Source organism: Thermobia domestica, chromosome 9 (assembly GCF_964235325.1).
Source record: "Thermobia domestica chromosome 9, izTheDome1.hap1.1, whole genome shotgun sequence".
Classification (NCBI taxonomy): Eukaryota; Metazoa; Arthropoda; class Insecta; order Zygentoma; family Lepismatidae; genus Thermobia; species Thermobia domestica.
Genome location: NC_137462.1, coordinates 53,023,840 through 53,288,971, shown reverse-complemented (window position 1 = coordinate 53,288,971; position 265,132 = coordinate 53,023,840). Strand labels below are relative to the sequence as shown.

At 35.3% G+C, this 265,132-nt stretch overlaps 3 protein-coding genes across 7 annotated transcripts; all 3 read left to right on the top strand.

Annotated features, from left to right (window-relative positions):
• Nucleotides 1-9,543: 9,543 nt before the first annotated feature.
• Nucleotides 9,544-21,505, top strand: Polr3K (RNA polymerase III subunit K). 2 transcript variants are annotated; one of them, XM_081771066.1, is made up of 3 exons: nt 9,544-9,742; nt 17,687-17,847; nt 21,181-21,505. In XM_081771066.1, the coding sequence occupies exons 2-3, from the start codon at nt 17,707-17,709 to the stop codon at nt 21,364-21,366; spliced, it is 327 nt and encodes a 108-aa protein (XP_081627192.1). In that variant the 5' UTR covers nt 9,544-9,742; nt 17,687-17,706; the 3' UTR covers nt 21,367-21,505. The 2 variants fall into 2 exon arrangements, with proteins under 2 accessions (XP_081627192.1, XP_081627193.1); XM_081771067.1 differs by lacking the exon at nt 9,544-9,742 and adding an exon at nt 9,770-10,022.
• Nucleotides 21,506-58,248: 36,743 nt separating this feature from the next.
• On the top strand, nt 58,249-205,526 carry spin (lysolipid transporter protein spinster). 4 transcript variants are annotated; one of them, XR_014133032.1, is made up of 10 exons: nt 58,249-58,628; nt 153,724-153,920; nt 155,105-155,256; nt 161,605-161,808; nt 164,282-164,416; nt 172,940-173,201; nt 179,393-179,491; nt 180,501-180,714; nt 187,335-187,476; nt 198,272-205,526. XR_014133032.1 is itself a non-coding variant. In XM_081771065.1 (10 exons), exons 1-9 carry the CDS (start codon nt 58,340-58,342, stop codon nt 182,725-182,727), a joined length of 1,596 nt encoding a protein of 531 aa, XP_081627191.1. In that variant the 5' UTR covers nt 58,251-58,339; the 3' UTR covers nt 198,272-205,526. The 4 variants fall into 4 exon arrangements, 3 of the variants coding, with proteins under 3 accessions (XP_081627190.1, XP_081627191.1, XP_081627189.1); XM_081771065.1 differs by lacking the exon at nt 187,335-187,476 and adding an exon at nt 182,684-182,727 and having other exon boundaries at nt 58,251-58,628; XM_081771064.1 differs by lacking the exons at nt 172,940-173,201; nt 187,335-187,476 and adding an exon at nt 173,275-173,536.
• A 15,249-nt stretch (nt 205,527-220,775) lies between these two features.
• LOC145694645 (solute carrier family 35 member G1-like) lies at nt 220,776-264,588 on the top strand. Its single transcript, XM_081771062.1, has 2 exons — nt 220,776-220,942; nt 262,071-264,588. The coding sequence occupies exon 2, from the start codon at nt 262,077-262,079 to the stop codon at nt 263,208-263,210; it is 1,134 nt and encodes a 377-aa protein (XP_081627188.1). The 5' UTR covers nt 220,776-220,942; nt 262,071-262,076; the 3' UTR covers nt 263,211-264,588.
• Nucleotides 264,589-265,132: the final 544 nt, after the last annotated feature.

Below are 265,132 nucleotides of genomic sequence, written 5' to 3'. Positions count from 1 at the left end.
GTTTGATGAAATCGTGACTTCGTCATTATATCTTTTCTTTCTTTCAAAAGGGGGTTCGTTTTCTAATTGAGTGTATTTTCACACTACGTTGGGAAGCGGTAGGCGTATCTATATTAGGTGGTGGTTGATGAGCTTTGCACATTTTGTACTGAACTGGATTTGTGCAAATGGATATTATTTACGATGTCATCGAACAAATTCAAAATAATATTTTGTAGCATTGACTTAATTACGTGGGAATTAACTTCATTAAAAGGTGTATGTTTACATTGCCATTAACATTATTATTATTTTCGAATTCTTTCCAGGCAATTTCAGAAATCTTCGTGCCCTCCGCTGCAATGAATGCATTTGATTGTATTAATGCAAGACGTATTATGGGATGAGCTTTTTGTTCTTTCCTAGTTTATGTGATGCTTTACAGGTTCATGCCATGTGTCTGTACTTTCAACAGAATAAGCATTGTCGTATCAATATTTACATTTCCATTTTTAATTTGAAATATATATATTACTTTCTTGAATATTCAAAATAATTATAACGGTTGCAGTCGCTACTCTTCGATCTCTGCGTTATTGCGATAAATTCATGTGATCAAAATATACATTTGATTTTGCGAAAATCTCATCGACAGCAATATCTGGTTCAATACTGTCTAAATAAAAGTGCCGTTTGAGGCAAGTAAGGTTTTTGAAGAAGCATCCAAAACTAGACTACAAAAAGATTTAAAGTATGTTAAATGTGAGTCGTGAAATGATAAAAGAAGAAATGAAACAAGCAGCTTTGATGTCAATTATATCAGATGAAACAACAGACTCGTGAAGTAATAAAAGAAGAAAAACAAGCAGATTTGATGTCAACAATGGCAGATGAAACAACTGACTCGTGAAATGATAAAAAATTAAACAATCGGATTTTATATCAATAATGACAGGTGAAACAACTGGCATTTCCAATTAAACAGAACTAGTGTAATTTTTTCGTTATGAGATTAACGGTATGTCAGCGGGAATGTTTTAGAGAACTTTTAGAACTTGAAGGGCAAATACAGATGTGATTCCATATTGCATCTTAAATGAATTCATATAAAATAATGGCACAATTATACAACGGAGCTAATGTGATAAAGGTGCGTAGGCGAGGTTCAAGCATAACTAAAGTATCAGTATCTATGTTAGGCAGACCAACCAAATTTGATTATGGAACGAGCAGTTAAAGCGAACCAATCACGGAGATTTTTAGTTTTCAGCATTTCTCGCCCCTTTTCAAGATCGCTGCAACGATTATTAGGTTTAGAAACAGTGATGGCGTGTAGAATCCCAAGCGTTTCTGAAAAGAGAGAATTAAAAACGAAGATAAATTTCAGGGATGTTTCTTAAAATTCGAGAATGTATGTATGTTAGAGGACAAGACATCTCATGAAGCTCTTGAATTCCGACGTTATTCTGATAATATTGGTTAGCGTTTCTCAGCAGAGTAATGCTACATGTACACGTTTTGTATAGCAAACTGCAAGCAAGATCAATTGATGCCGTTTAAACAAGAAATGTTGTGTCTGAGTTTATAAGGTCTGCTAATGAGATTAGATCACATGCACATAGAAACTTAAGAGCAATGACAGAAAGCAATCAAACTTTCAGATGCATTACTGCAAATGAAGTGTACAAAATTTTGCAAGAGGTCGTTAAAGTTTTGGAACATCATGGTATCTAGATGCAGAAAAGTTATGAAGCTGCGATAAATTGTGATTTACAGCAAGGAAACTCGAATCTGCTGTTCAAAATTATCCCACCTTGGATAAGGATAGGTTGAAAACAGAGCTAAGTATTGTGTATAAGAAACAAGATCTCTAAAACATTCTGTATTCTTTTACTTCAGCATGTATTATGTAGGGTCGCCATTCGTCCCGGAAAATTCGGGACTATCACGGAATCGAGATTTGCGTCCCGGATTTCAGCGAAGAAGAAAGGAAGAGAATATTATAGTTTGATTTTTTTTCACAGGATTAGGTATATAATAATTCTCTTCAATTTCTGAGTATGGCAATTCAGAAGTTGAAAAAAAAAAAAATCTTGAATACATAGAACATGGATTTAATAAAGTTCACGATTTAACTACTTTGACACGAACGAAGCATTCGTTTCATTGAGCCAGGGACAAAAGGTTTTACTGCGCAATCTGATTGTATCGTTAGTACTCTGTTCCAATATGCATCTTGCTTCTAAAATATTTTAATCAATAATCCTTGACCGATATTTTTGGTAATTTTCCGCAGACCATTCAAGAAGAATAGTATATTGTTTTAATTGGTTAAACGGAACAGACGACATTAGGAAAGTGTTGAACTTTATATATATATATATGAGCTTATGAGGAAACTTATTTTTTTAAATTATTTGCGGCCGATTTCTTTTTCCTTTTCACGCAACAGGAGGAGGGGGTGAATCATCTACTTACGTTTGCTTAACTAGGGAGAAGAAGGTACTAAAATGACTAAAAATGTGATTACGTAATACTTGGAAGAACTATCTAATGCAAGAAAGTAAATTAGTATATAACAGTTCTTTTCATTTTAAGTATTTCAAAGATTCTCGTAACTTAGAAGCGTCCCAGATTTTCATTTTTGAAATATGGCAACCCTAGTATTGTGTAAGTTGTAGTATACGTTGTGAGAACTAACAAAACTATTGAGAATTATTGTGTCAACACCTATGATGAATGCTAAGCTTTAGAGGGGTTTTTCTTTACTAAAATGGAGTTAAACTTTCTTGAGGAACAATGTCGCAGGACCGACTCTGCTCTAGCAATGTTGCCAATTGAAATAATAATAATTTCCAATAGTGCTATTAAAATCATTAGAATATTTCGTGTTCTGCTATTCGAATATTAGTTTTCAATATTCGACGGAACCGTTATTCGAATTCTAACAGCACTAATTTCAAACTCAGAAAAATTCACCAGCAAAACTAACCGAGGGTTGTATTTCATTTTTCGTCATTAGATGAGTTACATATGTAATATATATATATAATTATACTTGTAGGAATCCTTGACGATTTCTGGCGAAAAATGTAGTTTGGAATACTGGTAATTTCCAAAATTGCGTGCAGTCATTTAGGTTTGGGAACAACTACTTTCGAAAAAATAGAAATTTCCGAATTGCAAATCGCACTACGGCGTAGAGTAAAAAAATATTGCAAATATTATAATGGAGTATATGGAAACCATCACTCATTACCGAATTTTTGAGGTACCTTAATGTTTTCTGCAAATAATAGTTGCAAACCAGACCGTTCTCGTTTGCATTTACACGAATTTACGAGAAAGTAAAACTGCACTTACGCATGTATAAAAGCACTCAATGCCAGGAATCTATCTACTCTGTATGATATACACTAGTGCTAACTGGAGATAAATGCTGCTTGTTTGGAAAATAACAAATGATAAATGATAAGAAGGTATATAGAAATGATGATATAATGTGCATTTCAGATATGGCCCTAATATCCTAATCAAGTTAGGCTTGTTACACCCACAGATTTCGTGGTGTCAATGAGAAAGATGGTTTAAGAGGGCGTAAAAGAAAGTGGCGTGTAGCCCTCAATCATTAAATGACAAAGTAGGAAGACAACATGGGAGCAGCGGTAATAAAAAAAACTTTTTGCAATGTTATTCGTGCGCAAACGAGTACGGCCATAAATCTAGTTTGGAACTAATGACTGCAAAAGACAATATTGTACAGTGAGCGACAAAAAGAGTTGAAAGCCTTTAATTAAATTAGATCGTATCAAGGGTACACACATTCGTAGACAGATTCATCTACGCCCCACCAGACAGCCCTTCAACTAATTACTGGCAACAATTATTTACTTCAATCTAAGGTCCCTGTGTTATTGGGGGAGATCCGAACTGTAAAAATGTAAAATGGGGCAATCGTTACACCAATGTAGCTGCCCGGAACCTTCTCGCTGCAATGGACCATACAACTCACCTAATCGCAAATGATGGGACTGCTACTCGCCTCCCGAATCTCAACGGTCATCCCAGTGCACCTGACATCACCATCCTTTTCAACTCTGTATGCAAACCATAGTTGGAGTGTGTATGGATATACAGGTGGCAGGGTTCATTTTCCTATCATAACTACACTTGAAGGAGTTACTTTTCTGGGAACGCCCAAAGCTCACCTCTCGCCATCTGCCCCAACCGTTTCTCGCATTCCTCAATCGTACAATATACCAGAGTGTGACCGACGAACTTTTCCTGTATTTTTCTTCACAAGCCACTTACATATTATAGAAGCAGCATGCTCAGAAGCCTCCACATCATCTCAAATTTCTGGCCAGACTCGAATTTAAGTGTCCCGTTCCTATTTTCCTTGGTGGAACAGGCGTTGCCAACAACTCCTCAATGATAGTAAACAGAAGCAAAAGGCATTTTTAAAAGAGAAAAGTCAACAAACGTTTGCTCTATCGCCAGTCCCAGGCGATGTATAAGCGATACATCCAGCAATGGCGCAAACAACTCTGGCAACAATTTTGTGCCATGCTCCACCCACAGGCTACTTCGTCTTCTATCTGGACATTTATACGGAACCAAATTACAGGGTCTCATCCACGAGCAGTTCCCACTGACAATCTCCCGCCTTGGATTGATCAATTTCATCGCCTTCTCACGCCTCCAGAACCACTGAATGACAGACGAACAATACAACCTCTTCTCGATCCGGAGTGTGTTTCACCAATCTACAAGAATATCACCATCCAAGAACTGAACCTGGTGTTAACTGCTCGGCGATCCACAGCTCCTGGGAGAGATCAGATTAGATATCAACACCTGTACGACCTATCTCCATATGGTCGATCCGTACTACTTCAACTCTACTCTCAGATATGGAGGACAAGACACATTCCATCTTCATGGAAAGACTTAGCGATAGTCCCTATACTTAAACCACACAAACCTATCGGGTTGGCTCAGAACTATCGTCGGATTACTCTTATTTCATGCGTCGTGAAAGTTTTTGAGAAGATCATCCTCTCTAAATTGAACTGGCACTTGGAATATTTTTCAATCTTCGCACCCACATTAACTGGTTACCGAAAAGGCATGTCTCTTTGGAGTCGGTCGCTGCTCTTCTTCTCGATATCTGGAACACATTTCAACATCGACAGTATTTGATTGCTGTTAAACTGGATCTGGAACATGCATATGACTCCATCATTCTCGATCGCCTCATCACTCATATGGCACAACTCCAACTTCCTACACCTTTTCTCCGCTATACTCATAACTGGTTGGTACAGCGTCGCATCTGCATCAAATACCATAACAAATATTCTTACCGTTCAACATCCTTGGGTATTCCTCAAGGCTCTAGTCTCTGTCCAACTCTATTTAACATATACACACTCTCTCTCCATCAACAACTTTGAAAACTGGTTCGTATTCAACAATACTGTGATGACATGTTATATGTCAAAACTTCTAACATGGTGGACGGGCTACGCATTTTGCACGACGCCCTCCTAGAACGTCATTCCTGGACCTCTGAAAACGGCAAATCAGTCAACTTGGCGAAATCTTGCACTCTCTTCACCCGAAAACGTTTTCAACCTCCAATCCATCTCACGATAAATAACACTCTTTTACCAGTTACACCTATTTTACAATATCTTGGTTTTCATCTCGATTCCAAACTAAATTGGAAGCATCATCTCAATAGCACTTAAAGCCCAACTTTATTTTAAGTTGCTGACTTGCATCAACCACAAGGGGTGGAGAACAGATATATTCTCCCTGCAACAAGTCAGTACTCAATGTGTGGATGCAAAACTTGAGTATGGTGGAATATTACTCTCTCCACTACCCAAACGGAATTATATTCCGACAACCAAAGACGGCACCTTCCTCAGCACTTTTAGAAGAAGCTGGAATAATTCCTTTCCCAGTGAAAACATATTTTGTGGCTAAAAAAATCCTGCTTCAACGCATATCCTGCACCTCCTCCCTATTATTACCGAAATTACAATTCCTATACAAATAGCAACCTCCATACCCGACTTCCATATTATAAACAGCTACATTGATTTATCGAGCATTCGTTAGTATTCATTACCGGCTCAATCAATTGCATCGAGGACCGAAACTACCATGTTATACTGCACGTTATATTACTCTTCTACATTATCCCACACTTGAGCAACCGGTGGTATCTTTCAAACGTCTTCGCTCCAATCAGCCTCAGATAGTGCGCCATCTCTGGGAACACCACATTCAATCTCATTACTCAAACACCATTTTAATTTACACGGATGCTTTTAAACAGCATACCGAACTGGATCTGTGGTTGGAGCAGGAATTTATATACCAGCGCTTAATTACGCAGAGACTCACAGACTTCCACCGAATACATCAATCTATTTAGCAGAAAGCTGGGCAATTCGCACGGCATTGAAAGTCGTCCTACAACGAAACCTATTGTGGGCATTTGTAGTGAAGCCTTAGTGCGTTACAAGGTATATGTAGAACCCCATGGACATCTGCCAATACCTGGTTACACATCAATATTCGTCAACAGCTTCGAATATTACATAACAATCATTAAGTTGTTACGTTAATTCATACGCCCTCCCACTGCGATATCCCCGGGAACGAAGTCAGCGATATCCTGAACAGATATGCAACCCAACATATCACACCAATTGATCTCCGGCTTCCAGCATCTTCTTTCGCCGAGATGCTGCTCCAGAAACGGCAAACCGAATGGCGAACCTACCAATAACAACAACTGTGACCCGCGTGGGTCCGTATCTTGTTCGGTACGCCTTTTATTATTATTATAGTACTGGGTTCGATCCTCATGTGTGCGTTGCCAGAGTAAAGACTTTAATTGCAGTACATAAATCCTACAGATCCCTAGGTGGGGTCGGACATCTACCATGGTCCGGGATTCGATCCTTTGCTACTAATATGTCTTCTTGAATATGTAATAACAATTGCATCATTCATTTCAGCTTACCATATAGCCACTGGACACACATCTTAGGAATTCGAACCAGAACGTTTTAGAGAACCAACATAAAATAGCTTCTAATTGTACATTTAGCGCTGATGCAATTTATTAATGCACGTATTATTAAGTTGCATAGGCGCTAATCACTCGAGCTGTAAAGAAAAATGAATTACATTATTTCTTAAAATTAATACATGTAAATTTAGATTATGATTATTGTTTTGAAAGGATACTCAACTTTTGGATTTTTCTTTTAATTAACACTTCAACTTCATGAATAAAAATTACATAAGCGGTAGCACTTCACTTTATATAACCAATATTTTAAGCCCATTTAATACGAAAGACGCGGATGTCGCGGTTGACACGAATTATTCGTTATATTTCGTCACTCGGTAGATTTTCGTAATTCACTAACACTCTTTATTCACTTTAACACTGGAAAGGGAGACTGTATTGGGTATCCAGGGGTGTTATCCAGTAGGTTGCGGGTTGCTCTCCTCTTATCCTCCTTGTAGCGAATTGAATGGTATGCCGTTCTCCAGATCCATGTCGCCAAAACAATTTTATTCACACATTACAAATATTACTTGACATTATTCGTACGCTGTAATTGTTTGTTCTAGGTACTAATGAAGAGTTTACTAAACGTATGTGTGAGATACTTATTTATTGTTGCATTTTTGTACTAACTAATCCATTCGTGGTAGCTTCTTCGGGTGTCTCAGTAACACTAACTTCTCTTTCTTTTCATCTCGTCTTGTTGCTAAGCAATAGTGCGCTTTGCTTCGCAGTTCGGTGATGTCAGGAGCTAAAAATAACTATGACAATCCATGCATTGGAATTTTTAGAGACGACGTTTGTTCATTGTGCTGAATTTTGGCTCCTTATATGGGAAGGAGAGAGGAACTCTGTGATTTCCGTTGGAGTCGAGACGTACATACATATATGCACATTCGTTTGTTGGCTGAGAGAAAAATTCTTGTGAGCACTTTTATGCGAGGTTCATTTGAAAAGTTAAAAATTTCTTCTTAAAAATTGACTGAGCTAAACTGTATGGTTACACAACGATCAGGACCAGGGATTTATTATTGGCAACTAGAACCGACTCCCACCACGAGAAAATGGGAGGCCCCTCATAATTGGACAAGAAAACATCATTGTTTATGTTCTCGCCTTTGTCTTCACACTACTCAGACTCCCATCCAGCAATATAAACAGCAGCAGCGCCCCTCACGTTTTTGTTATTGTGGAGAAAATGGAGGTTCTATTGACCACCTGACCTTTCAGTGCTCTCTAACGCCTGGTTACCGTCCGATACTCAACACAGTCATTCATTTTGTTTATTTCACTAGCTCCGTAACAGTGTCTTTCTTACTAGCTAACAAAAACCACCTCGTTCTTTATCATCTGCTACAATATTACATAGTGAACAATTATGACTTGTAATGGTGTCAAAGTGATCAACAGTACAGTGCTCTTGTTATTCATAGCAGCTTGTAATATATAGTACATAGATAGTTTTCCACACGAAGTGATTTTTTCGATTGTGTTTACTTATTTTGTTCCCAAATTCATCCTGGACCATTCATCTCTACAAGTATAAATCCCCATTTAACCGTCTGTATTGCTCAGCGGATGAGTTCCTGGAGCATCAAAATATTGTGAGAGAGAACTGTGAATGTAGTCAGTGTTGCCAATTTAGCTACTTTGTCGCTAGAACTAACTACTTTTGGAAGTGTCTAACGACAAAAAAAAAAAAAAAATATTTAGCGCCTAGCGACATTTAGGAATTCAAATATTTTCTTCTATATTTATATTAAAGTTTCCAAAATTTTGCAGTTTGTGATACTAATAATTACTTTTACGCACTCGATCGCATTACTGCTATGAGCGACTTACTTCGTTGGATTCGTCGCTGGTATGAGGATTATGCCCTTCTTCACTGCGGTTCGGAAATCCGGGAATTTCCCGTATCTAACTAGTTGCGTAATAGCTGGTAATCTGTTGCATTGCACAGTGCATACAGTGACAGTGACGTTGAAGGACGTTGTGCTTTTCTGGTTCAGTGTAGTGCGTGTGATTTATATATTAACTTAACTGCGGTTGTTCTTAATATAAATTATACAAAAATTTCGTGGGGTGAGTTCGGTGAATTGTTCCAATACGAAAGCAAAATGAATTTCTCAACCCCTGCAAAAAATATAATCGTACTCTATAAGAGAAAATGGGAAAAAGTGATCCAAAATTTTAAGTATTTGCAAACTTTTAATGCTATATTTATTAATTTTGTATTCTTGAAAGCTCATAGTGCAGTGGTTTTGTCAAGATAGTCATTTTTTTAAAGAAAAAATATTCGAGTCTTCCATTGTACATGAAAAATATTTAAATTATTTTAATTCCTTTGTAAAATTATATAGCGACTTTTTTAGCGACTTGGCAGGAGGCGTTTAGCGACTTCTAGCGACTTTAGAGTACTAAACTAGCGACATTTCACACTGGTGAGTTGGCAACAGTGAATGTAGTATTACAATTTAGAAGAAGAAAAAAATTAAATTGCACGTTTTATTTTTTGAATTTGAATGATTGAATTACTGAACACATTTTATATACCTTGCAGTAACCTATCCAATTACTTAAAAGATAATGTGAAATTTAATTTAAAGAATTGAATACACACGTGACAAAAGTATACTTTTGTAATTCTATGTGATTTCCTTGAGTAAGGTAAGTTACCTTCCCAACACTAGCTTTTAGCAGATGACTGTCCCGATCTAGACTTACATTAACCTGTTTTCAACGTTGTGTCACTATTTATTTGCTGTTGTGGTGCAGTTTTAATATGCGGATCCAAGGATTTATAAAATTTGCAGAAAAAGGTTTCTAATAATTAATAGAGTAGTGTATAAGTAATGGATATATGATGTGCAATTACCTCTGTGATGTGGATTTACGTGGAAATATAGAAATGAAATCTGAACCTGAAATGCACCTAACCTCCCATAAGGTAATTACAGATGAATGTATAGTTCGTGAAATTATGATAAATTACAACAAATATTGTATTAGAGTAGTTTTCAAGCAATCAAAGTGATTTTGGTGCAGTTTTAGTATACGGGTTCACAGATTGTAAATTGTACGAAAAAAATTGGAAGGTCTTTAATTTGCCCATTTTATGTCGATAACAGAACCGAGTAAACTCCTGCGAGACTTCTAGCCCGTTCCTACTCATACTATGGCTCCATATAGTAAAACTGCACGCTACATGAAAATAGGGAAAACAATAAATCATTCTGGTGTATCGAACAGCACACTACTACTGTGTAGACTTGCCAGATGTTCCAGTTTCTAGAAGTTGTTCTGGCCGGTTTCGTGTAACTTTAAATGACTAACATTGAATTTTCTTGATTAAAAAAAAAAAAAAAAAACAATACGTGTTGTTTGAGTAAAGTTCATTCAAGTGCAAAGTGTAAGCCTGTGTAGTTCTTCCGGTTCGGTTTTACTATACGGATCCATAGTATAAGTAGCAGTAGTAGGAACGGGTTAGAAGCCCTACAGGGCAGTGCTGTAGTCCTAAAATTTTCAGAGGGTATACGCTGATTTGTGATCATCTATCATTGTCATAAGAGATATTGAAAGCCTCTTTTAATGAACAAGTGTAAATCGTATGTATTAATAATATAAAGAATACATTACTGCTTTATAGTCAAGTTATTTTCTATTATAAACTAACCGAAAATAACATAACCTAACCAGAATTAACCCATACTGACGTAATATGTACAGAAACTACCGAAATCTTAACACTTTTTAGAAAAAATAGCTGGACCCTTTCTGCTAAACATTGTTCTATACTTATAATTATGGAGTGTAAATTTGTTTTAATTCTAAATGGTGGTAGAAATAAATCTTTTATTAGAATCTTGGAAAACATGAACCGTGATTTTTCATTATGCACGTGTCTTGTTAAAATTGAGAATTTTTTACGACATGTTTTGATGACATTTTGGAATCAACAATGTTCGGTTTGGAGCTTCAGAAATCGGGCAAGTCTAGTATTATGTGAATAAGTCTCCTATATTGGGAGGGTGTCCGGGACGTCAGAAATTACAAAACACATATGGAAATACTTATTTCATGCACTAGGTTCTCAAACTTACATTCATGAAATATGAACTTCTCTTTAAGGGGAAATGCACTGTTACTAACTTAGAAAGTGTTTCTTACGGGAGGAGTTGCATTAATGGGTGCATATTTACTTTAGAAGGAGTGAAGTATTGATCATGTAAATACAGCGTGTGCACATGTGGCATGAAAAGTACATTGCCTAAAACACGAATTAACTGGAGAAAGAGATACCAGCTTATGTTAAGTAGCCGCTAAGAAGCACGAATTCTATCTGATCAACCGCAAGGGGGTTGCGTCCATAGGGAACAGGCGTATCAGCGACGGTGGGTGTACGCATAATTGAGGCTAATGGAATAGCAGTTCTACATGTATCCATACGAACTATTTTTCTTACACACTGTATATGTGTATAATTTAGATACTACTATTATGTGTTACCCTTTTGTTGTTTCGTTACCTTGTATATGTGTGTGTTGTGTTTGTTTCAGTGCAATAATCCCGTTCATTTCAAACGCGTTTCTCAGGATATTTCTCTTATGACACGAAGAAGTATTTGCTACAGTTATTGATTGATTGTCTTTCGGGTATTCTGAAATGGCGCTGTAGAAAAAGAATTCATTTTTTTGCGAATTCAGGTGCACAGAAAGTCTTTCCTACCTGGCTAGCGGTCATGTTGCTCAACTAACCTCAAGGGCGCTCACATAGTTTTGACGGTACGAAAAAAATAAATAAATAAAAGGGCAGAGGTCGATGATTTAAGACTTTTCAACAGAACAATAATAAATACTTCGTTATGATATGAATAAATTAATGTTTACAAAGCCTTTAACCTGACAGTTTATTTTAGGCTAACCTACAGGGTTGGCAAAAACCATGGTTTTTATTAAAAAAACCAAAAAAACCGGTTTTTTTGGTTTAAACCAGGTTTTTTTGGTTTAAACCAGGTTTTTATGGTTTAAATGATTTGCTCTATATATTCATATCATATATGGACAGAAATAAGTTTGTTTCGCCTTGATGTTATTATGCAACAACAGGGTTATGATGGAAGGGGTCACATAAGCTTAAAGCGGAATAAAAACCGCTTCTCGAGTTACATCCGAGAGAAATTGTCCTCCATTTGAACTCACAACCAGGACTAGTTGGCCACAAATGCGATACGTCTGCCGACTCACTCACGAAGGAATCCTGATAAACAAAAAAAATACGTTGAACTGATCTTTACATGCTTCTTAATATAACTGTCAAGAGTCATTTCAGAAGGACAAAAATATAAACAGTTGCACAAGTGAAACCATTACACAGAATTACATATGAACAATTTCAAAGTACTACGGAGTACAGAAGAACTAATTTAGTTCAAGTTAGTTAACAACGACTTTTATTGGTCCAAATTAAAGAAATACACCGACTTAATCTGCAAATCAATAAGAAAAGTGAATAAAGATACGAATTATTTGAGTCCACTTTGACTCAAACTCATTTATACATAGATAGATACCAAAGATACTTATTTCACTAAATGCCTCTCGTGGGGTCTGTATGACCCCCCCCCCCACTCACACACAAAAAGTACGGCATTTTCGATGTATTTTATCAATAGTAAACATTGAAACGAAACAATATTTAGAATTTTTCTTCGATTGCAATTACATAACAATAATAACAACTACAAAAAAATCACAAAATAAACATTTATAAACTTGTAAAAAAAAGTTGCTTTTATAGTATAATCTTTTTGGATAATGAATGGGGAATTTAGGTCTGAATATAATACGAATAATATACGGGAGTGAAACGTGATAACCCACAAATGTGTGTTCATCAAGATTTTACAAACACACTTTTGCAGCATTTCTTTTTTTTTTTTTTTTTTGTTTTTTGGTTTAAACCAGTTGGTTTTTTTGAAAAAACCAGCTGGTTTAAACCTTGGTTTAAACCATGGTTTAAACCACCTTGGTTTAAACCAGCCAACCCTGCTAACCTATATATCATTACACCACTAACTGTTGCGTTCTTCAGCCAATTTTAAATTTTGCCCCCTTGGCTTTCAAAAACTTCACATATTAGTCAAATTAGATCTCTTCTTACCAAACATTAAAACCAGAATAATTGTTTATCGTACTTGTAGGTTTTGATGGTTTTTTAAATTCTTCCTTTAAAGAAAATGTTTTATTGATTAGGGATTTAATGGGGACGTCATCTGCGAGGTTATTTGTTCGTCACAAAACATGTGTTTCACGTGAAAGAGTTCCCAAAATTAAAGCAGTGGACAAAAGGATGAATTAATGAAAACAGGGAAGGTACCAAAAGTTCGATCAAATATCGAATATAAAAAAGTAATTGGCAAAGAGTTAAAAATAATCAATTTGTAAATGCTAAAGTGAAGTAAAATAAATACTGAAAACACCACATCAAATAGTAGTAATACTAATTCAAAATAAGAAAAACCTCAGGAGAACGTTATTTCAATCTCACGACTAGAAGCAAGAATGCGGTCACTGAAAACAGCGTTATCTCCCGAAACTTGACTCTGTTAGCAAGGTGGATTGATTTTAAATTAGTCGGATTTCAATCACGATTTTAATCAAGGTTTAAATCACTTGATTTTTTAAATAAAAATCGTAATGAATTTATTTAAAGTGAAAATAAGTGAAATCCCGTTGCGGTTGTGTTATTTGAATTATTTATTTCGATGCAAGATAATAATCATAATACAATGAGACTCAAATGTATGTACAGCACAGTATGAAAACGAGTGTCATGCAAAGGATGATTAGGGAAAATCCCATTTTGAACGAGTAACAGGAGAATCCTGCTTTCTTTTCTTTGTAACATAGGGTTTGTAACGGGGAAATCACCATCGACATTTAGGACGAAAATTCTTTTGTGTGCGTGTCTGTTTGTTTGTTCCAAGATAATAGGGGTGCATCTAGAGGGGTCAGATTCCCTCTCCGAAATTTAAAAAATTCTTAGATTTTATAACTTCAGGCGAAATTTACGTATTTTATGTGTATTTCGTACCGCAAGCTAGTTTGCATTTATTAAAATTATGACCCTGCCGAATATCAGTGACTTTGGTGAAAAAAAGTGTCATGTTGATAAACGTTGCAGTACTTTTTCCTTAATGCTTAAGAAACATTGTTTGGGGTTGAAATAGGTTAACGATTGGGGATTAATTCACAATTTAACCCTAATACTTTCGCTTAAATGGCATAATTAACATTTAATACTAATTGCTAATGTTTTTTCTTCAGTTCGTAACTTGTATTATACGAAGAGAAAGATTTGATTTAAAAAAAAAAAAATCGATTTACATCAAAAAAATCAACAAAAATGTTTTTTTTAATCATGATTGTTTTTCACCCTGTCTCTTAGTCAGTTCTGAGCGTTTTCTGATGTCTTGAGTATTCCTGGCTTTCTATAAGAACGTTGCAAGTACTCAGCGGAAGAGAAGATTGAATGACACATAAATCAGGGGTATAGAAGCAAAATGTGCTGAGTGCATTTTTCAATTTTGTCAGGAGACGAAACAAAAGTGACTCCCTTATGTTTCAGATTTGTTGAACAACTTTTTTGTTTAGTGGTCATTACTTAATGCAGATGAATGAAATCTACCACGAAAGAAAAACAATTATTCAACAATTCTAAAACATAAGGGAGTCACTTTTTTTTTCTGTTTCCTGACAAAATTGAAAAATTGAGTTAGCAGGTTTTGCTTCTATACCCCTGAAATAGTCTCGCATACTTGCACGATAAAAATAAGTTTAAAATTGAGTAATAATTATTGTGTTAAGTGCATGTTTTACACTAACATAATTTTTTGAAATAACGTATAGGAGTTTGAATATCCCAAAACAATATGTTCTCATAATACGTTATTTTGTATATAAATTAAAAATTTCCGCTGATATTGAAGCTAAAAGCATGTAAATATCTTATTGCATAACATGATTTAAGCCTTCGTGGTCCTTCAAAATGAATACTCGCTAAAGTATTCGAAATATCGGAAATTATTTCATCTATTGAAAATATAAAAACTTAGCACTTGAAGACAATTAACTTGAATTTTTAAGCAAATATTGTTTCTTTTGCGCTATTCGCATGTTTGTTATGGGCATACCGAAATTTACTCTCCAAATCTGAGGACTGTAAATGTTCATTTACAGTCGTGAAAAATTTATGTGGATAAAAAGTATTCGAGTTCAGTTACGTTGAGCCGCTCCTTATTGAAAAATGCTATTAAGTAAGATCAGATGTTCTCTAACCGCGTATGCGGTCGCGCGTATAATTGCGGCAGAACTACGTAAAAGTGTAATGTAATATTAGGCAGTGTGTCTTCATACAAAACTTCGAAGACTAGAGAACTTATTTTGGTACATTTCCACCAAAACACATGTTTCAATAAATGAAATGCATCAGTGTTCAATATTTTAATGATGTTTTAATTAAAATTAACGAACAGTAACCTGTTTTTGTGCCCTTTGATTCCATGTTGTCCAACTAAGTATTATTTTTTTCCATTAGTAGAATTCCTAAAAGAATTTATTATGAAAGTGAGGGATATGTTCCCTCCCTTTCACAATATTTGTATCAAATGTGTTATGAAACACTGTGGCACTGTTCACAATTACTTCATACACTTTCAGCACAAACAATTAGTCAATAAATTATTTTTCCTATTTCAATGATGCACTTCTACATGTTTGTAACAGCAATCCTGAGACAAAGGAATGTAAATAACAGATGTCAATGTTGTCAATATAAAGTTAGAAACATCCATACTGACTAACAAGCATAATAACTTATATTGAGTATTGTTCGGAGAAATAATACCTGTCTAAATATCTCGAAAGGTGGGATAATTGTGTAAATTCAAATGAATACATCAAGAAACAAATGAAGTTGAATATAAATTCCTTTGATGTTGCAGGTATATAGCTACAGGCAAATTGCTATCGATCTGAACCCAGATATGCATATGGTCAATATCTTGCAATGTTTGGTTTGTGTTGAATTTTGAGTGTGATCCCATTTAGCGCCCAAAATGCAACTTTGTGGTGTTTTAGTATACATATGAAACTACAATCGGGACAATTTTGAGCAAATTAACAGGGACATTTCTGTGCAAAATACAAATTTTAGTTTGAATTTTTGAAGTATTATTTTTTATTGTACAGGATTTTTCAGTATAGTACAACTTGTAAAGAAATTTTTAAGCTTTTCATAGTGTTTATTCCATGTCTCTAGAGCACATATTAACCATTTTATGACAATTTTTGATAATCACTGTAACGGAAAAAATGACCTTTTTTGAAATTTTTGAAAACCATGTAAGGGGATACTTTCGGGAGGAGAGGGGGTAATATTTAGGATTTTTTTTTTTTTTTTCATATTCCACTGTAATAAAGCTGTCCACCAATTTTTACAAAAAATCTAAGATGGTCAGGTCAGATTTTGCTATTTCATTAGTTGATTTCACATGGAACACCCCACATAAGAAAGAAAAGAAACTCACACGTTAAACATAGTAAATAAATACTATCCTTACTTATATATAAAATAATATGTATGTCCGCCATCGGATTTTCACGTGAAAGGAATTATCTAGAGCCACCAAAATTGGTGAACAGGTAGATCCTTCACCAGATCTGACTGCGTACGAAACCGTTTTTCCTATTTTCGGTTTCGGAGGGGATTTGCAGTAGCCAAAGTATATGCATATAAAAAAGAATAAATATCCGAGACAACGGATATTAGTGTTAATGCATAGTTTTCGGAGTCACTGACGCTTCTGATGCCATTGAAATCCAACGTTAGCCTCCCACATTATCATGAGGGAGAGAGGGGTAAAAAATAGCATGTTAGAAATTATATCAAATCTGTGTTTTTCGGGATCCCTAGCTGATTGGTGATAGTTCTGATGACATTTAAGCTCAATCTTAGCCAAAAAAGGACATGTCAAGTGACCCGGGGTTTGACGAAAATAACACAGGAGGGGATACTTTCATTTTATTTTACTCATATTGACAGAGACTACACCGAAGGGATTATTCTAGCTTATTTACTTATTTCACTAATTGCTAGTCAAATATATTGCATTAACCTTATCCCTCCTCAAGTAAGGAACTGGTATTTCAGCTAGTAATACAATAAAAATCAACATATAAACAGATGAATCGAGAACTATTTGAAGATAATGATTTGCAGTAACAAGCGATTAATTTCATGCGTATGTATCCCAACTTAAAACACTGACTCATTCTTCTTAATATTCCTGACAGTTTGTTAGTCTCTGAAATTATAAGCAGCTAAATTGAGAAGAGAACACTTAAGCAGTGTTGAGGACGTATATATGTGCAAATAAACAGTTTGCTTCTTTAGGTACTTATTAAAATATATGTAAGGTTTAAAGGATGCTTCTCTGAAATAGAAATATAGAGGTTTTATTTTATAATATTACAGAACTAACTTTGTTCGAGTGAAATATATATATTATTGTCTACATGTTTCATTGTGTTGATATTTATTTTATGTTTACAGTTATTTTTCCCACGATAAAGATGGTGATGTTTTGTCCAACCTGTGGAAACATGCTTGGAGTGGAAGAAGGAGCAAGCTGTATGCGGTTTGCGTGCTATTCTTGTCCTTACGTGTTCAATATAACTCGTAAAATCAGTAATCGGATGTATCCCAAACTTAAGGTAAGAATTAATATTGTGTTTATTTAAATTAAATTTGATTTTCATTTCGTCAATGTAAGTTGTGAGTCTTTATTACATACTTTCTTTCTTTTCACTTGATATAAAAGGTTACTTCATCATATTTTTTTTAGACTTCCAAAATTTGTTAATGCATAAGCGTCGGAAATCTTGCAGAACGGCTTTGTCCGTCAACAAGTGTCAGAGCCTAAATGGTAAGAGATATCGAGATGCGGTTTGTTTTATTTTATTCAGCGTCCCAAGGATAGGTTCTGTCTTCTCCGTTAACACACTTTTCAAACCGGAAGTGGTTCAGATTAGTCATTTTCGATTTCAACGTTTATCGCCATAGAATAAAAGTAATAGCAGATAGCGAGATGTGGATTTTGCAAACGATTCAGCGTCTCAACGCAACGTACCACGACTATTCCGAAGACACTATCAACACCAGAAATGGTTTAAATGTAATACTTCCGGTTTGAATGGTAATTTCCTAAAGCACAAACGGTAAGGTATATCAAAATGTGACTTTCTGCAATTGATTCATTGTCCCTAGAGTAGGTTCCATCTTCTCTATTAACCCTTTGTTCAAACAGAGAGTAGTTCAAGTTATCAATTTTCGGTTTCAACTCGTATCACCACAGAATAAAAATGGTAATGGATAACAGCAAGCGGCTTTCTGCAATTGATTCAGTGTTCGAGGAGAACGTATCGACACGACCTACAACACTACCAAAACGGGGAAATGGTTGAAATGCACTTCTACTTATGGTTTCAATACTAATTTTCATATAGTAAAAATGGTAAGAGATATCAAGATGCAGTTTTTTTGCAATCGATTCAGCTTCCCAAGTGTAGGTTCTGTCTTCTCTCTTAACCGGTTCAAAAGTGGTTTAAAATATCGATTTCCGGTTTCAACCTTTATCGCCATAGAACAAAAACAGTAAGACATAGCGAATAATGGCTTTTAGATACGGATTCAGCGTCCGAGGGCAGGATATATCTTCGATGTGGACAAACACCGTGTGCGTGGGTTTTCTCGGGTTCTCCCATTTCCACTCACTTTTCCCATACCACCATTTCCTTCATTTCTCATCATCATCGTCTCCTTTACCCTAGCCGGCATAAAGTGTGACGTAAAGATTTTGTTTCATTTCATATTAGTGCTTTGCAACTAATAGTTACAATGTACTACTTCAAGTTTGAGTATTGAATTCCCGGAGTTTGGAAGTCTAGCGTAGTTTCATACTGTGAAACGAAACTAACTTGTTACAAATTCAAGCCGACAAGATTTGCAGGAAACACATTCAGGTAATTTAATCTAGTTGGAATGTTTGTTCTTGCGGCAATCGTGCTCATAAACTCAAACCTGGTTAGATGTTTCATTATGTGAAAGACGCTTCAAAAGACAGGGTGTTGTTTTTAATACACGAAAGTTTCTTTTCTTTATTGGTAAATATTTGTTTAATTTGCAGATTTTTTACACTAATAATTGCATAAAACAGATGTTTTCAATTGTTACTTGCTATAGCACCACTGAACTTGCTCAGTACTTCAACAGCGCCTGATTCCTTCATTTTGCAATGTTAGTTCATTGTGAAAAGCAAGCAAGCTGTCATTTCTTGATCCCATAATAAAGAGGAAACAGGCGGTTAATCCACGTTACGGCGCCAAAGAGCAAGAATTCCAAACAATTTAATTTACTTGGTACTTGATAAGACATAGGATATGAAAACCCGCAGATATTAATAGAGTACCTATGTCACATTTGATTTGTATGCATAATTAGTTTTCTGTTTTCTTTGAAATGAACTGAAATTTAGTCATTTCTTCTTCAGGTATATTCAAATGAATTTCCAACACTATAAATGTAATATTACTTAAATTTGATTATTAAATGTTAAAATTATGTATAACAGACTTAAATATATACGAAGTAAAGAACAATTGAAATTCGAGTTCAATTAAAGGGAAACACAAAATTAATTCCCCTTATAAATCAATTGGCTGAAAAACAAATATGATGCATTATGTTGCAGATTTGACTACGACCGTGAAAAAGTAGCATATTAGTCTTCTCTTTGCTCTAAAAACTACCAACATGTCCTCTGCTCGTAGCTAGTTAATTCGAAGGATGCGGTTCCTTCTGTTACTGGTGTTAGACAATACCGAATACCCACAAAGGATCACATTATTCTTGCAAGTAAAAGTTGAATGAACGAGTTGCGCAATTGCAACTATAGCTAAGTAAACTTATCTCGCTCCTCTGTGCTCTAAAGTTTTTTTTTTTTTTTTTTTTTTTTTCCTTCGTGAATAACACACTTTACTGAATGCCTACGACCTCACGATACATTTTAGGTACTGTACTATTGATTAATATCGAACTCAAGGGCCTTGAAATTGATTTCTACTTATTATTTAAGGCTCCATAATGAAAATGTGTTGTGCACAGTCTATAGTATGCTCCTGTGTGGCATAAACTTCATTTTTAAATTCTAAAATTTTGCTACACGCTCGATGTGGCTCACGAAATACTGGTGGGAGTCGCTGTCCTAATGGAGAAAGGGCTTGACCACCTTGTAGTGGTAAAATGCGATAACCTGCAACAGGAAATAAAAGTTTGTCCAATATTTGTCCTGTAACACCAACTTCAAAGAAATTGCTTCTAATGCTATAATTACAAAAGTTGGTTGAAATCTTCCCAATCATGCTGCTATAGTTCTTTTTTATATTACATTAAATTATTAACAGTAGCCTTCGCTTGATCTTCAGAAATGATTTGAGTACATGTATTTCATTTAAGTGTCTATTCAGAATCTGTATCCCAGATGTAATCTGCAGAATAAAATACAAAAATTTAGATGATTCTTCTCTTCCTTAAAACTTATCTTTCCAGCTGGCTTAAATTGTTTTCCCTCCGTAAACAGTGCTTCATATAAACATTTCACGTGCTGAAAATTACAGGACTCCATTGGAGGCAGCGTTCTTTTCAAAGTATATCGAAAAAAAAAAAAAAAATTCCCAAATCTTGGAATCGTTAGCATTCACATGTTTTTCCAGTCTTCGTAATTATTCGCAAATCAGTAGCAGTAAGTACATACTCATGGAAATAGGCATTCTCGTTTGGAGTGGAGACGCGGCATTATACGAAACTGAACTGATTTCTTCTGCGACTAGAGTAATTCAAGAAACAATAATAATAATTTTTAAAAAAAGTTATTCGTTAGCTATCTGCTTATCTGTATTTAGAACTTTAAAACTAAGAGGGTAAAAAGTGTAGAGAAATTTCTTAGGGATATTTGTCAGTAACTTACTTGTTTCTTCTCTTTTGTGCAGGAGGTTGATGATGTGTTGGGTGGGTCTGCTGCATGGGAGAACGTTGATTCTACAGAGGAACCATGTCCAAAGTGTGGACATCCAAGAGCATTTTTTATGCAAATTCAAACTCGATCTGCTGATGAACCTATGACGACGTTCTACAAATGTTGTAAGCCAGAATGTGGTTACAGGTGGCGTGATTAAAGCTGTGGACACTTAAAACATTGTAAATACTTTTCCAAGTTCGTTATCCTATTGTTATGTAATGAAGTGACTATATTTTAGTTAACAGTATGAACGATGTAATTTATTTTTAATTAAATTTTGTAACAGGTTGTTTATACTTGGTTCGTTGTTTTTATCCTTTATAGTGTCTATGTGTGTTAATTCAGAACTTTTGTTGTGTTCCGTATGGACAATATTACGTAATTTCGTCCATTGTACAATCAGGCACTATTGACAGTAAGATGTAAAGTATGTTAGTTTGCAGTTAGCTGCTAGTAGTGATATCAATATACATATTTATTGATATTTGTTTGTAGCCTCACATACACTCCATATTCACAGAATGAATCTGCCACAAACAAAAAGTGCTCTGTTCCTGTAGTAACTGCAAGTTAATAATGAGGATACCCTTATATACATAAAATAACGACGACAATGTTGTCATTTTACATATGATGATGTTTACTAACTTACTCAATGGTGGTAAATATCATTTAGCACTAAGCCCTGGTTGCTAACTTCGATTTTCCTTATAGCGTACTGCAGAATAATGTTGAATAATAATGGCGACTCCTCCTCTCCTTGTTTCTGGCCATTCTGGATGTGAAAGCTCACAGACAAGAATTTTCCTACTCGGACTTTACTTTGGGATTCATTTAAACACATCTTAATTAATCTAACCTTTTTTTCGGCATTCCAGATTGTGTAAGAAGGTTATACAATGTTTCCCATCTAACCGAGTCGTAGAATTTTCTCAAATCAATAAATAATTGATGTAACAGAGTATTGTATTCCCATTTGTTTTCGCGTCTTTGTCGAATGAGAAATATTTGGTCGATAATTTAAATACATTTTTGAACATACCTGCCAAGTTAGTCGCCTTGTAATCGAAAGCAACTATTTCAGCATATTGCTGCCACAATTATAACAGTTTAGGACTTTTTACGTTAAATGATATGTAAAACCTTAGTTACAGCTACTTGGGTGTTTTTATCTATTCCAAAACGATACCTCTTTAGGTGAGTTCTGGACTTGCGGAGTGAAAAGAAATCGAATGGAGAAAAGTCAGATCTGCGTAGTTAGTGTATAACAAACCGATTTTCCGGTCGTAAAAGAAATGAATACATATCAGGCAAATCCTGGATTGGATCGCCAATTATAATAAATCGTTTTCAGGGTATTGTGAAAAAAAAATCAAGGTTATATTAGACTTAATGTTCAGGTTGCATTCGCTTTAGCAATAGAAAAGGAAGACACAACGATAAAGCTATTATTTATCATCAGAAGTTTCCAGATTCTTGTTTTGTGGCCAACCAAGAATAAGAGTCAACATTGTTCAGCTTAATTAGTACTTTTAAGAAAAAAAAAATTAAAATTCTCATAAATTCTAATTGTATAGATTATATTTGAAATTATAGAGCTAAATTTTTTTATGACTATTTATTCGTGCCAATTTTTTAACAATTTACATCATAACAGATTAAAAAAAAATTGTCATTAAACATTTGCCTCGATCGTGGTATCTCTATGATACTTCATTAACATCTTTATGAAATAACATTGTTATATTGCTTTAACATATCCAGATTCTTCAACATGATTCTCAAACATATTTCGTTAGTACATATAGAACCTATTATTACTCAAAGAATTAACGATCCATCCCTTCTAATTAGGCGTTCATCACTTATCATATTCCTGTCGTTCATCAAACAACATGTAAATTATGCAGCCATAGGCAATATCATCGCTACTACAACTCCATTTTTAATAAAAAAATAAAATGAGTAGCATCATGCAGTACTTTACTTTAACCTATGCATTGTTCGCATAACACATTTAATATGAAAGCACTACTATTAATGAAAGTGATATATTTACAAATGTCTAGCGAGAACGAAAAAAAAAATCTACATATACTCGACAGGGTCCAATTACTGAAACGCCTCTTAAAGAATTATTATCATTTTTAACTTTTTATCTTTGTTTACAACTAATTAAACTTAGAGGGATGGATACGCATAAGAGCAAAGCAAGTTGAGACATATTTTAATGTTATCGGTTTCGATGAGGCAAATATATATAGGCACGAACAATTAATTACGCACTGTAACTATGGCACGTTCAAAGTAAATATCTACCTAACGGAAAATAAACAAACATAGCACGAAATAGTATTTTATAAATAGTAATGTCGAACTCCGGAGGTATGTCCAGAGTGAAGTTCTCCCGCATCGGCACAGATCTATTACTCGCACTCATCAAGATACGATATTAACATCGGAGGACATGTTATATTCAAATTTTCCTAACCTACAAAACTAAATATATGGTGCAACGAAATGAGATCATACATACGAAAGAAGATTTTAAACCACTAATGTATTAAACGATACTATAAAAGGGCACACGACAAAAATAATAATAATAGACACGTTTGAAATGCAATTTTATCGACATTACACGTATTGAATATGCACATGACAAAATATGGCAAGCACGGATACAAAAATACATTACAAATTAATATCAAAGGGACACACGACAAAATATAGGAAAGCACGCTCAAATCACAATTGTTACCGGTTCTACACGTAAGAAATGGAAATTTTATCTAACCTACATGCATGTATTACAAATACGATTAAAAGACACTTTAATATATATATCAGAGCACTCTCAAAGAAATTTCATCTTAATGTTTACGACTGACATACATCATGAAGCAATATTGAAGCGAGTGAAATGAATTACGAAATACTTAAATTCTCAGACACGGAATATTCGTATGTGCGTTCATGATAAAGGTTTCCCAACAAAATAGCATATATCACATTGCAATATATATAAAAGACACGTATTAAATTTGGAAACACGGGTAAAAGAGAATCTAACCTAACCTACATAGATATTATGGATCACACATTTGCAAAATTAGACCTAACCTAACCTACAGCAAATATTTCACAAAATAAGGCATCATCACGCGACATAATTCGAGACATAATTCAGTAATGTATTTAACATAACCGATCTAATCTAAATATTCAAAATTTTCAAGGTACATTGCCATCGAAAGGTACGTACAAAGTAAAATATTACCCTAATATCAACATACATATTTTTCAAATTTACGTAGAGGCACACATAAGATTTAATAATTCAATTATACATGCTTGTAGCATAAGTGGATAATGACGATTGACAAGTTCAGAGACGCGTAACGCCCTTTAACTTAGTTACACATCCTGATTCTTAAAGATGCCATTTGCTGAACTGCTATACTGTTTATAAGAAAAATAAGAAAAAATGTTACCCGATTATCCGCAGGTTTCACAGAATAATAGTCCTCAGGTTGAGCTGGGCGATCAAACTTCGCAAAGTAGGTTTCATCTACTTGCTTATTTAAAATCGAGAGATGACTCCTTCGGTGCACCGGCTACACACTCCACGAACGTAGAATATCTTTCCGGTCCGCCGCCGCAATCAACTTCGATAAATTACATCTCCCACTCCATTACTGCATATGTCTAGTAATGGCGGAGATGACATTCGATGGCTTGTAGCCGAAAAGAAGGTTTCACTAAATTTTGACTTTTGTTAGACTCCTCCGTATCTATTTCTTCCAAATAACATCTTAGGTTAGTCTAAACCACGATTTTGACTAGGTTACAGGCCAAATTACACTTTTAGTTACAGAATTTCTAAATTTTTGGAGGAGCTAACAAGCCATCGTTTTTCCACACTGAAATCTATCAATTCACTGCGTCATCTTACACTCGTAGCCAGGCCTCTATAAACGCGGTTTCTACTATTATATCTTTGATTATAATTCGCATAATTTTACCATAAATACATATCGATACAAAAATCTAACTGTAAAATCATGAATTTCTATATCTATTTTAATATCTAACTTACCAAAAACTCTATTCAATAAATAAATAATTAAAAGATTATTCTCTCCAGGCAATTATTTAGGTATTGTCATAGTGACGGAGGACTTCTTTTCACCGCCGAGCCGCCATCTTTTAAATTGTTAGTTCCACGTATAGCGATTCGAACGCCCTCTTGCGGCAATAACCAGAGGAATCGCCATATCAGCAGTAATATAGTGTAACAAGTGAACGTCGAGATAATTCACAAACGAATGAAATCTAATAATAAAACTATATCAAAATATTCGGTAAGCTTTAGTTGTATCTAGTCTTACTTATATTAATTGTTCTAAAATACTGTATAAACTGTAAAGAAACAGTCACCGGTAAGAGTTAGATTTAGAAGATTTCCGAATGTGTTTATGTGCGTATCTCATATCAAAATTGAGTGCATGTATTCTTTTGTGCCATCCCTTGTACTAACAATATAAAACGAATTAACATTAAATTAGTGTAGACTTACACGTAACAAAACTGGGCACAGTAATACTATGCGGGAACCAACTTCGACTTCAACCGGTACACATAACAATACGGATCCAATGTAAACAAACCGGTAATCGGGGTCTGTTACAAGTGAGGAAGTATTATGACACTTTCTTACGCCAAAGATACCCTTGCAGTCAAGCATGTGTAACTTCCTGCATGGTCATGATGAAAGACCATTATTTTAATTGCAATTTCCGGATGGACTCGCGGAACTTTTCTGTAAATGCTTGAGTACATACAGAGAAAAAGTTTGATTCATAGTGTGTCCAGGAAGCATAAATTCCTTATAAACTATATATATTGGGAATGGGAGGCATAGTTGTTCAGTGGTAGAACACTCAACTCGGGTGCTAGAGGTTCCTGCTTTGGTCTCAAGCTAGACAAGTTTGTGGTGGACAGCATCGTTTAGGTTTTCCCAGGGTTATACCATATCCTCCTACATTCTTATTCTGATAATTATTTCGTAACTTCACTTTCATTAATCATCCATCTCCATTAGCCTTAAGAGCATAAGCGAGAGACGTGAAAAATAGAAATTTCACCTTTCATTTCATTACCCATCATCGACAGTATAGTCAAGGATAGGAATGGCAGGGGTCGGCTTTGACTAGAATACACAAAAAGGGGACCTCAGTGGTAGAGCATTCACCTCTGGTGCTTGGGGTCCCGGGTTCAAACCCTGCTCCCGCCAAGTGAACTTTGTGGTGGACAAACACCGTGTGCATGGGTTTTCTCGGGGTTCTCCCGTTTCCTCTCAGTTTCTTCATTCCACCATTTCATTCATCTCTCATCATCACCGTTTCCTTTAGCCTAATCGGCATAACAGTGGGGCGTAAAACTCGTAAGATTTAATTTCATTTCATTTTAGAATACACAAATTAAGTAATGCAGGACACCGGCTGCTTCAACTGGTTGACCATGAAGAGACTGGCAGAGGATTGCCATGCCTGGAGAGCTGCTGCGAACCTATCGTCGGATTGACAACTGAAGAAAATATATTCTTCTCTTTTATATGTATAATTAATCTTTAAAGCATGGACTTCAGCTTAGACTTGCTGACTCTGGCTTCTTTTGGTCGAGGTGACAAGGAATTGTGTCATTTTGACATGTGTCATCTGACTGAGCGATCGTGTTTGATTTCACTTATGGTTATGACACGCTACAGAAAATTGGATCACTTAATATACTCCAAGGGCCCCCGAGAAACCAACATACAATTGTCCTTTTGTTCATCAGATAAGTTCTTCCGTATCGGGTTTATTCAGTTAATTCTGATGTGCAGATTTTCCGTAATTCGGTGAACATTCTTTTTCGTAGTCCTAGTTGCTCTGCGATTAACCACACTTTCAAACATCGGTCGTTATACAGAACAGCTTTCAAATGAACCGCGTTGTCCGGAATTTTTGAAAGACAGACATCTTGTTTATTGCTCATCAACACGTCCTCTTCCTGGCTTTAACGCTTTTTCCACCTGAAAACTTGGGCGAAACACAAAAGATCATTCTTATAAGCTGTCATGAAGTGCAATGTAATGGAACTTGATTTTCCCAATTTGACCAAAAGTTCATCTCGTAACGCTGCGCGAAGACTTCTAAGTCACTTTTCCCCAAGACAATGCATAAAAGTTAATTCACATTCTTACACACTGTCACAAAGGCTCTGACTTAAGAGAAAGGTCAAATTGTATATTTACATTCCGTCTCGTTCTAGGTTATTAGTTCGTTATTTATAAATAACTTTTTAAAAATAAATATTGGTGCAGTTTTTTTTAAAATTAATAGCAGCTCAGTGGTTTAATTTGCCAATTCATCTTACTGTGATCAGAGTTTTGTAGGCTGTACCATATTTTGACATCTTTAAAGTGGAGTAAAAGATCACGAAACCCAAATCAATTTAGTCAGTAATGTACCTAAAAGTATAATCGTACACCTTATTAATCAACACAGTTTTATCAAAAATCAGGTTTCTTGATAGTATAAACAGGGTGTCTACTGACCTGGAAAACCTTGAAAACCTGGAATTAGCCTGGAATTTACTTTTGGACCTGGAAAACCTGGAATTGGATGAGGAACCTGGAAGTTTTAATTTTTTTTTTTAAATATTGTTTTTGGGATTGGTATGGAATAAGTATATTTTTGTAAAATGCAAGAAAGTTATATACTACAGCATCAGTAAAAAGCCAATAATAACTTATTCAGTGTAGACGTAGTTAAGAAAGACAAACAGACGTGAGCAGAGTGCAGGCGGTGAATGTTTTTGGAAAGTATATTGAGGGTACAAGAAGAGACTGAATAAGATTTTGTTTGGCATGGTCGTTGTGAATAACAGTGACTACAAAAAGAGCTAAATTAGTCCCCGATGATAAGAGTAAGGTAATTGAAAAAGTTAAATTTCATGATCTATTAAGTTTGTGTCTTACACTGAGGAGATACTGGCATACAAGCCAGAAGCTTTCTCTGTAGTTGCTGCTTATTTGCATAATATGAATCAAGCTTATTTGCTACTTTGTAAAGACATTGGTTTACATGTTTCTGTAGCAAGAGTAGTAGACAGGTCTGGAACAACATTCCGCTTATACTCCTGTGCCGAAGCTTTTTAACAGGAGTCCAAGCCCGCGGATGTCGCAGTGAACACCATTCCCAGTGGCCGAAATGTGTATCACCGGAAAAAAGTAAAATTGCCCACATCTAAACGGAATCACTTTTTGTATTTAGATTAACATTTTATTTTTCAGCTATTAAAATGGAGGAAAAGTAAAACTAAATTCCAGGACTCGGGAAAAGGCCAGTGGAAATGGATTATTAGGTCCAAGGATCCATTTAAAGCAGGTTGTAAACTCTGCAGAACTGATTTTGACATTTCAAATACGGGAGTTGGATCATTGAAATCTCATGAAAAAGGAAAGAAACATCAAATAGCTGTTAAAGCTCTTAACCCTTTGGGGATCTTATGGTACATTTTGTACCATACGCGTTTTTCATGGTACATTGCGTTATTTCCCTTCTATTTGAGCTTTTTCGTCCGGGTTTTTATCAAGTCCAGAGACATTGTAGAAGACATTACGTATGGTTTCAGACCGTCCTGCGTCCAGACATGGGAGGTGATGACGTCATAATCTTAAAATGTATTTTTTCCCTTTTTAAGCCTATGTTCATTATTTTTTGGCGGGCTTATTTTTGAACGTAGAAGATTGAAATTTTGCACAAACATTCAGTCCACCGAGTAGTATTTACCAGATTTTTTTGTTCCGATGTCAGTGCTAAAACAGGGGGGGAACCAGAGGGGCAAAGGGGTAAAAAAAAAGGGATATTTTTACCCCAAAAATCCCGTTTGTCGTCATTTTCCCGCCTCACATACATGATAGGACCACGTGAGTCATACCGTCTGAAAGGCCGTTCCATTCTGAAGAGAATGACGGTCGAATTATTATTCTAGGGTAATTAGGGATGTCTCAGGGATTTTTTGAAAAATATACTTCTATATAGGGAAAATGGGGCATTGTCGGTATATATATTTTTGGCGGGCTTATTTTTTCACGTAGAAGATTGAAATTTTGCACAAACATTCAGTCCACCGAGTAGTATTTACCAGATTTTTTGTTCCGATGTCAGTGTTGAAACAGGGGGGAAACCAGAGGGTCAAAGGGTTAAAAAATGGGATATTTTTACCCCAAAAAGCCCGTTTTTCGTCATTTTCCCGCCTCACATACACGATAGGACCACGCGAGTCATACCGTCTGAAAGGCCGTTCCATTCTGAAGAGAACGACGGTCGAATTATTATTCTAGGGTAATTAGGGCCGTCTCAGTGAATTTTCATCCAAATATACTTCTGTATAGGGTAAAAGTGGGGCATGGTAGGGAAATTTTTTCTGGCGGGCCTATTTTTTCACGTAGAAGATTGAAATTTTGCACAAACATTCAGTCCACCAAGTAGTATTTACCAGAAGTTTTTTTTTCGATTTCTGCGTAAAAACAGGGGGGTCCAGAGGGGCAAAAGTTGAAAAAAGGGAAATTTTGCCCCCCAAAATCCCTTTTTTCAGGAATTTCCCGCCTTAGATGCATGATGGAGACATGTGAATGGTACCGACTGAAAGACAGTTCTATTCTGAAGAGAATGATTGGCGGATTATAGTCCTAGGGTAATTAGGGATGTCTCAGGAATTTTTTTCCCTGAGATCATAGTGTTTTATGGTGATTTGGGGCATTGTGGGAATTTTTGATAAAAATTCTCCCGCGCTTACTATTCAAGATAGAAACTTGAAATTTGGCACACTCATTCAGTATACCAAGTACTATTTATCAGATTTTTTTTAGATGGCTACGATCACACAGGGGGGTCCAGGGGGGACCAAAGTTCGAGAAAAAAATTTTCCCTCCGAAATTTTCAATTTGACATTTTTTCCCCCGCTTCTGGTATATGGTATGAGCATGCAAGTGGTACCATTTGAAAGCCAGCTCTATTCTGAAGAGAATGAGGTATGAACTATGATCCTAGGATAAATAGTGACGATGCAGTAGCTGCTTGACTGAAAGTCTCAAAAATAGCCCCAAAAGCCAAGAGCTCCTAAGGGTTAATGCACAGTGTTCGATCGTAAAGTTCTCAAGCAATGTTAACAAGGAGCCTTCCTGTACAAAAAAAAATTCTACAGCGTCTTCCAATTCAGTGACTGGCATCATCTACTCCAGTTGTTCAGGAGAAAAATGAAAGCCCAGCAAAAACTAGTGGTGTAATAAAGAGTTACCTTATCAAAGATCAAGTGACGAAAGCAGAAATAATTTTAACATTACACAAAGTTACAAGTCATGCATCGGCCAGAAGCCAAGCGAGTGCAACGGATTTGTTTCCTTTAATGTTTCCTGAATGTGAAGTAGCTAAAAATATGCAGTTACACAAAGACAAAATAGGTTATGTCATCACTTTTGGATTGGGTCCATATTTCCAACAGACGTTACTTCGTGAACTACAAAATTGTGAATTTTTTGCAGTATCGTTCGACGAAAGCCTAAACACTATCTCACAGAAAAATCAAATGGACTTAGTAGTTCGTTTCTGGCACAGTGACGAAAATGAAGTTCTAACATGTTATTTAACTTCAGTATTCCTCGGACATGCTACTGCCCAGGATTTGTTAAGTGCATTTATAAATACTTTCAAGGACAAGGGTCTCGATTTTTGTAAGTTACTTCAGGTTTCTCTTGATGGCCCCAACGTTAATTTGAAATTTCTGAGTGATTTAAAGGCCTATCTGAGTGAAGAAAATGGTGAAGGTCCACAGCTTTTGGAGACAGGAACGTGCTCTTTACATATTGTTAATGGGGCTTGTAAGACTGCGCATACCAAAGCTGGTAGAGTTTTTGAGAGCGTTGTACTATTTATTCAAGGACTTCCCTTCAAGAAGAGCAGATATCATGGCAGCATCTGGAACATCAGTTTTCCCTCTTAAATTTTGTTCTGTTAGATGGGTGGAGAATTCTAAAGTTATCAACCGTGCCATAACTATGATTCCTGCCTTAAAAGTTTATGTTGATGCAGTGAAAACAAAACCTCCTGAAACATCAAACTTCTCTAAAGTAAAAGCCCACATCTCTGATGTACTGTTGCCCCCTAGTTTAGGGTTCCTTCAGTCCGTATCTTTAGAACTAGAAGAATTCCTCACTAAGTACCAAACAGACAGTCCATTAGTATCGTTTCTATCGAATGACCTAAACACCTTGATTCGTAGTTTGTTAAGCCGCTTCGTGAAAGATGGTCTTAAAAGTAGCTAAAACTTTAAAAAAAAAAAAAAAAAAATGACCTCAATAGATGTTTTTGATAAGGACATCTTAAAACCACTTAATCTAGTTGATGTTGGATTTTCTACGGTTACATCGCTTAAAGGAGTGAAGGATGTTGATGTATTGAACTTTAAGAAAGAATGAAGATTCTTGCAAGAACTGTATAACAAACTTATGCTAAAATGTCCTTTAAAAACAGTGTAACAAGAGCCGCAAATTGCTTGTCCCCAGAAACTGTGACCAACGAAACCCTTCGTGAATCACGTATCACACTAGCTCTGGAGACATTTGTCGAGAAGAAGCAAATAACACCTGTAAATGCTGATATGGTGAAACGGGAATTTTTAAAATTTTGTTCAGACCAAGATATAGCACGAAAACTGTCAAATTCCAGTTACAAAAATGACAGATTAGACGTTTTTCTCCATGATCTGTTAAGTAAAGAAGGTGTCTATAATGCGTTTAAAACATTCATGCATAAGATATGTGTGCTTTTCCATAGCAACCAGCAGTGGAAAGGAGTTTCTCCATTAACAAAGAGTGCATTGGTGAAAATCTCCAAGAGGAATGCTTGATTGCCCACAGAAGTGTGTTGGATGCTGTGCGTGTTGCTGGTGACATACGTAATATGAATATCACAAAGAGTATGATCCAGTATGTGAGGAATGCATCAAGCAGAAGAAATGAATATCTGAAAGACCGCGGTGAAAAAGAAGACAGAGCAGCTCGAGAAAAGAAAGATATTAAGAAGAAAATAAAAGAGTTGGAATTAAAGAAGAAAAGAATACTAACTGACGCCGAAGCAGAAGTAGATACGTTGGAAGAACAGGCGAAAAAGTTAGAAGGGATGTTAAACTCTAGAAGTTAAATGTCAAAAATTGTTCACTGTGAAAGTTGTTTTCTATATTTGTTCATATAATGTGCGTGGTTCCATAACATTTTCAGTTTTATAAACTTTCATGTTACAATACATTTTTAAATAAAATATAACTGATTGCCAGTTCCCATCCAAGAATAATGTGCAGTAACGTTTAACAATATAGACTACTTTGCGTTAAGAATTTGTATTATATATGATTATTTTCTTTTTACTTCTAATACTAGTTTGACAAAAATAGCGGGAAAATAGCTTACTCACCGCCAAGTCCTACCAGTACTTAGCATAAAATACCACAAGAGTACTTTAAAGGGGAGTGCTTGTAGTAAAATACTTTTTTGGTATTTTATCCCATAACTTAGCGGTGAGTAAGCTATTTTCCCGCCATTTTTGTCATTGTTCATCAACACTCACGTGCTACTACTATAATATTAGTTTATTTGAAGTAATGTTTTTGACGGAAATTTACTATTATACAGGGTGAACCTTAACTAAACCGATAAACTTCGGGAGGTGATTCCCGAGCCCGAAACAAGAAAAAAAAATCCTCTAACTTTTCTCCACGGTACATAGTTTTGGAGCTACAAGGTGCCGAAAGTGTGGAAAAATGAACTTCCGAGGCCTATATTTCCAAACCTATCCAACGTAGAGAGTGCAGCTTAATATCTCTTTAAGGAAGTGTTATCTATTCTTATGATTTCCTTTGTGAGATTTTAAGCAGCACTCTCTACTTGGGATAATTTTGGAAATATAGGCGTCGGAAGTTCATTTTTCCACATTTTCGGCACCTTTATCTCGGAAACTATACGCCCTGGAGAAGAGTTAAAGAGGATTTTTATTATTATTATTATTTTTCTTGTTTGGGTTTCGAGAATTATTTCCCGAAGTTTGTCGGTTTAATTAAGGTTCACTCCTGTATAGGTTCCTACATTAGGATATTTAAAGCTACTGCACATTTTTCTCAACCGGCCTTCTGGTAGGGGATATTTTAATTAAACATTTTCTTGTGTAAAATGTTTTGAGAACGTACATTTCAGTCAGTTTTTTCTTTTCAGGTTGTCACTTAAAGAAACTATCACTTGCCATATGCATTCTCCAATTATAACCAGTTTTTGTTAAGAACTATATAAAATTACATTAACTTATACGTGTTACAATAAATGTCACTCTACTGAATAGACCTGGAAAAAAGGAAAAATAAACCTTGAAAACCTTGATAAAACCTGGAATTTGAAAATGAACATTTAATAGACACCCTGATAAAGAATGTCTTATATCAGAAGAACAAGTAACGTGTTCATGTGAATATTTGCGTAATGGAAACACACTTAGTTCTACACGTAGCATCTCTACTCTTTTCACTCAAGCTGTCTTTAATTTCTATTTTTTTAGACGCTTATGGATCGCAAGGAAAAAAATGTTGGTCTTCCTTCCTCAGCCAATTACATTAGACAAAGGACTAGGATCTCCATCTGGACAACAATGATAATGTACCCGATGTTTCTGACTTTCCAGTTTCATAGGTTCTAGGTATCCTGGACAACAATTCTGGAAGAAACAGGACTTCGATCCAAATCAGTTCGTAACAAAAAATATCATTTTACATTGGGTTCGCGCTTACTTAGCTCAATTAGTCTCGTACTCGGGCTCACTTCTCTCAATTAGGCTCGGACTCGTGTTCACTTATTTCATTCGGACTCGGACTCAGATGGCATGCGCTTATTACATTGGAGCCTGGGCTTATTCAGGCTTCCTTCACTCACCTTAGTTGTGCATGTCCTCACTTATTTCATTGGAGTTCGGACATTTCCTAAGCTGTGTGTAGTACAGTATTCACACTAACGACGAAATCACCCTTACTGATAACCAACAATACAGTGACATTTTTAACATTACCAGGAATAGAGTTGTATTATTATTATTATTATTCAATATTTGGACTCAGTTTGAGTTTACACTGGATTCTTTAAAAAATCAACAAAAATAATGACATTGGAAAACGAAGTAGAAGAAAGTGTGTTTTGGGGCTATATTTAAAGCTACTATTCAGAAATTCGCTGAGGAAAATTAGTAAAAGAACATCAGGATGGGCGGCCACTGAATTCAAACACACCGTCTCTCGAATATGAATAAGAATGCGAACCATCAACCTCAATCACTCGTCCTAACATCGTTATTGAAGTCTTAACGATGTTGTGCACCTATACTTCAGTTAACCTCCGGTGCTTGGGGTCCCTGGTTCGATCCCAGCTCGCGCCGTGTGGACTTTGTGGTGGACAAACACCATGCTCGTGGGTTTTCTCTGGGTTCTCCCGTTTCCTCCCACTTTCTTCATTCCACCATTTCACTCATTTCTCATCATTACCGTCTCCTTTAGCCTAACCGGCATATACGTGGGACGTAAAACTTAAAGATTTCATTTCATTTTTTATACTTCAGTTAGAAAGAGAATGAATTAATAATAACTTCAACTTTATTGAATTCAGTTTTCTACTCTTTCGCTGGAAGTGAGTATATACTGTATTTTGCTCAGGTGCTATTAGAGTAATGAACACTGTGCACACAGCATCTTAGAAATGTAATGGGTATGCCTCATTCATCTTTCCGTATCTTTAAAGCAGTTCTTCCAAGTTACAAATGAATAAGAAATAAAACCTATACTTTCGTGAGGAGGTTTTGAAAACTTTTCTCTATTTTTGAGACTATTCAAACTAATATCCAAACAATGGTCACATTGTAATTCAAATGAGGTATAAATCGTCTTTCTACTTTAATTTAGAAGTCGAGTTATATGAGGTTTAGGAAAATTCAACGCTTTTGCCAGAAGATAATGTTACAAAGGACGAAAGTTTTAAATACCTCAACAAATCTTCTAAACCAATAGTATTCGAAATTTTTCCATGCCGTGCTGTATTCGTAGAATCAGAGGGATTTTTTTTTCTTTCCCCATCCCAATGTTTGCTTGTTAGAGAATCTGTAGAATGGCAAATGTACTATTTCTTCTGTCCGAAAGAAAAAAGTTCTAAAAATTAATTACCTGTAACTAGAGAAACATATTCAAGTGTTCTTTGTAAATTCATACGCTTGTCAACCGACACATAATTGGCTGGTGTTCCATCTTACCTGTCAAAAATGTCAACAAAGTCAATTGGTGTGATTGGGGAATTGTATGGCAGGACCCGCCACTTCTCAAAAGGACTGGTTGGATTGCCCGGGATATGTAGAAGCGGAAAGTTATTCTGTCCTTGAAACGTCCTGCAAAACTAACCACGATATCTGTTCAATAAAGAGTGCATGGCGGCTGTGCGTGAAATTGTGAGTACTTGATTATTCCTAGATCCTCGTCCTGTGCACAAAATTGAAAAATATGTGTTGAAAAGGAATTCCAAATTCAAGCAATTAAATACTGAGCAGCAAGTAAGCAAATTAATGGTATATTGCAGAAGTTGCTATTGAAAGAAAGCCAGAAGCTGAAGCATGGTGCTATAAAGTTTCAGCTACTTTTGTATTAACGCGCTTGACTGTGTCTAGAATTTAACAGGTTGCCCAAATACAGTACGAGGAAGGTAAAATAAATTGCTGATGTTTCTTCAGAAAAAAGGCAAATATGGATGAAAACGTAAGTATTGTTCTGAACATTGAACCAATTTAAGGAAGATCCTTCCAATCATTGAGAATCAATTCGTACCCTGTTTTGTGCCTTGATATTTCATCTTCACTTTTTGATATTTTGAAGCAAGGAACTAAAATAAAGCGTACATCTTCTATTGTTAAATTGTGCTAGCAGATCAAAACAAATCAGAGAAATTAAAAGTTTTGCTTAGCGGAGTTGAAACCGGATGGACATTTTGAAGATTTTTACGATTATATTCACATATACGAAAAGTAGTTAATGGAAAACAGACGTTCTTATTACATTATGCTAGACGAAGAATTCCCCACGAACTTCGAAACGTAAACATTTCACAACCAAAATGATGTTTATGGCTGCTGTCACCCGACCACGATACAATCCGCATTGAAAACATTCTTTTTGATTTTAAAAAAATGCTCCTTTGTTTATTAAGAACCGACTACCAAACTTGAGAAATAGATTTGAAGAAACCTTGCTAACAAAAAATGTGAAGTCCAATGCAGCAGAATGTGGAAAAGTAATCTTGAACGTAATTCCGACGTTCAAGTCCAAGTAAGTCATAAGCAGGAACCGATATATGTAGGCCTGCAACAGAATAGTGCAAAACCTCGAGGCTACGATAAACTTCTAGCTAATAGTTCTAAAGCTGTTTTAGTCTATTTAGATTCAAGTTCCGATTTAAACGATGTGGATTTTGGCTTTTTCAATTCCATTCAATCTTTGTAGTAAGAAGCTTCATGGACAAACTGATCAAATGTATTGAAAACGCCTTTAACGAATTAAACAGGCACTTAGTAATGTTTTTCTAATATTGCAGACTTGTATGGAATCAACTATGCTAGTTAAAGAAGGAAACTCCTATAAGATTACTGATATTAATAAGGCCAAACTACTTGTGAGGGATGGTTACCAGGTACTTTAGTGTATTCATCAGAGGCTCCGGAGAAAACACAGCCTCTCATCAATTGAACTTCGTTTATACACTTGAAGCTTACTCAGTAAGTCTTAAGTGTTGTAAATATATAGCATAATTTCGGGCAAAAATAAATTCTAATTGTATACCATATTTCCTATGGGAGGAAGTATAATAATAATAAAAGACTACTTTTCGTTATGAACTATGTTTCTGATATTTAAAAAAAAAAATGCTTATATTTATTATTTATAAGCACTACAGTCCCGATTAACTGAATTTCCAGGTTAACCAATTAATAAAAAGAAAAGAAAATTCAAAATAAAATACAAAAGGTTTTCACATGCAGAATTAAACTTCATTGTTCTAATTGTACGGCTTCAGTTTAGTATTGTTCAGTTCTAATGTTTAAAGTCAATATATGTTGCTAGTAACGTCCTTTCACGCTGAAGATACATCACATGCTCAATAATGAATATCAAAAATGCTTTATTCTAATTTAACCGAAGTAGCATTGGTCCCATCAATCTCTTTATATACAAGTGTGCAGGCGGGACATAGAGCCCGGTTCCTCTATTTACACCTAGCATTCTTTTCCTTTGCTTCAAGAGAGCTTGGTTTCTCCTTTATACCAGCGTTTGTGTGCAAAGATTTATATATACATATATTTGTGTGAGATGTATATAAAATCAGGGGAGGCTTTAGTTTTCCCCAGTATATCGTCCTTTTTTCTTTCCTTTTTTCCTTCTGTTTCTCGTTATTATTGGTATTATTACTGTTATTACTGTTATTATTATTATTATTATTATTATTATTATTATTATTATTATTATTATTATTATTATTATTATTATTATTATTATTCGTTAAATAGTTTGGTTTATGCCGATGTGGCCACACGTGTGCTTGTTTCACTATAAGTGTGGTTATTGTTTCTGTTGTTTCGTTATTTTGTTGTTGTTCTTTCTGTTTTCTTTATTATGTTTCGTCTTTCGTGTCTCGGTATTGTTTACTGTTATAATTGTTGTTTCACTTGCTTTTAATTCTTGTTTGTTTGATCTTTTAGTTCGATCTTTCGGTCTGCATTAAAGCCTTTTCTGTGTGTGTGTGGTTTGCTTCGTTCTCTCTTTTGTGGTTTCTGGTTGGAATGTTTGACTGCTTTTTTTTTTTTTTTTCATGGGCTCTAGCTTCAATTTTTATCCATTCTGTGTTTTCAGTTTCCTTGGTTGGATATGTTTCTGTTTATCACTTCGTTTGGTATTTCTCCGTTTTCTATTTACTTCTTCTGATTTTCCTTCTTTTCTTTATTAATTTTCCTTTTTTATTTTTTCCGTTTTTTTTAAGTCCTCTCCCAGACTTTCTCGTTTGTTTGTGGGCTTGTGGTGTATTTTTGTCTCTAGGAGACAGCATTGTCTTTTATGTTGCTACATCCAGGTAGTTTGATCGTTTGGGTAAGACTGGGGTCCGTGCCCGTTTCGTGCCTCATTTCTTAGCAAATGACCAACAAAGGGACAGGGTTGATCACTGCAAAGAACGCTTTATACTGCAAATAGTGACCCTTTCTCCTGAACATCGTTACTAGGGTGATACTTTTTTTTTTTTTTCAATATAATCCGTCGACAAAATGTCAAAATGCAAGTAGAAGTCTCCTAACTCTCCACCTCATCTGTACTCTTTCTTTTCTTGGGGGCCGCGGTGGCTCAGCGGTAGAGCGTTCGCCTCTGGTGCTTGGGGTCCCGGGTTCGATTCCAGCCCCCGCCAAGTGAACTTTGTGGTGGACAAACACCATGTGTGTGGGTTTCCTCGGGGTTCTGCCGTCTCCTCCCCTTTCTTCATTCCACCATTTCTTTTATTACTTATCATTACCATCTCCTTTAGCCTAACCGGCATAAACGTGGAACGTAAAACTCAAAGATTTCATTATCTTTCTCTTCTTACAAAGCAAAAGCTTTATTTTTCATATTTCTGAGAATATAGGTTTCAGTACTTAACAATTATTTATTGCCGCAGTGGCTCAATGGTACATCGTTCACCTCTGGTGTATCGGGTTTTTGATCTTAGGGTTGCCAGATTTTGTAAACGGAAAACCGGGACTCCAATTCCAGGCTACGTATAAGGTCAGGGTTCCTACTCATTTAGTCAGAATCAATTATATGTCTTTTTCAGGTTACTACTCACAATTTTCCAGTTAATTCTATTTACATTTAGCACAAATGAAGCTTTACAAGGGATGTATAAAGAATGTAACGTAAGAAAAGCTGTCTGGCGCCCCTTCTTCCGAATTCCAATTTGTGTTTAACAGGTCCTAAATATTGGGCAAAATACGACACAACCTCCCTTTTATATATGAAGAGAATTTTTTCTGTTACGTCATCACCTGAGTCAGAAACATTACGCTAATAAGATGTACAAATTTGTTATTTTGCAAGCTAATAAGAAATACAAATTTATTTATTTTGCAAGAAAAAATACGCTAAACAGAACTAAAACGAAAAGTAAGTCTCTTCAAAGACTCATGCAGGCTCTCCAAAAGTTCGGCAGAAAAAAAAAATCCCATATAAAAATAAAGGTGTGTCTTGTTTAGAGTGTTTAACTGACACTTCTTGTAACAGAAAATTGTAACTTGAAAATTATTGAAAATTTTATCAAAGGAAAAAAAGATATAACCAAAATTATTGAATGCATGCATAGCATGTTTAGAAATATTTATCCGCACATGGAAAGACAACTCACTTGTCAGTTCTGTAATCGTTGAAGTGGGATTTCAAATGAAACGTAGATAGAAGATTACGGATCTAAACACGATACACACTCAACCGGTGAATTGTTCGAAAAAATGAAGTAAATTCTTCACATCAAATATACAAAACATGTAAGAGATCTTTCGGATTCTTACATTAATTTGCGAAAATAATATAGCAAGCAAAAGCTTAAAACACTCCTTCGCAAACGCAGGTTTTGCTATTACATAATATTTTTTCACTGGTGTAAATTTCTGCTTACACCAGATTTATACTTTATATATACACCAGCGACACTGATTACCCTGATGAACCACTCTCTATATTCTCAAATGAAATTCAAATCGTTCCCACAATGCAACAAAACTGACTCTGCGACACTACCGGCTACAGTTGTAACTAACTGCATCGTCTACTATTGGCAGTAGCTAAGCGTATCATTGGCTAATTCTAGCAGACTCACACGCTCTGAATGATTTGATTCGTTCTTGCTTTTAGTAGTTCGTAGTACCCAACTTCCTTCAGTGGTGGCGCCGCAGTATCCACAGTTTCAGCGGGAATAGCAGCTGAAACCTCTTATACTATATTATTACTTAATGATCAGCAACATAAAAGAAGAACGTTGACTTCACTCTACACCGACAAAGAAATTCACTTCACTTACAAAGATATGTGTAGTATACACACTGGACTGGATAAAACGCTTGATTGTAAAATTGTGCCTCAGAAGGAGTCAGACAGAACGAAATAGTTTAAATGCGGTTAATACGCAGCGACTAAAAAGTAGTATCGTCATTGTTGATTAAAGTTCCAACAATAAAGCATATCTGCTATGCCGATTGAAGTATAAAATAACTAGTAGTTGAAGCTCGTCACCGGGGAAAGATGTTCTTTTCTATTGAAAGTGATAATCAAGAAAGTATTGCCATAACATATGGCCTTCTTGAATATTTTTTAAATGCTTTTTTTTTTTCCTCTGGAAGCTAAACAACCCATAGGACGAAAAGAATGGATGTAATTTTCAAACTTTTTGTTTGTTTAATAAAATTAATCTTCAGAAAACCTTCCGTTTTTAGGTGAGAAATACTAGTTCTTACAGTTTTGTTTTTTGTTTGTTTGTTTTTTTTTTTTTTTAATCTGAAGAATGAAAACCAGGGCAAACAGGCGTCCCAAAAGCCTTTTTCGGGACAGTTAGTTCTTTCATTGAAAACTGGGACGTCTGGCAACCCTACTTGATTCGATCCCAGCTCGCATCAAATAGGTTTTGTGGTGGACTAACATCGTGTGCATGGGTTTTCTTGGGGTTCTCCCGTTTCCTCCCACTTTCCTCATTCCACCATTTCATTCATTTCTCATCATCACTGTCTCCTTTAGTCTAACAAGCATAATTGTAGGACGTAAAACTTAAAGATTTCGTTTCATTTTTCACTTATCGTCTTTTCGGATGCAGAATAACACCGGTTCAATATTACATAGACGTAATATGTTGTAGTATTGGACCCAATTCCCTTCAAACTTTGGACCCCTCCCAATAACAAAAAAAAATCTTTCAGTTTAATGTCCCGTTATGGTAAGGGAGACGATGATTAAGGCAAGTGACTGATGGTGCAGGAATTGATGGAAGGAGAATGTGGGAGGAAATGGAAGTGCCCGAGAAAACATGGACACGATGTTGTTGTCCACCACAAGCTTACTTGGTCGGGAATCGAACCAGAGATAAGCGCTCTACCACTGAGCCACCATGCCAACTCTTCCCAATAAAAATTTATGGGTGCACACTTCTACAAAACATAATGGGTCTTATGCAGAGTCGTTCTGACACGTGATTAGTGCCATACTAAAGAGTTCGACTAACATATGTTTCTTGCAGTAGTCAAGCCTTTGGTATGACGCTAATATAACGTCAAAACGATTCTGCATAAGGCAAAAAATGTTTGGGTGAATAAAATCAATCAATGTATGTTTGAACCTCGCACCATTCCTTATTCGTGTTAATAACTTCTCATGGATTGCAATATTGTCGGATATAGATTCTAGGGTACCCGGTATAGCGAGTAACAAACTGAAATAGCAGCGTAATGTAGGTTACAAAATGCGAACTTTTATGTTTACCGTTTCAAATATAAGAGAAAGTTACGTAGTTAAACTGTTTTTTGATTACATATAGAACCAGAGTATCCCTATGTTTTAATTTTACTGTGTCATGCAATGTTCGTAGGTTTTCTGAAGAAAATTTCTCTCGATTGACACAAAAATTTCCCTTTCCTTATTAAATTTCCCCTAGTTTGGTGTTTTTTTGTAATTCCTAGGACAGGAGTTATATGATAAGATTAATTTAGCTATATTAATGGAATAATCAACCACATTTGTTTCAATCATTTGCTTTTAGCTTTTTTCTTTTTTTACTTTTTCCTTCACTTAAAAAAAAAAAAACAAAATATAAACAATGGTGTAAATCTGTCTTCAACATTGGGGTGGACGGGTAAGACCATTCCCATAATTTTTTTAAGCGGAGTTCAAAATATTTATATATTTATGAAGTTGAAAAACAATAGTGTGGAGGATCAGGGGAATAGAGTTGCCTTCAACATTGGGAGGTAAACAGAAAAAAATGAAAAGGAAATGAAATCTTTGAGTTTTACGTCCCACTATTATGCCGGTTAGGCTTAAGGAGACGGTGATTATGAGAAATGAAAGAAAATGGTGGATTGAAGAAAGTGGGAGGAAACGGGAGAACCCCGAGAAAACCCACGCACACGGTGTTTGTCCACCAGAAAGGGGAAGGGCATCAATTTCATTTCACTTTCCTTTGTGGAAATCGGACACAAATCATCACATTTCTCCCAAAAACACACATTTCAAATCGGATTATTGGCGGGAACAGTCCTCCCAGTTTCAAGATTCGAACTTACATGCCCCCTCAAAGCCTGGGATTTGAGCCAATGCTCACAAACACACCCAACCAACAATGTGAGCAAATTTGCTACTTTGAACAGGAACACATACACAAAATATTGCTATTGTGTTGATTTATTTCTGAAGAACGAAGAAAAAATTAAGTATTTATATTGGTCGCTCAGCGCGAGAATTTCCCTAGATTTTAATGTTTTATCGAAAAACTTCCCTTTTTCCCTTTTTGTTAAATTTACCAGCAAAATTTCCCTAGATTAAGGAACTTTCCCTGAAACTACGAACACTGGTGTCATGCAGCATATTATTAAACTTGCGGTTAAGCGGTCTTCCCAATCAACGTTACCAACCCAACATTCCAAAATATCAGTAGCAAGCGCTCGAAAATTTCAGTAGGTACCGTATCTTAAAAACATCTAACCACCAATATTATATTATTGTAATTTCTGAGCTATTTAATTGAAGAAATTTTCACGATGATCTTTAAATTCAGTGCACCAATATGCGCCGATATATTTTGTTCCAAACTAGAAACCATACACTCTTTTTGTTAGAAATAATACAATTAAGAGTTTAGGATAAAGCTCTAAGGAATATGGATCGTCTTATTTACCTGTTATTCCTATCACACCTCTCTGCCACTAATTCTTCGTTGTTGCTGCTACTTGTTTAATACTTCCTCTTCCTCACTATCGTACAATAGTTTAAATTATTTTTGTCAGTCAAATAACCGGGGCAGTAGGCCCCCGGGCTGAATCCACCACTGTATGGTTCTCCAATGTGATTCTTCCTTGGGGTATGTGAGTTGTGATTCCTCCTTGATCGAAAGTAATCAAACTCTTTTATCAGTTGGGAACTTATTGCGAAGTTAAAATAGATTAGAAGAATTAAAAGCGAAAGAAGAAATTGTCATGTTGTCATGTCTGAAGGCTGTTCAGAAGATTTCATTTCACCTGATAAAGATAACATTAAACATAAAAAAAGAGAAAAGCAAGCAAACGTTGTTTTTCTTTTGAACTCTTCTGTTCTCTGAATGAATGCATGTTGAAACTAAAAATAGGCTGGTTGTTTTACGTTACTAAAATACGAGTATACCGTATACAAATTTATAGTAAACTCATTATATACCTATAATAGACTGGATTCTGGCTGTCCCCTCAATTTTAACTTCTAGATCTGCTACACTGAAACCATATGGGCAATCGGAATTTTTCAACTTATTAAAACCCGAAGATTCGATCTAGAGAGGAACAAATCCTTGTGTGGAGGAATCAAATCAGAAAAATCAAGAAATTCGAAATCATTCTACATTGCGACACCAAAGGATTCAATTCAGAGGAACGAATCCTTGTTTGGAATGGATCGAAAGGAATCGATTACACGAGAACAACAAACTATACATTACTACTCAAATGTCAAGTGAATAAACTTATTTATTAGAAATGCGTAGAAGAGATTACTACCGCATTGCGTAAAGTGTCGCCATCACATGATTATTACTAGGGAACGGAACTTTATTTAAATAAATGTTTTTTCTGCAGTGAGATAGAGACCCATTCTCTTGCCAAATTGCTGATCATATCCTTTTATGCCACCTCAGCAAATTTTATTTTACATAAAAACACATATTTTCTAATTTTCCGTATGTAAATATACATTTTAAGAGTTTTCGTTTTAAACACATAAAATCACTCATTGAGGACTGCTACATCGAAATCTTCGAAAAAAAAAATGCTTATTTTCCCACACCTCTTTTATATCGTGTGTCAGGTTAGTTTTGTCTCTGAGCACGTTGACTGGCAGACTTCTGGTGCCTTACACTAGTGATGAGCGCAAGAGTCTTGGTCTTGCAGTTTTTGCAAGAGTCTTGCATACAAGACCAAGACCAAGACCAGCAATCCCGATGCAAGACCAAGACCAAGACCAAGGGTGCAAGACCAAGACCAAGACCAAGACCATACCTGCAAGACCAAGACCAAGACCAAGACTCTTGCGCAAGAGTCTTGCACAAGTACCGGTACTACTAAAATTTTTATAGAATGTAAAAAGGAAGGGGAAATATCATTACATCTATCACTTGAACTTCTTGGCTTCAGTAAAAATGCAGCTGGAGTGAATGTGTTCCCAGTAGTTTATGCAATCCGTGTGAGTCGATCTGCCCCTGTAGCTTATAGCAACAGTATGTCGTTTTCTGAATTGGTTGTTCGCGTTTTCTGTAAATATTACTCGTTTTCAAGCCCCACAGATGTCATCTCGCACCGTGTGAGCTTTTTTTGGTGGACAAGCACTGTGTGCGTGCGTTTTCTCGGTATTTTTTTCGTTTCCTACTACTTTCTTCATTCCACCATTTCAGTCATTTCTCTTCATTACTGTCTCCCTTAGCCTTGGTGCACAATCTTGGGACGTTAAACTAGATACTTCATTTCATTTCAAAGTATATTAGTGGTGTTCTCCCAAAACTAAAGCCAAATGTAGCATTGAACATAGGTAATACCGTACACCATAGGTGTCAACTACATGGGTATGGGCTTGGCTCTGAGACTCAAGCATCCGTTGTAAATTTTCAAGGTGTGCTCTTAAAACTAATATCGAAATAACATTTTCATGACATTGACAAAAACTTAGTGCATGTGTCCGCAAGTTTGATTTCATAGGTGGATGCTTATACATTGAATAATTGTTTATTAATATAACTTTTAGCCTCCTTAGGTATACGGCACATCGATGATTGAACGATGTAACATTATACTACAACAACAAATGTATATTATAAAATTGAAAGTGACTATTTTTGTGACTCCTAATCTCTTGAACCAGCCGACCGATCTCGATCAAATTTTCAACATAGATGAGGTTCTGACTTGGGGTGTTCTTTTTTTTTTTTTTTTTTAATCAAATCACTTTGACGGTAGAACTTAGGGTAGGAGGTGGGGATGGAAAATGTACAAAAATAAATAAAATTTAATAACTCGTGAATCACCCGACCGAACTCGATCTCATTTTAACATAGATGAGGATCGGACCTGAGGTGATTTCTGTTATATCACTTTGACGGTGAGGGGAAAGGGAATGAAAGATATTTAAAAATGATCGAAAATGACCGATATTAAAATGGAGTCTATAGTTTTAGGGGTCTCTGAGATAAACAGTGACACTTCTGATGCTATTTAAATCCAAGTTCAGCCCCGTAGCTTGGCGGAGGGAAGAGAAGATATATAAAAACGATCGAAAATGACAACCGAATCCATATTTTCCAGTTCGCTGAGTTGAGTACTGACATTTTCGATGCCGTTACGAAGAAATTCAGCCTTGTAACTTGGGGAGAGGGAGATACATAATAATGATCAAAAATGACCAAATATTGGTGTCGAATCCATTGTTTTCGGCGTCGCTAAGGTGAACAGTGATACTTCCGATCCCGTTTAAATGCAAATTCAGCACCGCAACTTGGGTGAGGAACAAGATATATAAAATTATCAAAAATTACCATTATCAATGTCGAACTCATGGCTTTCGAGGTCATTGAGATGAACAATGACACTTCTGATGCAGCACGTCGCAACATTGGGGTGAAGGAGATATATAAGTTTATTGAAAATTACCGATATTAGTGCCGAATCCTTAGTTTGTGGTGTCTCTGAGACGAACAGTGACACTTCTGATGCCGTTTAAATTCATATTCAGCCCCGCAACTTGGGGAGAGAAATATAGAAATAATCGAAAATGACCGATATCAGAGAGCGCTTTACTAATAGTAAAAAGTGACTGACTAACGAAATATATTATTATTTTTTTAAGTTTAGCCGAACGAAGTGGGTAATTGATGCTAGTAATCCATATTCACAAGTGAAACTTCAAATAACTTTGAGTTTGATGCCGTTATTTTGTATTTCCAATACAGGTCAAAAATATTTATATAGATTGAATTTACACAAAAGACATAGACAGTTGAATCTTTTTCAGTTTTCACTCAAATTATTCTAAAATATTAAGAGGTTTGATAATAATAATTATTATTTTAATTTTCTCCCTCTTTTTTAAATCAATATTGCAAAATATATCATCATCTTCATAATAGTTATTCTGCCATTATTGGCAGGTTACTTGCTGCAACTGAGAAGCTTCGACGTTCGGTGGTCCTTAGCTAGCCTCTTCGTCTTGACGTAGCAATTTTTTGTTTTAATACCTTCCTTCAAGTAGTCTCCTTCGCTCCCTCCATCTCTTTCTTCCACAATACCTTCCAGCACGTCTCTCATAATACAGTTCCTCCTCGGCCAATATCCTAACCAGTTCCTCTTCCTCCTCTTAACAATATCTAAAATTCTTCTATTTCCCCCCTACTGCTAATTTTTTGACTACCTTCTCATTCGTTGTCCGTTCAACACAGCTAATTATCTCCTTTTTCCTCCATGCCCATGTATCGAAAGCCTGCAATTTTTCATCACTTTTGCGTAATGTCAATGTTTCTGCCCTACAGAGTAAATATTGGAATCAGAAAAACAAAATCTCGATATTTAATTGGAAGTTTGATTAATATAAGTATTAGCTAATCGTGGTTGAAAAGAAAAATCTGACGCCTTTAGAGTGTAAAAATAATTTTGCAATTCATGGTATTTCAATAATCTGTGCCGTCTTGATTTTCTTTCATGCGTCTCAGGAGTAGCCTCCCCAGTTTGGGAACCAGTGGAGTGTTGGATCTGTTAAAAAATATAAATAGATTACGAAACGTTGTGATTTAGGCATATCTTACAAGTAGTGAAGCGTGGGCACCCATTAAAAAAGGAAAGGTCATCACCTATGTTATACACTATCATGATGCTTACACAAATTTAAACTATATTACATTTAGGAACATTCATTGTATTTCCGTTATTATTGGCGCATTGTAGAGTTTATTGTCCCTTATATCCATAGTAAAATTTACCTATGAAAAGCTTGAGATTTCTTAAATGCAAGACTTGCAAGACTCTTGCATGCAAGACCAAGACCAAGACCAAGACTGGGTGTGCAAGACCAAGACCAAGACCAAGACCATGGGTTCCAGTGCAAGACCAAGACCAAGACTGAATGTGCAAGACCAAGACCAAGACCAAGACCACCCCGGTCTTGGTCTTGGTCTTGCATTTGCTCATCACTACCTTACACGTAAGGTCCTGTTGAGGGAATTCTACCCAGCCACAAGCCAGTTACAACACTGCAGGACTTTGAATGAATCCACTACATCTCTTTTCGTTTATTCTATTCTAAGTGGTGCTTCAGCACAGTGTATGTATTTCCTTACTGTAAAATGCCTAAAATAAAAGCAAGTGTTTCATCTCGTTTGCAGAAGTTCTGTGATGAATATAAAGATCTATTTTCTACTAATGTCAAAGTGCTATTTTGCCAACAGTGTGGTAAATCTGTTGCGGCTGACCAACAGCAAAAAGCATATTTTTGCCGCTTCACGTTTGAGCAAGGGACAGGCATTTATCTGTCAACCAATTGTGGCTAATTCTGGTAAACCGTCAAAATTATCCGCTTTTTCAATGGATTTGTGCAGAGCTTTTGTATCCGCAGATATTCCACTGTTCAAATTAAAGAACCCTGAATTACGAAAGTTTCTCGTGAAATATACGAACTTCGAACCACCTGACGAATCAACATTGCTAAAAACTTATCTGCACAGGTGTTACGAGCAAACTTTACAACATATTCGCTCGGAATGTGCGCATCAAGATATTTGGATATGTATGAACGAAACTACAGACTCCAGTGGTAAAAAAGTGGGAAAAGTGATTGTAGGAGTGGTAAGTAATGGTGATGAAACTGTGTTGACGAAAAAATATTTGCTAGTGTGTAAAGAGCTATCTGCTGCTACACATGTAACGATAGCAAGGCTTTTCAACAAAGCAACGCAACTATTGTGGCCAGAAGGCATAAAATTTGACAATGTTCTTGTTACAGATGCTGCAGCTTACATGAAAAAAGCTGCAATAGGCCTTGCCGTTAGCTATCCCAAAAGGGTGCATGTTACCTGTGTGGCTCATGCGTTGCATAGAATATGTGAAAAGATAACAGTTCTTTGTCCCTAGGTCGATAGACTAGTTTCAAATGGAAAGAAAAATTTTACCAAGTCACCTAAACGAATAGACATTTTTAATCAAAAATATTCTGGGATTCCTCTTCCAACCGCTCGTGTAGTTACACTATGGGGCACTTGGTTGAATGTCGTTGAGTATTATGCCCAAAACTTTGAACAATTCGTATCTGTCGTAAATGATCCCGACAAAGACGAAGCATCGTCCATAGAAATTCTACAAGAACTGTTAAAAGATCCATTCGTAAAACTCGAGTTAGCATTCATTTCAACAAACCTGTCCTTTCTTTCTCGTTGTATAGAAAAGCTTGAATCTTCATCGAACGTACTGTCAGCCTCAGTGGGTGAAATCCACATAATAGAAACGAAACTGATAGAACTTCCTGTTGCTAACGGACAAGTGTCAATGTATAAATTTACAGACATTTTTGAAAGAAACCTAGGTTTTCAAACATTGTGTAAAATTGCACGTGTTTTGGAAGGAGAAATCGTGAAGGAAGATGTGGCCAATTTCATAGTGAAATATCGTGTTTCAAATATGCGAGAATTGTTTCTTGTGACGTGGAGCGATTTTTCTCGCAATATAAGGTGATTTTTAGGGATAATCATCACAAATTTACAATGGAGAACTTGGAGAAAATTATGGCAGTCGAAAGAATAGCTCGCTAGGAGGTAAACATTTCAAAACTGAATTTAAGATGTTCACAATACACGTAGTATTTAAGTTTCTGTTGCCAAATATTTTTATTTTTGTCACATATATTTCTAATTTTATCACATATTTTCAAAATTTATAGCATATAAATAAATAAATATTTCTGAGTTTTTTAGCACATGAAGTTCCGTTCCCTAATTATTACATAATATTGCATACTTATCATATTGTAAATAAAAATAACACTTGCTTTACTTTTGAGCTAGCATGAATATCAGAAGATTTAATGGTTTCTAAACAAACAAACAAACAAACAAAAAACACACAAAATCAGCAGATCAGGAGGTAAGTTGAAGATTCAATAGATCTACTAAAAAATCGATGCGGTTGGCAACGCACTTTCAACTGAATATGATGCAGCTTTTCGCCTAGTGTACTCTAGTGAGTACCAGTTGAATTATCTGCAGGCAAAGGAGCTGAGAGAGCGGCTAACAGTTTGCCAGGTCTACTGATTCTCCCAATTCAAAGTCTTACTAATTCGAAACATGCGCGTTCTGATCGGGAACCTTCCTTATTTTTTGGAGAAATAATAATTCAGCTTATAGTAAAAGAAATAGGAGTTTCCCCAATTTTTTCATAAAATCCAATAATTCAGCTTAGAGACACAGAAATAGTGATTTCCCTGATTTTAGTTCAGAGAGTAAAATAATATTCCACCTCTGATTAGCGACTTAGTAATTAGTTTAGGAGGGCTCGTTGTACTTGTTTCGGCCCGGGAACTACGGACGGAAGAGATACGAATTTTTTGCGTTCGGTTTTAGAACTGAATACTTTCTCATTGGATTTGGAGGATATTCTGACTTTCTAAGGGTAAATTTAGACATTAATGTGCAGTGTTTTGTTGTTCTTGTTATTTTTTATGTTGTGTTACTTAATATGAGTGGTGATTTATCAAGAAAGAAAGAAAAAAAAATCCAAAATTACAAACTACAATGGTAAATTCAGGTGGCTAAGCAAGAGCAGTAAGGGGGATACGTATGCCTATTGCAAAATGTGATTTTCATATAAAATCGATTGGAAAGACAAGTTTAGGGGAAATGGCATGTAGAAATACAGAAACATTTGCTCAGCTTTAAAAGACTTGCAGGACAAAATAATAATAATAATAATAATAATAATAATAATAATAATAATAATAATAATAATAATAATAATAATAATAATAATAATAATAATAATAATAATAATAATAACAGCTTTTGCTACTGGAACTCTAAAGATAAGTACGCAGATGCGGGAAGCGGAAATATGACTTTCGGGTTTTGTAGCAGAAGCAGAGCCGTAGTCAAGGGGGAGCGAGCGGGGAGGTTGCCCCGGACGCTGATAACAAGGGGGCGCCGAACAAGCAAGAAGAAAGTAAAGGTGTTGGAAAAGAGTAATATATGCGGCGCTCCTAAAAGAATTAGCGGCCTATTAAATCAACATTGTTGTCAGTTTGCAAAGAAATATATTTGTTAAAAATTTTCTTTCTCGCATCGCTCGAAACCCAAAATTTTCAATAATAGTTACAAGGTTTTATCTATTACTTAAAGAAAGTTATATACGATTGGTTAATGACGATGTGATATACAAGGTTCCGAGTAATGACTTATAGTGTACGCAGGAGCGTGTTCAAAATCGGAAACGGTCAAAGTTTGAAATACATGTTCAACGTTGTGATGGTGATGAGTTTAATTAGTTAATCACGCTTTTCTACCCAATCGGATTAATCACGATGGTGGGAATGAAGGTAGGAAAATGAGAAGAGTGTAAAGACTCATGCAAGCTGCTGTTTGCGCGGGAATATTAAAAATGAAAGGAAACAAGAGGAATAATAATAATATATTCGAAATCGTAGGGTAGGGGCTAAAAGGGTCAGAACTTAAACTAACGAATTTCGTCTTTTTCAAAGACTAATCACTACCAGTCTCTTTTTTCTTTATTTATTATTGCATTGACATATGAAATGCTTCCAATTTAAGGGAATTTATTGGGATCATTTGTCCATCAACTAGTTGTATCGCCAGAATATGCATAGGTATAAACGAAATCTTTGAGTTTTACGTCCCACTGTTATGCCGGTTAGGCTAAAGGAGACGGTGATAATGAGTAAGGAAGGAAATGGTGGAATGAAGAAAGTGGGAGGAAACGGGAGAACCCCGAGGAAACCCACGCACGCGGTGTTTGTCCACCACAAAGTTCACTTGGCGGAGGCTGGGATCGAACCCGGGACCCTAATATGCATAGGTATCAGTTGTGTTCTGTTTTATCTATTTACAAACAGAGAAAACATAAATCTTCTTAATTTTCGTTATATTTGATAAAATATTTTTACCGTAAAAGAACTAACTAACTCTATGGCCCATAGAACCCGGAGATTCAATGCTTCGTTCATAAAACATGACTTTTATACTTACCCAACTGAATCCAGTTTCTACCTTGTATTCCTATTTCTGCGAAATTCATCTTAATATTGTATTATATTGTATTGTATTGTCCTTCCATCTGCGTCTAGGTTTGCTAATGGACGTTTTCCGATTGGATTTCCAGTCAAAACTTTGAAAGCGTTTCTACTTTTTTCACTCTCGCTACATTACCTGCGCATCTGAGCCTCCAAGATTTGATGAATTTAAAATGTTAGGTAAAGGATGTAAATTATGCAGTTCCTTGTTATGAAGTTTCCGCCTTTCCCGATTGCCGTTCCTCTTGGGCTCAAATATTTGTCTCAAGTTTTTATTCTCAAATATGTTCAGTTTGCGTTCTTCCCTTAAAGTAAGCGACTATATTTCTCAACAATACAGAACAACAGGCATAATTATCGTTCTTGACGTATTTTGAGCTTCAAGTTATTCGACAGAATTCGCGACGACAATATATTTTGAACTGAATAATAACACGAATTCATTGTTTTCAGTCGGCATTTAATTTCTTCGTGGATATGATTTTGGTCTATTAATATTGATCCTAGATACTTGAAATTATCCCCGTTATCGAAAATATTATTTGATACTTTGACGCATCCATAATTTTTACAGTATTATGATACCAGTGAAATTCTATGTATTTACTTTTTTCTGCATTTACTTCTAAACCTGCAAGCATTTAATAATGTCTCTGCACCTCTTTCTATTGTTCTCCTATCATCTCTTACCAGATTTACATCATTGGCATATGCCATAACCTGGTGAATACCTTTCAGCTCTAGACCCTGGTTGCCATCTTTGATTTTCGTTATAGCGTACTCCAGAATAAAGTAGAATAATAATGTCGACAACGCATCTTCTTGTTTCAGACCATTCTCGACGAGGAAGCTCGAGGACAAGTATTTTCCTACTCGGACTTTACTTTGGGATTCGTTTAAACACAGGTTAATTACTCTAACGAGCTTTTCCAGTATTCCAAATTCTGCAAGAATGTTGTATAATATTTATCTCGTAATAGAATCGTTAGCCTTCCTAAAGTCAATAAATAATTGATGTACCAGGGTATTATACTCCCATTTCTTTTCGAGTATTTGTCCAAGGGTAAATATATGGTCCATAGTTGATTCATTTCGTCTGAATCCGATAATCTCCAATAATTTTATCCGCGTATGTGATCAATCTTTCTAATTAACCCATCAACGCCCAGTGTCACCTGCAAGTGACACTACTTGAAAGGTGTCTTCTACCTTGTACTGTACGTCGACTTCGAAACTTTTTTGTGTGGTGATGCAACATATATAGGTAAGTAGCTGGTGCTACTGTGGTTCACTAGGACCCTCTGGTGGACGATTGGTAAACAAGAAGACGCCTTTAAAGTAGTGTCACCTGTAGGTGACGTTGGGCGTTGACGGGTTAAATGTTTGAGAGGATTTTATAGGATGTTGACACAAGAGAAAATTATTACAATCCGCTTTTTTTGTCTTTCTTGTGAACTGGAACAATGATTCATTCTTTCCACTCTTGTGCTAATTCCTCCTTGTTCCAGATAAGAAGAATGAGTTTGTGTATCTTGTTCCACAGTTTTCCCTCTAGCTAAAATTAACTCAGACAGAACTTCGTCTACGCACGGAGATTTGTGTTTCTTTAATTTCTTTATAGCAATTTCTACTTTTGTTCGGCTAGGCTCTGAAATTTATGGTTCTGCTGTGCATTTCCCTTTCCCCACGAACATTAGTTTTTGGCTGCGTGTTAAGCAAATCGTCAAAGATATCTTTTCATCTATTCAAGATGCTATTTGTATCAGTAAGAATTGTTCCGTCGTCTCTAATATACATGCGCGAGGTTGATATCCTTTCTTAAATCCCCCCCCCCCTGCAACACGTCTCGATTTATTTCTTTTACTATTATCTTCAAGTTCATTAACTTAAGCTTTCAAAAATTCGCGTTTCTCTCTTCTAAACATTTTGGAAGTTTCTCGTCTGATGTCAACGAAATTTAGTATAGGTATGTCGTTCGGATTTTGTAGCCATGCAGTTTCACCTATTTTCTCTTCTCCATTAGTTTGGTGCATTCCTGGTCGAACCATGATTTTTTCTTACGTATTTCTGCGTGCCGGAATTTTCCTCTTGCTGAAATTTAATGCTATCCCAAATTTGAACCAAGTATCCTCAAAACCTTCTAAAAACGATAATCTATTACACTTCAATCTGGTATTCCTCTCTCGCCTGGTTCTCGTCTAATTTCTTCAAACTAAACCTCTCCTTTTTCAGATGTTAAATATTCTCCTATTCAACGATAATCTCTCTCTTGTTATCGCTGCTACCAGATAGTGGTCAATGTCACAGTCGGGTCCTCTGCACGAGCAAACATCAGTTATGTTAGATTACCTTCTATCTACTAAAACATGATGAATTTGATTGTGTGTTCTTCCATCTGGCGAGGTCCATGTGTATTTATGAACGTTGGGATGTGGGAGTTTTGTACTCTTCACGATAAGGTTTTTGGATGTTCCAAAGTTCACGAATCTAACGCCGTTGTCATTACTCTCCTCATGCGGACTTTCTTTCCGTATAACCGGTTTGAAAATATCCTGTCTCTCCATCTTCGCATTGAAATCCTCTAATAGAATTTTCATATGGTATCGCGCTACTTGGTCGAAGAACCGTGATACTTCTTCAAAGGTGTCTTTTATATCGTCATCCTTATCTTCTGTTGAGATTTGTACATTTAAAACAATAATATCACACCACCGACCCTTAAGAGTAAATGAATAATAAAAGAAAGTTTATCGTTAACAAATTCAACCCGTTTAATTTTGATATTAAAAGAATCGAAATTAAAATGCTATTTGTGTGGTCACATATAGAATGAAATTACAAAAGTTTATAATTATTACTGGAAATTAATGCTATCACCCACTTCGAACATTGTAAACGCACAAAGTTTTTAATGTATTGAAATTTCATATATTATAGATAGTATGAAACTTTACAGTGTTCGAAGTGGAAAAAAGGCAAAGGCGGTATGTTTTATTACGATTTTGACTCGACATACCGGCTATCTAAATGCTGAAATACAGTGACGGTATGTTGCTTGAAAGACTGCATTTCTATTTACATAATGAATGAAAGCAATTGGAGAACTTCTCTGTAGTAACGCGGAGGGGGGAATATGAAGAGACTTTGATTCCCTCCGACAACTGTTTGAAAATAATAATAATAAAAAAATCCCCTTATGTTGTATTATAGAGAATTATATTTGAAAATGCTCAAAAACTGAAAGAGAATATAAACAATTTTCTGCGGGAAACTCCCGGTGCCCCACTCGACGGTGGGGTATTCCAAACATCCAGAAGGTCTGCTCCTACAGCAGACAACCCCTAACCGCCCTTTCACATTATCCGGCGATTTGCCGGATCTGTTTCCGGCGAATTGCAGGACAAGGTAGAAAGACATTGCAAGCAATAGAGCTTTTCACATATGTGGGGCGGTCGCCGGACATTTATTCGGCGAGCAAAAACAGCCGGATCTCCCTGCTAGAATCCGGCGCGGCAGATTGCCGTGTATAGCCAAGCATGACATTGCAAGCAATGAAGCTCTTCACATATACGCGGCAAACTACCGGATGGATGTTGGGGGAGGAAGCAAGTGTTGCCAGGAAAGAGTAGAGAGTGGCTGCGATAATATGGATGCGTGTGTTTTACACACACACACACACACACACAATATATATGTGTTCTAGCCCAGTACACCTGGAGTAATTTTAACCAAACTTGTTACATACAATATACGGGAAAAGATCACATGTAAAAATAATATAAAACGACCGATAGTACGGAAGTATCGAATCCATAGGTCGTTGATTAAAGAGTCCAAATCAATATAAATTATTTTTTCTATGTAATAGAAGATTGGTAGAAATAAATGTCCGGGTAGCACTAGGCAAATGAGCTTGTAATTCTATAAGTTTGTGGTGCCCCAAAATTGAAATATACACTATCAAATATTTCAGCAATCTATATATATAAAAGAGAACGCACAAATCCTTTGTGAACTCATCACGCTAATACGGCTGAACCAATTTCTTTCATTTTTGGGGGGTTATTAGGATTTGGACCCTAGATGGTTTTTATCATATCACTTTAATTTTTAATTACCAGTGTCTTGAGATAATTGACCATTCAAGTGTCCATACGTACAAATCCTTTGTTATTAGTTCATCATAGGTAAAAATAAACGTATTTATATGCAACCCGCATGACCATGTGACTCGGCGGGTTAACATAAATGACAGGCGCTATAATTTTAACATTTACTGCAATTTGAAAGCGAAAAAGTAAAAATTATCTAAGTAACAAAGTTTATTGCGTTCCGGGGTGACCGCAGCGAAGCGGGGTGAACGCTGCTAGTATTATATATTTACTAATAATACCTTTATGTATTTTCGCAAAGCAAGGGAGAATTCATGATGTGATATTTGATAAATATACCTTACTTTATATATTTTATAATTATCTTTAACACTTCTATGGTTGTAATTTCTTGAATAGTCCTTTGAATACAGGGAGTAGAGCAGTGCTTTAAAGAGACTTGAGTCAATATTCGGAACGCTTAAAACAAAAGAATAAACCCGAAATACTATAATAATAATAATAATAATAATAATAATAATAATAATAATAATAATAATAATAATAATAATAATAATAATAATAATAATAATAATGAATAATGCCCACAGATTAGCCTTGGGCTCAGTGGTTGTGTTGACTTGGGATTCTGGCAGAGGCGGATCTAGCCCGGGGCCGGGGGTGCCTAGGCCCCCCACTTTTCAGGGTGACGAAAATAATTTAAGCTATTATTTATATATTTTTGAAACTTTATAGTAAACTTATGTTATACTTCTCATAGTCTGGGGTCTGGCAGCCTCCCAGTTTTTACCTTCTAGGTCCGCCACTGGATTCTGGGATAGATCTCTACCACCAACTATGCTGAAAGGACTTTATCCTGGTATTCCCAGTCACAGCAGGGGAATACTGGCATTGTATTTTAAATACCCAGAACCTGGCCGCTATTTTGCTTAACTTTATCAATTGTGAAAACAGTATAGAAAAATCTCCTTCAAGATACCACTTCTCAAAAAATTAAAATAAAATAAAATAATAAAAAAAGGTGAACCCATATATGTCTGATTTTTTTCTGTCTGTCTTAACAAGGCGAGTAGAAGACACTTCTCGCATCTGTCCATTGCAACTACCACAACATGACAAGAGTCCCAAGGTTTTGTTTCTTCGGTTTCACAGCAGCCCTGCTCGCATATTTTTCATCCACGGCAAAGCGCCGCATAATATGAAAGGGTACACTTCTCATCCGGCAAACTGCCGGAAACGGTTCCGGCAAATCGCCGCATAATGTGAAAGAAGCCTTAATCCGTCCATGCTCAAAACACGGCATTTATATGCATTAAAGCAAGAAGACACACACACACATACATAACAAAGAAACAATTCAATGTCACATCAAAATAAAAAAATAGATGAACTTCTTTGAAGACACCTCATTTTAAAAACAAAAGGTAAGAAAAATGTCGGTGTTCTCTACTTAGAAATTATTTCTACGAAAGAATTAAAACCTTTTACATGCAAAGCTATTCGTCAATTACTGTGCATAAAAGTGGATTTATAAATGTATTTAGCATCTACTTTCCAGTGACGGTATGTTTTAATCATTGAAAAACCAGAGATGGTATGCCTTCATCACTGAAAAACCAGAGGCGGAATGCCATACCACTGCATGCCGTCTCACTTCGACCACTAGTTACAAATAGTTGTAATGTAAATTTCCATAACTGATTCCCAAGTGGATCTATATACTAACCAAAGGTAGTTTTGTCAAGTTTAACAAAAAGTCCAAAATACGCCTCTTGGAAAGAGCTCTTGTTTGTAAAATAATATATAATGATCGCTTTTGGCTGTTGCAATGGTCTGTCCAAGCAGCTTGACTGTTAAAAAAAATATATAAAAACAAAGGTCTTTTCTTATATGCAAAAAAGGAAGGAAAAGCTTAGTGTGGTGAATTCTACTTCGCCCCGGGCGCCGAAATGTCTGGCTACGGCTCTGATCAGAACAGAATTTGTCTTTTAATGTAATGAAACATTTGCCAGTGCTTATAAAATCCGTTTGTAGGGACTCAGAAATTGCATACAAAATTACTTGTGGGCGAACCAAAACCACTGCAATCTGTCAAAGATTAATCTACTGTTTTATCCTTTTTTTTAAAAAAAAAAGAACGTTCTTTTTTTTTAAAAAAAAAAAACGTTCTTTTTTTTTACAAAAACTTAAAAAACTCCTGTTTTTTTTTTGTTAATACAACCTGGCAACACTGGCCGGCTAAATAAGCATGGGTGTTGGGTGCGTGGATTTAGTTGCAGTTAGTTGGCGGTGAAAGTGTGAGGTTGTGTGTATGTGCTGGTGATTCTATCTATGCCTGCTCAGAAACTTGTGGTAGATAGACATTCCTTAAAAATATTAAACATGGAAGACACAACGTTACCACAAAATAATTCACACCAAGAACTAGTGGGCGAGACGGACAGTGACAGTGTTAATAGTGCCTCTGTACGATCAGACGATATCGATGGGGTAACTTCAAAAATTGGTGTAATAAAAGGAAGGCGTGGTATAAGTTCTGTAACTTTTCGTCAGTGGTTGACGGTTGTGGTACTATGCTTTGTGAATCTAATAAATTATATGGACAGATTTACACTTGCAGGTTAGTGATAATGCAGTCGCATGTATATGTATGTACTGTATTTTTTAAAATTTATTTATACAATGCTGTACTCAAATAAAATAAAAAATAAAATTAGGGAATGTGATATATTTGTAAATAGAAACAAGAAAATGGTTGTAAATTACATTTTATCCAGTCAACTTGAGAAATTTGAAGGGAAAGGCGCGTAACTAGAGAGTGAGAAGGAATGAATACTATTGTGCCCTGTGCTATACTGTTAGACTACGGATAGGTACTTTTCAGTTCTCAAAAATAAGGACCCATTGCCCGCACCCCTTTATAGGAAATTATCTTAGTTTCGCAAATGAGGAGGGATTCCGACTTACGCATATCTGTCATTGGTACGGCCTTGATCAAGGTTTTTTATGTGGGAAATGTGTGGATTTCGAATTCAGGTGCCGGTAGGAGTTCGAAAAAGGACATTACATCTGAAAGAAATACGGAGAGAAGAACGGATTGGGCTGAGAGTCATATTAGGGTCTCCGGCTTACGGTTTTGGTTCGCTGCTCGACTGGCCGTTCAATAACAACATTTCCACCCAAATCTGTATGTACAACCGGATTCGATTCCTGGCGCATTCACACTTGTCTTTGAATCTAGTTTGACTTTGCAAATCGTCCTTTTCTCATTAAATCTGGTGTTTGTGGGTAGTAGTGAAAGAGATGTAGCTTGAGAATGCTCTTCATAAATGGAATTTGTACGGGTAAATGTGTAATTTAACGAAGTAAGGAGCCCATTTTATGCGTGCAAATTGAGAATAGCCTAGCGTCCATATGGATACAAGTTATTTTTCTACAAAACTCGTGTCTAAGATCTACTCCATTACCGGATTTTAATTTTGATTATTACACTTGCACAATAAATTTTGCTTTGTAACCTGCTGAGACGCGTGCTGGACTAAATGCCAGCGAGCGAAGACATGGTTTAACAGTTGGTTAGGGCGCCTAACGCACAGGGGCTGTCATTATGTGAAATCATTCTGAAAGCCCATTAGGTATTGCAGTATGTATGTATACAGTTTGCAGTGCTTCCTTTATTTGGGACTTACATGGGATTCACGCGTACATACATTGTTTTATCTTATTTTTGTAGTTAGTGGTCAACAGCGCCTAACAATAGCAAAATAACAGTCCACTAACAATGAAGAAGAAAATCTTTGATTTCCCACAGACAATGAATAAATCTTTAATGTCCCATGGACTTACTCGTTTAGCGAAGGGAGGCGTATTATTGGTAAAAGTGGATGAATATGGAAGAATTGGAGAACGTAGGAGGATACCACGGACATGTCTCACCACCTTGCATGGCCTAGGATGAACCAGGCTCTTCCTAGTCTTCCATACGAATACACCCTGTAGTGTTTTGGTTTCGTGTTCAGCCCGTGGTTGAACACATCAGGATGCTTCGAATTTCACCTTAATGTGTAGGTAGTTTTGCGGCTCGTCTAAGCTTACTGGTGGAAACTGTTAAAACTTCCATAGACCAGTCGCACCAGCGCGTCAAAGGGTTCTGTAACTGAATAAACATGTTTTTGGCAGTAAGAGATAAATCTTTTACCAATGAAAGAACTCATACTATGTATGCTGACCAGTTATCAATTTGCACGATATAATTAACACTTATTTGTGTTGTTACGTATTTAAAATTACCGAATCCAAATATTTGGAGTTCTTTTCATGACAAAGTTGCAAACCCTCATGGTGAGGGTGTACTACTGAGTCTCAGATTGCGATCTCTAATGTTGTTTCGGGTCTTAATTTAACCAGTAAATTTCGCCTCCTGTCCTTGCCACTCAAACCGAGACAATAAACCAAGTACCGCTAATCTGAGACTTTTTCTGTCAAACTCCCACATTAGTATATGTAATGTATTTATAGATTGATAGGTAGTGGTCGCAATGGGACGGTAGACTTAGCTGTGAGGTTGGTATGTACGGACAGGGTTGGCAAAAACCATGGTTTTTATTGAAAAAACCAAAAAAACAGGGTTTTTTTGGTTTAAACCAGGTCTTTTTGGTTTAAGTAATTTGCTCTATGTATTTATATCACATATGAACAGAAATAAGTTTGTTTCGCCTTCGTGTTATGTTACAACAATCGGGTTACACTGAAAGGGGTTACATAAGCTCAAAGCGAAATCCAGATCGCTTCTCGGCTTTGAACTCGAAACCAGGATTAAGTGGCGATACGATTGCCGACTTCTGATAAAAATACATTGTACTGATCTTGACATACTTGTTAATATAATTGTCAAGAGCCATTTCAAAAGGACAAAAAATAAACAGTTGCACAAGTGAAACCATTGTACAGAATTACATATGGGCAATTTCAAAATACTGCAGTGTACACAAGAACTAATTTAGTCCAAGTTAGTTCACTACGACTTTTATTAGTCCAAGTTAAAGAAATACGACGACTTAATTTGCATATCAGTAAGAAAAGTGAATAAGGATACGAATTATTTGAATCCGCTTTGGTTCTGACCCATTTATACATAAATGGATACCAAAGATACTTCTGATTTCAATAAATGCCTCTGCTGTTTTTTTTATGACCCTCCCCCCCCAAAAAAAGTACGGCACTTCGATGAATTTTACCAACAGTAAACATTATTGAAACGAAACAATATTTAGAATTTTTCTTTGATTGCAATTGGAAACAATAACAACAAACCATAAAAAAAAAAAAATCACAAAAGAAACATTCATAAAGTTATGAAAAGAACAAAAGTTGCTTTTGTAGCATAATATTTTTGAGTACTGAATGGGGAATTTAGGTCTGAATATAATACGAATAATGTACGGGAGTGAAACATGATAACCCACGAATGCGTGTTCATCAATATTTTACGAACATTTTTCGTTTTTTGGTTTAAACCTTTTTTTTTTTTTTTTTTAACAGCTGGTTTAAACCAGCCAACCCTGTGTACGGAACACTGGAATTTCGGATTGTTACTGTGAAACCTCTAAGTGACGGACATTTGTCGTAACTCGTGATAATTGTGTGCAATATCGGTAAACTATAAGTATAAATATAGGTTAATATCTAGATACTGTAGTCGGTGTTCGAATTACTAGGGCAGTTAGGAGAAAATTCCGTGCAGTTTTACTATGCGAATCCATAATATAAGTAGGAGTAGTATTATGAACGGGTTAAAAGCCTCGCAGGGGTTGGTTGGATTCTGTTCTCGACATAAAATGGGTAAATTAAAGAGTTGATCAAATTTCTCTGTACATTTTACAATGTGGATCCATGTAGTAAAACTGCATCGAGAATTCTCTCAAGGAACGAGTGTCGCTTGGGGATATATTTATATGGGTAGTATGTACTTGTAAAATACGTCTTTATGATAATTCTCTCTTGAAATACGAGTTATATGTCTATAAAAATCTCGAGCTCCCTCATGGTTAAGTGATTGGCATAGGCTACGCGCTTTTCGCATGGGAGACCCGGGTTTGATTCCCTGCAGAAACTCATGTGGTTCGGATCCCACGTTAAGCTATAGGTAGACGTCTTATATAGCCACCTTTTTGATAGGTATGATAACCTCGAAATCAAATCAAATGTGTAAAAGTCTCTTGATTCACTTACAGACTGTACGGTATTCAAAGTACAAGTAATCCAGTAAAATGGAACATTATTATTAAATACTGGAAATATGGACAGAACTAATCAACCATGATTGCTTATGAATTTCTTGGAAGAAGTCGGAGTCTCTCGTGTAATCCTGCGAACTCTACTTGCTGATCAAAGTTTACGTGTATGTATGGGGTCAGTCAAAAGAGTCAACTAAAGATACATTTTCAAAATGCAGAAAGTATTTTCTTTGCTAAATACGTGAGAGCTGATGATGATTCCTATCCATTATGAAAAGATTGTTCATGACCTTTAAAAGAGAGAGTTTGTGTCCATAATAATACACAGATTTTTGCTGGAACAAAAAAGTATATTCGTATCATTTTTTAAAATGTATTTATTCACAGCATCTTAACAATGTAAATTGTACAGTAGTATAAGGAGCCATGTGTTTATGCAAAGTCTTTAAGAGGAAGAGGATCTTCGACGTAATTTTTTGAGATTTCCTCCAACGAGCCTTTAACAGATTATACGTGCCTGGGAAAGTTACACAGCAGATTATTATTAAATACTAGATTAGTTAGTGAAGACATCACATATATACTTGTCGCGTGGCTGTTGAAATCCTAGTACTGTCTGGTTTCAACTTCTAATTTTCAGGGCTAAGGAAATTATGGCGTACGTTCATTATTATTAGTGTGACTTGTTCATTATTTTTTTGTGTTTGATTTTAGTCCAAATTGCTGTAGCAGTGTAAATTTTTTGAAAACATGAATATGGTGCATGCATATATTTCAGGACTTTGGATAGAATCGAAGTAACAGAAATAATGAGAATCTTTTGTGTTTGTTACTTTTGTTATCTGGCACAGTTCAGTATTGCTAGTTGGATTTGTCGGATATGCTCGGTTTATTCTCTTGTCCTGATATATTCTTTTACTGTCGTTTCACTTGAGTTCTAGAGTGCCATATGATACAGTCCGAGTATTTTCATGTTAAGAGATTAAATTAAATATTTGTTAATAATGAAAACTTGTCCTGGAGCCCTGCCTGTTAATCTAGTGGCTAGTACGTTCGGCGTTGGTAAATGGTAGAGAAGGAATTGGTAGGATATGAATGTGGGGAAAAGGGGACGGGGGACCCTCGTGAAGACCCATGAACGTCTTCACAAACTCATTTAGTCTGGGATGGAAACAAACTCCTTCGCACCAGAGATAAGCACTGTATTAATGAGCTATCCTGCCCACCGCAATATGAGAAGCGTATTTTTGTACAAATCACTTTTTCCTCTTTCGAACACATTAGACGCTTCTCACTACATTACTCTTTCTCTTATTATGGTGTCAATACTAGAGGTATGTTTGGTCAAATTGTTGCCCTTTATGAATCTAAAGGGAAGGAAATTGGGTTGAAAGGTTTAGATAAACTATATATTGTGTACGTGCATGCTTGAGAATTTTAACAAGCGGTTGCGTACTTCTTCCCCTCCCCAGTCACTGACCTTTTGTAGCTGATCAAGCTGATAAATTTGATAAAATTCATCCCTGCCAGTAAAGTAACAATGCATGGGACAGAAATTATAATTTCTAAATAATTTCCCGTGCTGTTTTTTGTGCCTAATGTCCTTGTGCTTGGGAAGTTGTGATTATCTTCAAACTGTTTCTTCGATCATTCTTATACCGTTTCCGTTTTAAATGGAATGTATTGTTAATTAATGTATATCATAGAGAGTTATGATCTAGTGGCTAGCACGCGCTCCTTTGATGTACGAGGTGTCAGAGTTTATTCCCGATCGGACAGTCCAGAAAGTTGAACGCATTACGATAGTTCGGATTCCATCTTAAAACTGTGGGTCCATCTCATGTAGCCTTCGTGCTGACAAGGAATGCTAAGCTCCAATTAATAATAATGTCTAATTTTTTAATTGACGAATATTTGTTTCTCGTTTAACGAGGTTACTACTATTTTCATTGGCTCCAAATCACGTCGGGCTTTAATCCAGTAAAGTTGGTGGATACACAGGCTATCCTGGGAGATCGTCCCGCACATCTGCCATGCAACGCATGCTGTCTCGTTCTTAAAATTACTGATCGTTTTATGCGATTCGATTCAAAGATAATTTATATCAAAATTATTGTATTTCATGTAAACATTGCTTTAAATTGTGGTTATTTAAAACTGTTTTAGGTGTCTTTCATTTCTGAGTGGTGGGTTTTAATTGCCGGATTTAAAGAAATTGTTCATAGCAAGTTCATCAGCATGTGCGAGGCATAACTTTGGGTTTCGTTTAACACTTTAAGCTTAAGCGCCAGGCTTCAAAATCAGATTATTTACTCCGGGACCAGGAGCGTTCATTGGTATATTTAGCAACACGTGAAGTGTGTATGATGTATGGCTTCCAGTAATAGACAAGTATGCATGAAATTTATGCACATGACACAAAGGTGTAAGAGGCGAATTTTGAGATGATGAGCATTGGAAAAGAATAGGAATGTAGTTGAATAGTGAATGGGGACAGATTTTACAGATATAAGAATATGGTTGAAAGAGATCGGTTTGGTGATTGTATTTGTAAATAGCTATCACCGAAGGCTGCAGAGCGGGCTTTCTCTCTTGTTGTCAAAAGGAAGGTGAAGATTATTCGTAAGATTAGCATTAGGAAAAACTTATTAGCAAGGTCGTCTTCGAAAAAATCCGTTTCTAGTTCCTCGGAGCACGTTCTTTTGCAGGAGTATACTATACACGGTGCTGATAACAATCGAGCGTCTGGAATGTGCCTTATAGGTTTTCCGTGATTTTCCCTTAGATAGAGTGATTTTGAGTTGTATTGGGCCGTGGTGTTGAATACCTCTAGTTGCTGAGTAGAAGTACTTTGTAACACCTGTGTTTGTTAAGTAAGTTTAACTTAGATGCCAGTAATGAAATATTAGAGGAAATGTTTTCATGGTGTTAGCAGAAAGTTAGTAATAGGATCACATGGCTTAAAATACAAATATGGCAGGAGAGTGTGAATTAGTTACAGGTTTTGCGAAGATTCCTTTGTAAACATCACCCGCTTTTCATACTACCAATGTGATGCACTAGAGGTTTTTTTTTATTCTTTTTGGTATTCTAAAATTTTTAAAGAGTGACTCAATTCAGTTTATCAGGGCCTTTTGATTCTAATGTTAGGAAGTGATGATATTGCATTTTATTTGTTTATTTTTAAATAATAAAATTGGAGATAGAATACGTATTTTGTTATTTTACTTAGAAATGGACTGTTTTATTTTTTTTCTTTAATTTCGAATTACATTTATTTATTTATTTTACAAATGAGGTAGCCTGATTCTTTTAACAAATTGTCAAGTATTCTTAGTGTCATTTTAATAATAGTTCAAGTAAACATTACACCTAGCAGAAATCTGAGTATATCCTAATCAGAGGGGAGGGATAGATCTGTGGTTTCAGGCCAGGCATCAAATTACGGACAATCCGATTGTGAGGCAACTCCAGCGAGATCCACATTCGCATTTTCTTTATTCTACAACTTTGAGCTTTGCTATAACCGTAAATGAATGACTTATATATGTGATTGAAATTGCAGGAAGTTATAAACACGTTGATCGAGATTGTTTGATTTTTACCTTTTGTCATCCGCATTTATTTGTTATGCTGTATTTGAATAGTATAATTCCAACTCAGTCAACGATCAAATCATTCTTTTATGGCTATACCTTTGGGTTATAGGAAATTTTCCCAAATTGTGTACCTGTTTGTCGAAAATACATACTTGCGCGGTTATATTTATTTTTACCGTTTTGTTTGTATCGAGAATTGCGTCAACTTAATGTGGGGCTGGAAGTAGAAAGGAAATTTTGTGATTGTGTTCTGTGTCCTCATAAGAAAGGGGATGGTGTTACGAAGTATTTGTAATGCATTGGATACAAATAAAGCTAACTCATGGCTTCTTTCCATGATTAAGAACACCGGCCGGGCGAGCAGACACGCTCTACGTGTCTCACCTGACTTTCTGGTGACGTCACGAGGATCGTCTGTTTTGAGCTTCATCGTATGATCGCTCGCAGCCAATGGGCGAACAGCACCGGTAAACCTACTTGAATACTATGCAACACGTGGGAAGGGTACACTGTAAGCAAGCGGTGACCCAAAACCGCGAAAGTGGAGGCAGAATGAATTCAGGGTTTCTTACTATTTCATTTTGTTTTCTGGTAATTCATTAAGCATGCAAGGACGCTGCTGTAAATTTCTGTGTACAACGTAAATAGTTACTGCATTGGAATTTTACGTTTGTTGTAGTTATATCACGCGTTTTATTTTTATTTTTATTTTTTTAAATTTTGTTTTTGACGGGATCAAGAGCGCATGTAGTTGTTTCATTTTCTTGCGTAAGACCGTTACTTCCTTTACGTCAGATCGATAAATGAAGTTTCTACTTCCGTGAAAATTAAATTAAATTGATAAAAATTATGTATGCAACGTTATTGTTACTTACGAATTACGGCTTGCCTTTTAAATAGAAAAACTAATGTATGTTGTAGGGAATACTAACAATTTTTAGTATTTTGCTAATGAGGATTTAGAGGTACATTTTTGTTAACGAAAGTCCTGGGTTCTTGTTTGTAAGCCAAAGCAATATATACTGTGGCGGATCCAGGATACGATCAAGGGATGGGCTAAACCATAATATGCCGTTTTATCCAGTCTAAAGCTGAATTGCTCATTTTATCCCGTGTAAACTTTCCCTTGGATCCGCCCTTGTATATATATATATATATATATATATATATATATATATATATATATATCGTCGGCGGCAATTCAAAACCTGCTATGTGCATTTTGCAGGAGAAGCGAAGAACAGTATACTGGTTAGCTTTTTGGCTTTATAAAAGTGATGTTATAAGTAATATTTGATGCTGCACGTAACTGGTACCTTCTCAAGTAACTTGAGAAGGTACCAGTTACGTGCAGCATCAAATATTACTTATAACATCACTTTTATAAAGCCAAAAAGCTAACCAGGATACTGTTTTTCGCTTCTCCTGCAAAATGCACATAGCAGGTTTTGAATTGCCGCCGACGATATATAACTAAAAAAAAAAAAAAAAAAAAAACATTTCAGATCTCTATTGCAAGTGAAAATGATAAATTGCGTACGTACGGTTGTGTAAGACTGTTCATAGGTAGGGCTTTCAGATGCTCCGGATTTACGTAATGTGTCCCAGTAAAATTGTGAAAAACTCTCCAAAGCATAATTAGCGCAATATTTAAAAAGCCCCGGTTCTGTTAGTCATCGGTACTAAACGAATAGGAATAAGCTACTATTTGTCAGTCGCCCCTGTTACATAATTAACTCAATTTCAAGAAGTAACAAGTGCATAATTTTCATAGTGTCTCAGGTTTTTTTAGTCTGAAAATGTAGGAGGCTACTCGTAGGTACACAAGAGTTCTTGGTAAAAATTACTTTTGTCGCTTCAAATGGGGACGCGGTGGTAGTGGTAGACCGCTTACCCCTGGTGCGTGGCGTCTCAAGTTCGATCCCGGCAAAGTAAGTTTGTTGGTGGACAACATCGTGTCCGTGGGTTTTCTCGGGATCCTCATGTTTCCTTCCACTTTTTCGTTCCACCAATTTTCATATTGTCATTCATTTACTTTAATCATCGTCTACTTCAGCCGAAAGAGCATAATCGTAAAACGTCAAACTCGGATTTCATTGTCTAGTCGCTTCAAGTTAAAGGTAGAAAGCTTACGTAATGTAATAATATTTACACATGAATTTGTACATTAGGTAAATTTGAAGCAATTAACTTAATTTTTAACAAAGTGGCTTCTCATAAGAGCCACTAATGGTATGGTGCTTATTCTCGTAATGACTGACAGTTTTATGGTGCTTGGTTTAAAAGTGGTAAGTCGGGACATGATTCAGACGGTTAAGCTTGCTTTCTACTCAGTGCGTGTTACCTTTCTTTCTCGAAAGTGGTGCTATTAACCACTGTGAAGTAAACATGTAATAGTAGCTTTCAGGTGTCGTTGAATAAAGGCTTTCTTCTAGCAGCAAATGACAACATCAGCTCATAAGGAAATAGAGCTATGGCAATTGGCTGGTATTTCTATCATTGTAGAAAGAATATAATGAACGAGATTAGTGAAAGTAATTGTGCAAGACATTTCTTCCTGCCCAGTGCTTTTTTTTTTATGTTGCTGGAGGGCATTTGGCATTGCGTATGAAGAAACTTAAGGACAATTACGTAAACACGGAATCGTACGATATTTATCTTCGTTGTGTTTATTTTCACCTTGAAGGTCAAGCAAGGAAGATTGATTTAGTCATACTTGTGTAACAATTGACTTAAAATTTGTATGGGAATGCAAGTTGCATGCTGTTTTATTATTAAGTTTCATTGATCATTTTGGAGAATCTTATCAGGCTTAGCCTATGTTTGCTATTGCAGTTATATGAATGATGATATATTGACATTTGGCCCTTGTCGAAATTGTAATGCCCTTGTCGACAGTTTAACGAGTACGACTTTCGATCTAATTGTCATATTTCCGTGTGTAATTTATCAGGAATTTCCTGAACTGATGTCTTCTTTGCTTGAGGCTTCTTTCTTTCTCTCACTGCGGGAAAAGTAGTTCGATGACCACGCACTTTTCATTCTAATAATGACTTTCGTGATTTAAAGTAAAAACTGCTTGCAGAATTAGTAACGAGTTAATAATTTTCACTGCTTGTTCCAGAATTTTTGTCGTATTTTATTATTTGCTGCAGGGCTTTACGCAAACTTTATTTATTCTTTTTCCAAGTTAGAAAAGAAACGCACACAGACTAGCTGACGTAATTACTTGTTCTTCGGTTGGTGAGAAAGATGATACAAAGTATTTCAAGGGTGTGCAGGCATGTTGCTTCTAATTTAGGAACCTAATTCACTCTAGTTCAGATTCACTCGGGTTTTAACAACCCGATCTTTTCCACCCTGTTGTTTACACATTCTCCCAGAAAACTTAATTCCCGGAGACTGGCTGCATCGGGACGCTGTCCACTCGAGGATGTGCTTTGTCCAAGATGATATTTTAGTACAGTGGAATTCACCTTCTAGGGGGGGGGGATCCCTTTTCGAGATGAATCATCAGTTTTCTAATTGCTACATTGGTGCCTAAATTGGACACTTCAGCGCTCAGAAAAGTAATCTGGTTATTTTTCTCAAACTTCATATCCTCATCTTCTGAATTCAAGCAAAAATAATTAAATTTCGCCTTAATCACCATATATTTTCTTCGTTTTTACTTTCTTATGAAGTATAGGAAAACAGCTAAAATGTTTTTCCATTTAATTCAATGAGACGTCACTGACCCTGTTATTATCAGGTAATTTTATAGTCATATGATAAGACCTATGATAGATAAGTTTCACTTTACGATGTATAGTCATATCTCTGAGGAAGTTTTTCCAAGAAGATTAGGTCTTTGTTTGCATTTCTTACTCTGTTTTTGTAGCCATTGAACTCAAAGTTGTTATGTTTGATAACATAGTAGGCTTTATCACGATGTGTACATTATCTGCATAATTTTTGTTGACGTTTTATTTTTCAATTTGTTTTTGCCTCTTACTGAAGTATCAACATTTGCTGATGTAAGAACATCACATTGCAGAGCTCAAAGGTGGATATGTCAGCAACTTCATTGCAGATAAATAACAATGAGATGTGTGATTTTTTTTTTTCGCGATGTGTTATTGTTTTTCTGTATTAAGTATGAAGATAGCAGTTTCTTACTACCTTATTAATTTTTAATGCATATTATCTATTTCCCAGAAACAGCACTGATTATATGATAAACTCATATATGTTTCACAGTCTTGCCTCTCCTCCCCCTCCCGACAAAATCGGAAGCGACGCTACTGGGTACTTATGCGGTAATTACATATTGCTGTCGTACTACACTGATTTCATACAACTAGAAGAATTACAGATATAATTCTAAATTTCTTCTCTCTTTTTTTTTTTTTTTTTTTTAAATTGAATGGTACACTATAAAAATCGCTGCTTTTAATAACTGAAAAGTACGCGGGAAGAACAAGCTAGACAGTCTTAACGATTTACATTTTACGGTAAAGTGTCAATCGGTAGAGGGTAGCGTGGCGTTTCGGACATGTACTCATTTGTCACCGAAAGGTTTGGAATCCTTCGTAAAACAATTTTTTTTTTTTTTTTTTTTTTTAACACGGAAAATGAAAGAATGATAAATGCATTAACATTTTCTGAGTAAACTGAGATTCTTGCTGAATAAAAATTGATAGCAATCAGGGTTCAGTAGTTGTATTTTGATTCCAGTGACAAAATGCTGATGTCTTACCGAAATCTGCTTTGAAGTGGAAATATCTGCGTGAAATATCGACACTTCCAGACATACAACACTCCGTGATACAAACATATCGCATCGGGGATGAACTAGGGATGACCAGAACAGAATCGTGAGCTACCTGGGTCGCGGGTGGTAATGAAACCGGGTAACTCAAATCCGAAAATGTCTGGCCATTTCTAGAATGAACATAGACTAGATGCGGATGTAGAGTTTCAAACTTTTTATTAGTCTGTGTTCAATATCCCGCCGAATTTTGACGTTAAATGGCAGGCAACTTCTGTAGCTGTTGTCAGTAGACGAATAGTGGAGCAACTGGTCCGTCGCAGTTGCGTGGAGGGCGTAACAAACAACGAATGCTCTTTTCCCAGTCTTGCCGTTTTTGTAACGCTTTATCGTGGTCATTTAATCCATATTACCACTTATTCCCGAGGTTGATTTAACACGAAAGTTCATGTGAAACGTGTTCTTATGCATATTTGACACTGAACGTAGTTTCTAATTTCTTTGGTGATATGAAGGTATTATGAAAGTATCGGCGGAATATGTGCCGATTCCAAATAGAGCATGCGCAGGTTTTTATAGCTACATCTACAACTGGTAATTATTTAAATCAATTTACTAATTTAAAAACAAAAAAAAAAAAAAAAAAATTAATGTCGTAGCTGCACTGGAATACCCCTTTCGTCAGGGCAGGGAAGTCAGCTAGTGTTGGGATCTAGTCAGGAAAAATGGGTGATCGTATTCAGCAGATAATGTTGGCATTGCGGCGTTACCAAGTCCTAAGAACAGTTGGGGAGTTACTTGAAAAATAAAAGTAGCAAACTCCGGTCTCAAAAACCAGTATTAACAGCTAAGAGAGACGATGTGCTGACCACACATTACTTGGAGGTCATGAGAACCACAAGCCAGATGGTTTGGTTTCTACGCCAGGAGTTTAGTCTCTTAGCTCCTTTTATTTTAATTTATTAGTAACAAAGTATTTCTCCTAATTATTTCTGCGTCAACTTTTTGCACTTCGTTTTTTTTTTAATTGTTTACTGTTGCTGTTCCAAGTAAAGTAGTTAATGTAATTTTTGTTTTACTTATTTTTGTAACACTTGATAAGCGATATAGGCCCAAGACCGATGAATTATTTTCTAATCTGTATCATTAGCAGTGCTTGTTTTCTCCAAACACAGCAAATTCTGTACTTTTGCAGAGTTAGAAGGGCGAAGGGTTATATGGTCAGATGGTCCACAGTTCATATACTACTTTTTGAGCTGACTAAGTATAACATCACATGCTTTAAAGAAAAAGTTACTAAATTGCCCTGCATCATTATACCGGAAGTTATAGTGCCCTTGTTTTTTATATGCATATATAAGGTTATTTTCTTGAAAGTTTATTATTTTGAGTGGATGGCTTTTTTTTTTTTTTTTTTTCATTTCATTAGATATTGAAATGAAAAGTTCCGTGTAAAGAGAAAGGCCATAGCATAAATTAGGGCTACCTTGAAAATTAGAAATAGTCCCATCAGCAGTAATAATCTGTGTCCAATCTTCGGACCGACTGTTGATTCTATGGTGAGAGAACTCAGCAGAACCTGAACCAAAACAAATTGTCTAGTGCGTAAATCGCCTTATCGAAAGTTTGAAATCGCAGATGGCTGTCTAAGGAATAGATCAATTGGTAATTCCACAGTCCACTGTATGGGAAATGTAATTTTGTATTAGTTAACTGGCCGCGATGGGTCAGTGGTAGTGCTCATCTCTGGTGCTCGGAATTCCTGATTCGTTCTTAGTCCCTGCCACTTGGGCTTTGTTGTAGACAGACTCAGTGGGTTTTCTTGAGGTTCTTCCATTTACACTTATTATTCTATCATTTCGTTCATTATCACCGTAGCCTCGAAGCATAAACGTGGGACGTTAGAATAAAAAGAAGTACCGTTTATTGAAAGGGTGTTATGTTCTTCTCATTGTAAGGAAACATATTTTGGTTTTGGTGGTAAACTGCTCAAAGATATACATCTCACAAACTCTATTTCGCTTGAGTCCCCTAAAGAGTAGGCTAAAACTCATTGGTTTTTGAGTATTTTTAAAATTAAAAAAAAAAAGAGCTCCTGAACAATTACTTCTCATGTGATCGTTTATATTACTATTGTTTGTATCAATTGGATCTAATTTCTGATTGAATTTACAGCATTGTTATTATGTGTTGGATGATTATCCTTAATGAAAAACAGTCATCCTATATATATTGTACGCGCTTGGTATTGCACCCTTGTACTGTTTGAGAAAGAGCTCATACATTATTGATGTAGAAGTGTGTTGTGCAAGAATTATTTTCTCTCAAGGTGTTCTGTTGATGTGTTGTGTAACACGTTCGTACCATCATAGTGTTATTACATATGTTAATATGTGTTTGAATTAATTAAAGAAATTCAATTAATGAATTAAATGAAAGTTGGTGTATTCGAAGCTGAAAGAAAGTTTAGTGAAAACGCATTTAGAAGTATATGATTGCAAATGAATAATGTTAGCATTGCAAAGATGAGATTGTAAATGGTTCTGCGGTTTGTTTTCACACTGTATATTATTCTTGTATCCTGACCGTAAAACGTAAAGTATGTTCAGAGAGGTCAAGGTGCGACGTCGGTAATTACATATATCGTAAATTTACATACGATAAATAGTAGGAACTGTGGTAGATGATCGTGGTGCATGATTGTAAATCTTTATTTACGTTTTTTAAGGAAGACCGTGAAATTGACCTTAAAATGGTTGCATAGCCTATTCCCTTTCTATTTAAAATAGTGCACCGTTCGTGCTGCTAGCAAAGCATTAAATCTCGCACTGGGCTTAGCTCTCTGTTCTTGCATTCCACTTCTATCTTCAGTCATACCCAGCTAATGTTACCGTCTTGAGAGTCGCATGCAAAGTAATATTAATGAAATGTTGTTGTGTATGATTATTATTATTAATTATTATTTTAATAAGTGATCAGTCGTAAGATCATATTGGTTTCGTAATCTTTCAGCCTCCTTTTCGGTAGAAACTGCACACTTGTGCAGTGCTTCATTGTGTTTATTATTTTTCTCACAAGAGCATTGCCTCCATCATTGGTTTCATTTTTGTTTATTCTGTTTTAAAATTGACATTTTTGTATTCCAAATATTGTGTTCCAATACAAACTATAGATAGCACCTCAGATTCCTATGTTGATAAAATATAAAATATTTGTAAAATTGAGGTAAATAAAATTTCCAGATTTACTCCCGTAGTTACGCTCTGTAGGCTAAAGGAGACGGATACCCGTTGAAAGGAATGATTATGAAAAAAATTGTGAAATCAGAGTTAAGGGAAAAGCGGGAGAGCTCTGGAAAATCCATGAGCACGACGTTTTCCATCACAAACTCACGCAGTTTGGGATCTAGCAATAGACCCTTGCACCAGAGGTGAGCACATTACCACTGAGTCTCCTTACCTTCATAAAATATTCGTATAATACGATAGTCTGTTTCTTTGTTAATAAAATCTCCTACGTTCTTTTCAGTATTTCAGTACATAACGTGTCTTGTGTGAATGTTCTGCTGAATTTATGAGCCAGCGGAGTAGGGCTGGCGAATTGTTCAAAAGGAGTTTATAAAAGAAGTGAGAGTGAGGAAGTTCATGGAAAGGGGTTAGTATTAGGAGTACCACTTATACACGAACTGAGTAATTATGGCTTCATTACACAGGTATTCCTTCCACATGTCAATTAACATTCCTTCGAAACGGGATATTTAACTTCTTATGTAAAGAATTTAAGACCTGTTTTACTTGATCACAACTTCGTAACTCGATTCCGTAATTAGGCTTTATTATTATTATTTGTAAAATTTGTTGAGAAATGTAAAATTTTTCATAAAGTAAGATAAACACAGACGAAATATATATATATATATACACAGTCCGTCACAAAAATAGCACCACTTTGAGAACTTACATTTTTAATATTAGCACTATTCTTGTCCTAATAGTACCCTTAATGCGTATGTGTTGCTACTGTCAGGGGTGCCCACAAAGGGGGGCTATGACGCAACCTGCGTCATTGAAATTTTTTCGGGGGGTTAAAAATCTATATAAATGTTTGAGGGGATGTAAAAGTTAATCGAAAAGATTTTTTTCATGGAAGAACACCTACGGATAGACAATTGGGGGGGGGGTGCGTCATGGACATAAGGAGTGGGTGGGCACCACTGGCTACTGTAGTATATATATGAACATTAAAAGAAAACCCTAAGCTTTGTACATTAAGTGACCTTACTATCCACAAATTCAATGCAATGCATATCAAGATTGTTCTCAGTAGTGCAATTTTTTTATGCTTGACTGTATATACACCATGGGCGCCCGAAGGTGGGGTCATGGTAGTTCCCGGGCTCCCCTGGCTCACGAAAATGTATATATAATATAGCAAGCCACATATATTGAACACTAGAAATACCAGACGTAATATAGCAACCATAGAGATGCCCCCCTCTTGTAAATTTCCTTCGGGCGCCCCTGATATATACTGATTATCGCTATAAATTACCGTGTTATCCATTTTGCGATCAGCGTTTTAATCGAAAAGTCGTAATTTTCACCACGGACGCTGGATCTGTCAAAAACAGATTTTCGATATCTTTTACCATTTTTGGTGTATAAAAATAATTATTGAAACCGGAAGACAAACTACTTCCGGTTTGGTAGTGTTGGATGTGGTGGTTATATCTTTTCTTGATACACTGAATCGATTTCTATAATCCGCTTCTCGCTGTTTATTACAGTTTTCCTTGTATCGTTATCAGGGCTAAAACGGTTGATATCTACCACTTCCGGTTTGAATAAAAGGTTAACGGAGGAGATTAATTCTATTTTTGGAACGGTGATTCGGTTGCAGTAAACTGGTTGTCGTTATCTATCATTTTTGCTCTTTGGGATTAATATTGAAACCGGAACTACTAGTAAATTTCAGCTACTTCTGGTTTCCTTAAAATGTTGAGAGTGTTGATTGTATGTTCCTTGAGAAACTGAATTGATTTCTAATTACCACTTTTCGCTATCTATTACCGTTTTTCTATTTATGGTGATGAACCTTGACACTGGAAATGATTGATTTCTCCCACTGAATAGAGGGTTAACTGAGAAGGAACCTATAGTTTGGACACTGAATCGATTACACAAACATTTCTCTATATCTTTTATCATTTTTGCTCTATGGAAATTAGTATTGAAACCGGAAGTACTTGCAAATTTCAACCACTTCCGGTTTCCATAGTGTTGTGAGTTGTGATGATATATTCACTTGAGACGCTGAATCGATTGTAGAGAACCTATGTCTATGTCACTGTCTGTTACCATTTTTGTCTATGTTGATAAACGTTGGAAGCGGACATGGTTAATTTGAACCACTTCCGGTTTAGTAGGTTTACGGAAGATGTGGAACATATTGTTGGGACGCTGAATCGATTGAAAAAGAAAGGGCGCTTTTCCATATGTCTTACCATTTAGGCTCTGATATTTGCCAATAGACGGACGAACGAACACAGCCGTTCTGTAACATTTGCTACATTTATACATAGCCGAGTTTGGGAGTGTATAAAAAGTAATTTGTTGAGGGACAGGTTTTGGGGGAAAATGTGTATCGCGTTCTAGTGGTGCCTGTCTGCGGATATGTACACTCATGTCCAAAATTATTGTCGCGTGTCTATAAATATGTTGTTGTAGGAATATAATTTGATAACGAATTCGCCCGGTGTTTTTTATAATGTTTATATGTGTATAATCGGCAAAGACATGTATGTGGCAAATTTCATGTCAAAAGGACAGTAAATAAGAACAATGAAACGAGAATAAAACTTTCTTGTCCATTTAGCAAATTTTTTTTTACTTATTCTAATTTTCGTAATTTATAATTCTTTTCCTATGCAACTTAACTCCTTAATATACATTTCCCGATTATACACATAGTATCAGTATTAAAATTAACTTGCAAAATCATTATCAAATTATATTTTTGTAAGAAGACAGTTATAGATATGCGACAATCATTTTGGATATGACTGTACGTTTGTGTTTATGTATCTAGGTTCGTTTTATGTTAATAATAAAAGTTTTATGATTTTGTTTCAGGTATAAGTTAACTGTAAGTTAACACTGGTAGGCAGTATTAAGTTACCTATGTTATTAATTCTGTTGTACAATAATACTAATAATTCATTCAGTGATATTACTGTTTTCAAGCATTCCGTCTCTTGGAATTTAAGTTAAGAAAAAAAAGTATGAGAGTTTTAAAGCTCTTGTCGGAATTCTTCCTTCTTACTGTGTTTCTTCTGTTAGAATGCTTCAGTTATTTTATGAACGATATGTCGTAGAGAGGACACAGGGAGTAGCCTTTAGAAGAATGTCGTACCGTAAGACTAAAAGATATGCCCGTTATTTTTCTTTTCGTAATGCTGTTCTCTTTGAATGATTTTCTGATGTGAATTGTTTGCTCTTGAGTTCGAAAGATTTATGAATATTTTATTCTGAAGAACAGTAGTGTAGTACGTCATGTATGTTCTCTTGTTTTCAATTTTCTGTTCCTAATCTTTTGGTAGCTTTTACGTAGTGCAAGGTTTTTGGATAATGATAGTTTTACATCCAAAACGAAGAGAGTAACTGGAGACCATCGTGCATAGAAGGTCTTGAGTTTCGAGTGACTTGCCTGTGATGCCAAATACTTCTAAGAGATATTTATCATCCTTTGTACGGGCTATGCTATTTTTTCCTTCTATTTGCGTATTAAATAACTATGTACCAGAAGTTCCTGTTCTTCGCAAGGGAAGAATGATGGTTATGCAAAATCTCTGAAAGTGAAGAAATGCGTGACATATGTTATTACGAGCATTAACCTCATCATTTCCGGGCCGACTGACATATTCATCCTTTCCACGGGAGGAGTAAGGTTAATGGAAAGTGATTCAAAGGTCTGAAAGATATCTACCGTGCACCACCGGGAAAACTGTTGGGTTGCCTACCTTAAGTTGCTAAGATTTCACTGTATAATTTTTGCATGTAAATTTTTACTTTCTCCCCCTCAATCCCCCTTGAGTGGAAGATCAATAACTGCTTCGTACGCGATTCGGTTTGGTGAAAAATGGCTCAATGTGACCCCTTTTAATCACTCTGAGCTCTTATTGTTTGTGTTCGAAGTGGTATTATGGCACACATGATTACTTATAGTAATCTAGTATATTAGAGTGGCCAGATTTAGAAAATATAAATAAACAAAAGAAGGCAATCGGCAGATTTGACAACCCATCGGGGCATCACTCTGTCTTGAATGTCATATTTTTGATGACTGTGCTTCCTCAAAAATATGAGGAATTGCGAGAAATTACGAGAAATTGCTAGTGTACTATCTAACTACTAGTCGGGAACGCGATATAACATGTACGTATGTCTTAAAGCAGGAGACTATTGACAGTAAATATTTACGTAAGGTTGGAATGTTGTCATTTCGTCACTATCACGTCAGTATTGAGGAAGTTATTATTTGTGGGCTTTGTGAATTTTTTGCTATGTTATCGTGACGAAAACATCCTGTATTTCATAGTATATTTGACGTGGTTTACGGACGACTCATTGTTCAATTCCTTTCGTTTTGCTAGCGCGCCTCACTATTCATGCGTATGGTTCCTCCCCTAATGAATGTTAAGTAATAGTTTGTTTCGTGGATTAGGGCAAACGAATGGGCTAGAGATACAAGAAAGCGGAAATATAGCCAGTATTTGTAATTTTCAGGGTGGGATTACCTTTTCGCTTGCAGAGTTAAGTATTTTAACGTAGTTTGTAATTGTGTTGGGTGTCCTAGCTATAACCTTATCAGCTCGTGCCAAATAGTTGTACATTACACATGCAAGGAAAAACATACTACTTCGGGTGATTTGATTTTAAGTTCAGACTTCTTTTCAGCAGCGAGATGAAATGTGAACGTACAGCTTAACGTGGGATCCGAACCACATAAACTCCCACCGGAAATCGAACCGGGTCCCCTACGACAAAGACGCGTGCGCTAACGCTTAACCACGAGGAAGCTTATGCTATTTTGGGCAAAGAAGTATTAGTAAAAGCACGACACTTCATTTTTGCTTGTGGCTTTAAAACTAAGCTTACATCACGCTCGCATTTCATGCATCTTTATAATATGAATTATTTTTGTGTGAATACTTTAGTGTAAATTCGGTTGGCAGAATTAAACGGTTTTCCTTTTTGATTGTATTGGAAGCATAACATGCTAATAGTTGCTTTATTCCAGTGTTTCCCGAACGGTGTATCGCGAAATTTAAGAATTTAAAATCATGAAGCATATAATTTGTTAGAATTAATTTTGAAACACTACCAATCAATATAGAAACTAAGTTTTACACCATTTTAATTTATATTATTAATAAAAAATCAAACAAGTGTGTCACCATGATATCGTGGGTGTTCAGTGAAGTGTGTAGTTAGCAGAATTAATAAAATAAAATAAAAAAATAAATAAATTGGGAATCTGCTTTATTCACCTGTGCCTTTGTTATTAAATCGCTAAAGTACATTGTCGTGGTTTCGGTTTCTTCTTGGGTTCACAGTCTGTGATAAAGGTCCGAGTAGTTCAAATCGCATTTTAAGCAGTAAGGCCCGTCTTCTGTAGCTTTCTTTATGCAAGATGACAAACAGTAGAAATTTTTACAGCGTAAAAATCGCCTCCTTGGTCTTAAGATTTCTAAGTGCGGTTTATATAGTAAGTGACTCATACTTCCTCATAAAAAAGACTTTATTTCTTCACGTATAATTAAATCAGTTTATGATAGTGCCGAACACAGTGTTACTGTTATACTTTCAATATAACATTGACATACGGCATTGTTAATCCCGGGGGATATTGACAGTTTTGGATTACTAGTGTTATACATAGTCTCAGGAAGCGTGCAAAACTTGCATTAATAGAACGTATAACCACCTCGAGGACTACACAACCAGCTGTTCGGAAACGGGTCTGTCGAACATGTGCTGAATGTGCAGTGCGCAGTCATATCGGGTCTTTGCTCACGAAGTGTTATGTCCGGATGCCGTTCACGTTAAGGTGGAAGGCATATATTGAACAGATTATGCTAGGTTACGTTGGTTGTATGGGGACGCACGTTATCTTGCTGGAATATGGGCTCCCTCAAGGAGTTCTGAGCAGGTTGGAGGACAGGATTGACTTCATGAATGGACAATGTACTAGTCATACTTCAATATACTAGAGTGATTGGCGTACGGCCTTTGACGTGGGAAACCCGGGTTTGATTCCCGGCGGGAGTTCATGTGGTTCGGATTCCACGTTAACCAGCAGGTCCACGTCTCATATAGCCTCGCTGCTGAACGGGATGTTACTCAAAATCATCTCTCAATATACTAGGGCGAGTAGGATGTGGTGGGTTCAGTGTGTCCATCCAACCGTGAATAAGTCATGGATTTTGTATACTATGAAAATGAAACTGCAGTAAGCTGTGAATTTAGTTTTCAAACTCTCAAAATATAGAAAAAAATTATATTAATATAAGAAGCTTATATCAGGAAATCAAGTAGTTCTAAGTCTTTTTTTTCGGTCCTGCACAGGTCAGTTATTATCGTTGTGTGATCAGTAGTTTTTTTTTTTTCATGAAAATTGTGAAAAATCCGCGGATTCGATTATTTAATTTGAGTGGGAATGGTGTTATTGCTTCATTATCAGAACGCCATGTGTGGATTTTGTGTGACAAGTAACAATACATGCAGGATTTTCCGTACTAAGATTGCCCATACGACAAGAGACAGGATTTTCGTTACGAGATACCAGACAAGACAAAGTCCAATAGGAATAGACACGCTCCAAGATGAGACATTACTTTCCACAAGTTTTCGAGTAGTGGAAAGTAATAGTTATTTCGTCTCGTTTCGTATTAATTTCCCCATTGTATGTTTCGTAAATTTTGTCTTGAAAAAAGTATATACTTACACACGTGTATAAGGACATTTCGTCACACTATATTGGAAACTATTATTTATTTATTTATTTATTCAACTTCAAAAGTTTTCTAGGTAGTGATTGCATGCACAGTATTAATGTGTTTTGTCGTATTTATATAGTGGAACCTGTGAATAACGGACATAGGTGAGGCGTCCCTAAACGAGTTTTTCGGTACACAGAGGCAACACAACTTTAGATAATTCAGTTCTCTGGTAATTGTTGCAGTATATATGAAATACATTAGTTACAAATATAGGGTAATATTGAAATACTGTAGTGTTCGAGTTACTAGCGAAATGGAGGGATAATCCCTTTGAGAACGGTATTGCAGTATCTCTGAGAACAGTTGAATAGAAACAACAGTATCCCTGAACATTGTCTTTATATGGAGGTGTATTGCAAAATTCTTATGATCGTTTAATTCTCAAGTACAGGTCGTTCATCTGTGAATGTCCCTTAGTTAACTTACTGACTGTGTTAAAAGTAACCCAGTAAGAACGTGTAGCACTATTGTTGAATAATTAAAAGGTAGACAGAATTAACCAATCATGGTGTATGAATTTGAAAAAAAAAAAAAAAAAAACTCTGCAATAGTTATCCTTGGACTATGCAATAGTTATCCGTTTTCTGTGGACACTAGTATCTGGCCGGAATTTTCTTGTAGTTGCTTTATGATTAGAAGGGATCGACTGAAGATTCATTTTCAAATTACAGAAATTATTTTCTGTGCTAAGTAACTATGAGTTGATAATAACACTAGTTAACAAAGGTTTTGTTACATAAAAGAAAATACCTGTTCTGAAAGGAACTTTTTGCGCTGAATTCGAATATGCACTCGGTTTCTCTCCATCACGTACGATTTTCCCGTAACAGAGGGATTTTCGGGAAAATCCCTCAAAAATTTCCCTTTTCGTTTATTTTACACCCCAAGATCTTGTCCCCTTGCATATACTAACATAGAAATTATACCTAAGTATACTTTGATTCATATTTAACAAACCCTCCAAGTTTCGTAATAATCGCTTTATTCTTTCTAGAGAAATAAATATATTTGTATGTATACTGTGTGTACTGTTTATTGCACCTTATAGTAATGCTTTCAGATCTCTTAAGTTGAGGTAAAACGTTTTGCTTTATTACCACAAACACATTTATAAAATATAATACAATATAATTTACAAGTGTGACAATTTACAATAAACAATAATACAAATGTACCAAAAGGTCATGAAAAGACAATCAAAACTATCACAATATATGAAACTTCCATTGGGTTACAAAAACGTACACTACTTCCTTCTTTTGTAAGAAATGTTGCATTCTCTAACAAGACCCCAACAATAGTCCCCCATCATTGAAGGATCCCATCGTCCCTGGTACCTTTTCTCCATTGCCATTATATCTTGGTGAAATCCTCCCCCCTGTTCGTCGCTGAGAGCATCTAGGTTAGCAGGAAAGAAGCTGAGGTGGGAGTGCAAAAAGTGGATTTTTAAAGACATCCTACAACCCAACTCTTTGTATTTCTGTATCATGTCCTGTACGATTTCTGTGTAACTCTCAGCTTTGCTATTGCCCAGAAAGTTGCGCACAACACACTTAAATGCTGTCCAGACAGCTAGCTCAGCACTGTTTAACTTGCTGTCAAAGCTATCATCAAGCATTGATTTCCTAATTTGGGGACCAATAAACACTCCCGCTGAAATCTTAGCATCACTCAGGTTAGGGAACTTATGTCGCAAATACTTGAAACCTTCACCAGATGTGTCCATGGCTTTGACAAAGTTTTTCATAAGTCCTAACTTGATATGAAGTGGCGGTAGTAATATCTTATTAGGATCTACCAAAGGAGCGTATTTGACGTTGCATTCTCCAGGTACGTAATTCACTCTAGGTTCCCATTCCTTCACTTCATAATGTTTGTCATCAGCTCGGCTATCCCATAAACATAAAAAACATTGGTACTTCGTGTAACCGCACTGCAGTCCTAATAAAATACCAACTACCTTGAGATCACAACATATTTGCCAACAATGGTCCTTGTAATTTATAAAATTTAGCAAAGTTGACATGGTGTCATAGGATTCCTTAATCTTCACTGAGTGCGCAAGTGGTATAGAAGGTTTTTTATTTCCATTATGTAAAAGGACAGCTTTAAGGCTGACCTTTGACGCGTCGATAAATAACCTCCATTCTTCTGGAACGTAAGGAATTCCTAGTTCCGCCATCAACCCATTTATATCCGTACATACGCACACATTATCTTGCATTGAGAAATAGCTTGAAAATTGAACATGCCTTTTCCTGTACACTGGTATGTTCGTTTCTGCATCTAATAAGTTCCACTACTGGAGCCTTGATCCCAGAAGTTCCGCCTCTTGTTTTGTCAGGTGCAAATCACGGACTAGGTCATTAAGTTCACATTGCCGGATGAAATGTGGCTCGCGAACACAGTCAGGGATGAACGTTGGATCCTTGGATGTACATGTTGATGTCGATGGTTCATCAAGGTCATGATCATCATCAGAGCCTTTTGGCCATATCTCTTCCCAGTTGGTAGGGGGCTCGGGAAGTGGAAGTTCATCCCCGTGCAGAATAGGTCTAATTGCGGATTTAACGTTGGGATAACTTATTGTGTATTTGCTTTTTTTAGAATGTCCCTTAACTACTGTGAGACAAAAAAAAAAAAAAAAAAAAATCATCCAGATGGTTGGTGAGTTCTCTCCACACCATTGGTACAGCAAATTTCATGAACCTCCGTTTCCCTTTGGCCCATGCAAGTAAAGTGACGTAGCACGACGCACAAATTATGTTGGGTGCCCAAGTTTTGTCCTGATCTCCCACACGACATCCGAAATATATATAATATGCTAGTTTCACCGATGGCGTAATGGATCTACACTGTCCTTTAACTACAAACTGGCCACACACATAACAAAAACTATTTGGTGAGTTAACACACGAACGCCGTCCTCTTGACGCCATTGTACTGATCACAAACTAAACTTCTGGTCTTAGTTGGGTATAATGCCGTTAAGATCAAACATGAAAGCACTCTTAGCAGCAAAGACAACTTTGAAAGTGAAGTAGTGTTAAACCACACGTCAATATAAAAATGTACAAAACTCCCTCACCAGGTGTCAAGAACACAAGAAATAAAGAAATGCGCGGGGGAGGGGGGAAACGATACCGTAGTGGAAAATTCAGACTGCATTAGTTCATTGTTGTCAACAATGAGTCTGTATTCCATTCTTTCTTTCTTTTGCATTCTGTTACATTTGATAACAAATATTGATAACCATTTCATGAACAAAACGAAAAAACTTGGAGAATTGTATATATATGTATTAAGATATCGTCGGCGGCAATTCAAAACCTGCTATGTGCATTTTGCAGGAGAAGCGAAAAACAGTAAGTATCCTGGTTAGCTTTTTGGCTTTATAAAAGTGATGTTATAAGTAATATTTGATGCTGCACGTAACTTGATACCTTTTCAAGTAACTTGAGAAGGTACCAGTTACGTGCAGCATCAAATATTACTTATAACATCACTTTTATAAAGCCAAAAAGCTAACCAGGATACTGTTTTTCGCTTCTCCTGCAAAATGCACATAGCAGGTTTTGAATTGCCGCCGACGATATACATATACTGTACGTTTAAAAAAAATATACGTTGGAAGTACATTCTATTTTTATACACGTTTCTAATTTACAGAGAGCAATACAAGTGTGTTGTTGACTATTGTAAATATTCATTTTTATGTCTGTGTTTGTAGTAATAAAGCAAATCGTTTTTACCCCAACTCAGGAGATCTGAAAGCATTACTATCAGGTGCAATAAACAGTGCACACAGTATACATACAAATATATTTATTTCTCTAGAAAGAACAAAGCGATTTTTACGAAACTTTTAGGGTTTATTAAATATAAATCAAGGTATACTTAGGTTTAATTTCTATGTTACTATATGTAAGGGGACAGGAGTTAGGGGAATAAAATATCTGAAAAAGGGAAATTTTTGAGGGAATTTCCCGAAAATCCTTCTGTTACGGGAAAACTGTACGTGATGGAGAGAAACCGAGTGCATATTCGAATTCAGCGCAAAAAGTTCCTTTAAGATCAGGTGATCTTTCTCATGTAACAAACAAAAAGTTTAAATTTGTTAACTACTGTAATTCGTGTTCGTTAAGAAATGGTTACTGAGATTTCGTATACTGTGAAGGTGGAAGAAGACTGTCCGTGTCCGTAAAAGAAACTCCTATAATAATCCATACATTTACCAGTACAAAAAAAAAAAAAAAAAAAAAAAGTCCGTGTTATGGAGGTATCACAGTTGTAGTGATTCTCACCATTTACAAGAGTTCGGTTTGTCGACACCAATCTTTGATCGAACTCTTTATTGCAATGAAGGACGTTGGAGTTCCACTGTAATGTGGATGTTTTTATATATATATATATATATATATATATATATATATATATATATATATATATATATATATAACTCGTTGTACAGTTAAATCGTTTTTACGTTTTTACCTCGATTCGTCATTGAATATTTTGTAGCTTTGTATGACCAATGAGAAAAAATTATCTGCACAGTGCAGGCTGCAGATGATGATGATCCACTCCGACAGAAAATGTGTATGACGTATAAATTGCCTCTAAAGAGTCTAAATTCTCCATTGAGCGAGAATTGTTTTATTAGCTCTGCTTGGGCGGGGCGAACAGTTGGCCTTTTTTCTTTCCAAGAAAAATGGTGGAGAATACACAGTAATGAAACTAGGTCACCTGCCGGCCAAAAGCATTCAGTCAATTGACTGACTTACCGAGACTTTCCGAGACCAGGTTGTCGCGTAACTCGGCACGTAAATAGTAGATCACGTAATAAATGGACGTTTTAGCGTTTCCTTCTTCCTATTAGTTTCGTTTTCTGAGGTGAAGTGAATGTTACTGAAAGAAATAATTTATATATTAATTGTTAAGTTTTACTGTGCTAGATACTTGTAACGCTACAGTTTTCTACCCGGTTTATGAACCAGATACCTTGGGTTTATCTTCAGTTCGAATTTTCAAATTCGAGCCTGCAATTGCAACTTAATTTGATTCTGTCTTTACAGTGAAATATTATTGAAAAGATACTTTGAAGTTCGCGAAATAATTTAGATTGGGGATGTAGAGCGAACCAGGACAGGCAAATTAGGGAGAAGGTACATACAGCGGTGGCATTAAGCATATGTTTTGCTCTGCCTGTCTTTGTACTATTCTGTGCCTCGTGCTTCTTGTTTTATATGTAGACCTGGGCATATAGGGCTTGAGCTACAAACCTTTGAAGATAACGAAATCTGATTTCATCTCAGCATCGGCCTGGTACCAGCGGCCTTGCTTGATAGAATGGGGTTTGGAAAGTACTTTCACAGTTAAGTCAGTTGTCGATTTGAATATGAGTGACAGCTACGCTTGTTGATCGCAGAGTTTAGAAAGGGAACAAATTGACTTGTTATTCGCGGGCCAACATTTGGCCATCACTGGTCTACACAGGCTTTGAGTTACTTGCTGGTGGAATTCCGAATTATATTTTTGCCTATCTATTTCCCTTATACCAGGAGATTGTTAGGACGATGTTTCCAAAAATTAAAGCAACAAATCTTAATTTTAAATATTAAAATAGTAAAAATTACATAGATGCGAATAACCGAGACTTGATCTTTGAGGTAATCTTAACAAGTTGAAGTTGTACGGTGGTTTCATGCCTTTCGTGACAAACCTAATGACAAAGCTGACGGGGCATGGTTAAGACTTTCTTCTGTAGAGGACATGCATCGTAATAATAATTTATTACGAGAGGCCTGGAATGGTCATACGAGATTCTGGGAACTATCCTAGGACTAATGCCAGTACCAGTATTCGGGGTGTAGCCGTGGCTTTTTAGTTGTCTGTAGGAACACAACATATGATTAATGTGTGTTTATTCATGGCAGTGGTTTCCAACCTTGTTTATTTGGCGCTCCGTTTGTAAATCCTACATATTTTGCATCCCCCTTCCTGTCCATGTCAAAAAGAAAATATCAAGCATGTAATGTTTCTGAAATTTGCGAATGGCCCGTTATTCATAATTTTAGAATTTATCAGTGTTGCTCTCTCTTAACCTCCCAACTTCAGGTTGGGAACCATTGGTTTATGGAAATGGCGGAAGTTTGGCTCATTTCATGAAGTTTGGCTTGCTTCACTGTTTATAGACTACGGACAACGTAAAAGAAAGGGCGCAGGCTAATGTGTAGTGTTCTTGCTTCTCAATCAGGAGATTCTTTTTGATTCAAATCCAACCCTGGCGAGTTAAGTTTTTCCGCATTATTTTTTTTTCTTGGGCGGCGAATGTTGGGATAATACTTTTAATATATGACCGACTTCCACATTCCTATTGTTACTATTGTCGATCGTTAATGGATTAAGTGTAATAAATGGCTTCGCTGTTTATCTGGAAGTTAGTTGAAACAAATACGTACAGGTTCAGTGTGACCAATTTCATGTAGTAGGGAGGAACAAGTACTTCATGAATACTTCGTTTCGAAAGCTGGAAATTTTTACTAACATCAGGGTTACTTTATCTATGACAGACGTTAAAAAAGAGGACAATTTTGGATTTCACAAACCAGATTTATATTAACAAATCTCTTAATGGCGTAAAGAAAATATACACCTAAACTTGTATAATACCAATTACCACATATTTTCTTCCCCTTGCGCTTACAGCAGGATCCCTTGAGTTTCCTGGGAATTGAACGTTGTACCAATATCTATATATTAAAATGCTACAATAGCAATTAAAAGCGCCTGAGCTCCGACCTATCACTTTGGGTTTCAAATCTTTCATTTGCGGTTATGTGCGATTTCACGTTTAACAGAGACAAACATTTTAAGTATGTGTACTTTAAATAAATTAGTTACTAGGTCTTTTTCGTAAAGTTTGATATAAAATTATTGTTCAAAGCCTTTGTATTTTAATAAGCCTTCTCTAAAATCAATGCATGTGAATTGTGCTTCCATCTCCCGAGTTCTTTTGAACTATATGTTGTAGACGTTTATGTTTGTGGTCGATCGTTTCGACAATGAGATCTCTGAAACTACAGGCTCTAGAAAGATGACGTTTTCACTGATCGATTGCAAATTTTGCGTAGATTTTTCAGTTCTAATTGAATATTAAAAAAAAAAAAAACATGGCCATTATTTCTTTATTACATTTTTTAGGGTACATTGGAAGCGTTGAAAGTAAAAAAAAAAAAAAAAAAAACCCGAAACTAAAGCATCATATCCTACGCGTTATACATTCCAACACTACAATGCCGTATATAGGGGTTACGTATGTTCCAGGCGTTTGTTTCATGGCCAAATAATAATGAAAAAGGAAGGGTAACCATTTCTCCAGTCTAAGATGAATCTTTATTTTTGGAGTGGTTTGCCCAGTGAACACCATATGTAACTGTAATTATAATTAATTGTGTATGTAATGTATTTGCTTATTACATACTGCATCCAAGAAGAAAGAAAACACTGGTCATGCATGAATTAGAAACTCCAACCGGAAGTAGGCTCAAATCTTGCAAACGGTAAGAGATATTGAGAAAAAAAATAATCGATAAAATCTCTCCTTTATGACACACCTTGCCGATATTTTTTCAAGACTTCTTTCACTTGTGTCTGTAAAGGGACATGTACGGATGTTGTGAGGAATGAGAAGGATATTTATGCTCATATGCGAATGATGCGCTGTGTAGAGAGCGCATTTTCAGCTAGTTCACATTAAAAATCCTAGTTTCAAGGGAGAAAAATTTAGCCTGAGCGTTAACACTATCCTAGAATGTTATGCAACCCAGCTTAGGCATTTGTAATATTTGTTGCAGAAATACAAGCAGCTGCATAAATTTGGGAGTCACGCTAAAAATTCTCTTATGTGCACCGTCACTTGCCTGCGAGATTGTTGTCTGTAATGAAGTCCTTGAATTATTACATAAAAAGTGTAGTATGAAAGTCTTCGGGTGGTTGGTAATAATAATAATAATAATAATGTAAACAATTAGAGCTTTTAATTAAGCACGACATTAACCTATAGTGTACAGCGGCCCGAAGGTGTGGGCCTGCAAATAAGTTTAAGCAGTTGTTTCAACCTCCAAAAGTGAGGACAATTCCGCATTTGAAAAAAAAAGGGGGGGGGGGAACCTCGTAATGTTTTTGAATAATTAAAGCTACCTTGTCAGCTATTGGAACACAGCTTAATTATTTAGGTGGTGATATTTATAGAAATATAATTTTCACTTAGTATTTCGTCGTGAAGGCAGCTTGGCTTTTTGTTATTCCTTGATCCCGTATGTGTCAAGGTTAAGATTGCTGTGCCAAGCGGGACACATGGCGTTGGTTGTGCAGCATCTGAATGCATAATTCAAGAAAACGAGAGATGCAGAATCTCTTCTTGAGTGCTTGAAAGGAGAAAGATATGACTTCGGAGATATTCTCAGTGAGATCTTGCGTAACACTTCTTTTGTGTGTCAAAAATATTTCTCGTTGCAATTAGACCTTGACCATACATGACTGCTTGTTGTAATATATTGAACACTAGAGGGAAAAGCAAGAACATTTCTGCTGGGAATAATGGAAGGTGAACTTTCTTTTGGAAAATCATTCTCTATATTTTTGTTTATTTCCTGTTTTCATTAAAAAAAATATTGTGGAAAACTGTGAGCGACAGCAGTGGTTGCGTTAATAATAATAATAATAATAATAATAATAATAATAACTTCATCATAACATGTCATGAAGTGTGGAAATTTAGCATATACTGCAGCGTTTCTCCAACTGTAGTCGTCGAGGATTGCTCTCGAGGCCCTCTTATATTTAACATTAGTCCAAATAAGACAGAAAAACTTAAATTCAAGTTAATTTCACATCACACCTGTAGTTTATAATCGCAGAGTTCGGAAATTTCTTAAACCAATGCCTTTGACTTTTTCTCCTGGGACTGACATTTTATGAAATTAGTGTCTACAGAGGTAGGTTCACATTTATGGAGACAATTTTGAAACATCCACTCTAGGGCTTAAAGCCATGTTTCTACCAGCGGTTGTGCTCTGTATGTCTATCGTGGTTGTAGGCAATAACCGGACACCGGAGTTTCCATTGAAGGAGTCTTCTATACCCTGCTGGTATTATGGCTCCAGAAGATGCTGTTGAAAGTATACTGCGTTTATTTTCACATTATGCACAACTTGATGCAATGGAAGTTTCACTTTGTTCCGAAAATTGGCAACCATCATAAAGCCCTGGAGAAACCTTTCGCGGCAAGTGCGAACTCAATTTGCCCGGTTCTTGTCATCCTTTGGGTGATAGTACATGGCTCGAACTCACGTGAAAGTTGATAAATAGATTCGTCTAACTAAGGTTACCCCGTATTTCCACTTGTCACCTGTTAAATAGCGTTCGTAAATCTGCCTGCAGTGTACCCTGCATTAACGGATGTATTTGGCTGTGAGTATGTGAACACGTGGCTTAAACTTCACTTTAAGCCATAAATCTTGGGCGATTATCCTCTGCACAGTTGCTTTCGAGCTCCCCACTGTCCTAGCAATGGCTCTTTGTGTCAACGGATGTCCTGTGTGACCACCTGCTGCACTTATCGAACAACATCCATTGTCCATTTGGGACGAGGATGTTGTTTTCTTGCGGCCGTGCACACACCTATTTCCTTTGGGGGTGCATGTTTGTTGCAGTTGATTACTTGGCAATCTCTTCCTTGAAAATCGTAACTCTTCGGTAAAGACCATTTTGGGATTTCACTGTAGCTGTATACAGTATCGAAAAGTGCTGAGAATATGACTTGGAGGCACTTCACGCTCATGATTTCGGATATTTTTTAAAATCATCATTGGACAGCTTGCTATTGATTTTGATGGGATTTTTAATTTGTTTTTAGTGATATCTGTTGATTTGAGATTTGAGTAATTGTTTAGGCGCAGTAGTAGTTGCTATTTCTTTCGTTGCATGCACTGTGGTTCAGATGCTACGAGTTTGAATGCGGAGGGTATATTATGAACCTGGACCAAACTCAATGTAGTACAGGATTCATGCAAATTGCATAGTTTTTTTTTCTTTTTTGTCGTTGTCTGTTGAAATGAGACTTCCTGTTTGGAACATCATCCGATGTCTTGACAGATTTCACTCCTCAGTTCCAGTTATCAGATAAAAATAGCCCAACTGAATGTTGGCATTCGTAAAATAAAACCTAGTGAAAGATTTTGAGTTAAGTAGAGAAGTGTAGGAGGGAAATATGTAAATTGTGTATGTTGTAAGTTCAAACGTGACTGTGGTAACGGTCATTGTCGTTAATCTAGTGTTGGCTCTTTGTAGTGCTTCATTGTATTCTCACCAGTGTTTTAGTGGGGAGAAAATATTTAGAAAAGCCAGTTTTAATGAAGTAGCTTTAAGGAGTATATAAAGGGATTGTTTATGTACCCAGTGGTTTTTAACAATCCTTCTCGTCTCCCGGTTTCCTTCCTGTTTGTAGGCAAGACGAACAACTTAGCAGAATATTTTCCAAATTTTTAAAATTCGTTTGACAGTTCGGAAATAAATTTATTCGACCTTTTGAAGTTGAGACTTTCTGCAAGTTACGAGGGGTGATCCAAATAAAAGGTTACAAAGCTTATTATGTGTGAGATAGCTGGAAGATCAACACCCGACGATAGAGGGCATTCAAAACTAGTACTCGATGTAATTAACTTTTGTGTTCAAGCACTTGTCACAGCGGAAGGTGAAATTTTCAATGCTGACTGCACAGAAATCCATGTCAAGTTCTCGGTTGTCATCGTGAGGCAGTCAGTGATTTTGACATAATTACATGGGAGATAATGGTAGCCAGCCATGTTCTGCTTTAGAGCAGGAAAAGAAGGTGAAAGTCACTGGAACTAGGTCAGGACTCAAGTGGGGGGGGGGGTCTAGTCGTTCTCAGCATAAACGCTGAATATATTTAACAATTTTTTGTGCTGAATGGGGTCTCGCATTATCATCCAGAAGAATCACACCACGGCGGAAGAAACTAGTACTTTTTGTCTGTCATCTCGCTACTTTAGAAGTATCCTGCAATACCTTTTAGCATTTACGATTTCTCCCTGTTCCAAATAATCGATCAGCAGCACACTTGATACGTTCCAGTATAAAATGCACAGAACTTTCCTGGACGAAGCAACCACTTCGAATTTCTTCTTTCGTGAAGAATATGCATGCTTCCATTTATGGATACCTGCTTCCTGAAACAGATGCAATATTGTTTCATTACCAGCCATTACCCGGTGAAGAAAATTGTTCCCGTCCTTTGCGTGGCAGAATTCATTCATCGACGTCGCAATCCTGTTCGTCTTATGTTCTCGGATAGTGCCCGTAGCACCCAGTTTGCACGCGCTTTCTTATGTTTAAGGATTAACCGCAATGTTTTGCGCAACACCATTTGGTAATTCCAGCTCAGCTGATATTAAGCGTAATAGATCCACACAAATACACTCATCCGCACGAGCACAGTTCACGTTAGTGGTTGTTACTGGTAGTCGTTCTTTCAAAAAAACAATAATAAAAAAGTTCTGGGGGCATACTTAGTGTTCCGGGGGGTTACTACTGGTACTATTCTACTTATATTATAGAGGTATTATTTTGGTCTCTTCTGGGAGGCACACTCTGAGCTCCGGGGGGGGGGGAGCGCAATGCCCCTCAAAAACATGTCTGGAAGAAACCCTGGTTACTGGGTCTACCGCTATGTCTAGAGGCGTCATTGACAATACTGATGGTATTTCTTTAGTGGCCAGAAATAGCAGTTATGAAGCAGTCACTGATGAATAAAGAGGTAAAATTTTAGATTAATTCAAAAATCTTCAAATGTATAGAGGCAATATAGTATAAGAATATTCAGTTGGGATGTGATTGTTAATGCGCATGATGTGGTCATATTATACCTAGTTTAACATACGTGAAACAATGTGGTAAGGAAGAGAAGTTGAGATGGTAGAAAATACATATTATGAAATATATTTTTCCAAATTGCTGTGTTGGAACGTGGTCTTTGGTCCCAGCGTTGGGACTTGAGTTTAAGCCTCAAGCGAAACAGGCTTAGAGCAAAGCAACCACTGAATCGCATTGATTTAAAATAAAATTAATTAGAAACTGTTGCTAAGACCTCAAATCAGCAGTATTCATGTAAATCTAGTAGTAATAATTTTATGTTCATGTTTATATTGATTTATCAGAAATAGGAAAGTTCGTTTTACAACAAAATACGTATATTACCAGATCTGATATAGTATTTTATTTATTAATTTTATTGAACATGTAATGACTCACCCCCCTTCCCCCCCAAAAAAAGTCTCGATCGTTCCTTGCGAATCTTGTAAAGGGATTTTCATTGTGTTCAGCGTAAGAAATATCTCTGCATTTCGTTGTTTTTCGTTTTCTTCGAACGGTTTCTGCACAAATTTGTTGTCCAAATAGTACTTTTGAAATTACCAGAGATGTCCAATTTTTACTGCTACAGATCGGTGTCGGTTCTGCCACAAATTTTCCTTTAAAAACTAAATACTGGAATATTCAAAATTTATGTAAGATTTACATTTCTGTCCTTGTTTGCAGTTTCCAAATGTTAAATGATCTTCGTGGCTAAGTGGTTAGCGTGGGAGATCCGGGTTCGATTCCCGGCGGGAGTTCATGTGGTTCGTATCACGTTAATCAGTAGGTTCCGTCTCATACAGCCTCGCTGCTGAAATGGGCGTTAAACTCAAAATCAACTCAACTCAATACGTTAAATCAGGGCCTCACAGGCTGTGGCTTTTGGATACCTTTGGGCTAGTTACTGTTATTTATTAACTTCGACTTAAAAGAAGAATGAATGATCTCTATAATCATTTGCTAAAAATGTATTCAGTAGCTGTAATGCCTAAACGAAGATGGAAAGATGTTTATTTGCATACTACGTTATATTTCCAAAGCAATTTACATTAAAAAAATAATAATAAAATATTGTATATTTGAAGAAAATAGTTCTCTCCTCGAGGATGTTTCAGATGTACTTTCATGTCTCCGGATCAACGCTAACCGCATGTGCTGAATGTAGATTTGTGTAAAATGTCAGTTCACGAACACTGTTCTCCCATCTTGAAGCAGATTTAAGAAACTGGTGGAACGATATGGATCGTCACCTCATTGAGGAGGTCGTTGCTCTTTGAAACTGGCTCGAGTGTTGAAAAGGTGGTGTGAATATTTGATCGCTCTCATTGAATTGCGTATTGTTTTCGTGACTAGGAGGGAGAGAAAAAAGAGAAGCTGCTGGGATTTCTATTTCGATTGTTTCGGAGCGTGATCTATTTTTCGCAAAAGCCTTTCTGTCACTTTAGAATTAAGAATTGTGGAGATGCCAGGTTTCAGTAAGAAAAATACTGTTTAACATCCCACGTTTTTCGTATATACAACATTTATTTTAGTTTTTTTCTTTCTTCCTGTATGACCAACTGTGATGACACAGTGGAGGGTCTTTCTTCGTTCATATCGATGTATTAGAGTTCAATCACAGATAGGAGCAATCATCGTTACTTGGAAGTAAGAAATAAATTGAAAGTAACCGATTTATTAACTGTTTACGGCAAGGCGTGCGAACTTATTACCAGCTATTATAACTTTGTAAGCATACTAGAAGTACCTGTTCTTACTTCTATACCTTTACGTGTGAGACTGAGGCTAACTTCGTGCATTATCGACAAACTTCTGCCAGGCCAAACATTGAGAATTGCATAATGGTGCGAGCTAGATTTGCTCTACACCCCTTTATCTCATTGTGTCAAACATCGAGGTTTAGTGAAAAGCCTTAGTACCACTTTCATTTCTCTAAACATAAGGAATTACGATATATGGACATCTAAATATAATTGCAACCTCGCACCTTTCCTTCCACTTATTTTTAGTTCCACTGTAGGTGAAATATTAAAGAGCGCTGAAACACGAATGAAATTATTTTAAATGAAAAGTCCAAATACTGAAAGGTTCAGACCGTAAGTGTTTCTAACCGTAAGAGATTCAGAGATATGATCATTCCATTTCCCCTTGCATTTCCAAAAATCCTTCGTCAGTTGTACTTTGTATCGCATATCTTATGTACAGTTCGAATTTATAGCTTAAGCAGGCCATTGATTAGTCAGAACTACTTTTACGTATAGAGATGGATGCTTTTCCAGAATATTCAGGCCCATATTTGAAATACTTTGATTTCAATGCCGCATTGAGTTGTCAGTTGTTTGAATGCTTTAAAGTATATCATAATGGATTAGAACACCTTGTGTTCTGTTAAGCTGTTGTTCGTCCACGTGTTACCATTACAGCCTATCCATGCTCCGTTATGTGTTGTCGACAATAAACCAAATTTATTGAATTCGAAACTAATCTTGACTGTGTCTAAGGATCATTGTGTATGAGAATGAACGTATATGGTAGTCTTTATCACCCTGCAGATGGAATGAGATCTCCAGTAAGAACTGGAGACAGAACTGAGAAAGACGTCAACAAACTACTTTTTTACAAGCGTATTGTTGACTCATTAGTGGGGACAAGGCGACATAAAATGAGAGTTTATCTTTCAAATATCAATTGTTCTGTGTGTTTCTCTTCAAGGACATCCTGTTCTTTCCGAGCTCTAGGATGTCATTTATCTTCTTTTGTCGATGTGAACAATGTGGCTTTTGACCGTTTATTGTCTAATTCTTATGTGAAGATGGTCCGTTCATCTCTATTTAACTTTGACAAACACTTACTATTGTTGGAGTAGAAAGAGGAAGAAAGATAAAAAGCAAACGTTCCAAGCTTTATTTAAGTCTTGGTAGAATATAAGCAGCCTTTGTTAATATAGCTTATGGTGTTTGGAGACTCTTAGAAAGTTTTTTTTCTTTTTTCTTTTTTCTTTTTTTTTTTTTTTAATGCCTAAATTGAAGTCTGCAGTGAGCCCTGTTTGACAGTGTTATTGGAGGAGTATTTGACAAACTAAGACACAAATGGTCATTATCTCTGTGACTCTGGTATAATTCCTTTTTCTATCAGCAGAAAGAACTATAAATAGAATACGGATATAACTCGGAAATACAGGAGCTCGGATCGTTCTGTTGGTTAAACAGTCATGGATCGTGTCTTAGTTATGCACACCTTGTATTTTCAGCTGTCACGTGAATGATGTTTTACAATTTAACTATAATTGTTTCTATTTCTGCGTTTCGTTCGTATTCGTTTATATTTCCAGATTTCATTTTTCTGTTTTGCTTAGTGAAGAGAAAAATGAATTACGGAAGTGATGCGATAAGTAAAACCCTTCACACTGAAGATATTTAGTTACTTTCTTAGTATTTTATTGTGTAGGCATTGCTCTGCAGTTATTCTTTCGTAGATCTTGTAGTAGTCTAATAAACTTCAATGGCGTGACAATAGATCCAAGACCTACTCAATTCAATCATCCTGGTCAGTATTTTTCACACATTCTTGTGAATAATAATAAGCAAGCTATAAGAACTGAAACTCTGAGCTCCTCGAGACCCGGGTTCGATTCCCGGTGGGAGCTCATGTGGTTCGAATTCCACAGATAGGTCCCGTCTCATATAACCTCGCTGCTGAAAGGGACGCTAAACTCCAAATCAAATCAAATTGAAACTAACAGTGCACCCTCCCCCATTCTTATCCTCTGTTAGATTTTCTTTTTCAGAGATGGTCTTTCTTTAGGGACGTGACAAACAATTTTTAAGGTGCTTCCTATAGAATTTTATGTTACATTTTCCATTATCACTCAAATGTTCTAATGTACTGCAGTTAAGCCAAAGGACGTAGTGTGAAATTGTTGTTCCTATCAACCAAGTTCTATCTTGAGGATCAGGAGACTTCAAATGTATTAAGCCTAGTTGTCCTTTCGAGCGCTGTAATAGCATTCCGTTCGGTCAGTGAACATCCCAGGAGGCAGGGCCCTTGGCCAACTTTCTTACAGATATTTCGGTCAGCACTGCTTGGCGAAAGGCCACCATCAGCGCTTGGACTGTCGCTGACCGATTCCATGTGTTCGCCTGACTAATAACGTGACCTCCACTTCGTTCATTAAGTTGACGAAAATTAATCCATAGGAAGAGTTTTCCGGACTCTTCAAAAATCGAAATAGAATAGTTTTTTAAAAGTAAAGGAAACTGGACATTTTAAATACATAATTTTTTTTTTTTTTTTTTCTTCGAATCCCTGCAAACCTGTGGATGTTATATAACCGGAAAAGCATTGCAGTACTTTGTGTGCAATTTAATTGCTCTGATTTTCAAGAGACCATTTCAATTTAGTGAAAGGATATACAGGGTGGACCATTTATCTCAATACGCCCTATTCACTCTTAATCCAATGGACGAAAGAAGTTGAAATTTTATAGCATGGTAGGGGGACATTGTTTGGTATACTCTGTGATACCACAAGGTTAACATTGTTGTAAACCTAACATGAAGTTATATTTTTTCAGATGACATTACGTCAGCTTATTACATATTTCAAACACAAAACGAAAGCATACAATATAGCATTTGTTATGCAGTGTTGCAAACTAAGGATGTTACATTATCACAGTTATTAAAAAGCAACTAAATTTTGGGTAGCTCTATAACCTTAATATCGTAAATTAGACGGATAGAGTAATGCACATCGAAAGTGCCTTAATGTGGAATACTACGGTTATTATATGGCGTATTTCAAACAAGTAGAAACAAAGCTACAAGGAATTAAAAATTGACTTTTTCAAAGCACTTCACTTCGAAAACGTGTGTTTAGATAACTATCAAATTATGTACATCGTTTCTAGTAGACATGAAAATCATAATGCTGTTTACAGTAATTTGATATATTGCTCAAAATGGCGTATTTTGTAAAAAAAAACTTTTAAAACAATTTTTAATTTACTTTGTTTTTATAACATTACAGTAGTTATATATTGTAAAAGTAATTACAATAAGTTCTCGGGATCACATACTTTTAAGCTGTGTTGCAAACTTGAACAGTTCTTACTATATCTCCAGAAGATTTTAGATATCAATTTACTCAAACGACATTGTGATATTTACATCCATTGAACATCATCTGTGCAGTTGGATGAGGTACTCATCTGAGCAGTTTTTCGAAATAAAGGTTTTAAAAATTAAAAATCCAATTTTCAATCCCTTGTATCTTTGTTCGTATCCATTCGAAATTCGTTGTATCATGATCATAGTGTTCAACATTGAAGTACGGTATCTTGATGTGCATTAACCCGTCTGTCTCATTTCCATTATTACGGCTACCAAAATTTAGTGATTGTGATATTGTAGCATCTTTAATTTGCTACACTGAGTAATAAATGCAATGTTGCAAGTTTTTCTTTTAATCTTTAGATTTGAAATATGTAATAACCTGACAAAGTGGTATTTGAATCTTGTGGTATTACAACGTATGCCAAACAAGCCGGTATCTGCATGTTACAGAATTTTAGCTTTTTTTTTTTTTCATTAGTTTAAAAGTTACAAGGGCATAGATCTATCAAAATAAATGGACCACCGTGTAAATAATGAGTCTACATTATGATTAAAGCTGAAACTTTGGAACCTTTCACATTTCGTTTAGCTTTAGAATGTTACTTACTTAGCAAAGTAATTTTGTTTCCTACTTTTGTAAAGAAAAGTTTACCGCTGAAGACAATTGCTCATTGAGAAATAGATGTTTTAGCAAATATGTACTTAATCATAAAATAATGCACGTGTCATCAATTTTCACATAAAATTAGTGACCTAGAGTCACCATATTTGATACAGATTTCGATTTTCGACTTAAAGGAATGAATTGGGGAGGAGGGTAAAATGTATTCATGTTTCTAGAAGTTTCTAACGTCTTGAATGCATGCAACCCCCAATACAGCGGAAACTCATGTAGTTCGGATCCCACGTTAAGCTGTAAGCCCACGTCTCATAGCCTCGGTGCTGAAAGGGACGCTAAACTCAAAATCAAATCAAAGCAAATCAGCCTCAGTGCGTCGTGGTTGTGCGGGCTTACATAACAGAAGAGGATAAATAACAGGGAATAGAGTAAAAGAACTTTTTTTTTTTTTATCCTAATCGATGTTCTCAATTGATTGTCGCCAACGATGAGCTTTTTATCCAGGCTCTGAATTAAGAGCCGATAAGAACGGGTCTTACAACTACGGAGAAAAAACTAGTTCAGAAGCGATGCCAGCCTTTGCTTGCTTGAACCTTAGCGTGGGATCTGAACCACGTATTTTCCCACCGGGTATCGAAACAGGAGCGTTTTGTACTGTTTGCAGATTGGTCTGTAGATGTGTTTGAGATTCTTCCATTTACTTCACTACCATGCCTCCACTTTTTATTTTATTTACAGTTTTGTTCGTCTAGCTTATAACACGACATAGTAGTGGCTGTTTTCCCATGGCTACGGTCGTCTTTTTTTCCTTTTTATTAATATTTATACGCCTTCTAAATTAAATGTAGTTTATGAATATTTAGATTATTTTCCAAACGTAATTATTGAAATACCAAAAAGATTTTTTCCTAATGCAACTCAAGGTGTAAAGTAACGAATATGACATCCTTTCACAAAGTAAATGAATATTTTCGTAATCGGAAGTACATTAGTTGCCTCTACATAGTAAGCATTTACCAAGATATGAAAATTGTTCCTTAAGAGGCCTCATCTCGGCGAAATTAAAATACCGCTAATTTTACAGTAATTATGTGATATCTTCAAATAGATAAAATATATTCGAAATGTGAAACAAGAGCGCCCTAGACAATATTATTTTGCGAGAGGTAGCGTTATCACAAGTCACCTAGTGGCTTTCTATTTTCAGCCATTTAGAAACGCGAAAATAAATGCCGATTTTCAAAATGGCTCGAAATCGAAAGCAGATAAGTGAGTCGTGATAACGGTATCTCATGTAAAGTAATATTGTCTAGGGCGTTCTTTTTCCACATTTCGATTATCTTTTATCTATTTGAAGATATCACATAATTACTGCAAAATTAGCGGTATTTTAATTTCGCCGGGATGAGGCCTCTTAACTGAAATAGGATCATACTACTTCATACAGTTAGTTTAGTGTTAAGAAGCAATCGGCTTATTTCATTTTCTTCTTTATTTTTAATGTTTCTTCGGCGCCTAGATTAAAAAAAAAAAAAAAATCAGTTATCCTCTTTAAGCTAAAGGAGACGGACGACAGGCGACAGAATCCGTGGAATGAGAATTGGAGGAAGCGGGAGAACCCCATAAAAGTCATTGATACGAAGTCCACCACACATTCATAATCAGGTTACTTCTTGGACCAGAAGTGAGTGCTCTTGCTCTACCGCTGAATTACTTTGTCCCCAAAAACTTAGATTTGTTGACAGTTTCCTTTCTGCATTGTTGCTATGTGAGATTTGAACTCAGCAGTTTGAGGGATCCGAGCTTTTGCCAGAAGTCGTGTTTGTTTAGTTTTCCTTTTCAGCACCGAAGCTATATGAGGCGTGAACCTACAATTCCATTTGAAGTCCGAACCGCCGTAATGATTTAAAATGGTAATAGACTACTCCCTCACTGAAATTAAGACTGTTCGAATAAATACCAATGTGTTGGTATTCCAATACCAATAGACAGTGTCTGATGAAGCCAATATATTCAGTTAGTTGGCGAGTTACACAATTATTATTTTATAAATAAACGTGGCTTTGCTCAACTATTTGTATTTTTAGTGTAAGTTAAACAATATGTTGCATATATGCACAAAGTGACTTTTATAGCAGCACTTGTACACTGAAAAGATGATTTTTCAAGAAAATTACGACACACACATACTACCTTTACTAAGATTTTTTTTAATACTTTATAATTTATTATAAAAGTATATATTATTGCTTTATCTATATTGCTGTATTAATTCCGCAATCATCCTCTGTGAAAGGTTGTAAAAAATAGATGCTAATAACGAAATAATCCAAAATATAAATGAAGTACATTTCAGTGACTGAACTACGACGAACAAATCCTATGTAGCTCTATAAAGAAATAGGCAAAAAGAAGAAAAACACTGTTCACGAAGTAATAGGAGAAAATTATCTGAGCAAATTACTGTCATTGACTGAAATTGAACTTAAGGACCAACTTTACTCAAGACTACTCTTATGTCGGAATTTTGGAATATTGCTTAATTGTACGAAATTTGATGGTTAGAATTTGTTCTTTAACTCCAAATGTCTTCCTAAAGTACAATTGCGTGCATCATTATAAGAGAAAGTAAAAAAAAAAGGTACAGTGTAGCTGCTCGTAACCTTGACAAATGATTTTTTCTCTGCGCAGTTGCTATGATTCTGGTAATTAACGATGTCAGCGGTGCGATTTTTTTTTAAATAAAAAAAGCAATCCCCATGTTCTACGCAGTTTGTTGAGTTGCAAATGTTGCGTCATTTTTCATTAAATGATGTGATATGTAAACGTCAGACCTCCTAGCCTTTGTTAAACGTCATCGACAATGGTGAAGCAAAATGGTAATGTCTTCCAGATATATCTTGTCCATTGTCACATCAAAGCAATCAAAGTATAATTAAGATATCAATGATAAACCTCATCTCACATATCTCTCTCTCTCTGCAAAAGATAATTTGAAACATCACTTCATAAAATGCTATGAGACACTATGGCAAGTTTTCAGCTTTTGTACATAGATTTTCTTAATTTGATAAGTCGATTGTCATTAGAACAGAGCTGTTGACCGTAACAGCGAACTGGTACTTTTATCAATATCTTGTTCTCGTTAATAGCGTTTTTTAACAGTTAATTTTCTTCCTTTTAAAAAATGGTGGCTGTCGATTTCCTGAAGCAAAAGTAATCATCGAAAGGGTGCAAAGCGTATTACCGTTTCCCAGAATTTTGGAAATATAATGAACACCATTATCAGAATAGGGCAATCCGTACAATAGGCTGTTAAATTTGTTTATTATTATTATTATTATTATTATTATTATTAAGAAAAATTACATCCTTGAATTTTTCTTAACAGTATGAAGAGTAATCACTTCGGTAACAAGGTGTGTGACATGCTGTGGACATTACATTTGCACAATCTAGAACTATGCACTTAAAAATGTCTTATTGTAGATTTAGATTCCGATAAGAATTCACATAGTTTAAATAGGCAATTACAAGATTACACTCTAAAATATAACATGCATGTTTGGAAGAACAAATTAGGGAGCATGGTGGCTTAGTGATTGCACTTACTTGTGGGTGCATAGGGTCGAAAGCTATCTAATCGATAGCTTCAGAGAAAGGGTAACCGAATTGAAAAACTCGTAGATTGGGTTGATTAAATATGTATTTTTCTGTTTTACTTAAATTCTTTCAGGTGAATATTCCTCTGTTCCATCTTCTTCTTTTGCATTGGAGTTCAGCATCGAGGCTATATGATCTGCAGCTTAACATATGATCCGAACCACATTAGCTTCCTCCGGGAATCGAACCCGACTCTCCCACGCTAATGGCGAGTACGTTATCCACATAAAGAGCCCTGCACCCTTTTCCAATACAAAGTCAAATTAAAATTAGTTTTTAAAAATTATTTTTAAGTCTCCTTATCTAGAATTGCAGTGGTAATACTGAGATACTACCGTGAATATTATACCCTACTAAATCCTCAGGAATTGTTAAAAGTATTGGCAATGGATCTTCCACTACCATTTTCGCTTTTCTAGTCTAAAGAGCATATACGTGGAACGTTAGACTAAAGATTTCATTTCAGTTAGTTTAAAGTGCGTTTCTCATTCGGAAATCCAATATTTTTTTCCTAATGATTTCTTTTTGCCATTTTACCATGTTTTATTTCGTACTTATTTCAGCTTTTCACAAGTAGTACTACCTAAAGTGTAGAAAACTAGTTTCCTCTTGTGCTTTATTTATTTCCTTTAGTTTCTATAGTTACCATCTTTTTGTTCTAATTACCATTGCTTCGATATTTTTTTTTTAAAAAAAATGATTCATGTTCTTCAGAACGTTTCCTAATATTTTCCATCAGGCTAATCATCAATTCAGTTTCAACTGTAAGAGCCATATCACGTGCAGAACAAAGCGAAACCGTTCACACCTTACTAATATAACATCTCTCAGTCGATCTCTTCACTATTTTTTGTAAATATACTGGTATATATTGAACGAAATTCGTACAAGACAAACTATCCCGAAATCCCCTTCTAATTTCTTTCGTCATTTATTTCCTCTTATGTTCCGTGACTTACGTGTTGATTCTTATACAAATTCTGTATCAACTTTTCATCTTTCCATTCCATCCTAACTTTCTTAAAGAACTAATTGTTTCTGACCAGAATAATATACTTATTTATTAAAGCTAAAGTAATGTGTTCGTTCCAAAAACTTAACGTTGTTTTTTTTCAGACATTCAAAGTATTTATCTATTAAGTTTGAGTCGTAATGGATAAACTAACTTTCGTTAGCACTCCTTCAAAATTTCGTAGTTTACTTAATCGAAAAGTTTTTCTATAAGTGAGAAAATAGTACATACACCTCTTTTTCTCTCTCGACAAAGCTTTCACCGATTACACGCAGTAAACCAATAAATATTTAGTCCTTTTCCTCCTGAATACAATTGTTTCTCCTCAGTTTCATTCAGCCATATAGTGTGGTTAAATTTCGGATCAGAATTTCTGCTACATGCAATATGAAAATAGTAATGCTATTAGTTACGTAACACTCATATTTTTTTTTAATTCGATTTTTTAAATTCGAATGAGCACCAAAAAATCATCTGGTTACTGTTCTGCTTCATACACACATTTCATTACAAATTGGGAATATTTCTTTTTTTTCTCTTGTTTCCCCATATTTTAATTAGCTCAGTTGGTATATTGGTTGCGTATCCTTTCTTCATCTCTCAAAACCCTATCTCGAACTATGGTTTTCATATCGCAAATCCTTTTGCCATCCTCGATCTACATAGTCGATTGTTACTTTCATTCGATTCTACATTGTAGCTCCTCAAACGATGTTGAATTCGTTCGTCATATTGGGATATTAAAGCCTTGATACTTTATTTTTATATCATTGTTATATAACGTTTTGCTACACTATGTATGTCGGTATATAATCATGTTGTTACTTTAGAAAAGTATTTTGGTTGTATCTAAGCCGAGCACTGTAGTTCGTGTTCTTGTGCGAGTAGATGAGAAGTGGCCAAGTTGGAACATTGTCAAATATCTGAAAATAGTTATGTTAAAAGTTAACACAGTCATTGGAGAAGAGCATTAATAAGAATTCAAAGATCATTTAAAATTGAAAATTGTTTTCCTTCTGTCACTGATGTTCTTATTAATTTATTGAGAATGTGACTTAGCATCATTGAAATAACTAAGGAAGACGGTATTTAAGAATTTCTACGTATAGGTTACTAAATTGGCATTTAGTCAGTTTCAAGCTAATAGTCAATTCAGATTTGTAGATGCAGGTTACTCAGAATACCAGAAAAGATGTTTTGTTTGAATATCTCAAGTATTATTGAATGTAAGTGTTCCAAAGTTAGTTACAAAAGCCATTTAATTTATTGCACTTTGGTATCGTAAGTTAATCAGGTGAAGAGAAAATAGTTCAACAAGACTCTTAGAGAGCCTACAAATGCAGTTGATGATTTGATGTGGTACTTGATTACCTTCGTAATGGGTAGGAGGGATAAAACATTTCCATCTGTCAGGTGGAAAAGTACAATGAAGCAAAGGAAACTAAAATTAAAAAGAAAGGAGGATGCTTTTGGCATAAATTCAGAACTGTTTCATTTATGTTTAATTCGGTTTGTTTCTTCTAAACTACCGCTTCTCTGTGTTGCAGTTATGTAATGGTGGATAATTTAGTGGAAATACCAATGGGGCTGAAATGCTATTAATAGTTTGAGTCTTCTGTTGAAATCATAGCATTGTTACAGAAAACAGTACGCTATTTAAAAAATAAAATATACGGCTTCCATATGAATAATTTCTTAATTTTTTAAAATTTTGAAACAAAATACAATATACTTTGTACGGCGTATCTATAACACGCAACTGTGGAAAATAAGAACATAGAATGGAAAGAAACTCTTTGTGCATAGATTGAGCCATGAATGTTGAAAATTATGCAAGTCTAAAAATAAACATTATAAATCATTTAGTGATACATAGGAAATATATTAAAATATTACCAGAGAAAAAAATAGTATATTTTTATACAGAATAGATACAAGTAGCTTATTACAACATTTCTCAGTACCATAAATATCTGTTTATTTAGTAAATAATAGGAAGCATGTTAGCACTAATATTGTTAGCGAAAATTTAGCAACTTCACGCAATTTGGTAATCCTGAAATTACAAAATGAAGGCAAAATATTCATGCATAGTACTCACCGGTTTTGAATGATAAGTTAGTTTACATCTTTTGTCATGTTTTCAGTAACCTTGAATTGTAATTACAATTTCATATTTGGAGTTTCCTGAAATTCCACTCACACGACACTTGATATTCAGGGTTGGTGAGTGTATGTAAAATCCCCCCCCCCCCAAATAATCAACTTTATCCCATTTACAATACTTAGCCGTAGCGAAACGTAAATCTGTATAACATATGCAAGGCTTTACCAAAAACTTCCTTTCCCATCTATGGATAGCCACGTGAGCTGTTTGTTGGTATTTAAAAATCTTTCTTTCTAATCTTATGTAGTCGTTAAGGTTAGTTAGCAGTCATATAAGAAACGCCAAATCTGAAAAGATTAAGAAAGAAGTATTCTTCTTTAATAACGCATGTGAAAATTAACGATCTATATAGTAAACGTTTTACTGGAAATATTCTTCCACTTATTGAATGAAACTGACACAGAATGGAAAGAAAAGAATGCAGTTACGAGTAGGCCTATGTAAGTATTTTTATATGATAAAATTGTTCTTGTAGTTATGAATGACAATGTCTTATTACAAAGCAATGGAATGTATGGTAAGTAAATTACTGTCAAACATTAATTATATATATATAACACAAATTGGTCAGTTCGCAGTGTGCACTTTGAGGTATTATTCATTGCAAATAGCAATTGTACTGCACTAGTAAGAGCAAAGGTCTGTACATTTTACTATTAAATACTTTCTGAACTTTACCTGATGATAATACTTGTTTTCAATGATAAAATACATGACAACGCTGGGTCAATGCTTGGCATGATTCTCTCATAGTATGATCTCTTGACCTTGGTGGTTGACACAGTAGCACACCCCATGAAAAAGATAAGTATTAAATTCCTTGTGGTACACGTTAAGAAGCTGACAATGTTTCAAAGTTTCGTAGTGTGTTGTGCATTTTAAGTTGTGCTTTACCATTACAAAATGCTGTTTTTTTTTTCTTGTTTTTTTTTTTCCCCTCTGAGTAGCGGCAGTTGCGTGGACGATCTCCAAGAGCCAATGCCATATGAGAGCGTCTCCGTAGTTCACTGGGAACAGTGATGTAACAGTGACGTTGGTAGGCGCTGGCTCTGTCCGGGATGCTGGAGGTAAATTCGACGCAGAAAACAAGTCCGATATTTTCGTTATAGGCTGAGTGCGGATGGAATGTTAAGCACTTAAGAACAGTTTCGCAAAATTAGACAGGTCATGTGGATCAGGCGGAGTTTGCAACACGCCATGCAAGATGGCCTTGACAACTTGAGTTAGCCTCCGGACTGCATTCTTTCTTTACTTCGTAATTATCAATTTTTTTCAATTGTTTGATTGTTGGAAATTCTAGAATAAGAACTACGGTCACATCCAAAGGATTACTATTACTAGTACTATTTTCTTGTTAAAGCATCCTTAAAGTCACTCCAATAGGGGCATGTTTTGACATTACCTCAGTTTAGGAAGTTTCAAGGTAATGGATGTTTGATGCAATCCTGTCTTCATCTGACACCGTGGAATGTGTGAAGGGAAGATTGGTGGGCACTTTTTTTTTTTTTTTAATAAAATAATTGTATACAGTAGAACCTCTCTAATCCGTCACCTTTGGGACTGGGGGTATGGTCGGAACGCAAAAAAGGTCGGATTATCAAAAAAATACAGAAAATAGGATTTACAACAAAATAATCTCTGAACTCAAAAATGACTATAATGTTCTCTACAGCAAAAACAAATTAACAGTAAGCACTAAAAACTACACAGAACAGTACAGAAAACACGCACAACGGGAGGAACGGTACAACAGATAACGGAGCGGAAGCATTAAAACGGATATGCGATAACACCAAGTAAAATGGGCCTCGTGAGTCAGCGACGAGTTGGGACAAGTTTGGTTCGAGCACGGTCGGATAAACCGGAGTGGTGGACCAGCCGAGGACGGAGGAGAAGGGGTTCTACTGTACATCAAATTCAGAATTGCTTTTCAAAGTTATGTGGACTGGAAGTTTATTTGAATAAAACTGTATGTAGCCATGCAACATTCAATTGATACCTCTTGTAATAAATATATATACAGTACTGGACATAAGTATTCATACAGCACGTGTGCCAGAATTAACAATGCATGGAAGGGCAAATGGTGAATGAGAGAGTTATGTCTCCAACACAGACATGTTCCTGCAGTTGGAAGAGTAGACGCAACACGAATTTGTAGAAGTATCCTTACTATGGAATGTACAAATAAAGGAAATGCGTGGGCAGAGCGATATTTGCCTGGACATATGTATTCGTACACCGCAGAATAATACTAGACAAGTACCATCAAATTACTAGTGCCAGCAGGCAGAGACTAGATAGTCATTACTGAGGCGCTCGAAGTATCAGGTGAAGTGTGAGGTGGTGTTCGCTGTAACCTAGAAAGATATAATGAGGCGGAAAAGGAAAGAAACCACACCCGAGGAAAGGAAACTGATTCTATCACTATTTCAGAAGAACAAATCGTATTCACAAATCGCAGAAATAGTGGACAGTAGTCGTTGGACTGTACAGTGTATAGTACAACGATATAAAGGGAAAACAATATACATAAACAGTGAAAGGGTGGGTTGTAGACAAAAGCTCACTACGAGGGAAACACGGGTATTGTTGAGAATTATGAAGAAACGCCGAAAGTGTCATCGTCAGCGATAGCGGCCTATGTACATGAACACTTCGGGAAACAAGAGGCCTCACGAACTATTCGGCGACTTTTCAATCGAGCTGGGTACAGAGCGCGGGTACCGAGATGAAACCAATTCATCAATAAGAAAAACAGGAAATGGCGCTTAACGTTTGCACAGGAGCATGTAACTAAAAAGTACAGGCTTTTGGGATAAGGTATTGTTTACAGATAAAACTAAATTTAATATTTTCCACAATGATGGCAGAATTTTAGTGTGGAGAAGATCTAATACTGAGCTTGAGGTTCAGAATATACAAGCGACAGTTAAGCATGCTGGTGGAGGGTGATGGTCTTGGGCTATATGTCTACCGCGAGCGTTGAAGAGCTTGTATTTATTGACGGAACGATGGACAAATGTCTATATTTAGACATCCTAAAGCGAAATTTGCAGAAGAGTGTGGATAAATTGGGTCTTGGACAAGATTATTACTTCCAACAGGACAACGACCCAAAACATACCGCCGAGCTTGCGCGTATGTGGTTACTATACCACACGTCTCATACCCTGAAAACCCCAGCGCAGTCCCCAGACCTGAACCCCATTGAACATTTGTGGACTGAATTGGAAACGCGCATACGAAAATATGAAAAAACTAATAAAACTATACTGAAAGAGATACTTTTGCAAGAGTGCCAGAATATCACACGTGAAACCACTACGTCTCTTATTCATTCAATGCCCAACAGATTGAGGGAGGTTATTCGAAAGCGAGGCATGCATACGAAGTATAATGGCAAGATATTTATGGTTTGTGATTCATAACCAGAGAACTTTTCGTTTGCTGTACGAATACTTATGTCCAGCACACAGTGCATATTGTTTTTCATTTCATTATTGTAGCAAATCAATCTATTTTTTGTTTTCCATTTATTTTGTGCAAATTCTTTGCTGAATGAAGCATATGTCTCGCACAACACATGCGTCTAATTATTTACCTAATGGCAGAAATATGTGTCTTTTCTTCAACGTTTGCACTGTACGAATACTTATGACCATGACTGTATATATAATAATGCAACACACAGTACGTCCAGGATAGAGTTCGAGTCTTTGACCAGTGATGGACTTTCTCACCCTGTGTATTATTCGGTAGTTGTATAGGGATCCGAAAAGTCACCCTACAAAAAGAGTATAATTTTAAAATAGAAATATCACACAGTGTTCACTTCATGCAGTCATTTGACCACTGACATCTTGCCCCGTGTGCATCGAGATTCACCTTGCTAAAGTCAAACCAAACGCTCGAAAATTACATTTGGGGAGTTCGACTAGAAATACCAAACTGCACAGTGGAAGTTACTCATTTCCTTAGTAAATAGAATTTCAAAATTATTGAACAATGATTTTGACCGTTCAGAGTGCATTTTCAGGAAAAAGCCCTCGAGTTCTGCCTTACGATTCGGAATGCCTCATATGGAAATTTGTGCGACATTCTGTATGTTGAAAATTATTTCGTATTACGTTTCGAGAGCACAATATACCAGTCTTATTGTTTTTGTCGTACGTCCAATCGTGTTTGCAATAAAACCCTGAAACCACCTTCTGAACTTGGTAGTTATGATAGGTTGCCAGCAGATCAAGTAATATAATACCTGAACTTGAATACAGTATAGGCTTCGCGCAGTTATTTAGTTATATAGAAGGGCTAAGAAAGCTTAAAAAATAACTTGATATTTTATGATACTGCCAATCATGCTGCCATTTTTCGATTCCATATTTTTTCTGCTCTCTATTTACACTGAACAGAAGGAATGCATCTGCACATTTTTTAGCGTTGAGTGAAGAAATATACGAAGATGAAGCACACACAAATTGATTAATCGTGTTGAGTGAGCAAAATGATATACGTAAGTGTTAAAGCACACCTTCGTCGGACCACGCTGACTCAGTGATAGAGCGTTCACCTCTGGTTTATGGGTCCTTGGTTCGATCCTAGCTCGCGCTAAGTGAGCTTTGTGGTGGACAAAAACCGTGTGCGTGGGTTTTCGTGGGGTTTTCCCGTTTCCTCTCACTTTCTTCATTTCACCATTTCATTTATTTCTCATCATCACAGTCTTCTTTAGTCCTACACGGCATATCCTGGGATGTAAAACTTAATTTAATTTCATTTCGAATTCCTTCGTGAATATAAAGATCAATGCTATGCGAGAATTATTCCACTGATTGAGGTGAAACTGATTCTTGAAGAAATGTAACAACATTAAGCTCTTCTTGGGATACTAACAAGATGTCAGTACATAGTACAGTGATAAGATATAACCAAAAATTATCATTAATTCGTAAGTTTAAATTTCGTTTTAACCAAAATAATTGTCTATAGGTTAGATATATATCAAGGTCACATGCACAGTTTTCGAGAAAATTGAAGAACGAAAATAAAACCTTGTGGTACTCAAAGTATGTCATTCGATGCCAATAAAAATATCTTTTTTATATTGCTGGAAGAAATTATTTACGAATGTATAGGTATGAAGAACTTTTAGTCAGAATGGTCTGTAACGGCATCTAGATAGGCCTAGCTGTTGTGTTATACCAGTGCAGATTTGGACTTGATACAGCAGTCTAAAAACAGGCATCTCTGTTCTGATGCCAGATTCACTTGTGATTGCGTGAGCTGTTAAATGAACTGTAAGTGTGTTAGTCGCTGTGAATGTCAATGTCAACAAGTAGGACAATTTAATCTGTACCTTCTGCATGTGTGAAATTGACTGTATTCATCAAGTTCACATCATTCATAAAGTATAACTAGTCGTTTCTGGTGGGAAACCAACTCCTCAAGATTAGATGTAATCAATGTAACTTTCAACATTGTAGGCTTGGAACAGTAAGATACGTAATTTTCATCGCCAACTGGATTGAGAAATATTTTACTTCCTCCATTTGAAACTTGTTTTTATTGATTACAAGAACAAAAAATAAAGCACGTGTCATTACTTTCTAGATGTTTCTTTGTGCAAACTGTTATGATTGTATAAAACTTCAATGTAGTTATTGAAGGTTTAAAGTAGCCGAGATTTTCTCCATAAAAGATCATCTTATGTAATGCAGTAAATTAAAAAAAAAAAAAAAAAAAAAAACCTACTTCATTTTGTACCTTGTCATTTATGTAAGAGAAGTAGTTGAAATTTTCCTTGGATGTTTCCTCAGAAGTGAATAGTAGAAACATTACTATTACATATTTTAATATAATTAGTTTTTTTAAGGCTTAGGTTGTACGAAAAACTTTTAAAATTGATTCACTAGCTTTTGTGTTCAAGCGTGGACAGTATTCATGACAGCATTGTTCATCATAGAAATGAAATGGATTCTTTGGCTGAATGGCCTGTGGACTAAACGGGACGGATTAATAATACAGATAAATTAGTGGGATGACAAAATAGTTAAGTTGATTTTGTTTTAACGTCCCTTTCAGCAGCGACACTATATGAGACGGAACCTACTGATTAACGTGGAATCCGAACCACATGAGTTCCCGCCGGGAATCGAACCCGGGTCTTCACGCCAAAGGGTGCGTACGCTAGCCGCTTAGCCACGAAGGAGCTAAGAATGACAAGATAGTCGCTAGGGCTCTTAAACTGTTGAATAAAAATGTCATCTAATTTCCATTTATAGCCAGTGATAACTATTTTAAAAAAAAGTTTGGAGATAAACCGGGGATTCCTTTTAATATTCAAGAATCGCTGGATAACTGTTTGTGTGAAGAAAAAAAGGTAGGAAAGTAGTAGCGCTGTATAATATTTCACTTGTTGATGTTAGTCGCTGATTCAGCTGGGAAAATTATTTCACGTCGCACCAATTACGTCATGAGACCAGCCCACGCTGCATCCGTGAGGTGGGAACGTAAACAGAATGTGTGTCCTATTGAATGACTGATACTTTGTAGATGTGAAACTTTTGTTTTGATGCGGGAGGGGAGCGAGGAATAGCATATTTACACATGTGTATGTGTGTGCGCAAGTATTGTATAAACTGTTCGTGGTTTTACAAGCAAAGCTAATTTTATCACATTCAGAGCATATTGACTCAATTTTCTTATCTCTGAATACAAATTAAGATTCTTGCTCCTCATTGAATTATTTTAACAAGGAAACTGTAAAACGGAAAAAAAAAAAGTAATTATGTTGTGAAGCTCATGATGCTGTTCCATTGTTGAGTGACAATCGAAACTGATCGTATACAGCGTTATGGCAATTTAAGTCAAATTCAACGAGACATTGCACTTGTAAACAGAGCAATTATTTAGGGTAAAGGCTACTACAGAAAAGTACAATCGAAGCTTTTGCTTTATACTTTGGAAGTAGTTTGGTAATAAATACAGTTTTACAATGTAAGCTAAGTATAGAAAAATTGTAATACCGACCGACAATGAACTGTATTGCTACATAGTCAATTGGAGCTCTGATTGTCTTTCCAATTGTGTGTACAAAGTTGGCTTACATAATCATCATAAAGTATTTGCTATTGTTCGCAGTTCATCTGCCGTGAACTGAAATGTTTTCACATGCTGCTTTTCCTTCCCGACATCTTAGTTTTAACACAAGCAATGTCCTTGTTTAATAATAATCAGTGATACCTTTTATTTTTGTGCTTTTTATGAATACTCGGGTATGAAACCGCCGTAACCATTTTTGTAAAATCCTCATTAAAACTAACTCTATGGCCTATGGTACCCGGAGGTTCAATGCCGCGTTCACAAAAGCTTTCCACTGACTTCTATCCTTAGCCAGTTGGATCCAGTTTCTACTTTGTATTCCTATCTCTGCGAGATCATCTTAATATTGTCCTCCCATCTGCGCCTAGGTCTTCCTAATGGTCGTTTTCCGATTGGTCTTCCAGTCAAGACTTTGAAAGCGTATCTGCTTTCTTCCATTCTAGCTACATGACCCGCCCACCTAAGCCACCTACACTTGACGTCCCTAACAATGTTGGATAAACCATATAAATTATGTAGTTCCTCGTTATGCAGTTTCCGCCATTCCCCATTCCCGTTCCTCTTGGGTCTGAATATTCGTCTCAGGATCTGGTTGTCAAATACTTTGTCCGTTCTTTCCCTCAAAGTAAGCGACCATATTTCGCAATCATACAGAACAGGCATGATTATAGTTTTATATAGTATAAGCTTCAAATTCCTCGACAGAATTCGCGACAACAAGAGATTTTGAACCGAATAGTAAAACGAATTCCCTGCTTTTAGTCGACATTTAATTTCTTCGTGAATATGATTTTTGTCTGTTAATATTGATTCTAAATATTTGAAAGTATCCACTTTATCAAAAGTATTATTTAATATTTTAACGCATTAATAATTTGCCGTATTACGGTCCCGCCGCACTTCCATATATTTAGTTTTCTCTGCATTTACTTCTAAACCCATGTTCCTGCAAGCGTTTACTAAGATCTCTGCATTTCTTTCTATTGTCCTATCATCCCCTATTAAATTTACATAATCAGCATATGCCATAACCTGGTGAATACAGTTCAACTCTAGGCCCTGGTTGCTATCTTTGATTTCCGTATAGCGTATTCCAGCATCAAGTTAAATAATAATGGCGACAACGCATCCCCTTGTTTCAGGCCATATTCGACGTGAAAGCTCGTGGACAAAATTTTTCCTAACTGGACTTTACTTTGGGATTCATTTAAACATATCTTAATCCTCATTATTTCCTGTATTGGTCTTACTCTCATTTGTGAACGTTCTTTCTTGAATGAACATTCCAGTTATTTTTCTCCATACCCACATTTCCAAAAGAAAAAGAAACAGAATTTTTAATCATAGACCTCATATTTCCACCATATCCTTTCACGATACTATATATTCTTAACTGTTTAGAGGCCACGCCACGAAACACTCTAGCTCCTCAATAAAATTGTCATTTATATTCTTGCATTTATTTCTTGCTCTCACTGATTATCGTAGCAGATAATACTTCGATGATACAGAATAGATGTCTGAATTCTGTCCAAAAGCAGGTTCTAGCCCGCTTACCCTAACGTAGGTAGGTGGATCCAGTGAGATAAGAGCAAAGTGGCCAGTCCCCCCCCTGGTTTGAAAGTTGTATTGCCACCACAATGGTAGTGGAGCAACTTTCACGAAATGGAAGACTCAGGTTCAATTTTCTACCAGATCACTTATCACTGATTGATATAATTCAAGTTTGGGGTTTCATTTAACACCGAGGCTATATGAGACTTGGACCTACAGCTTAACGTGGATCCGAACCACACGAGCTCCCACCGGGAATCGAACTCGGGTCTGCCACACCGAAAGTGGTTATGATAGGAATTTCAACGACCTGGCTTCTTTTTCCTACATGCATATTTTCTAGTAACAGGCTACAGTCACTCACTAATATTCAACAAGTACAATCATTCGTCAAAATGCTAGTCGAACTGTGTAATGTAATGTATTTTTTGATTGTTTACTTCTAAACAGGAACAGGTTTGTAAATGTGGTCGAAGAAAATCAAGAAAGAATATTTTAAGAATAAAGTTAGATTCCACTTCTTATTAAAATCTTTTCTCTGAAGAGAAAATGTGTTGTGTGTGGTTGCTCAACTCGTGATAATTTGCTTCTACATGACAATGAAAAGTGATATTACTCATTTTCGATCACTAATAAAGAAACAAAGTGATTTTTAACTATTATCTTCCAACAAGTTGTCATTTGTGCGTACTTAGTACGTACTTAAAAATGAATATTTCCTTGACTCAATTATGATAGGTCCCATGGTTCTCTAGCTGTAGAGCTTTAAAGTTTACTTTCCGTCGTTTTTGGTATCTTATAACTGGAAATCCACATTTTACACTCTATATTCACAGACATTTTCTTCTTGCTTCGAGGTCTCTTATGTGTACAAGGTGACTATCGATGTTATCGTAATTATTTCAGCACCCGGTAAATGTGTTGATTCCATCCGGCTATAAATCTTACAGACGAGCTGATAAGTATTAAGAATAAAAATAATTAATTAATCCTGAAGTTAACTAACTCCAATTCATTACGAGACACTGCACGCTGCTACTAACAAAAAGGGAACAATGAAGTCAGTGACATTCCTTACGTTAGAAATCTTGTTACGAAATCGAATTTCACCTGCTTACATGTCTGTATTTAGTGGTTTGCTTACATACCAAATCAAATTATGTAATTGCAGTGGCGTTTCATTATAGTATTCGCGCCGACTCGTGAAGCTTGACGTAGATCTACCGATTTCACCACCCAATAGAACGCGAGGGTGTGTTCCATTCGTCAACCCCCACCCATCAGATTTGTTCAGTGTCTTCTCTCGCGCTACACGGAAAACATCTTCCGAGAGTACAATGTTGTCGGATTGGTGCCAAGTTCCGTTTTGTTAATTGCTTTTTTATTGCGTTATATTTCCGTTGTTACTATTTGTGTTATTGTTACCATTTTAGAATAATTGTTACACTGGTTAGTGTTGTGGGGTGTTATTATTGGTAATTTTTAAATGCTTTTTAAAATATTAATTTACTATGTCTTCAAAGTTTGGCAACATTGTTGGTGAATTTCAGCTGTTTGACGTTTCCCCAAGTGTGCGCTCGGGAAGCGGCTCCACGAATTGTACCGAAGTTTTCCGATGTGTTGGAGCTCAAGCAAAGTATTTCTATGATTGGTTTAGAGTCCAAGCTTCACGACTGGGCGCGAGTACTATAGTCTTACGTGATTGACGAATGATTTGAAATAATTTTCTAAAGAATTTTGCACTTATCAAAAAGTAAACGCACACATAGTGTCCGTAAAATATTGAAGTAGGTTAATAGTTATCTACTATTGTATTTTTTTTAAAAAAAGGAAATAAGTTTTAAAAAAGTCCGACAATCTTTGACTTTTAATTCCTACTAATGTAGTGATATCTCGCAGTTTACAAAAGTTCGAAATGCTGAGTTAGAGCTAGTCTTTACATATACATAAGCATATATGTATATGTAAGACAAAAAAATTGTATGTATTAAATCTTTAAATAAGGCTAAAAAGATACGTTACGAACACGACAGTATTTCCTATTGTACTGTTATTGTGCGCACAATTCACGGAGATATCAATGAAAGCAGATCTGAACTGCTAGAGGGCCTTTGGAGTGTTCTAATGCATTGCAGGATTCTAATGTATTTAGTTCGAATTGTGATCTTTCACTTGTGTATTCTGATCTTTTTAAACAGTTACTGTACCTAAAGAGTAGTTTGCTCTGTTTGTTGCTTTCGGACAAGAATTCTCAGAATACGTACCGCTAAAATCGACATAAAAGCAGGAGTAAAAGTTGACCTGAAAAGGTAGGGGGACGCATGAAGTTACGTCGTCCCCCTACTTATCTTTGCCCATTGTTTTTGTAGAAAATCGGGGACGCCACAGATATTTTCTGAAAGCAAGGGGATGCCGTCCTCCCACGTTCGTCCTCACTTTAGCCCGTGCATAAAAGATTTACTACAATTAGGAAGTGTAATCGGGTTTGTAATAGAGATTACAAATTATTTATTATAGTTCTTACAGAAGTAGAAATAAAACTCATTGATTTGATTGGTTGGTTTGGAGTTTGTTCCTTTCAGCACCGAAACTAGATAAGACTGGTAAAGCGGGATCCTACAGCTTTAAAGTGAGACCCTAACAACCTGAACTCATATCGGACACTAATTTCGGGTTCCCCGCTAACCATATAGCTAGAGTAGTTGGAAAATGTGTAGTTGTTAATTGCACCATTTTTGTAATCACTGAAAAATATATAATTTTATTTTCATTATTTTTATTAGTTTGTGTAGTACAACACCGGGAGGAATCACAAAGAAATAACCTGACTTATGATCTAGGTGGACGATACTACTTCGCCGAGGTATGTTATTGAAAACAATAGTATAAACAGGGCATATTCTGATAACACTTTAGCCATAAGTCAGAACTGAAGTAGTGTTAATTTTCTAAATTTCAGCTCCAAAGTTCATTTTATCTATACTGTTCTGGTACTAGTAGATGTTCGTGCCTTCGTTAATAGCTTGTCAAAACAATATACGCACATGCTACTATACCGTACATGGCGAACATGCACTGCACTCGGAAAACTGAGAAGTACGACTTCTATAAATTTCATTAGGTTTCGTATAATACATAATAATGTCCATATGTACAGCAGTTATTGAATTTAGGAGAGTTGTGTAATAACATTTCACTGTGAATAATTTGTTGAACCTCGCTCCTATGTTTTTTGATTTGTTAATGCATTTTTCTTAACCGCAATAAAGCAACTTCAATAGTAAATTATACATATAATCTTTAAAAAATTAAACGCTTGAGGGTAAACGGTTTGTGGGATTATTTTAACGGAGCAGCATTTCCTTATTACATGTATTTCTTTATATGCGTGAGTAATGAGCGACCTTGTATTTATTATTTTTGTACTTCCAAGTTTCTTTCCGGTTTAAAGGAATGCTACATTTAGCGATAGGTCTTAATAATTACTTCCATTGTTACTTTTCTTTTTAATAAAAGAAAGTAAACAAAATAAAAACTAAAGTCAAGGTTATAAGTCTTAAAATTGTGGGGGAAAGATTAATTTTAGTAACATCAAAATTCCAATTCAAAGTTGAGAGAAAATGTTCCTTAGCTATTCCTGATTTTTCCAGAAAGTCAAATTCTTTAAAAATTCATCTCTCTTTCAATTGTCCATTAAACGTACTTCAAGATAGGTGAATGAAGGAAAACTTTAAATGTGAAAGTAAGTGGATGCACGAATTGTTTATTACAATGAGAAAAAATGTTGATCGTGGACAGTGTAAAGTGCACCGCGAGTTTTATAGTCTTTCTCCATATTTTCCCTTTTAATTGCCGTTGAAATACCAGAATGCAAACTTAAGTATGTTGTCATATTGTACATGGAAACAATATTTGTTGCTATTCATTGAATGCAATTCGAAGTTCTAGTAACACTTTAATTCTAGTAACTGTTAGTACAGTAGTTTACATTAAATCGAAATTTGATTTTGTTATTGCTGATTCGGGCCTTCAATAGCATATTTATTGTTTTATATTAATCATAGTACTGGAACTTGTAAAGGTGCATAGAAGACCTGTTTTGTTAGTGTTTTTGTTTCAGTTTCACAATTATCGTAATTGTTATAAATCTTAATTTCCAATTCCATTCAGGGTCTGGATGTGTACGAGGCCTGTGCAATTAATTCTACCCCCTCATTCTTCTCGTGGCCACATGCCATTTTCGTATGTAGGAACCTAAGGGTATAAGGTATTCTTCTTTCGTTCTTTCTACATGCCTGATCCAGGATGGACATAGCATTTCGACTCTTTCTGTTTCGGACACTCTTGGTTGAGTGAATCTCTGTATATCATTTCTTAGTCGAGCTGCTCTTGTTTTTCACAGAGTGCTTTTCAGAAATATAATCTCCATCGCCTGTAGTAGGCTATACTCCACATATTTTGCTATTCAGGTTTCCACAGCGTAGATTATGTACACTCATGTCCAAAAGTATTGTCGCATGTCTATAAATATGTTGTTGTAGGAATAAAATTTGATAACTAATTCGCCCGGTATTTCTTACAATGCTAGTATGTGTATAATCGGCAAAGATATGTTTGTGGCTAATTTCATGTTAAAAGAGCAGTAAATAAAAACAAAAAACGAAAATAAAACTTTCTTGTCCATTTAGCAACAATTCGTTTTACTCATTCTAATTTTCGTATTTGTAATTCTTTTCCTATGAAATTTACCACTAATATACATTTCCCGATTATACACATAGTATCAGTGTTAAAAGTACTCTACAAAATTATTATCAAATTATATTCTTACAAGAAGACAGATATAGATATGTGACAATCATTTTGGACATGAGTGTACATACGAAGCCTGTATTATATAGTAAGTACTTCGTAGGTATTAGATTATTATTCCAGATCAAATGTTTTAAGTTGCTGTAAAATCCTCCTGCTTGCTATAGCTTCGTACTAACTTTTTTCTCTCACTCGGCCATGTGCAGTTACTGGAAGCTTTTAGTGTAGTCGTAGATTTGTTGTTCCGGATGGTATTTGTTGAAATAATCAAAGCTTCAAGTTTTTCTTTGTTCATACGGAGTCCTATTATTTTGTGTATATATTTTCCCAAGCGTCCAGTTGCGCTTACACTTTTTCAGTTTCTCTCCAAATCATTACGATCTGTCATTATAAATGTTTTTATCGTGTTCTATGCCTTCCATTACGACATTGAATAGTATAGGAGACAATAAATTGCATTGTTTTAGACCATACTTGAACTTTGAACCATTCAATTTTTCCATGGCTTGTCCATAGAGTTGTTCGATTCTTCATAGTTTTATTATTATTATTATTATTATTATTAAATTCTTTTCACATATGCTCTCTAGATATTTTGTCATATACTTATTTCATTACAGTAGTCTCAGCTCTCATTAAATTGAGGGGATGAGCGCAACAGTGGTCTAACCCACATTTTTGAAAAATGGAGAAAAATGTTAAAGTTACACATGTGCTTTTTGTACAATATACCAAAAGCAACCACAAGTGGTTGAATGTGTCATACATTGTACGTACATATATTGTACGAAAAAAAAAAAAAAAGAAAGAAACACGTGTTTAAGTTTAACTTTATTTTTCTCCATTTTTAAAAATGTGGGTTAGACCGCTGTTGCAAAAACCTTGTTCTTTGCATACGTTCTGTTCGATTTTGTCTTTCATGCCCTATCGTAAAATTCTTTAAAATATGTACATTGGCTCGTTGATGTTAACCCATTAACCCACAGTGGTTAATACATTATTATTTCCATTCATAAGGTTTGCAAGATTTCTTCTATTCATTCTTTACCTGTTTCGAGAGACATTTCGTCACTTCAGTCTCTGCAGCAATAAATCCAGCAGCTCTGTCACTGTGTAAGATATAATTCAGTAATTATAATATGATGGATGATTTGTAACGAGTGATATCTAAAAATGAATGCACATCTGTTTAAAAATCTTCGATCTCAATACTCTTTTTCTTTAATGCAATTTTTCTCGCTGTAAATTATAACTGGATAGTTTTTTTAAAAAAATAAAAACAATAACTTGTTATTCTTGTTGGATATTTGGTATGAAAGTTATGTTAAACTACTTTAGCTGTTTAAGTTTGAATGGAAACGTTAGACTTCACCTATTTTTACTTATCGTAGCAATGAAAACCATTCAGAAAATACGCATGAAAACTCTTTCTAATACGTAAAAGATCAATTATTGCGTAGCTAAAGAATCTTATCTCTGCTATTGTGTTCGTAATTATTTTTTATTTTTCCTAGTAACGAGTAGAATACAATACCTGGCACCGTATCGCACAAGTTATAGTTCAGTGATTACAATAGATGAAAAATTTAATCACTGATACATTTGTTCGACATAACTCACATGATTAATTGTAGCTCTAGATTTCTTCAGAATGCATGAAATAAACTATGTTGTAAGAGGAATGTGTATTGTTTTGGGTACTTTTCATAATATGCATTGATATAACTGAAGATGCTCTAGTAATGCCTTTTTAAAATGCTTTTGATTCCTAAAATAGTTTCTCAGATACTAGACATATACAAGTATATGTTTTGAGACACTCCCTTCCATCATCGAAAGTACATGTGACTCGAGGTACTGTTTAAAGTGGAACCCGAACCACGTTTGTATCTACTGAAAATCGAACCCGTATAAAATGCGCATAGAATACAGGAACCTTAGCCTTTTGTCCGTGACCACGAGAAGCGCTGAAACATACAAGTACAGTTCTATAGTCATGCATATGTAAATATAGTATGAAAATATAGGTATGTAGATACATTCATACACGTATGCTTTGAATTTCATAGTGTTACAATTAAAATATTTCGAGAGAGGAGGAAATATAAAAAACAGTCCTTTAGCATATTAGAAGGTGAAGGTTAATTATATATAAGTGCCTGTTTCGGAATGAATTGAGATTTATGCTAAAATATAATTTAGATATCCACAGGAATATTTCCATTATGATACTTGCAATTCAGAAATTATGAGGTTTTGTCACCATAAGATTTAATCGGATTCTGGCTAGTACTACATTTGCGTGTTAATTAAACTTACGGTTATAAGGTTATTACGAAATATTTTTTATTCTGGACTAGACATTAATTTCTTATATTATAAGAAGCTAATAATTTGTTAAATGAAATGTTGGCAGATAAAGAAGTGTAACTAAATGAAATACGAGAACACTTGGCTTTCCTTAAACTAGAATGAATTGTATTGAAGGATTAGCATTTGTTCATGAAGTGGCAGTTTTCATACACGATGTCCTGAAAAGTTTTAAGCCCATATCAAGTGTGTGTGAAATCAGATATACTGTGAGAATTTGATAAAATATGATCAACTACATCGTGTAAATGTGTGCGCTAGGAACTTTACTTTAGACCATTTCCGCGAAACTAGGGAACTAATTTCTTGTACTATATTACTATATTGTATCGAAGTATGTTTTAGAAAAGTTATATTTCGAAGTTAATTTTTTGATCCGATAGTTACCTAAATGTGTCTTTATTATACTGTATATCTATACAGGATTCCCAGTTATCAATAGCGCATTAGAGAGAGTGTAAAGACTTACTATCACCAGTAGACGACAGCACGTTTTCCGTATATTTCCAGTGTATTGTGTACGGGAGCGACAATGCTCAAAATATTTCAATCAAATTCAAAAGATCAATATTCAAGCTTTGTCCGAAGACAGTATTATCCTTTAGTTTTCAATTATTTTACTTCATTCATTGTTGAAAGCACTTCATTATACCCGTCTGAAGCATGCTTCCAGTAATGAAACACACTCGACAACAAGAAGAAGCAAAATTTCTTAACTGTATGAATGATTCTCTGATTAGTGATTCAATTTATTTTTGGACAAAGTTTGAATAATGCTCTCTTGTATCGGATTGAATTATTTGTAATGTTATTTCTACACTCAAAGTACATTGGAAAGATAGGGTAAATTTGCTACCATCTATGGTAATAGCACTCCTTTAAACTCAACATATTGCAAAATTCTCTAATTTTCTTGAACTAAGAAAATGATATTCTTATTAGATGATTAATAGGGCCGGCCCTAGGAGATTTGTCGCTCCCATGCAATAGCATTTTTGCCGTCCCTTCCCTATTCTTCAGAGAGAAAGCAAATCTTAAAAACCACGATTTTAAGTGTGGTTCTCCATCATGAGCAACATAGGGGAGGGAAAGCGAAGGCCACTCGCACTCAGAAGGGTCTAAACATTACAATCCCGTTATGTCTGTTTTTTTTTTTATTTTTAAATAATAACCTATTATGTTAGTGAAAGATAAAGCAAACACTCATGCAGAGGAAAGATGGTAATCCAGTTTATAGAATTCAATATCGAGCCTCAATCTCAATATATCAAATTGCAATTCCAGTGCAACTAGCTCTTTTATCTTGATTTCTTGATTTTCCTTCTACATCCGTTAAAAAAACTTTAAAAAACTTGTTTTCACCTTCAACGATAAGGAACTTGTTTGTGACAAGGACAAGACTAGTTTTCATATCAAAACTGTGATAAATAACTAAACGGAACAGGTGTTTGCCACTGTTCGAGATTTAAGTTCTTGTATTTGACAACAATCAAGCAATTCATGCTGGGATTTGTTTGACTATTTACTTCAACACTGTCAATGTGACCGTAAACTAATGCGGCTAAAAATGATTTATGAATGTAGCAGGTAGTACTCAAATAGGTCAGCTTAGTAAATTTAATTACCATAATCATGAAGTCTGTTTCTAACAAGAAAGCTTTATTTTAAATAATACAGTTATGACAGATTTTCCCGCCCCGTGCAAATACACGTGTTGCACATATGGTAGAGCCGAGCCGGCCCTGGTTACTGATATGGAAGTTAACTGATAAACTACAACCAACAGAGGGGTTACATCCATGAAAATGAGAATGTATTAGATTACGAAAAGCTTTGATAAAGTTGGTATTAATAATTACTTCTGATTCATGCATGCTCACTGGATGAAGCCACGATGAACTTAATTCAAAGGAAACAAGCTGTGAGAGTTTAATTCGCGAATCTTTGTTCCGTTTCTTCCCTGATGGTGATGTGTGACATAACAGTGCTGATCCACAAGTTAAGTAATTCCATGTGTGACGATCTGAACTTCAAAAAGCTTTCTAATAATTTTTCCGTGACTGACTCTTCTTTCCCTTGTTGGAAGTGCTTTTAGCAACTCATGCACCCGTAGCGTGCCGTGTTGCTTGGCGTGTTTAAATCGAGTAACAATGTCGATGGTCTCTACTGCATGATTTGCGAGGAAAATGGAAAACAGGTCAAGAGTTAGTAGTCTGCGATAAACTTGAATTGATTTTTTCCGCTAAATTAGTGTCAAGGACAGCATTTGTTTTAAGAAGCAATGTTGCATAGTGTTTGTTATACAGTGAATAATATACACTATTCGCATTTTACGCGTGCATACACAAAATTACAATAGCTTTGTGAAACGGCTGTTTTGAAGAAGAGCGCATGGTGTAATAATGCAAAACAATTTTCATTAGCTTGTAGAATCGTGGTGAGTGTCTAATGGAAACATGCGCCATGTGAAATTATGCAAAAATAAAATTGCCATTATGGTCGGAAATATAAAGTTAAAACATCTCTGATTTGTAAGAAGTAAGCCATAGTAAAATCTTCATGCGTTTACTATGCTCTAAACGGAAGCAGTCGCGAGGTCTTCTTTTATATACCGTACTTTGCACATCAGGGGTTACTTTGTACAAAATATGAAAAGTTTCACAGTCCTCTGTCTGCAAAACCATGAACAGAAAAGAGGAAGTTTGAACTGCCACCGTAAGATAAAACATCTAACTGTATTTTGGCTATAATGTTGGCGGTTAACATCAGTTCTAATTACCGGGAGGGTTCATTGTTGTAGAGGTATGAAAAGCAGTCACTGTAAAGATCGTCAAAATTTGAAAGGTATCACATACAAGATTTTCCGTCAAAGTTAAGTCAGTTTCGTAGAATACTACTGTGTATAATGGGACTTTGATGCAATAGTTGAAATGTGAAACATTTTAAATGCATAAAAAAAAAAAAAAAAGTAAAACTGGGAGAGCAGTTTCAGCCTCTACTCGGGGTTTTTTTGCACCGGTCCAAAATACCGCTTAGATTTGAAATTACTACTACCGGAACCTCTAATTCTAAATTTAGGTAAATTTCCTATTTAGGAAGATGCCGGAAAGGATTTTTTTTTGTTGGAAAATAAATTATGAGCAGTGGCGGAGTAGTTTGTGGTAGTTTGAGAGGCTTCACTCACAGACTTTTTTTTTTTTTTTTTTAAAGAAATCACTAGACTTCTTGGGGGAAGGCTTGCAGGTTATACGCATAGGAATGACTAACATTAATTTTTTCAAAAAAAAAAAAAAAAGGAAAAAAAAACATGCAATTTGGGTGGGTTTCAGCCTGAAAGTGCAAAATCCCGTAAATCTCCAACTAATTACGGTTGGGATGATATTCTTGGACATAGGGAATAACCAAGGCAAATCAGTTCACGGGAATTTTTTTTTCTGTTCCTAAGTTGGCATTTTTGTGGGACATGTTGAACTATTAGAATGCAGTTCCTATGCCGGTACCAGAAAATACATTTTCTTCACAAATATCTATAATTCAAACTAAGTACTGACACCGGTATCAATATTTGTAGACTCCATGCAGTGTTGTGTAGAAAGTAAAATGTATAAATACTGAAGGTAAAACATTGCACAAAAACATTATGTTCGTATGTTAAACATACTATTCTGTATGTTGTGCAAAGTAACCCCAGCTATGGGGTTACTCTGCACCAAAGTTATATTTCAATAACTATGGTTATACTAAATGTTTACTAATGAACGTGCACTAATGTTTTCCTAATATATCTAACTATTATATATTTAAAATACAGTGTTCTAAATTATTACGTTTGTAAGTTACATGCGATTTTCTTTAAAATGGCTTAAATCTTGTGCAAAGCAACCCCGTCTTACGGTATTTCATATTTAACTGCTTGAAAGCTCATATAGTTCGAATACTTAATTTGTGAATGCATTCCTGTTTTGTGGTTTAATTATGCATATTAAATCATTGTTCTAGGTGTTGGAAGAACTCAAGTTAGAAAGCTTTTCGTGAGAATTCTTTCGAAACTCATACATGAAAATCACCGAGGATCAATTTGATTTATGCCATGAATTCTAGAGTTAAGCCTAAGGATCTTTCAACTACAGATGCACCGTAGTTACTTTCCAAATTTAAAACTGTAATTAAAATAATATAGTTCATTATTTAAACCTTTTGTTTTCTTACGTACATGAAGCTAAGTAGTCGTTTGTTGTTTTGGGAATTTTAAATTAAGAAAATTACGTTGATTTTCGTTGATTGGTTTTCATGTTATATAGGTTGTTCAAAAAAGTGAATGCAACCATGACTTGGTCCCAGCAACCTTTGATAATCTTACTAATATCCAGATAATACTTACAGAATATAAAATACATGAAATTAATGTAACAAAAAGTCGTGAAAAAAGTGGAAATTCCAACACCAATCACCAATATGTAAAATTGTTGTCATGTAGAGAGACAGTATTCCCTAACTGTAATGTGACGATTTTTCAATCTTTAACCTCTTCACGGATATGGTATCAAATGATGCCACATATTTATCGGGAAAATAATCCGAAATTATTTTCACGAAGAAGAGTGCAAACTGAAGGTAAGTAAAAACAAGGTTTCAGAATATTTTTACTTACCTTCAGTTTGCACTCTTCTTCGTAAAAAAAAAAAAAAACAACATTAATCTTACCGATAAATATGTGGCATCGTTTGATGCCATATCCGTGAAGAGGTTAATGTGTGTCAGTTGTTGGTTGTTTCTTTATTATGTAAAATTGTCTCGAGGATATCGTGTATCTGATATTCTGTAAGAATGGTTTGGTTGTTTTTCGTATTAAAAAAAAAAATCGGTGAATAAGTGTTTGCAATAAGAGCTTTCGCATTCCGAGTTCTTTGTGCAGGATGTTTCTCACCCATTCCTCCGATATCCCCACACTCGCAGCTGACTCGCCTGTCGTTCAACACATATCATTCACTTTTTCGATTGCTTCACGTGGGTCATCTTCGAGGGATGTACGACCACGATTAAATTCAGCTGCTTACTTTTTAACGGCTGACATGGAAGGAGCAGAGTCCCCGTAAACTTCTGTCAATTTCGGATGAATTTCCGTAGGTGTTAATCCACCCCAAAACGAAAAATTTGATTACCGCACGATATTCAAGTTTATCCATTTTCACAACTAACACGCAAGACGTCTAACTGCAACACTGTCTACATACAAACTACTTGAGAGAACAAGTTAGCACTTGTTATATGAACAACTGAAATGCGCCTCCAGGCAGGATAAAATTTTGCTGATTAGAGAGCCATCTCTGGGTCAGGCCGAGAACTTTCCATCCTGGCCTCGTATATAGCATTAAGTGCTTGCTCATCAACAAATGTAATTGCTAAACAACTATGAAAACATTCTCTGTTAATAATTTTCTTATTCAACAGCGAATACTTTTATTTTTTTTAAAGACATATTTACCAGTACAATATCTACGTTAGTTGAAAAGTTAAATGTAAATAGATTGTGTATCTTGCCTGAAGTTATCTTCCGGTTTATTGCCCTGAAACTGGAACAAAGAGGAAAAGTCTTAATAGGTATCAATCAAGATGAGCAAACAGAACTGTACTTCTGCATTAGCAAGAATTTGACCCTCATATAAATGGAACCTCCAGTTTCCAGAATTGATAGAATTGATCTAGAAATTATTTTCGTTTAACAAAAATTGCGTGCGGAATATGTTCAACGATTGCAGTGTGCTCCATTCTTCTGTAATGCGTGTTGACAATGTGTATGCGAAGATAGAATTCGGCTGCAACCTCTCAAGTGTTTTAACTAATGGAACACAACATTTTGTGCCGTGCGGAGATTCGCAGTTCGTTTGATAGTTTCAAAAGTAATATTATGGCAAAGTTTAAATACTTTTGGATGTCGTGCACTGCAGTATTTCCTTTTGTTACTAAGACTTAGGAGACAAATATGACAAGGAGTCGGGCGTCATCCGTTTTTTTATAGTGACAGCTGGTAATGTTTCCACGGGAAATAAAATAAGACCGTGAGAACTATGCGACCTAGAGAACTGTTTTTCCTACTTTCAGTTGGAAATGTTTGAAGTGTGTATAAGCGATAGAGAACACTCACTTCCATGTATTATTTATATCGCATGGTTATTGTTGTTTTCCTTTCCCATTATTTTTTCTTCCAAAAGATTTAAAGAAAGTGAAAAAATGTTGCTTTTTTATATAAGAGAATATTTTTTTTTTTTAAAAAAAAAGTGGTTGGTTATGTTTTCAAGGTTGGTTTTAATTTTGCAAGTATTTGCCACATCCGTCTTCCTATGTTGCATTACAATGTTTCCGCAAAAGAAACTGTGTGAGAGTGTAGATGAAAACTATGATTGTAATATACTGGATTTCTTAATATAATATATAGTTTCGAAAGAGAGAGAGATAAGAAATTACTTTCTTTATCTTGTAAATTTTGTGCATTTATCTCAAACCCAATCCTCATCTACACTGTAAATACGTTTTGTAATTTCCCTTGTATCCTGTCCTATATCAACAGCTCAAAAGTCTATTCTTATTTCGAGTTTGTGGCGAGTATTTCCCCGTAGAAAGATGACTCAAGATGTTTAATATACCATCTCGCAAGTCTTTTCCAAATGTAAACGAATTCCTTTGTGAAATACTATTTATTTATTCTCTAAGCGGAATTTGTAAACTTCTTCAAATTTTGGTTTTACATGGAGCAGTGTATAAGAGAAGATAGAATTTTCTAATATATCTTTCTAGTTTGACGACCATAGCAAAGAAGAAAATATAGTAATCGTAAAAAATAAATAAAAAGTTACTAATAAAAAGGTCTAATTTCATATTTCATTGTATTTCACTCATTTCACGGCTTCTAATGTCAGAAAATGTTGAACAAACACCGTGTGCGTGGGTTTTCTTGAGTTCTCCCGTTACCTCCCACTTTCTTCATTTCACTATTCCATTCATTTCTCATCATCACAGTTTCCTTTGGCCTAGCCGGTATAACCATGGAACGTAAAACTTAAAGATTTCATTTCATTTCTAATGTCGGAAAAGTAGCTTATGGATGTCCGTTCTGTCCGATTTTACACATCGAGAATTCATATTGTTCAGCGTAATTCGGCCGAATTTTCAACCTAAAGTTTTTATCGTCTCGAGAGGGTTGAATTTTCTTCACCCAAAATAAGGGTAATTTACTGACGTAAAGGTCGAAAAGTCGAAATTTCACGAAAGCAAATTTAATGATTTCATGTATGTTTTATAAATTAATATTTCATTAACAACCCTATAATATGCTATTACAAAATTCAGTAGTTATTATTATTATTATTATTATTATTATTATTATTATTATTATTATTATTATTATTATTATTATTTGCCAATTTAAATACCACTCAAGCGATTTGCATCATATTATAGTTCTTCTGTATGGCATAAGTTATTCCTTATGAGAAATCCAAATCTTGAATGAATTCTTTTTGAATATAGTTCTCAAACTCTTCAAACATTTTTGTTTATCATAAACAATACTTCATTATAAAGCCTACAATATGATATAAGTTGTTTCACATGAAAAAGTCTCCAAGTTTATTCTTGAGAATGAGTTTTTTTCATATAAAGTTCTCCGAAAGCGCCTATTATAATTTTATGTTTTAGTAATAACTACAGCAGAATATGATTTAACTTAATTAATGGGAGCGAATAAGTTTAGTGCGGTGCGGTCCCTTATCTTTTATTAAGTGATGCATCATATTAGGAGAAAATTGTGAGTTCTAATTTCGGGTGCTACCATTTAAACCATTTTAAAACGTTGAAATTACGAGAACATGAAAATTAGAAACTATCTTTACCCAGAGAGTAATTACGAATATCGTAAGATTTATTCTTAGCTTTAAAAAATCATTAGAATAAGCTAATATATATATATATATTATGCTTTACAAGTTCGGAGATGGTTTTGCGAAGTATCGTAACGCATAATCGAAAAAACTTAAGTTTCTCTTCAACCTGTTTGTCCTCCTTTAACTTTATATATATATATATATATATATATATATATATATATATATATATATATATATATATATAATATAACGAAACTTCTACTGATACAAAAACTTGTATGAAAAATTATGTTCAGGATTACTGTATTAAAACAGAGTAACACTCACAGTTGGAAAGTAAGAAAAAAAAAGTCTTACCGTTAGATTTATTTGTCATGATTTCCATTCATTTTGAAGTAGGAAATATACTTTCCTGTATTCATTTGAGCAGAAGGAACCATATTTTGTATCATTTTTATTTTATTGATAATGTCATTGTATTCTTAATGATCTTCAGAATTGTCTTCTTATTGAGTTGTGCAGTGTGTTAATGTCTTTTCTGCATGTTGGATTTTGTGTACATTTAGAATAAATTTCACGCTTCGTCAAAACTAAATGAATTCATTAAAGTTGAGTTCATTGTATCTTAAATCGTGTGTCAGTGTGTCCACATGAACCTTTTATTTATTTATTTTCAGTTTTCACTAAAAATAATTTCAGAGCACTAATAATAGATGTTCCTGCAGTTACAAGTAAATCGGGCTAGTAGGTTTCTGGTAAATAGGTGTTTATTGATTTTAAAGTTCTTACGAAGGCTGAAAGTATTATTAGTTGTTTGCGTCGAATTGACACACTTTTATATTGCTACAGAGTAGAAATAAAAAAAAAAAAGGTTTTGGGGTGTTTTTTTTAATATGCTATTTTTTGGATTTAAAAAAAACTAAATTTTCACTTTTTTGACTTCCTATAATTTTCTTACCCTTGTTTTCCTGTTATTCTGAAGAAGTTGAAAAAAGTGCCTTTAGGCCTACAATATTTACTACTTCTAAGTCTTTAATGTTTACTCCGAGGTTGGGTATATTTATTGTTTTCGAACTGGTATTCATTGATCTTCAGCACTTGTAAGTTACGTAACTCAGCATATCAGAAGTGCCGTGTTGGTTGTCTAATCATCATATCAAGTTCTTTGAAGTAGTATACCTCATGTGTGCTATAGGTTGCTTAAATTTAGACAGACAAGGCGCAAAAAAAAAAAAAAAAAAAAAAAGTATCATAATCTAAGATATAAACGATATTTGTTGTGTTATAGACTTTCGTTTGTAAATGTCTCGTTCTCAGTTTGGGAAATGCTTTATTGTGAGCTTTAAAATATTCTATTAAAACCTAACATGAAAGTTCAGTTTACAAAATTCAAATCATAAACTACCATTTTGGGTATGATGTTAGTTTAACGGTAGTAAAAGATCATTATTTCCATATTTTGTTTCTTTCTGTATATTCAATATACTCGTATTTAAAATTGAAAACTTTGGTGTAGCATTTCTTAACTTTGTCTTGCTCGAATGTTTAACGATTTCTTAAGTGTATATATATGTGTGTGTAAATATTTATCCCCTCAGCTGGAGCAAAGGGGGCTGTTACCCCTCTGGATTTTAGAAGGATGTACAGTTCTTGGAAATAAATGTCAAAATATACTAATTTGCTCTCACGTGCTATAGCACTTCATATTAAAAACTAGAGTATTTACTGTAGTTAATAAGGATATGCACACATAATTGAAACGCTTGGAGGATAAAGGTGTTATGTATCAAATTGAATATGACGGGAAAATTGACTTTCACAATGTTGTCCCTTAACATACCTCCTTCAACCTTTCTAAATACCTGCACCCAGACGAGGACTCACTAAATAAGGTGTTACGTGGCATGATTAACATATAACACGTGCATGAACCGCCAGAATGCAACGTTTCAAAAAAATGTAACGTAACACCTTTATCCTCCAAGCGCTTCAGTTGTCTTTATATTGTGTGTTATGTATACATGTACATCGAAATATATATACAATCCCATTTGAAAAAACCGAAAGTTGAATCCAATATGGCGGATCCAAAATGGCGGTCGGGATGGTTAACACATGTCAGAGAAGCAGTACTTGATCCTATTTGTTTTGCATATACCTACATTCATGTCCAATTATATCTAAAGAAACTAAAAGCAATTTTGTGACCGTGCTTTATAGTAGTAGTGGTTGACTAAATTCCGGCCGGATATATGAAGGGGCATAAATATACAAATTACCCTTATGGGCCGCTAAAATTAGTACAATACACAATGGGCCGCGAAGAACTTTGTATTTGAATCAATTTTACATGAATCCCGAGGGGACACTTCGCGAATGCACACTGATGTCCAAAATTATTGTCGCATATCTATAACTATCTTTTTGTACGAATATAATTTGATAATGATTTTGCAGGGTACTTTTAATACTAATACTATGTGTATAATCGGAAAATGTATATTTGTGGTAAATTTCATAGGAAAAGAATTATAAATACGAAAATCATAATGTAAAATAAAATGTTGCTAAATAGACAAGAAAATTTTATTTTCGTTTTATTGTTCTTATTTACTGCTGTTTTGACATGAAATTTGCCACATACATGTCTTTACCGATTATACACACACTAACATTTTAAGAAATACCTGGCGAATTCGTTATCAAATTATATTCCTACAACAACATATTTATAGACATGCGACAATAATTTTGGACATGAGTATACCTTGTTAGTCACTTAGCCACGAATGGACCCATGGACGGTAATAAATGTGAGAATCTTGGAATTCAGCTGTTCCTTTCCCTTCACGGTATTATTTCATTGTTATTAATTTGCACTCATCATAGTCTAACTAAAATAGAACATTTATTTTTTTTATTTTATTTTTTTTAGTAACCTTCCCTTTATGAGAAAACTAATAATTTCTGAAAGTTGTTTCATATGCTGAAAGAATGTGTTTTGCTATTAAGTTTGTTGAAATTTTTTTTACAACAGCAGTTTTCGAATCATAAGATTACACTTGTGGCGAATATATACGACCTCAAGTAAGGAGTGCGAGTTTACTAATGAAATTACACATATAGCTGTAAGTCATTTTATGTTGAAAATCCTATTTATAATACAAAGCACGTCAGTGTGTGAGTAACGCTAACTCCCAATAGTACAGTAATGCTAATAGGTGTCAGTACCTGCCTGCCTGATTGTGCTAGTGTGCAGGCAAATTTGGAATTTCAAAACAATTGTGACGATTTAATTATTTGAAATTGGATAATACTACCAAATATGAACGTACTATATTTTATTACTAGGACAACTAAAGAATTAGTTCTTAATTTAGCACGATTTTATCTTATATAGAGGAATTAGACTTAATAACTAGTAAGTAATAATGAAACTTGGAAAGAATCAGCCAAGACTTATATAAAGTTATCATCTCATTATTCGCCTTGAGGGATTGACGGAAACCTAGAGGGGAAAATATCTGAATGACTGGCCACCGCATTCAGACTTATGACCGCCCTATTGTGAAGTGAGAACACTAACCATTTATAAGCCTATACGATTATTGGATCAAGTTTTATAATCCTTACATCCATTCATACCATAAAGGAAGTGTTCACCTTACATGTAACTTAGACAAATAAAAATTGAGGATCATTATCATTTTTATATAAAACTTTACTTCAATAATAGCTGGTTTAAGTATCAAAGTAATCTAGACGTACTCTGCTTGATAGTCGTGTCAGAGCTCATCGCTTAGGATCCATGGAGGTAAACCGGTTCTTTCATGATAGTTTTCCAGCATATATTATTTCCAATCCATCAGATTTATCAGTCAGAATGATTCAATATAATTAGATCGATCAATTCAGCCAGCTTCCGAGCGGTTTAAACTGGTTGAATTTAAGGATATTCGAGCCCACTCAATTACTTATAATTAGTTACATCTCAAAGTCACAGCTTGGGCAGAATGGTGATAGGAATCAAACCATGCAGAAATTAATGGTTTATTGCTGATCATATAGAGAAGGAAAAATTCAATATGTATAGTAGAATAGCTTAATGTATGGGGAAAATAAAGGAGATACGCGATGAATTGGAGAGGAAAGAACTTGGATAACTGAGAAGTATCCCAGGCGTAAATGTACAGAGAAGATATTAATTATGGTTTGAAGTCAGTGAGTCGTGTTTATTGTCAAAGGCTTTGTAGATCTAATAACGACTGGGCGTTGGAAAAGATTTCTTCCACGTGGAGAGGTAGTAGGGATTTCTATCATCGTCTTCATCCGCTGTGTTACATCTCCATGGTTGCGTTCTCAGTGGGTAAAAGGGTGCGGCATCCTAGATACTGTTAGACCCTTTTACTGTCATCATCCATCACTTGAATAGACAGGCACTACAGAAGGGTTGCCAACTTAAGTTTTGTGGTCTTCCCATCCTCCGACTTACTCATCACAGATTTATTAGTAAGGGTTGAGCAGGAAGGAAGCTGGGGAAGAAGTTTCTCCAGTGCTCATGGCTCTTATTTCACCATTTATTATGTAACTCCTTTCTGTGGTGTCGAGCAGAATGGTAGTATTTCAAATTAAATGTTGAACGAGTGTACCAATAGCTCATGAGAGGATCTGGGAATTATACATCAATTCATGTTCAGTGTAATTGCTCTACATGAAAGATAAAATCATGACAACATCCCCTACAAGAGCTGTTAAAATTCGAATATTCGAACAAAATTAGTTACTCGAATAGTCGTTCGCACATTGAATATTCAGATGTTCGATTTCTTTAAACAGCACTACTGTCACCGCCTTTAATTTTAAAGAACAAAAATAATGTAGAAAGTAAGGTAAATAGTATCTAGGAAATGCTAATAAATAAACTAGTAGTAAATCTTTTATTAGGCCAGAAATCTAGAAGCGCAATTTATAAAATCATAAATGTCTAATACTCGTACTTCTGTACTTACAACTATTAGTTCATGTAATAGGATTTTGTAACTGTTAAACTGTTTCCCGAATTATTATATATCAAGAACCTTTATATCAGTGTGACAAGTCATTGAAGTCGGGTGTCAGGAATAGTTTTTCTTGTAAATAACAATATTATGTATTTAACAATAGATTATTATATATTATTTACAAGAAAAACTATTCCTGACACTCGACTTCAATGACTTTTGTCACGTTAATATATAGATTCTTGACATATAATAATTCGGGAAAACAATGTAACAGTTACAAAATATTATTACATAAACTAATAGTTGCATGAAGTACAGAAGTTCGAGTATTAGAAATTTATAACTTTTTTTATAATTTGCAGTCCTAGATATGAAGGTTAAGTATGGGTTGATCGCCTCGCCTCGCAATATGTGTGACACTCTCGGTTTTGAGCACTACACGCTATATTTTCTCTTTGTGAAGTGTTATGTAGTAGGTTGCAACTTGGCAGGTAAACTATTTCATGCTAGAGATCAAAGATGGATCATGTATTACCCTGGTGAAAGACTGTAGGTAGGTTCTGAGTTTGTCATATTAAGAACTTTTGGTAAGAAAAAAATACGATCTTCCTTGTCATAATGTAAGATGTAGTTCTTTGATTGTGTAGGTTAAGAAGCTGAAGACTTTCCACAGGATCAGAGAACTCTCTTGGATTCCATTCGATAACATGAATGTGCTTATTATTTTAATAAATTAATTTTCCTATCGATTGAGGTATGATTAACTATTTACAAGCGGTCAAGTTACTCATACAAGTCTGATGACACCAGAATTTTAAATTTTGAAGTTCACAAGTGGTAACGTAGTTCTTAAGAATATACCCTGGAGGTCAGGCAGTCTTTACTTGAAATAAACTTGTCCCATCTTGATTTAAACGAAAAGTGATAACTATATGTTGATCGGAGTGACTGACTATCTTATCGGTTTTACCAATCATGCAAGATCACTGTAAGCGTGTTACAACTTAAACATCAAAAGTTAATGTGATTCCTTGTCCCTTTCAGCTCTCATTTCATTTCTTTAAGTAGCTTTTTTAAGATTAATTTCTCTGACATGAAGTTATTAAACGTTAAATCTGTAACTATTTACAGACATTTCTTATCGAACATGATTGTTAACTTCCTTTTGGGTTCATGATTCGTTTTCCTTGTTCCCGTTGTTCACTTGTGTTTTTATTGTTTACTCACTGGTGTGTAACGCATGCATACGCTGCTGTTTTCGTGTATAAAGAAAATAATCTTAATGCTCACCAATTTAGTACGCTATTTAATTAAAAATCAGTCATTCACTGTGTTAGGAAAGCAAGATAATGGTATTTTTTCTTAGCCACACAAATGAAATTTTAACTTATTTATTTAAAAAAAAAAATGTGCTGTGGGGGGGGTTACAGAAGTAATTAGTGTAATACTTGTTAATAAATATTTGAGATACGAATCAAAGGAATGTAAGAGTTTTTGTACTTCTAGGCGTAAGAAATGTATCTTCTTTCCTTGTGAGTGGTGGATAAGATGGCTGTTGTAACGTCCCTGCCTCATTTGAGGTGGATGTTTCACTCGTTAGTATTGCGTCCACTCTAATCTTATCTAGGTATTCTAAATTTCTGCTTGGCAGGTGAGGTATGACTACACGTTCCTAGGTAAAATATGCTGGTCTAATATCGTTATTATAGACGAAGCATCAAAATGTACTTATAAATGGTACGGCTGGTATCATTGTTTGCAGTAAACGATGCTTGTCCTGGGGCGTTCATGAGAATCTGTTTCCTGGGGTCCGTTGTATATTTATTGAATGTTCAGATGAGTTATACGCGTATAAAAAACGATTTTCCACTTCAGTCGCCGCCACATTTATTATTTTGTGTTTGACCCCTGACTGATGCTTCATATTTTTTCTCTCGTCCATTCAGGAGCAATAGGGGTCCCAGTTTATTACCGTTGAAATATTAGTACTAATAAATTCTTTGTACGATTTGGTTGTGTAGATTTTTTTTTTTTTTTTAAATAAATATAGAGGCTGGTTGAAGTACTCCAAGCAGTTTGCTAGGAAATGCACATTGAAGTTTGAAAGATAAGTTAGTAGACGTTAGGAAACACATCATTGTATGTGCGTTTCATTTTAATAGGATTATTTCCTCGTGCTTGTGAAATACGAAGTATTGTCAGTGTTAGTTCCTGGTGTGAGCTAAGTTTAAAATTGTTTTCTTTCTTTTCCAAAGTTGTAACAGAAACGAAGTATAAGTTTTTAATTATTATTATTATTATTATTATTGGTATTAAAGGAGCTTCGTCGAACATTTCTTCCAAAACACAGTCCGAACACAAACTCCAAAACGCACGTCCGTATTTGTTTGTCCTGTTTTCATCTGACTGTATTCTAAAATTATAATTCAGTTTCACAGAAAAGCAGATTTCACATATTACCAAATACTCACTTTTTTCTTTTGGCTAATGCTTCGGATCTGCCTTTTTCCAGAACCATGATTGAGCTCTTCCTTTAATTTGCAACACATCCTTTAAAAAAAAAAAAAAAAAAAAAAAAAAAAAAAGTAAAGAGAACAAATTTAAGAGCTCTACAGGGAACATCAATTTTATATGGAACAAAATTGCTCTAAATAATTCAAGTTTCTTCATGCTTATACTATATTATTGAAATCTTTCAATTTAACGTCCCACAATTTTGCCCTTTAGGCTAAGGGAGACGACGATTAAAAAGCAAGTAAATGATGATGGAAGAATTGGTGAAGTGAGAAAGTGAGAGAAAACGGGACTACCTCGAGGAAACCCACGGACACAATGTTCTCCACCACGATCTATCTTGGTCGGAATCGAACCAGAAACCCCACACACTAGAGGTAAGCACTCTGCCACTGGGACACTGTGCCCCTATTATTATTATTATTATTATTATTATTATTATTATTATTATTATTATTATTATTATTATTATTATTATTTGTGAACCTCATGGCCTACGGAGCGCATCATTCTAATATGAGCATAATTTCGTTCCTACTTCCTCCTCGTATCCGTACATGTCGCTTTACAGACACAAGGAAAGGTGGGAGAACTCACAAAGGAAGTGAATTGCTATACACGAACATATAAAGGTAATATTTTAATATAGAGATGTTGAGGTGAGTTAATGGCAAACTTGGAGAAATGATAGATTATGTCAAATGGATTTTTTTCCTTATAAATTGTTATTAGAGTATGCGGCTCTATAGGCCTTTTGAGTTGCTTGCAATAGATTTTACCATCCAGATTAAAGCCAAACACCTGCAATGACTGTCAACCCGCTATATGTAGCTCTTCTACTGATTACCTAACACAAGGATATCAATTTCAGCAAAGCCTTAGCGACGCTGGTAGTCCTGTGAACGTAAAAACGACCCCCTAAAGCGTTGAATAGAAAAATAACATCACGAAAAATAATTTCAATGAAAACTGCCAAATTACGCAAAATTTGGAATCACCAGCGAAAACGAGCTTGTGGTTTCCGAGATCTAATTTCGAAAGGAATTGGCCACACACATATAAGCGTAATACTTATTTTAATATATAGACTATTTTGTTTTAATTTGTTTGGATAGCGTAATATCTTTTAGGAATCTGGTTTTAGCTTAACTTTCGAGATATTTTTTTCCTGACCTTGATATTATATGCGCAAAATTCATAAGCTGCATTTTAAAAAAATGCCTACCCTCTAATAACTTTGCCTAATTTTGTGAATGTTAAAAAAAAAAAAAAAAAGTTCATTAACATATTTTCTTCGTTTAAAGAAGATAGAACTTGTCACATCAATGTATGGCTATTGTCAGGAAAAATTGTATCAGAGGAATGCTTTTTTGGATTGACCGTAAATAAAAACATTTAATATGGATACTCCATTTGTCAAATTTCTTTTCTTTGCAGTAGCACTTAACTAAAGTTTTCTGTTACAGAAAGTGATAATGAATAATGCGTCTGAGAATCCACCGTACTTACAAACTGCATGCACGTGGTTTAATTCCCACATTCAGTAAAAGCATATTCACCATGTTAGAAGAGAAAGTTCTGTTAACTGGCTAAATAACTTGCACTGTGTTATGTTTTCTTTGACGTAATCTATGCAAATGGTGTATACTGATGCTAATTGTTTCGCTTTCTCCAGCTAATTTTTTTGTGAAGGATGTAATGAGAGATATTACATACGTAGACACGTCAGTAATTTGAATTCAAATTTTTCAAGCATCTTGCTTCTAGAATGAACGTTTACTTCAGTCATTTTAGCGTGTACAAAACTATAAGCAGTAGTAACTAGGTAGTCAGTGAATTGTGTTTATAGTTTTAAAATCAAAATGTTTTTTCCAACATGGAAACAAATTAATAGACATAGAGTAGTAGTTGTTTCGACTGTAAATTAAACGGCGTTCAAGAAAGAGCCGTGATTGATATCTGGAAAATAATTATATAAATTGCTGGCAACAGCGAAATTCCTTTTAGTAAGAACTACTATAGAGTAGCAAATTGAATATATATATATATATGGTGGTGGAATCACATTTAAATACACTCAGTGGAAATTGTAGCCCAAAGTTGGTGTACAAAAATAATAGGTTTAGTGGCCCTAACATTGCACCCTTGGCACATTTCGAACATGTTACACAAAATGTTAAAAAGAACAAACTATATACAGGATTCACCTTAACACATGTATCCGTCCCGAGAGGTCATACAAGTAGCTGTTCGGATAGATAACGCTCATACAGATGCTGAAATGTGGGGGTTATTATTCTACGCGTGCTTACGTATTATTGTTTTATAACTAGGTTATGGTTGTTGGAGACGGCGTTCAGGTGTCGTTCCACACATGATCACTAGAGTTAGGAAACTTAGCAGGTCAGGGTAGAAAACGTATTCCGATTAGAGCACGCTGGGTTGTTCTTTCGGTATGGGAATGCATGCTATCCTGCTGCAAGACGAGGTTTCTTAGTCTTCAAATAAGGAGAGAACTGACAATGCTACACTACTAAAGTATGACGTGTTATTTATACTTTCCTGACTGTGTAACTTACTGTCTCCCACACTAGAATGGCAGACGTGCAAGTGCGAATACCGCTGGATATTCCCGCTCACTCGGGCTAATCCAGTCTTTAACGCAATAATTGAGCCTGGATCGGGGAAGCCCGAGCCCAATAAGATTAGTGAGTGCGAGCCAATGAAATAGTGTTCCATTGAAAACAGTGAGCCTGAGAGTTCTAAAGTATTGGGCACGAAGTTTCTAAAGACTTAATCAAACCATCCAGTGGATTTAAATATATGATAAGCTCATTTCAAATTCCATCGCCATTGTTGCTGCTTTTCTTGATTGGAGTCAGGTATTTCTTTTATCGAAATAGCTTTTTTTTTTTTTTTTTTTTTTTTTTAAATTTGACGCTGTGCTACCAGTAGCTTCTTTTTCTCATCCATCCAACAACTGACCAGACGCCGGGCTGCTTGATTTCACGGGAACCAATAGGCCAGTGCGACCAGAGCTTTGGCTTTAGTGAGTTGTATTGTAGATTTCCGTGTACTTTGAGGTAGGTTAACTGCCTTAATACAAAAGGTTGCCGGCGGCTCAGTGGTAGAGCGTTCACCTCCGGTGCTTGGGGTACCTGGTTCAATTCCAGCTCGCGCAGTGTGGACTCTGTGGTGGATAAACACGGTGCTCATGGGTTTTCTCGGGGGTTCTCCCGTTTCCTCCCACTTTCTTCATTTCACCATTTCATTCATTTCTCATCATCACCGTCTCCTTTAGCCTAACCAGCATAACCGTGTGACGTAAAACTAAAGATTTCATTTCATTTTTACAAAAGGTTGCCCATTCACTGGCGCACACAATCCCTGCTGCTGAAAGGGACGGTAACTCACAATCAACTAAACTCAACATTTAATCACTGTTATGTTCAGATACATTCTACTTATACTATGGCCTGTGCTTGATAACAGTGTCAGCTGAGCACGATCTATAAAACGGCGAAGTTAAGTGACAGCTTTCTGGGGAGGTGGTCATTTGTGGACTTTTCACTGCCCATTAATAGCGATTCAATAGTGAAACGGCGAAGAGAGGATTTAATCATCAATAAAGCTGATGTATCCTCATCCAACGATGTGCTAACAGGCAGCATAGTCGGCAATTGTGAGAACTCGGCCGTAGTCCGCTCGAACTCCCAATATTGTATAGATCATTATAGCAGTGACGCAGGACAATCTCCCAACATCAAGAAATTTGACCATGCAACACGCTACCTCAAAAGGCACAGTTTTAACACCCGGAAGAACCTTTCATTGGAAGGACCTCACAAAGTGCGCAAATGCTGATTCACAGAGCGCTACATCCAAGAGAAGTTCACAAGCGAAAAAAAAAAAAAAAAATGTATAGAACTTACCTCACAAAGTACAAGGGAAGGTGTCTGCCCTGGATGAGGGCTGGCTCTACCTACGTAGGTGAGATCAACGGAGCCAGATCCATTCCTTACCATCAAACAGAGCACAAGATTAGTTTTGACTATGTGTTGCAGTGCAAGGAAAAATTTGCCATGAAATTTCTGGTAATGACGGGATATTGTAGTTGGGGAACGCTGCTACTTGTCGAAATGCCTTTCAATACCAAAGTCAATGCAGCATACTTCGAGAGGAATGTCATGAATCCTCTATATGATACATACATCATCTGCACGGTATAGGGATTAGAAATGTATGAATTCACATAAACAAGGCCTCCAGCCATACCGCTCGATCATCGCAGGTGTACTACGCAAGGAAGGTAAAAGAAACTGAAATTTTAGTGATTCCATTTTCGTCTTTCTCTGGAAATGTCCGGACATCTCACTAGTGTCAGTTTGGAGTTAAAACGTGTGTTTACTCCACACCATAACTGTACGTATTCAGTAATTTGCCAAAGTAAGGCGGTGTGGCAAGACATTTCTCTTTCCACTCTACGCTGGAGTTTGCTACAGTGGAAACTACATTTTCGGGCGATCATTCGGGCTCCGTGACCGTCACATTGAACACATCGGTGATGGAGGAAAGAGATTTACTAGCCAGGTAAATTGTTCATAGTTTACTTGCGTAACCTTTTGTATATTAAGTTTTTAATACCTGGTTTAAATAGAAACTAATTGGTTCACTAACAATATGAACTAATTTTTTTTTTTTTTAAACTACAGTCAGTAGTCTGGATTTGCCACTTTGTTTTACGATTGTCTTAAATAATTCTCACGATGATTTTAATTGCTCATGTTGTAAAATATATGTCTGTTGCAAGCTTTTGTTTCAAAGGACATAAAAAGTTGTAGGTATGTTCTGTGGAGTAGTGATGGTGGGAAGTTGTTCCGTACATCTCGTCTCACAAGATCAGTGAACAAGAGAACGTCCTCGAGAGAGAAGAAAAAGGATGTTTAGTTGTGTTGAGGAATGTAACGTGGATCTGCAGGGGAAAAACCAGAAGTTACCAGGTGGAGCCACAGACAGTCCCAAGATGCTCTCTCATCGCACCCTTCCTCTTTTTTTAGCCTATTTTAGCGTCAACGCTGCTTTTTTCCTCCTTAATTTCCTGTACTCATGAAGTATTATACCTCTGTTTAGTGACAACTGTAGAGGATTTAGCGGGGATATTTTTTGTTTGGTACACCAGAATTAGATGCAGACTGTTGCTTTTGTTGTAGTCTTTTTCGTATTTTTTTTTTTTTTTCTTTCGCGCGTCTCGTTTGTGACGTTTGAGTGAAGTTCACGCATGGTGTTCTCATCCAAATTCTGTCTCCTACCTACCCCCTGCTCTTTCAGGAATGCCTACTTATTGCATGAGATGAATGTGTCAGTCGCTTATACATGAAATGTGCACCTCAGGGTCCCGGTTTCGCTTTATTGCTTTTTTTAAATAAGATTTTTTTCTCTCATACCAACAAGTTTCTCGTCCATAACGTGTTTTCCAGTCACGTGTCCATTACATTGAGCCAATAGCGTAAGGCATTAATTCATACCAAATAATGACTAGAGGCACGTGAGATTATTTCAGGTGTAGCAATGGTTTGTTGGATCCTTGTGCACTCCAAGACGATCATTTTACTACCTACATGTGCTTTACATGTCAAATTTCCGTCTTAACGTGAAAGTAATAAGTGTAAATTGAAACACCTTTCCCTTCCAAATTGTTCAACATGAACTGATTATAATTGTAATTAAAATTGATTATGTAAACTATCTTACGTATTTACGCACGCTCCAGTAAAGATTCGGTGTCCTAGAAGTCCAGTATTTCATTTTTAATTCCGTATCAAGGCAGATTTCATATCACCAACGCAGTAAAACACAGTCAGTTCATATTCAAGTTAAAATCTTCAGTCACCAGCAGCCAGATGATTTCTTCTATTGACGTCAATAAAACAAGGGCTAGACTACTGCTTATCCAAATCATCATCTGATTCCATGTTACCTTTATAGGTTATAATTTTAGTTCTTTGTAATAGGTTGTTTGGAAATAAAGCACCGAAATGCATAATATCCACATTCAGCTTCCTTAGGTACTGCGGTACTGAAGCAGTTGTGACACCAGAAGTGTAGTTACAAGTGTTATAGGACTTACTACAATGGTGTGTGCGATATGTAGATCTCGACATTTTTGCGGGAGAAACTTACCGTAATGTGGTGAGAATTAGGTGTAGCCGTAACTTCAGAATAAACAGTACGTCGCTGGTTTATATAAGATTTCGTGCCTTGGACTCATCTCTCCAAGATGACTAAAATAGACAATACACATCGAGAGTGAATAACGATGTAACAAGATGTGTGATTAGGAAAATCCATATGGTATCACCAACAAATTTGTCTGACAGCTTAACGTCTGTATTTCAAGTTTCCGATCATCTGCAGCAAAAAGGAAATGAAATAAGAAAGAAAGAAGTGAACAGCACAAAGCATGAGCATGTGTTTTTTCTCAGTTTAAAACTTAGTAGTAGTGTGCGATACGAAAATGTGGAAATGTATATTTATTTCCAAACTATTTACGTAATTGAAGCGATATACTATATAAGTGAAGACAGTGTGTTGACGTTGATATTCCCCCCCCCCCCGTCTCCCACATTTCCAAAATAAAACTGGTACTGCACAAAGTTCTGTCGTTAGTGTGGTAGAGATTACCGGGTATCGTCCATTAAAATTTCGTTCTTTTAAATATAATGCCACAGTCATGTATAATATAAAGTACACATTCCTCTAATACATACAATCAGTTTAAAGGAAATACTAATTTGGGTCACGGCAAAGAGGGAAGTTGAGTCAAGAGATTCAATAGTTTTGAATTCCTGATCTCAGAATGTTCGCGGTATTTTCCATCTTTTTCAAGTTTATTATTATTATTATTATTATTATTATTATTATTATTATTATTATTATTATTATTATTATTATTATTATTATTATTATTATTATTATTAATAATAATAATAATAATAATAATAATATCTTTCTAACTCATGATACCAAGGTGGAAGTGCACTTGAAGACCAAATCTCGTTACCTGCAAAGTGGATCAGTCAGTAACAGCTGCGTAGAAAGTGTCAAAAATTACAAGATTTATTTTGTAAACTATTCCGAGGAACAAAAATAAATATTAGATGCCTGGAAAAGGAATCTCCTACAGGAAGCTGGTTGGTATCTGTCACCACTTCTTCACTAGAACTCAGACCTATGCGCAAACTTTGAACCGTAAACTTGACCTTATATCGTTTAAGGAAAGGAAGGAAGCAAGGAAAGATAAACACTAGAACTCTGCAGACAGTTTTTGTCTGTATCCTGACCTGGTGTAATATTTTCATTAATCGACGGAGTTACAAGCAAGGCAAACTAGTCCGATCACTTTCATTCCATTTGCGATACGAGTCACGTATAAATTCTTCAACCATTGATTTCGCGTGGCATTGCGTATGTGCTATCCGGAACATAACGTTAGGTTTTGTGTGGCAACTGTTTTGTCCTTTTTTATCAAGGACGTTTCAGCTAAATTAAAATGTTCAGATCCAAAACAATTTAATTCTTATTTATTGTTTTACGTTGTATGATAACGTCATATTTTAATTTGGTGAAAAAGCGTAAAACATGAAACGTTTTGCATGTTTTATCCTGTGTTGTCGAGCTCGTTGACAGTAATTTATTAATGTTTTAGGATTTTTTTACATTGCATTCATTCCCATATCTATACTGGAACCTGTAAACTGAGGACTGTGATGAAGGTCACAAATTAATTGTGAACCTCATTCTGTATTGAGTTCTGTTCTGCACAGTGTTCCATCGAATTTGTGAAGTAATCTGATCGAATTCTTTTAGAAATGTAATATTATTATTTAATATTTCATTTCTACATGTCAACTTTATTAAGTTAATTTCCTTATTAGCGTAGAAATACGTCGATTTTTCTGGCATCAGTGAATCCCGTAGGGTCTTTTGTTGGGAGGAAACGAATCGTTTTCTAGATTATGTATAATATAAATTTTCAACAAATAATATAACAAATGACGTGTAACAAGTCAGAATAAACTTATTATTATTATTCCCTAGTTCCCCCTTACAGAGGCTTCATCCGATTAGTTGTCGGTGGAAATGAAAAAAAAATCTTTTCTCTGCTCCATAGTTCCCAAGCTAATCCGACTAAACACACTGAAAATTAATGACAGAACATCCATACGTATGTTTGTCAATTTACATGTTTTGCAAAAAAAAAAAAAAAAAAAAAAAAACCTCCGGGTTGCATTGTATATTGGACACCCTGTATAAACATAGTTTTAATAGTATTGCAACTGTAAAACAATTAATCAAACTTTTACACGTTTTCGTGCTTCACTTAACCACCTTTTATTATAATACTCAATTTGTTTATCGTAAAACTTTTATTTGAGTCTACACCTCATAAATTAAGCTGTGCCACCAAAATTTTGTTCAACCTGTTGCGTTTTGGGGTGATTCTAGTAATAAAATTAACAGCAATGATATTTATTTATAAGCGGTTGGGTTTGTTTTGCATTTATTTTTTTGTGCTATAACACTTTACTTGTCATAAAAGGAAGATGGCAATTTAGACATATAAATGGATCTTGTTTTCGTATGCATAATTTCTTCCAAGCCACAGACTTCACGCATGACGGCTGGCAGTTGCCCTGACCGCAATTAAGCTGCTATACTCGAGGTGTTATGCCAAGAAGTGGAATCACGTCACATTAGCCGATTAGTAATAAATGAAGGGAGAAATGGCAAAGGGGGTAGCAAATGAGGCGAACAGGGTGGATATGGATAATACATTACAAACAATTTACAGTAAATTAGCTGTAGAAATTGAAATGGATGATGCATTCTTGCATATGTTTGTAATTTCTCTCGTGACTACAGCTGCTGTTTTCTGGGTGCAGTGGATAGAGAAGGTTGAGCAGATAATGTATATAAATCGGATTGTAGGAGGATTTACTCCAGGTTAGCTTACTTTTAAGTTAGATGAATCAAAGCATAAAATAAAGAATGGAAAAACGAAATTTCATCTTTTGTGTAATTATATTGGTGCCACAGTATTTAGAATTGCGTGCTAAGTAAATGTTCGCAAATTGCCAACTTGGAAAGCTACCTGATTCCAAAATGTGCAATCCCAAATTATCCACTTGTCTCCAAAATGTGATCGATCACCTATGGTGTAAGTCTCATATTCAGTTTTCTTGTAGACCTCCGATGTCCATTCGCTTTCAAAGATAGGTTTATGGGTAGAATGATAAAAGCAAGTAATAGATTCCAACCAACGAATACAGATAATTCAGGATTTTGTGAACAGAAACAACATAAGGAAAAATGAGTTTGTTCTTCGTCGCACAAGAGTATAGCTATACTGTCGAAAAATTAGTCTTTGTAGTAAAGTTGAAGTATAAATGTACTATTGCAAATAAATTTAAATTAGAATGTCTGCAACTTCATGAAAATTTGACGACATTCCGTGAACATTAAGGGAGGAACTTCTTTGTACTTGTGGAGCATTTGCTTTGCGTCTTGGAAAAATGCAGTGAACAGACTGGAAACTTCAAGAAGATATTTCCAGCATCTGGTGAAATTGGTGAGAGATTTTTTTTTTCCAAGAACGTTCGACTAAAGTGATAAAGAGATTGCTGATAATATCAACAAGACCACACACAGTCTACTTTATCTATACGCTTTCGTAAAAATATCTAATCTTTCTGTGTTACTCAGTGTGGGGTGGAACTGGTTTGATGTCTCTGATGTAACATACTTTTCCTGTGGTAGCCTACTGTACGCAGTTCATTGATGGAGAACCCAGCTTCCGATTTCTTCTATTGATTTGAGGCTTATTTTTAAGCAAGACAGGAAATAAGGCTGGGTTACTAAAAAAATATCCTGTGGTGGGCTATGCAATAATTGTTTCATTTCAATAGCGATTCGCTGGCATTAGTTTTATTTCAAGCAACACAAGAAGATAAGGTTATAGTACTGCTTTCCTCTAATTAAAGAAATTGTTGGTTTTTCCTGAATAGGTTTCATTCTAAACTCGATAAAAAAAAAAAAAAAAAAGTCTTTAATGCTTAAGTTTTACAAAGAACCTTCAGTTGAACTTCTCACCCCTTTGCCGTCAGTGCAACCCCTCTCAACACATTTTTCTTCGTGTCTAGCAGGGGCTTTTTCTCTAGAAAAGACGCCTAGTGTTTTCGCTCATGCTTTGTCTGGATAGGGAGCTCTGTTTTGGCAGACGAATCGAAACAACAGGAGACAGTTTTACACATTATGTCGTCTTGGTAAAATCGTTTGATCTTTCTTTCCCGTATGTTTATTTTCGATTCCAACTTGTCTCAAATCATGATACATAACGGGCAAAAGGCAACCATTTGGAATATATATTAATATAGTTTTGATGTTGTAAGAAGAGATTTCGTAGAAATTCGAGCTCTCTCGGGTTCCTCCGTGGCGATATGATTAACATACACGTCTTCGGAGAGCTTTAGACTCGGGTTTGATTCCCAACAGAGCTCAAATGTGTTCGGATTAGGGTTGGCCAAACTTTTCCGGAATTCGAATTCCGGAACTGAAATTTTACTTTCCGGATTTTGGAAAATTCAAAATTTTTCCGAAATCCGGATTTTTTTCGATTTATTTTACAGATTTTGTAAAGTAAAAATTCCAGAATTGGTCATTGCTAGTTCGGATGTAGCGTTGTTAATGGTAACGGAACTGAAAATGTTTGTTTTGGTCACCAATGTATTTTGGGAAGAGAACCAAAATACATTTCGACATATCAATTCTCTTTACAAAATTAAAAATTATGCATAATTTGGTCTGTTTCGAGAAGAGAATCGAAATAAGTTTTGACGTTATTTGCAAATGTCCTTAGTTCACAATCATTATAACCTGCAAACGATGTTGCCAACTTTGAAATAACTTGAGGGAACGAACTACACCGAATTCGTTACAAAACCAATTTCTTTTCTGTGTAATTTCGCTTACTTCAGTATCAGTTTCGGTTCCAGAACCAGAACAGATTTTCTCGGAAAATTTGTTTCAACACAGTCCAAAACTGTTTATCGGAAAGTGTTCTGCTTCGTCCTGATTTTTTTTTCTCGGGAAAATCAGTTTTGGTTCTGAACCGAAACCGAGTAGAATCTGTTTACACCTGTTGGTTCCGTTACCGTTAACAATCCTGTTGGAAACACATGCTGGAAACAATCATTCCAGTTGGGAAACTTTGGAAAAAGACAATTAAATAGGTCAGTGTGATAGGATGGTACAGTACATTCTGTTTTGTAGGATCATAGTTGTACCATAGATTCTAGTGATGTCAAAATTTTATGTATGAAGAGCAAGTAGCCCTCTGCATCATGCTACTGGTAAACTCATAACCTGAATCGCCACCTTTGTCTCCATTTTGCTACATGCACGTCGTATAATTTTTGCAAACTTTCGGTCCCTCCACGTCTGTCGTCCTCAAGCCATACGTAACCAGTTCTTAACTGTTCGCAGCAATCAGGAGACTGTGTTTAGGATTAGTTTAACCAATGGAATAATATTAAACAAATAAAGTCATAGAATTTTGTTATTTATTTATTTTTTAGTTAGTATCCATAATAAAAGATAATTGTCATGTTTTGCTATTTTGAATATTGAATGGTCTTGAATTTTGTTATTGAATTTGTCAGGGGCCTCACTAAATCTAAGAGGTCGTAAGGGAATCTAAAATACCAATCAGGTTAAATTTGCTTTGGCACAGGGTGGTAACATTCACTTAAGGCTTTTGTTTCTGTGGATATTAACTTTTTTAAATGTGGAGTTAATATGCTCGGAGTAGCTATATGTTCTTTAAGTAAGGGGGGGGGGGCGGTGGCTCAGTGGTAGAGCGTTCACCTCTGGTGCTTGGGGTCCCGGGTTCAATCCCAGCCTCCGCCAAGTGAACTTTGTGGTGGACAAACACCGTGCTCGTGGGTTTTCTTGGGGTTCTCCCGTTTCCTCCCACTTTCTTCATTCCACCATTTCACTCATCTCTCATCATCACCGTCTCCTTTAGCCTAACCGGCATAACCGTGGGACGTAAAACTTAAAGATTTCATTTTTTCTTTAAGTAGGGGGAGGGGAGAGTTTTGAACATACTATGACTTTACATCTTTATGACTTTTCACATTTTTTGCTAGTTCTTCAGAAAACCTGCTTTATATGCGATACAATGGCGTAACTATGATATTTTGCTAGTGGGGACATGGTCCATTACTTCTGAGAATTGAAAGAACCTTACCTGTGTTCTAATGGTATTGTAAGGAGCAACAGTGGTCCAGGGAGGTGGCATCTTGCTTGTCTTCTAGCTTTCGGGTCGCTTCTATCCCTTCCAGGTATTTTCAACCTCTTTGGTTGCTGGCTGTCATCCTGATAAGCGTTTTTCACTACCTAAAACTCATGATTTTGAACCATGGAAAATAATCATACAGATAACACCGACAGTGAGAAAACTAATATCATTAGTGTTAGTAATATCGACATTAACCATGATAGGAAATATATTTCATTGTTGTCTACTCTGAGGTACTTTCCTTTGAAAACCTGGTTCTGTTGTTAATTACGAGTTAAGTAGATTTTCAGCATTATCAAAAAGTTGGAAAAAAGTTTTAAATTGTCATTTTACATAAGCTTTCTTTATTATCATTGTTATTATTACCCTCTGAAATAAATCACGTGAACATACAAAATGCTGATCCAAGCCATTGCACTTCGCCCTTTAGATCTCTCATTTGTAAATATTCCATTTTAAAGAACTGCCTTTGCTTACATGTTTCTTTTAATATATCTAATTTGTTATTCATTTCCGCGATGCTTTGACATATACTTGTGGAAGAATTATATTTTTTACACAATAGAAGTGGATACGCCTATGTGAACCCAGTGATTACAGTGAGCATTGTCTTTCCTTTCGATGTAAATTCGTTGAGGATGTCAGGAAACAGAATGTGTATCTCTTATTAATTACACCTTTTGTCAAAGACATTTAGATGCGCCCAGACCTAATAGAGAAGGTTTGTAAGAATTCATAGGTGCGGTGAGACAAATAGTCAAGAGGTGATATTTAGATTCATATAGGTAAAGCAGTAATTACTTTTTTTTTTTTTTTTAACATTGCGTTCGGTAAATAAGGCCTACAGGAATTTTCAGTACAGAAGATGAATGACCTGAGGATGTTGATGTACTTTGTTCAATGTATTCTTTCTCTTCATGTAATAATATGTTTACAGTCTAGATAACTCATCCGAGACTGCAATGCGGTGACATGATCTAAAGTGCATGTCAATTTGACATTGAAAAACGCTCACGTAAAGCCTCAGGGCAGGCATGTCAAACTCAGTATCTCAAGCCGGCCGAATAGTCATTTAGTGTACAATAGTATGGTCCGCAAGAAAAAAAGAGGGAAAAAAAGGCAATTGTCATACCTACTGATATATTTGAAAGTGAGCCAATACATAAAATTTTGGTAGGTATACGCTCGACCGTTTTCAAAAGTATAGCATTTGCCCTCTCCCGTATGCGTTCTTCAATATATAGTAGTAAAATAAGGATTCCGAGTAGTAGATGGGTATCTATTGTTTCTTTCCTAATACCTAGCATATTTTCCCTGCGACCGGTTTTTTCGGATGTCTGGAGCGATGCTGCTCGCGTTAGCGATTTTCAGAACACAGATCAGATGAGTGTGTATAACCTAGATTCAGTGGGAACACTTTCTTTCCATAAGTGAAGAAAGTTGTTCATACTTCAAAATATATATTTTTTTATCGGTGTAAACCGAGGGCTGAAAAAAAAAAAAAAAAAGCCGTGCATCGAAAGTTTGAATGGCTCAGAGGGTTTCACAGTAATTTACATTCAATTGAAGTTACTTTTTTCCTTCATAATGGAGATTCTCTGCTTTTCCTATAACTTCTTTCATTACCTCATAACGTTTTCGACATGTGCCCTATATTCCATTGTGAAATGTTTTCTTGAGCATACCTTTCAAAGGACAACTCGATAGTTCGTAACCATAAACAATGGGGGGGGGGGGATATTGCTTTTAACCCATACAAATATATTTAGGGGACTTGAGGCCTATCCTGCTCCTTGATTTGTTGTTGTTGTTGTTGTTGTTGTTGTTGTTGCGAAGAGATAAACCTACTGAAGTATATAATAATTTTGTGACTGTACCAATTCATTATTGAAAGCTGTGAAATAAAAATTATTTCCTAAAATTATTTGCTTTACTATCATAAGTAGAATGTAGGGCGGAGAGTGATAAGTTCCCGATGTAGTTACTAAACAGCACCACTGGTAATTTTATACTATTTTATTTATCGTACGTCTCTTTTTGAATGTGCCGGAGCAACACTATGATCTGGAGGGCAAAATATATTTCCTCTCCTTTGCTTATGTAGAAAACAAGTGCGTAATATATAGTTATATGGGGGAGGGTGTAAACCTCTTATCTAGAAATAGCTCTTCATTAAGGAATCCTCTAATGATTAATGGTATAAATGCGACCATGTTTAATCAGAAAGCATACATTGTTATGAGAAATTAATATAACGTACCTCAGGTTGCTTGTGTACACTTATTCACATTTATCATTTGATATCAAGCTTAACACCAATTTACAGATATTGTTCCTGACAATAACAATCAATAGTTATGTTTTATTGTATACGTCGTAAATGTCTCATGATACAATACTAAACTCATTTTGCTTTTAAACCGTTCTTTTTGTAGTAGACCGGAAACTTCTCCAGCCTTGTCCCTTGTATTAACTCGAATATTATTTCTAGGACAGAGTCGATCTTTATAATCAAGGAGTCTTAAAAACGGGACTTGCAACACTTTAAAAAGAAAGAAAAAAATAGGAAAACGCAACACATGAAGTCATTAATTACCCAAGTCATAAAATTGTTGCCTTGAGGCTTTGTCTTATTGTTAAAATACTATCTGAACTATTTAGGAAATAAGCTCAACACAGTAGAATACTCCTCTGTGATTAAGGAACCTTTAAAAAAAAAAAAAAAAAACTTTCAATAGGCATATAGGCATTGTTCATGATAGAACAAACGCAGTTAATGTAAGGTTCGTCATATTCTATTGTATTTTATATTTTTAATCAGTATCTGCTGCTAAAGTATACGCTTATTACACGTGAAAGCGAAAGATAAATTTATTAATAAATATAAAATACATGTTTTGATTTTTTTTAATTCAGGATGAATGCTCATTTCTGCCTTCTCCCCTATGAAGTGTTTGATATAATAACATGAAGTTAATGTAAAACAAAATCAAACCTAAAGGTTTGTTTGAAACTTAACAAAACGTATCATTTAGAACCTTCCGCCGTAAATGATGGTAAGCTTTTGTATCAGAAATTGAATCATTACTGATATTTATCACCGGAACGAATTATTAATTATGTTTCAAGGTTTAGTCCTCTCTTTCCTAGCATGTGAACTGAAGCAGGGAGGAAGAACGAAGATTTATGTTCGTTTTGCTTGCAGTTGGGTCAATGCAACATATATGAGTTCCATGGACTGCAATCAAATATATAATCTCCACTTACAATATGGAGCTCCGTATGGAATTTCAGATACTTAGTAGCCGTAGGTTCTCAGAAAAATGATCCAACACTAGTAATATCAATAAAAGATTCCTGTTATTTACGATTTGTTCCATTGTATTGTATTGCATTCCGTGTCACAATAATAACTGCTTAAAGATAGAATGTTGGAAATTGTAGTTGTGTATCTCATATGCTGTAACTGCCTTCTTTATATGTTAACGAATGTTTTCACTTGTAGTAATGAAGAGGAAAGTTGCCCTTGAACTTTCGAAACCAGTTTACAATGTATTGTATTATTATTTTAGTTTGTTGATACAGTATTTTCCAGAAACAATTCACTCTTTACTTCGTGGAATGGAAGGCGGAGGTACTGTCTTAATAAATACTGGGCCAATTGTCTGAAAAAAATTCATAGCCCATACAAATGAAGATTCTTTTCTAAGATAGTTATTATTTGCTGAATGGAAACTGAATTTCAATGTGGAAGAACTATTAAATTACATGTAGCACTAAGGAGAAATAATGAAGAGAGAATTTCAAGTGGAAATCTTATAGTACACTACACTGAAATATGTAAAAACAATATTGCAATGAAATATGTACCATTCTCTATGTTGGTTATCGTTTATAATAAAACAGTTCTGAGATACCAATAATGGTAACAAACAAACAAGTTTCTATGTTTCCACACATCGTGTAGAAAAGTTGCCGAATATCTCTATATTTTATGCTTCTGGTATCTATAGTCACTCGAATTTCCATGTTCAATTCATATTAACAACTCATCTTAATTCTCGAAATGTGATTTTAAAAAAAGTTTAAAATTTTGGAATACTGGGTATTATACGGGAGTGAAAGAATATAGAAATTAAATGATTTAAGTACTGTTTATAATTAACAACATTTGTCATGTATTTCAATTTTAACCTAAAAGGCACAATCGTGAATGTGTGGGACCTTAAACTGGACATTTTCGCTTATTTGGAAAAGAAGCATAACATACCAGTACCGACTATCCTGAATAAATATCCTAAATTGAAATAAACTTTTTCGCGAAACGAAAGTAAATTTTAAGATATCCGAGTGTTAAACTAATACAGTGAAATAAATTCAATTAGGATTGGAGTGAATGTTTTTGTCTGCGCCAATAATGAAGGTTAGGGACAAGTGGCTCGAGGGTTCGTGGATCGACCCCTGGCCAAGTTTGTGGTGGACAACATCATGCTCGTGAGTTTTTCGAGATACTCCTGTTTCCTCCCACTTTCTCATTCCGCCAATTTTTCCATCATTATTCACTTGCTTTAGTCATAGTGTCTCGTAGCCTAACAGGCATAATCGTGGGACAATAATGAAAGTTAAAATGGGGTATTTTCTGAAATTTTATTTCTTCAGAAATGATTCCATATTCGCTTCCTCCCTAGACGAAGCCACGAAACGACGCATCATTAAACATTTACCTTATAACTGTTCTTCTAGACCTATTTTATAAGCAGCTTTTACCGTGGTCTCATTATCTGACTCAAGACCTTATGTTAGTTTTCTGAGGCATTCAGGGTTTTATTATTTCATCATTTCACCATTATTTCATTGTCGTATGTTCTATTATATAAATTGTCATTGTAATTACGTATAAGCAATAAATTAGTTTATACAGGTGACCAAATTACCTCTAAATTCCTTTTTATTTGATTATTTTCAGGTATTCTGGATGATATAAAATCCCACTTCCATATAGGAGATGACAATGCTGGATTATTACAAACTGCTTTTGTACTTAGTTATATGGTGTTTGCACCCCTTTTTGGATACCTCGGTGACAGATATAGCAGAAAAGCTATAATGGCATTTGGAGTATTTTTTTGGAGTTTAACTACGTTACTAGGATCTTTTATGAATGTAAGTAGAATTAATTATATATACTTAAGATTGGGTTTTAAATAAGAAAGAAAGGTTCTATTGTATGTGAAATGCCTTATATGATACATCGTAGCAGCTTTCTCAAACCGAATCTTAAAATGCATCTTTAGATTCACAAACCTGATAGTATAATTTCATAATAAAATCATAGTATGTTATGGTTACTTTAGTATACAATTTCAAATATAGTTTGTGCAATAGTGAATGATAGTAAAGTAACTGAACTCAGTTCTGTTTTTTCTGAGTATGATAATTGTGATTTGTAAAAATATACTCCTACGCATGAACACTACATAAAGGAAATATCACTAGGCGCTGAGTGGTTAGGGCACATACTTTTGTCACTCAACTGTTGAAGCCACCGAATGGATCTTGCTACAAGTACCGACACATAGTAGCTGAGAAACAGTAAATATAACCCAGCTCGATTACCATAAAATAGAGAATTATCTTTGAGCTTTTCAACTTAGAAATTTTAATGCATGTTTCATTGGTAGTAGTAGTAAGTTTGTTGGAAGTAAGCTTGTCGACTATTGGTAACACCAAGATCGTTACGCGCCTGTAAATTTTGAGCAGTTCTTATATTGCCAATAGTGTGACCTTGTTTAATACGCTTTTTCTAAGAGAAAATGTAAGAGAAGTTCATTGGGATTTAACTTCAGTCATCGAATTTCACACCAAGAAGCAAATCATGAGATAATTTTGAAGATGACTAGATCTTGTTATGTAGGAATTTCTCTGAAGAGTTTGCAATAGCCAGCGAATAGGTTAGGAAGAATGGAAAAGTAAGGGAGCAGTTAAAATGAAATTAAATTTGTAGTTTAACAACCCACGATTATACCATTTAGGCTAAATGAGATGGATGATTAATGAAAGCGAATGATTATGAAAGAATTGGTGGAATGAAAATCTAGAAAACGAGAACCTCGAGAATGCCCACGGACACACCACAAACTTACATGACGTTGGATCGATGTCATGAGGCTTCGTGGTCTTACTGCTTCACAATGAAGACTAAGAAGTAGACTGTTTTGTAAAAACTAACTAAATTTTTCTGTAACTACTGACGTATTTTTGTAAAAGGTGAAGAACAGGGGTGTTATTGCAAACGTATAATAAAATTGTGTTGTTATAAGCGTAATATTTTCATTGATCTTTTTCAGGATTTCTGGTGGTTCCTAACATTCCGTGCTTTCGTTGGCATTGGGGAAGCAAGCTACTCAACGATTGCTCCCACAATCATTAGTGATCTCTTTGTTAGCGACTTGAGGTCAAAAATGCTCGCCCTTTTTTATTTTGCCATCCCAGTTGGCAGGTAGGCTTTTGATTATCCTAAATTTATTACATAATACAGGTTGGATCATTTATTTTGGTTTCTAACTTTTAAACTAATAGACAAAAAACGCTGAAATTTTGTACCATGCAAACATCGGCACTAGGACACAGTTTGACATACTCTGCGATAAACAAGTTTAATAGTCGCGAACCCAACACAAAGTTGTATTTTTTTCAAATGACATTACATCAGGTTATACAATATCTCAAATTACGTGTAAACCGAAAACGTACAATACTACACTTGTCATGCAGTGTTGCAAGCTAAGAATGGTACAATATCAATCATCGAAACACAACCAAATTTTTGAAGGGTTCTACGACAGTAATAACTCAAGTGAGACGGACGGGGCAATGCACCTCAATGTCGAATACTACGGTCGTTACAAGACGGTATATGACAAATAAAATTAAAGTTACAAAGAATTGAAGATTTGACTTTTTTCAAAGGATTTTATTTCGAAAAAAGTGTTTAGGCAAGTATCACATCGTACATGGTTTCCAATAGATGATCATAATTCCGTTAACAGCGATTTGATACGTCAACCAATCGTGAGATACTTTTGAAAAATGGGAAAATTTGATATATTGCTTATTTCTGAAAACTTTTAAAACAATTTTCGATTTACTTTCTTTTATAACATTGCAATAATACTTTTTGGAAGATGTAATAAAAAGTTCTTGGAATTAAATAATTTTAAGTAGTGTTGTAAACTTTAGCATTTTTTACTGTCTTCAGAACGCTTTAAGACATCAAATTGTTGTAAACAACATTGTGATCTTCACATCTATTAAAAACCATCTGTGGAATTGGGTGATGTACTCATCTGAACAGTTTTTCGAAATAAAGCTTTCGAAGAAACTCAAATTTTCAATCCCGTGAACTTTGTTCCTATTCATTTAAAATTCGTCATATCATGAGCATAACATTAGACACGAAAGTACTTTGGATGTCCATGGCCTCGTCTGTCTTATTTGCGTTATTACTGCTGTAGAGGCTATCAACATTTGAGTGTTTGTGATACTGTAAGTCCTTAATTCACAACACTGCATGACAAGTGTGACAGTGTGACGTAGTAACATTTGAAAAAAAAAACAGGTTGGCAATACTGTCAACCTTGTAGTATCACGGAGTATGCGAACAATGTCTCTCTGTTGTTAATTGCAAGGTACATAATTTCAGGGTTTCTCCTCTGTTAGTTTAAAAGTTACAAGGGCGTATCAAGTTTAATGGCCCATATATATTACCAGTACCACCTGAAATAGCGAAGAAACACTAGCAATGTAAGGTTTACGAGAAACAATAATAGCAGTAGGGGCTCGTAAAATGGAGGTATGGGGTGGCTCGAAAAAGAGCGACAAATGGGGCATCTGGAGCAAAGTTATATTTTGTTAAATGGAACGGTATACATTAACAAGCATAATATAAAAGAGCACACGCAGAGAAACCCAACGCCGTTGGTTCCATGTGTGTACTGCACATAGGAACGAAGATATGGCCATGTGAATAGGTGTAAACAAAATAACAAGTGGCCCACTTGACCGTCAGTACCACGGCATGTATGTATGAGCTGTCAGAACAAATCGGACAAGATGAAGAAAGGGCGTGATAACAGAGAAGAAAAAATAGGAGATCGTCAGCACCATTTATGCGACAGTGTTACAGCATAATGAGTGGCCATTACAGTATGTGGCAGAACCACTGTGTAATATAATGGCCATTACAATGTGTGACAGAAACACTGTGTAATAAGCGAAAACCTGTCAGTGTATGTTCAAAATGGTGGCTGTCAGCTGCGATACAGGCATCGAGGCGCCTGATAGTTCTGTCAGGCACCTGAGACGTCTTACATGCCGTGTTACTGACGGGCCACTTGTTATTTTGTTTACACCTATTCACATGGCCATATCTTCGTTCCTATGTGCAGTACACACATGGGACGAACGGCGTTGTGTTTCTCTGCATGTGCTCTTTTATATTATGCATGTTAATGTATACCGTTCCATTTAACAAAATAGAACTTTGCTCCAGATGCTCCATTTATCGCTCTTTTTCGAACCACCCCTATTTTACGAACCCCTACTGCTATTATTGTTTCTCGTAAACCTTACATCGCTAGTGTTTCTAGTTTCTTCGCTATTTCAGGTGTTACTTTTAGCTGCCTTTTAGCTAATATAATATAAAAATTTAGAGTCATAAGGTATAAGAATTGGTTAAAATAAAGACGAATGTGAATAATTTGAAGGGTCTGGAAGAATAGCGCATCCCACGTTTACAGCTTTGTGAAGAAGAAAACTTCGAGGTAATTTGTCTCGTGACCCTATGGATGGATGTTCTTAAGAGCTTCATTTGATTCAGCATCCTCAAATTAATATGTGAAGCGCAATTACAAATTTGTCTAAGTGTGGACATTTCTCACCTGTAGCATTAGGTAGCAAATTAGACAAGTTTTACCATATCCATAGAAAGGACGTTCGAACCATAAATAACATAACGCCAGCTTTTATTAATCCGTCAAAAAACCTTTCTCTATGAGTGGGATAGACCTTTCAATAAACAAAGATAAGCTCTCTGAAGACCGACAGTTCTTTAATGCGCTTACGATTTACTTAAAATATATCATTAAAGATTCAGTCCATTCTAAGTGATCAAGCATGTGCCACTCGACCATCTCCAAAAAATCTAATTTTTTCCTGAATGTTTATCCTATATCCGGGTACTTTAAAACCACAATTAGTATTATTATTATTATTATTATTATTTTTTTTTTTTTTACAACATTTCATGGCGACACAGCGGCTGACGCAATTTTGCGTTTTTTCGATTTTAGACGTTTACGTTGTTTTGAATATCTCAGCATGTATTTGTCCTACCAAATTGAAAATTGCTGGACATCTCCAACTCGTGCAGAGCTAAAACTTTGGTCTCTCTAACATATTTTGCCTAAAACTACTTGAAGGGGGTGAAATCAGGGCCAAAAGTAGCAACATTTTTGGACATTGAAGACATGTTTGGGAAGAGGAAGCAATAGACGTAGAGGTATAAATTTGCATGTGTATGTAGTACGGGGTAATATGTTAATACACAAAAATTTACAGACCTGTACCTGCTCCCAAAGGCCTGAAAAAAAATAAATTGTAAAGTTGGGGAATTATACCAATTTTGGCGTGTTTCATTATCCAGTATCTCCAATGGGCCTAGATAGAAAAAATCTGAAATTTTAGGAATAGTTAGTTCTTTAGTATACTGTTACACACAACAAAGCGCGTTTTGTGTTTTTGAGCAGAAGGGGGTCAAAGTATTAAGGAATGACGTCATACTCTAGGAGGTGTTTTGTTTACAAATTCAACTGAAAATTCGTTGTTGTGAAGTAAAATAAAGTAGGATAAATGGTTAGTCCAGTCAAGGCAAGGCTCTCAAGCTCGTTTCTTTCCTCTAGTTGTAACACTGTGCTATCATACCTACAGCAGCACTGGTGAAGAATGTCGCTATCAGCAGAATGTGAGGAAAGTCAAAATGCACATTTGACAAAAAAGTCCGTGAGTACTGATTGCTCTTGTTGCTTGCTATATCAATGATATTCAATCTTGTTTATTCTTGTTTTAATTGTCAATTTATGCAGGAGAGGGTTGTCCTTTCGAATAATCTACATTCCGCAGTCACTGTTTACAGCGAGTAAGTGTTCACTGACTTGGGAATGTAGATTATTCGAAAGGACAACAGTCTCCTGCATGAGTTGACAGCTAAAACAAGAATAAACATAATTGAATATCATTGATACAGCAAGAGCAATCAGTACTTACGGACTTTTTGTCACGCGTGCATTTTGACTTTCTTCGCCTTCTGCTGATAGCGGCATTCTTCACCAGTGCTGCTGTGGGTGTGATAAGTGTTACAACTAGAGGGAAGAAACGAGCTTGAGAGCCTTGCCTTGACTGGACTAACCATTCATTCTACTTTATTTTACTACACAGCAACGAATTTTCAGTTGAATTTGTGAACAAAACACCTCCTTAAGTATGACGTCATTCCTTAATACTTTGACCCCCTTCTGCTCAAAAACACAAAACGCGCTTTGTTGTGTGTTATGGTGTACTAAAGTACTAACTATTCCCAAAATTTCAGATTTTTTTTTTCAGGCCAATTGGAGATATTGGACAGTAAAACATGCCAAATTGGTATAATTCCTCAACTTTACCTTTTTTTTTCTCTCTCTCTCTCAGGCCTTTGGGAGCAGCTACAGGTCTGTAAATTTTTGTGTATTAATTTATGACCTCGGACTACATGCACACACGAATTCAGACCTCTACATCTGTTGGTTTCTCTTCCCAAGCATGTCTTCAATGTCCAAAAATGTTGATACCCTGATTTCACCATCTTCAAGTGGTTTCACGCAAAAATGCTCAGAAATCAAAGTTTAAGATCTGCACGAGTTGGAGACGTCCAGCAATTTTCAATTTGGTAGGACAAATACATGCTGAGACATTCACAACAACGTAAACGCCTAAAATCTAAAAAATGCAAAATGGTGGCAGCCGCTGCGTCGCCATGGAATGTTTTAAAAAGTAGTTAATTGTGGTTTTGAAGTACCGTGATATAGGATAAACATTCAGGAAAAAATTAGATTTTTTAAAAAAGGTCGAGCGGTAATTTTTCTGTTTTCACGATCACTTTGCATGGATTGACCCTAAAGTATGAATAGCTGAGTTTGGATATCTTAAGTTATGGAAGTGTGAGCAATTAATTTTACCGTGGTATATGTTGTGGTTATTAGTGCTGATTTTCAGCTAGTCCTCAAAAAAAGCTTTTCGGATCTATTTTGAAGATGTCTCTGCAGTGAATTCAGTATCTTACATGATAGTTTTGAAGTTGGTTCTTAGATATTTTATATTAGATAATCTTAAGTTCATTACTAACACGGATTAAATATATGTGCAAAAAGTAGTGTGTGTGTGTGTAATTCTATTGTTTCACACATTCTTAACAAAATATTTTTGGTGGTTGAAGTAAAGTTTAAGGATTCTGTTTTCATAAATAATGAACTATTTGCTGAGCAAAGGAAACTATTTTTTTAAAAAATATAATACTATTAATATGTAACAGTCTTACCAATTAAATTCTTTAGCATTGTCAGACACAATGAACTACATGAGAATTAAAGATGATCAGATATTACGAAACAGCTGATACCTTTCTGTAACTTAATGGTGGCAGACAGCTAGTCATCTTATATATAGCAGAGATAAGCCAAAACAAATTCAAGAATTGCCAAATTCCCTCCCTCCTTTTTAATTGCTGAGTTTCAGTTAATCACTTGATCACTGTCCATTTCAATGAATATTTCCTCCTTCCATCTCCTGATCATCTTCCTGTCTTCCTTGAACTCATCCAATTCAACTTCATGCACTGTGTCCCTTACGTGCTTGTGGAATGCATTTCTGTCTTTCTAACGTGGTGTCTCCTTATGTTGGCTATTTCGCTCCTTTAATTTCTTTTCTGTTTCTCGAATATAGCACATTGAGCTCACTGCACAGGATTCTACAGATTACCGCTTTTTGGATCAAAAGATCAAAAGATATATTTCAGTCAAAAACTTTCTTGTAGGCCATATATCTGGAGAACTACATATAGTGTAGCCAAACCCAAACTATCACTTCCGCCAAGTGAACTTTGTGGTGGACAAACACCGAGTGGGTGGGCTTCCTCGGGGTTCTCCCGTTTCCTCCCACTTTCTTCATTCCACCATTTCATTCACAAAAATTTCATTTCAGTTTCCAAACTATCACTTAACTCAATATGATACGCTTATTTCGTAAAAAGTACGAAAACTCGATCAGGGGCCATTCAAAAATTTCGTAGCCGTTCAAAAACTAATTATTGGCCATGATCGCAATCTTTTGATGCATTTTTTTTTTTTTAATCATTCCTAAAATTCTTCATCCTTCTTTTTTCCCCATTTCTTTGTGTTCCTCTTATTCTCCCTTAGCACTAACTCTTACAGATCACATGTCTGATGAAGCCAGAGAGTTTTGTTGGCGAAACAGTAACACGATATTAGTTTCTGTTTGCTATGCTCAGCAGTTAATTTATTATTTAAATTGTAGTATATAATAAGCAAAGCTAGTACAATGGAGAATATTACAGTTGATGTTTCTCAGTTTTCATTGAAAGAAATTCGCTAAAAAAAAAAAGCAAGGTTCAAAAATGACTGTCTCTAGAGTATATATGAGTAGAGGTGTAGTGAGTTAGGAGCCGTAACATTTAAATTAACATTTTTATTAAGTTAAATATCGTGAGTTAACTGTATATCTTATTGGTGTGTTCCAGCGGTCTAGGTTACATTATTGGTTCAGAGACTGCGAAAGCGACGGGGATGTGGCAATGGGGCCTTCGGGTGACTCCTATCATGGGAGGTATTGCTGTGTTCCTCATCTTGTGTTTGATGCAGGACCCACCGCGGGGAGAAAGCGAAGGCCATCAGCAGCTTGTGCCTACCTCGTACATCAGTGATATCAAAGCTTTAATCAGAAAGTAAGTATTTGAGTTTCTGCAACGTTTTTCAGAGTATATATTTTTGTATATGTTATCAGTTCATAAGCATAACATAATTTTGTGTAAATATTTTAAGTTGACGTTAATGAAGCATAATTTTCATATCTCACTCTTGTGATAACTAGAGTGAGAGTTCATTAATATTTCACAGTAGAATCCTAACCGAAGAAAATTTACTTATTGATGGTGTTTCTTCGTTGTGTATTTAGTGATGGTGTGACAAGGGCACCTCTTCTTAACTGAAATTGCGTATGTTTATAAGAAAGATGAAAATGACACTTACTTGCATATTTTGAGAGGCATATACGTTAGACATACGTATGAATGTTACTGTGGTTGTACAAGGGTAAGTCGTAAGTCTTACCATTACTGGTACACAACATATCTACATTTATCTACATTCATTACAATACAATGAAGGCAGGTCAACATTCAAAGTATAGCCCCTGTTGTTGGACTGTCTGCAGCCACCTTCATGCTAATTCCACGATTCCGCGTCGGTACTACGTCTTGTTATTAGGCAAAGAAGTAGTTACTGCTTTGTCCATCTTGGGCTCATTAATGAAGTAAGCATAGGGATTTCAGGAAGTGCTCCATGGATCAAAACATAGTAATCCGAAGGGACAACGTTAGGACTATATACTGGGTGTGACGTCAGTTCGACGCCATAAAGTTCCTGCGTTTTTATTACGTTTTTCGAGCAGAATGCAGTTCTCCAGTTGCAAGAAGGAGCGCTTTTGGGGTTTACCAATGCACGATATTTTTGCATCCGCTTTTGGGGTTGCAGCGCGCAACATACATCTGCTGCGAATAAAGATCGGTATTGATGGTACGACCGTAAGGAACGAACTCGATGTGAATTATTCCCTCGTAGCTACACTACACACAGAGCATGGCTTTATCCTCCATACAGCACTGTTTCATGTCGGGTTCTGAAACTTGACTCTCGCTCAACTACTGTTTTTGTACATTTCAATTTCGGAGAAACACACCTACTTTCCGTCGCATGTGATAAGTCGTTTGAGGAAATACATATGCGGATTTTGGAAAGTTGTCAGTACACACCCACTCTCCTCTGTACCTGAATTGTGGTTAACTCATGTAGCACAATGCGGCAGCGCCTGGTGTTTTCCCTGACTTCGTGAAGGTGACGCACCACAGCGGACTGGGACATGTGTCGAGTTGGTTTGACAATTGTCATGTGCTGGTGGATGGATTTTCCTCAATGGTGTGTCGTATGACGGTAGAATCTGTTACTCTGTGGCGGCCAAACCGAGCTGATTTCCGAGATTTCTGGAACCCATGAGTTGCTGTGCTGTGGTGCACTGCACCTTCTTATTTGCATGGCTGGCGCAGTATTATGTCAAGAGTTCGAACTCATGCGGTAACAGTTAGCATATCAGACATTGTTGAGTAGTTATGTTCACTGCCGCTAAAAAGTGACGGTGGCGGCCTCCGTATTAAATAGACCGCTTGCCACACAACCTCTTGGCCTAGTTTGACCTTGTAATTAACTGTCGATCACGCCGTATAATGTGCCCGCTGTTTAGGTTGCGCAAATATTGCAAATCTTAACGACTCGCCCTTGTACGTTTGGGCAATGCAAAGAATGAAAAAGAAAAAAAAAATCAAACTCATGTAAAACTATACCATTAATTCTATATATTTGATACACCATGTGCATAACTCAAGATCAAAATCATTGACATGTTATGCTGGTAGATAGCCAATTTACGGGAAAACGAAACAGTGATAGTATATTAATTACAATCATTTTTAAAATTTTAACACAATAACACTAATTAGTCTTACACATTTTGATAATTTTAATAATTTGAGATTCCCGATTTAACTTCATGCTTCACCGACCACTTAACGGATGCTCAAATAATGGCGGTAATGGAAATAGTCTTGTAGGAGACCTCGAAAAAATCAAAAAATGTCTAGTAATATAGGGCAGAAATGCCTCCTTCCAAAGTTATAAGCTGCCGAAAACGACGGAAAATAAACTTTAGAGCTCCATAGCTTGAGAACTATGGGATCTGTCACAATCAGGTCTAAACAGTGTTACATAATTTTCCGGTAAAGACGCAACGAATTTACGGAGGAAGTTGGGATACGAGGATTTACTTCTAAGTACTAATCAAGTATAAATAACAATATTCATTCAGATGCCATTTAAAAATCTGTTAGAAACCGGAAATGAACTATTATATCACTTTTCCCTTTCATGTAACAACTATTATTATTTTCAAGTGTTATACAACTACACAGAACATAGTTTAACTTCAAAGGAAAGTTTTTCATAATAAAGTGAAAGCAAATTTCTGTTTTAAAATATAATTTTATAATGTTTGAAGGGTTATTGGCAGTTCGTATTGAAAATTATCAGTTGGCAGTTTGACTATGAAAATGGATGGTTAAGATTGAATTTACCTTTCTTTCTTCACAGTCCAAGTTTTATGCTGTCGACTGCAGGCTTCACGTGTGTGGCTTTTGTAACTGGTGCGTTAGCGTGGTGGGGTCCTATTTTCATTCTCACAGGAATCCAGCTTCAAGAAAATAAACAGGATGTACAGTTAAATGAGTAAGTAGTTTTCGTAATATCGTAATATGTTTGCATGATTGCATTCAATGATAATGCAAAATTTATTGCATGTTTTCGTTTTACCTAATATATCTAACGACTTGAATATATTACATTGCAAGACATAGAAGTTGTTCGCTGAATATTTAGATCTTCAAAGGTATATTGTAGTTACCAGTACTGTATATTTTTACAGTTCATTGTTAGATCGCGTATAAAATGTAATGTATTTCACAGCTTCCATTTATTTCTCTATTACTTTCTGTGATTTGAAAGAGTTCATATTACTGCCCCGTTTATAAGCATTAAGATTCTGGTCCTATCTCAGGACTCATAAAATATTTTTTTGTTTTGATGCTCTTGGGAGGAAATATAAAGGGACACCGTACCTAGTGGTTAGATCGATGGACTAACGCCCATGTGGCACCGGGTTCGATTTCCGGCCGGTGCTTCCCAATTTTCGGCGTCCATCTAACATCGTGAGGCAAACTGGGGAGTCACGTGAAAAGGACGTGACGCCCACTAGGTCTAGAAAGCTCCTGATGTGCCCTTAGGGACAGGGCATCACAGGGACGTGCTCGCCGCTAGGCTGGACGTAATTCAGCTGGTCGCTAGTAGATGGCGCTGGAGCAGGCTTAGGCCCACAGAATGGGCTGTCATGCCAAGTTTTTTGAAGAAATATAAGAGGAATCCCTTTGTCCTTTAACTTTTGCTAGTACATGTACGATTGATATGAGACATACAATAAAGTAATCAAAAAGGAACATATGAATATCAGAGATTTATAACTCGGTCTTTGGATTGTTAATATAGTTTGAAAGTAAAAGCGTGTGCTAGAATTCTGAATTTTCGTTTCATAAATTCAAACATACATTTTATTGCTTTTGTATACTCACGATACAGCATAGTTTCCAGTTGCAGTCGTAATTGAGCGAACTTTAGGTGATCATAAGAAACTGAATTTATCTGTTATTGTGTTAGAATACTGTGTATTTATTGAAGAAATAAAGAAGTAAATAAGGAAACACAATCAGAATTCCTGTTAACTAGTATGATCATGAAAAAAACTGTTAAGGCTGAAATTTGAAGAATCTGTGTTATTTTTCAAATGTTACGAATTTATTAGTTACAAATGATTGCATATGCCATGTTCCTCACCTAATAACGTAGATTTTGGGAGCATGTCTGTTGAAGTTTTGTGAAATTAGGAATATGAAGTTTAGCAAAGAAATAAATGTTTTCAAAAATCATGAAAAGGCAAAGATATTGTACATATTTATTGAAAAGCGAAATCTTTATTTCAGAAAAAAAATTTAGTTTGTATGAGAATTTTAGTTTATCTGAACAATTTTTGTCTTTTGCAATTGTCATGACTTTCCATTGTCCTGCATTTACTTCTCAATATTTTATTGTAGCTTTTTTATTTTTTCTAAAGATTAAGTTATCTTTTCTTGCATAAATAATCTTTACATAATTGGATTGTAATGCAGTTTCATTCGTTGTAAATTACAGACTTTCTTGATGTAGTGTAAACCTAGTCTTTAAAATGCTTGTTTCATTAATCTATTCATAATTTTAACTCATTTTGTTCTGTATTAATATAAGTAAAATGTGCTCGACAAGGAACAATTCAAATACGAAAGAGAAATGTATGAATTTCGGATAAAGGTTAATATCATCGTACAGTTTTGGTATTCAATAATTTAAACAGCAGCTGCTTGAAGATAACATCAGTTATACTTTAAAATCTCAATAAAATTTATTTTCTTTAAGAAATGAAAGCACATAGATCGAATTTTCTGGGTAACGAGTCAAGAATATTATGTTATAAATTTAATTATTAACAAGACGTAAGTATGAATGTTTCGTAGTTATCGATTCACAAACACTTTTATTGATTTTTATGTATTTTAATTTTGTAGTTTTATTTGTAGAGAAGAATGGTATATCTTTACTTTTGCATTGTAGATTTTAAATCGTAGAATGAAAAAAAGACACACATTTTTGAGTGAGGACTAGTTTGTAATTGCTCCGTGTCTACTATTTGGACTTTTTTTTAAAAATACATAGTGCAGCGTACTAATTACATTGTCTACACAGGAATACTAATAAGGTAGTAATTTCTATAACTAGGTTCTGATTGATTAACCCATTCGTTGATTATTAAAAAGAAGTTTTTACCAGAGGATATTCTACATTTGTGTTACTGTGTAGAGGCCGAGAATATTGCTCTAGTTAAGACAATAGTCGCCGAAAGAAAATCACCCTTTGATACTGATAGTAATCTTGTCTGTGCTTATAAAATTAATTTTCCCAATTCATTTTGTTTGTGTAAATTATCAGTATTTCCGCTCTTTCTATCTTCGTACCGTGCGGTAAATTTATATAATATACGGAATACATAACATTCAATTAGGTTTGTTTTGATGCTTTGTAGATGAATGTTGGATTAGTTTAAGATTTATTTATGAATATTAATGGAGTGGATCGTATATGTTAAACATTTTAAGGCAGTTTTTTTTTTCGTTCTTGACTGAAACAAAGGACATAATTTCAATTTTAACCTGTAATTATCATTGTAAGCTGTGAAACTAATTGGCTATTATATGGTAGGTAGTTAAAGAATATAATGTATACATTTTTATATTTTCATTATTCACTTATACTTCCCCTACGGGTGAGTGCTGAAAATGCAATTTACGATTGCTATCAAGGCGTTACTTAACTCTAAAAAGTTTGCACGGAGGTTGTGTTTACATTTATTTTGTATTATTACTTTTTATGAAACTTTTATTTATTTTTTCCGTTCTGTTTGGGTCCGATTAAGACTTGTTTATGTGCTCCAGACGTTTTGTTTTTTCTTTATTGAATAGGTTATGGGTTATATATTAAGATTTCATGGAATATACAGAAGGGAACTGGTTAGCTTTATTATCTATTTGTATGTGTATTTCATTTTTATTGTAACAGATACGCTCTTAGCTTCCTGTACTTAATCATCCACTTCATTCTCAGAAATAAGTATTACAGCAACTTACCAATTATCTCTGCTTATTACTGGACGAACAAGCGCGGATAATACAGAATATTTACTTTCTTTGCCATACAGTAATTAGAACATCGTAATAAAGGTTGGAAAATGCTGTCATAAACACATTAATAATCATGGAAAACTATTTACTAACGTGTTTTTACACTTACTTAAATAATCACAATCGTTTTGTAAGTACCGTATTTGTGCGAATATAGGCCGCACCTAAACTTTTGACACGAGATTATAGAAAAAAGTAAATCTCAAATATAGACCGCAGTACTAAATTTACGAGAAAGTTCAAATAGACAGTACTTTGAGATGCATCTCTCTCCCTCCCTTCTTCAACTTCCGAATAACTAAGGGTGACTCATGAAAATGACCTTCTTTGTGATAGTGATTCTGAACAGCACTCTGGATCGTCTAGAGTGTGTGAAGAATTAGACGCTCGTGATGCTAAGATTGTGGAATGTGATTGCGCTTGATTTGGGTGGGTACAAACAACCTGACAGTTTTGCGAAACAAAATTGCTTTTTTTTTTTTTTTTTTTTTTTTTTTTTTTTTTTTTTTCAGTTACTGTATATAACTATTCAATTTATATTATATGTACTGTATAATAAAGATACATATTCCTATTAGTAAAAGTATTAAATATACAAGTGTTTCGTGCCAGTGTAGGATGTTACCGGTACCAATGAAGGTAGCAAGTTTTGCGAAGAAAATACGTTTTTCTGCTATTTTTTCTTAAGTCTTTGATGGTTTACAAAAGTAACTGCAGTACTCGTAACTTGTAATGGTATTAATTGTAAACCAAAAGATATGTGTACATGTCATTTTGAAATTGACAATTATAATCCGAGGTAGAAAATCTCGATTATAGGCCGCACCATGATTTTTCAAGCCAAAGTTTAGGGGGAAAAGTGCGGTCTATATTCGCGCAAATACGGTAATAACTTAATACACTTAAAAGATAACAATAACAATAAAGTAATGGTAATGACCATAAAGTAAAAAGTCGCGTTTCAAGGGTAAGTTCGCTGTAATGCTGACCATTTTACTTCAGCAGTTTCGAATTGCTGCAAATACCAAATTTTAAGTTTATCCTTTTATTACAAATCATAGATAAACTAGTGGAATAATTCTTCCCATGCTATAGGATGCATAACTAAAATAAAGGAAATCTTTTCTTATATCCTGTAAATTAGAGACAAATCCACAGTGTTTGGATATTCGTTTATACCTTTTTCAATGACTTCTACATGTGTGTGAATTTTGTTTTCTAGTAGAACCCTCCAGAGAGAAGAGTAAATGAACTCTTCAGTTCTCAGAACTGTATTGGACTTAGCCTCTTGAAAATAATCTATCACATTAGTAGATAGGCATTTTTACTCTTCAAATGTTCCTTTCTTAGTTTCCTCCTTTTGGTAATAAAAACTAAGATATTTGATTTTATCTATCTATCTATCATATATATATATATATATATATATATATATATATAATATACCTACTGAATATGTAATAATACGTAAATATTAATTTAAATACATAAAATACGTGTAGAATATTAATCTTTCAATAGGTAGAAAAATGAATTAATGTAATCAAGTAAATAGAAAAAAAAAAAAAAGTGAATAGAGAGACCTATGCCAACGTTCAAACGTTGAAAATACGTGCAGCAGAGTTTTTCAAGAGGCAAAGTACATCATCATTTGGGAATTGGTAATTTAATTTACTCTTCTCTCTGGAGAAAAGGCAAGAATTCACATACATGTCATCAGTTTAGCAGCATATGGAGTCATAGAAAAAGGTATCTGCAAATACCAAAACAGTTTGGATTCACCTTTAACTCACTGGATACAAAGTAAGGTTTTCTTTTAATTAAGAATATAGTTTTCATTTTTTATTTATTTATTTATTTATTTAAGTAATTAATTTATTTATTTATACTATTATTTCAATTTTTTTCTGTCCGAAAGATGGAACGTTCACCATTCACTATTCCTTCTACCCTATCCTTTCTATTGTTTACAAAAATCCTTATTTGATATAGAAAAATTTTTCATTTTCCAATTGGGAAGGTCCAGCAGATATTACCGATTTTTGTCAGATGTCTTCACTTTGTACGAGGTATGGTGAAGGGATGCAGTCACTACTTTCTGATATAGTGATCTAAAACTTCAAAAAACTATCTATCCTTCAACAGTATTTCCTTCAGCTTTGCATGTTGTGAATTCAGTGGCTTGCAGTATACGCTTTTCTTACTCTTCTGTTTGCAAATTGCAGTTCTGCATGCTTGCGTGTTCCTATTAAATTAAGCAAAAATATCAATGCGTTATTGTGGAATGTTTTTCGTAATGTGTATCATTTTTAATGGACGAATGAACCACAAGTTTTTTTTATTATTATTATTTATTTATAAGCTTATGCATTGAAACAGACAAGGGTGCATTGTATTTTAAAACCATATATAATTTGATGTAGTTTTAAAGAAATGTAGTTAATTGTAACAAGTTCTATTTGTAAGTGAAACCCTAACGGCATGAATTACTTTCATAAAACCTGCATAGAGTTTTATATTCCCTGTGGATAAAACTTGCTGAATGAAGGTTCTTCTAAAACGCATGTTCGAAAGTACATATAATAACTGCTATTCTGCAAATAGAACAGTTTATACCTTTTTTTTTTTTTTCCTAATAGATACATTTAGTACTAGTAATTTCAATTATTAATTGAAGTCAAATTTGCATCCTTGGCTGTAAATTTAGTTCAAGAGAGGGATAAACTGTGCACATAAACGAACATGATTATTTTCTTGTTTGTTCTTCAAAATACACAAAACATTTCATAAGTAATATATGAGAAAAAAGATGTGTAATCTTAAATATTCGGTACTTGGAGAAACGTATACTAAAATTAAAGAAAACGTTAGTGCCCTCGATTATGGGAGATTGCTGACGAGAAGAATTGTAAAATTATTTATTATTTGAGTTGTTCATTAAATAATTATGTATTTGTAGAATGAGATCGTATATCCTCGATTTTTTAGATGCTTCAACTAATGTATCTATAGAGAGAGAGAGAAAAAAAAGTTTTGTAAATACACCAGTGTTCACTTGATAGAGGAATCCCTAATCCTCGTATGAAGTAAGATCCTGCTTTCATAGAACCATGTTAATTTGATGTGTACATAAAATCATTCTATTGAAGTTTCGTATCACATGGTCATAGAAATTCAGATATTTTAATTGTTGTTTAAGTATGGATCACGTGTTCGTAAAGCTGCACTATTTTTGTATTAAAGTACATAAACTTTGATTTTACCGTGTTAAGGTTTTAGCTTTAAAAAAAATATATAATAATTTGTATACGTTAAACTCACTTACGTATCGAGTGACTTCTTTTCGACTTACGCTAGATTGTCGCAGAAGTGCATGTTGTGAATTTGCAATAAGTACATGGTTCATTCCTAAGTGATCACTTACACTTCATATATTTAAATTGAAACTGACATAAAAGCTTTCTAGATAGTTATTTAAGGTGTTGGATTATCTCAAGGAAATGTTCGTAAAGTACTGATGTAGCATTGAAATATGTAGAAACAACTGGCACTGATCTGTACCAATATCAGTTCGAGTTAATGGGCGGACATGTTTATACAATAAATTATGTGCATAGTTCTCTCTTCTATAATTACTTCATAAAAATATTCTGTCTCTATTTCTGTACAAAAATGTAGTTTAGCATCTATTACAATTGTTTCTTTTTTCTTTAAAATGCCGAATGCACCGCAAAAAAATTCATTTAATTAAAATAAAAAAGCCTTGTTAATTGATTACCTTCGGAATAGACGTCCTTGTACTTCGTTGTAATCGCAAATAGAGAGAGACCCATTTTGGCTGAAAACAGTAATATTTATCAGTTCAAAGTTCATCATAAGGCTGCAACATATTCATTAGTTATTAAATCAAATATATGGAAGAACTTTTTTCTAAAAGATCTGATTTCGTTGGAAACAATCTTTCCTTTATTGAGGGTCGGTAACTTGAACGAATATTTATTTTATTAAAGTACTATAACCAAATAGAAGGAATTCTGAAATTATAAACCTGAAACTGACGTAGCTGGAGAAAAATACAAAGGAGTAGTTATAATCCCCATAGGATTTAACCCTCAAAACTACGGATTAAAAATCAAAAATAAAATAAGTATTAAAGGAAATTTTAGAATGCAGATTCAGAACAAAAGGTTTCAAGTCTGTCGGAACATATTATAGAAAACTCAACACATTACTGGACACACACAAAAATTTAAATGGCGCTAAAATTAAAATCTGGAAACTAGTTCTTGAAATTGTTTATTTTATTTCAAGATTAACAGACAAAACTTGGGAGATAATTGAAAAGTATGCTATACTACAACAACAATCACATACGAATTAGCAAATTGTCCTTTCCAAACAAAATGAAAACTTGTCCATTGCATAGTGAACACCACCATCAGTTATCAACAGAATGTTAGCAACCACTTACAAGATGATTCTGCTTCGATTCCCGGCGGGAGCTCATGTGGTTCGGATTCCACGTTAATCAGTAGGTCCACGTTTCATATAGCCTCGCTGCTGAACGGGACGTTAAACCCAAAATCAACTTAAGATGATTCTGCACTGTTCTTCCCTGATGAGTCTGCTCTTTCTTGATATATTTATTTTCCTTTTTCTTATGTTTTAATCCTCGTAATCAAAGCCCTAGAGGAGAACCGAAAACTAGAACCTGCAAGGGTTTTAGAGGAATTAAATGAGAATTTAAAAATTCCTGAACCTGCTATCATCCTTGTATTTTGATGGAGGGAAGTACAATAAAAGAATACAGAATAGATGTCTAAATATTGCTTTTGGCGAAAATGTTCGAGACAATTTGCTTTTCATATTCTCTTAATCAATACTCATTTTCGGTAAAACTGGCAGTAAAGGTTCCTTTTGTCTAATAAACACACTCCTGGCGTTTTATTATTGAACATTCAAGAATCATAATAAGGAAAAAAAAATGACGATACACACTAATTTGAGTTTGGTACAAAACCAAAACTTCTGTAGTACGCATGATGTGTGGCTACTGATAAATTCTAGAGCTGATTCAGAAAAGATAGAATCTCTCATTTTTAGTGTAGTTAATCCACAATTTGTTTAGCAAGGGGAATAAAAGATGAAAGAATTGAAATTTAAATAAGATAATTTGCAGTTTTTTGAGAAAGTAATATGAAAAAAAGTTAGCATGCATTCTTCTAAATAATAATAATAAAAAAAAAAGAAAAACATTTGGGCATTCCATTCATTAAAATAAAGATTCTTAACGATTACGACGAGATAGGGTAATTAACAAGGCTTTGCGGTACACTCCACATTTTTTTTCAATCGACACACGAGAAAAATCTTGCTACAGCCGTGTTAGCTTAGTATTTCCTATTTCTGTTACTGCTTTTGTTTTTTTCAGTGTTTCTTACAAATTTGGTATCATCACCATGATCGCAGGTTTGCTGGGCGTCCCTCTTGGATCTTTCCTTGCCCAAAAGCTCCGAGTGAAGTACCCAAGAGCTGATCCTGTCATATGTGCTGTTGGGTTATTAGGTAGTGCCCCGTTAGTGTTCGGCTGCCTTGTTGTTGTATCACATAATACTATCGCCTGTTATTTACTTGCGTTTGTGGGGCAGGTGTTTCTCAACATGTGCTGGTCAATCGTGGCAGACATGGTATTGGTGAGTACTGATTTAAATGACTTCGATTCTTGGATGTTGTTTAGTAATGAATTCCCTTGTCTTTCTTTTCCAGCGTTTCCTTCGTCTTTGGCCTGATCACAATGCTCTCGGGGCTGATGGGCGTGCCTCTAGGTTCATACTTGGGTCAAAAATTGCGGGACATGTACCCGAGGGCTGACCCTTTAGTATGTGCCTGCGGCTTGCTCATCAGTGCGCCCTTGTTACTGGCTGGGATGTTCCTTGCATCGTACGACTCCACTATTTGCTTTGTCGTAGTTTTCTTTGGTGAATTGTTTTTGAATTTGAACTGGGCCATAGTTGCAGACATTCTTTTGGTAAGCAGACTGACTTAAATTGAAGGTAGACCCTTGATATGTCAAGCCTCAACATGGTGTGTGGTGTTTGGGATGTACCTCTGTGCATGAACTGCTTTATTTGTCATCTAATAATAAAGTATACGAGTGCACCAATTACAAAGTTGCATGAATATATTGTAAGAAGTTAGGAAATAGTTGTAAGCATGGTGTGATCTAGGAAGGAACCTTGTATAGAAGCTGTAATTGTGAGGTGTATGACAAAAGATCCTAGTTACGACTTCAATCAAAACAGATTTTAAGACTACAATGTGTAAGATACAGTTGTCACGGGAGATTACTGGTGCCATTTGATTCAATAGAAGTTCATCAACTATCCTATTGTTCATTCCACCAAAACGCAATTCTGTGTGAAAGTGTGCGCTATAAATATTTGTTTTAAGTTAGCATAATGTATATCAACCTGGCCGCTTCTCATACTCAGAAGACAAAATAACTTTTTTTCGGGAGCATAGATTAAACAAGATTTCTACAATGAAAGAGGTATGAACTACATTCTGTGCATAATAAAAAGAGGAATGTAAAATGAATTTATCCTGGTAAAAGTATAGCATTCAATGAACAATTAATGTACGAAATGTAACAAAATGAAATGAAATGAAATCTTTAAGTTTTACGTCCCACGCTTATGCCGGTTAGGCTAAAGGAGACGGGAAATGTAACAAAGCCAAAGTTATTTGTAAAATAGTTATCCAGTGTATTGATTATTGAGATATTTTAAGTACTTGCCATTCGTGTGTTCTTGATATAATCAACCATATTTCGAACGTCAACGTGGTTCATTATCAGGTTTTTAAACTAGTAAAAGGTGAAAGGAAATAAATATAATATCTACATCGATCGATCCTGAGTATATATATATTTTTTTTTAATTTCGTCCTTTACGCTGTTATCACAGAAGACCAAAGAGGACAAATTATTTGCGTAGGGTTTTGTCTTTTTTAAAACTATATACACATTTGATGGACCAACGCACGATTTCCTTTTAACTTTGTTCCTTTTCCATTTTATACCTAATATTAACCTGATAGTGAACCACATAATGATGATTCGAAAAATAGTTATTCAAAGAAGACTGAAGTCTTTATATACGAATGTACTCAAGGTGACAAGATTTGATAAGTACATTGGTGAAAACGCATTTAAGAACATCCAGTTTAAATTCACAGATCTGGAAATACCCGAAGTGGGTACACAAGAAGGCGATAGTAGTTTTAACATGGCTCCCGTGAGACTCTTTAATATGTTATGTAGGGCGTTCAAAGAATACAACACTCACCTTAATAGCACATATAATAACCCCTATCCTCCACACGGGCACCTTTTTGGTAAGTTGTGCAGATGCAAAATTTACCGTGGTTGCTAGTGGTCAGACGCCATCTCCCATGTCGTACACATGATTAATAGAGCTTGGATCCAGAGACCTAATAAATCAGGGTAGGCGCCTTATACTGAGCATGATGGATTGCCCTGAGGTATAGAAACGTGCGTTATCCTGTTGGAAGATTCAGTCCCTCAGAGTATCCAGATAAAATCAGAAACATGATTGACATCACGAAAGTTCGACGCACTAGCACCCTGAATGAAGAGTAGAGTCGAGCGGATGTGTAACTTACTGTACCCGTACCGGAATAGCAGGTCTGGATCCAATATAGTGAGTGCGTACCACCATCACGTTTACGGACATGTATACAACCGTGTCAGTGTCCGAGACAAAATATTGCCCTTCGTTCGGCTTGCCATTGTATTCTCTTTCGGAATAACCAAAGATTTCTCGGCGATGAGCAGGTAGGTGTCAGGATCAATCGTGTGAGGAACGTGGGAATGTTGAGCTGCTTGCAGTGATCAATTGTTTGGTATGCTCACACGGTAAACACCGTAGTTCTAATTGCACTGGCTGAGCGAAACTGTTTATCTCACCACTGATATGTTACCTCCCACGCACGCGACAATTCTCTCATAACTACGTGGCCTTTCGCAGTTTCACTATATGGCTTCTCTGGAAGAGTCACTTAATTTCACAATAGACGTTCGTAGACGTCGGCCTGGCATTGGAAACAAAGGCTGTGGTCCACGTAGAGCTATGCTCGTAATCTTAAACTACTAGCAGCGTATCCTTTATAGATATTACGATGAAGATTCCCTCTACTGTGGCCGACGTTTTGGAGACCTGGAAACTGATCAGCATGTCCTTTTATACACGCTGTAATAAGAATTTCGTTTGAATCAACCAATGTACAAGGTGTTCTTAAATCTTCTTCAAAGTGTTATATACTAATTTAATTTTTAGGCACATTTTTCCTTTGGCACAGCTTGTTGTGAGGCAGTTTATCACAAAAGACACCTGCTCAACCTTAATGTTACTTTTATAACTAACTAACTAACTTACGCCTAACAAAGATTTGTGCCTTTCCGAGCAGTTTGGTTCCTGTAAATTTTTGCAGACGTTCACATTAATTTATCCTGTCTTCAGTAAGTTTAGAACATTTGAGAGAAAGCTAAATGACTTCATTAGGTAAATTGGAAATGAGGTTTAGAAAATTATCCTTTGCAATATATTTCTTATCTTTCTCTCACTGCAATACACTTTAAAAATAAGTCGAGAACATGATTTCTCAGTAATCTTTGCTTTGCTTCTAAACATCAATGTGTGTTCAATCTAGTATATTAATCCATTGTAAGTTCGATTATTTGTTCTTTTTATAATTCGATGTTGATTGGATGTTTGTATGTACAGTAGTGGAACGATTTTTTTTTTCTAATAATGACTCCCTCGTGGCGTGTGAATGGTGTACGCGCCTTTGACGTAGAGACCTGAGTTCATTTCTTGGTAGAAGCTCATGTGGTTTGGATTCCGCGTGGAGCTGTAGGTCTATGTGTCATATAGCCTTGTTGCTGAACAGGACGCTAAACTCAAATTTAACTAACCTTTTTGATGTGAGAAAGACAAAAATAAAATTTCAGGGTAATCGGAGTTTTCTTTGACGTGCTGTGCAAGTACGATAAAGTTCCATTGTTGAGTTTTGGCCGTTTTCATTCTTATTTGCACAATAAAAATTTTGATTGTATTTGGGATGTCTTTTATTGCTGAAAATTTTTATTTATTTATTTTTTTTTTTATTTTATTTTATTTTATTTTTGGAGGAGGGAGTAGGGGTTTCAATTTATTGTGAGGTTAAAAAAATATATAAATTATGAACCAAAATGTGTAAGAAATCAGTTTTGAAAACGAAAAATTACTGTATACTAAGATAGTTATCACTCCGTTATTCCTTCCTCCAAAAAAGAAAGTTTCCTCAATAAAAAAACAAATACAGTCCAAGTTTTATCGTGTAAATAAAAGAAGGATGAAATAGAACAAGAAATTTCAAATTTATAAAACTGTATCGTACTTGCGGTACCTCGAAGCATGCTCCGATTACCCTAAAAAGTTATTTTTGACTTTTTCACATCCAAAGTTGAGTTTTCCTCACCAATAATAGTAATAATATTAATAATAATAATAATTTTTTTCTTCCACTCTAATGCACAGTATTGCTCAAAATACCTGCCCACCACAATTTCCCTTTGAAAAGCCCTGCATTCTTAACCAGAGTGAATTAATTTTTTGTCATTTAAGATCTTTATTTAGAGTCAAAGTAATAGAATTTCCTACAGACTGTTACCAGAGTATATAGATATTCTTACGTTCTGTAATATGAAATGAAAAGGCATGTTTTGTAGAATTACATTATTTAAAAAAAAATGAAAATAATAATGAACACAGACGCACATGCTGTAAATTCAAAACGTGAAGAATGGCCTTACAAATGAGAATCTCAACAGTCAGATACTAAGAAAGATTGAAAAGTGAAGCATTACCATACGTGAATTCCACTCAGAGACATTAATGTATAAGTTGCCAGTGAATCTTTAAAGTAAATTTATTGGACATAAATGTGAATCGGCAATTTTTCCATTCATTATGAACGTTTGACTTAGTGTTAAACTCATAGATAACGTGATTTTTAAGTTCGTTGATTTATATATAAGGATTTTTCATACCTGGCATTTAAAATGATGCCACAGCTCCATTGCTTGCTTTCAGATGCCGACTATTTCATTCACAAAATAACGTTTTCATACGAAATACAGCGTATGTTAAGCTTGGCACCTAGAGAATGAATCTCTTAGACGAAAATAATAATTCTTTATTGTTACATTTTCCTCGCATCTTGTGTATTACCACAAAACAAACCATACTGCGGGTGTCTCATTATTTAAAAGCCAAACAGTAAGCTGTGTTATTCCTGACCTTGCGTTGTTTCTTTCTCATAAAACCTGTCTTTTTATGATGACAGATGTAATTTTGCTTTCTATTAAGTAACCTGTGTGTTTTCCCCGTATTTATACCTGTGTGAAGCGTCTACTGCAGCATAGCATTTTGAGAAATACGTGGACAGCTCTTGTGTGATAAAAAGGAATAAGAAACAATAACAATACCGTACATTATTTCGAACTCTTAAAACGTTAGTGCTGCATTTCAACTGAAAATTGCGCATATTTAGCTTCAGCAGATTCATTTTCGTCTTGTATATAAGCTTTTCTATGTAACCTTGCACTGTTGTGGACATATCAAGGGAAACAAATGTTTGTGTGTGTGTGTTTAATAATTAAAGGTATTTAACCAATAAAATGTATCTATTTGTGGTTTTATAGTAAACACTTTGCACACGATTTCAATATTAATTAGTATTTAGCTTGATTATATATATATATATATATATATATATATATATATATATATATATATATATATATATATATATATATATATATATATATATATATATATATAATTGTTCACACAATAAAAATAATTTTAGCAATAAAGAAAACTTGCAACTATCTGTGGGGAAATTCAAATAAAGTAGTTCGATGGTGTTACAAGTTATAACACGGTAGCAATAGATTAATATTTGTTTTTAATCACTGTACAATAATGTAAAAGCAGGTTATTCGCGGTTTCAGCAGACTATGACTATGAAAGGATCAGATTTCTATCTTTTTACCACATTTTCCTTTATTTGATAGAACAAATTCTCTCCAGAAATTGGATGATATAGTTTTTCCCATGATGATTAGACGAAAATTACATAAGTTTTTTTTTTTTTCCTCAAGTATTTGCAATCTCTAGAAGACAGTTTTCAAAGAAGTGAAATTAATTGAAACAGTAGAACTACTTGCAAATGTGGCTTGCTAAAAGTTTGATATAGTTGGGAAGAGATGTCAAGATTTTACATAAAATATTGAAAGTTGTATAAAAGTTATTTCTGAATTTAGTGTTGATAATTAGTAAATTGTAAATTATGAACTACGTCATAACGATTCATTATGTTTGCACAAGTCCTATTGCGCTCTTAAAGTCCCATTTGGACCTTACATTTATGTACCAAAAATTATACATTTAAAAGTATGCAAAGATTTACCGTTGACCAATTATGTGTACGAAGTAAAAAATATGAATTGTATTAACTTGCATTGTATGACTAGAATTTATAAGATTAACGTTTCTTTGCGAATAGAACGAGCGAAATTTTTTTAAAGGTAACAGGACAGACAAGAAAAACTGATTCAAACTCTTATTATTATAAGCTTGTAGCTTAAAGATATTTTTGTTCACAATATTATGTAGAATTCTCATGTGGAATTGAGTGCTAGTCAAATGGAGTTGTGGGGGCATTTAAGAGAAAACCTTGAATTAATCATAGTAAGTAAATTTTGAAGCAGTCTTTTCAATATCGGGCAATGCTGATATCGCTCTTGCTGTCATTTCAGTATGTTGTGATTCCTACGAGGCGAGCAAGTGCAGAAGCGTTTCAGATTTTGGTATCCCATGCTTTTGGAGATGGTGGTAGTCCTTATATAATAGGAAAGGTAAGATTTAGTGAGAAAAATTAAAGTTCTGTTAAAAATATGCGTTATTTTGTGACAATCACTACATACAGAGTAAGAAAGATTTTGTAATGTTTTGGAATAAAGTGCGATTTATTGAGATCTGAATTATGACGCAGCTCAAATAGAATCCTGAAAATGTGTGTAATTTAGTAAAGTTTACTTTAGTTAGTATTTGCTTTAATAGGATGCATATTCAGTATTTATTTTTTTAAAAAAATGTTCTAACTCAAATGATAATTCAACTTGAAACGTTACAGCAAAAGTGTATTACCATTCTCAGTACAGATCCTTTCAGAAAACTAATATTGTTTTGTGGAAACCAGCAACGTTAGTTTTCGAAAAGGAACTCTGCCGAGAATGGCAATCAAGTTTCGCCGAAACTTTCACAATTGAATTATATTTTGGGTGTTGTTGGGTACACTTTTAATAAATAAGATTTTTTTTCTCACGTATTATTCTGTTTTGAAACATCTTTTTAAAAGTAAGTTCTTCAGATCGTAAAAGTAACAATTTCTTGCAAGATTGGCTCCCCGAATTCGCAGCTTTTTGTTTATTTGTTTTTATAATTCTCAGATTCACGAGTTTTATTAATTTTTTAGTTACAAATCTGAAAATAACCAAATTTGGACTTCATACTAATCTAGTAGGTAGAAACTATGATGAAAGTGTCACTCTTTGAGGCGTTGTTATTGCTGTGTAATATGACCACCAATTATAAAGTTGAGCGGTGACCACATTGTTGCGTTTACTAAATACTAGACTGCTATGATTAAATTTACTTTTTTCCTTTTACGTTATTTCGAAAATTATCAAAAAACGACTTAGACCTCGTCTGAAAGTTATATAGTTTGAATGTAACAACAATATTGTTCTGTTAGCTTCATTGACTAAATAAAGCTTTGTGTCTGTGTGTAATACAGATAAAACATTTAATTTTATATATTAATTACGTGTTGTATGTCATTAATATTTCTTTTAAATGAAACAGATCTCAGAGGAACTAAAGAAAGTATTAAAACCTTCTGAAGAATGGCTTCAAACTGCTCGGAATGTTACGGAGGTAGATCCTCAGGTGAAGTTCCACAGTATGCAATACGCTTTATTTACAACGAATTTCGTTGAGATCCTTGGCGGATGCTTCTTCCTATTCACAGCTATTTATATCATCAGGGATAAAATGAGGGCGGAAAGAGAGGCCTCAGGTATGTACAGACATAAGAAATTTTCATGTTGTAGCAATCTTAAGCTAATTAACCAAGTACGCTTCATGATTCTTTCTTTTATCTAAAGTTCTAAAAATTCGGGAAATGTTAAGTTCGGAAACTGCATGCAGCATAATAGCAAATTAACATTAATTAGTTTTATTCTTATATTCATTAAAGCTATTTAATACAAACCTTTGAACAATATTTAATACAACTTGGAATCATAATGTTGATCATAATGAAAATTTTCTAACGAATGCTTTGCTTTAAGGTATACCATCTAGTTTAATCAGTTTACCAATAATGGTTTTGTATTTTTTTCAAAAAGAAACAGTGCGAAGAATTAATGTAGATAATTATCGGAAACTCTCCTCTGTAGCTGAAGATTCGATGTCAGAAACGTACACAGATTTTTATTTAGAAAATAATGGAGCAAAATTGTATAAAAGTAAAATTAAAATCTTGTTGCAGTAAATATACATCATACTGCAACACTCGCTCACTCTCAACGGATCCATGCTAATCGGTTAAGGCTTCTGGATCAACTAAAAGATACGAGGAATGATTATCCGAAAACAAAGGAACATAAGGGAAAAAATAATAAGTTAAGGAAATTGCATTATGAGGAGCATCCGAGTTTTTGGCTTGTGCCGTGTAACTCATTAACTGCTTCACATCATCCTTTGTATTACATCATTATGGAACCCTAATATCCACTAGAACGTTGGAAATAATCGAGACTTAAGTTTTCTACGGCTTTGTTTTTTTCTGCAAATTCCGTGTATGTAAAATTCATTTAAAAATAAACAAACTAGGTTTGTGATTCGAGGTGGCAGTCCTTGGCTATTTTGTCAACTTACGTTTCTATTCTGTTAGAACAACCCCATAGATTCGATTCCAAGATACAACAATAGATTTAAAAAATATTTGCACCAGTTATTATTCCCTGAAAGGAAACGAAGGCACGTGGGAACTGGTTATGAATCGTCGGAAACATAAATAGCTGAGATACAAGCACATTTATGAGTTTTTAGTCAACAATAAATAAGTAGATGTTATCCGAGAAAACAAGGCTATGTTTGTCCTTAGAGACTGCATCGTTCTTTCGTCTTCTGTACCGCGTACCATGCCAACACATATTCAGCTGAAACATTCACGATAGTCGTCTTGAACTTACATTAGTCACATTGAGATAGTTCCGAATAGATTTGGAAGAACACAGTTTTCCATAGATTCGAAAAACAGAATTGTAACAGCATGTACAGCTAAGTAAGGACCCCTATGTAACAGCTTTCGTTTGCTGCTGTTCGTTTTGGGAGACTGGACTAGTCCTATACAGCGTCATCTGAACTGTTACACATCTCAGAAACATCGTTGGGATGCATAAGGCTTCAGGTACTGTTTTATATACCCCCCTCCACACACACACACACACGCACAAAGTACTTATTTGTACAAAATTACTTTATATGCGTACGATTCAGATTTGGTGGACATGGCGTTTGATGTTAGATAGAACTACGTTCACATCTAGTATAAGACAAGCTCGTTTATAGACGAATGAGAGTCTTTCAAAACCACGATCTAATGTACGGAATCGTGTCAGCTGATGAAGTTTTTTTGTAGAGAGATTGAAAGCAATTAAGTCACATTGACACTGTACATAAAACCAAGAGAACTTTAACTTATTCTGAATTATTTTAAGAAAAAAGTTACAGTGTGTTGTTGATTAATTACAGGAATTTCTATATTCTCAGTATTCGTTTCAAGCAGCATGTATCATCTATGATAAACAGCTCCAAGATGCACTGTGATGCATGTTTTTTAATTTAATTTATTTATGTTTATTTCAGTTTGGAAACGTGACTAGCATGTGATATATACAAGTTTTCTCTTTCAATAGCTGTCAATTTAGAATGTTTTTATTGCATGCCTAAAAAAAAGAAACTTATTTATTTCCTTTCAGCTGAGGAGATAGAATTAAAGAAACAGAAACCTCCACCGGTATAGGTTAGTTCACAACAAAAGCAATCTTGTAGTCAGCAGTTGGGCATAATGAGATAAAGGAAAATGTATAATTGCACATTTATTGTACGTGTGTGTTGCGAGACAAATACATATCAAGATTCTACGTTAATTGAATATAAATACTAATAATGTACAGAATATTCTGCAATTTTGTACAAAAGTAGACTGTAGCGAGGGCTTGCTTTTATTCTTTTACTAGCTGTAAGTACCAGTCATTTCCGGGTCTTCATTCAGAACCTGGATGAAAGGGGAGGAGAAAGAATGTTCCAGGACATGTTAAATCCGTAAATATTTCACAAGAAAAAGTGTAACTATTGACCCCCTATTCCCTGCGAGCCATAAACCGAAAAAACTGCTTCCAACGCGATAAGATATGGTAAAGCTCTTTGTACAACATTTGGTAGCTGTAGGTGACCCCTTTCTGTGCTAAAAGCTTATAACAGACACGTTATTATTATTATAGATTTAATTTCCATAGCATTACACTATGCAATGCAGTGAAATAAACACTGAAACTTGAATATCGATGCTGACCGAAGAAACTGCCCATTCTCAATTTGATTATAATTCGGAGGGGAATTTATCTATTTGCAAAGGGTACAAATAAATAAATAAAATAAAGTATATATTTTCGTTGTATACAGTAGTTCTGGAGCGCGACATGAAGTTATGCGTTGAAAGGACGCCACAAAATATTCAGCGATGTAATAGGGTTAATTTTTACATTAACTGTTTCTGAATTTGAAAAAGTAATAAAAAGAATTTTGAATCTGAAGTTTTGTGACCTACGGTTATACCGCGTAATCTACAGAAGTATAATTAATGAAACTGAATGATGTAAGAATCAATGAAATGAAAATTTGGAAGAAGAGAATCCCAACAAAACTCATGGACGTGTTGTCCATCACAAGTTCATAGGCCATGTATGGGATTGAACACTCCCTCTTTAGTACTAGAAGTGAGCACCGTGTTCTCATATTTGTTTTATAAACAAGATCTTAAAAATCTGCATAGTAAAGTGTTCCTCAGGTCTTTAATTCAGTAGATTTTTAAAGCAAGAGTATTTGGTGTTCAAGCGCCGAGATTATATTCGTACAGAAGGTTGTTCACTTTATATCCGACCATTTTTTATGGCCCCCCAGCATTGTAAACTATCACACGGCATCGCAGTTTCTATTGCAGCAAGTGCGGTGTAGGGCAGGCATGGAAATTCTGTTCCGTTCCTCCCTGCAAGCTTTTCATAGACCATCCAGGATGCGCGGGCGTCGATGTTGAAGACGTCGTTCCAACAGTCCAAATGCGCAAAAATCCATTGAACTGGTATCTGGACCTTCCACAGGAATGTGTTCAAACAGCATGATACGAATTTCTAATTACTCTGCTATTTCCTGATAGGAACGTAGTTATGTTCTGGCGGTATGACTCGAAGTCTTGTCCATTTGGATCATCACCTGATTCGCGTCTATTCCATACAATTGTAGGATGTCTTACTGATAAATTAGGTGTCAGAATGGATTCTTGAAAGTATCTTCCATTCACCTTCACGTTTTCGTTCACCTTGCGTATCATCAGCTTACCCTCATATCCTATTCCCGTAACAACCATTAAAGCCACGAGAGAAAATTTCCCTACACTGAAACAGACTGCGCCCCGTGTCGTCAATGCAAGGTATGTGATTGCCCGAATGTGACCTCCACCAGCGAGATGGACATATGATTCATCCATTGTGACAACTTTCTTATATTTGGTACTCGCCAGGTTTACTGCAATTCGTCTTACGTTCGGCATTGTGACGCGGTAGCAGGTAGTGTACACAACCCTTCCGAACATACTTCAACCTGAGGCTCTTGCGGATTGTTTGCACAGTTGACGGTAATCTATTTTTCCATATCACGCTGCGTCGGGGGATCTTGGCACGCCAATCGACGAAAATTGGAAAATTACGAAAGAAAGAATGACAGTTACCGAGCAATTGCTAAGATAGGAGTGAAGATTTTTTTAATAAAATGAAAGTGATATCATTATATAATTTCATGAATAAATATATATTTTCTTGCAAGCCATGTTAAAGAATGTGCAGTTATATATTTTGTGGATTGTGTTATTGTGAAGGAAGAGAGGTGCTTAAGTAGAACCCGTTGCGATTTAGAAGTCGACATGTATTGTGTGTTAAAATGGGCTTAGATACCGTGGTTATAAGTTGTTTCTGTGGAGTTATTAATCGTTTCATTTGTTTTCGTCCTGTAGGATGTTCTGTTTCGTACCTAATGATAAAGAAGAGAGTTAACGTAATTGTATGCCGAGTGATTCTCAATGATGGTGCTTAACTTTGGAAGGTGGTTCGTGATGGAAAGTGAACTATAAATACATTACTGTATTTCAAATAAAAGCTTTTTGGTAGAACGTCAAAGTATGTGTAGGGAGGAAGAATTATATTGAAAATGTCAAATCCAACAACTTCGAAATGAATGGTTGCACTAGTCTACAGGAGAATTTTCTTTTGTTTTGACAACTTTCCTTCCATATATTGTAGCGTTTCTAATTGAAGGAGTGGCGTAATTCGTTTGGTTGTTCATGAAATCGTCTCTGTAATTAAAAATGTATTTTTGAGTGATTCAATCTACCTACATACTATTTAATACTCAATGTATTTTTAAAGCAAAGTTATAAAGAGCATATACATGTAAACATGTTTTGACTATTACGGCAGCTACACTTCCCCATACATTCACAGGCTAAATTGCTAATTCGCTAGTGACATGACATCACGCCACTGAGTTCAGCGTCGTCATTTCAAACTTCGCTTGAGGGGGGAGGGGGGTCAGGGGCACCTCTGACATAAAGACTTGCACGTTTTGTATTAGTATATTAGTAGACAATCGATTAAAGTGTATGTATTCCTCAAACTCTTGGAAGGGGGGCAACTGCTCTCTCCTGCCCCCTCCTAAATGACGCCCCTGACTGAGTTGTCAACATGAGTAATTTCTTTAACTTCGATAAAATGCTTGCATCATGTTTCTTGAAGTTATGCATTCATCGCAGCACCGAGGCTACATTAAACCCCGAATGAGTTGATCTGAGTTCAAAGTGGAATCCAAAGCACTATAATGTATTCCGTATGCTCTCCCGGGAGTCGAACCCGGGGCCTTGCGCACTAAAAGCGCACACGCTAACCACTAGGTCAGCAAAGAGGGTGGGAGAAACTCGTGTTGTGGAATAAATTCAAACCAAGGTGTCGAGTAAGTGTGTGTTGTGAAAGCATATTGTTATTTTTACAAAAGAAGAAATAATCTATCTTTAATAAACTTTAGTGCATCTGGTTCAAACATATTCCTAAAATACTTCGCCATGATTTGATGTATATGTACGATATATGGCGGTTAATCTCCATTAGCGTATCCATTCATTTTGAAGGTACCACTTTCTCAAAGTGGGAGCGACATAAATTTTCCTTTATTACAGTTTTTAAAGCAATAATCTTTCGTCCATTTATTAGGACTTTTTCCTTCCGTTTATTGCCAGGTGTTAACCATCTCTGAAGGATTGCACATTCATTGAGAATTACTTTGTGTACCAGTGCTTAGGTTTTTAAACTTTTGCGTATATGTTATTGTATTCTGTTAGATACTATATTTTATTATGGAATTTAGTGGGGAGATGTTTGTGTGTGTGTGTGTGTGTGAATCAAAATTAAACTAGTCAGACAAGTAGTAAGTTGTTACAAGAGTTTATGCCCGAACATTATAATGCATCGTATAACACACAAGCTGTTTTATATGGTAAGATAAACACATACATAAAGAAGGGACCGATAGATCGCAATCCTATCTACCTCTACTGTAGATGTGTTGAAGCCATCTGGATATAAAGCTGACTGTGGTAGAAAACCAAAAAGAAAGTTTTTTTTTTCCTGGACTTCCAGATTCTTTTGTTCTTATTGTTGGTCTGTTTTTATCTGCGGTAGGAGGCGAACTTAAGTAATATCTCCATTAAAGTACTAGTTTCATTCTAACCATTATTTAGAGTTAAATTCACACATCAGCTTTGATTTATTTGAGTTTGAGCTGCATGAGGGATGGATGTACAGTTTAAGGTGCAACCCTTTAAGAATAATCTCAGTTCCAGCGCAAAGGTTTGTATTCTGAAGACTATTTATATCACTTCAGCTATGTATCAACATAACTTTATGTACTAGATAATATTTTCCCTTTTGTAGATTATCGTTCAGAAGTTATTACGTGCAAGTTCAAGATACTATATAATCTTACTACGAGTAATATGCCAGGTATTACGACAAAGAATTGGTTTCGATTTCTGGCTTAAAATATTTTTGTCCGCATAGAAAGTTACTTTCAATATGCGCTTAATTTCACATCCAAACACATTAGTGAAGATGGTAATCGTTTACACGTGGCGTTAACAGGCATGTATAAAATTGATCTTCGCATCTCCCGTGTGCTGAAATGGATAAAGTGTGATTTAGTTTTTTTTGTTTGTGAGGTTTAATGATCGTTTTATTCGGAGCGTAAAATTGTTCCTTTTAGTGTTGATTTTTGAGATATATTGTTTTCTTTCTCTTTTCTTTCAAGGCAAATACTTGCAGAACTTAAAGTGCATAATTGCTGAAACAACTTTTCATGACATATTATCGTGCTTCCATAAATTGTAAATAAGCTGCATTTCGTAAAATGTTTACAGCTGCCATTATTTTATTTTACTTGTAAAATAAAGGTAAATCGTGAAATATCTGCCTTATAATCAGAGAAGTGTGTGTTGGCTTTGAATTTGCTAGCAAAAACTTTCCCTACAGTGAATTAAAATTGATTTTCCTTAAAATTAATAATGCATGCCAAGTGCTTGAAGTAGTGGATAAAATACTGTTGTAGTACAAATTTTAAAGATTGATTTGGTGGATGTGCTTTATGAAGAAAATGGAATGTTACAATAATTGGCTTCGTCTATTTGTATAGGTCTTCATGCTGCGTAGTCAGTTTGTAAATAGATACCTCCTGATAAAATTTCTAAATGAATTGGCCAAATACAATAAAATATTAACGACTCTTTCAGAGTCCTGATTTCAGCAGTTTTCTGTCAGATTATTAGGAAAATAAAATTTTATCAGAAGAAATCGGTTTTAAGTGTGATCGTACCACAGCCTCCGTTGTGTTAAGTTTCAGAAATCATTTGCTACTATATCGGTGATATTAATTTGCTTGATAACTATTATAGTTGTTTTAACATTGAGATGTCGGATGCTGAACGCTATATGCTTTAAAAAAAGGAAGTTAAAAATTTGTCATGTTACTTTTACTTTATTTACTTGAAGGTACGTATATCAATATGTTGAGTTCAAAAAGGAATAAATTACGTTAGGTGGACATGAAATGCCTGACAATTTAGGTTGTCGCGTTTTCACATACGTTGCAGACAGAATGTGTTAATTACACAGGTTGGTTATAGAATCATCAGTGTATATTCAGTGTCTTCTTGGTTCCTTAGTGTTTTTTGTAAAATATTTAAGATAATTTTAAAATTCGAGCCGTGCACAAAAACTTCTCTAATGGTATTAATTTCATAAAATGTTAAAACTGTCTTTTTATTATTATTATTATTATTATTATTATTATTATTATTATTATTATTATTATTATTATTATTCTAACATAGATTTCACTGTAAAAGATATAGTTCCATATAAAGGGGATTCAAAATATCCATTTCAGTATCTTCATTCGAAAACAGAGATTTAGTATCATTAATTCTCACAATTTCAGCTATTGTAATTTATTTTTTTAGTGCTATACAGTATAATAAGTTGTCTAAACTAATTCAAAAATAAATTTTCACGAACTTACCACAACTTCTGATATTTATTGTAGAAAACTGATAAATAACATTATATTAGATGTTCTCTCGCATTAAACATTAATAGAAAAATATACATTAGCAGAAGTTTGTAATAGTAATAAAATTCATAACAAAATACATACAACAGTCTTGATCATTTAGTATCTATTTATTATTATTCTGATTTTCATAAAATCAATAATAATAAGATACATCATTACCGTATATTGTCATTGGGATGTAGGCGAGGGCACTTTATGACTATGTTTAAAACATACCCGTCTGGGAAGAAAGAAAAATAAATCAGCCTACCTGCAACACGTAAAAGAGCTTCCATTTCTTTGCCCAATAAATTGTTAATTTCACAAAATCCGATCGTTTAAATTTGAAGTTGCTGTTGTGGGACATGATTGTGTACCTTTGCAAAAGTAAATAAAATATTAAAAAAATAACATGCCAAGAAACTTAATAACTAGTGGGATGATGGCAATGTTTAGTGTCAAAGGTTGTACGATAAAGAAAATATAGTGTGTAGCCTTATAGTTCTGAATCGTACGATATATAGGTTTGGCATAATTGGAAACTATAAGCATCTGTGGTAAATCATGGAACGTAAATATCTAATCTGATATTTTATGTCATGTTGTTCAGATTTCCCATATAAATAAATTTTTGAAAGTGCTAAGTTTGCTTATTTCCGCTACGTTTTTTATCCTTCCGCCTTCAAGTGACGGCGAAGAGGAGTTGTTCCAAGAAAGAAAGAAAAAAAAATGTTCGTGTAAGAAGCAAGTACAGTCATTATTCCCATGGATAAGTCAGATTACGGGAGTTTTAAGAACCTGGTGTATTGGGTGATAATTAATTAATAGGTAGCAGAACAAGTTTGAATTGATACGGAAGCAGTAACTGTAGTACTATTTAGAATAAATAAAGTATGGTTTCCAAATTTAATATTGGAACCGAGCAAAATGAAGTAATCAGCAGTTCATGATTTATAGCCTTGAAAATGTTTATAGATGTTCTGGTACATACTAAATGAAATAACACACGAACTATATTACATATAGTTGTCAATGTCGAACGTCGTCATTCCTTACTTGTGTGAATTTGGCTGGATATCTTTTATTCTCGGTGGATTAATTTTTTAGGTAGATACTGATTTAGCTCTACACTTTTGGCACATATGCAAGTTCTGGCCAGAACAGCAGCCCGTTGAATATTTAAAAGCTTTGCTTCAAGAACATTACCTACAAATGTTCATTTATAGAACCAAAATACCAAGCAGTATAATAATAAATTGTAAACTACTTCCGCATTTCCGTAGTGACTTCTTGATATTTGTTTTATCTGTCAAAATCAAGAAAGTTCATAATCATTGTCATCGGATTTCAAGAGTTTAATATATGTTCATCTTCTAATCTGTTTTCCTAAATAGGAATCCGATTTTTCTTTTTCCCAAAATAGGTAAATTTTCTTGCAGTGTCGGAAAGAATTTAAGGAAGTTTTTTTCTGATAAGTTGAAAACTGAGCCTGTCCTTCCCTCTTTTTCCAGTTTTTTTTTTTTTCTTTCTTCAACATCTTTTTTTAAAAGTGCAGATTAACTTCTGTTATAATTACTCCATCAAAAATATAAACTTTGACAAGAAAATCTCCTCACTCTTCTGTTCATGTAAGAAATGAAGGAAACCGTACTCCTGACTGAAAACCTGCTTGAAAGTCTTTCGGATTATCCTCAAGTTGAACTAAAATATGCTGGAAAACTTGTATATTTTAAAGAAATGTGATTGCAAAAATGCAGTGCTTTAAGCCTTAAGCAATCTAGTTATCGGTAGATTTAACTTGTCAGCACAAAAGCTAGTTAAGTTAATGGTTCTTATGTAGGTTTTGTAATTAAAGGTTTTTGTACTTTGCGCTTTTTTTTTTCTAAATTTGTTTGTACTCTTAAATCAAAGACTATATCTTATAACTCATTGTCCCATACATACATATATATATTTTAACAAAGTATTTGGTTTTTCAGATCTTTTGTTTTAAAAATATTTTGTATAGAACATGACTGAATTAAAAAGTACAATTTGTTCATGCTGAAAGACATAACAAGAATAATTTGAAGTCTTCCACATTCCTCAGTTTTAGCAAATAATTTTACACTAATCTAAATCTATAGTATATTTCCTTTACATGAAGTTCATTTTTACACTGGAACACGATATTCAAAAAAAGTTAATTGTACTCAGTGCCATTAATAGCAATTCTATTTAATGGTGTTGTAGTTTCGTGTGTAATTCCAGAGATACTACACATAGTACCAACTCATGACTAAGTGATGTGGGCAGTGGAATATTCTGGACAAATGTTAGGGTGAGAATTTATAAATTGCTGCATTGAACACACAATATTTAATACCTGTATCACTACATTCGTAACACCACATGTGTCGGGGCCAGAACACACTGTACAAGTACACTTTAACTCTGCTGAGCAGGGGAACTTCGTTGTTTTTCGTTTATGTGCTCTGTTTTAATACTAACCAAGGCAGATAAATCTTCACTCCTGATCAGCTTTATTATTATTAAAAAAAAAAAAAAAAAAAAAAAAGCATATGAAACCATTTGCTTTCTTTGTTTTCCGGTGCATTACTTCTGTTTGAAATGGCGTGTTTAAGCCGGTATATATTGGGTGGGCTATTTATCTTGATACGCCCTTGTAAGTTTAAAAATAATTGAGAAAAACTGAAATTTTGTACCATGCAAGTATCGGCTGGGGGACATTGTTTAACATACTCTGTGATACCACAGGATTAAGTGTTACCAACTCAACAAAAAGTTTTTTTTTTTTTTTTTTGAAATGATACTAAATGACGTTATTATATATTTCAAATCTACATGTAAAACTAAAACATGTAATATCATACTTATCATGCAATGTTGCAAACTGAGAACATTGCGACACCACAAACATTCAAATTTTGGTGACTTCTACAGCAATAATAACACAAATGAGAAAGACGAGACAGTGCACATTCAAAGTGCTCTAGTGTCTAATACTATTATCATAAATAACTGACTTCAAATGAATACGATCAAACTGAACAAGGGGTTGAAAATTTGACTTTTTTCAAAACCCTTTATTTCGAAAAACTGCTTAGATAAGTGCCTCATGCAATTGCATAGATGATTCTCAATAAATGTGAAGATAACAACACCGTTTACATCAATTTTGTATCGCAAACTATTCTGAATGTATTGTTTAAAAAACTATTATTAGCTTGCAATACTGCTTAAAATCACATTATTCCGAAAACGTATTGTAACAGCACTTACCAAAAAGTATTGTTGTAATGTTACAGAAACAAAGTAAATCAAACATTGTTTGTTTTAAAAAAAAGTTCCGACAAATACGCCATTTTGGGCAATATAATTTATCATATGTGACCATTTATTTCATATCTCCGGAATGAATTGATATATCAAATTACCGCACACGGCATTATAATCTTTGTCTATTAGAAACTGTACGTAATTGAATGTGGTATTTTTCTAAACACTTTTTCGAAATAAATTCCTTTCAAAGAAAGTCAATTTTAAATCCTTGTAACCTTGTATCTACTTGTTCGAAGTATGTCATATGGTAACCGTAATATTTGACATTAAGGTACTTTGGGTGTGCATTACCCCGTCCATCTGACTTGCGTTATTACTATTATAGAACCCTCAAAAAAAATTTTTCGATATTTGTGATACTGTAGCGTCCCTGGTTTGCAACACTCCATGACAAGTGTGGCATTGCATGTTTTGTTTTGCATTTAGATTTGAAGCAGGTAATAACCTGACCTATAGCACGGCCAACAAGAGATGGTCTCTGACATTTCTTACCACATGCGGTGGGACATTGCAGCCCCTGCTTTGATACCAGTGTTACCAACCACGATCACTCTGTCTTATACCATTAATTAAATTGCCACTACAGTTGCACCGAAAAAAAACTTGACACGCGAGTAGTGGCAATGTCACTGCGAGCTGTCAGAGAAGTTCTCTTACTGGACGCACTATAGTACAATTTGAAATGTGTATATATAATACCCTGGTAAACTTGTAGTATCAGATAGTATGTTAGTATCCTTCAGTTGATATTTGCATGGTACAACATTTCAGCGCTTTCTGTCCATTATTTAAAAGTTACAAGGATGTATTATGATAAATGGCCCATCCTGTATACGTATTTATGTGCAGCATTAATGTTTTATCGTTACACTTTGGTTAGAATAAATTTTTGTGTTTTACGTAATTGTCACTTCCTTTCTTACATTTACGTTAGGCAAATGATTGTATGTTCTCATAAATTAGAACCTATATCAGATTTCTTCTAGACAGTGCTTTCAAATCATGCAATGTGTAGATTATTGACATAAGATACTCTACAGTTGTGCAAATGTTTTCTGAAAAATGGATACTTTCTTTGCGTATCTTTTAAAAACCGCGTCTTTACATCTGCGCAATGTGTTGCAGTATTCTTATATATGCGTGTATATAGGGAATTAATGAAATATACAGACAGATTGTAAGAGATGATTCCTCTCATCAAAATGAGAAGAAAAAGTTAACCTGGGGGCATGATGGGTCAGTGGTAGAGTGCTTACCTCTGGTGCGAGAGGTTCATGGTTCTATCTCCGGTCAAGTAAGTTTGTGGTCGACATTGTCTGAGTTTCCCCCTACATTCTCATTCCACCAATACTTTCATCATTATTCACTTGCCTTAATCAGTCTCCCTTAGCCTAAAGGACATAATCATGGAATGTTAAACTGAAAATTCCATTTCAAAAGTTAATTTGGGCCTGTGACGTAAAGTGCATAATTTAGAGCTACAGCCGTCCAAAAACTTGGAAAAACATTGCAACATATGTTACTTCGAATACGAGAAATTGGAGTGTCGATTTATATCAGCGTAAAGCAAGTCACGTATACGCTAACTGAAAATGCATATTTATATGTGTGACTTCCTTTACGTTGATATAAATCACCACTCTACGGTTTCTTGTGTTAGGTATAGTTCATAACACTATAGTACAGTTTAGTCTTTTAGCTTGAAATAAATACTTTAAAATAGCTGAAGATCAACTTTTGGTTAATTTACTTCCAAGAACTGGTAAGGATTTAGGGCTTTCTAAAAAGCGATAATTGGCTAGAACTTTGGGAACAAAGACTGTACGTTCTTTAAGTGATCTTATGGTTTGCTTTGTCTTTTTTGTTGTCATTATAGCACGCTTGTTTACATATAACATAGTTTTAAAAACTTGTGTCTGTGGGATTGTTACAGTAGGAATTAGAAATATGTTTCAGATTAGAAAATTATGTTGTTAGGTGGTGCAATGCATGTGGTAGACATTAGAATGTAGTTTGGTTTATATATTTATTTATACATTGAATGTTTCTTTGTATCTTCCGTCTAAAAATTTTTTGTTTGTCTGCATGAGCTCTGTGTTAATTTATTTTGAAGTTCATAGGTTCAGTTCGCTGGCATTTCTTGCTGTGTTATGCGAAGGGAGGCATCTCGAGCTCAATATTCTTTGTATTATACATATTTGCTTTGAAAGCTTGAGAGGGGGGGGGACCTTGGTATGCTATGTTTTAATATCTGTGTATAACATCTGCTTGCAGGGCATGTTAACTGTATAATAAATAAATAAAACAACAAAGATGAGTTGCATTGATTTAACTGATCTCAATCTATTCTTTGTAATTTGAACTGATCCGTATGTCTATTATTATTATTATTATTATTATTATTATTATTATTATTATTATTATTATTATTATTATTATTATTATTATTATTATTATTATTATTATTATTATTATTATTATTATTATTATTATTATTATTATTATTATTATTATTATTATTATTATTATTATTATTATTATTATTATTATTATTATTATTATTATTATTATTATTATTATTATTATTATTATTATTATTATTATTATTATTATTATTATTATTATTATTATTATTATTATTATTATTATTATTATTATTATTATTATTATTATTATTATTATTATTATTATTATTATTATTATTAATAATAATAATTTTATAAATTAATTAAAGAGCAGGAACATGGACATCGCATAAAAGCGATGGAAAACTAATGGAAGCCTTCGAAATGTGGGTGTGAAGAAAAATAAAGAGAATTAGTTGGATCGAACAACAAACAAAAAAGAAAAGTGTTACAAACAGTGCGGGGAAAAAAGAACAATTTTTGGTGTGTTTGTAAAGAGGAAAAGAAATTGTTTGGGATGGTGGCTGAGAAGGAATTATACGGGACGTGCTAGAGGGTATGACGGCAGGAAAAATAGGGATGAGCGAAAGAGGTTACAGTTGATACACCGTGTTAAAACAGAAAAATCGTACAACTCAAGAGCGTCGTGCATGGAAGTTTCTCAGTTGCAGTAGGTGACCTACCAATAATGACAGATGATATGAATGAACCCTAATTTTTAGATGAAATGTGCGTGTTTAGGTACACTTACATTTCACTTTTAACAGCTCCTTAAAGAAAAATACATCTTCACATTAGTTTCGTTTGTAACGTTCAGTATTATAAATACGAAGATGATTGTTCACAACCTGTCTTCAGATCATCCGAATCAGCATCCTTGATTTACGCGACCGTTTCTTCATATTCGAAATCAAGATTGAAATTCAGCGTCATCTTCTGCACCGAGACTATTTAAGAAGTGGACCTATAGTTGAAGGTGGAATCCAAACGACTGTAATACATTCAGATTTTAGTGTCCCCTAACCACGAATCCAACCCCGGACTCCCTGCACCAAAAGCATGCGAGTTAGCCATAATACTAGCAGGGAAGGAGTCTGTAACTAGCGTCACTATAAATCTCTTGTACATTTTCCTCGTCCGCATGTCCATAAAGTCTTGAGCTTGAGAACGAAACGTTATGGTTTTCTAAATGCTGAGTATTCCATGAGTTCACATAACTTCATTTTTTTTTTTTTTTTAATAAGAAAAGGAGATAATTTTGTTGAATCACATCACACTTTTCCTGTGGTGATAAATTAAAACTTATTTAAAAATTTCTATGCGTGGGCGATGATCTCCACGAAATGGCAAACTAACAAGCAAAACTTAGAATAATCCTATTTTGTAATGGCAAGTCATCATCATTTACGACAACGTGTCCGTAGGTTTCCGTGGAGTGTTCCTGTTTTCTCCCACATTATCATTCTACCAATTATTTCGTAATAATTCACTTCCATTAATCAATTGTCTCCTTTAGACTCAAAGGCATAATCATGGGATGTAGAACTAGAATCGTGGGAGAAAACTTTCATTTTTTTCCCATTTACAATAAATGTTCGATTTCTCGTAAATTGTATTTCAGGTTGGGAGTTAACGGAAAGTGAAAACTTAGCATTTTACACAGTTGTGTCCTTCATGATCAAACGACAACCGCACATACTTTATGTATAGTTTCGGGTTCAATTCGGGGTGCGAAGCCTTAGATAAACATCCGAATAGTGCATCCATCCGTTAGTTATTCCGTTCTTAGCACACAATCAGATAAGCCAGACTCGAATTAAGACAGTACCAGTAATAGAATTTAGTGCCAGTATTAGAATTTACAGCACCAGTATTAGAATTTAAAGTAAGAGTATTTTTTCTGTTTCCAAATCAATGCAACTCTTTTTTGTTCCTTGAACTGCTTCTTAAATCACTTTAATTTTACTTGTGTATGCATCAGCTATACAAACGCTTCATTTATTCTTTATATGTGGCTATATTAAGTTGTAATTTTTAAGATTATATATTTGTTATTTTATAAGTTGCTATATGTTGAGCTTTTACTACATTAATATAAATAGGGCATTATCCAAGCAGATTGACGAATTATTAAGTTCTGAAGAGTTCAAAACACGTTGCTTTGTTTTTTTCACTGATATTTCAATAGGTTGATTTGAAAAGTTTCAAGTGTGAACGTGAACTTCATTTTTGTGCTGGGGCGTTGAATTTGAACACCTACACAATGAGATAGTGATTTGCTATTAAAACATGATACATCCATGTTTGATGGATATTAAAATCTTCGATACATGAATACATATTAATTAACGGAAACGAAGCACAGGAACATTTAATATCTAGTACTTTCAGTTAATCTATAATTTAAATGAGACAAAACTAAAAGTTTGTATTAGAATGAATAAATTCAAGAATAGTGTGCTTTAGTCCAAGAAGTTCTTTGAGGGAAAGGAGATTAGAACCAGTCAGAAAGTTTAAAAGTTGATTTTTGTTGTTACGCAGAACCTGCCAGGAGAATTCAGCAGGACGCGGTATAGGAGGAGGGGGGGGGATGGGCACTATTGGAATAGCTACATACAAAACTATAGAAATTTAGTGAGACATATAGGGTCTTTTCAGTCCTGTGGTCAAAGCATTTAGAACCTCAGTTCAAATAAGACTATTTTAGAATCGCAGAATCAAGCTATAAGCTTGTAGGATGTATTGTGAGCTGCCTAATATTCAAACTAGTCTTGTGACCAAAACTGTTTTCGAAGGGATATCTATATATTCACTTTGGTATTGCACATTGTCAAGAGAAATTGTACATAAAATAAATTCATCTTGAATTCTTGGTATTAATATTTCGGCCATAACACCGACTATTCACTTTTAATTGTATATCATTTATCATCTTATCTATTTTAACCTAATACTAATTTACATTTTCTGCGGTGATACTTGTCTGAAACTTAGGAATCCATGCAATCGGATTTTCAATTCAGCACAAGTAGTAAAAAGTCACTATGTCAAATATCTTCTGTTCATTTGTCTTACAATAAGTATCGACCTCTCAGAAACGAGCTCCTCATAGTTCATTTCTGTAGTGTTCGCTCGTGCGCATGGTTGCTGGGGAGTACAACACCTTTGATAAAAACTTGAGTAGTAACTTGAATTAAACTTCCGACCGAGTAGGTACCGACCTTATTATATAAGGACATAAAGCTAAAACCGTAAATCATTCGTTCCTGAAGCGATTATTTCTGGCATTCTGGACCAGAATTCACTATGGGTGTAATTCATGTAGCTTCCTCTCTCCTGTAATTAACTCTGGAGGCAAGGTCAACATCAGAAAATCTTCCCTTCACTGGGAATCGATTTGGGTACAGAAGAACATTCTTACGTTACGTGGCTAAGTAGTAGAGTACTTACTTCTGGTGGGGGTGTGGTTCGATTCCAGAGCATGATAGTTTGTGGTGGACAACATCCTGTCCATTTATTTTTTGTTTTATTCTCCCCTTGTCTCATTCTCATCTTTCATAATCATTCACTTTTCATTAATCATCCTCCGTTTGCCTAAAGGACATAAAACTAACTGTGGTGATCATATCATTCACCAGGTGTGTGTGTCAAATTACGAAATATTTTTGGTAAACGACATTGTAGTAAAATAATTCATAACTTCCTTATAACAAACAACGTTTCTATGAAATAAAACAAGAGAAAGTTATTTGATGTTTGATTTTATTTAAGTCAGTATAAATTGAATTATATCAGTAGTAGTTAATCCTTAAAAATGAATAAATATATGTAATTACATTTTAACTATTGTCTTCTTTTTTCCTTATTTAATATGTTTTTCTTCTTTTCCAGTGGACGAAGACGGACAGCCAAGAAATTACTATGCTGATGATCCATTGACGTGCGAACAAAGTGAAAATCTTGTTACATAGTACTATTTTACCTTACTTTTTTGTTAAAAAGAAAAGTAATATGCCATTATTTGCTCTATCCGGAGCTTTTTTGTTCCGGAGAACACAATAGTATTTGTCAATTTCTACGAAATGACTGAATTCGTAAACAGAAGTGTTCTGGTGCTATTTATATGAGAGCATTTCGCAGCCAAACACTTTCTATATATTTAAAGTTAAAATGAACTTTGTTATTTATAAACAGAATTCAAAAATGTAAAACAAATAACAACCAAGAACTGGTGTAGTAATTCCATAGCTAGTTTTTAAGAGTTAGCCTGCCAAAGGTATATATATATTGTTACCAAATAAGACTGCTGTTTTTTCTTTCTTTATTGTAAAGGGAATGTTATGTTGTATTGTGTTAGTTTTGATTCTGTTAATGCAGTGGTATACACTTATTTACAACAGAATCATAATTTATTTGTGTGAGAGATTAAGCATATTTATATGCATGTGTATATGTAAGCTACTGTAGTAGTAATATGCATGAGTATATGAGCGTGTGTAAATGGGTTTATGTATAAAATGTGTGTGTGTGGATGTGAATGAACGTTATTCGTGTGGAAAAACTATCATGTAAACACTAGTGTATAATAGAGAATTGGAAAATTGTACAGGATACTTTTTGAAGATATACGTTAGTGGGTATGTATATGAAAATGTTAGTATGCTTTATTCTTTTCTTCTCGAAATAATTTTGTAGCATTTTTCTCTCATTGGTAACGGTATAGTTTGCAGAGAGTTTTGTTAATTCTTTCATTTTCTTAAGAAGCGTATTTCACACACAACAAAAGCTACTATTTGTTAATTATATATTTTACAATAAGTAAACTTGTGTATTTTCTGTATATTTTTCTGTTTCTGCAACTGCGACACAAATATTCCATGTCTTGGTTTTCAAATGATGCTCGTATTAATTGGAAGTGTTGTTTGACATGCTTGCTATTAAAGAAAATAGTGTTGGTAGTAGTGTCAATGTACCTGACGCAGTTGTTTAAATAAACGAGGAATATTTTGTGGTGAAACAGGTAAACTGAACCCAGTGAATTAACTTTATTATATATTTTTGGTATTCAAATGCTTGATCACTGCGAAGGTATTTATTGGTGGTACATGAGCATATATTATTTCTCTTCCCATCTAATTATATTATATGAATAATTAGATGAGTATACAGAGATCCTTACCAATTTAATGCAAACACCTGAAAAAGTTGCAAGTTACCAGGTTAATATGGTGTTGGACTATCTTTCCCCCTCAGAACAGCTCTGTTGCGATGTGGAATGAGTCATAGAGATCGTGTATTTTAGCAAATGGTATATTACACCATTCCGCGTGCACTCAGTTTCATGAGAGAGGATAGAGGCAGAAATCTGTGGCGGATTCATGTCTCCAAAGCGGACCACTGATGTTGAGTTGTCTTCAAATCCAGGTATTGAGCGAGCCAAGAGAAGGTTCAACTTCATCTTGATGTTCCTCAAATAATGGACCAATAGCTCCAGCTGTGTGAATGGGTGCATTACCAGCCTAAAATACGGCATAGTTGCTCGGAAACAAATCTGGACCGTAGAATACATATGGTTTCCTAAAATAGTGATATCACGAGCAGTGATTTGACTGGTAAAGGTCAGCATAGGACCCACTGATAATTAGCATTTGCGTACTACAGCATTATAGAGCTGCCCCCATGTTTCTCGCTTGGACAAAGAAACTAAATCATACATTTTTGTCGGCATCTGCCACACATAAACACGCCCCGTGGTTTGAAATAAGATGAACTGATAGCTCATCCGACCATACCACACTTTTCAATCATCAGCGGTCCATATTGCATGTTCGCAACACCATGATATCGTGTAAAATCGTAATGGTCCCTTATCAGCGGTTTCCTTGTGCAACTTGATCTCGTACGTCCATGTTACGTAACTTGCGGCGGACTGTGATCATTGACTTCTTTTGTTACTTGCACTGTAGTCGAACGCATTGCGATTCTGAATGACAGTCCGCTTTTATACTCGGTGGGACCTGTCACGGAGGATTTTCCTCCAACCACCATTTCCCTTCGTCGATGTGGTTTTGCCGTGAGTTTTCAGGCTGTGATAATCTTGGACACTATCCCTTGCGAACCCACAACTTCAGTCACCCTCACATGAGATAACCGAGCACTAACAATTTTCTCTCCTTCGAAATCAGAGAGGTCATCCACTTTATGCTTTCATTGTCTGCTCAGTTCACTGACGTTTTCTTGCTCATAACGTAATGCAGAGCTTGCCATAACACACCAACAGCAGCAGCTCGGTGCTGCAGTGGTCACATGACCGCTGCTAGCCCAGATATTTGACATGTTTCCATTTAATTGATAAGGATCTATTTTTATATTACAACGTACATTTCATGTAAGTCACATACAAATAAAAACCTATCCCAATCGAAGTTAATCTTATGAAAAAGATAACAATCGATCAGTATTTTGGTCTTACCGATAAATTTAGTTCGTTGGTATATCATAACAGAGCAGTGCAGAGTTTGATAAGTTTATATTTCTATGTTACAAGGAGATTAAAATACTGGGTATGGCCCCCTTTTCTTTCTGTTTGGAAATGTATTCACAAGTAGGTTCGTTAACAGAAAGAACATAATTTTTTTAGTATTCTCTGATCATTACCAGTAATAATACAACCACAACAGTCTAGAGCAACTCAGTTCTATGTTGTAATTAAAAGAAGAAAGCTAAATGCAAAAACATCACAATTCGCATACCGGCACTACCTGAAATGGATTTTTAAATTAAGAACTTCCGGCAGTACCAGATTGTCGCATATTTTTGCTAATTATTCATGTTTTGCAGGCTAGTAGGAGAGTTGGAGATAAGGACTACTACATCCTCTCATCAAATAAATAACATGATAACCGTCGCGATGTATTCAATGAAAGGAACAGAATTGGAAATAAATGCTTACGTATAGAACTGAAATCATTCATGTTTGGTTGGAACAGGGTTGTTTTGCGTTTCCATTGAGAAGTTCTGTGACAACTTAATCTTCTAATCTCGCAAGCAATACATGTTATTATGTCAGATAGTGTAAAAGCTGAAAATTTCTGTTGAATAGCAAACCTCTTCTGAAGGATAATACTAACAGCGGTTTACAAATGAAAATCTTTGTCTTCAGTTAATACAGAATATATTGTAATAAGAAAATTTGTATTGTGTAATGTATGTGTACATTGTGTATTACTTCACTGTTGTTCCCAGCGTTCAGTTTTCAAATTCTCGTAACACTTCCTGTTAAAGTATTTAGTAGCTTTTAAACTTTGATTTCGGTTATTGAGTTAAGAACTAAATCCAAAGTAAAAGTCTTAACATACTGCGAATAAAATTTTCTGCGTATTTTTTTCTATAAGTAAAGTATTAAAATTTGATAATTAAGATTAGTAAAATAATAATAGTAATAAAACAGATATTGGATTTAAGTATATCATGTTTTCAGGTTTGCTTATAAAATTAAAACAAGTAATATTAAAATTTTACAACGCATTTTTTTAAAAGTATTTATTAAATTCCATCATGTATCTTTTCAAAAAAAGTAGTTCTTCTCTGAGCGTTCTATCTACAATTCTACGGTGACGTTATATATTAGTGACGTACTGTTCATCTAATTGATATTTTAAGAAACCGCGACTTTTATATTAAAACATTTTATAAATTCTAAAAAAGTTGTGATGTGATATTCTAATGCTATACTTTAGTTTCTGCATTATAAAAGTAAGAAATTATACTGTAATCACATTGGTGTATAATTGTCCTTAAGAACGAATGCAATTAATTACCTTGGAACCAGTGTGGGGAAGATTTGAAAAATTCACGCATCAAAAAGCTAAATACAAGCTTGTAGGGTTTGTGAAGAATTTGTTTACTGAAAATAGAAAAAATAATTTGAACATAAAAAAAAAGCACGAGTTTAGGAATAGATATTTGGACTAGTTTTAGAGAATCCGTGTGTTCCTTTGATTGGCTTCGGCCAATACTCAATTGAGATTTTTCTTATTTCACGAATTCATCTGTTATTATGTTACTCCTATATGTTAACATAAATAGTCAGAAATTTACTCTTTATATCTCTTGTTTTAATTTATTGTATGTTTGGTTTTTGGTGAATGAATGGCGTATTTTTTTCCTTGATAATCACCGTATATTGTAGGTGTTCGGAAACTCGTTTTATGAACTTCGCATGCACTTTTGCTCAGTTTTTTTTTATAATTATTATTATTTCCGTCCAATTAAAAAATAACGTGGTAAACATTTTACCTCAATTTTTGAAAATAGTAGCATTTTGTGTAGTAATAAAAAGAAAAACCTCTCAATGTGACTAGGTTTTCACGTCTCCTTTGCCTGCTTCATAATAAATTAGTTGAACAAACAGATTATTTCAAACATAACACACTTAAAGTTTCCATCGTATGACGACATTGTATAATCTTGTACATTTGAACTAAAAAAGAATGGTATCGTCCGTCGAATTATCTTCAGTTTGTACATCTCAAATCATCATACATGTAAGCGCTTATATTATATAAATGCATTGTATATATTATTTAATAAGCAGTCTATATGATAAATCAACATTTCATAAAATACATTTTTTCAGCTTCGTTTCAATGGCGGCGAAATTGTTCTATTAAAGAGAACACTGCCCTATGCAGTTATTTTAACAGAATAAGCGAGCAATATATAAGGATGTATATACCACTACGTCTCGAGATTTACAAAGGAAAGTCAGTAAATATGTTACTAATTGCTATTTGAGAAAGAAGAAAAGTAGTATTCTTTATTTACTTTTTAAAAATGATCTCTGTTACCATTGACACATTCATCCCATTAGCACATTACTTACTACAGATGTACCTCTTATTCAACATCGTCGTCATAAGCGAAACTTCTATCGCCAAGATGAGATTCAAGTGGGTCAAACAAGTGAAAATCACTTGGGACTGAGTTGTGGCTGTAAGGCGAATGTTGAAGTTTTCACCCGAAGTCCGAAAAATTCTTTTCTAGGTTATCCCATATGAGGAAACTCGAATTGTTGAAACGGAACAATACGCCTCTATTACGAAGTAAAAACGAGGGTAGCAGTCTATGAAGCAAACTCTGCACTTCGAATTACGAAGCTACATCAATATCTCATTGTATGATGCAGCATTCACATTTACAATTTATTTTTGAAATTGGTTATTGGCGCACATTTGACAATCTGAAAGCACTATAAGTATATATTGTAATCTTCCAGTGCATTCAATGGCGCATTGCGTTGGATCGGTAATAGTGCTGTACTCATTCATTCCGTGTAACAGTCCTGGGAATGCATGTCCTTGGATACACTGACAGAATGCTTCAAGAACAGGCTTATCCGCTTTTTGTTCCTCTGTCAGTTGTCTAGGCACCAATTTTTCGAAAATTGAAAAGTCCGTGCACGGTACTATTGGCTTAACTTATGAGAAAACCCTGTTGTGCAAATTCAATGCAACTGTCTCTACGTTATCGTGCTCTCGAACCATCTCGTTCATCTGCTGTATTGTTGCTCCCTTCACATTTGCAGGAACACCAGTCGATGTTCGTCAACAACTTCGAGGGTCTTTCCGCCACTTGACATGAATGAGCTTCTTACCATAAACAGGATATATTTTCTTAGAAGTAGCCTTTGCAAGAAGACCTTTCGCCCACGAGAAACGAACAACAGGTTTGTTCTTCTGCAATGTTTACTTCTTGAGCACGGTCACATTTAGAAATTGATATGGCATGCACTAAACAGTCGTTAACCGGTTGCTTAGTGAATCATTGTAAAATGTGATTGTGCTATCACCTGGTGACAACTTATTCACACTTTCAAGCAATCCACAATAAATTTGTAACCTATTTACTGACTTGTATATAATTCTTAAGTAGATGGAAAATCTCCCTTTCCTTTGAATTTCCTCCGCTCTACAGTCACTGTTCTGTTGTTAGGTTGTACATGTGCTTGGTATAGTATTGCTCAGAATGTCATTTTACTTTCTTTAATGTAAATATAAAATTAGTAAATATAAAATTACCTTTCCAATTTATATTAAATATTATTTCCTCTATTTTGCTATGTAAAGTTTTGTAAAATAATTCACTAGTGTTTGTCATAATATAGTAATTCCCAAATGTCATATTCTGATCACATTAAGTCCTGTTTGGTTGTGTGGTTCTCACACACAGATAAAAAATGCGAATTAAAATAATGTTAGAGAATAAAATTTAGGGTTACTGTATTATGATCAGAAACTATAGAAATAATAAGCTGTACATAAATTATGGGTTAAATTCCAAAGTTGGGCGTCCGTTTCCAGCGAAATTTTTAAAATTTACAGGAAAGATATGGATAATTTGATCGTTTGTGTGCTTGATAACATATAAGAGTCTCGAAAAACCTGTTTATTTGTTATATATAAGCTGTTATAAACATGGGACTATACGGCGAGCGGAGGGAACTACTTGGCGCAAGGTAACCGAACAATTGCATTGTGGGAAAGAAACGAGCATTTATGTTATCACCATGGCGAATGTACAAGGGCAATGAACTAGCAGTTTTAACATTTGTGAAGCAATACGTTGATAACGAGCAAAATCTTTTAAAAGTTTGTGAAGAGCACGGATTAATGAACCTAATAACAAATTGCAGAAAATGTGGAAAGAAGATAACAGCGAAAAAACTTGATGAAAGCGGATGCCCAACTTCGGAATATATGCCTAAATTATAATCTTTAGTACTGTATGAATTGGCTTTTATTGTATTTTGTATTATTTTTTTGTGAAAACGAGTTCATTGATATTATTCATTTTGTACAATTACTGATTTTTCGACATTACAATGAATGGAATTTATTATTTATTTATGTAAAAAGAAAAAAATGTAATGATAGTGTGTGCTAGATGATTAATCAACTGTGGATGATTTGTTTTCGTGAGAGATAGATTTCGTGAGTTGTAGAGTGATTCAATAGATGTCATTGAATAGATGTGCTTCTCTGATGTTTTTGGTAATAACGTTTTATAAATAAAATATTTGAAAAATTTTGTAATAAAAATATACAAGCAGGGAGCAATAAAAAATATAACTAGTTTTTCATTAGTTTTTGAAATGTTTTATTTATTTAAAGGTTTTCTGACCAAGGGCGTATATTTGATATTAGTATAAAGTACATACATTGTCATTAAATGAAAAACTCAATATCCGTCGAATTCTCCCACAACTCATATTGCACGGTTTTCCTTTTTTGAAAAGAAAAAAAAAAATGCTCGTTTCCTGCAATAATGCATTTAGTATTCCCCTTCAACTGAGAAGCTGGGTAAGACACAAGATTTTACAAAGAGTAAAATAATCACACGATTTCGGTGACCAATTCTGGTCGCCATACAATGCGCAAATAGCTTCCGTAAAATTTTTCCTGTATTTGTAGTAAAATGTTGGTCCCTATATTATCACAGTGTGTCCATGTGAAGGTAAGTTTTTCAGGCACTTAGACAATAGAACGAAAATGACTAGGTCTACATACAAAATTAGTCATAGGGTGAAAATAAATTATAAAATGACAGTATAATGATACAAAATGCACAAAATGCAAACTAACGAATTGAAATTACTAGAAGAAAATTGGTTGAGTCCAGATTTTTCATACTAAGATCGGGCGCGTATTGGCTAGAGAAAGGCCAACTAAGCCGAAGCACGAGAGGATGCAGAGAGGAAGGCTTGAGTGCTTTGACTCGTGTATCTCTCACAACGTTCAACATGTACTTTGTCTTGGAGAGAGCTTTGTCTAACATGTACTCAAGTAAATATGCAGTACGAGATTTCGTTGCATTGCTCACAGTTCTGAGTCTCGGCTTGGCTGTCTCGTCATCTGGTCAATATACGATCGGTCTAACTGTGTTCCATATAATTGGCATTCCAAAAAAGGATAAGGCTTTTGGTTCCAGAAATCCCATCTACTGGTTTTTGGCACTATTCACGAATGTGCTTTTCTAGGAGAGGATAACTCAAATAAGTTTAAACCTCCTGAGACCCTGCGTATTGTATACAATAAGTTTTTCGAACGCCCGTCATGGCTACGAATATTTAAGAACATGCCCGAATATCGGTTATTGTATTCGGGAAGTGTCGAAATTACTGCAGAAAAGGCAGCTGGTTTTTGTTTTTACCTACAGGTGGCTCTGTTGTCTGCTGATGGCGGGAAGAAGACAATTGAGGTTATGGACGCATCTGATCCAAGTACATTGATTGAATAATTTCTCAGAAAATAAAACACAGTGCAGTAAATTTCAAGTTTAATGATTTACATATTTTATCCTTATATTACGAAGAGAAATATACAATTTTCCTTGTGTATTGTGTGCAATACATAGCAATTTGAGACCCAAAGTACTGCATACAATTCCACCCTTACCGATCAAGAGGAAAGCAGTATGACAAAATGGTTTTTAAATATGTATTATTGGGTCTATTGTTACTTAATATACAAAATTTCATCAAAAGTTCTTGACAAATCAATGCTCAGGTCTCAGGAGATTAATGAAGTAATTTAGTGAATGACGTAGTGTGGGGGCAGGGGAGGATGAGTCTTCAGATAACTCATGGGCACGAGATCATAAATCTTATCAGTCTGAAATGGAACCTGCGACCCTGTAAATAAAAATCAGAGACAAAATTTGTACATAAGAAAAAGGATCTTATAATACAAGCAAATGAGAGGAATATTTGTGCATATGTATATGCTTGAAATAAGACAAGATTTGGATTGGCATAACACGGATTCTAGCATTGAGAAGATACTTGCCAATAAAGGTACGCAGAAATGTAGTGTACAGTTTTCACATGGTGATAGTACACTCGTTCGCTACATCCTTTTTGAAGTGAAAAGAAAGTGGGTAATAAGCTGTTTTTTTTTCTCTTGTAGCTTGTGGTCGCTACAATTAAACAGGGACATGGTTGAAATCAATGTAAACCTGGACATTCTCGACAGCGTTATAGGGTTTAATAGTATTTACGACAGTGTTTTTCGACCCTCCACATTTGGAACTCACTTCGAAGTATGTCCCGAAAGTTTACGAGACCCACGAAAGGGTTTATATTTCTCTTCGCCTCACAGCTTTATGCATTACAGCTCTTCAAATCATGAACAGCTGGTAGTCTGAAAGATGAAATTAGCCACAGAAAATCCTTTTGGTTCTCATTCAGGTCTGTGCCTCTGACTTTAAAACTTTTGCAATTACATATGCTTTACAAATTAATAATTGTGTGAAGGCTAGTATTTGCTGCTGATCGAGTTGTGAGGCAGATATTTGAATAGATGCTAGAAATATTGTTTTCCTTCCGCTCATCATTTTCGTTTTTTGAAAGCTAAAGAGGATATCTTTTCCCCCTCCAGTTTGCACTCTTAGGCTAGTTTTAGACGGAAGCATTTATCGTAGCAGATGTGCTGCCAAAAATTTCATATAATATTCTATGGCATCAAAAGTATATGGTGTTTTTAAACGGTAGCATTTTGATAAGCATCTGTCGTGACGTAGCAAACAAATCACTGGAGAAGAGCGCAATTAAGACTCCGAAATTAAGCGTGAGGTAGCTAAATCTATAGTAATTGTAACAACAGTTGTCGCCAGTCATATTAAGAAAACGAAAATCACAAAGAAGTATATGGGCAAAACATCCCTACTACAACTCATTTTTGCTTACTACAATTCAATTTCCCACACAAAGCAAAGACCATGGATATTTGGCACAAAATCTTTTACTTCTTTTTAACACATCACGGCGCTGCAATCGGACCAGAAATGCTTGGGAAAATGCTACGAAATAGAGCAGGTTCTATCGACAAGAAATGCTATAGGATATGCCATGGCATGGGAAATGCTATAGCATTTGCTACTTTACACGATAGGATATCGATGATACGATTTTTGCCACGAGAAATGCTACGATAAATGCTTCCGTCTAAAACTAGCCTTATACAGTATTCCTATCTTCTTCTTCAATTATTTGTCATTTTATTAGGATCACATAAGCTGGACTTGTACATCACATAACTCTTAAACGAAAGCTGATTTTTGAATTCTGTTTTTTTGCAATAGGAAGCTACATCGATTATTACGGCTGAGTTCGTTTATCGGGTTTTAACATCTTCACGATTAACTGACTTTAACACTTTCGCGTACCTGGGTTTTGGGGGTATTTTTTAGACTTTCAGTCAAGCAGCTACTGCATCGTCACTATTTATCCTAGGATCATGGTTCATATCTCATTCTCTTCAGAATGGAGTTGGCTTTCAAATGGTACCACTTGCATGTCTATACCATATACCAGGGGAGGGAAAAGTGATGTCAAAGGGAAAATTTCGGGGGATTTTTTTTCACACTTTGGGCTCCTCTGGAACAGCCCTGTGTGAACGTAGATATTTCAAAAAAAATCTGAAAAATGGTACTTGGTAGACTGAATGTGTGTGCTAAATTTCAAGTTTCTATCTTGAATACTAAGGGAGAGAGAAATTTTATCAAGAATCCCCACAATGCTCCAAATTACCGGTACCGCAAAAGACCATGATCTCAGGTAAAAAATTTCCTGAGACACACCTATTTACCCTAGGACTATAATCCGCCAATCATTCTCTTCAGAATAGAACTTCCTTTCAGGCGGTACCATTCACATGTCTCCATCATGTATCTAAGGCGAGAAAATCCCGAAAAAGGGGATTTTTTGGTCAAAATATCTTTTAGAAAACTTTAGCCCCTCTGGATCCCCTCCGCCTGTTTTAACGCAGAAAACTGAAAAAAAAAACTTAAATACTGCTCGGTGGACTGAATGTTTGTGCAAAATTTCAATCTTCTACGTGCAAAAATAAGACTGCCAAAAAATAATGAACATAGGCTTAATAAAAGAAAAGATATATTTTAAACTTATGACGTCATCACCACCTATGTCTAGATGCAGGAAGGTGTGAAACCATACGTAAGGTCTTTTACAATGCCTCTGGACTTAAAAACGGATGAAAAAGCTCAAATAGGAGAGTTATAACACAATGTATCATGAGTTCCCCAAAGGGTTAACAGTGGCTATTCATATCCCATTTTGTTTATTTCTTTTAAGATTTATTTTCACTTTGATTTTTCAGCATGTTAAAGAGTATACAAACAGTATATAACTTCAGAAATTCTTATATAAAAAGAAATTCTTATATAAATGTAAATAAGATTATAGTTACTTACATTAGATCAATAAGCACTTATTCCTTTAATTATGCGAGATTTTTAACCTATAGCGTACAACAAGCCGAAGGCTTGGGAGAAACGATTAGTAAAAGTAACATCGTATAAAAGTAAATAAATAATAAATGGTAGTCCACGTGTTTTGCAACGGATTTTAACAAAGAAATGAAGCTATGCGAAGGGTTCCCTATTAAAGATCATATACAGCATACGAAATATGAAGAAATGTCTGGAGTTTTTTTTTTAAAACAAAATCATCGTTGTCGTCGTCCTTCGAGTTCTTGTGATGCAGGCTTCTACTATGCACCATGAAATCGTCCGAGGGCCTCGGTGCGATCAGAAATAAGTTATAAACGAAGACACACAAGAATAATTAAATGTCGTTGTAATTTTCATTAGTTTTAAGATATAGTATACTGAATCGTATAAAGCGTCCATATCCATATTTTACAATTCTCTAATTAGTTTGTTTTTAGTCGATAATTAAATTAGCGCGCATCAATAATCTATATTCAGTATGTACTTACGTTAGCAACCAACACAGTTAACCAACTGTTACCACGACTGACAGTTGCTTTTACGAGGGTACGTTGATACATGTTGCAAAATCGTATTCAAAGAAAAATGAGAGAGTTACCTGAGGAAGTTAGGTTTACGCGTTTTACGAGTCCTTCAAAGCCAGCAGCGAAGACAATTTGCAGTTGGTATGGTAGCCAGCTGGTAACTTTCTTATGGACCTCCACTATATTCGGGAGCCGGTGACCACTTAGGTGATTCTTCAATGGTTCGAAGAGGTAGAAGTCAGAATACCAAATCCGGGCTGTATGGTGGATATTGTAGTCATTCCCAACCTAAGCACCTTATATGAGCCACTGTAGTTTTGGTTGTGTGAACAAGCGTTGTTATCCAACAGAACAATTCCAGCTGTCAAAGCACTTGAACGTTTTCTGCGAATGGCTGATCGTAAGTTCGTCAGGGTTCGACGATATGTGGCTGCAACAACGATGTTACCCCGGGGCAAAAATTCCACGAGTAGGATCCAAAAGACTAACCACTTTCTTACGTGCTGACTTCGTGACCTTAAACTACCTCGTTTTAACTGGTAAATAGTGTTCCATTTTATACTGGTACGCCTTGTTTTCGGTTCAAAACTGGTGAAGATTTCGTCAGTAGTGATGATCAGATTCAGAAACTCACTATCCTCTCTTCCGTGTCTCATGAGATTCTGTAATGGTAGGGTTATTCTGATTTTTGTGTGTTACTCAGTGAGCTAATAGGGAACCCATCGTATGCACACTTTGTGAAACTTCAGTTTGTCGTACACAATGCTATGCGCTGTTCCATTTGAGCAATTCAACAGTAAAGCCATCTCGTTGATAGGTAGTCAAATGGCCCGGATCGTCTTCAACTTCTCTTGGGGTAACATCATTGTAAAATTCGGTGAGACGACCAGGATGATCGCTGCCACATGCTGGTTCGATCATATTTGAAATGTTCCACCCAGTTGTAACAGCTTTCCTGGAGAAACGTTGTTGCCGTGAGCAGGTACCATTTTCTCAGGGGCCCACAGAAATCGAATTACGGGCCGTTGCTCAACATGCGTACAACCAGTTAACACAGCTGCCATCTTACCCACTTAACACTCGAATGATTACTGCACGCGACATTGACCAGTAGCGCCGTGTACGATAAACAGTAGTGTTGCTACCTACAACTATACTTCCGGAAAAGATCAGAGCAATGAGCGATATTCGTACATCAATTTGAAAATATTTTATTTTGTTACTTACATATTGGACTTATCCTTGTACTTGCAATTTTCTTTTTATTCTTCAATGTTTAATTGTGAAGGTTTACTGTTTTTCATTATACCTTCGCTTTCTTAAACGTCTTTAGTACTTTATGTATTTCATATAATTTTTACGGAGATGTTTGTAATTCCATAACTAAGACTTCGTATATTCCATTCCTATTTTAATTTAGTAGAACATTTCAAAGACATCAGATTACCTTCATCATAAATTACTTTTGCCATTAGTATTAACACTCATATATTTTAAATATAATGGAAAGTTTTATAAACAGTTAAGTGATAGTAGCTATGGAATCACTTGTTATAGCCAATTTCTGTATGCGAGTTTTGGGAAAAGAACGCCGTAGAAACAGCTAAACAAACCAAAATATTGGTCTCGGTATATAGACGTGCGTACACTCGTAGATACAATTATAGTTCGGACACATGGAAGGGATGAATTAATTGAATTTCAAAATAAAAAAAAAAAAAAAAAGCCCAACATTAGAATAATAATGGAAATTTAAAGTGAAGGGAAGACCGTTTCTGCATATATTAATTTTGAAGAGAAACTGGGGATAATTAGATCATAATGTTATTACACTGGGCAAAGATAATATGAGATAGAGATCACGTACAGGGTACAGGTACAAGGAGAAATAATCTAAAACGTGTTTCTACGAAGTAAGGAGAGATCAATACGGTAATAACAAAAAGTCGAAAATGTAACCAGGAACAGAATTCAGAAAGGACTTCAGATCAAGAGATACATAGGTTAACATTCATACTGTTCATTCATAATAAATCAAAACGCGCTCGCCTTCGGTGCGAGCGGTCCCGGGTTCGATTCCCTGTGGGGACACTCGGTCGAAAAATTGTAAAACGGTATTTCAGGCCAGCCACCCTGAATGAGGTTTTCCTGGGTTTTCCTCATTCACACCAGGCAAAAGCCGGGGTGGTACCTACCTTACAGGTCCCAGGCCGCTTCCTCCCTTCCCTTTCCCCGGATTGTGTGCTCGCCGAGGGACGTCATCCCTCAAAACGCGAAGGGCTAAATGGCCTTACATGCTGAAAGCCCAGAAATCTAAATCCTAAATCATAATACATTAAATAAATCGTTCAAGTATCAAATAAGAACAATCATATGCCATATTTAAAGATAAAAAAAAAAAATGCTGTGCTCTGTGAAAGACAAAGAACGATTAGACATTCCAGGTATATATTCAATCATTTGTGAATGTGGCCTAACATATATTGGATAAACGGGACATACACTTAAGAACAGATGAGAGGAACATAAATGATATATGATTAAAGCAATCAGAAATACCAACATTGGCAATACATGCGCTAGAAGAAAATCATAAAATTTTACATGAAAGCACGCCAGTTATTAGCTAAAAACCAGGAAGCAATGAAAAAACTCAGGGATAGCGCCATGAATAAAGAACATTTAAAAGTAAGTGAAGTTTGGAAAATTGTATTACAATAATAATAACAGTGAAGGAAAAGATATAATAACAAAATGGCTAAAACTGCAAATTTGATATTAAAGTTTTAACAATATTTTTGATTGTTACACATTGAAAACTAAAATAAAATTATATTTTTCATTGTATTCATATATATATGAAACGGTATATATATATATATACCGTTTCCCAGAAAGAATGCAAATATTTTTTAAAATGTCCGCCATTTCTGTTCTAGTAAGATGGCAGCACTGAACGTTACACGATTTTCATCTGTTTTCTGTACGGGTAGGAATGGAGTGCTTCACGACGGAATAGCGTGTTGTCATAGAGAAAACTTATTACAAATGTAGTGAATGTTGTGCATAGAGACTGTTCGCAAACTACATGGAATGTTTGGTCAACGTAATGCACCAAATAACTCGACTGTGATGAGACTGATTGTTAAATTTGAGAAAAGCTGTTTGGTTGTGGCCATTAAACCCTCGAAGAGTGATCGTGTTAGTTGTTCTGCTGAAAACATCGCCATTGTGAGTGATAATGTTCCTGCAAGTCCGCTTTAATGTCCTCAACCGAACCGGCTTTCTCAAATGTAGGAATTAGTTTTTATCAGAGTCGACTTATTCGGTGCTTTACGTTGATCAAACATTCCACAGAGTTTACAAATAACCTCTGCACACTATTCAATACATTTCTAATAATTTTTCACTATACGCTGTTACGTTTGTGAAAGGTTCCATTCCTACTCGTACAGAAAATAGATTATGATCATTCGCTATTCGGTGTTCCGTGATTGTTAACCACAAAGACAACAGTTGAAAAATCGTGTAACATTCACTGCTGCCAATTTACTAGAGTGGCAAGCGTTTCAAAAGTTGTGTTCTTTGTGGGACATCCTTTATATCTCTGTATAAATATTATAAGTATTTTAGTATATATATATATATATATATATATATATATATATATATATATATATATATATATATATAGGTCTATATATAACTCTATGGCCTATGGAACCCGGAGGTTCAATGCCGCGTTCACTAAAGCTCTCCACTGACTTCTATCCTTAGCTAACTGGATCCAGTTTCTACTTTGTATTCCAATCTCTGCGAGATCCATCTTAATATTGTCCTCCCATCTGTGCCTTGGTCTTCCTAATGGTCGTTTTCCGATTGGTCTTCCAGTCAAGACTTTGAAAGCGTTTCTACTTTTTTCCATTCTACCTACATGACCCGTCCACCTAAGCCTCCTAGACTTGACGACCCTAACAATGTTGGGTAAACCATATAAATTATGTAGTTCCTCGTTATGAAGTTTCCGCCATTCCCCATTCCCTTTCGTCTTAGGTGCGAATATTCGTCTCACGATCTTGTTCTCAAATACTTTCAGTCTATGTTCTTCCCTCAGAGTAAGTGACCGTGTTTCGCAGCCATACAGAACAACAGGCATGATTATCGTTTTGCATATTTTAAGTTTCAAATTCCTCGACAGAATTCGCGACGACAAGAGATTTTGAACCGAATAGTAACACGAATTCCCTGCTTTTAGTCGACATTTAATTTCTCCGTGAATATGATTTTCCTATGAATATATATACACAGAGCGTTAATGAACTATACCGACAAACTGTAAGAGGTGATTCCTCACATCAAAATAAGAGAAAAAGTTAATATACAGCTGTGGGGGAAAGTGCATAGTTTCAGAGATAGGGCTGTCCAAAATCGTAAAAAAGCCAAATTTCATTCCTATTTCGAATTCGAGAAACTGTGGATGGTAGTCCTTATCAGCGGAAAGGAAGTCCTGCATACGCAGTCCAAAAATGCACATTTCATTAATGTTCAATGGATATACAGAGTATTCCCTACAAGATGAAATTCCCAGACAAGCCATCAACCGAATTTTAAAATATGCTCTGACTTTATGATTGGTCCAAAGTAGGCAAACGATAAGTCTTAATAGCACAGAACACAGAATCCTTTGGCGCGATGTCGGAAGTGTTAAGGGTTGTCAACAGCACGGTCCCTCATACTTGGGAAAACGCATGCTGCGATGTTTTCTTTCACGCTTATAAGTGAAGAAAACATGAAATATTACTGTGACGAAATACATCGCATCACACGTTATTCTGAACACAAAATAACATTGAGCTGCCGGTTCCTAACACTTGCGAAGCATTGGATGTCCATTGTTGTCAAGGCTTACCTCTTGCCTACTTTGAACCCGGCTTGAAATCAGGGTATATCTGAAAAGTCTATTGAGAGCATATCTACGAATTACACCCTGTAGGTAATACCCTTTACACTTATTGAAAATTGATGAAATACGCACTTTTGGATTGTGTATGCGCGGCTTCCTTTACAGTCTTGGGAAGTAACGTAACGCAAGTAACGCGTTACTTTTTAAGTAACGTTTCCTAGTAACGCGTTAGATTTTTTCCAAAGTAACTGTAACGGTAACGCGTTACAAATTTTTAAGTAACGTACCTAGTTTGCGTTACTTTTTTCGCGTTACATTTCGGATAAGGAACTACAATATATGTATATATATATATTTTTTTTCGGAAACAAATGTTTCTTTCCTGTAAGTGAATTTCTCAGAATGAAACAATCGAGCATGAACTACGTATGTCAGTGACCGACAGTCATCGACACACAGAGAAACAGATAAGTTCGTAGTGCCACTTGCTGTTTTTGGAAGATGAGGACAGCCTCATGGATATCACATGTACTGATTGCAAGCACCTGGAAGATTTTGTCGTAGATTTTGACAGCTCCAAATCAATTCATTCAGTGAGTGAACTAGGAGTGCAATGATACCGGTAGTCTATTTTACTTTGATTGGTGTTGTTTTTATGAAGATGGAGAAAGAAAATATTTTACCGTTCGAACATTTGAAAGAATGCTTTTTTCTTAAGAGCTAAGGATGATGGTGGACAGAATTTAAAAGTAAAATGTATGAAGTCCGCTGGTGGAAAATATCAACAACTAGGGTGCCATAATTAATGATGTACAGTAAGGGGTTAATATGAATAAATTGTTCTGATGAACAGACCTACTTTATTACTAGAAAATAGTTTGCTGATGGTATGTAATATTGGAGTTCTTTAAGATCAGTTTGCTTATCCTAGAGTCCCGTTGATTATAGAGTTTGAAACTAGCTTTAAAAAGCATTTTAGAGTTACTGGCAAGTTTTGATTCACCCCCAGTTCATGTGTTCTCATTTTATTGGTTGTAGTGTTATGTTTCTCTATATTCTGTATTTGTAATTTTACATAACAACATTGTTATTATTATATAATTAGTTTAGCAGTATAATAATAAGCAACAATTTTTTCTAACGCATAAGGATGAGCACAAGTCAAGAATAGATAAAACTCGATTCGAGTCGAGTTCCAAGCCGATTCAGTTTATCGCGTCGAGTTTCGAGTGCAGTCGGGTTTGTTAAATGGCTCGTTCGTTTTAACTCGTCTTGAAATCATGGCCTGATTACACTGAAAAGCGAAAACCATAAGAAATGTAAGCTAAGCAGTAATATGGAATACTTTTAGTGTTGCTCAAAAGAGGGGACACTGTGGTTCGCATCTCCTCTCGTCTCGATAGCGAGACCACAAGAGATTTTTTATAACAAGCTCAGCAACGCTCGGCTCAACTGAGAAGATAGCTCGAGCCGGCTCGCTTGGGGTGAACCATCGACTCGAACTGGCTTGGTTGGGATGAGCCATCTGCTCGGTTCGGCTCAACTGAGCCGAGGGCTCTAGCCGAGTTGGTTGGGTGAGCTGTTGGCTCGGCTCACTTCTCGGTTCGGGTCGATAGTGATTGAGCTGTGAGCCGAGATGCTCGAGGCGTTGACAATTCTAAGCCCGGGCCGAGCAGTTTTGAAGATATTTAGCAGTGCCCTATAATTTTTAACAGTGTTTGGCTCGAGCTCGAATACTCAACCTAGACCCAAATTCAGAATGTTGCGAACAATGTCCTTGACTCCTAGACTTCACGACTAGCGAGGTTGGCAATCAACTAGTTTTTAGTATTCAAATACAAACCGCCTATCTTTCATGTTTATATACGGTGTTATAATAATAATAATAATAATAATAATAATAATAATAATAATAATAATAATAATAATAATAATAATAATAATAATAATAAGTTGTAGTAGTAGAAGTGTCATTGATAATAATTATATTGTCTATGTAATATACTTGAAGAGAGTACTCGAAACTATACACCGGATTTGGCTCGACTCAACTCGAAACTCGACCCCAATTCGAGTCGAGTTGGAGGAAATTTTTCAAGCCGAGTTCTCGGGTCAAGCTCAAAGATGTATGTTTCTAGTCGAATCGAGTTTCAAAGAAAACTCGCTGGTACCCATTCCTACGAGTAACGCAGTATGGCATTTTATCAATGTTACATTAAATGAAAATGTTCATATAACAAGTAAAAATTTGTCCTTGCATTTACATAAAGCAATTCAGAACGTGCAATAATAATAATAATAATAATAATAATAATAATAATAATAATAATAATAATAATAATAATAATAATAATAATAATAATAATAATAATAATACTGTAATAATAATAATAATAATAATAATAATAATAATAATAATAATAATAATAATAATAATAATAATAATAATAATAATAATAATAATAATAATAATAATAGCGGTAGTAATAGTAGTACGAAAAATTGAAGTAATAATTTTTTTCACATATTTAAAGTTTCGGACCTAAAAGTAACGCATTAGTAACGCGTTACTTTCGAAGTAAAGTACCCGTTATTTTTGGGGGGCAAGTAACGCGTTACTAACGCGTTACATTTTAAGAGAAAGTAAAGTAACTTGTAACGCGTTACATTTTTACAAGTAACTTACTCAACACTGCCTTTACACTGATAAGGACCACCATCCATAGTTTCTAGAATTCGAAATAAGGCCTGTTGAAATTTAGCTTTTTCGAATTTTGGACAGCCTTAACTCTGAAATTATGCACTTTTTGCCATAGGCCCATATAAACTTTTTCTCTTATTTTGATGTGAGGAATCTCCTCTTACAGTTTGTCTTCATTAACACCCTGCATATATATAGGTAACCAAGAAAGTACTGTCGCTTTTCACCCCCGCCTTCGAACATTGATATGACACCTAAGCCATACCTGGAAAATAAAAAATAGTCCTCATCAGCATCGAACACCTTCTGCCAACGTTCTGGAAGGCCATGGATTCCATCGCGGTAGGGATTTATCAAGTGCATTTTACATCTCTACTAGTGATTTGAACTGGCGTCCTCTAAGGTGATTATCCAAGGAATGGAACAGGTGATAATCGGACGGTGCAATATCCGAGGAGTATTGCAGATGCAATAGTGTTTCCCATTTAAGGCGTAGAATGGTGTCCTGGATTATCCTTGCCAGGTGGGGCTTAGCGTTGTCCTGTAACAGAAGATCCCCTTTGCAATTCAGAAGTGATGGTTCCAGAGTTTTGAGTTTTCCTTAAACACTATTCAGCTGCTGACAGTACACAGTTGCATTGATGCTCTGACCAACTGGTAGCAGTTCTAGATGCACGATGCCGCGAACAGTATACCAAACACACAGGAGGACCTTCTTCTGGTGTAGTGCTGGTTTAAGCTGTTTTGGAACCGGTTCATGGGACGCTAACCAATGATGACGGCGCCGCGGAGCCTCATACCTTACCCAGTTCTCATCACATGTCAACATCCTGCCCAGAAATGGCCCCTTCCTCAGACGAGACAGCAAAGAAACATAGCGTTGTTCGCGTTGCTTCTGGCACTGAGTCAAATTATGTGGAACTCATCGACCCAACTTGTAGTGCTTCCCAAGTTGATGGAGATGCTGCCGAATAGTTTCTCCACTCACACTGAATTGTAGTCCCAGTTCCTCACAAGTCTGGACACTGTTCGTCTCAATCGCTGACTGAAGACCTTTTTTTTTGTACATGTGTTGGTCTTGCAGCACGTGGTGCGTCTTCGAGTGTTTCATCACGTTAAACTTTTTAAACCACCGCTGCACTGTCCGCGTAGTCACGACACCCTCACCAAAGGCCTGGCATATCTTCTGCGCCACTGCTGTTGCATTTGACTCCAGTTTGAATTCGTACAGCATACACACCCTCATGACGCTTTGTGGAGATCCCTATTCACTCTGTCCTTGCGCAAGTTCACGGTGTAACTGAACTGCCTCAACAAGGTAGTATGTTGGATATAACCACACGAATAACTGACTTTTGCCTTATCTGAATTAGCATTCAACTCACGGTTGAATATATATATTTGAAACACTCGTTTCAAACCTCAGCAAGACCATGACCACAAACAATCTGCAGGACTACTTTAGTGCATGCATTTAAAAGCTGGGTTACAACGAATAGGTTGGTATAATTTTTATTGGTGTACTTTAACATTTGTGGAAATTTTGTATATTTTTATCCTCCAACCATACACCGGAATTTTTGAACTTCACATTTTTTTTTTTTTTTCATCTGAGATTTACAGGTCAGTGAAATGAAGATTTGTAAAGATGAAAAATCCACTTTTGCATTTAAAGAACCTGAATTAAAAGAAGAAAAATGTGGAAACTTGCACTGCTTTCAGTACAATCTCCTGATCATAGTTCCTCTAGGAACTAGCCCTCTACTTTCCTCTTATTAGTTCTGAGGCGTATGTAATTCCGTGGGATTTTGAATGAAGCAATTATGATTGGTGGCGATAGATAGGTAATGGGCTATAGAATCTTGCACTACAAATGTTTTTTCAAAGTGTATGTAATAATAATAATATACTACGGAATTTTTCAACTTGTAAAAGGTTTGGTTGATTGGAATAACTATAGCGTGCCTTTTCAGCACTGAAGCTACGTAAGGCGTGCACCTACAGATTAAGGTGGAATTCAAACTACCGTAATGAGTTCATATTTCAAGGCTAATATTAAATGATGCTTCAAGTGATCTCAAGTTTTGAATGCCTTTACAGTATATGATATAAGACAAAGGTATCTTGCAAATTCGAAAAAAGTCAATTGTAAAGTAATAAGCATAAGGCAAAAACTATTAAACAATTAGCGATAAGATAAAAATATCGTCAGATTTATACTTGCTACGAAGAAGTAGCCTATCCCAAAACGATAAACCACATTCTCCTTCCTATCAAACATTTTGGATCGGCATCCAAGATGGCGAAATTCAAGGTGGCCACCATGATGGTAATATACATTAATAGGTTTTACCTCTATCCAAGAACTGGTGTCACTTTATTAGCCATTCCAAACTACCACTCATATTGCGTAGGCTACTGTAAATGCATTCCAAACTTAAGGTTGCTTAGTGCACCATTTACTATTAATCGATAGAGCTAATTTTTTCTCATGTGCTATTTTAGTCTGATATGGAAACATTTTAGCAGGTGAGACAAATATATATATATATATATATATATATATATATATATATATATATATATATATATATATATATATATATATATATATATATATATATAGAAAAATAAGGACCATCTTTAACATTGTTATAATCACTTTGCTCTATTTCTTTAATAGAAAAGGGAAACAAAATAAAATAAAAAGAAATAATATTTTTTCTGTTTCTTTGATGTAATTTATATGCGTAAACAAGTACTAATACATCCCATGTAACATGTTTTTCATTCCATGATGAAATTTCTATCACAGGCTATCAACGTGAATGCAAATCTAAGAAACACCTGTCAATTTTCCTTAATCCAAATTAAAAGACGACAACACTGACGTTGTAGAACATTTCTCTAATACAGTATGGTACATGCATACTAGCTTATTCCCCCCTCCCCCTTCTCTCTCCCTCTCTCTCTCTCTCTCTCACACACACACAAACATACACAGAAAACACATTCACATAAACACTAATTCATATGGAATGCATCTCTCACTTCAATGCCTTGGGACTGTTTCCATTTGAATCTTGACTCGGAAAGCAACTTGACCGTAATAAGAAAAGACTCAGGTAGGTAGCTTACATGTAGTATCAAAGATATAATTACAATAGATTAAGTGAGTAGTTTCGAATCAATGTGTCACGCAGTCTCACGTGTTTCGCGAAATTTTAGAATTCAAAAATCATCAAACACTTAATAATTAGTTCAATTTTGAGGCAGACTTTACCAGTCAACGCCTCCAGCTCCAACAACAATGCTCTGTACTACAGTTTCACATTACTATAATTAATTTATATTATTAATAATTAAAGATGAAGTAAGTAATAGCGATTTCGTGAGAACTCAATAAAGTGTATTGGGAACTCTTGTGTCGTCACTATAAAGAAAAGTTTGGGTACCACTGGTTTAAGTAATTAATATCGTACTCTCAACAAAGTGGATACTTTCAAATATCTACGATCAACATTAACAATCCAAAATTATATCCCGAACATGTTCTGCTGTCGAAGCAAGGAATTAGTGATTATTCAGTCTGATCCTTTTTGTCTGTGCGAAATTAAGTCGAATAATTTGATGCTTAAAATAATAATTATGCTTGTGTTGTGTGGTTGCGAACAGGGGCGCCCGAAGAAAATTTTCTAGGGAGGGGCCCAGCTCCATGGTTGCTATATTACGTTTTCTATTTCTAGTATTTAATATACGTGGTTTGCTATATCTATTACGTATACATTTTTGTGAGCCAGAGGGGGGCCCGGGCCCCACCCTGTCCTCCCCTTCGGGCGCCCATGGTTGCGAAACATAGTCGCTTACTTTGAGGGAAAAACGGAGGCAGATTCTTCCCTTATTGTAAAATCGTTTAGTAATGGTCCAGAGCTGGTATTTATGCTGCTTCTAGGTCGCAGGGTCTCCGAGTCTGTCTGGGTTCGTTTGGGTCTGACAAGCGAGATTCAGTCGCGATCCAAGTGACCCATAACCCATTCCATCACTGGATTGGAAAACAATATTAGGATGCATATCACAGAAATAAGAATACAAAGTAGTAACTACATCCAGTTTGCTAAAGACAAAAGTCAATACAGAGCTTTTGTGATTCCAGAATTGAATCTGTGCTCCACAAGCAATAGAGCTCGGTTAATCTCGTATTCGCGAAGCAGCTTAAAGGAGCTCTTGCATAGTGGATTCTTCCTTTTAGTAAATTCAAAAAGAAATTTCTGAAGGGCAGTAAAGGAACATTAGAACATTTTTTTCTGTTTCTGGTAAAACAATGAATAAGTAACTTAGAGCTTCATCGGATATTATGTGTTATACATAAAACATATCTTATGTCGCAAGCAGTGTTTCTTTCGGAAAAGTGTTCCTGGAAGGGAGCACACTTTTTATTCGGATGAGCACATATTATTTTCAAAAGGTCTCGATATGATTTATTATTATATTATAGACGTATTATTGTGGTCTTCTCCAAGGGGGACACTTTGAGAGCTCCGGGGTTGGGGTAGTGGCCCCCAAAAATATATCCGGAAGAAATACTTCTCGGAAGTATACAACATTTAGAATGCATATCTCACACAGAATAGTTGGAATGACAACTGTCCAGAAGCCCTCAAGATGAAACCACCTACCCGTGACTTGGACAATTTTCATTTTTTAATATTTTTTTGAAGAAAGTGTTCTTAACACTAAATCAAACACGCGGTATTCATTTCTGTAATTATATCAGTGCATGCCATTCTTAAATTTTAAGTTATTACCATTATACCAAATTTTAGAGTGCTTGTACCTAAACCACTGTGAAATCTAAGTGATATTGATCTATATAATGCTGATGCGTTTACAGAGACATGCGGCAAAGATACAGATACTTATGAATCTAATGGAAACACATGAAGTAGCGAACATGTCACATGTCTAGGTTGGCAATAGTCAGGCGGCGACCACAGCGCCGAATTGTTGATGGTGGGTGTTAGGGCAAACAGCGTACTACATGTGGTGCAATTCACAATTGCACAAAAAGTGAAAGTTATATATATATATATATATATATATATATATATATATATATATATATATATATATATATATATATATATATCACCAACTCACATCATCTGATGCTGTGTTGCCACATTTTAATTTCTGGCGAATATAGATATCAGATTATTATTATTATTATTATTATTATTATTATTATTATTATTATTATTATTATTATTATTATTATTATTATTATTATTTTGCATAAAAGCAAATATCAACTATCAACTATACTGTTTACTGTAACACAACTTTTTTTTTTAATTGTTAACGCTGCAGAGATACACAGTAACTTTAAGGAATGAACAACTTTCTTCGATGAAGATACCCCAACGCTTCTAGATGAGTTCCTTCCTTCGGAGAGATAATTCTTTCTTCCCTAATTATAATGACATCCTTAGGTAGAAACTGTGTTTATAGTGATTTGTAAAAGATGAGGTCTCGTCTCAGAAATGAAATGCCACATGGTTTCCAGAGTTCAAAACGAGGCAAGATGGTTTGTGAAATGCATAATCTCGTCTCCAATATTTTGAAAATGTCTGAATTTTTCGTCTCTTCTCTAATATCTCTAAAAGAATATAGTCTATTTTTTAAAATTATATCGAAAGAGTTATTCACTTAATTAGAGCTATCTGTCTGGGAACCAATACCAGCATTTATTGGTCTAAAAGAGTAGATATGTGCATAATAATACACGTTTAAGTTCTATTATTATTATTATTATTATTATTATTATTATTATTATTATTATTATTATTATTATTATTATTATTATTATTAGTAGTAGTAGTAGTAGTAGTAGTAGTAGTATTAGTATTATTAGTATTTAAAATATTGTCAATATAAACTTAAGTGTTTGAACAAATCTTTGATAAAACTAAATAAGACTAATAGTATACAACACGGTTTCGCAACTTCTGGTATGCGTACCACTGGTTGTACGCAAGCCACTTTTCATGGTACGTGCGACTTGAGGAGGTATTAATAATCAATATGGTTTTGTGGTCGCCGGTATATATAAATAGGCTTGAAATTTCGTTTATTCGGAATATTCGATGTAAAGATTGATAATTTGGTTGGTTGGTTTTATGTCTATCTCACAAGGGAACAGAGGGAGATTATATATCGAAGTGGAAGATGGTTTATACCAAGGATCTTATAAAATAGAGGATCTGCTCTTACAACAAAATCTTGAAACCATACGTCACAGTTTCGCCACCCTACTCTGCCCACTCCGCCCAATAGGATCGCAGTGTTTTGAGCCAACAATCATGGCGGAAACGAAAGTAGTCAATCAGACGATGGTGGAAACGAGAGTAGCCAATCAGACGTGCCGATGCTCGGTCGTTTATTGGCTTCATCGATTTAATAGAATGACGATACATATGGGCAGATCCTCAATTTATAACATCCTTGGTTTAAACACCATACGAAAGCACTAATGACGCCTATTACGAAACTGTAATAAAAAATTTCTGAATGCATATATTGTGTGAGTTATATGAATATACAGGGTGTCCAGAAAGTCCGTTGCCACCCTTAGAAATCGCAAACGGTGAGACAGATGAAAAACAGGAAAACACGTGTTTGATCATTTTAAAAGTACAACGTATCAAAGCAAAAAGTGTTGCCCTAGGGCCACCCCCAGGGTTCCTAAAGCGATCCAACTCAAAAATGGCAAATGGTAAGGGTGTCAAGTATGACATCGTTGGAAAGTTATTGGGAAATGAAAGAAGACAGAACAAGTCTCGACTCTCTAAAATTATCGTGTGTAAAAAGACAGCCGTTCAAATTGTCTGCAAAAACGTCATTGTAAAATCTATGGCCATCCCCACAAATCTGAAGCGGTGAGGCAGATGTCAAAATAGGAAAATACGTATCTTATCATTTCAAAAGTGCAATGATTGAAAGTAAAACTATTTATCCCAGGGCTCTCCACAGGATTCCAGAAGGGTCCTTCTCAAAATTTTCAAATGCCAATAGAGAGGGGTCAAGTAGCATATTGTTTGAATGCTGTTGGGAAATGGAAGAAGATGGAACAAGTCTCGACTTTCTAAAATTATCCTGCGCAAAATGGCGGCCGGTCAAAGTGTACATTCTCATTTCGAGTTTCCGAGCACATTAGGTTTTCATTTTGCCATCGGCACCTGTTGTCATTGTGAGACACTTGCATGTATTCGCTGTTCCTGGTGCAAGATTTGTTTTTCAATCATTTTATACTTGATAATCCAGACAACGAGCGTAAGTATGGGTAGCCAGGGCAAGAGTGAACGCTGGGGCAAGAGTGAAAATGCTATTGACGAATTAGTGGCAACATCGGTAAAGAAACGAATGTTGAAAATTAGTTCGGCATGACACATGTAGTAACGGAAAAGGAGGGGAGCCGTGTGCGTACAGTGTGAAGAGCAGCAGAGTAGAAAGTTTGTTGCAAAAGGAAAGAATTAAAAGATTCGTAGGTAAGTGTCACAGTTTATAACGTAGTTTCAGCTGAAGGTGCAGGATTGGAAATATTTCCTGGAAAAGCTGTATAAGTTCGTATTTCTTACCAGTGGTATGCAAAAGAAAAAAGTGCTCTGGCGGGAGATGGCAGGCAATTATTGGAAGATACCTGAAGCGGGGCAAGAGTGTACGGGGCAAGTGTGAACGTTCATTGCCGCTTGTTTTAAAGTTGGGTAAAGAAAATGTAGGAGCCAACTTGTGAGATTGAGTAAAAAGCATTTGCAGAGGTAAGACAGAAGTTGGCGGCTATAGACTACTAACAAAACGTTTGCATTATCGTTTAGAATTTCGCAACCCGAGTTGTTGAGCATATGTCATGTCGCACGGGAACACAAAAGAAGGTAGAAATCCGCATCAAAGTCATCCACACTCATGGGTACGCCCAGCCAGTTCAGTGGGAAATTGTTTTCAGATATACCAAACGGTGAAATGAGGATTTCCTGATTCATATGCGAGTGGTTTTACGAATAATGTTCCAATCTTAATCAAAGGAAGTCTGTGTACGTGTGTGACCACTGTGTGCACCGGAAGTAACATTTTTGTGCTTCGTGATTAATGTTGAACTGATTTCTCCTATTTTCATATTTTGTAATTATAGCATATATGATATACAGTACTGTAACATTTGTTGACAGTTCCATTTGACAATAATCTGTTTGGTATTTTATAACTTCCTTAGTTCCATGTAATCAGTACATATATATCTGTGATTCAATGTATTTTTTGGTGTTTATGCCTACGTTTCTATGTTTTGATTCGACTGTACATCGTTGCCCCAACCGTTGTTTACTCTTACCCCACCATATGGGGCAAGAGTACAAATTTTTTCCTTCGTCAAAACTATGTTATTCCTCTGTATCCTCTGCTTGATTTGCCGCAATTAAACTGTATATGTTATTAGAGACTAGCAGCGTTCACCCCGCTTCGCTGGGGTCACCCCGGAACGCAATAAACTTTGTTACTTAGATAATTTTTACTTTTTCGCTTTCAAGTGATATGATAAAAACCATAGAAGATTGCAGTAAATGTTAACATTATATCGCCTGTCATTTATGTTAACCCGCCGAGTGACACGGTCATGTGGGTTGCATATAAATACGGTTAGATTTAGCTATGATGAGCTAACAAAGGATTTGTACGTTATGGACACTTGAATGGTCAATTATCTCAAGACACTGGTAATTGAAAATTAAAGTGATATGATAAAAACCATCTAGGGTCCAAATCTTAATAACCCCCCAAAAATGAAAGAAATTGGTTCTGCCGTATTAGCGTGATGAGCTAACAAAGGATTTGTACGTTCTCTTTTATATATATAGATAACAGGCTTTCACATAAAGAATATATTGCGTTTTTCTCTGTCACCATTCCACCGCAATTCTTTGATTTACAAAAAGTGTTCACTCTTGCTCTGGTTACTCATATCACTATTTATATTATATGTTAACTAGTTGGTTCTATACTCAAAGATTTCAAATGTTATTTGTTTTCTTTATTTCTTTATTTTATTATATTTCTTTATTTGTTTATTTAGATATTACTGGGTCCAAAGATCAAAATTTCACAGTAGGGGCATTTCCTTTCTTTACGTTGAGTACAAGAATTAAAATGGAAACAAACAAAAACCCTACTACAGAAAGAAGAATTAAAACGCAAGATGTTTGCAAACTGTTATCGTAGAGCGTCCAGACTTATTTCATCTGCTTTCATTTAACAATAGCTTTCAAACGATATGATACACTTGACCTCCCGCCTTGCCATTTGAAAATTTTGAGTGGAACCCCTTCTGGGACCTTGTGGAAAACCCAGGGACAAATACTTTTACTTTCAATAATTGTACTTTTGAAATGATGACACAAGTGTTTTTCTGTTTCGGCATCTGTCTCACTGTTTCAGATTTATGAAGGTGGCCATAGATTTTACAATGATGTTTTTGCAGACATTTTGACCGGCCGCCATTTTGAACAGTGTAATTTTTAAAGAGTCGAGGCTTGTTCCGTCAACATCATTTCTCAACAACTTTCCAACGATATGCTACTTTACATCCTTACTATTTGCAATTTTTGAGTAGGACCCTGCCTGGAACCCTGCGGGTGGCCCTTTGACAACACTTTTTGTTTTGATACGTTGTACATTTAAAATGATCATACATGTGTTGTCCTGCTTCGACATCTGTCTGATCGTTTGCGATTTCTAGTGATGGCAGTAGTAGAAAAATGATCGATCTGGCTCATACTAGATCATACTAGAACAACTCACAAGCCCCTGGGAAAATGACCACCGTGCACCGTGAGCCCACGGTCTTTTACGACCTCAAATTTAGGGGTGAATTTAATCCCTTTTATGACCACTTTTTAAGGGGTGTACTCGTTCTCTTTTATGAGCACATTTTTAAGGGTATACTCGTTCTCTTTTATGAGCACTTTTCCAACCCCTATGTTAATTACGAACACATAGAAGAGCAGATAACACATAAGAGTATGTAACACACAGCAGAACAGATAACACATAAGACTCGTTCTCTTTTACGACCTCCATTTTAAGGGGTGTACTCGTTCTCTTTTATGAGCATATTTTTCAACCCCTATTTTAACATAGCAGAAATTACACTGACACTATGTAACACACAGCAGAACAGATAACACATAAGAGTACGTAACATAACAAGGGTGAACTCGTTCCCTTTTATGAGCATATTTTTCAACCCTTATTTTAACATAGCAGAAATTACACTGAGACTATGAACACACAGCAGAGCATAAGAGTACATAACATAACAAGGGTGTATTCGTTTTCCAACCCCTATTTTAACATAGCATAGAATACATGGAGACTATGAACATACAGCAGAGCAGATAACAAACACAACCACCTCCATTTTAAGGGTGTATTCATTCCCTTTTATGAGCATATTTTCCAACCCCTATTTTAACATAGCAGAAATTACATTGAGACTATCAACACACAGCAGAACAGATAATACATAGCACAGCTAATAAAAGAACATGGCTTATTTTCCAACCCCTATTTTAACATAGCAGAAATTACACTGAGACTATGAACACAGAGCAGAGCATAAGAGTACGTAACACACAAGGGTGTATTCATTCTCTTTTATGAGCATATTTTCCAACCCCTATTTCAACATGACAGAGACTACGAAACATGGCGGACATAGCACAGGGGGTGTATTCATTTTCTCCACCCCTAATTGAACATAGCAGAAATTACACTGAGAGTACGTAACACACAAAAACCTCCATTTTAAGGGTGGACTCGTTCTCTTTTATAATTACTTTTCCAACCCCTATTTTACCATAGCAGAAATTACATAAAAATTTTTTTTCAACCCCTATTTTAAGACAATGAATACCTATGTAACATAGCGATTGGATACGCTCTTTGAACCGATTTGGATGAAACTAGGCATATGGGGGTTTTCGACTATGCTGAGTACGAATATCATACCTATTTTTACCTGGGTCCTATAGTTTATGTGGCATACGCCCTTTATATGACAATTTTAACCGATTTGGATGAAACTCGGTATATGAGAGTTTTCGGACATGTTGATTACAAATATCATACTTATTTTTATCTGGGTCTGATAGTTTATGTGGGATACGCCCTTTGTATGACACTTAAAACCTAATAACTCGAAAACGGAGCCAAATATCGAAGTGGTGTTTCCACATTTAGCAATAGGTCATCAGGTACCACAAGTTCCAAAATAATGATCATCGAGGTCAAAGGTCAACATACTTAAAACCTAATAACTCGAAAACGGAGCCACATATTGAGGTGGTGTTTCCAAATCTAGTAACTGGTCATCAACTACTACAAGTTCCAAAATACTGATCATCGAGGTCAAAGGTCAAAATACTTAAAACCTAATAACACGAAAACTGAGCCACATATTGAGGTGCTGTTTCCACATTTAGTAATCGGTCACCAACTACTACAAGTTCCAAAATACTGATCATCGAGGTCAAAGGTCAAACTCGAAAACGGAGCCTAATATTGAGGTGGTGTTTCCAAATCTAGTAACTGGTCATCAACTACTACAAGTTCCAAAATACTGATCATCGAGGTCAAAAGTCAACATACTTAAAACCTAATAACACGAAAACTGAGCCACATATTGAGGTGCTGTTTCCACATTTAGTAATAGTTCATCAATCACTGCAAGTTCCAAAATAATGACCATCGAGAGCTTGTAAACGGAGCAACGAATAAATTTTGTACAAAGCAGAAAAAGGGAAGGAGGAATAAATTTGAGTGGCCTATTCAATTTTCTATCAACGAGAAATGCCATATTTCAACTACCTCAGAATTTATGTATTCTTGTACTAATTAAATAAACGAAGGAATATTGTACCAATGAAAAATGCCATTTTTTCTAGACCATGTTCTAATATTTAAACAAACGAAGGGGTGAATTTGAGTGACCTATTCAATTTTGCATCAATGAGAAATAATTGCGTATTTTAAACAAACAATCGGATAAATTTAACCGGCTCAGAAGTTCAATACTATTTTGTACTCTTGAGTGAGATTTCTAATTTTGTAGCAAGAAGGACTATTTTCTAACTAACTCAGAATTTCATTTCATTTTTGTAATACTCAAATTTGGATGGAGTGTTTAGTTTTGTACGAACCAGAAAAATTTGATTGGATTATTTCCTTAGGTACCAACTGCAAAAAGTGAAGGACCATTATTCAAATAAACGAAGGAATAGAGTATTTAGTTTTTGTACCAACTAGAAAAAAAGAAGTGAAGTATGAATAAAATTTAGGTGGACTATTTTCTTTTGTACCAACTGGAAAAGAGAAGAAGAGCCATTTTAACAAGTTCATAATTTCTGTAACGAAAGAATAATTTCGATGTTCTACTTTTTATACCAACGAGAAAAAATGAACTAGCTGAATATTTAAATATACGAAAGAATAAATTTAAGTGACCTATTCAATTTTGTACCAATGAGAAATGGCATTTTTAACTGGTTCAGAATTTTACTACTCAAATAAACAATGGAATATTTAGTTTTGTACCACCGAGAAAAAAAACAAAGAATATTGTACCATTTTGGAGTATTCAAATAAACAAAGGAATTATAACTTGTGTCAACTCTAAAATCAATTAAACGAAGTAATGCATTTGAGTGAGCTATTTAATTTGAAAAACCGAAGTTGAGTATTTTATACCATTTTGTATTATTTCAACAAACAAAGGAATAAGCAAAAAAGGATCATTTTATATCATTTTAAACTAATCTAATAAACGAAGACATAAATATGAGTGAGCTATTTAATTTTGTAGCTGAGTATTTTAACGAAAGAACAACATTGTATTAACCAGAAAAAACCGAAGAAGACCCACTTTAACTAACTGAGAATTTCTGTACCTTTTTGTACTATTTAAACAAACGATGGGATAAATTTGAGTGGCCTGTTTTTTTTTTTTTGTACTAACCAGAAAAATCGAAGAAGGTTCAATTTAGCTAACTCAGAATTTATGTACCTTTTGTACTAGCCCAATGAACGAAAGAACAATTTTGGTCGTTCTACTTTTTTATACCAAGCAAAGAAGAACCATTTTGTACTACTCAGATCTTTATACCATTGTGTGCCATTTAAAGAAATGAATATATACATACGGATGTTCTATTTCCTTTTGTACCAACGAGAACCATTTTTAACAGGCTTAGATTTTTATGCCTTTTTGTAATATTTGTACTAAACAAAGGAATAAATTTGTAATAACCACAAAAAGCGAAATCTCATTTCCAGGCCATGTTTTACTATTTAAACAAACGAAGAAAGCGAACATGAACTCAGAATTTTATATCATTTTGTAATACTCAAATTTGGATGGATTATTTAGTTTTGTACCATGCAGAAAAAAGGAAACAAAGGTATAAATTTGCACTGATCAGAAAAGCGAAGACATTTATTGAGGTGTCCTATTTCCTTTTGTACCAACGAGAACCATTTTTAACTGGCTTAGAATTTTATGCCTTTTTGTAAAATTTGTATCAAATCGAAAAAAGCAAGGAAATACCATTTTTAAATAGCTCAGCATGTTATAACTTTTTGTGTTTTTGGTCTACCCAATTTCTTGACCATATTGTACTATTTAAACAAACAAAGGAATAAATTGGTGTGACCTATTCACTTTTGTTACAAGCAGAAAAAGGAAAGAATAAATTTCGGTGACCTAATCAGTTTTGTACTAAGCAGAAAAAAGCGAAGAAGGTAAAATTTAAATAGCTCAGTATTTATAACGAAGGAATAAATTTGGGTGTTCTACAGAAGAAAACGGGGAAGGGCCATTTTATTTAATTTTGTAGTACTCAAAATATACAAAGATATAAATTTGTGTGACCCATTCAGTTTTGTACTAAACAGAAAATTTGTTGTTTTTTTTTTTAGAAAGACCATTTTATCTTTTTGTGCTCTACAAGTAAACAGAGGAAAAGCAAACGAAGAAACAAATTTGAAGGATGTTTATTTTAACTAATCCTGCTGCGAGTAGATCAATTGGTACACCTTGTCTCAAAAAGGTTGAGCGCATTCTTTATTGGTGTTTTGAGGCAAAAATTTTCAAAGTCCAACTTCGGGTATCTTCGGGAAATAGTAAACCAGGTTCGAACCTCCAAGCCAGCCTTTGCAATCGGGAAAAAGTTTGCAGATGTCTTTTTCTTCTTTTAAATATAATAAGACTTGTTACCAAGTGTAGAAAAAAAGCAACATTGATTGAAATATTTAATGATACAATATTTCGAAACTTTGTATTAATGTCAGCAAATGTTTGTTTGTCATTTAGCTGTCAATGCTCAAAGTTAATACATAGAATATAATTATCACCTGAGTACTAAAATAAAAGTCAAAGTAGAACAGAAACAGCGTTTGTAGTGGATATGAATGTCATAATTGTCTTGAGAACATTTATACATCGCTAAAAATACCTTAGCAGAAGTCCTTGTGTTAGCTCACTGGCAAGTTGTCGGACCTTAAATCATAAGGTTATGAGTTCTCTGGGTCAATGCCTTTTTTTAAAATTATATTTTCCGCAATGCATGAAAAAATATATAAAATAATTACATTAAAATATATCAGTTGTATATATATAACATAATCATTGCAGAATGTAGTAATTATTATGTTTAAAATATAAAATCTGAGATAATTTTCACAGTAGGTCGGTATTATATATGAGAATGTTCAATGCAAGTTAGGAAAATCGTTTAATAGCAATAAATAAATTATGTAGTGTATTTATTTGCAGCTATTTGTCATACAGATGTAACATCTCAATATTCTCAATACAGCATGTCATTTACATTCGTGAAATACAGTATATTCCTACGAATATAGAAAGTGTGTAAACAGAGTATCCAAAGTCGGATCCTGCTTCAAGACACATAACTTTTCCCGATCCCCTTAACGTCACGGGAAGAAACACAAATTCTCTTTAGAACGGAATATCGATACTTAGAGTCTCATTCGAATACGTTGAATATGCTTTTGTATATTCATTTCTCTCTCTCTCTCTCTCTCTCTCTCTCTCTCTCTCTCTCTCTCTTTCGCTTTGTTTATGTGTTGCGGAATATCCCAAGTTGAATACAACATTTGCAAAGTATATGACCATCAGTGTAATGGAATACCGGAAATTGAAAGTCGTGTTTCTTCAGGTTGGATTTGCGTGTTCATGTTAGCTCTCTGGTAGAGTACGGGCTTGTTAATGAGGTCGTCTTGAGTTCAAAGCCTGCAGAGAATTATTTTTTTTTTTGTTAGTAGAATTGCACAGAAATCGGATTCAAGGAGTGGTTTACTTCTAGAAATATTTTCAGAAGCGTTTAGGTAGCTCTGAAAAGGACTGTTTTCGGGAGTTAAGGCGGGGACATTGTGTCCAATACTTATTTTATTTATTTAAATCCGCTGACTCCAACAAGAGAATCCCAATTACAGGAGTCTTACATAAAATATTACATCTATGTTATCAATTTAAAACAAACACTAGAATAAAAAAAAATCACCCTTCTGAATTTATTACACGCCCTATTCTTCTGGGCATGGAATCTATTAAATGGGTGACAAATTTATCTCCTTCCCCTACCTCCAGCTATGCTTCGGAAACAAGATGCCACAGGTCATCTTGGGTTCTGGTGGATCTGCCTCAGGCCAACTATCCCTTAAAGTACGCTTCACTTCTGCCCACATATTTTCCATGAGATTGAGGTCTGCTCCACGAGGCGGCCAGTCAATTAAATCAATCTCAGGCTGCCCTGCGAACCATTCCTAAACCACACGGGAAGTATGTATTGGCGACTGGTCTTGCTGGAACTGAATTACACCATCAGGCTGAAATACTCGTACAGATGGCACCATGATATTACTCATAATATCTAAGTACTGAGCACTGTCCAGGTGTCCTTCAATTCTGTGAAGCTGTTCTGCTCCGCGCCTGAAAATCCAACCCCAACATGAAATAGATACATGGCCACTGCGATTTCAAGCAGCAACACATCCAGGGTCATATCGGGTGCCTCTCGGGCGATACACAAAACGGCGTCCCTCATTTAATGTTGTGAATATGGATTCATCTGAGAAAACCACGTTTTCCCAATTGCGACCCACATTCGCCTGTGCAAACGCGAGACGGTAAATTTTGTGGTCGTCTGAGAGTTTTTCCTTCACGGCAGTAACACAGCCACGTAACCCGGCATGACGAATCCTTCGCAGAGCTGTATGCTTACTACCAGGAAAAAGAGAAGCTTCCCTTAGCTGTCTAGACATCCTTAGTGGGTCTAGCCGGGCTTCGTTTACTAATCTCGCATCTTCGGCTTCGGTTGACACATGCGGACAACCAGAAGGTCGTAAATTACCAGTTTGACGTGTAGGACCATATTTCCGAATCCATCGCTTTCCTGTAGAGGCCGGGACACCTACTCGCCTGCTAGCTGCAGTTGCAGAATAGCCTTCCAACTCCCATAAAGTAATTACTGCTGTACGTCTATCCATAGTTACCAATATTCTGAGCTGTGAGCAGGAAGCAATAGGTAAAAGCTAGTACCTGACGCGTGGTTGGTTAATTGCACGACACGCCTATTGTGGGGAACGACTTGGTCAACGACTCGCGAAAGAAATCTGAAAATGGTGCGCCGTAATAATAATATTAAAAACAGTTTTTATAAAGGAGTATTAATACATACGAAAAGCTGTTTAAAGAATGAATTGTTATACTGACTTTACACGTATAAAAACACATACCATATACCAAACAGATTGAGCGATATGATGATAGCTGTATTGAGACGACACTTTCGAAGTCCAACTTCGGGTATCTTCTGAAAACAGTAAACTAAAGCTGCTGGTTCGAACCTCCAAGCCAACCTTAGCAATCGGGATAAAATGTACAGATATATTTTTCCTTCTGTAAAATATAATAAGACATGTTGAAATGGTATTAAGTGTAGAAAAAAAGTAAAGTTGATTGAAATAGTTAATGATACAATATTTCGAAACTATATATTCACACTCTCGTTTCGTCATTGTGATTTCCATACGAAAAAAATAATTTACGTATGAGCTCAGTTATATTTCAGAAGCAGCTTCCGAAAAGCGGTCATGTTAGCTCAGTGGTACACACCCGAGCGTTTAAATCGTGAGTTCGATACCCGTTCAGGTGAGATTCTTTTATGATATTATACTTTCCTCAATGCATGAAAATTATGTAAAATAGTTACATTACAATTCATCAGTTGTATATATCAGTTGAATATATATATTCATATCATTTCACAACATAAGCAATTCTTATCTTTAAAATATAACATTTGAGGTATTGACAGAACGTCGGTATGTTATATGTGAATATTAAATACAAATTAAGAAAATGTGTAATAGCAATAAATAAGTTATGTATTTATTTGCAGCTATTTTCATACGCAGGTAACTTCTCAATATTCGCATTACAGCATTTAGGTAGAGCATATCGAAAATCGGATCGTGGTTCAAGACAAAAAACTAGCTAGCCCCAAACTGTCACGTAAGAAACTCACGAATCGCAAAAGTAAAGTGAAGAGATTGAGAGCGGTAATACCTTAATCGCTCTCTCTCAACTCTCTCTTATCTGCATTTATACATATAAAAGTGTATGTATGAGTGTTCCAACATAACTCATGTATGCCTAGAGCAGGGTTTCTCAACCTGGGAGTCGTGGCCCCTAGGAGGTCGCGAAGATAAGCGGAAGAGATAAATATAGTTAGAATCTAATACCGGAAATTATTTTGAATTTTGTTCTGATAGGCATACTTTTATTTTTTATACATACTGTACAGAACAATAAAAAATAAGTCTACTGAACATTGTCAAAGAGTGCAGAGTTGTTTAAAAATGAATTTAAATGAAAGACGTATGATATGATACTAATGAGAACTGTATATAGAAATACTAGAAAAATACACATGGAACAAAACCTGCATATTGAAATACAATTAAAATTGAAACCTAATGAGATACCTAAGCATGGTGTAATTTCACTAGTGCAGCAATCCCCGGTTCAATATTCGTGACGAACATTATGAAGCCATTTTCAACTGATAAGCGATTTCTTGTCTTTGTTTTAATGTTTACCATGAAAAAAAAAAAAACTTTCGCACAAGTACGATGTAGCAAATGGAATTATTACTTTTAAAGCAGCAGATACCAGACCAGGATATTCTTCTCTCCTCATCAGGCAGAACTTGTCCAAGTCTTTGTTACAGAAAACCAGTTGCAAAGACTTGTAGCATGATCATTCTATTATTTGGTTAAGAAATTGTGTGCTTAGATCAGATACGTTAATGGCCTCTTCAAAGAAGGAGTTTAACATCCATCTTGAACCAGCACCTTCGTCGTTGGGAATATAGATAGTACAGTTACTGTATCCACTGTCAATGCCGGGTGCCGAAAAAAGGGGGCACAAATTTCGTAGGAAGTGTGTTACTCATGTTAGGAAAGTATGGATGCACGCGAGATAAGACGAGACGAGAAATGGAAAAGTCTCGTCTCGTCTCGCAACCTCAAGCGTTGGTCTCGTCTCGCGTAAGGTCTCGTCTCGCAAATGTGAAGTCTCGTCTCGCGTCTCGCATAAAATTTTGAGTTTCATCTCGCGTCTCGCGCGAGACTTTCTTACATGGTCTCGCATATATTCTAGGTCAAAATTTTGCAATGTGTTATTCTATGGCTGTTAATGAATGATGATGTGATATTCTGTCCGAAGGCAGGTATTTGACCTAAAAGTCCCTTGGCAAGGTGAATGGTGGTTTGCCATTGCTTTCCATGGGATGAATGTTCATAACATCCTAAGGAGACGGAACCTAGAGTTCAATATGGTATCCGAACTTGTGTCCCCTCCGCTCCAAATTAAAAGAAAAGTTGTGCTGCAATTTGATCGCTGGACCATTAATTTTCGTCAAATTAATAGCATAATTTACAGCAAAACCAGCATAAATTGTTGCTGGATCCAACATTGTTTTCCAGCTTAGAGGTCTCCAGCAATATTTGCCTCTTCTAAAATATCGTCGCCACTATCAACATTTACACGTTTTGGTCGTTTCCTTGAAGGGTGATTTTCCAGTATAAAGATGTTTTTATACCACCAAAAGCGCTTGTACACAACAGAAGAACTCATCACAACACAATACGACCCAATTCTTTTGGTTCGTTCGGGCTTGTAGCAATGTTGGATTATCGCATTTTATGAACTTTCGCTTTCAACTTATACTGCCAGATCTAGAAAATAAAATTACTGACAGATATAGGGCCATTCCTACCATCTCCCACGAAACCTATAGGGACATCCTGCCAAACCAGTATTTGAATTAAACTTCCGAACTAGAGGGGGATGTTTTTGATAAATATATAGAAAGAAAATACTTATTCCATGTAAAAATATCATGTTATTTCTGCGAGCCGGGCCGGGGATAAACTTTGACGAGAGGGGATTTCCCCGCCATTCCCCAACATTAATCGCTAATAGTAATGTGAAAAAGACAGAAACAACAGAAATATCATATTTCGCAGCAATAGGGAGTCTTATTCGCTTTTCAGACCAAAAATAGAAGTTCATGTATTCGTGCGCGCCCGCGTGTATATGTTTGTGTCGCAAAATAAAGTCCTAAATCGATGCTGTAATAAATTTCCAATTTACAAAGCTTTTCTTTTTTAGAAACTAAAGAAGGCTTTAATTCTGAAAATTAACCTTGATTAATAATAAATTTCATAAAATGTCTATTGCCCCAATCACTTTTTGTTCCTGGAGGCATTAACGCTCAACTTAGAAAACTCAATAAATGTAAAATTACTAAATATACAATTAAATGTAATTCATAAATGTTGCGAGACTGCGAGAAGTCTCGCGAGACTTCTCGTGCGAGACTTAACCGAGTCTCGTCTAGCGTCTCGTCTCGCGTCTCGCATAAAATTTTCACTCTTGTCTCGTGTCTCGTATCGCAAATGCGATACGAGACGAGACTTCTCGCGTCTCGCGTGCATCCCTATAGGAAAGTGCATGTGCACATGTATAAAATAGAAGGAAAAACGTAATAAAATGTGCTCAAAATCAAGAAAAGGCAGAGTTTACTTTTGAAAATTTTATTGAGCTTCGTGCCAACCATGGTGGCGCTTCGCAGCTAGTCTGTCGACCTCACTCATATGTACGGAGACATCGTCGTATACTCTCGCCCCGGGCGCTGATTTTCCATGCCACGGCACTGTTCACTATAAACAAGAAATGGATTCTACTATTATAGAAATAGGTATGTTAAAAATCCCACACAAGCTTATTATAAAACACAAATTATAGAAGGGTCGCTGGCAAGAGGATGTGATAAAAGGGGATCGTGATAGGAATTAGATTGAGAACCACTGGCCTAGAGTAATTTTAACCAAATTTCTTATAGTCTGAAAAAGAGTGCTGTCGGGTTACCTATGGTGAATGGGAGGAGGATACATATAAAAGATTGCTAGAAAATGATCGGTATTAGTGTCGAATTTATAGTTTTCGGGGTCGCTTAGATAAATAGTGTGACTTTCGATTTCGCTTAAGTCCGATTAAGCTCTCATTAGTAGGGATGGGCACGAGCGACTTTTCTTTGAAACTCGACTCGACTCGAAACAGACATCTTTGAGGTCTACTCTAGGACTCGGCGCGAAAAATGTCCTCCAACTCGACTCGGATTAGAGTCGAGTCAAACTAAAACGACCCAAATCCTGTGTGTAGTCCTACTTAGACAATACATAGACAATATAATTATTCTATTATCAATTATACTACTATTACTACAAATAATAATAATAATAATAATAATAATAATAATAATAATAATAATAATAATAATAATAATAATTATTATTATTATTATTATTATTATTATTATTATTATTATTATTAGTAGTAGTAGTAGTAGTAGTAGTAGTAGTAGTAGTAGTAGTAGTAGTAGTAGTAGTAGTAGTAGTACAACACCGTGTATAAACATGAACGATAGATGGTTAGTAAAGGAATACTAAAAGCTAGTTGACTGCCGACGTCGGTAGTCATGACGTCTACAAGGCAAAGACATCGTTCATTACCCTAAGCGTCGGTGGACTACAGATGGTCAACTATTGACCTCTCGCCAAAAATTGGTGGCCCCGCAGCGACAATCCGCGGTGGCCCCACTTCCATTTTGAAAACTTTACTACCAGCGGCAGAGACGCGATGAAACGACAACGAACCACAAAATTACTCTCCCAAAATATGTTAAAATGCCTATATGTGTGATTTGTTTATATTTAGGTGAGTCAAAAAGCACAAAACAAATACCCCGGGATGGACGCGAACTATCAATATTACGATTACTAGGCACGTGTTCTTCTGATTTCCCTACGGAAACGATCATAAAAAGCTTGCTTGTTGATGGATAAATCATTGACGTCTTAATTTAGCCAATCAGACAAACCCCTACATCTCGAGTTCTAGGAGGTGATATCGTGAACCGTTTCAGATTTATTGCTTTCTGGTGGGGTACTATCTATGTGCAAAATTTGAGCATAATAGCCGACATGCATCTTCGGTGCCTCTTATCTTTAGTACAATTTTAACCAGAGATGGTGTGGGTCAATGAAAATTTGATTCACGATCCACCATGATCCAGTATCACCCACCACCCAAATGACCCATTGGCCCACTCTGACCCATCATCCATCGTGATCTACTCTGACCCACCACCAACTATGAACCACTCTGAACCATTGTGACCAACTCCGACCCATCGACATCAACTCTGACCCATGATCCACGTCCTCTTCTCCGTTGACTAAAGAGGCTACACTTGTAATAAAACAAGACTGTGAAATTATCACTTATCGGAGTTTGAATTTCTACCGTCAATGGCTCAAGCACCTCTCTGTTACTATGCTGGTGGATCTGACCTTTACGATATATAATGGCAAAGTGTTTCTCAACTTCCGAATTAAAATGAATTTAAATTTATCATATATAATTATTTCTTTGTTGCCTTACAGACACATTTCAGTAGAAAATAGGATGAAATTTGAAAGTCTCAAATCAAGGAAAAGTAGACCAACGTAAAAAAAGAAAGAAAAACTAATTTTCTATATCATTAAGCACCTGGAGTGCCACTCTTTATCTAATCCACCTCGAAAATTATGGATTCGACACTAATGTCGGTCTTATATATATATATATATATATAATTTTGATGTCAGCCCCTTTCATTTCTCCTAGGAGAGCAAACGGATACTGTCACCGTTAGGACTAAATTTGGTCTTAAATGACATTAAAATTTCTACCAATTAATTTAGCGACCAGTGTTGCATTTAAAAGCTCGGCGCCTCTACGCACTTTTGCTCTCGGCGCCCCAATAACTACATATTTCTCCGCCTCTTCATCCCTAACTTAAAAATAAAACTTAATTCGAATATGCTTAATTAGTGAATTTATTACATTTAAATACCACTCACTACATGCTACAGCTAGAACTACGTAACAAAAATAACAAATGTGAAACGTGTTCTGAATTATTTTTAGATTTCTTACGCTATTATTATACATATTAGAACAGTAAAAGAGGATTGTTCATGAAATAGTATATTTGCTCTTGATTTTTAACTTTTTCATACGGAAAAAATTAAAATAGTATTCAAGTTTTAAACTTTGCACTCTGCAAATATATTGCCCTCTAGGCAATGGGACTAATGTGAAATGTGGTCTAATGTGGACAAATGGGAAATGCGGCAGTTAGCGGCGCTGAAAATTTACGATTCGATTCTACCTAGGTAATATCGGTTGATTTCGATATTTTTATGTCGCTACGTAACCACCCTGGGCGCTAATGGGAACTTAATTGGAAAAATGAAATGAAATCTTTGAGTTTTACGTCCCACGGTTATGCCGGTTAGGCTAAAGGAGACGGTGATTATGAGAGATGAGTGAAATGGTGGAATGAAGAAAGTGGGAGGAAACGGGAGAACCCCGAGAAAACCCACAAGCGCGGTGTTTGTCCACCACAAAGTTCACTTGGCGGAGGCTGGGGGAACTTAATTGGACTTGAATTGAAAGTAGAACTATTCACCTAAGCGACCACGAAGCTATGGATTCGATACTAATATCGACCCGTTTCTAGCATTTTTGATATGTATCCCGACAGTACTCTTTTCCAGACTGTAAGAAATATAGTTATAATTGCGCTAGATATATCAGAATTATGTTGAAACACACACATCCATCCACTTTTATATTCTGTATAAATAGAGAGTGAGCGAGCGAGCGAGCGAGAGAGAGCGACTAAAGGCATCACCACTTCCACATTGCAAAAGCATATATCAGGAATTGAATTGAAAATCTATGTAAAGACTTTCTGCTGTGGCGTGCTTCATAAGGACAATTTCAGTCTGCTCACGTGACCTTTGGGGTTCATGAATTTCTTGCGAGCGTTGCGACTTTGGATTCTCTGTTTAAACCTTCGGTTTATGCATCGAATAAGTTTTCAAGAACATAAATGACATGCTGTATTATGAATGTTGAGAATTACCCTCTATATGACAAATAGCTGCAAATAAATACACTACATGATTTATTTATTGCTAGTGAACGAGTTTCTTAACTTGTATTTAACATTCTCATATATATAATACAGACCTACTGTGGACACCTACCTATTTCAGATGTTATATTTTAAACATAATAATTACTACATTCTGCAATGATTATGTTATATATATACAACTGATGTATTTAATGTCATTATTTTATATAATTTTTCATGCATTGCGGAAAATATATTTTTTTAAAAAGGCAATGACCCACAAGGGATTCGAACTCACAACCTTATGATTTGAAATCCAACAGCTTACCAGTGAGCTAACACAAGGACTTCTGCTAAGGAACTTTTAGCGATGTATAACGGTTCTCAAGAAAATTATGACATTCATACCCACTAGAAACGCTGTTTTTGTTCTACTTTGACTATTATTTTAGTACTTAGGCGATAATTATGTTCTATGTCTTAACTTTGAGCATTCTTTTACATATGGAAAGATTCGTTTACATATCTAAATGTTCCATTACGTATGGAGAGCTAAATGACAAACAAGCATGTGGTGACATTAATACAAAGTTTCGAAATATTGTGTCATTAAGTATTTCAATCAATGTTGCTTTTTTTCAACACTTGATAACAAGTCTTATTATATTTAAAAGAAGAAAAACACATCTGCAAACTTTTTCCCGATTACAAAGGCTGGCTTGGAGGTTCGAACCTGGTTTACTATTTCCCGAAGATACCCGAAGTTGGACTTTGAAACTTTTTGCCTCAAAACACCAATAAAGAATGCGCTCAACCTTTTTGAGACAAGGTGTACATAGTGAAAAAAACAATATGGCATTATTGCGACTTTCATTTTCGAATACATACGGATTAAGCCACTATGGCAAAAAATACTACTCTCTCCTTATGCTTATTTGGAGCAGACTTAAGAGGACCAAGCATTAGAAACCCGCTAGTAGGGCGTCGATTCAGTAATCCATATTAGAGTATACCTTTTATACAACAAAACAAGCTTCTTAGCCCCACTCCAGAAATTAGAAAACAAATTCTTTCTTCTACAGTCTTCGGCATGCATTTTAGACCAAGGGCAGCAAGATTAATATTAAATAACACTTCTGCTGGATAGAAATTCGATTCTCTCGATCTTCTTCTTTATCCGGCAACTTTACTTGGAAATTATCCACATCGTAGAATTTATCAGGTTACATCTAGTAAAAGAAAACGAATAGATAATTTTGAGACAGTTCCATATGGGTAAATACAGTATTAGTAGAAACGAAAGTTTTTAATTAAGTAGAGATAAGGAGAGAGTGAAAAAAAATGGAAAATTAAATTTTAAATCATTATTATTATTATTTTAGAGGTCAAAAGGAAGAATAAATGAATTTGAGTGGCATATGTACGGAATTTAGTTTTATACCGAAAAAAAAATTGAATGGAATATTTTATTTTGTACCAGCTGGGAATTTAGTGTTGTACCATTCTATCAATTTAAGTATTTTGTACTATTTAGTACCACCGAGAAGGTGTAGAATATTTTGTTTTGTTGGCTTCTTTATTTTGTATTAACGACTAAAACCTTTAACACATATTTGGTTGTGTGCATTACAATGGCCGAAGTTTTTCATTTCCCTGTGGTACAACGTAATGGTCGCCCCGCTTATTCTAGGTCTACAGTTAGATATTTTCGATTGGATAATGGTATACAGCCATGTTTTGTTGAGCACAATGCCCACTATAACGATGTGGTAGACAATTATTTGATGGATAGATATTTGTTTAATAGTCGCTATAACAAATGGTATATGATAGAATTTGTTAAGCATTTATCGCAGGTAGATATTAAGATAGACTTTTTGTCGTTGGTTACTCGTTTAACCGCACACAGTTCTCTTTTCCAATCAGCTACCTTTTTTGCCATGAAAACTAAGGGTAATAGTTATACTGTGACAGCTTTCTTTCGCTATGGGGGAACGCAGGACACTTTGGATGAGTTATTAAAGTTTTGGAATCATGTGTGCGAGTTCAGGCCAAGTATCCAGATTGCAGATTTACTTGGTTGCTTTACACGATGTGGTAAAACTGGCCTTTTTGCGGTATCTCCTGATACCTATCTGTTGGACCTCGCGGTATTTGGAAACTTGGTGAAAAAGAATAACAAATGGTTTTTCTCACAATAAAGCTATACATACAGAATAATCCATTATGGCAAAAAAATACTACTTTCTCCTTATGCTTAGTTGGAGTAGACTTCGATACTGTACTTATAATAGTCTGTAATAGTGCAGTTTATTTTTCGCATGAGAGTAGGTTTTAAAGGTGCATTGTAGTCTACCAGCAATAATGATCTCTAAGAAAGTTATTAAGTAAAGATAACAATTTGTTAGTGGCGAACCAATTATACCGCCATTCTGCGAACACATTTATACGATCCAATTTCTCAGATTTAAGGCTAAATTAAATGGGCAAGAGGTGTACAGTATTTGGAAGATATAATTAAGAAGTACTACGATACAGGTAATTCTTCCATTAAAATTTACAACTAATTGATTTTCTTCATTGTTCAGACAAGCGTTTACAGGGTATTGCGAGATGGGAAGCAATTATCTTTAACCACTATACTGATGAGTGGATCCAATTTTACACATCAAAGAATATTTACAGATGCTTATTGGAGTTGCCGGATAAAGAAGAAGATCGAGAGAATCGAATTTCTATCCAGCAGAAGTGTTATTTAATATTAATCTTGCTGCCCTTGGTCTAATATGCATGCCGAAGACCGTAGAAGAAAGAATTTGTTTTCTAATTTCTGGAGTGAGGCTAAGAAGCTTGTTTTGTTGTATAAAAGGTATACTCTAATATGGATTACTGAATCGACGCCCTACTAGCGGGTTTCTAATGCTTGGTCCTCTTAAGTCTGCTCCAAATAAGCATAAGGAGAGAGTAGTATTTTTTGCCATAGTGGCTTAATCCGTATGTATTCGAAAATGAAAGTCGCAATAATGCCATATTGTTTTTTTCACTATGTACCAATTGATCTACTCGCAGCAGGATTAGTTAAAATGAACATCCTTCAAATTTGTTTCTTCGTTTGCTTTTCCTCTGTTTACTTGTAGAGCACAAAAAGATAAAATGGTCTTTCTAAAAAAAAAACAACAAATTTTCTGTTTAGTACAAAACTGAATGGGTCACACAAATTTATATCTTTGTATATTTTGAGTACTACAAAATTAAATAAAATGGCCCTTCCCCGTTTTCTTCTGTAGAACACCCAAATTTATTCCTTCGTTATAAATACTGAGCTATTTAAATTTTACCTTCTTCGCTTTTTTCTGCTTAGTACAAAACTGATTAGGTCACCGAAATTTATTCTTTCCTTTTTCTGCTTGTAACAAAAGTGAATAGGTCACACCAATTTATTCCTTTGTTTGTTTAAATAGTACAATATGGTCAAGAAATTGGGTAGACCAAAAACACAAAAAGTTATAACATGCTGAGCTATTTAAAAATGGTATTTCCTTGCTCTTTTCGATTTGATACAAATTTTACAAAAAGGCATAAAATTCTAAGCCAGTTAAAAATGGTTCTCGTTGGTACAAAAGGAAATAGGACACCTCAATAAATGTCTTCGCTTTTCTGATCAGTGCAAATTTATACCTTTGTTTCCTTTTTTCTGCATGGTACAAAACTAAATAATCCATCCAAATTTGAGTATTACAAAATGATATAAAATTCTGAGTTCATGTTCGCTTTCTTCGTTTGTTTAAATAGTAAAACATGGCCTGGAAATGAGATTTCGCTTTTTGTGGTTATTACAAATTTATTCCTTTGTTTAGTACAAATATTACAAAAAGGCATAAAAATCTAAGCCTGTTAAAAATGGTTCTCGTTGGTACAAAAGGAAATAGAACATCCGTATGTATATATTCATTTCTTTAAATGGCACACAATGGTATAAAGATCTGAGTAGTACAAAATGGTTCTTCTTTGCTTGGTATAAAAAAGTAGAACGACCAAAATTGTTCTTTCGTTCATTGGGCTAGTACAAAAGGTACATAAATTCTGAGTTAGCTAAATTGAACCTTCTTCGATTTTTCTGGTTAGTACAAAAAAAAAAAAAAACAGGCCACTCAAATTTATCCCATCGTTTGTTTAAATAGTACAAAAAGGTACAGAAATTCTCAGTTAGTTAAAGTGGGTCTTCTTCGGTTTTTTCTGGTTAATACAATGTTGTTCTTTCGTTAAAATACTCAGCTACAAAAGTAAATAGCTCACTCATATTTATGCCTTCGTTTATTAGATTAGTTTAAAATGATATAAAATGATCCTTTTTTTGCTTATTCCTTTGTTTGTTGAAATAATACAAAATGGTATAAAATACTCAACTTCGGTTTTTCAAATTAAATAGCTCACTCAAATGCATTACTTCGTTTAATTGATTTTAGAGTTGACACAAGTTATAATTCCTTTGTTTATTTGAATACTCCAAAATGGTACAATATTCTTTGTTTTTTTTCTCGGTGGTACAAAACTAAATATTCCATTGTTTATTTGAGTAGTAAAATTCTGAACCAGTTAAAAATGCCATTTCTCATTGGTACAAAATTGAATAGGTCACTTAAATTTATTCTTTCGTATATTTAAATATTCAGCTAGTTCATTTTTTCTCGTTGGTATAAAAAGTAGAACATCGAAATTATTCTTTCGTTACAGAAATTATGAACTTGTTAAAATGGCTCTTCTTCTCTTTTCCAGTTGGTACAAAAGAAAATAGTCCACCTAAATTTTATTCATACTTCACTTCTTTTTTTCTAGTTGGTACAAAAACTAAATACTCTATTCCTTCGTTTATTTGAATAATGGTCCTTCACTTTTTGCAGTTGGTACCTAAGGAAATAATCCAATCAATTTTTTCTGGTTCGTACAAAACTAAACACTCCATCCAAATTTGAGTATTACAAAAATGAAATGAAATTCTGAGTTAGTTAGAAAATAGTCCTTCTTGCTACAAAATTAGAAATCTCACTCAAGAGTACAAAATAGTATTGAACTTCTGAGCCGGTTAAATTTATCCGATTGTTTGTTTAAAATACGCAATTATTTCTCATTGATGCAAAATTGAATAGGTCACTCAAATTCACCCCTTCGTTTGTTTAAATATTAGAACATGGTCTAGAAAAAATGGCATTTTTCATTGGTACAATATTCCTTCGTTTATTTAATTAGTACAAGAATACATAAATTCTGAGGTAGTTGAAATATGGCATTTCTCGTTGATAGAAAATTGAATAGGCCACTCAAATTTATTCCTCCTTCCCTTTTTCTGCTTTGTACAAAATTTATTCGTTGCTCCGTTTACAAGCTCTCGATGGTCATTATTTTGGAACTTGCAGTGATTGATGAACTATTACTAAATGTGGAAACAGCACCTCAATATGTGGCTCAGTTTTCGTGTTATTAGGTTTTAAGTATGTTGACTTTTGACCTCGATGATCAGTATTTTGGAACTTGTAGTAGTTGATGACCAGTTACTAGATTTGGAAACACCACCTCAATATTAGGCTCCGTTTTCGAGTTTGACCTTTGACCTCGATGATCAGTATTTTGGAACTTGTAGTAGTTGGTGACCGATTACTAAATGTGGAAACAGCACCTCAATATGTGGCTCAGTTTTCGTGTTATTAGGTTTTAAGTATTTTGACCTTTGACCTCGATGATCAGTATTTTGGAACTTGTAGTAGTTGATGACCAGTTACTAGATTTGGAAACACCACCTCAATATGTGGCTCCGTTTTCGAGTTATTAGGTTTTAAGTATGTTGACCTTTGACCTCGATGATCATTATTTTGGAACTTGTGGTACCTGATGACCTATTGCTAAATGTGGAAACACCACTTCGATATTTGGCTCCGTTTTCGAGTTATTAGGTTTTAAGTGTCATACAAAGGGCGTATCCCACATAAGCTATCAGACCCAGATAAAAATAAGTATGATATTTGTAATCAACATGTCCGAAAACCCTCATATACCGAGTTTCATCCAAATCGGTTAAAATTGTCATATAAAGGGCGTATGCCACATAAACTATAGGACCCAGGTAAAAATAGGTATGATATTCGTACTCAGCATAGTCGAAAACCCCCATATGCCTAGTTTCATCCAAATCGGTTCAAAGAGCGTATCCAATCGCTATGTTACATAGGTATTCATTGTCTTAAAATAGGGGTTGAAAAAAAATTTTTATGTAATTTCTGCTATGGTAAAATAGGGGTTGGAAAAGTAATTATAAAAGAGAACGAGTCCACCCTTAAAATGGAGGTTTTTGTGTGTTACGTACTCTCAGTGTAATTTCTGCTATGTTCAATTAGGGGTGGAGAAAATGAATACACCCCCTGTGCTATGTCCGCCATGTTTCGTAGTCTCTGTCATGTTGAAATAGGGGTTGGAAAATATGCTCATAAAAGAGAGTGTTCATAGTCTCAGTGTAATTTCTGCTATGTTAAAATAGGGGTTGGAAAATAAGCCATGTTCTTTTATTAGCTGTGCTATGTATTATCTGTTCTGCTGTGTGTTGATAGTCTCAATGTAATTTCTGCTATGTTAAAATAGGGGTTGGAAAATATGCTCATAAAAGGGAATGAATACACCCTTAAAATGGAGGTGGTTGTGTTTGTTATCTGCTCTGCTGTATGTTCATAGTCTCCATGTATTCTATGCTATGTTAAAATAGGGGTTGGAAAACGAATACACCCTTGTTATGTTATGTACTCTTATGCTCTGCTGTGTGTTCATAGTCTCAGTGTAATTTCTGCTATGTTAAAATAAGGGTTGAAAAATATGCTCATAAAAGGGAACGAGTTCACCCTTGTTATGTTACGTACTCTTATGTGTTATCTGTTCTGCTGTGTGTTACATAGTGTCAGTGTAATTTCTGCTATGTTAAAATAGGGGTTGAAAAATATGCTCATAAAAGAGAACGAGTACACCCCTTAAAATGGAGGTCGTAAAAGAGAACGAGTCTTATGTGTTATCTGTTCTGCTGTGTGTTACATACTCTTATGTGTTATCTGCTCTTCTATGTGTTCGTAATTAACATAGGGGTTGGAAAAGTGCTCATAAAAGAGAACGAGTATACCCTTAAAAATGTGCTCATAAAAGAGAACGAGTACACCCCTTAAAAAGTGGTCATAAAAGGGATTAAATTCACCCCTAAATTTAAGGTCGTAAAAGACCGTGGGCTCACGGTGCACGGTGGTCATTTTCCCAGGGGCTTGTGAGTTGTTCTAGTATGTTCTAGTATGAGCCAGATCGATCATTTTTCTACTACTAATGGCAACGGACTTTCTGGACATCCTGTATATTCATATAACTCACACAGTATATGCATTCGGAAATTTTTTATTACAGTTTCGTAACAGGCGTCATTAGTGCTTTCGGTTGGTGTATAAACTATCTTCCAGTTTGATATATAATCTCCCTCTCTTCCCTTTTCAGCACCAATGCTACAGCTTAACGTGGAATAGAACATGAGCTAGCATTAGGAATCGAACGCGGGTCGTATACTAGCCTTATAGCCACGACGCTGCTCTGTGTCGATATTAACTATACCCTATATACATATATACTTCATATCTGCACAGAGAATAGCCTCGTTTATATATTAATTACATACTACTTCTGACAAAATAAGCGTACTTACATTAAGCTTACTTGCATAAAACAATCTGACGTTAACATCTTTGTACTTATGACTTAGGTATTCGAACCATAGATATATAATCCATCTCATTAAAAAAAAAAAAATCAGAAATGGAATAATAATAATAGAATTTGTTTGTGTAATAGTACTTGGTAAACGAACCAATGTTTTTGAGATGGTCTTCACTTTTGCTTAGTTCCTCATGAATGAAATAATAATTGAATTGATGACTTGTTCGTTCAGAGTGTCAAATATATCGACAATACAAACTATTCCACTAAGTTGTATTTTCTAAATTCTAAATAATAATGTGGATGAATTTTAGGATTAAGTGTTACTATTGTACCAAAACGTGAAGTGTAGTACTACAATATAAGAACTGCTAACTGCTAAAAGTATGTTTTGTCAACGAGAAGATATTTATTTCTATGTGTACAAGAGTTCTACAAGGATAAGCCATGAATCTTTGATTATACTTATTTTCAGTTGTCCTTGCTGTTTAATTTAAATATGATTACCGTAAGTGTATAGGTACAGCTGTTATTATTATTTCTTTTTATGTATTCGCCAATTATATGAAAGCAAAGACATGAAATATAATGTGTTAACCAGGGGTGTAGCCAAGGAGGGGCCGGCCCATTGGGGCCAGACCCCCCCAAATGGTTTCCTGCCCCCCCCCCCCAATGACCAGCTTTTATAACATCATAGAAGAATTATCTCGCTTCATTCATTTAAAAGTAACAAAGTTTATTGACAATTAATAATTTATGGTAAAATAGTATGGCGAAATATTGTTTTACCATACCGATCGAAAAATAGGATACTTTTTTGTGACAGCAGATTACACAATTTACTGCGATTTATATTTGACAGTTTGAAGACAAACGTTTTAACAAATACAGCCATAAAACAAAGGTACTAAACTGATTGTACAGTATATTTTTATATGCTTTAACAAGTGTTTTAAAAGACATAGAGAATGGAAAATTTGGTGAGAAACAATGCTTTTATTCAATTTGGATTTCATCCGCTCTCTATTTTATTTCTATTCAGTGTAATAAAATAATTGTTTTTTTAGTCACGAATAATAAATAAATATTTTTGTCAGGAAACCGTAAAGAAATTAAGTGAAATTTCAAAGAAAATCAATCTTTTATAGATAGGTTCTGTATACAAGGTCTTAAATTTAAATATAAAGGTTACCAAGAAAAGTTTTGTTGCTTTTTGACCCACCACCTTCGAACATCGATATGTCACCTAACCTGGAAGATCAAAAATAGTCCCCATCAGCATCGACGACCTTCTGAAAACGTTCTGGAAGGCCATGGAATCCATCGCGATAGAACTTGGTGGGCCGTGAAACGAAGAAAGTATCAGGTGCGTTTTGGACTTTTAGTAGGGATTTGAACTGGCGTCCTCTAAGGTGATTGTCCAAAGAATGGAACAGGTGATAATCGGACGGTGCAATACCCGGGGAATATAGTGGTTGCAATATTGTTTCCCATCCAAGGCGGAAAATGGTGTCGTGAGTCATCCTAGTCACGTGCGACTTAGCGTTGTCTCGTAAACGAGGACCCATTTGCAATTCAGAAGTGATGGCTCCAGAGTTTTGAGTTTTTGTCGAGCACAGCTCAACTGCTGACACTACACAGTTGCATTGATACTCTGACGAGCTGGTAGCAGTTCCCGATGCACGATGCACCAAACACACAGAAGGACCTCCTTCTGGTACAGTGCTAGTTTCGGCTGTTTTGAAATCGGTTCATGGGATGCTAACCAATGATGACGGCGCCGAGGAGCTTCGTATAGGACACACTTTTTATCACATGTCAACGCCCTGTCCAGAAATGGCTCCGAAACAGTAAATAAACACAGGCGACTGCTGCGTTGCCTTCTGGCCCGGAGTCAAAATATGTGAGACCCATCGACCCAACTTGTAGTGCTTCCTAAGTTGATGGATGTGATGCCGAATGGTTTCTCCACACACTGAATTGTAGTCCCAGTTCCTCTTTGTACATGTGTTGGTATTCTGGCACGCGGTGTTTTCGGATGTTTCGTCATCGTCCTTAAATTGTTAAACCATCGCTGCAATGTCCGAGTCGTCACGACACCCTCACCAAAGGCCTGGCATATCTTCTGTCCCGCTACAGCGGCGTTTGACCTCCATTTGAACTCGTTCAGTATACATTGCTCTTATGACGCTCTGTGGATGTCCCATGTTCCCTCTGTCTTTAAGCAAGTCCACGGTGTGTCTGAATTGCCACAACCAGGTAGTATGTTGGATATACCCACACCAACAACTGGCCTTCACCTTATCTTTACTCGCATTCAACTCACGGTGTGAGGTCCAATTGAACACAGATCTCCACGAAAAGGGACAGAACTTTCTTGGTTACCTTTATAGTTATGCACAAAAGTATAGCGTTTGGTCCCGGGCAGTAGTTCATGATTAAGCATAATAAAAACTATCTTGAATATAATTTATGGATAATAATAATAATAATAATAATAATAATAATAATAATAATAATAATAATAATAATAATAATAAGAAGAAGAAGAAGAAGAAGAAGAAGAAGAAGAAGCTAAAATAGTGTTTTTAGTTTTCCAGAAGGAAACCAAAATTTTCCTTTCTTTCAGGCTTCAAAAACACTATCAGCAACACATTTTTTGGCTTTGTACATTGTAGCTGCCCCCCCTCAAAAACGACGGCCCCACCTACACAAACCTGCTGGCTACACCTCTGGTGTTAACTTACCTTTATGTTATGATTCCTCTCCCACAGCACAATTGACGGAACTTGTGAATAGTGAGTAGAATGAATGGAATACCACTCGCCAAATATGTTAGTTTTGGTTTCATTGTTTTTTCTTCCCTCATGTAAAATGAATTTTCATCTCCAATGTCAATTTTGCAATTTGCAACGAAAGATAAACAAATGGAATAACGCAATTTTTTCATAATTTGGTTGATGATGCTTTTGTAATGAAAAATTATTTGATTTATTAATGCCAAAATCTGAGATACAACGTGGCGCTACTACAATGGATTGTGTGCGCTTGTGATATATTTTTTATATCATAAGTGCATACAGCCTGTGTTTGCAAGCTCCAGACCTATGGCCACTACGTGAAGACCAGTAGAACGGCAGTATGTAGTAAACTGAGTAGACGGTATTAGTGTAAAATAAGACTTCTCTGATTTCCAAAGAGGGCAAACTCTTTGCGCTCGGATATGTGATGTGAGCGTGATGAAAGTGACAAGTGCATTGGGTGTGTCGCGAGGGACAATGTCCAAAGCTATAACAGCCTACGAAACTCACGGCAAAACCACTTCGGTGAAGAGGGATAGTAGTCGGAAGAATACTCTCAGTGGCAGGTCCCGCAGCTTTAAAGCAGATTATTATTCAGAACCGTCATGCGACTGCCGTGTAAGTGACGGCGGAACTCAAGCAGTACTTCCCACCGCCTGTATACACAATCTGAGTCCACCGTGAGTTACACGACATGATATAAGGGGTCAGGTTCCACGGGCAAAATCCATGATAAGGGATCATAATGCTTTAGCACGATGCCAATGGTGCCGTGAACATGTAACATGAACCGCTGATAACTGGAAACGTATGGTATAGTCGGATGATTCATCGTTCACTTTATTATAAACTACATATTGTGTTTACATGCGGTGAACGTCCAAAGAACCGCATGATCCGCAGTATTTTCACCCAACAATGAAATATTATAGCGGCTATGCAATGATGTGGGCCACAATATGCTGGTTTTCAGTGGATCTTGTGCTGACGCTTACCAGTCGTGTCACTGCCCACGATTATGGGGACTTTGTCCACCTTATGATCCAGATGTTGTTTTCGTACAGTGACTCCATATTCTAGGATTATAATACTCCCATTCACACATCTACAGCTGTTACGACGTGGTTTGAGGAACATTGGGATGGAATTGAACATCTCCTCTGGCCCATCCAATCTCCGGACCTTAACATAATTGAACATCTATGGTCCCTTTTGGAGACACGAATACGACAAAAATTACCGTCTTTGTCCTCCGTCATGGAACTGAGTAGTGCACTGCACGTGAAATGATATGACTCCGTTTTATATCGCATCAAAGCTGTTCGCAGGCCGAAAGGCGGTTCACCGCCATATTAATTAGGTAAGTTACAATTTTTTGGTCATTATATTAAATTGATATGTAGTCGCGAAAAATTTTTAATATGTGGTTGGCAGGGGTAAAAGTGGATCTGAAAAGGTAGGGGGATGAAAGACATCACGCCGTCCCCCGTACCCATCTGACTCCTTAGATATTATTTTGGAAGTGGGGGACGATGTCCCCCGCGTTTCCCCTCACTTTCACACCTGGTGGTTGGTATTTATGGATGGTTAGTATTACCAATTAGTATATCTCTAAGTGGCAACAATCAGTTAACTAGCATCTATTTTTAAAGTGAAAAATCAATTCCTATCATCCAGTTTTCCACAGTCTAATTTGATGTTTCGGTGCATTTCTGTTTTAAATGTCTCAACTCAACTCAAGCATACATCATCCAAACTTAATTTAAAATACTTGTGATGAACTCCTTGGGTCAAGACAGGAGCGCACCCACGAGGCAGAGGAGGGGTGATTTTGCCGGATCCTGACTTCCCAAAACTTCCTAACTCAACATAAATTTGTACACTTTCTCAATGAAACTATACTTGTTTAATCGAGAAATGATAGATGTAGCATGAAAATTTGATCTTACACTTCATCTTATGAAAACATTTACAGAAAAAAAATATATAGAACTAGATTAAGATGGAAGTATTTTACAGTTACTTATCGTCTTTTCTGGTGCAGAATAATACCCGTATGTGTAGTGGCTTGTAGTATTGCACTCCTCGCCCAACCAAAACTTTCAGGTGCGCGCCTGGGTCAAGAAGGATTGAAAGAATTTATCATTTCTTGGTTCCCGGACTTTAAAAAAAATAGCTAGTAAATTTGTCATTGTGAGCAATTGCCTCTTGAATGTGATATATGTGTACATTCTAGTCATATTATAATAATATACTAACAATAATAAAAACCGTGAAATTCTATTAATTTCGGCAAGTCTTGTCTCCGTTAAAGGTACATACGCAGGAATTTATTTCGGGAGGGTCCAAATTCAATGTGAGGTTAAATAATATTAAAAATTGTAAACTCGATCTTAAAATTGGACTAAATTTACAGAAAAATCAGGATTACCTCTAATAAACAAGAAGCAATGTTGAGTAGGTAAGACATGAAATAATACAGGACATAAAATAATACGTCCATAACTTTTCTTTGTTAGACGTTTAAATATTACTTTTTATGGCTGGTGCATAAGTGAGAGATGGGTAAGTAATGATAATGGAAGAAATAATGGAGTGAATGTAGACTTACTCATGCTTAAGTTGAGATAGAACACGAATCGTAGCGTAAGTACTTTAGATGTTCGTTTCACCGTCCAACCATCTCATTTGCGCTACTACTGTTGCAGAGGCTTCCAAAATTTGGATGTTTATGTACTATAACATCCTCAGTTTGTAAAACTGAATAATAAAAGTGACATTGTAGGTTTTCGTTTTACATGTAGATTTGAACTATATAATAATCTACCATAGTGCGAGTTGAAAAAAAAATATAACTTCATGTTGAGTTAGCAACACTGTTAGTATAATGTTATTGTAGAGTTTGTCAAATAATTTCCCTGTCTCAATATTTCCTGCAAAATTTCAATGATTTTATTCTGTCAGTTTAAAAGTTACAAGGACGCTTCAAAATAAATTGCCCACTGTCCTGTCTTGGGTATAATAATACATAGTAATAATAATAATAATAATAATAATAATATAATAATAATAATAATATAATAATAATAATAATATAATAATACATAGTAATAGTAATAATAATGTAATTATCTTATTGCACAACAATATTACAATATTTATCAAGTATTTATATTCAGAACATAGTAAATTCATAGATATGAAGGAATTGCAGTATTTTTTTAATTATAAATACTATATATAGAAAGAAAGAAATTTTGTTTGTTTGTCTGTTCAGTATAGAAATCCACACTGTTGACTTGGCATACTTGAAAGTAATTTTATCGAAGAGACCGTAGGCTATTTAAAACTTGGTTTGTATCCTAAGAGGGAGAAGGGAGCTTCAAAGAGGAAAAGATGGTTTAAAATTTATATTTAAAAGAGAATAAAGTATCCTACTCATATCTCATGTTAGAAAAGTGAAACTCGGTTTGTAAACTAATTTCCAAAAATTAGCCGTATCTTTAGCTACGCAACACACACTAAGAAGAATTAAAATAAAACAAAATTGATGGCATATTGTGTTCCGGAACGTAAATTAACAGGGAAAGGGATACTGAAAAAATTTTGAAGCTCAAACAAAACAATAATAACAATAAACTGGAAATAACAATCAATTTTGTTGGTAAAAGCTAGGGAATTACGGTGTAGCCATGGCGAGCATAATAGTAAATGTCAGGAAATTACGGTGTTGCTATTCTAGTTGACTCCAGTGATGGAATAGGTCAAGAAGTGATGGAATAGGAATGGGTCACCGATCCGGGAGACCCAGCAATCAGATCCGTAATCCACCAGACCTGGTGACCTGTACAGACCAATGATCCAACAGACCCAGACAAACTAATAACCCAAATATGATGAAACATCGTCATACATGTGGAAAGTATGGGTGAGGCTACTAACGAATCTAGTAAGCACGATTCTATCCTGCCTCTTTCTAACTTCTCACTTAAATTATGTTTATTTCTCACTCGTTGTTTGCGTCTGTATCAAAACGATGCGCTGAAAGATAACTACAAGAATAAATGCGTGAGAATCACAGAAAAGATAAACTAAATGTTTTTCTTATGAAGGATCGTCGAAGTTTATTTGAATGAACATGTAAAACTTATCATTCATATATATAAATGATCCCACCGAGTTCAAAAAGTGTTTTGTTAAGTATTTCTGTATATTCTATGCTCAAAAACCACCTATTATTTTTTAGATGTCGGAAGATAAATAACCATGAAATTATGTTATATTTGAAGTATTGAAGATATGGTATATTGATTATGATATAATGAACTGGGAATTAAACAAATGAAAGTTCATGCTCGACTAGTGAACATCATTAATCAATGATATAAAATTCCGTAATAATACTGCAGATTTGATATTTCGGCTGACCCTGGTTGATTACACAGGAATGATTGACTCACATGAATCACCTGGGATTAGGGCAAGTACGGAACAATGTGTTCAGCTCTTGATCATTGTCCTACACTGTAAAACACAATATAACTGATACACATATATGCAAGCTGATAGTGATTTACATAATTCATACATTTCGATCGTGGCAAGTTACCTAAAGTGTGCTCTTTTATGATTTCATTTTTCGTATTAAATCATTATTTATGAGTATAAATGAGAAATTAGAGAAACGCATTTTAAAGCGTGATATCTATAAGCTCCCAATGAATGAGAAAAACCGTATTACAAAAAAAAAAAAAAAAACCGTTAAAATGCATATTTGGAAAATCCTAAAATTAACTTGACCCAATCATTCTTGAGTTCAAAGTAAGGTTGAAAGTAATTTACTAGAACAGATTCACTTAATTCATGTAACGAGTCGATCACATTTACGAACGACACTCAAATATACTATAATTCAGCGCAAATGTATGAAAAAAAGACATAAATAAATACAATTAAACACACACTTATTGAAAATATGTAAATATATATTAAAACATTTTTAAGACATGATTAAAATTGCAATATTTTCTTAAATTATGTACTATTACGTATATTTGTAGAGCCATACTACATTAAGACAGTTAATCTTAATTTTCATAGAAATGTTACAAATATGTTTAATTTATGTAGTCGGATAGCTAACTAATATAATCGCAACCATAAATACACATACGTGGATTAAAACTAATTACAGTTCCACATCACAAATTATAGCAAATACTATGCAGTATTACTATTTTCACTTGAAGGGATGGAACAATAAAATTTCTACTATTATATTGTTGTTCGCAAAAAAAAAAAAAAGAGTTGGATTAATTTCATTTTTATATACTTTATTAATTCTGTACTAAAAGCTTTGAGTAGTTAAGAGAGGAATTATATACCTCTAAAGTCGGAAACACACTTAATTGTTGGCTCAGTGGTAGAGCGTTCACCTCTGGTGCTAGGGGTCTCGGGTTCAAACCCTGCTCCCGCCAAGTGAACTTTGTGGTGGACAAACACCGTGTGCGTGGGTTTTCTCGGGGTTCTCTCGTTTCCTCCCACTTTCTTCATTCCACCATTTCATTCATTACTCATTATCACCGTCTCCTTTAGCCTAACCGGCATAACCGTGGGACGTAAAACTCAAAATTTCATTTCATTTCATTTCACACTTAATTGTTTGCATACTTCCACAAAACATACAAACACCAAATTTTGCATACTTGTTCGTCATGGAATGTGAGTAATGGGAAAATTCCGATATTACGAAAAAGGCGACATTTTCCATGTAAATGAAGTGTCGAAATTTTTCGTCGTTTCGAAATGTTGGTTTTTAGAGTAGTTCCGCACACCATAGAAACGTCATATTTTGTCAGGCAGTGAAGCTAGGAACATAGTTTATAATAGAAAAAGAGCATTAAAATTCGTTTTGGTTTGGCGGCGCAAATCGAAAAAATGTGAAATTTGTAATGGCTGTGTCTAGGACGTTGAAACTCCGAGGTGATGTTTATTCTGATGCGTAGTTTACGAATCCGCCCTTAAACTTGAAAAAAAAATAATCATTTTCGGTGTAAGAAAGTTCTAGGAATGTAAAAAGGGTGCGTCTAATTCTAGGCAACTTGTAGATATGGTGGAATCACGAAATTTCGTTTAAGTGTGTAGATTACAGCGTAAGTGAGGGGAAAAATCCGACATGTTGGAAAAGTCGCCATCTTCGATTCAAGATGGCGGTTCAAAAGTTTGTAACCATGAAAATTATAAGTTGTTCTCACGGTAGAACAGTCATGTTTTGCTATACTCTTAAGGATGAAGTGCAGTTTCAATGAAGAAACAAATCATTGGAGAAGTCGCCATCTTGAATGCAAAGATGCCATGTTGTTGAATTTGCTTGATCTGCCTTGTTATGAGCTATGTGTAGCATAATAGAACAAACATAAATCAACGTACGAGCATGGCTCAGAGGTAACGTGTGAGCTTACTAATTATCGGGTCTGGGTTCTATTCTCGACTAAAACGTTTTGTATTTTTCTTATCTCCATTTCTTCATATTAGCAAAGTACTTTCTGTTCGTATTGCGGGAACAAAATATTTTCATTATTACATACGTAGAGGAAAAAGATATATTTACACGGCAACTTTTGAGATGGTCCCGAAACGAGACAGTATGTTCGTGTATAGTTTCGAGACGATACTGAAGTATTTAAAATCAAACATGGAAATGGAGCATCACCAGTGTCTCTTTCGGAAGCAATGTTCGGGGGGGGGGGGAGTATTAGCCCGGGGGCACTGCTGATAACATTCTATTTGTTATTGTATTATAAACGTATTATTTTGATCTCGCCAGGGGCGCTCTGAGGAGGCAGTGTTCCCCAAAAAGAGTCTGAAAGAGACATTGGGCATCATTTTCACGATATAGTGTCCATACAAGACAACAATACATTTATTCTCGCGACAACAGTGTCTGCTTCAAACCGGAAATGATTGCAAAATATATCTCTCCCCTTTTATGTCCCTCGTTAAGATACATGCGTATACCAAATTTGAAGTGAATACCACGAGTGGAAAGTATAAAATATTAATTTTAAGGAAATACACACACACACAGGGACGTACGCAGGGGGTGGGCCCTGGGAGTCCGGACCACCCCCGAAATTCCAACTTTTGTGTAAATTTAGCCTAATTTTAGGGACAAGTTTAGGAATTTCAATATAAAATACCCTGATATTGAGTTTGGACCCCTCCCGAAATAAATTCCTGCGTACGCTACTGCACACACACACTCATACACACACACACACAAATGGACACCTTTTGAAAATTGTCTCGTCGACAGCGTACATAGTTATAATATATAAGATGCGTGGGAAAGTGCCGCTTTCGATTTAATAGTTTTAGTTGCGGGTCCGGTTGGAATGAAATGCTGTTTATAATAGAGTAAGCTTATTTTCAGTCACCTATGCTATAAAAATACACTTTTAAAGAAAGAAAAAGTGAGAGAAAAACTTGGTGGGAATCGAACCCAGGTCTCCTGCCCAGTAGGCCCAAGTCGTTCCCCTACACTACTCAATTCCTTGGATTTTGGACTTCCTACTTACTGCTCACATAGTACTGGTACGTAGCGGGCCCCTGTCTGTGGAATTACACCTCTAAAATCGGAATAGTAATCGTGTTATGTATGCGTTTTTTAGGATGATTAAGGAAATGATGTCTTGTTATTTGATTGTAATAAGAAATGAGAAAGACACGATTCTAATACACTGTTCTACTACAATGCAGAAAGTGGTGTTGTTTATGATGCTATAAACATATTTTTTAAAAGCCTCCAATAATATTCATATTCTAAATTACCTAGTAAATATTTGTCTTTATTGAAAATATAAGAATAAAGATACAGGAAGACTGTATGTAATTAATCTTATATATAAAAGAGAACGTACAAATCCTTCGTTCCCTCATCACGCTAATACGGCTGAACCAATTTCTTTCATTTTTGGGGGGTTATTAGGATTTGGACCCTAGATGGTTTTTATCATATCACTTTAATTTTCAATTACCAGTGTCTTGAGATAATTGACCATTCAAGTGTCCATAACGTACAAATCCTTTGTTAGTTCATCATAGGTAAAAATAAACGTATTTATATGCAACCCGCATGACCGTGTCACTCGGCGGGTTAACATAAATGACAGGCGATATAATGTTAACATTTACTGCAATCTACTATGGTTTTTATCATATCACTTGAAAGCGAAAAAGTAAAAATTATCTAAGTAATAAAGTTTATTGCGTTCCGGGGTGACCGCAGCGAAGCGGGGCGGGTTAACATAAATGACAGGCGAGATAATGTTAACATTTACTGCAATCTTCTATGGTTTTTATCATATCACTTGAAAGCAAAAAAGTAAAAATTATCTAAGTAACAAAGTTTATTGCGTTCCGGGGTGACCGCAGCGAAGCGGGGTGGTTTTTATCATATCACTTGAAAGCAAAAAAGTAAAAATTATCTAAGTAACAAAGTTTATTGCGTTCCGGGGTGACCGCAGCGAAGCGGGGTGAACGCTGCTAGTCCAGTATAAATAAACATTTCAACAAGTCTTGCTGCCCAATAATTACTTTTGTACCAAAGGACAGCATTATAATACAGTGTACTACGTTACTGTGCAAAAACTGGTGTTCAATCAAATGTTATGAACTAATGTTTAAAAAGCCTTAACAAAATTCATATTTGTAAATTACCAACAAATTTAGTCTTCATTAAAAATACAAGACGAGAGATACAGGTAGACTGCAAGAAATTGTCCAGTAAATATGAAATATTTCAAAAAGTCTTGCTGCAGGTAATATGTACTGCTACGCCGAAGGATTCCATTATAAGGGACTTCTCTATATTACAGTGCAAAAGTAGTGTTCTCTCAAATGTTACCAACAAATGTTTAAAAAGCCTCCAACAATATTCATATTTGTAAATCACCTACAAATTGTAGTCTTCATTGAAAATACAAGAATAAATATACAGGGAGACTGCAAGAATTTGTGCAGTATATGACACTTTACAAGAAGTCTTGCTGAGGTAATATGTACAACTATGCCCAAGGTTTCCATTATAATCCACTGTACTACATTATAGTACAAAAGTAGTGTTCACTCAAATGCTATGAAAAAAATTTAAACAATCTCCTACAATATTCATATTTGTAAATTATCTAGTAAATTGTAGTCTTCATTGTAAATACAAGAATAAATGTGCAGGAAGCCTGAAATATTTTCCCACCCTTATATCACAGATATAAATTACTTACATATCCTGCAGGTAATATGTACAATTAACTACAACGACACTATTATAATACATTGTACTAAATTACACTGCAAAACATAATATTTTTTTTAAAAAAATGCTACGAATAAATATTTAAACGGCTGCAAAAATCACATTTGTAAACAGTGAATGTTTTCGCAAAATGCAAGGTTTAATAGGTAGGCTATTGGAAGACAGTGTCCGCTGTTTATGTTTCAGGAAATAAATTCTGTTATTGTCTCTAACATGTATAGATGTGCGCAAAGTGTACATAATAAGCCATGTACATGATTGCCAGAGTAGAAGTAGTAATAGAGTTCTTTCTAATAAATTGTATGCTTGTTTTTCAAAGTTACATGGAAGGAAAAATACCGATTGAATTGAAGTATGTGTTGGTAAGAGGTGTCTGCTGTAAAGGGAAGCGAATTCCTAAAGGAATAGTTTTCTAGAACATGACACCTCATGGCAAAGGCATGACCATAGCTTTAGCGAGTATACAATATATAGGGAAATTTTCCGCCTTCTTAAATCTGCATATATTCTTAGGGTCCAAGTAAATACAAATTAAAATTTCGTTTTCAGTACTTATTCCCGTTATTCACTAAAAACATAATTTATTTATTTTAACATTACAATGTGATATTTTGCAAAATGATATTTCAATGAGGAAAATATTCGATTTTCTAGAATGTAATCATAATTAAAGTTTACAAGTTGTATTTTATTCAAGATTGCAAAATATCTTATAATACTAATTGTAATATTATTACATTTATTTCAGAGAAAAATGCAAGTTTTGAACAATCAAGATATAAACGTACCACAGCAGCAGCCAGATCAAAACCCCTCTCATGTTGTAGCTGTTCCATTGAGTGATAAAGAAGAAAGAGAACTACTATCTATATTGAATCATAATGAAACAACGAACTACAATACAATTCCTGTAGCCTCTGCTCCACCTCCAAGCAAATCTAACAGATTAGAAGCAGAATGGAAACCCTTTATGAATTCTCCTAAAGCGGAGAAAACCCACTGGGGAGGAGTGCTTTTAGCGTTTCTTTCAGGGACTTTCTTCACGCTATGTTCTGCAACTGTGAAAGCAGTTAGAAGTATGGATCCGATGGAACTGCTAGTGATTCGTTCCGTGATGCAAGTTGCTATTATGCTCCCTATAGCACTTTGTAAAGGAGTCTCTCTTATAGGTCCTAAGGGTCTTAGATTAATGTTAGTGCTACAGGGTGTTGTAGGTGGCTTAACACTTGTATTGTTGTTTTATTCATTTCGTCTCTTACCCCTTGGTGATGCCACTACAATCATTTTTAGCTCACCAGTAGTTGTTATGATAATGTCTTTTATTTTTCTGAGAGAACCGTGTGGCTTATACAGAACTATAATCGTTTGCCTTCTTCTAACTGGCGTGGTTCTAATATCCAAACCTCCTTTTATATTTCACATAGCGGAAAATCAATCGTACAATTTATTGGGTTACATAGCAGCTATTTTAGGAACAGTTTTTATGGCTTCCAACATCGTAGTGATGCGAAAATGCAAAGATATACATTATTCAGTAGTAGTTCTTCATCTATCCATATGGTCATTGATTGTAGCGGGAGCTTTAGTTATTTGGAAACACCATTTTAGTCTACCAAGGACTCCTATAGAATGGGGTTTAGTTGCTCTTGTGGGAATATTTGGCCTCAGTGGACAAGTTCTTGTCGCTAAAGCTCTTGGCCTTGAAGGAGCTGGAAGAGTTGCTGTGACGAGATCCATGGACATCGTTCTTGCTTTCCTTTTACAAGTGTTTGTCTTCGGAGAAATACCGGATCATCTTAGTATAACTGGTGCTATTCTTGTGATAATTTGTGTAATTGGGATGGGTGTAGAACAACAGGTATTAAACTTTATGAAGTTAATTCCATAGCTGTGGAATATAGCTGCTATGAACAAATGGACAAAATCGAACTTAAGAGACCATATTTTCACAACTATATTTTTCTATTAAATATCCATTTATAATCACTAGGTAAATATGGTACAGTAAATTGTCTAATTAATATTAATGTGAGTATTGGAACCATATTGATATGAATTTTTAAAATCTAATATATTTATATCTAGAAATAAACGTAATGATCACAGAAATAAAGTAGTTAAAATGATTTTATAATTTCTAATGTGAATTCATAAACGTATCTGTGATATTATAATACGTTGTACACTGTAAAACGTTATTACTTGTCTTTATAATGTCAAATATCCATATCTCCGAGCATCACGCAACCAGTACAAATTTTGATTATACCAACATCTTGTAATATAATATGAAGTATCCATACAACAAAATGCATTTCCGAGAAAGTTTTTGCCACAGATCCACAATTTTCTTTCAGTTTTTGATTTTTTCTCATCGACAATTTCACCCCAGTATCATTTCCTACAAGAGTGAACAGTTCATCGAAAAAAAGTTACATGGACACAATCTTCCTTAACCATGTTGGTCCCGACGTCTCCCACAGGGAACATAAAATATGACGATATTATTATTTCTTTACAACTTTAAAATCAGACTGGCAACGTTGAAAATTGTTTGCACGGCATGATCCATTTATGATAATCCCCTGAAGGGTACGCCGGGACCGACATTGCTAATAGATTCACCATAATATTGGAATAATTGACACCCTGCAGTCTTACGAACTTTCGTTAACATAGGATTTCTCTGAGACATTTCCTTCTAAACACCATGGAACTTGAATCTTCAGAATTTTATTCCAATTTTATTTTCTAATTTTAAAGTTAATTGGTGTAAACTTGTTTGTCTTCAGAGACAGTGCTTTAATTTTTTGGCAGTTATAGAGCAGGTTGGCCCCTAGAATACCATTGGATCATAGAGACGGTTCTTTTAATTCTCCGAAGTAAGAGGTCATGGCCATACACTTGTCTAATACTTCTACGCTTACCGTAATGGCAGTACGAAACAAAAGAGACAGAAATAGCACCATCTCCAAACATGAGCCCATTTGCATACAAGAGAATTAGTTACATTACAATTTCTACAAAGCTCACCAATAATCACGTTTGCAGAGACATCTTGACACTTCTCATGATAACAAATGAAAACAGAAGGTAGTTCAACTGAAACACTTATTATTTAATCCATCCCAAATTTAACATCAAAGTTTTAGAAAATTATGCATTTCTTTTACAATGTATTAAGCATTAAGGGTTAGCATCCAAATATATGTTGTAAAAATAAGTGTACTTTGATTCAAATAATAAAAATTATTTTGTAACCACTATTTTGATTCATTATATTCATTGAGTACCAAGTAGTGTAATGTTGATATTTATAATATGTTCTGATTTTTGCCTTCTACTCTTTTTTCTGTTAAAGAATTGTCATTTTTGAGTCCTGGGAAATAAGCCAAGATATTGATGTGCATAAGTATCAATAACTAATGAAAAATTTGTTTGGTAACTATGTTAATAAATATAAATAGGTAAGTTGTATTAAAGATAAATAGATAATTCGTATTTCTAATTGCTATAAGTATCAATATTTATTTATGCGTACAAATAGTTCAAATAATGCATTGTTACTTGGCAATACCAACTTACGTGTATGTTCAATAACAAATATGAGTGATGAACTCGTGCAATGTATACAAGATGAACTCGACAGAAGTTAAGGCAGAAGCTAAGTTTTACTGGATAACAATGATTATTGCTAATGATTACTGCAAGTATATTAAAATTATAATCAATTATATAGAAAAATCAACCTAAGCCGTGATTGCTGGAGGCATAATAGATGTGAAGAAAGAGTTGAATATTTCTTGAAAA

Excerpts from the sequence above, each read along its gene's own strand:
- Polr3K (XM_081771066.1), top strand. The coding sequence starts at position 17,707 with ATGGTGATGTTTTGTCCAACCTGTGGAAACATGCTTGGAGTGGAAGAA. Across the intron at positions 17,848-21,180 it reads GGATGTATCCCAAACTTAAG|GAGGTTGATGATGTGTTGGG; the intron begins GTAAGAATTAAT and ends TCTTTTGTGCAG.
- spin (XM_081771064.1), top strand. The coding sequence starts at position 58,340 with ATGCCTGCTCAGAAACTTGTGGTAGATAGACATTCCTTAAAAATATTA. Across the intron at positions 179,492-180,500 it reads GTCCTTATATAATAGGAAAG|ATCTCAGAGGAACTAAAGAA; the intron begins GTAAGATTTAGT and ends TAAATGAAACAG. Across the intron at positions 180,715-198,271 it reads GGCGGAAAGAGAGGCCTCAG|TGGACGAAGACGGACAGCCA; the intron begins GTATGTACAGAC and ends CTTCTTTTCCAG.
- LOC145694645 (XM_081771062.1), top strand. The coding sequence starts at position 262,077 with ATGCAAGTTTTGAACAATCAAGATATAAACGTACCACAGCAGCAGCCA.